At 41.5% G+C, this 288,358-nt stretch overlaps 1 protein-coding gene, 1 long non-coding RNA gene and 2 pseudogenes across 2 annotated transcripts; 2 read left to right on the plus strand and 2 right to left on the minus strand.

The window, feature by feature from the left end:
* Positions 1-17,627: 17,627 nt before the first annotated feature.
* Colec12 (collectin subfamily member 12) lies at positions 17,628-195,799 on the plus strand. The gene is made up of 10 exons (XM_047526956.1): positions 17,628-17,879; positions 40,209-40,259; positions 162,630-162,752; positions 170,329-170,427; positions 171,183-172,229; positions 182,073-182,561; positions 183,493-183,629; positions 184,300-184,409; positions 192,329-192,474; positions 194,386-195,799. The coding sequence occupies exons 1-10, from the start codon at positions 17,873-17,875 to the stop codon at positions 194,403-194,405; spliced, it is 2,229 nt and encodes a 742-aa protein (XP_047382912.1). The 5' UTR covers positions 17,628-17,872; the 3' UTR covers positions 194,406-195,799.
* On the minus strand, positions 86,625-86,906 carry LOC124965811 (acylphosphatase-1-like; annotated as a pseudogene).
* On the minus strand, positions 136,475-143,405 carry LOC124965812 (uncharacterized). The gene is made up of 2 exons (XR_007105233.1): positions 143,275-143,405; positions 136,475-136,753 (listed from the first exon to the last, which is right to left on the minus strand). It is a non-coding gene; the product is annotated as an uncharacterized LOC124965812 (long non-coding RNA).
* An 82,061-nt stretch (positions 195,800-277,860) lies between the features above and the next one.
* LOC124965807 (60S ribosomal protein L7-like) lies at positions 277,861-278,602 on the plus strand (annotated as a pseudogene).
* The last annotated feature ends 9,756 nt before the right edge of the window (positions 278,603-288,358 follow it).

The following is a 288,358-nucleotide window of genomic DNA, read 5'->3' on the forward strand; positions in this document are numbered from 1 at the left end:
AAATGAACCTTTCCTCCTCTATAATTGTGCTGGTCAGATCATTTATTCATAGCAGTGAAAAAGCTGACTAAAACACCATCTGAAAAACTGGGATATAACTTGGTGGAGCACTTGCCCAGCATGCACCAAGCCCTGAATTCAATACCCAGTACAGCAAAAACAAACAATCAAAAGAAAGGTAAATAGAACAATGGACTAAATACAGAGAAGGTCAAACATATAAGGAGGAGTGAAGCTGCAGGTCCCAGTGGGTCCCTGTCTCTAGACAGGGAATGAAGACAACAACCGTAGGCAAGGCAGTTGAGTGACCCAGCTTTGCTTTTCAGGGATACCCTGCAGGCAGGGCCTGGCTTTGGAAACTGAAGCGGTACAACCACAGAGTATCTGAGTCTCCACCGTATGTGAGTTTCATACCTAGACAGACAGAAAGATGCCCACACAGCTCACAAGTACCTGAACCACGCCACTCTGGCTCAAAGACCAGATGTAGCTATAACTAATATTACTCTAGGAAAGACAGGATGTGAAAAATCAACTGAAGACTTGACTCTGAACATAGTGTCAGATGCTTCTGAAGAATATTGAACAGGTAGTGATAAGCCCAAAGAAGAAAGAGGAAAATAAAATCTCTTGCATTTAAAATAAGACCGCAAACCCCAAATCTCAAAACGCAAAGAAAACAAATGAAATAAAACACTATTCGGCTATTGCCACTACACTGTGTTATGGCAAAACTCAGGAGATTAAAACATAACCATTTATTCTCAAGCACCTGGGACCGTTGGAAGGCTGTCACTTGTGGGATGTGGTTGGACTCCAGGCTCTGGGACCAGTCTCTGGGCTCCAGGCGCTGGGCTCCAGGTTGACTTCCATTCTGGTCAATGTGTATCTAATTCTGCTGGGGCCAAATGCTTCCGAGGGCATGTGGTTTCCTTCACATTTCTCAGTAAGGAGCCCAGGCTGGAGGGACAGCAGTTGTCTTGTTCATGTTCCTCTCATGATAAATAATCAGAGTGGTTACAACAAGCCTGACAGCATGTGTATGTTTCAAATCATTTTAAATAAGGCTCAATATGAGATAAAAGAAAACCAAATTGTTTTTCCTATTCATGACTCACTCAGTCTGTCTTTCTTTCTTTGTTTCTTTCTTTGTTTCTTTGTTTCTTTTCTTTTTTCCCCCAGTACTGGGGATTGAACCCAGGGGTGCTCTACCACTGAGCTACAACCCCAGCCCATTTTATATTTTGAGACAGTCTTGCCAAGTTGCCCAGGTTGACCTTCAGTTTGAGATCCTCCTGCCTCAGTCTCCCAGAAGCTGGGATGACAGGTGTGCACCCCTGCAGCTGAGCTGACTTCCTTGCTGGAGTTCACTGGGTACTTGTTCTCCTCTCTCCCACTATGACTCATAAACCGTAGCCTCTCCACACTGGGTCTTATGTGTGCTCGGGTCCAACTACTCACTTGCTTCAACAGCTTACAAAGAATTAACTGTGAGACTTCCCCATGCCCCTTTTTAAGCCCTTCTTGCTATAAATTCTCCAAGCATAACTGGATGAATCCCATCAAAATCGGAAGAGCTTTTTCATACACATACTTACAATGAGGGTTTAGATATGAGGTGTCAGTGCAGGCCATATAGCCCATCTCGTAGATATGAGGTGTCCCCCAAAAGGTCATGTGTGAGACTATGCAAGAATGTTCAGGGGCAAAAATGGTTAGGTTATGAGTGTGTTAACCTAATCCACAGTTAATTCATATCCAGGTAGATAGTGTCAAGCCCACAGGTTGAGAGCTCAGATTCAGAAGATTGCCTTTCACTTCAGATGCCAAGTGCAAGCCCCAGGTTGTGGCCCGTGTTTCTGACCAACCAGTTATAAATCAGGGCTCCCAACAACCACCTCCTCAAGTTTTATTAATCTGCTAGAATGATACAGAATTTAGGGAAATGCTTTACTTACACTTACCGGTTTGTTATAAAGTACAGTACAGAGGATGCAGATGAAGACACATATAAGGTAAGGCATGTGGGAAAGGGGTATGGAGAAACCTTACTCTTTCTGAGCCCACCTCTCTTCAGGAACCTCCACATGTTCAGCCATCCAGAAGCCCCCAAAACCCAGTCTTTTGGGGGTTTTAATGGGAGTGTCAATACATTGCATGATTGGTTAAATCTTTGGCTATTGGTGATCAACTTAAACTTTGCCCCTTTCCCCTTCCTGGATGTTGGGGGGACTGGTTGAAAGTCATACCCCTGATACCAGATCCATCTTTCTGGTGACCACTCCCCATCCCAAAGATATCTAAAGGGTCACCAGCCATCTTATTAGTGTACAACAGACACACCATTCCAGAGATTCCAAACATTTTAGGAGCTGTATGCCAAGAAACAAATGAAGACCAAATATGTTTCACAATATCACAAAGGCCAAAGCAAATAATATACATAAACCCAAAGCTACAAGACAAAAACTACTCCACCTACCATAAGGCCAAAATAAAGGTGTGAACATACAATTCTGACCCTGGAAATGAAGAATCTATACAGACGACAGGTGAAATCACCTTTCAGTGCAAAAATTCACTCCAGGTGAAATGAAATGACTGGAATAATCTCTTTAAAAAATTTTAAAATTGCTTAGAATGTTCAAAAAGATAAATGAAAGAGTCAAAGCTATGAAAAAGGCATGAGCTGGGCATGGTGATCCATGCTTGTGATCTCAGTGGCTCAGGAAGTTGAGGCAGGAGGATCACAAGTTCAAGTCCAAGTCGGGCAACTTGGCAAAGCCCTGTCTCAAAATAAAAAACAAAAAGGGCTGGGGATGTAGTTCACTGTAGGGCGTCCCTGGGTTTAAGCCCTAGAAAAAGAAAGAAAGAAAGAAAGAAAGAAAGAAAGAAAGAAAGAAAGAAAGAAAGAAAGAAAGAAAGAAAGAAGAGGAAGGAAGGAAGGAAGGAAGGAAGGAAGGAAGGAAGGAAGGAAGGAAGAAATTATACATAAAAACAAAGAAAATAAGAATAGGCAAACATGAAAATTAGAAATCTTGAACAAGATTATGTAACAAGAATGTAGACTCTTCACTTTTGCCTGCAAATATTCCATGCATGGCTAAAAGAAGGACTAAAGACTTGGTATCTCTGCTTCCATTTTGAATCTGTCTCCTTTGCTCTGAGTCACCTTGGATTCCAGGAACAATAGATCCATAAACATCTCATGATGAGTGGAAGTAACCCAGGCAAGGTGAGGAGTTTCATATCTCCCACAAGGCCCCACCTGTCCAATCCTGTGACAATGATGGACAGACCACACCTGATCAAGATCACCTGCTTCGACCTTCAGCTACGCAACCCCCAACCCTTGTCCTCATTCCTCTTTCTAGAAAACCTCCAAGTCATTGTCAGTTCCTTAACTGATAAAGTTCCTTTCAAGCTTTTTCATCATTATCTTTTCTGTTTGGTTTTGGGGGCAAGTGACCAGACCTGATTTATTGGATCTCTAGAATCAGGCTTCTGGCCTAGGGCTCCACTAACAGATATTCAATCTAATTTGAAAAGTCTAGTAGAAGAGGTAAACTCTGGATGGACATAGTTAATTGAAGATAGTAGTGAGGAATTCACCCAGCATCCAGTTCAGAGAGACAAAAAATAATGTGTAAAAGCACTTAGAGATACACAGATCCAGAGGCAATCACAGGCATCAAAAATAAGACAGTCCAGCTGGGCTTCGTGGCACATACCTGTAATCCCAGTGACTCAGGGAGGCTGAGGCAGGAGGACTACAAGTTTGAGGTCAGCCTAGGCAACTTAGTAAAGCCCTGTCTCAAAATAAAACAGGCTGGGGTACAGTGCTCATAGGTTTAATCCCCAGTAACACACACACACACACACACACACACACACACACACACAAAGACATCCCAAGAGAATTGACAGAACATGTGAGGCAGCAATATTTAAATGACTGAAAGTTTTTCAGAAGAGAAATAGGACACAAGGTCTTATATTGAAAGGGGACTCCTAGTACCAAGGAAAATACATAATAATTAAAATGCCTAAATACATTATAGTTGAAACCACAAAAGCTCAAGGATAAAGAAAAAAATCTTAAAACACTGTCAGAAAATCCAGAGCAAAAGCAAAGAAATAGCAATCAGATTGATATCGGACTTCAGCAACAATATGCATCAAAAGCTAATTTGCTGAGAGCCAAGAATGGCAACTTAGAATGCTGCATGTTGAAAAGTGGAGACAGAAAATATTGGGCTTGTTTTGCTTCTCTAGTAAGAGGAAACCTTTGTCTCCCAGCAAAACAGGGGTGGGTGATTATCTCAACTTAGTGGGGAGATTTAGATAACTCTGAAACAAAAACAAATATCTACTACAATCCTTCATTCCATCAACAAAAAAAAAAGTAAGAAATTACAGATGAGTGAGTACTCTTCCAAAAATAAACAAAATCCCTATCAAGAATAAAACCCAAGAAAGGAAACATAATACAGATAAGAGGAGAAATAAAATGGAAAACAAAACAAAATAAATCTGTGGAGATGAGCAACATGAAAGCTCTTTCTTAGATTTTTTTCTTTTTTTTCTTTTGTATCAGAGATTGAACAGGGGTGCTTTACTACTGAACTACATCCCCAGTCCTTTTAGATTTTTTAAAATTTTAAGATAGAGTCTTACTAATTTGCTGAGGGTCTTGATGAGTTGCTGAGGCTGGCCTCCAACTTGCAATCCTCCTGCCTTAGCCTCCCAAATTGCTGGAATTACAGGTGTGTGCCACCATGCATGGTGAAAGTTGTTTCTTTGAAATGGCAAAACTCTATCAGATGAGAGGTCAAATAATATCAGGAAATGAGGATTGAACCAAAGCCCTACTGCATGCTAGGCAAGCACTCTACCACTGGGGTACATTCTCAGCCCAAGACAGATGAAATTTTAAAAAGTCATAAATAGCTACTACGAACTTTGTCAGTAAAATTGAAAAACTAAACAAAAGGAAAAGTTTTGAAATATTTAGCAATCAATCAGACATTTTTGTCTGGAGCTCAGAAAAGTCCAGGTAGGAAACTAAGGTAATCAGAAATGGACAGATGTTAGCACTTTGTAGGAAGAACTGGTGGCAGAATTCTTTGGTGTATCATTATCACCATCGTTTTATGTATGTGTGTATGTATGTAAATAGGAGTGAGGTTGGGATCAAACCCAGGTGCTCATAATGCTAGGCACCATCCTACCACTAAGCCACACCCCTAGCCCTGTAGCATCATTATTTGGGAGCAAGGTGACCAACAGAAGAGATGATGTTGAGTGAGTCAAGGGAGGACTGCAAAGTGCCCATTGGATTTGGCCCTTTGTTGTGAATGACCTTTGACCTTTGAGCAGGGTCAATGCCACTACATGCAGCAGACACGTGGCTGATGTTAGAAAGGGGACAGGAAGTGCATACTGCAAGTATAAACTACTGCAGGAGCTTAGCTCTGCCAGGGAAGAGTGTAGGCAGGCAAAGAAGAATCTACAGGGAAAGAGGGACCATGGTCGATGGGGTGCCATCGGGACTGTAGCGGGGAGTGGGGGTTGAGAGCACAGCTGGAGGAGGGGCTTTGAGTGGGCTGACAAACTGTCTCTTCCTATGAAAACAAGAGGAAGCAGTGAGGCCAGGTGCTGAGAGAGATGTTGGTAGAAAGCGGAGGAGGGCTAGATTGCAGGAACTTGAGGGGCTTCCTGCCAGATAACTTCTGTTTTTCTCTAGGGGACGAGATGAGGTCATCTGCTGAGAGTGAGAGGGTGGGGGTCGAGCAGGGACCTCAATAATCACCCTACACAGGCCAGGCAGCCCATTTTCACAGAGACGACTCCTGCGCAGGGTTATTGTGGGACTCTTCGGCTCCAGCTGACTCCGAGCATGCAGAGCCTGTTCTGATGTAGACTGGGACTAAAACTCGTTCTCTGACTTCTGGACACTTTCCTTACAGCCCATTAAAATCTTCACAGAACGTGTTAAATAGAATATAAGAGTGACTTTCCACTGGACAGCGGCCCATTCCTGTAATCCCAGCAGCTCTGTAGGCTGAGGCAGGAGGATCACAAGTTCGAGGCCAACTTCGGCAATTCAGTGAAACCCTAAGCAACTTAATGAGACCCTGTTCCAAAATAAAAAAATAAAAATAAAGAGGACTGGGTGTGGTGGAGAACGCTTGTAATCCCCGCAATTTGGGAGGCTAAGACAGGAGGCTCACAGGTTCAAAGCCAGTCTCAGCAATTTAAGGAGACCCTGACTCAAAATAAAAAATAAAAAGGCCTGGGGATATGACTCAGTGGTAAATCACTCCCAGGTTCAATTCCTACTACCATAAGTAAATAAATAAATAATGAAAGAAAAGGAAAGAAAGAAAGAAAAGGAAGGAAGGAAGGAAGGAAGGAAGGAAGGAAGGAAAGAAAGAAAGAAAGAAAGAAAGAAAGAAAGAAAGAAAGAAAGAAAGAAAGAAAGAAAGAGAGAAAATAAAAAGGGCTGGGGATGTAGTTCAGTAGTAAAGCATCCCTAGGTTCAAGCAGTTACATTGATATGTGCTATGTGCTTGTTTGAGACATAATAAGGCTTTTTTTCTTTTCTTTTCTTTCTTTTTTTTTTTTTTTACACTGGGGATTGAACCCAATACACTGAGCTACACCCTCAGCTCTTTATATATATATATTTTTTGTTTTGAAACAGGGTCTCCCTAAACTGCTAAGGCTGGTTTTGAATTTGAGATCCTCCTGTCTCAGCCTCCTGAAGCACTGAGATTACAGGCCTTAACCATTGTGTCTGGCAATAAGAATCTTCTTTTTTTTTTTTTTATTTTTGTTTTTAAATTTTTACACACTGCATTTTGATTCATTCGACACAAATGGGGTAGAACTTTTCATTTCTATGATTGTACACAATGTAGATTCACACCATTTGTGTAATCATACATGGCAATAAGAATCTTTACAGAGATTTATTTTTGATTGTCATGGGTTTACAAAAAATAGTAAGACCTTTCTGGGCTTCAGTGTCCATTATATGGAATATTGTATATATATATATATATATATATATATATATATATATATATATTTCTGTGTGATTTGAAATCCATAACTTTTAAAATCTATAGAGAAAATAAGTTTAATTGGCAATGTAAGGATTTACTTATAGCACAGGTACAATCAGCAATGAACACCTTTCAAATTCAGCAAAAATCCTATGAAAATAAAAGTCATTTAAAAAGTTTTGTGCACTTCTGGTACTCTTTATATTTAAATAAATCTTTTAGAATAGTGATATTTTGCAGGCTAAGAAAGCACATTCAAGGTAAGGAAAATTTAAGCTCAAAGTATAAGGCATTGTCTGGATGAAAGCTATAAATAACCAAAATGGAAAGAATTAATGGATTTTGACCTTGAATAAAAGATGTAGTGTAAGTTATTTATAGACTTCAAAAACTCCAATGAAAATTTCTAGTTATTTATAAGAAGTAAGGAGTAAAGTAAAATTCTGCCAATCTTCCAAGAGTATAGTATCAACAGATAATCCCAAATAGGTTTTATTCCTGTGGAACCTCACCAATCTTGATATACTTATTTGGAGTTGGAGACAATTTTAACCAAAGCTTAGCAAAAGTTTACCTTTTCACTATAATTAATCAAATTATAGTATAAACTATATTCATAAAGTTAATGTTTAAATTGCTTTAGAGAACAAATTATGTTCAAATATCTTGAGCAGACCATACTTAGTAATAATTTACATGTGAATTATAAACATTTTAATCTATCCATTTAAGTTATTCTCTTTAGAATCTCTACTATTTTTGTACTTGACTGGTTTTAAAATAAAACTGTTTACTTAAAGATATTCCATCATTCAGAACTTAAATTAATTTTACCAGTTTTTTTTTCTTATCTAGCCAGATTATTATGTCATATAAAATAATTGGACAAAATTATTTTACTTTTGTTTAATTGGTCTTCTGTTTCACTATACAAAGCAAAAGAGAAGGTAATAAATTATGATGAAAATAGTTACAATTTATTGTACTTTTCTACTAAGGAGAAGGCAACATGTGAGGCATTTAAAAATATTCTCTCTCCCCAAAATATTGCAAGAGAATTATTTTTCTTGTTTTTTTGTTTTGTTTTGTTTTGTTCTTTTTTGGTTTTTGCTACTGAGAATTGAACCCAGGGGCATTATTCACTGAACTATATCCCCAACTCTTTTTTTTTTTTTTTTTAATTTTGTGATAGGGTCTTGCTAAGTTGCTTAGGGCCTTGCTAAGTTGCTGAGGCTGGTCTCCAACCTGTGACCCTCTTGCCTTAGCCATCTGAGTCACTGGGATTACAAGCATGTGCAACCATGCCTGGCAAGATTTGTCCTTCTTTCCCAAATGAGGAAACTGACACTCAAAGAAGTAATTTCCTTAAGGTTGCAGGTAGTTTTTTGAATCTGATAAATAAGATAATATGTATCCAGTGTCTGAAACAGAAAACCTCAGTAAATGTCGTCTGTGGCTACTGTTGCCACCACAAAGAAGATGTTTAGTTTACAGGGTGGCAAGAGTGAATGGACAGAAAAATAACTCCTCTATTTTTGGATCAGTTCCAGTTGCATGTGAATATTCATTCAATTGACAAACCTTTTGGTTGTTTTTTGCTGTTGTTGCTGCTATACTAGAGATGGAACCCAGGTCCTTATACTTGTTAAGCTAGTGTTCTACCACCAAGCAATATGCTCAGCCCTTCATTCAAGAAATCTTTACTGAATGTTAACTGTGCACTAAGAATTCCAGCAAGAACACGTGGGCAGCTGAGCATAGTAGTACACACCTATTAATCCCAGCAACTCCAGAGGCTGAGGCAGAAGGATCCCAAGTTCGAGACCAGTCTTAACAATTGAGTGAGACGCTGTCTCAAAAAAAAAAAAAAAAAACAAAAAAAAACCAGAAAGGTCTTGTGAAGTAGCTCAGTGGTAAAGCACCCCTGGGTTCAATACTTAGTATCAAAAACAAAAACAAACAAGCAAAAACAGAAACAAAAACATAGGGACAAAAATGTACCTCTGAACTAGTCCAATATGTCTATTTTTAAATTTCGTGGTGCTGGGAATTGAACCCAGGGTCTTGCACATGTTAGGCAAATGCTCTACCACTGAGGAACTACACTCCAGTCCTAGTCCAGTGTTTTGAAAAGTGTTCAGCTGCAAGTTAGGATGATGATGGCAGTGATGATTTTAACCATGTACACACGCATCTACATATGCAGTTGTCCCTCAGAATCCTTGGGATATTGGTGCCAAGATTCCCCTCAGACATCAAAATCCACAGATGCGAAAATCCTGGATATAAAATTGCATAGTGTTTGCTTAGAACCTATGAACCTTCTCCTGGATACTTTAAATCATCTCTAGATTATTTACAATACCTAATACTATGCCAGTATAGCAGTATTGTTTAGGAAGTAATGAGAAGGAAAAAAGTATATAAATGTTCTATAGAAATGCATTTTATTTTTTTCCAAAAATGTTTGACCTGGAGGTTGGGGTGTAGCTCAGGGGTAGAGGGCTCACCTAGTGAGAGGCCCTGGGTTTGATCCTTAGCACCAAAAGAAAAAGAAGGAGAAGAAGAGAAAAATTTTTTTCCTAGGGTGGTTGAGTCTTCAGATATAAAACCTGTAGATAAAGACAGCTTTGTGTGTACGTATCACCAAAAGATGTCTGAATTTCACATTTTCTGTGCTTATTCTATACTTGAATAGTATCTTTATTATTATTATCTTATGTTTGAGTTTTTGTATTGAAAAATACCTTTTAAATTATCCCCAAAGGTGAGAATATGTGGGCCTAGAACCACCACAGGCCTGCCGTCCATCAGAGAGGGACCTCAAAACAAGAGATTCTACTGACTACCAGGCTATGGCTCACATCAATCTTCTTCTCTCCATAGGACAAATGAATGACAAAATCAAAGGCAAGATGAAGCCAAAGTAAATCCCTCTGTATCTACACCACTGCAAAAGACACAGGTTTAAAGCAAAAACCTAACTTCAAAAACCTTGTTTGTGTAGATGATAGCCTGAACTCTCTGGATATGACATAGCTGAGACCTGATGGGAAAACAATCATGAACATTTTGGAGGCAGAACAGACCTACTGGTTGTCTACCCCCATAGTTCACTCATCAGGAGGAGGAAATTGTGACCAGAGATGTTAAACCCACATTTTCAAGCCAACATTTGGGGACTTCATTTCCATTTTCCATGAATCATGCCTTTCCACTGAACTTATAAAAGGTTCCTGTATCAATCTTGAGAACTGTAGGTAGTTTTGGAATGGGCTAGAGGAACTTGTTTCACACTATCCTTCTGAACTGGGACACAACAAATGAAATCAAATATCAGCCCCCTGTATTCATAGATTCCACCTCCATGGGTACAACTAATTACAGGTCAAATATACCCAGAAAAAAAAAAAATTCCAGAAAGTTCCAAAAAGCAAAACTTGAATTTGCCATGTGGAGTACTATTCCTGAACCTGCAGGAATAAAGTGATGTGCAGGCATTAGGTATTATAAGTAATCTAGATTTAACTGTTTATGTATGATTTATCAAAATGTATAAATGTATTCTACTGTCATGTACAACTAATTAGAACAAATAAAACAATTAAAAAAGATTAGATGGGAATGTGTATAGGTCATATACCTATTTTATACAAGGAAAGTGAGCATCTGTGGAATTTGGTATCCACAAAGGGGTCCTGGAACCAATCTCTCACAGATATCAAGGAGCAATTTAATTGGCTTATAGGGCAGAGAAAGCAACTTTCAATTAAAGCCCTCTTTTAAAAACCTTAAGTTTGGGGGCTGGGGAGATAGCTCAGTCGGTAGAGTACTTGTCTTGTAAGCACAAGGCTGTGAGTTCGATCTCCAGCACCAAAAAAAAAAAAAAAAAAAAAAAAAAAAAAGCCTTAAGTTTGTTTAAAAATTAAAGAAATAGTGGGTCAGGAGGTTGAAGTAGGAGGATTGCAAGACCAAGGCCAACCTGGGCAACTTAGTGAGACTCCATCTCAAAAAAAAAAAAAAAAAGAAAAGAAAGAAAAGGTATGGGGCTGGGGAGTGATGGAGTACCCATGGGTTCAATTCCCAGTACTGTGAAACAAACAAATAAAACTAAAGAAATAGAAAAACTGACAAAAACCCAAAAATCCTTCAGCTTGCTGGGCACAGTGGCACATACCTGTAATCCCAGTAACTCAGGAGGTTGAGGCAGAAGGATTGCAAGCAATTTAGCAAGGCCCTCTCTTGTTAACATAGCAAGATCCTTTCTCAAAAAAAAAAAAAAAAAAAAAAAAAGGGTTAGGAATGTAATTCAGTGGTAAAGTGCCCCTGGGTTCAATCCCACTACCCTCCCCACCCTACCCCCCCGCCAAAAAAAAAAAAAAAAACTACAGCTTTTAAAGATCTAAAACCTATTTATTTTGGTGTGGTACTGAGGATTGAACCCAGAGGTGCTTTACCACTGAGCTACACCTCAAACCCTTTTAAATTTTATTTTATTTTAATTTTTTATTATTTAAATTTTATTTTATTATTTTATTTTTACTTTTTAAATTTTAAGACAGGACCTCTCTAAGTTGCTTAGGGCCTTGCTAACTTGTTGAGGCTGACCATGAATTTGTGATCCTCCTGCCTCAGCATCCTGAACCTCTGGGATTACAGGTGTGTACTACCGTGCCTGGTCTAAAAGCAATTTCTTTAATCAAAACATTTTTTTTCATGTAATTCTGAAGCATAATCACATTTCAGAGGTTGAAGACATACATCCTGTCATCTATTACTATACTATTAGTCTTTTTGCAGGATATATAACATTTTGGTGAGCTCACTTAACAATACAGTGGCTTTTCTGCCACACAAGGGTTATTCTTTGTCATGTATGGAAGAGAATATGAAGTGACTCAGATGACCAAGTGTAGAAGCCAACATCCATTTCAAAAAACAAGCTTGCTCTTCTTCATACTCTTAGGCTTGCTTTTCGGAGTACGTATGGCATATTATCCACTGGTAGCTAAAATTGTAATAGAATCTCTCATGAGTCACAGTGAAATTTCCTAAGTGGTGTTCCATATATTTTGCTTTCCCTGCTCTACATATTTTAGGTGTTTCCCTCCCTTGTTAATTCTTTTCCCATCTTTTTGGTCTTTCATTGAATGCTAATTGCTAGAAACTGTTATAAAGACGAAGCCAGGGACCAAGTCCTCTTTGGAAGCCCCTAGTCTCCTGTAAGATTCTCCAAATGTAGTGAGCATGGAAATCATTGGGGAAGTGATACAAAACAGAGCAGATTCTGGAAGATTCTGCCTCAGAGGTCTGAAGTGAAACCCAGGCATCCACACTTTATTAAAAAAAAAATTCTGATATAGGGGGTTCCCAGACCCACTAGTCTGGAGGGAGAGCAAGCATTTCTCACATTCATTAGAATCCTAACCATCCTGCAAGGATCTGGTCCCAAGGAACCTTTGCATGTTGTGTACTCTGCTTTTCTTTCTTCTCCTGCACTTAATTTGTGCCCCTCAGGACACCGACTGCCTCCCACTTTCCATGTTGAACTTTATGTAGGTCCTTTCTAGAATGCTTTGTCTAACTTACGAGATTTCCGGATGAGGAGGCTGCCCCTGACTCAACTTGGATGCTTTGCTGCACATAGCATAGTGTCTTGGTGATAGTAATTGTGTAAGTCATGCTTGTTGAACACAGGAGTTCATTTCTAAAATTTTCAAGCAGACACAGATAAATGTATTCATACAATGAGAAAGGAATGTGATTTTAGAGGTAAAATTCTAGGCAGAACTTTCATATATAGGAATGTTTGGGAAGGTACTAAATGGTCTGGCTGACATGAAGCAAAAGATGCTACAAAAAAAGAGAAATGAATGGGAAGTGGTGGTGGCTGTAACTGTTGCTGGGAAGTTCTGACTGCCAGCTGGAAAGGAGGCATAGAGAGGGTCAAAGATCAAGATGGTGCAGTGATCCCAGCTGGCAGCATAACCGGCTGTGGCTCTGTCCTGCATTCGGCCCTGTCTTGGTCTGCCCAGACTCTCAGCCTCTTCACTCAAGTGCCATTGGACTTTGCCTGAGTTCCTCTTCCTATCACAGCCCGTGGACTCTCTCCAGGCCCCACACTTGTTGGTTTACCACCTCTCACCGTGTCCTTCATGGCTATTCTGGCTGCTTTGTGTTGGAGTCTGGAATAGAGGAGAGGAGAGGTAGACATGAAGGGTCACTCAGAGGGCTACTGCAGTAATCCAGATGGGCTAGATGGTCTTTACACGGGGAATGCAGTTGAGAAGGAGAAGAGGAGAGGGTTGAGATGCATTTTTCAGGTAGAAGCAGAGCTAGGTAAGAATGTAGGATTGGGGGGAACGGAGGAATCAAGGGTGGTTGGGTTTTTCTCAGCAGTAAAAAGGAGATAACTAGCACAAGTTGACAGAGGATTGGGCACATAATGGCTCCTGCAGGTTCTATAAATATAGCGGGACTGCAAGGCCTGGCTGCTGCTTTTGGGGATGGGGAAGCTTGTGTATCGATCTGGGGACCCCACAGCTCTGTAGAGTTCAAAGTATCTTCAGTTTTGTGCTTCTGTCCTTTCCATTCACAATGTTCTCCTTTCTCTTTTTGTTTCCCTGAGTCCCAGCTCAACCCTCAATTCCCCCAAGAGTTAGGGTTTTAAAAATTTTCTTTGTACTGGGGATTGAGCCCAGAGGCACTTGTATCACTGAACTACATACATCCCAAGCCCTTTTGATTTTATTTTGAGACAGGGTCTCACTACATCGCTTAGGGCCTCGCTAAGTTGCTGAGGCTGGGCTCAACATGGAAATCTTCCTGCTTCAGCCTCCCAAATTGTGCTGTCATGCCTAGTCCTCTCACAGCTCTTTACCAGGGAAACCATGGTCAGCTGATGATCTGCATATGACCACAGCCTTCAGTCCTCCTATCTTCAAGAGTTGGGTTCAGAAAAGGTTCCAGGCCAAGGACCTGTGGGACCCAACCATGGGGCCCAATTCAATTTGTGCTAACGGTGATAGAGAGGGGGAGAAGGTGATTCACCAGGACTCCTTAAAAATTTCTTTGAAAGAGTTGCTGAGTCTGTTCTCCTCAACAGGTCTGTGGATCTAGCCCATGATCACAGGTAATGTAAATTTAGGATTTTTATTATTTGTTTGGATTTTACTTGTAATTCTTCTGTTACATACTTTTTTATGATGGTAAAATAAATAACACATAAGCTTTACCATTTTAACCATTACCAGGGTACAGTTCAGTGTCATTCCTTAATATTTCTCATTATTGTGCAACCAATACCCCCACCCACCTCCAGAACTCCTTTCAATCTGCCAAATGGAAACTGCACCCATCAAACAACTCCTCATTCTCCTCGGTCCCTGCCAACCACCATGCCACGTCCCGTCTTCATGAATTTGACTCCTCCAAATAACTCATGTAAGTGGATTCACTTTGGTCCTTTTGCAACTGGCTTATTTCATTTAGCACAAGGCCATTAAGGTTTGTTTAGCCACGATGTACCATGTGCCAAAATTTACCATGTTTTTAAGGTTGAATAGTATCTCACTATTATAGATGTATCACAGTCTATTCATTTATGGATGAACCCTTTGTAGCTCTACCTTTTGGCTGTTGGGAATAATAATGCTATGGACAGAGTTGTACAACTATTCTTTAAGTCTCTGCTTTCAATTCTGTTGGATATATAGACAGAAGTGGAATTGCTGGATCATATGGAATTTCTGTGTTTAACTTTCTGGAAACTACCAAACCTTTCCACAGTGGCTACACCATTTTACATTCCCACCAGCAATGCACAAAGGTACCAGTTTTCTCATATCTCCGCAAACAATTATTTTTTCTTTTCTTTTTTATTTGTTTTGGGTTTGTTTGTTAAATATGTAATAGCTATCCTATTGGGCATGAAATTGTATCTCAATGAGTGTGAATTTGTGTAGTACTGGGGTTTGAGCCCAGGGGCACTCTACCACTGAACTATATCTTCAACCCTTTTTAGTTTTTATTTATTTATTTATTTATTTTATTTTTTTAATTGTAGGTGGACATAATACTTTTATTTATTTTATTTTAATGTGGTGTTGAGGATTGAACCTAGTACCTCATATGTGCTAGGTAAGTACTCTATCACTAAGCTGCCACCCCAGACGTAGTTTTTATTTTAAGATAGGATCTTGCTAACTTGCTCAGGCTGGCCTCCAACTTGTGATCCTCCTGCTTGAGCCTCCTGAGTAGCTGGGATTACAGGTATGTACCACCATGCCTGTTTGGTTCATTGAGGTTTTTAATTTGTATTTCTCTAAGGATTAGTTATGGTGGGCATCCTTTCATGAGTTTGTTGATCATTTGTATGTAATTTTTAGAGAAATGTGTATTCAAGTCCCCTGCTTATTTTTTGAATTAGCTTGTTTTCTGCAACTAAGCTGTAGGGGTTCTTTATATATCCAGGATAATAATCCTTTATCAAATGTATGGTTTCCAAATATTTCCTTCCACCCAGGAGAGGTGCCACACACCTGTAATTGCAGTGACTTAGGAGGTTGAGGCAGGAGGATGGTAAGATCAAGGTCAGTCTCAGCAATTTAGGGAGGCCCTAAGAAACTTAGTGAGACCCTATCTCAAAATAGCACAGTGGTAAAGTGTTGCTCCATTCAATCCCCAGTTCTAAAAAAAATACAAACAAAAATTCCTTCCATTCCGAGGGGTAACTTTTCATTTGTTGATAGTGTCCTTGAATGCACAAAAGTTCTTAAGGGGGGGGGGGAATCAAAACTAGGGCAAGCACTCTACCACTTAGCCACTTTTGGAAAAAAGTTCTTAACTTTAAAGTACAATTCATTCTGTGCTTGGGCTGCCTGTGCTTTTGATGTCACATTGATAATTTAGGTCAGAAACAAAGCTTTTTTTTTTTTTTTCCAATTCAAATTCTCTGAATTGCAGCCAAGATTATCTTCCATCTTACAGTAGGAGAAACTATTGAATGAAGAAATCACCCTACTTACTCCATCCCAACATGGGTTGTAAACTCTGGGCTGAAAATCCTTAGCCTGGTCTCCCTCACAGACTCTCACTTGGCCTGCAAAGTGAACTGTACCTCGCTCAGATGTAAAACACTCTCCAGAGTAAACTGCAAAGACCCAGTAGTTTCACTGAGCCCCCAAAGGGTGGGGAGGTAAAGTGCCAGTTTCTTTCCTTTGCTAAAAAGTCCCACTCTCACCCTTATGTTCAAAAAAAGAACTGAGGTATCCCCAGTGTTGGAGCGCTTGCCTAGCATATGGAAGGCCCTGGTTTCAGTTCCACCTAAAGTTCTGGAAGGGAGAGTCTATGAAATGTTTTAGAATGTATTAGTTTCTGGACACTGCTCCTTTGCTAGAGCAAAGAAATCCCTGTTTAGAATGAATTAATGGGTTGGTTGCACTGAGTTACCAAGTCCTTAGGAGGGCGAACTGAAAAGATGCAACCCTGCCCAGCCAGCGTTCTGTTGTTTTGTTAAATAGTACAGTAGCGGCGAGGTGTTGCTTCCACCGGCTGAACAAAGTTCCTTTGCCTCTCCCTCCCCACGTCTCCACTCACCCCTTAATTTATGTTCCAAAGTAAGAAAGTCACGAGCCTGTGTGGCACAAGCCTGTGTGGCACAACCCCAGCCACTCAGGCTGAGCCAAGAAGATGGCAAGTTCCAGGTCAGTCTCCGCAACTTAGCGAGCCCCTGTCTCAAAATAAAAAGAAAAGGAGACGTAGCTCAGTGGTAAAGCGCCCTTGGGTTCAATTTCCAGTATACCAACAAACAAACGAAAGCAAAACCCCAAAGCCCGAAGAGTTGGCTTAGGGAGTTTCTCAAGGAAAGATAAATACGTGCTTTCTTAATTAAGGAGACAGTAGGAGAGCGTGACCGGCGACAGTACGGGAACTACTGAAGCCTCAACAGTCAAGCCTTCTTTCCAGATAAAACACGAGTCAACCTGATCGTTTCGGGGGTGGAGGGCGGGAGGGTAACTTTTCCAGCCAGGGCGGGGGAGGGTGGTGGTTTTTGTTTTATTTGTTTTCAGTAAAGTTCAAAAAGTGTAATTCTGCTCTGAGTTCTCCAAGGACAGTGTCCAATGGTGATTTGGGATCCTGGTGACTCCGGCTGTCCTTGGGTGACACTGAGTTGACGAGCGCACTCACTTAGAAAGTCTGAATCAACTTTCTCTAACTCCTCATGCCCCCGAACTCTTTGGGGGAAGAGACAGTCTTGCCCCGCCACGCCTGTGACCAGCTCTCCCGCCCCACTGTAGGTAGTCGGGGCTCTAGAAACCCCAGCCCCAGCACCTTTTGCGTACCGGGAGGTGAGCCCTAGACCTCCTCGGGAGGGCTTTCCTCTTGATTTCGTTGGGTTGCAGGTCGTACGTGAGAAAGGAAGAACCCGGGAGGGCGCGAGAGCAAAGGCGAGAAAGTGCTGGGCAGGGGCGAGCGCGGCCGAGGGCGGGGCGGGCGCGGAGGCAGCTGGAGGGGCGTGGGCGCGGCCGCCCGCGCGCCCCGGCCGGCCAGGGGGAGGGGCGCTGGCGGGAGCGGCGCCTCCCGCCCGGGGTGAGCGGCGCGCGCGGCAGCCCCGCGGTAGCAGAGCTCGGAGCGGGGAGTGCGGGCCGGCTGAGGCTTGGGCGGGCAGGACTGGAGCGCAGACGGCCGGCGCGCAGCGCGGCTGCCATGGGCGTGCAGTGACCAGTCGCTCAGCGCGACTTCCTCGGCGGCGCGGCGCTCGCGCGGAGCTCCCTGGCTGGCTGTGCGTTTCCTCGGTCACCATGAAAGGTAGGGCTGCAGCGGACTTCACAGGGCTCGGGAGGGCTTCGGGCGCTCGGGAAGGCGGCAGAGGTGCCTCTAGCTCAAACTTTTACGTAGGCTGCCGTCCCGGGGAGCCCAGGCGCCGGAATGGAGCGCCGACACTGGGGGCGCTCCCCCGCTCCAATGCTGGACACAGCAGGAGACCTCGAGGTTGGGGTTTTGAAGCGCTCAAGTACTCTCCTCCCCATCGCGTCTTTGCAAAGTAGTTTGAAACCCTAAGTCCTTGTTTACGAATTCTAGTTTCCAACTTTTTAATTGAAAAAATATGCCGAGGAGAGTGAGGCATCATCATTCCTCTCATTCCTCTCTGCCGCGCTCTCCGCTCTCTCCCTGGTCCTCTTTCTTGCCCCCCTGTTGCCGTTTCTCCAACCAAGCGGTCGCGGTGCGGCTGACCGGGTGTTTTCTCCAGGACTCGGGATGTTCTTGGTGCGCCCTCCCCACATCTGGCAATGATTAGGTGCCCGCGGAGTTCAGCTGGCTGGGGAGGTGCGTTTGGCATCTTTCTCCATCAAATACACTGACTGGAAAATAACTGCACTCGGTTCCGCGTCCCTTCCATGTGTCGGCCTGTGGGGTCGGTGTGCCCACGTGGGCTCAAGGGGTGACACAAATCATCCCGTTAATAGTAGCCCCCCCCCCCCCGCCCCGGGCTGTGTACTCTGCAGTCCCGTTTATAGAAATGTCAGATGCTATCGTACTTTTTAAAAGAATCACAAGAAGGGCTTTGCAGGGCAGCCTCTGTTTAGTGGAAACACAGATTTGTCAGCAGAATCTTGATTTATATGAGAGATGAATAATTACAGCGGCGGCATCAAAGGGAATCGTTTAGAGTGGGCGGGCGTGGTATTTAGCCAAGACTGGAGTTCTTGATTTTGTGCTAGGATAACACGTTTCAGTCCTTGCGCGGTCCGGGGCTGGGTGCGAAATGGCATCTGTGACCGCCTTGACCGAGTTTCCAGCCGCTCTGGACCACGCCATGCGATCCCCATGACTTATCAGGGTTGCTGTCCTGGGGTGTGTGTAACGTTGGGCGCGTGGGATCGGGGGTGCCTGGGGAACCCAGAACTTGGAAAGTAACTTTTGGCTCCTGAAGGTTTCTCTGAAAGGCAGTTCGCCCTCAACTATCCTGAGATAATCATCTACGGATTCACTCGCCCACTACATGAGGAAGCCAGGGAAGGGAGGGAACTGAACCCCAGGTGAAAAGTAAGTGACCTGCCCCAGGGAAAGAGGAATAAAAGACATGATGCAACTTTCCGCCCAGTAAATTTCAAAATGCTCTAGTGTGTGTTCCTTCTCGTATTCCTTAGCTACTTCTGATTAAAGGATCCTCCCCAGAAAGGAAAGAGTTTCACATGGCTGAAGTTGGTGTGGGACACAGTTATCATCATTTTAGCCAGAAGTGAGTTCTCCTACTGGTAAGGCCAGCAGTTTTTCATCTTTTGGGAAGATAGTCCACCCACTCCATCGGCTCCCACATGGTCCCTAAAACTTCTGTTATATATGTATTTACTGAGTAAATGATTATAATTGCAGCTTGGGTCCTTCTCAACATTAATTTGAATCTGTGATGGAAAACACCTAGATGCTCTAAACATGTGAAGTTTAAGCTGCATTCTGGACCAGGTTACAGACCCACTGGAGAATTTTCATGGCTTACCTGCTGTGGGCTGGGTACTGCCCAATGTTTTCTGCTTCAGTTGGGGAGACTGGTCCAGGGACTGGTAAATCCCTGTGCAGGCTAGTCATTTTGAAAACTTCTTTCTCTGGTACTGGGGATTGAACCAGGGTGCTTTACCACTGAGCTACCTCCCCAGCCCTTTTTTATTTTTTGTCTTGGGACAGGGTCTTGCTAAATTGTTTAGAGCCTCAGTAAGTTGCCAAGACTGGCCTCGAACTTGCCATTCTCTTGCCTTGGCCTCCCAAATTGCTGGGATTACAGCTGTGTACCACTGAACCCAGCTGAAAGACCTCTTTAGGAAAATATTCAGTCAGGCATGGTGGTGCATGCCTGTAATCCTAGTGGCTCAGAAGGCTGAGGCAGGAGGATTGCATGCAGTTTAGCGAGGACCTTAGCAAGACCTTGTCTCAAAATAAAATATTAGAAGGGGCTTTTTTTTTTTTTTTTTTTTAAAGAATGAAAGCATTCTGTAAGAGATTTGCTTGCTATTGCTACATAATTGGCACACATTTGTCTAGTTGGTGAGACCAATGTGTCTAGATGGGAGGGGACAGTAATAATTTTTTAGTACTTACTAAGAGGCATCCATTGTACTATACCCCTTTAAGCAATCTGCAGTTAATCCTCTCAGCATTCCTAAGAGTGGGTTTTGTGTGTGTGTGTGTGTGTGTATGTGTGTTGGAGTTTGAATCCAGGGCATGCTAAATATGTGGTCTACCACTGAGCTTAACCCACTGCCCATTTTAGTTCCTGCATTATTGATATGGAAACTGAGTCTAGGAAAAATAGGGGCAGATAATTAGGAGGATGGGTAGATACCTAAAGACAAGTTCACAGATTTCCCTGTGTTGCTTGGAAAACTCTAGGACACTGGATACAATAACTTTTTACGTAGACAAGGAGAAAAGGATATCTCAAAGAACTAAGTAGCCAAGTAACCTGTAACTGGGATAGCAGCCAGGAAGGGGAGGAGCCAGACAATGGGACCTGGAACTTTTGAAGCCCAGCACAGGATACTGTTCCTCGGTATAAAGGAGTTATCCATGCATCTTTACTAAGTGGAATTATTCTGACATTTATTCTTAGGTAACCAACCCAAGATTTCCCCTAGGTTCAATACAGTATAATACCTATGTACATAGCTTTTATTTTGTGTTGTCTATTATGTCATTTAAAGCTGATTTGAAGTACATGCAAGGGTATGTGTAGGTTTATGTGCAAATAGTGCATCATTTTATTGTTTATTTAATTTTTTGTGGTGCTGGGAATCCAACTCAGGCCTTTGTGCGTGCTAAACATGCACTCTACTGTCGAACTAAAATCTCAGCCCTGAGCCACAATCTATATAGGGGACTTGAGCACCCCGGATTTGGTATTGTTGGTGGATAGATTCCTATGGATACTGAGGGACAACTATATTAACCTAAAACCTTCTTTAGCCAACTAGAAAAAAAGTGGACATGCGCTATAGAAATTACTAGCCTTTCTGTGCAAGTCAGTTACCTTTTTAGAGTACCTCTTTGACTTTCTAATTCTGATGTTTAAATTTTTGGACATGGCCTTTGTAACACCCCCGTTTTTGTGTCCAGCAATTGGGGCGCACCTGTAATCCCGGTCACTTTGGAGGCTGAAGCAGGAAGATTGCAAATTTGAGGCCAGCTTGGGCAACTTAGTGAGACTATGTCTCAAAATAAAAAGGGCTGGAGGTGTAGCTCTGTAGTCAAGTGCCTCTGGGTTCAGTCCATAGTACTTGGGGGGGGGGGGGATTAAGAAATAAATAAAATAACTGGACAAAAACCCGGTTTGGGTATGATTCTAATGTGCTATTAGCCACAGCGCCACCTATTTGTTGAATTCAGCAAACATCTTTCTCTGTTCTAGTTCCTCCATCCCTGGAGTCACAAGCACCAAAATAATGACATCATTATGCATTTTCAAGTATTGCCTCGTTGCTGCAATACTTGAAATCTTCCAAGCTGATTAAAACATGAAGTTTTCTTTAATTTATTTACAATTTCATTTTAAATCAGCTCATTACACAATTCATCTCACAGCTTTTGGATAAATATTCACATTCTTTATGAAGGAATCTGACTCCTCTAGAGTTAGGTGTGTCATTACTAAATCACATTCCTCATTTTGAAAATTGAGGCTATTAGTGAGTTTCAACGGAGCAGCACTTGTTGCCTAAGAGACGACAAAAAACAACCAGCATCACTTGGGATTATAAAGGTCCAAACCACAGTTCTCATTTAACACAAGGAGGCAGTTGGTGCCATCAAAACATTGTGTTTGGCTGCTTATTTTTGTACTTTTGTGTATAAACATTTCTGAAATACTATTTGGCACTAATACTTTTAAAGTGCACTAGTCAGTATTGTATTTCTCCCACCCTCTGTTTCTGGGGACTCAAGTCTCCTGCTTTCTCAGTGTCTCTTTAGATTTCTTGTGCTCAACTGTGATCAGCAAACAAGTGCGGAAGGGTTGCTGCATTTAGCATTGAAAGAATCATGTTTTCTGAAGAAACATGGAAACAAAATAAGGCCCTTCACTGATTGGGTATGAGAACCGTCCCTCTGGAGGGCAAATTTACAATCTAATTACACTTTTGACTTTTCATTAGTTTGGGGATGCTTGACATTCTTAATCTGAGGTTTAATTATTGCTAAGTACAGATCTTCTTTGTGGTCTCCCTTGCAATTTCCCAAGATTGTTCCCATGCTTCCTTCTCCAACCCCCACCCTTTCACCACATGGCTCAAAAACCAGCAGATGATAGCTTTCAAGCTGTGACATAACTGGGTATCTAATTTTCCTAATAAATTCTTATTCTCATTAAAATGTGACTTCAAAACAGCTGATGCCATTGCTGCCAAAGTCAGTCACATGATCCTTGAGCTTTCAAATGGGAAAATACACTTAAGTTTTGTGTTAGAAAAGGTGTATTTCATCTTGGGTAAAACCAGTATCTGGGTCATCTCTCAGGGAGGCAAATCTTACGCATGGCTCCCTGGTGGGAAGAAGAGGTGGCGTCTCCAGAAAGGACGCACGGACTGGTGGCAGAACCCTCTCTTCCTTTAAGGCTTTGTGTGTCCTCAGTAGGCACAGACTGCCTCTGCTTCCAGAGGCCTGTCTGTGACCATGAACCGAGGAACATGAATGACAGGGATGAGATTGATTTGTACTGTGGTTTTTACTCACTAGCAACTTCTTAGGTATTTCTGATGGGCCACTTAATGCCCCCCACTTACTTGTTTTTCCCTTTAATAATATCTAGCACTTATTGATCATACCTCATGCTGTCATTATTTCCTCCATTTTGCAGATAGGAAAATAGGCTCAGAGAGGTTGCATGACTTGTCCAAGGGCATCCAGATGGCCAGTGGGGGGACTCAGTACTCATAAACTCCGATGACCTGATTCCAGAATCCACATGTTAAATCTCTAGCCTATGATGATTTGTCAGAAATGCCCTTGATGGCCAGTTGTAAACGAGGGAGGTGTAGACATTCTTTGTAGAAAGTATTTTACTTTTACCATTGACAACACAGTTCCCAACCGCATCAACCACCCAAAGCTTGAGGTAGTAACTTTTCCACCAAGCAGTGATTTGATTTCTATTTAAGTGAATGTCATTTGAACAGCCAAACCCAATATAGCATCTTGAAAAAAAAAAAAAAAAACCTGCTGATTCTTAAGTAACCTGCTGATACTTAGACCTGTCCTAAGTATGTAGCAGTAAAAGCCAACATAAGCAGAAATTATTACTCCAAAATTAAGATTTCAAGGAGATCCTATGAGTTCTCTGAACCCTTGAATTTATCATAAATATTTAATAACCATTCTTAAAAATATAAAAGAAATGTGTTTTACAACATGAGGAGACTTAAAAGTAAATAAATTTATTGGACTTGAATCTATTAAACAAGACTTCTTTATGTTTCCTAAATGAATTGGTATTATAACTCAGCATCCCAGAAGTGGAATTCACCAACCTGAGAAGCTGAATGTCTGACATTCCGTGTGAACACTAACTAATCACTGGCTCTGTGGCAGGAGCTGTACTTTTTGGGGCCTCAGTCATTTTCTTTCTTTTTTCTTTCAGTACTAGGGATTGAACCCAGGGGCACTTAACCACTGAGCCACATCCCCAACCCTTTTTTATATTTTTTACTTAGTGACAGCATCTTGCTGAGTTGCTCAGGGCCTCACTAAGTTGCTGAGGCTGGCTTTGAACTTGGGGTTGTCCTGCCTCAGCCTCCCAAACCACTGGGATTACAGGCATGTGCCACCATGCCTGCCAATCATTTTCTTATGACTTAGAAATGTTTGGAAACTAGCTGATGTTTATAAAACAATTCATTATTCAAAGGTTAAGTAGTCCAACTTTAAAGTAGGTAATATATGCTTTAAACCGTAATCTTCTTATAAAACATAATTATGCTTAGTGAACCTAGGAGTTGACCCTGGTGATTTCTGTGTGGTTACAGGCCTGTGGGCTCTGAAACCAGAAAGCCTGGTGATCACAGGCAAGTTATTTAACCTTTTGGGGCCTCAGTTTCTTCATCTGTAAAATGAGAGAGAATGGCATCTGCTGGTTGGCTAGAGCTGTTTTAAGGATTCAATAGGTTAGTGTTGATCAGTTGTTTAGTATGTAATAAGAACTGAAGAGGCTTTTTAAATTATATTATTGTAACCTGCTGCTTCCTCTAGGCAGCAATTTAATTGCCAATAATGGATCATTTATGTTAATTTATTCAAGTGATATAGTTTAGATCATAAAGGCAAATGTTCAGTTTATTTAATTATTTTCTGGTACTGGTGAGTGAACCCAGGGGCACTTTACCACAGGGGTGCTTTAGCCCTTTTTAATTACTTATTTACTTATTGTATCGGGGATTGAACCCAGGGCCACTTAACCATGGAGCCACATCTGCACCCCCTTTTTTATATTTTGTGACAGAGTCTCACTAAGTTGTGTAAGGATTCGCTTAATTGCCAAGGCTGGTGGTGAATTTGTGATCCTCCTGTCTCAGCCTCCTAGTTGCTGGGATTACATGCATGCACTATCCTGCCCAGTTTATCTTTTATTTTTTGAGACAGGGTCTTGCTAAGTTGCCGAACCTGGCCTTGAACCTTGCAATCCTCCTGTCTCAAAGTGACTGGCATTACAAGCGTGTGCTGCCACACCTGGCACAAATGTTTAGTTCTGATATTAATTTTCGAATTACAGATAACTGACCCCAGGTAGGAGTGAGCTGTGCACGCTGTGGGAGTCAGTGTTAGCAGAGGTTGTCTCCCGCTGGCTTCACTCCTGTGGCTGTTATTGTGATGACATCAAAAATCAGGGGCATATGTATAGTGAAGGTTGTCATTGTAGTAATGGTACAATTTTTCTATTTGTTATAATAGTAATAGAGTATTGATAAATACATATAAATATATTGAGTTTTCCTGGGAGCACTAATTTTCCGGGAGCACTAATTTTCCAGGAGCACTATTCTTGTGTCTAATGAGGATGACATTTTTATTTTATTTTATTTTTTTGTTACTGGGGCTCAAACCTAGGCCTTCATATTGCTAGGGAAGTGCTCTACCACTGAGTTACATCTCTAGTCCTATTTTTAATTTTCCTATGAGATAGTCTGGTCTTGAATTTGTGATCCTCCTGCCTCAGCTTTCAGACTAGCTGAGTAGTGAGTAGCCTGTGCCAACACGCCTGACTATGACATAGTATTTTTTGAGATCTGTGTCTCAAATCCAGTGTCCAATTTTATCCAGTAAGGATATGACATCAAAGAATCACAACATTGAATAAATTTGTCTTTAAATAACTTCGGAGACTAATATATATATATATATGTAAGATTTTTAACCATATGACATCATGTCTATTTCATTAGTAGTGGTAATTTTCCATTAAGCTGTCATATTTCTACTTAGTATTTACAATTGGGCCACCAAGTCCTAACTAGTTAGCTTTTATTTATTTATTTATTTATTTGTGTGTGTGTGTGTGTGTGTGTGTGTGTGTGTGTGTGTGTTGCTGGAGATGCAGAGTCTTAGCTATGTTAGTCAAGTGCTCTGCCTCTGAGCTATACCTGTAGCCCCCATTTTTTTCTTTAAAAATATTTGGTGTGTATTTTCTGTATGCAAGGCACTGTAGAAATACATGTCAAATAACATGAATAAGATAAAGCCTCTGACTTCAAGAGCTTGCATTCAGGTAGGTAAGATAAGGCTATTCACAAACAACTGGAATTCCAGTAGAAGGTAGAAAGTGTCCTATGTAAGGATCAGGTACTCTGGTTGAAGACAGAGGCATTTTTATTTGGGGGAGAGAAGTGAACTGATTCAGTATCTTTCTTTTTCTTTTCTTTCTTTCTTTTTTTTTTTTTTTTTTTTTTTTTGTAGTACTGGGGATTGAATCCAGGAGTGCTCTGCCACAGAGCTACTTCCCAGCTCTTTTTATTTTTTATTTTGAGATAGGGCCTCACTAAGTTGCTGAGGCTGGCCTTGAACCAGAAATCCTCCTGCCTCAACCTTCCAGATTGCTGGAATTACAGATGTGTACCACCATGCCCCAACTACTTAGTGGCTTTTCTTGTTATTGTTCTGGGGATTGAACCCAGGGATGATTTGCCACTGAGCTATATCCACAGCCCTTTTTATTTTATCTATTTTTTTAAATTTTTGAGACAGGGTCTCACTAAATTTCCCAGATTGACCTCCAATGTGGAATCCTTCTGCCTTAGCCTCCCAAGTAACTGGGATTACAGGTGTGTGCCCCCATGCCGAATTGATTCATTTTCTTGGATTACATTTTATATTTCAGATTATACTACTTTAATAGTTTAAATATACTTAAAGGAATGTGTCTTATTTAATTTTAAAAAAAATTTACTTAATTTTGGCACTGAGTATTGAACCCAGCAGTGCTTAACCACATCCCAAGCCTTTTTTATTTGGAGATGGGGTCTTGTTAAGTTGCTTAGCGGCTTGCTAAATTACTAAGGTTGGTCTTGAACTTGTTATCCTCCTGTCTCAGCCTCCCACGTTGCTGGGATTACAGGTATGCACCACAAAAGCCAGCAAGAAAAGTGTTTTCAAAGGTGTCTGGAGGCCACTGTGAAACCAGGTGTGACGTTTCGGTGTGGGAGGTGAGAGATCAAATTCAAACTTTCTTCAATCTTTATCTCTTAAATTTATATCTGTCATTGGTAATTAGTTATAGTACAATGCATTTACATAATTTTTTAGGTACTCTGAACATAATGTTAAGTGAATTCAAAAGAAAAAGATCTATCAAGTTTTTTTTTTTTTTTAAACAAGGGCCACTTATTTTTGTGCCTCCAGAGAAATGGATGGCATTAGTTTTTCTTGCCAAGTCCCCTATGTATTTGAGTCTCATCAGGACCCTTAAAATTTGAGGCAGGAATTCAAGTCCTCATCCTGACTGTCTTATTAACATGATTGACATAACTGGATGAGAACTTCCTGCACAGAAGAGAGGAAGCACATCATCTCTGCTCACCTGTAAGTGATGGACACAGTTGTCAGTTTTGAATGTCATATCTCCTGCCTACTTCAAGTTGATGAAGCTGCTGGCTGCTATGGGAAATCTGATTTAGTACCATTACTAATTTGGGGTAAAAGTAACAAAAATGCCCCTCAGTTGTGTTGAATGTAAAGGAAAGAACAAGGTATCTTTCTCTTTTCATCCCCCAAATAAGTATCTGCTGTTTACATAAGCATTAGAATTTCAAGTCGTGCCAAAATTGGAGTTATATTATACCTATATTTTTGACTTAAAAAAATACCATTGAATCAGAAAGTGATTCTATTATTTTGTTGCAAAACAAATTTGAGAAGACAGCTGAGTAATTGTAATCTTTTGTAATACTTTTGAATAGTCTTAAGTATTTAAATTGCTACAAGTTCCTTCATCTGTCTGGGGAGGGCAGGGAGATCTGGAGCGACTGAATTAAAGGCAGATCTAATTACCCCCTCAAAAATATCCTGAGCCAAAACAACATCAACAACAATAACCACCTTGGTTTTCAGATATTTTGTTACACTGCATTGAGCTCATGCACTTGCAGAATACTTAATAACTATGGTCCAGAAATACCTCTGGGGAATAGGGAAGTTATGCAAGGAGTCACATAAGATTTTACATTTTTAGAGCTATGAAACCAGGGCTAATCTAGTAGTCCCCCCTTATCCCTGGAGAATGTTTCAAGACACCTCAATGGAAACCTCAAACTGTAGATAGTACCAAAACCAATGTAAATATGTATGTGTATTTATATATTGTATTTTTTCTTATATATATATATATGTTTATATATAAACTTACATATGATAAAGTCTAATTTGTGAATTAGGCATGGTAAGAGATTAACAATAATAGTTAAATAGGGCCAGGGTTATAACTCAGTGATAGAGTGCTTGCTTAGCACATGTGAAAAATTGTTATATTAATTATAAGATAACCATTATAACAATTATAATAAAAATTGTGCAAGTGGTCTCTCTCAGAATATCTATTGTTCTGTTCTCACCTTCTTGTGATGATGTTAAATGGTACAGTGTGCACGTGATGAGGTGAATTGAAGTGAATGAAGTAGGCATTGTGACATCACATTATATGTAAGGGTCACTTGACCATAAGCAATGCAGAGCTGTCACCGTGACAGATGATCTGCTGAGACAACTACAGAGTGACTTGTTAGCTTTTTGTTGCTGTGACTAAATACCTGAGAAAAACAACTTACAGGAGCAAAGATTTATTTTGGCTCATGGTTTCAGAGGTTTCAGTTCCCAGTTGCTTTAGGCCTGTGGTGAGGTGGATCACGATGGTAGAGAAGGCCAGTGGAGTGGAACTGCTTACTTCATAGTGACCAGGAGGTAGAGAGAAGGAAGAACGGGCCAGAGACAAGATATTCCCTTCCAGGGCACACCTCCACTATTCCCTCCACCTAGGCTCCACCTCCTACACTTTCCAACACCTCCCATTAAAACGTCAAAGGATTCATCTATCAGTGGATTCATCCACTGTGAGGTCGGAGCTCTTGTGATCCGATTGCTTCCCAAGAGCCCCACCTCTGAGTATTGCTGTATTAGGGACCAAGTCCTCACCATGTGAGCCTTTGAGGGACATTTCAGATCCAGGGACTAACTGGCAGGTGGCATAGACGGCTAGGGCACGCTGGAGTGAGGCATGACTCCCGTTCCTGGTGGGATTGAGTGGGCTGTGATGAGATTCCGTCTCACCATTTGTAGTGGCACACAATTTAAAACCTATGAATTATTTGTTTGTGGAGTTTTCTGCTCAATATTTTCAGACCCAGGTTGACCAAGGGTAACTGAAACCAGGGAAAGTGAAACTGCAGATAAAGGGGGGATTACTGTCTTACCAGTACTACTTAAGGTTGAATCAAAATCAAAGAATGAGCTGGGCGCAGTGGTGCACGCCTGTAATCCCAGTGACTCAGAGGCTGAAGCAGGAGGATCCTGAGTTCAAAGCTAGCCTCAGCAATTTCGCAGGCCCTAAGCAATTTAGCCAGACCCTGTCTCAACATAAAACATAAAAAGGACTGGGGATGTGGCTCAGTGGTTAAGTGCCCCTGGGTTCAATCCCTGGTACAAAAATAAATAAACAAATAAATAAATAAATAAAATAAAATAAAAATCAGTGCCTTTCTTAGCCAGGCAAGGTTGTGTGAGCCTATAATCCCAGCCACGGGGGAGGCTGAGGCAGGACTACCATGAGTTCCCGGTCAACCTGGGCAACCTAGAGAGACCCTGTCTCCAAGGTCTTCAGTTTTTGAGGCCCCCAAAGACATTAAGATAAATCTTCTTCAGTATCAAAGAGATTCTTCAGTGCCAGTTTGGGCTTAAGCCCCAAATGGAACTCACCCCATCTTACTCTTTTGCTAAGCGAATTTTCCTATTGTCTGCCTCCCTCAGATACTCATTTTGGAATGAAGCTTTATGTTTTTTGAAACTACATGATTAATTTAGTCCCTACCCAAATCTAAAGCTCTCCTGTATTTCATGAACTTTCAAGTTCTGGCATACTTATTTGGACCTGAAAGTACAGAGGCTGCTATTGCTCCCTCTGCCCCCTTGCTTCAAAGAAAACTCATATTTATTGAGCAACCAGTACATGTTGGATATTTCCATTTTCCATTTATCATTTAATTTTTCTTCCCCAAAATATGAGATAGGCATTATTAGGCCTATTCCACAGGAGACACAAACTTACATTACCAGTACAAGGTGGAGTGGGTCTTCAAGCTGAGGTCTTTTAATGTCAAAGCCCAGGTTTTATCAATAATACATCAGCCTCTGACCATAGGAAAACCATCTTCCAGAATGTCACAGCAACTTCATGGGATACTCAAACTATTTTGCAGCTCAGGAGGCACTCTTAAGAGGTGACGGTACCCACACCTTAGCGACTTCATGGAGTGATAGCAACTTCACGGAGCACTGGCCAGTAGAGGGTGACCACAGACTCAGGGATGCAGTTGATACTGGTTACTTTGTCCCAGGGGTGCAGGGACAGGGACCTGCTACAATAGGTAGTAGTGTACAATAGGTAGTAGTGATGCAGAGGCTATTCACCAGCTGGTTTGGTTTTTTTGATACTGGGCATTGAACTCAGGGATGCTTTACCATCGAACTACATATCTAGCCCTTTTTTTTTTTGAGACAGGCTCTCACTAAGTTGTTGAGGGCCTTGCTGAGTTGCTGAGGCTGGCCTTGAACTGGTGGTCCTCCTTTCTCAGCCTCCCAAGTTGCTGAAATACAGGCATCTGCCACTGTGCCTGGCTATCAGCTGGTTTTGGAAACAGTAAAATATTTTAACAACAGATGGTACTGGACTCTTATTCTAACAGTAATGATAAGTATATAAAGTTGGGATGCATCTGGACTCAAATGGGATAGAACCACTGATGGAAACACATCTGTACACAGAATCACCAAGCTCCACTTGGAAGAGAAGTCCCTGTCCACAGTCCTTCAGCCTGGCTCTTAAAAATCTGAATTGGGAGCTGGAACTGTAGTTCAGTGGTAAAGTGCTCGCCTAGCATGTGTGAAGCTCTGGCTTTGAGCCGCAGATCTGTGATCACCAGATCCCTGGGGCTGTGGGTGTAGCTCACTGGTATAGCACTGGCCTGGCACATGCAAGGGTCTGGGCTCATCTGTAGCCCTGAAAAAGCCCTGAACTTGCTATGTTGTTCAGTTTGGTATTTGTTGGAAACTTATTTTATGCCAGGTATTTTAGGTTCCAAGTACAAAACTTTTTATTCTGTTGTTTCAGTCTGAACTTCACTGTCTTAACTCTGGATATATTTTCTAGCCATCAGCATCTGCTGGATCAGAATACTTTCTTTTTGAATACCTGACTTTTTAATTTTTTTTTTTTTTTTTTTTTTTTAGTTTTTTTAAGAGACTTCATACCCTGAAGTATTCCTTGGCTCCTGAGTAGCTGGGACTCTATGTCTACCTGACTTTGTCTTCCATTCATATTCCATTTTTTTGGCTTGTTTTACTCGCTCTCTATATTTTTTTCAGAGATAGGGATACATATAGTCAAGTAATATCACAGGTCTATCATGAAAAACAACATTTGTACACCTGGTCCATTCTCATTTCTTTTCATTTTCCAGAGGCAACCACTTGATAACATTTCTAGCATTTTCTTTTGGCATTTTCTTTCAGTTATCAGAAGATGCCAAACAAACCATTGAAACTCTAGCTTAAAACAGCAGCTGTCTCTTTGCTCACGATTCCGCAGTTCAGGTTGAGCTGGGCAGGGGCAGCTCATCTCTGCTTCCCTCAGTGGCCAGCTTGGGCAGGTGGCTTCTGGAGTGACTGAGGGCTACCTGGTGTGTCTTTCCCTGCAGAATCTCTCGTTTTCCAGGGATTCTGTCTCTCTTCAGGTAACCTCTTGTCTGGCAGGACAGTCAAATTTTCACATGGCTGCTGGCTGCCTAGATTATGAAAATAGAAGCTGGAAGTCCTCCAAGGCCTAGCCCCGAGTCATCCCCAGCCATTTCTGCCACATTCTATGGGACAGAGCAAGTTACAGGGCCCAACCAGATCCAAGGGGAAGGAAATGGACTTGCACGTGGCAGGCTTTATATTATAAATTGACTTGTAATCCCAGTGACTTGGGAGGCTGAGTCAGGAGAGTCACCAAGTTTGAGGCCAGTCTCAGTAATTTATCAAGACTCTGTCTCCAAAAAAAAAAAAAAAAAAAAAAAAAAATTGATGTCCCTGATGTCAGGGACATGCTTATGTTGTTCTTGCTTATTTTTTTTTTTTTTTATACCATTATAAGTGATTTTTTTTTTTCCTGTCTGGAAGCTTTTAGGATTTTCTTTTGTCCTCCGTGTTCTGGAATTTAATAATGATGTGCCTTGGAGTGGCTCTCTTTCCTTCCTTCGTGCTGGACAGCGATGGACCCTTTTACTCTGGAGGCGCATGTCCTGAGGACTGGAAAATGGGGTTCAATTCCTTCTGCAGTGGTTTCCTCCATTGGAGAAGAACAGAAGTTCCCTCTGTTCTTTTCCCTGAAACACTGTTATTTGAACATTGGACCCCTCTAAATGGACTCTGTTTTCCCCCTGTGTTTATTCTTTTTATTTGCCTTCATTTTGCCTTCTGGAATATTTTGCCTCTGTCTTCACACTCTTCCATTGGGACATTGTTTTTGTATCATTTTTAATTTCCAGATTGCTTTCTTTTTCTTTGATGGTTGCTTTTTTAAAAATAGCAACCTGTTCTTATTTTATGGATATATTCTTCTGTCTCTGCAAGTATATTGACAAAATGTTTATTTATTTTTTGACCTTTTAATCTTTTGGTGTATTATGTATTTCCTCCAAATTGCTTTAGCTGGTTTCCTTTTTCATCTTTATCTCTTCTTGTTAGAGGCTGTGTCAGTTGTTGGGGGCCCTTGTCTGTCTTCCATATTTAAGAGCAGAGCATCATAAAGGTCAATGGAACTTCTTTGTATTTGTGGGTTTTGTGAACTGTAACCATTACTCTAAGCCGGTCAGTCTGGACTGTTCTATTGAGACCCTCCTAGAATTAGAATCATTAGATAATTTTTCTTGACTACTCAAGTTCACCAGAGAACATTCTGCTCTTTAGCCTGGAGAAGACAGTCTGGCTGAGTGGGAGAAGACGACTCAGGTCTGCACATTCTTTAGTAGGCAAACTTTCCTTTTCCTCTGATTTCATATTTCATTACTATTCTTGTCCACTGTTCCTGGTGGACCCCAGACAAGAGATTTTGTTTTGTTTTGTAGTACTTGGGGGATTAAACCAAGGATACTCTGTCACTGAGCTATTTAAAAAAAATTTTTTTTGATACTGGGAATTTAACCTAGGAGCACTTTACCTCTGAGCTATATCCCTGGTCCTTTTAATTTTTTGAGACAGGGTCTCACTAACTTGCTTAGGGTCTTGCTCAGTTGCTGAGGCTAGTCTTAAATTTGCGATCCTCTCACCTCAGCCTTCCAAGCTGCTGGGATTATAGATTTGCACTACCACACCTGGCTGTGTGTGTGTGTGTGTGTGTGTGTGTGTGTGTGTGTATATATATTTTTTTTTTTTTTTTTTTTGAGAAAGGGTCTCACTAAATTGCCAAGATTGGCCTCAAACTTGTGACCTTCTGCCTCCCTGGGACTGGCATGTGCCATGACACCTACTTAAGACTATTTATTTATTTATTTATTTATTTATTTATTTATTTTTGTACTGGGGATTGAACCCAGGGGCACTTTATTACTGAGCTAAGCCCCCAGAACTTTTTATTTTTTATTTTGAGACAAAGTCTCACTCAGTTGCTGAGGCTGGCCTTGAACTTGTGATCTTCTGCCTCATCCTCCCGAGTCACTGGGATTACAGGTGTACATCACCATTCCCAGCAAGACCTTTTATTCTAACTTCACCATATAATAAACCTTCTGTCTTCTTCTGTGGTCAGAGAGGGGCTGTCACCCTGCTGTGTGGGGCACGTGGGAAGAGGTAGGTCGAACTACCCGTACCCCACATACCATACAAGTCACTTAACGTGTGCCCTCAATTTTTTTTGTATATTTGTGGTTATGACCATTATTATAACCAAATTCGGAACCTTTTATCACTGCACAAAGAAACCCCATACCCATGAACAGTCACTTCTACATTTCCTCAAGACTCCTGACCCCAGAAGGACATTAATCCGCTTTCTGAGTCTAATAATATGTGGGTTTTTTTTAGGGTGGCTTCTTTTTCGACATAGTTTTCAAGGCTTGATCTACATTTTAGCATGTACCAGTACTTCATCTCTTCCTTCTTTCCATTTCCTTTTCCCACCCCTCCCCCTTTCTTCCTCCCCTCCTCCTTCCCCTTCCTCCTCTCCCCTCCCCTCCCCAGGGATTGAACCCAGGAACACAACACTGAGACACATCCCAGCCCTTTTTTGTATTTTAGTTAGAGACAGGGTCTCACTGAGTTGCTTAGGGCCTTGCTAAGTTGCTGAGGCTGGCCTTGAACTTATGATCCTCCTTCCTCAGCCTCCAGAGCCACTGGGATTACAGGCATGTGTCACTGTGTGGGGTACTTCATTTCTTTTTATTACTAACTACTACAATTTAGCCATTCATCAGTTGATGAACTTCTGGATTGTTTCCCTTCTTTTGCTATTATGAATAATGCTATAATAAACTTTCATGTACAAGTTTTTGTGTACACATGTGTTTTCATTTCTTTTGGATATGAACCTAGGATAGAATTGCTGGATTATATTGTAACCCTATATTTAACTTTTTGAGAAGTTGTCAGACTATTTCCCATAGCAGCAGCAACATTTTGTATTCCCACTAGTGCTTATTAGGATTCAAATTTCTCCATATTCTTGCCTATCTTTGTGTTTGGTGCTGGTGATTTTTTTTTTTTTTTTTTTTTCGTTGGTGCTGGGGATTGAACCCAGGGCCTTGTGCTTATGAGGCAAGCACTCTACCAACTGAGCTGTATCCCCAGCCCTGGTGCTTGAAACCAAGGCCTTGGGTATGCTGAACACTCACCCTATCACTGAGCTATATCCTGCATGTTTTTGATTATAGCCAAGTGCTTCCTTTTTTTTGGTACTGGTGATTGAACCCAGGGGCTCTCAACCACTGAGCCACATCCTCAGCCCTATTTTGTATTTTATTTAGAGACAGGGTCTTGCTGAGGCTGGCTTTGAACTTGGGTTTCTCCTGCTCCAGCCTCCTGAGCCACTGGGCTTACAGGTGTGTGCCACTGCACCCGGTTATAGCCAAGCGCTTCTTAAACATTTGTTCACACAGTCTTCTATGATAATAACACTTTCATTCCCTTTCCAGAATTTCCTGTGCTCTAAATTACCAAGCCTTTGTAGGATTCTGCAGTATAAACCATACTTCTTAGCTTTCTCTGCTACAAGTGCGGGTCAGTTATCATCACAGTGTGGAACCCCCTCATCCCACAGGCCTGGGTCTTAGTCTCGACTGGGTTACTCACAAGCTGTGAGACCTTGTATCACATTAATGTTAAGTTTTCTTAGCCTCTTCTGTAAAACAGAAAACAAAATGCGAAGAGCTTGGCATTCAGTAGGTACTGACTAAATGTTCATATCTTTCATTTTCTCCAAAATGGCATATGTGCAAAGAGAGGAAGACTTAATCTCTTTAAGGAATTCATGGACTAGCAGGAGAGGTAGAGACATGTATATTTCTACTTCACTTAGTTTTCAGTAACTATTATGTGCCTAACATGTGCCATAAGTCTGCTCATTGCTGAGATACCATGTGACAGATGCCCTGGTTTCAAGTGGCTTTTCCATCTGAGGGAGTCAGAACCAGAACTGCAAAACTATCCCAACACTTGGTACAGGAGTGTAGCAATTAGGTGGCTTTGACTCTCAGAGACAAATTTTGGAGAGTGGCAAGTTGCTAAGGAGACTGGTGTCCAAAGAAAATCCTCATTTGAGTTTATCATCTTTGCAGGCCTGGATACTGTACAGACAACCTGGGATACATTTAGCTTGAGTCCATACAGTGGGAGGAAAAGGTTTTGAAAACAGAATTTAATGCCGTGCATAATGTTGGACTTTTTGTCATAACCACAAAAAGTGTTTTTACTTTTTTAGTTGTTGTTGGACCTTTATTCACTTATTTATATGTGGTACTGAGAATTGAACCCAGTGCCTCACACATGCTAGGCAAGCGCTCTGCCACTGAGCCACAACCCCAGCCGCACCATAGCCTTTTGCCCTGCAAAATGCTCAGCTGCTAGGAACACTGACTGTTGGTTCCATCTCCTATGGCCTTTGAATCCTGACCTAGGTTGTCTCCATAATCACCAGTCCCATCAGCTTTTGCCTTTTTTTTTCCCCCCTGAAGTCCCTAAAGTCCCACACCTACCACTGGCCTGATATAGACTGCTTTTTAACTGAGCAGTTGGAAAAAATTGACCCAGGGCTCTGAGGGGACATCTAAGCTAATGGACTGTATACCCATGGTATAATTTGGATCTGCAGTTTTCCTCAAAGACCCACGTGTTAAAAGCTTGGTCCCCAGCTTGGCAATATTGGGAGATAGTAGAAACGTTAAGAGTTGGGGCCTACTGGAAGATTTTAAGTCTTTGGGGGCATGCCTTTGAAGGGATTGTGTGATCCTGGTCTCTAACCTTTTTTCTCTTTTACATTTTGGGCATGAGTTGACTGGGCATGTGCTCCCCACCATGATATGCAGCCTCACCACAGGCCTAAAAGCAAAAGGCTTGATTGAGCATGAACTGGAACCACTGAAACTATGAGTCAAAATAAACCTTCTCTCTTTACAAGTTGGTTATCTCAGAGATATTTGTTATAGTGACTGAAAACTGGAGAACACACTGAGCTTTACCTGTCCTAACTTTGAAGGATAAGAAACAGGATTCTAGAGTCAACATTTGAGAATATTGCATGAAACAAATTTAGACAAGTCCCCCCACCCTCTTAGCCCTTCTTAGAGTCTCAAAAAGTTCAAAAACCATTATGAGCTTCCCAGGTAGGGAATCTAATGTGTATCATTTTTCTAATTGCCCTTTTCCACACACAAGGAAAACATGGAGAAGTACTGGTTTAAGATACTTCTCTATAAGACCTTTCCTGAAATCCCAGTCAGAAGTGACCTGTACAACTTCATTAGTAGCCCTCACATCTCATGATTTTCTATCTACTTTTAGATATGGGTGAGATGGAGACTTTTTAAAATTCTTTTAGTAGCTATTAAAAGAATGGCTAATCTTTTTGGGATGAGAGTAAAGCAAGAAGCCAGGAGACACTCTGTGAGCCCTAATGTGGGAGGGTCGCTAGTTAGGCCTTTGATTGCTTGAGCTCCTAATGGGCTTGAATATTCTAATTTGGAGGAAGAAGTAGAGGCAGGACTGAACTACTTTTATAACAAAAAATGTGAGAAAGTAAAGTTCCCAGAAATTAAAGTTTTAAGAAGGAGAGAGGAGTCTGCCAGGCTAAATACTGCATGGGAAAAAGATCAGAAAGGGAAAAGAAAACAAACAAACAAATAAACTAATGGTAGCCCTGCTTAAAAGAAGCTTTGAGGGGAGAACAGAAATATCTAATGGGAAATTATTGAGCTGTTTGCTATTGGGGGCGTGGCATAAACCTGCTCTCTCTCTCTCTTTTTTTCCTTCGAAAACTTCAGTGATGTTTCCCTGGCCCACAGAGTGTGTGTGAGTGGATCCTGTTGCAGAGGTGGCCTGGTGGTGGAGGGGCTTCAGCCTGAGGGAGAGCTGATGCTTGGGTGGCATCTCAACGACTTGGCTAGGTTAGAAACATATGCAGTTGACCTTCCAGATCCGCAGGTTTTGCATTCTTCAGTTCAACAAACTGTGGATTGAAATACTTTTTAAAAAATCGCATCTGAACTGAATATATATATATATATATATACTTCTTGTCATTATTCCCTGAACAACACAGCATAGCAAGCAACTATTTACATAGTATTTACATTGTGTTAAGTACTATAAGCAATCTGGAGATGATTTAAAGTATGCAGGAGGATGTATGTGCACTATCATACAAATACTGTGATGTTTTATGAGGGACTTAAGCATCTGTGGGTACCAGAGGATGCTAAGGGACAACCACTTACTGAGTGAATGAACCACCATTTACTGAGTGAATGAATAAACAAATGAATGGATTTCCAACAGAAGCTGCAGATAAGGATTTCTCTTTAACTGAGAATAGACCAGGCCTCAGCCATTAATTTGATAGATTACTAAGTAAAACAGAGACAGAGTAAGGGCTTGATTTGTGTTTGCTGAACGAACCAATCACCGAGACGGTAAGAAAAGTGCTGTTCTCTTGTTTTTTCGTGCAGAAAGAACTTAAGCTCTAATCCCTGTCTTGAGAAGACCACTTTGATTATAAATACCTGGCCTTCGAGATTCCAAACCAAGATCTCTTCCCTGTCCTCAGTGGAAGGACACAGTGGTGAAGCACAAAGATGATCACATTGCTCTTTCACGTGTGTTTTTATAACGCACTGTAACCAACCATTTTTTCCCATTATGTTATAGATGCCACACATCTTGGATTCTCTATAACATTTCGAGGTTCGAATATAGCCAGGTCCTGTTTGGGGGTTGAAAAAGACTGTCACAGAGGTTTAGTTTTCCCCTGCATATGACTTACCTCATCTCTGAAGCCCATGGCCTGGCAGTCTCTGACCCATAGTTGAGTGCTGGATCTATGCCCCTGATCTGAAGACTGGGGGCTGGAGCTGTAACGGTGGCCAATTCAAGAATACAGAGTCTCTGATTTATAATTATTGAACTTAATGATTTTTCAATTATTTTTCAACTTGATAGTGGTGCAAAGAAGATACAAATGCAGTAGAAACCATACTTGAAAATTTAAATTTAGACCTTGCCCCAGGCTAGGTGACATGCAGCATAATTAAGTATTCTCTAGTGAGGCTGGGCAGTAGCTGTGAGTGGCAGCCGGTGGTCAGCCCCGTGATCCTGAGGGGAAACAGCCACTATAGTGTACTGTTGCTAAGCTATGATGTTGGGTAGGTTAAGTATCTTAAAGGCATTTTATTAAAGTTGATATTTTCAACTTACAGTGGGTTTATCAAGATATAACCCTATTGTAAGTGGAAGAGCATCTGATTTGGTCGGGGCCTCCTGATAAGATCTGCCTAGGCACCTTTTACTTGTCAGCAAACTGTCCCTTCATTGCACAATTAATGTGAAATTGTATCTGCAAGTGCTTGCCCTTCTGTAGCACTGGAAAATGAGAAGATCTGTATCACCGTGATGAGGGATGGTGTCATGTCCACAATGGGAGGGACACTTTAGGCCTTTTTGGTAGAAAGCTTGGCTGATATCCTACCTCTTTAGTTTCCACAGTGGTTCTACATTTGGGAATTCCCCCAGCGGGCCTGTATGTTGAAGTGCATTTACTGGCAATTAATTGTTGGGTCCGTTTATTCAGCAGAGAGTGGGGAAGTGTTTGGCTGTCATTGCAGGAGTTATACTGGGCTTCTGAGGTGCTGTGATAATTGGTGGAAGCTCTGACTCCAGAGCCCAGACATCTGAAAGGGAGAGCTTTAATAGATAACTTAATTTATCTATTCAATAGATAAGATAACCCTGGGCTAGTTGATCCTTCATTCAACATTGTTTTTCCCTGGCACTGGGAGTTGAACCCACTAGCACTTTATCACTGAGCTGTACTCCTAGTCCTTTGTATTTTTATTTTGAGGCGGGGTCTCCACTAAGTTGCAGAGACTAGACTCAAACTTGCGATCCTCCTGCCTCGGCAGGAGGATTACAGGCATGTGCCTCCACGTCTGGCCATTCAACATGTATTAAACCTTTACTCTGTGAGAAGTACCGTTCTAGGACTTGGGGGTTTATTCATGTGACTCTTAATAGAAAAAGTTTCTGCTCACAGGAATTATGAAGACAACAATAAACTAACAGGCATATGTACACATACGCTCCAGAGGAGGCCATCAGAGAGTGATACGGAAATAAAGCATTGCGATGGGGAGTGGCTGGGTGGTCCAGAAAGGCATCTTGAAGGAGTCACACGTTAGCTGAGGACTGAATTAGAAGGAGTCCCATTAAGAAAGGAGGAAGATAGCAGGGCATGGTGGCACACGCCTGTCATCCCAGTGGCTTGGGAGGCAGAGGCAGGAGGATCTCAAGTTCAAAGCGAACCTTAGCAACTTAGTGAGGCCCTGAGCAACTTATTGAGACCCTGTCTCAAAAGAAGAAATAAAAAGGACTGGGGATGTGGCTCAGTGGTTAAGTACCCCTGGGTTCAATCTCCAGAACCAGAAAAAAGAAAGGAGGATGAGCAATCGAGGCAGTGGGGAACAGCTAGTGCAGAGTCACCAGGGTCCTTCTTAGAAAGCCTGAGGTGATCCAGGAGCAGAAGGAAAGCCACCGTGATGGGCCTCTGGGATGAAGGGGAGGTTGGAGCTGGGTGAGATCAGAGCCCTGGAGTCCTGGTCCACCCTGTGCTGTCTGCTCTTTGCCAAGGTTAAAGCTTTGTCTTTTCTTCTACAGACGACTTTGCGGAGGAGGAGGAGGTGCAGTCCTTCGGTTACAAGAGGTTTGGTGAGTTCTAACAGAGCCCTGTTCCTTCTCCTTGCCTCCATCCTGGACACAGTATTTGACCCTCAGAGACTGTCACAAATAACAAGGTCACTGATGAGCCCTCAACACACATGAACATTTGTGGTACTGAGATTCACTTTTGATTGGAAATTGAGTTTCTGTGTAACAGGTGGATAATGACCCACAATCCTGTGGGGCAGTGGAACTGGGGCCGTGCCCAGGTATAGGGAAGAAATGGGATGTTTTTGGGCCTGCTGAACACAAAACAGCTTAGTAGCCGAATGTGGCAGGAAAGGTAAATCTGTGACAAGATAGGAGCAGAAGACAAGGGATTTTTCCATGTTGGTGTTTAGAAACCATCTTCTTCGCCATGTCTCACCTGTGGCTCCGGCCTTGTGCTCATAACTTTGTATTAGTGGATGAGCAAGGAGGGGGGACTTTTTCCAGAAACCCAACTACACACTTGTGCTTTGTGGTAGGCTGAGTAATAATGGCCCCCAAACATCAGCATCCTGATTCCTAGAACCTAAATGTTACCTTATATGGCAGAAAAGACTTTTTTGCAGATGGGATTAAGTGGAAGAGCTTGAAAGAAGGTGATGTGATGATGGAAGTAGAGATCGAAGTGACATACTAGGAAGTGGGAGGGAAGGGCCCTTAAGTCAAGAAGCAAAAAGAGGCAAGGAAATAGACTCGTCCTTCAGAGCCTCCAGAGCAAGAACTGTTCCTCCAACACCTTTATTTCAGCCAACGAAGCTGATTTTAGACTTTTGACTTCTGAAACTGGGAGAGAAGAACTTTGTATTGTTTCAACTGCCATGTTTGTGGTGATCTGTTACAGCAGCCACTAGGAACTAATACTTGCTCCTCTGCCTCCTGTGGCCCCTCCACACAGAGTGATCTTTGCTTTGACCAGGCTTCTCAGTCTCTGTAGTTTGGCTTTGAAATGCCAGTAAATGCTGTAGTTTCAAGGAACTGAGGTTTTTCTGACCAGTTTATTTCTGTGTCTTAGCCAGAAGTAATGAAGAAGGATAGAGGAGAAGAGAGAGAGAGAGAGAGAGAGTCAGAGATAGAGAGAGATAAGAGAGAAGACTATGAAAGAGAATGAATCTATTTCCTGTTGCTTAAAAAAATTCCTGGCTGGACTTTGATTAAAGTTAACAGCCCCCAGCTGCTCTGGCTCCCTCATTGTTTTAGCATTTTTTCCTTCTGGAAACATACTTCTACTTTTCATTCTGGGAAAAAAAAAAAAAAAAGTGTGTGTGTGTGTGTGTGTGGGGAGTAGGGTTTTAATATGGAACTGCAGTGGCCCCAGGCTCCTGGCTTCTCCATTCATGTCCTGGCAGAGTGGCCAGACCCAGTCCTCTCCCCTCCTGCATACTCCTATTCTTTTACACAATTGCTTGTCCCTGGATTGGTACCCTGTGTAGTTCCACTTTTCACTGGGGGAGTCACTGAAGGTTGCAGTAGCAGTGAAGACAAAACCATGAATACAAAGGAAAACAACAGACACAACAAGAAAACATGCAAAGGCAGAAACAAAGAGGAAGATCAAACCTGTCAAAATAAGGCAAAGTAGGACTGGGAATGTAGCTCAGTTGGTAGACTGCTTGTCTCACATGCACAAAAAGGTAAAGTGAATGTTGAGCTGCTTATGTATTTTGGAAAACAGAATTATGAAGAATGAAAATAAAAAGTTTCTTTCGAATTTTAATAAATTGCATGGCCATATTGCTAGCTAGATGGGTGGGGATTTGGAGAGAAAGATACAAAAAATTGTACCTTGTTGAAGGGGTTTTAATTTCTGGGGTTAAATTATGCATGGAAATTGCCACCTGATGACTCAGAGGTGACATGATAACTTGCAAATATTGGAGAGCATAATCAGAGAAGCATGAAGATAATGACACCGAGCTGTAGTAATAGAAGAGAGGGCTGAAATTAAAATGGGAAACCTTGGATGAGGCTGTAAAAGGATTATGTTTCTGGGCAAAAATGGATATCCAACATTGGACTTGGATAGAATTGGGAAGAGCCTTTGTAATTATTTAAATTAGTCTCCAATTTTACAGATTAGCGAAGTGAGGCTCAGATAGAGAAAGTCTTTGCTCAAGGAGTTAGCTGGAGCTGGGGCTGAAGATCTAACTCTTAGGCTAGTGTTGTTTGGGGAAAGGACTCATAGTCAGGTTGAGGGGACCTCTCAACCTCTGTGTGCCAGAGGGGCTTCCTGCAGCTCAAGAACCCTAAAGTGAGCCAGCCACCCAATCTGGTCCCACTGAGGGGACCTAGCTACTTTTACAAGGCTAGGATTTGGGGCCTGGTTCTTTAGAACGTAAATAGACTTTCAGTTCCTAAGAAGAGGCCAAATCTGATCTTTGAGTCCAGCAGAGCTCAAGAACCCATTCCTTTATTACTCAGCCATAAAGAAGAATAAAGTTATGGCATTTGCTACTTAATGGATGAAGTTGGAAAATACCATGCTAAGTGAAATAGGCCAAACCCAGAAAACCAAAGGCTGAATGTTTTTTCTGATAAGTGCATGATGAGATATATATATATATATATATATATATATATATATATATATATATAAATAAAACAAGGGGGGTTGATGGGGGAAGAGAAGAATGAAGGAACTTTGGATGGTGTAGAGGAAAATTGGGTGGGAGGGAGTGGGGGACAGAAAGATAGTAGAATAAAACAGACAGTATTACCCTATGTATATGTATGATTACACGAATGGTGTGAACCTATATTGTGCACAACCATAGAAATGAAAAGTTGTACTCCATTTGTGTACAATGAATCAAAATGCAGTCTGTAAAAATAAAAAAGATCTTAATAAAAAAAAAAAAAAGAACCCACTCCTTCAGGTATGGCTGACCTTCACCCATTAAAGGAAGACTAAGTCCCTTCCACAGGGCAGCAGGTTGGCAGTGAGGTGTAAAGTAGGTGTCCAGAGGTGGGGCAGCCCTTTGGGCTCTGCTCTTAATTAACCTTGTGACTTGAAACAAGTTATTTTAACTCTGTGAGCCTCACATGCTGCATTTGCCCAATAAGCAGAGTGACACCTGCTAAGGTAGATCAATCTACCTCGAAGAGCTTTGGTGAGGCTAAGAGGTACCAGGTGGGTGGGAGCTTTGAGGATGCTGCACTATAAAAACATAAGGCTGTATTATCACTCTCCTGAGATTTGGGGCTGTTAACACTCTCCAGACATTTTGGTGCAGAATATCAGTGTGACAGGCCCGAAACCTCATTCTGAAGAGATGTGAAGGTGTGATTTACTCTGACCATGGTCATATTGTAGGCTTTTATTTTTTGCAAAAGTAGACTGCATACCTCAGAGGGTTTAGTTATTGTCTAATTTTAGGTATGTCTTGTTCATACAAATATAATAAACACAACTTGATTTTAGCCTACCCATGAAGCAGGGGGTTAATTCTCAAGACAAAGGGGCCATTGTGTTAGCAAATCTTTACTGGGTGGGCTTCCTTTCCAAAGTTATTCATACATAGTTACTCAGAAGCATTTGGTATAAAAAGCCAAGGCTGGCCTTTTTCAAATTCAGCATAGTGTTACCATAAAGAGCAAAACACATGATCTTCTCTAGTGATCTAGCTTGGTATTGTATTATTTTAGTATAATCATCCCCTTGGTTGTTCATGGGCTCATTATTGCATTTTAGTCTCAGCTGGATCTTCTGTTTTTCTTCAGTTTTTCCATATGTCAAAGTTGTTAGCCCCATCCTCAGAGTTCTGGGCAGGTGTCTGAAAAAGAGAGAGAGTTAAGTCTGACGGTTTTGCCACTAATTTGTTCCTGTGACAAAAGCTTCAAGAAGGGGGAACTCTGAAGAGTTAATTAAGTGAGCATTTTCAAACTTTAATCAGACTTGATGGGTCAGCATTTCTTGGCCCAAGTCCGCAGAGCTAATTGAAGTGTAACTATGGTTACAATCTGGCAAAGTTCCTTTTCTGGAACATGAGGTACCAGTCTATTAATTTTTATTTTCCATCTACAAAATATGACATACTACCATGATACTGTTCTACTTATTTCCCAGTTACTACTTTCTTCAAAAATATCACATGTCGTTCTGAAATCCCTGTGTCTTTCTTAGCATAGAGGTAGAGAGGATCAGTATCACCCTGGGTGCCCTGGGTTCTCCTTCTGGAGCCTGCTTGGCCCCTGTCTGTGCTGAGGGTAATCAGCCTGACTTTGTTTCACTGATTGGTCGCAGTGGGTTCTGCTGTGTTGTTTTTGGATTGTGACCTGGTATAATAATAGATGTCCAGATTGAAATGATGGAGGGGCAAGAGATACATGGTTCAGCCTGAAAAAAATCACAGGGTGAATTTAAGGGTTCACAGTGAGCAAGTGGGGGCAGCTGGAAACATTTGTTATTTGTGTTTGACAAACAAAACTTGGACAGGATTGCTTCCTTGGGGCTCAGGAATAGGGACTATTAATGGCTATGAGAGAAGAAGATCTGAAAAATTGCAAACTGAAACTAACAAAAAAATAAAAGGAAATACTCTTGATGGAGAAGAACTCAAGTAAAATCAAAGTAGAAAAGTTCTAAGGAACTACTGGAAATTATTTAGGGTTTACAGTTCCAAAAGGGGCAAAATCAGATGCCTTTCTCTTTAAAGGTCAGTAAGTGTGTTCTTTGAAGTACATTTTTAAATAGTTTTCACAACTCCACAGGCCTTTTATGGCTCTAACTTCAAATAAGCACAGCTTTTTTTCTTTCCTTGAGAAGTAATTTCAGATTAGGAAGAGAATAAATAAATAAATAAATAAATAAGTGTACGTGTATGCATATTTTTAAAAATTAATTTCTCCATTTTAAAGAGACAGGGTCTTGCTATGTTGCTTAGGCTGACCTTGAACTCTTGGATTCAAGTGGTCCTCCTGCCTCAACCTCATGAGTAGCCAGGACCACTGGTGTGCACTGCACCCAGCTTAGCAAGAGTATTTTTAGCTATTTAACCCACTGAATGCAGGGCATGTTGAAGCAGCATCAGAAATATGTCCGGAATAGAGCCCAGCAGTGTTCTGACCTCACTTCTCACCATCCCCATCCTCTCCTTCCAAACTTATCCTCCAAGGAGATAAATGTACAAAACTTCAACAGCCTGAGTTAAATCATTGAGCTATTTTTTTTTTCAAGAGATTTAAGGAAACGGAATATCTAAAAGCATAAAGGACCATTAAGGCTTCCAGAAAATCACAACACATGAATGATTTATCATTATAACTAGAAAGAAAGGTTCATTCTGAGGCACCTGGTGAATTCCTGCTTTCAATGTAGAAAGGATTTTTGTTTTGTCTGGTTTGTGGTGCCAGGGATTGAACCGGGACCCTTTATGCTAAGCCAGCCCTCTACTGCTGAACCACATCCCAGCCCAATACAGAGAGGACCGAGTTTTCCAGGAGGATGCCAAACTGTCCTTGGGAAGCTGCTCAAGATGAACACTTGGATGCCTTCACCTCTGGCAGCTTGGGCTTGGGGGAGGCAGGCTGCCTGTCTCTCCTCTCCAGGGACTCTTCCCAGAAGCCTGGCTTCATCTTTGGATTTGGAGAAAGTGTCACTAAGCAGCCATCTACTCCTACTCCAGTAACAAGGAGGGCCGCAGGCATCCATCTCCCTTTGCCCTTTGGGAGACTGACACTAGCAGAGTTTACCCTTCCATGAGGAGAATACCAGGAATTTCCATCATTTCCTGTGGGGAAGAACTGAATATGCTCAGTGTGAGGCTGCCCTTTCAGCAGCACCTTTCCCAAACATCTCTAAGTAGAGAGGGGAAGACATGAAGCCAAGGACTGACCCTGGGAGATTCATGGGGGCCCAGAGTTTGACTTGGTGTCCTTTTGTGTAGGGTTTCTTTGAAAGCTGTTTGCATCACTTAGAGGGAGGGTTTGACTCATGGAGCTTTGCAAATCCTAACAGAGTTGGCATTTTTGATTTTAGAAGAATCTGATGTCAAATGGCACATGGAGAAGTTGGCACCAAGAGATTTTTGGGCAAAATTGGCTTGAAGGGGATTCATGGAATAGCTCATCTGACCCCCTGTAGCCTCTGCTCCCAGGTAGGAAGTCAGAGTTCCTAAGACCAAGAAGCTGGGAATTTTGGTTTACACACGAGGAAGCTGAAGTTCCTGAGGGTGAGTGGCATGGCAGATATTTGGGTTAAATCTGATTTCAAGGGACCGGGGGTGTAGCTTAGTGGTAGAGCGTGTGCTTAGCATAAGTGAGGCCCTGGGTTCAATCCCCAACAAGAGAACAAAACAACCAAAAACCCAATGTTCTTTCCACTGTCCCCAGGACTGAGAAGCACACAGACATGTCCCTTCCTGGAGTCCCCTGAGATTTTGAGGGGAAAGTAAGTGTTCATAGATGTGTATGGACTAAATCAGCAGCTGTTCACACGTGGTCTTATATTTATTTCATAGTTTCACAATAAATGCAGTATTGTGCCCTGAATCTTCCAACCGTTTGAAGTCTCACTCCCTGCACCACCCCATCCCTGGTTTTCATTCACGGATGAATCCTTGTGAGGGTATGGGAGGGAGAAGAGGGGGGATAATTTGTTTTTCCAACAATTGAGTTGAAGATGAATGTGGTTTGTTTTTATTTTTGGAAAAATTAAAGAAAAAAAAAAAATCTCAGCCGTTTTCTGTGAAGACAGCATGAGGAGGTTCGGTTGTTTCCAGTGTTGGCATGTTGGGGGTTGGGTGGGAAAGAGTTATTCCTTTTGGTAGCAACTCCAGGCAACTGAAAACAGATGAACTCTGAAACTTCCTTAACAGATTCGGGTTGCTCATTTGGAGGGCCCCTGGGAAAGGAAGGCCGTCCTAGGGCTGTGGGTTTGGAGGAGAGGTTTTGGCCCTCAGCGAAGTCCTGCACTGGAGCGTCTCTCTTTCTCTCACTTTCCCTCTGGTGTCCTTGTGTTCTGTCCAGAGTGCTGTGGGTGGTCAGGAGGCAACGCTTGAGAACAGGCAGTCCTGGTGCACACGCGGGAGTTGCCCCTTGCCAAGTCATGCCGCCGTTCTCACCCTCACTGTCTCCCCTGTGAGATGGGAATGGCAAGGGTACCTTCTTTGTGGGGGGCGAGGGGCCCGCACTCCACTGTGGCTGTTAGTAAGCCTCTGCTCTTGCTCTCACTGCCTGCTGCTCTTTCTGCTCTTCTTCCCCAGCATGCTCTTTTCTGTATTCTCTGCCCTGCCTTGTGGCCATGATTTGTTTAGGGAATATCAGAAGAGTCTATTTTATTGCAAAGTTTTTTTTTTTTTAATTTTTTTTTTTAAGGCTTAGTGGCCACCAGCAAAAAACACCCTTTCAGGAAGACAGTATACTAAAGTGTTAAGAGCAACTGTCCCAGAGGTATGGCACCGTGGCTGAGAGAACTGGCACGCTGGAGCCAGATCACTCCCAGCTTTGCCACTGGGCCAGAAGGCAGACCTGGAGAAGACAGCCTCTTGGTGCCCCCGTGTTCCCCATGTCACTCCTAGAGTCTACTGGTGGGCTACGGTGGGCTCTGCATGAGTTAATACTTAGAGCAAGGCCTAGCACCTAGAAAGATCTGCATAAATGGTCATAAGGTGGGTGAAAATGTCAATCTTTGTTTCCATGACGTCTTTTTGGGAGCAAAAAAGCTTTTCCAAAGACCCTGGGTCGGCCTGCCCTTGCCTGCCTCCCTGACCAACATGGAGTCTCAGTCCTTTCTCAGATTAGTTCTGGACAAAGGGAGTGGGCTGACTCTGGCTGCCTTGGACCAATCTGTAGCATGGAATATTTGTTGAGGAATTACAGTCCCCTGACTACTATTATTACTTATGCCTTAATAATGTCTATAACATAGAATAACAATGCTAGTATATTTAGAATTAAATATTAAATTATGCAGTAAATATTAAGTAACAACATAATTATAATCTGATACATTTATTATTTATGATTTGTGTCACTTGTAAAAATAATCATGTTTTACATAACACATTTGAAAATTCAGTGTTTCACAAAATAATTGCTGCCTGCTTTGCATGCACAAGATCCTGGGTTCATTCCCCAGCACCAAAAAAAGAAAAATACAAAATAATTGCAAGTTAACTTTTAAATGGTTTGTAGTTTTATCATAAAACGAGCTGAACTCATAGGACATGAAAATGCTTTATTTATAAGAAAAGAAGACTTCAGAAACAAGGAATCAGTGTGAAGGGGAAGTGAATGAGTGAATGAAAGTTATTTCGTTTTCCGGAACTTAATATTCTCTATAGTGTCAAGCAGATTTTTGAAGAAACTTTTTTTCCTCCCAGAAAAGGAACTAAAAAAGGAACAAATAAAAAAGAGTCTCAAATCTTAATGAATACAACTCTTGCCACATGAAATATTGCAAAATTGGCCTGTTGTTCTGAGTCATCGCTATACTTTCTGCTTCTTCTGATATTTCCTTTTTCATTTTTATAGGCTTTTGAGTTCTGACATTTGGCCCTGATTCATACAAGCTTCTTTTTTTATATCCTTGAGTAGTTTTTTTTTTTTTTTTCTTAATGAGTGTGAGTGTTTTCATTCACAGATCAATTTCTTTCACATGCTGCAGAAGATGGAAGAATTCAGACCTGTCAGAAAAATAGGAGAATCGAACACAATGGTCTGGACAAGTTCTAGCAAAAATCCAGACTGCATTCTTATTCCCAATCCCTGAAGATCCCCTGCAATCTCTAATATTTTGTTGTGTTGTAGAAGTTTTGTTTTTTTTTTTTTTCCATGATATGGTATTGGGGATTGAACCTAGGGGCACTTTACCACTGAGCTACATCCCCAGTCCTTTTTGTTTTGAGACAAGGTCTCACTAAGTTACTGAAGCTGGCCTTGAACTTGTGATCTTCCTGCCTCAGCCTCCAGAGTAGTTGGAATTACAGGGCATGTTCTACTGTGGCAATTCCTCCTCCTCCTCCTCCTCCTCCTCCTCCTCCTCCTCCTCCTCCTCCTCCTCCTCCTCCTCCTCTTCCTCCTCTTCCTCTTCCTCTTCTTCCTCCTCCTCTTCTTTCTTCTTCTTCTTCTTCTTCTTCTTCTTCTTCTTCTTCTTCTTCTTCTTCTTCTTCTCTCTCTCTCTCTCTCTCTCTCTCTCTCATATTAGGGATTGAACTCAGGGCCTCACACATGCTAGGCAAATGGTTTAGGACCTCTCAGCCACGTCCCCCAGCCCTTCTCTAATATTTTAAATTATCTTTCTGATATGTCCTCCTTATTCTGTAAAACAAGAAAACGTGTAAGTAAGATTCCTGCTGGTCTTTACTTTTTTGGGGGGTGGTTCTAGGGATGAGCTTGGGGGCTTGTTCTTTTCACTGAGCTATATATAGCCTTAGCCCCTAATTACTGACATCTTTAGATTTTAAACATTTAAGCTCAGAACGACAATAGAAATATAAGTGAGGGATAATTGTATTCTTGTATTCTTCCTCCTTGTTAAAAACATCTGTATGTTTTCTTTTGTACTTTTTAGAGAAAATTCTCCTTATTCAGCACATTACTCGTGCAAATGTGCAAATGCATTACTTGCATCATTTGATAAGGAGTGCCAAGATGTACTGGTTGTTCTACCTCATGATTTACACAGAAGTCATACTGTTGAGTTGCTTTTGGAAATAATTGAGGGGTAATGTACAATATTGATACATTTTCTGAATGCTTTTGTGTGCCGTGAACTGGGGTGCAAAGATGAATAAAACAGTTTATCTCTTGACTGTTTTATTCATTATCATTAGCATTTAGAATGCCCTTTTAATTTCTCAGGAAATAAAAGTTCTTTAAAAAAATTCTTAGGAAAACAGTTTTTTTTTGAAATATGTACATGCTGGCAATGATCCATCTTCAGAGACTTTCACCAGAGGGTCAAAAGTATATGTAGAATCAGAAGCTGCCATTTTGTCCTGGAAGTAGTAGGAATGAGGGCGTCAGAGAGTCACATATAAATTCTACAGATAGTAGTGGGAAGATAGTGAGTAAGAAAGCGGGTGTAGACGCCCATTGGCTTAGGGAAGAGGGCAGAGATGCATTAATAGGAATTTGGGGGAAGAGACTCAGTCAAGGAAGACTGGCCCTCAGCAGCATCCTTTTCTTGGGAAATGTATGTACATCAGAAGACTTGGTGAGAATGTCTTTAAGTGACCTTAAAGAAGTAAATTGACACTACTAAGGATTAATTTTCTCATTATGGAAGCACACAAGACTCCTGGGGAAAATGTCATTCTTAGTCAATGTGGTATGAAAACGCAGTGACATTTATGAACCATCCATAACGTGTTGGGCATCCTGCACGATAAAGAAGGGAAACATAGCCTTTTGCCTCTGGGAATTTCAAATTTAATGGAAAGCAGACAGCTGTTTCAAATACTGGTGGATTTGCAGAGGAGAAAAACATCAGCCACCCCTACAAATTGCTTCCCCTCCCACCTGCAGAATTTCAAAAGGCACAACAGGGGGCACCACATGCCAGATGGAATTGCCCCTTCTTTCTGTCTCTAGTGTGGTTATAAGTTCAGTATTGGCAGAACTTCCACGCTTTCCAAATAAGGTTGCGACTCCCGATTGTTTGTACCTGCCTTTCCTGGTCTGTACAGTGGAGAGAACCATAAATCCAGCCCTGCCGCCTCGAAGAGATGGTGTGAGAATCTGTTTGACAGTGAAAGAAGGTTGGAGAGTAGTTTCCATCTCCATGTGCTGCACACCATTGGCCTCAGCTGTTGCTAAACTGCCCGGGAGTCCGCTCTATTGATTAACAGCAGTTATGTTGGTTTGAAACAATTCACAAAATGTGTAATAAAATAATTTGGGAGCTGGGATTGTGGCCCCAGTGGTAGAATGCTCTCCTAGCATGCATGAGGCCCTGGGTTTGATCCTCAGCACCACATCAAAATAAAATAAAGGTGTTATGTCCACCTACAACTAAAACAAAATATTTAAAAAAAAAATAATTTGGTTCGGAGGCCTTTGCTGTTTGTTTCACTTTTGGTAGTCTAAAATGTACCTCCTATAAACACCTGTGAATAAGGATTTCAGAGGGTCAAAACGGGGACTTCAAAGAAGTAATTTTGCACTAAATATAAATTTTCACATTATGGAATGAAGGAGATTACAGGGCTGTTGTAAGGATTCCTTAATGTAAGTGAATGCTTCTACTTAAAAAGTACTTCATAAATGCTCATTATTAACAAAGATAAATACAAAGAAAACTAGATTTTCCAAAAACTAAGTTCACTATTTATGCATACTCATATTTTTTGTGTGTGTGTCTACTGTATGTATAAGAGAGAGACAGACAGACATGGGATATTTGGAGAATTCTGAATTGGAAGACTGGAAATCAGAATTCTAGTGTCTTTTGTTACACATCGACTATCTATGTGAATTTTACTGAATAACATAAGCTCTCTGGTCTCAAATAAGTTCCGCAAAATAAATGGGTTGGAGTAAGTGATTTCAAAAATTTCTTTAGGCTGTAGATTGTTAAGAGATTTCCATCTACGATGCGATTCAAAATTTAGTAATCTATTTTGGCACTGTTTTTGATTTTTAACATATATTACTCTTTATTCTTCTTTTATTACTCCAACAATTCAAAATTGATATTTAGTTCCCCCATTTTAGATTTATTTTCTTGAGTTCTTTTTTTTTTTTTTTTTATTTTATTTTTTTTTACGTTTACATAGGGTAATGATGTTTATTATATTTTTCCCCTCCCCCCCACCCCTCCCACCCCTCCCACCCCTCCCACCCCTCTTTTCCCTCTACACAGTCCTTCTTTCCTTCATTCTTACTGCTCTCCTTAGCCTAACTCTAAACCTAACCCTAAACCTAATGCTAGCCCGTCCCACCCCCCATTATATGTCCTCATCCGCTTATCAGCGAGATCATTCGTCCTTTAGTTTTTTGAGATTGGCTTATCTCACTTAGCATGATATTCTCCAATTTCGACCATTTGCCTACAAATGCCATAATTTTATCATTCTTCATTGCGGAGTAATATTCCATTGTATAAATATGCCACAGTTTCTTTATCCATTCATCAACTGAAGGGCATCTAGGTTGGTTCCACAATCTGGCTATGGTGAATTGAGCAGCAATGAACATTGATGTGGCTGTATCTCTGTAGTATGCTGATTTTAAGTCCTTTGGGTATAGGCCAAGGAGTGGGATAGCTGGGTCAAATGGTGTTTCCATTCCAAGCTTTCTGAGGAATCTCCACACTGCTTTCCAGAGTGGTTGCACTAATTTGCAACCCCACCAGCAATGTATGAGTGTTCCTTTTTCACCACATCCTCGCCAACACCTATTGTTGCTTGTGTTCTTGATAATCGCCATTCTAATTGGGGTGAGATGAAATCTTAGGGTAGTTTTGATTTGCATTTCCCTTATTACTAGGGATGTTGAACATTTTTCCATATGTTTGTTGATTACTTGTACATCTTCTTCTGTGAAGTGTCTGTTAATTTCCTTAGCCCATTTGTTGATTGGATTATTTGTATTCTTCGTGTAGAGTTTTTTGAGTTCTTTATAGATTCTGGAAATTAGCGCTCTATCTGAGGTATGGTTGGCAAAGATATTCTCCCACTCTGTAGGCTCTCTCTTCACATTTCTGATAGTTTCCTTTGCTGAGAGAAAGCTTTTTAGTTTGAATCTATCCCAGTTGTTTATTCTTGCTTTTATTTCTTGTGCTATGGGAGTCCTGTTAAGGAAATCTGATCCTGAGCCAACAAGTTGAAGATTTGGACCTACTTTTTCTTCTATAAGATGCAGGGTCTCTGGTCTGATTCCGAGGTCCTTGATCCATTTTGAGTTGAGTTTTGTGTAGGGTGAGAGATAGGGGTTTAGTTTCATTCTATTGCATATAGTTTTCCAGTTTTCCCAGCACCATTTGTTGAAGAGGCTATCTTTTCTCCATTGCATACTGTTGGAACCTTTGTCTAGTATGAGAAAATTGTATTTATTTGGGTTTGTGTCCATGTCCTCTATTCTGTACCATTGATCTTTGAGTTCTTGATGTTAAATTTAGTTGGCAAAAAATTGGGTGGATGGAAAACCTTCATCTCATTACTTTCACTCAGATTCTTGGTGATCTCATGATTATTGGTTTTCCATTTGGTTATATGTTCCTTTCATGTAAGTTTGTAAGCACTGAAGCATTTTCTAGGCTTAGTGTTTTGGACCAGCTTTGTTCTAGATCTCTAGATGCAAACATGGAAGAGTCTCTTCTCTCCAAGTTCCAGAAAATCAGTGAGTAATTGTTCAAATACAGGTGTCTGTAAACTTCATAGAAAATGTGGTAATGCTTCCGTTAATAATCTCAAGGAAATTTGTCAGTTTTTCTCAATTGAGTGATCTATTTATATTTGTCATATTATAAATTTTTCATTGTGCTTCTCATGATAATGAAAGACATATTGAATGAAAACGTAAATCCACATGTTATCAACAAAGGCAGATCACTTCAGCTGTGCCCCATCTTTGATGAAGGTCTGCTGTGAGCTGTGACTTTCTTTTCTCGTTAGTGACCAAGTATTAGATTCTGTATGTTCACGTGTGCGTGCGTGCACACACACACACACACACACACACACACACACACACACACAAGGAGGTACCAGGTGGTTCTTTGTGTCTTGGGGATTTTTTTTCCTTCCTCCAAGATTGTGATTCTGTAAAGCGGGAACATACATATTTGTTTTTGTATTTTTGGTACTGGGGATTAAACTCAGGGCACTTTACCACTGAGCTACATCCCTAGTCCTTTTTATTTTTTATTTTGATACAGGGTCTTGCTCAGTTGTTGAGGCTGGCCTTGAACTTGTGATTCTCCTGCCTCAGTCTCCCTAGTTGCTGGGATTATAGGCGTGCACTGCCACACCTAGTAGGAATGTGCACATTTAAAAGCTGGTGAGCTAGTGTTTTTCCCAACTGGGAAATTATTAGGTTAGTTCTTTCCCTTCCTACCTTTTTGTAAATACTTAACTTCACTTTTAAAATTGTGAGTCAGCATTAGAATGAAGGAAAATAGGAAGGAAGTGTAACATGGTCCACTTCATGCTTTGAATATAACCCTTGCTGCTCTGCCACTGCAACCTACTTTTAAAATGGACATGTTTCTCTTCCTTTGGCCCTTCTCCTCCCTAATCTCCCCGCCCTCCCTAATCTCAGGGGAAACAGGGTTACCTTTCTTCCCTATCCTAGGCAGAGCTATCCGTCCTTGAGTGCACACCCACCATAATAACAAAGCAATCCAGACTTTGGGGATGGCACCAGAAGATTTCAGAAATGACTATCTCCCAAATTAACAGGTGAATTACGCCAACAGAGAACGTGTGGAATGTAGCCTTTGAGTCACCTCTTTAAAAGCCCCTGTTCCTGCTGATGGGCAGAATCACAGCCTCCGGAACAGGAGTCCCCTGTTTCCTCTTTGCTAGCAAAGCAATAAAACGTCTTTTTCCTTTTTCTCAAAACTCTGTTCCCGGTTATTGGATTGGCATTGGGACAAGGATTGAGCTTTCAGTAACAGAAGGAGAGGAGGGAGGAAGGAGTGAAGGAAGAGAAGAGAGTTAGACTATAAATTTTTCTATTTATAATTACAATTACTTAGAAAGTGTGGATTCTGATATGGTAACTTGAAAGTTTGTTTTTTCCTTGCTAAGCTTTTGGGTGAATTTAGGTATACCCACGACTGAAGAGAGATGGAGAATTTGGAGTTCCTGAGATACTAAAGGAAGAAAGAGAAAGAAAAAGAGATAGAAGAGGAAAAGAGGAAGAAGACTGGAAGTGGCAGAAAAGTTCTGCAGGCTTTGGCATTGGGATATAAGGCAATCTTACTGAGGACTGGAAGGCTGGGGATTTATGAAGAGGAGAGTAAGCAGATCCTCACATTCTTATAATTATTCACTTTTTTAAAAATGTATTTTCCTCTGGACTGTTGTTGAGTGAGGATAGAGATTGTGTGTCTCTTCTATACCTAGGACAATTCCTCTGCTCAATGTACATGTATTAGTCAGTTTTCTCTTATTATAATGAAATACCTGAGGCAATTAATTTATAAAGAGAAAAGGTCTATTTTGGCTTGCAGTTTTGGAAGTTCCAGTCCCTGATGAGCCCCATTGCTCTGGGCTTCTGATGAAATGGCATATCATGGTGGGAACACATGGTAAATCAAAACTGCTTACCTCATGAGCCAGAAAGCAAGGCCAAAGAGGAAGGAGGAGAGACCAGAGTCCCACAGTCCCTTTTGAAGGCATACCCTCCCATGACCTAAGGACCTCCCATATAGGTGCCCACCTTTTAATGGTTCTGTGCTTCCCAATAGCACCACCCTGGGGACCAAGCATTTAACACATATGGACCTTTGGTGAACATTTATCTAAACTATAGCAATATATTTGAGAAAGGAAGAATAATATGTTTTGAGTGCGTATCATGCACACTGTGCTCAAGGTGCTTCCTTTTTTTCTTTTTTGCAGTGCTGGAGATCAAACCCAGTACCTTTTACATGCTAGGTAGCAAGGTGCTTTCTTAAATCTCACCAAAGCTCGTGGTCAGGTAGGCCCTGCCTTGAAAGGGACTGCGTGGGCTGAGAACATATAATCTGTAGTTGGATTCTGAAGAAACAGAGGCCTAGACTCAAAACCAAGCAGTAAGTCCCAGCACACAGACTCAAATCCAGGAAAAATAAAAAACAGCAGGGAGAGGTCTGAAAAAGGAAGAAGGCAAACTAGAGCCATTGTGGAGGGTCAGGGAATTTCAAGTGTCCCAAAGAAAAGACCCAGGGGAGCAGAAACTGATCAAGAGATCCTGGAACTCTTTTCAGGTCAGTCCAGTCATCTGTTGGTCCTTCAGAAAGACAATGGGAAGTTCTTTGGCTTCAAAACAGCACCCCTGCTTGGCTTTAGTTTTTGCTTAATAATAGTCCTATTCTGAAGTACAAACACACTAGGAAGTTTTAGAAGTGATGGTTACTAATAATCACCTGTAATTTAGAGTGAGTTATTTAATCACATTGCTTTTCTTCCTATAAAAATCAAGCTGAATAAACGAGTTGTTGTTAAGAGATTCCTATTTCAGGTGAAAGATTCAAGGAGTTCCGAATGCAAGCACCTGGGCTTGGAAAAGAAATGGTTCAAGTCACAGGGCAGGAGCTCAGAAAGGACAGTGTCAAACAAAAACTTCTCATGATTAGCCATTTTGTTTAGGTGAGTTCTATTTCCCCTTTCTTCCCAGAAGACAGGTGGGCAGGGGTCATCCTAAAAAGGCTTGAGGGGAGCAGGGTGTGATAGTATACGCATGTAATCCCAGAGACTTAAGAGGCTGAGGCAGGAGGATCGCAAGTTTGAGGCCAGCCTCATCAACTTAGTGAGGCCCTAAGCAACTTGAGAGACTGTGATGCCATTGTTACCAGAGGTTTGACTCTGGAGACCTGGAGATCCAACAAACTGGATCGGGACACTCACCCGCAAAACCAAGCAGAAAAGGTAATGGTGAAAAGCTTGAAATGAATATTAATCAGTGCAGCTACACCATGAAGACAAAGGAACCCATATGCTTAGCCCTGTCTCTGAGGGACTGACAATGACTTTGAAGTTTTATACAAAGGGGAATGAGGGCAAGGGTTGGAGTTGGCATAGTTGGGAATTTTTCATAGTGGCCAAAGCAGGTGATCTGATCAGGTGTGGTCTGTCCATCAGCTGGGTCTTGTCACTGGTAAGAAATTTGCTGTTGTCTGGGGAATGACTTTAACTCATCACAAGGTATTTATCGGATCAGACCTTATTCCTGGAATACAGGGTGACTTGGAACAAAGGAGATGGATGCCAAATGGAGACAGAGGGGCCAAGTCTTTAATTCTACTTCCAGCCACCCCATCGGAAAAAGGGAAGAGTCTAAGTCCTTGTTAGACCAGGAGAGATTTCCTTTAAATAGGGGTCCTGAAAGTGTAGGAGTCCTCAGAGCATCAACTTTGGAGAGGCTGAGAGTGAATCAGCTTCTCTGGGCTGCGGTGCTGGGTCCTCCCTGCCTGCAGGACTCCTCAGCTGAATTCTTGGAGTGGGTTAACTTTTAGCAGGAGTAAGAAATCAGTTCTTGGCTTGGGCCTGAGTCTTCTGCCTCACTCTGAGAGCTTGTCAAAGAACTCAACAGCATCTATTGCCTACCTATTATATCCTGCCCTGCATGCTGGACCCTGAGATTAGATTGCCAAGACATAGGATAGGCATTCTAAAAATTTTTTTTCTGGGTGCTGGAGACTAAGCCCCAGGACCTGAGGTACTTGGGCACAAGCTTTACTACTGAGCTACACCCCCAGCTCTTGCATGAGTATATGTGGTACTCATGGTCTAGCAGGGGAGAAAAACTAGTCAACAAGACTAAGCTGTAGTTTGAAAACTACTTGAAAGGAAACAGAGGATAAATAAAGGCCCCAGATTCCAAAGTTAAGAGAGGGGAAGAACCCATGATTAGAGAAAGCCAAAGGGAGATGACTGTTCAGGGAGGGGCGTTAAAATGAGGAAGCCCCCTGGCAGTCAAGTGGGAGGAGGAGCTACCAGGTAGAAGAAACAGAAAGAAGGCAGGTCAACAGCATCAGTGGCATTAACCACTGTGGCCCCTTATATCTGCTTGTTTTGCATCCATGGATCCAACTAATGGCAGATAGAAAATGTTTAGAAAATAATGTTGCATCTGTATTGATCACATACATACTTTTTGTCACTCTTTAAACAATACAGTATAACAACCCTTCACACTGCGTTTACATCGTATTAGGTGTTATAAGTAATCTGGAGATGATTCAAAGTATACAGGAAGATATATGTAGGCTATAAGCAAATACTTCACCACTTGAGCATCCAAGGATTTTGGTATCTGTAGGGGATCCTGAACCAGCCTCTTATGGATGCTGAGGGGCAACCCACCTAACTTCTGGGGAAGTGGAATTGGCCCTGTACAGGGGAGGGAAACAGGCACACCCGCCTCTGGGATCTGACCTCGAGTGGTGGTCATTAGATGCTGTGTTTCTTAGGTGCCTAATTTGTGCTAGGTGCTGAGGAGGATTCAGAATTGTAGACATGGTTCCTGCCCTCAAGGATGGTACAGACAAGTTAAGAGGTCAAAAAGGTTACATGAAACAACAGCAGATAATCCAACTCAGGCTCTCAGTGGAGATCTGTGGCAAAGATGAACCCAGACAAGAGGAAATCAGGAAAGGAGAAGCCATGCAGCAGTCTGGGGCTCAGGGCAGAGTCAGGATGGAAGGAGAGGCCCAGAGAAGAAACCCTACAGGGAGGCCTGGTGTGGGTATAGACTAGTGGGCTAGAAAACCAGGAGAAAGAATGTCCACTTGATTTCATTAAAGTGACTGGTCTCTGAAAGTGTCTTGAGGAGCCATCTATGTGTGGCAGGAGTGTTCAGAGCTATAGATATGAGGTTACTCCAGAGTATCATGCAGAAAAAAGAGGAAGTGGGAGTTGGGTGGGTAGGGGAGGAGAGCTATCGCTGTCACCAGTGAATAAGCTGTTGATGGACTTGTGTCAGGGGGACAAAGTGAGAGAGAAGAAAGAGACCAAAGACACTTTAAGACACTTAATCTGTGACTCCACAATGTCCTGACTGCACTGGGTGACTGATAACATCTGCCCGCTGAAATCCCAGGTCAGCTAGAGAGAGAGCAGAGCTCAAGCCCCTGTGTTGCAGAGCTCCAGAGAGCCCCCAGCCTCCTCCCGGAATCCCAGGCACACACCTGATTCACAGCATCGGCCGCCATCTTTCATTGCATTGAGACATTTATTTTTCCATGTGTGGTTTTTACTTTCTTGATTTTTAGTAGGTCTAAATCTTTTGGTTTAATGATTGCTAGCAATTTATAGTCAGATACAGATAATAAGTACTTTAAAATTTTTTGCGTGGTGCTGGGGATCCAACCCAGGGTCTTGAGTATACTGAGCAAGAGCTCTACCACTGAGCTACATGCCAGCTTTTTACTAAGCAGCTGTTATTTCATGGATGTACCAGTGTAGTATGGGAGATATTCACTATTGGGGTAAAATGAAACAACCACAATCCAAACCCCAAATAAAACATTAGAAAAGGAGTATGAAACTTGGAAAGCCTCTCTCAGGTTGGAGACTTATTTGGGAAACCAAGCCGGAAGGGGAGGAAGTGATGAAGGGGGTGAACTGACCAGAAGGATGTTGGTGGGAATGACAGGGGCCAGTGGGTGCTCCCAGTTTGAGGCTGGGCTGTTGCAGGACTTGCCACCCTCTCCCCTACTCTTCTGCCTAATCCCTCCGTCCCACAGAACAGCTACCAAAGGTCCCAGTTCCTCCATAGTTGCTGGGGAAGGCTTAAATCCGAGATATTATGCTTTACTTTAAATAAACTTTGAGCCATTATTTGTATCAGTGGAATGTTGTTATATCCATATACAGGTGCTCACATGCACGACCTCATGACAGAATGGCAAGCCTGATCGCCGGCATGAGGCAAGGGCCTCATGCAGCAGGTGACAGTCCTTAGTTGTTTTATAACAGTTTCATAGACACTCACACATCTTATAATGATTTACCCACTTAAAGTATTCAGTCATTTAAGATATATTCAGAGTTTTGCATCCACCAGATGCATAAATGTCAGAACATCTTCATCACTCCAGAAAGAAACCTTGTACCCGTGAGCGGTCCCCGTTCTACCCCACTTTTGGCAATCACTAAGCTGCTTTCTGACTCTGGATTTTCCTCTTCTGGATATTCCATAGAAATGTGATTATACAATATATTTTGCCTTTTGTGTCTAGTTTATTTTAATGTCTTCAAGGCTCATCCACACTGTACGTGTATCAATACTTCACTCCTTTTTGTTAGTGAATAGTGTTCCACTCTATGGATATACCACATTTCTTGTATCCATTCATTAACTGATGAGCATTTGAATTGTTTCTGCTTTTTGGCTGTTATGAATAATGCTACTGTGAACATTTGGTTATGTGTTTGTGTGGATATGTTTTTATTTCTCTTGGGCAGACGCTCTGAAGTGGAATCTTTGTCACATGGTCCCTCTGTGTTTAATCTTTCGAGGAAATGCCAGGCTGTATTCCAGAGTGGCCGCACTGCTTCGTTATTAAGTACTGTAACTCCATTCTCTTTAGATAGAAGAGGGAAAAAAACACCTCGACTATTTGCTGTAGTCCAAGGATAGTATATACCAGGAGTAGAACTAAAATGACCTAACAGTAGTTTTATTAAAAAGATTGGTTTATTTACATCTCAACATCTGTACATTTCAATATGATTCAGTTTTCTCCCCTGTGAAAAAGAGGGCCTGGGTAATGTTCTTATCCTCCTCCTTTCCCCGAGCTTCCATTTCAGTGAGTGGGGTGCAGGGCCATCTACCAGAGCTTGCCAGCATAGTGGCCACAGCTGCTTATGACCACCAGCACTCCCAAATGTGACCAGTTCAAGTTGAGATAGGCAGCAAGTCTAAACCTCACCCTACATTTGGAAGACTTAATATGAAATAAAAGCATGTGAAGTCTCTTGTAATGATTTTTTTGTATTGATTGCACGTTGAGATGATAGTTTTTGATATCTAATGTGTTCAACAACATATTAAAATAATTTTATCTGTTTTCTTTTCAAATTAGACAAATTCAAATTCTGCATGTGACTTCAGTGATACTTCTATTAGACAGTGCTGCAGTGCATTTCAAGGCTTGTTTTTTGAACTACTGGAAACATTTAAAAATTAATCTAAATATCATTTGGGTAAACTCAGATGATTATTAGCATTTTTTTGTTTTGTTTGGTTTTTTTTGCAGTGCTGGGGATTGAACCCAGGGCCTTGTGCTTGCAAGGCAAGCACTCTACTGACTGAGCTATCTCCCCAGCCCCAGCATTTTTTTTTTTTGTAAATCGTGGAAGAAAAACCAGGAGTCTCTTTGTTCCTAATGAGAATGTGAATCAAAGGAATGCCAGTCAGCTTTTAGCACTCAGGCCTTGACTAACCAATCAACCAACCTTCATTCAGAGTTAACTCATCACCTGCTAAACAAAATAAAACAAAGCCTTAATGGACAGAAATTTGCCAATAAGGACATTTAAGCAAAATCCTATAATGATTAGACACAGGTCTTCATTGAAGCTTCTCCCTCTGCTAACGTGTGTCCCAAACAAGGACTGGTAACCCAGAGGTAATCAGTGGACATTGGGGACCTCCCCAAAAAGAAAAGCACCTTTGGGGAGAGGTTGGGGGAGGATGGTCACCAGGTCATCCTCCCACTAACGTGTGAATACCACTTAATCACAGAGTGATCTGGCCCGGGGCTTCCTGCCTGCCCTTTTGTTGAGGGTCAATATGCAGATCATCAGGAAAGCTATGTTGAAGGCATAACACACTTGGCAACTTGGCAACAGTCTTTTGTAAAATTTACATTATGAGCCAGTGTTTTTAATCTCAAATATCTAGACCCGGGGTTACCACTGGTGGTTTCTTGATTCAAAACAGAGAACAGACCTGTATTTTGGCAACATCCCCAGGTAACATAATTTAGTTTGACTCGAACCTTAAGACAGATAAATTCGTGAATTCTATTCCATGGGGAAGAAAACTTCTTCCCTTGGCTGAGGCTTTTTCTGCGGTGTGTAAAATGAAACTCGGGGTGGGTGTGGGGGGATTCCAAAGGTGACATGAAGTCCATAAAACCTGAGGCATATAGTAAAAGAAGAATTCTGGTCTCTCTTGTGGCCCATCCCAAGTGACCACGGGAGAAGAAGAATAAAAATAGGTATGAGCCAGCTAGGATTTTATTCTTGGATGACACAGAGGATCGCCACGTGCGTTGAATGACGTCTTTTGTCAGAAGCACTCTTCCTGTTTTATTGGTGCGGCATACTTGAGCTCACACCCCAATCAAAACAGCCGAGTCTATTTTCTTTCTCCTGATGAATTCTTAGGTGAAGGATTCAGCAGGCTAATCAGTTATCACTCTTCACTTGTCCATCTTAAGGGAAGTACCTCAGGGCAGTTCCCCTGGGAAGCCCTGAGAGGTCGTTATAGCTTACTGGAGCACAGGATAATTTAGAGAGAGCAGTGATATGATAAACTAATGTGTGCATTGAACATGTGTTTTGTTGGATTTCTGGGTTTATTTTGAGGCCGATCTTACTAGCAATGATCCTCCTTTGAGAAAGTCCTAAGCATTTCTTTATCCTTCTCTATTCTCCTTCTACCTCAGACCTGAGAGGTATGGGACAGTCAGGAAATTGTACCTGGCTGTGACTCCACCTCTGCTGTAGAAGCTTCTGGAAGATGGAGAAGGGTTAGACAAAAGCATACCAGCATGCAGAGGATACTCGCTACCTTGAATGTGTGGAGAAAGCTGTTCTGGGGTTTCCTGACATAGATTTGGCCCTAGTGGAGTTTTAAAGTAGACAAAAATAGTCTTAAATATGCTTTGTAGTAGTCCATTTTTTATTATTATAATGAAATGCCTGAGGCTGGATAACTTTATAGAGAAAAGAGGTTTATTTTGGCTCCAAAGGTCCAAAGTCAAGGATCTGCATCTGGTAATAATTTTCTTAGATCATATGGAGAGAAAAGTGAGCAAGTGTGTATGTATCTACCTCTTCTGATCTTTTTCTTTTAAGTCACCAGGATTCAATCATGGGGGCTCTACCCTGATGACTTTACCTAATCCTAATCACCCAATAGTCAGATTAAGTTTCCACCATCTTTTAATAACTCACCATGAGGAATAAATTTCCAAACCCTTGGGGGACACACTCAAACCATATGTAAGCCTTAGTACCCTTCATATCTTATCTGGTTTTATACAGTGTACCCCAGCTGTCTTTTCCAGGCTGCCAGCCTCTTCCCTCCTTCAAGCTCTCCCAGCAATTTACAGCGTTACTTATGAATTCATTCCATACCAGTATATGGGCTCTGTGCATGCTGTCTTCCCAGGTGGTCATCAGCCAAAACCAGACTCATGTGATGGGTGCTGCTTACCTCCAAAGAACACACCAGAGAGACTTCCCAGCTTACTGCAGATTGGCTGGACAGGACAGGTCTTCTTGGCAGAGAGTTTCTCTGCAGAGTTTCTCTGCCTGAACCTAAGAGCCATCCATCCTGTCCCAGGTCAGTCCAAACCCCTCCTCAGAATCTGGAGGATCCAACTCTATTCATGGTTATTTAGATGGCAGGTAAAAGTTCTTTGAGTACCCACCACATAAAGGGAGAGGAAACAGCTTCATTTGATAAAGAGAAATCTTGGAGAATGATCAGAGGATGAGAGTATCTGTGATCATAAAACCTGTCAGACAGGAGTTGAGACCTGGGAAGTCCAAAATAAGGATGGCCTTTAAACAGGTGGACCTGCCCAGCGGTGGTAGAGGCTGTGTCATTAAGCTGTCATCAGCTCCTGGGGCCCGAGTTGTCCCTGATTCACATATGTGAAGGCTCACCTAGAGGAAGTTGGCATGCACCATCAGGCGCAGCAGTGCCCGATGCCTGTGAGCAGAGGAGAGGGCCGGCCTGCAACGCTGTGGCCAGCTGCTTCTCTAGCCCAGTCCTCAGCCCACCCTCATGTTGTTAGTTGTTGGGTAAGTCAGCAAGCTCAGGTGGGGAAAGGAGAGTTTCTAGCAGTTATCAATCAGAAATCTGTGTGCTCAAACACAAGGCTTAAGTCAGTAGCAGTTAAAATGATCACTGCTTGCTGAACATGAGAAACAAAAACACGTCCTCAGTGTGCTGTTCCAAGGGTAAGTTTGGAAATTAGCAATAGTCTTGGGTCCTGGAAGGGTCCTCCAAGAACATTTTTAAAAATGACTCATTTTATATAGAAACTTAGAACAGTAAAACAACTGCAGATGGGACAAAAACAGATCCCAAGTGAGCTGAGCAGTTTTTCTCCAGCTTTTGGGCTGGGGGTTTTTCTAGCACCCCCATCCTCTTCTTGCCTGAACTCTTTCCTGGCAGGTACCATCGTTCCCTCTGCCACAAAGAAAGTGGGATTCCTCTGGCCAACCACAGCTTTATGCAGAACTAGACATATTTATGTAACTCCGTCAGAAGAGTTTAAAAATATAAATTTCCAATTCTGCAAACTTACTCTAACTTCAGAAAAATGACCTACATCCTGCCAGTAAGATATGCCATCCCCTTAATCTTGAGCTCCAAACAGTCAAGGATCCAGTTTTTGTTGGCAGCAGTGTTTAAAAACACTGAATGAAGAAGGCTTGTTTTCATTCTACTCCCCTTGGAGGAGGGTGCTGAGAAGAGCAAGCAGCAGGAAACAGCTGAGAAACCCTGCAGCTGTGGGGACTAGTAAGATCCTAATGGAAGAGTCTAGATAGCTCCATTTACACCTTGTTTAAAGTAAACACCAGGCTTTGGGGGCCTCTGTTTCCCAAGTGCTGAGCAAACTCCATCAAAGGTTGTTACCCATCTTAGTCCCCCCTCCCCCCAGTTGATGAGATAGAAATTCTAATTGGCATCATTTTGGTCCACTTTCTGAGTATGTATGCCCTGCTCAAACACTGTACTCGCCTTCAGCAGCCCAACCATGTGACATGGACCTTCTTCAAGGCAGGGTTAAAAACATCTGCAGCCTAGAAACCAGCAGAGTTCCCCAGGGAGGGTGTTAAATCCAGAGTATGCTGATCTGTTTCCTGTCTTTGTTATGATTTCTTCACTGTAACTGAATATCCTTCGGTGCTCCAGTGAGCGGGTACTGTGGAGCAGCTGTGTCAGCAGGCCAAGGACTTTTGGCTTAGGGGACTCCGTTCCCATTTACACAGCTAGCGTCCATAATCCTAGTCAGGCCTATTAATTTACAGGGTAAGCCGCTCCTTGTCTGCAGATCAGCGGGCCTCACTGCGTAGCCCATGCAGTTACATATAATCTAATTAAGACTAATTAAGAGGAAGAGCAGTTACCTAGCCGCACTGATCCTTGCCAAGGGAAAATGCGCGGGAACCCAAGTGAACCACCATCCTAACACAATGCCTGTGAAAACTCGGCCAAAAAACAGTAAAGTATGTAAGTAAGATCTCGAAGCAGAGAAGCAAGGGCCGAGCACTTGACCAAGTAGAGGTCGGACGGCCTCAGGTTCATGCCCGCGTAGCTTTTGCCTACCACCTGTACTTTATTTTTGCTTTCAAGATGGAAAGCTGATCTTACCATCCGAATAGGCTTTGATCCACATGTGTGATCTCAACAGACTTAAATTAGTGAGCAGCAAGGAGTTCCCATTGCCCACAGTCCACAAATCAGCATGCTGCTCTTCGTTGGAAAGAAAATATGCCTTTTGGAATCTTTGCAGATTACATAGTTGATTCTCAAAACACAAAATCAGCCGCCAGTGGGTTTCCAGTAAGCTTGGAGAGTGTTTAACCCAGAGTGGGTTTGTGACCTTGCTTGGAGGTGTGAGAAGGCTCCAGCAAAGTGTGGAGAACAGATTGTCGGTAACTCAGGAGTCATTCTGTTGGCCCAGCACCGAAAGCAGAGCCTGGCCAACTGCATATTTCTCCAAGGATGTTTCTGGGCAGCTTTCCCCTCCCTGTGCAAAGTGGTTCATCTGTGTGGGCCTGGTTTATGAGCATTGGTTGCTCAGGGGGCACGGTTGGTCCAAACTTCCCAGTACTTTCTGGCACTCTTACCCAGCGAAGGGTTTGGGTATTGTATGAGTGGTGTGCAAGACAGAAACTGACAGTGTGTTCTATCATTGAGACTTAAAGACAGCCTAATGCCAAAACCTATTTTCAGCCATCATTGAGAACTCAGACTGGGCATGACTACACGTGCCTGTTGGGCTTTCAGGCTGTCATGCCTACCACCAGCGTGGGACAGGGTAAATGTGGGAGTCAGATGGCTTTTCTCAATTCTGTTCAATGCAGAAAATAGTAAAAGTAGTAAAATGCTCCATGTAATGAATCGCGAGACCCTCTTAAATCAGCCAGCCTTCAGCCACGTGCTTTGTAATACCACCCGAGGGCTGACTTACGGTCTGATTTCACACCCTGCCTGGGATGTGCCTGATACATTTAAGTATTGTGTCATTTAAAATAGGTTGTGTTATTTTTATAATGTTATAGCATCACGGTACCTTTCATTTCTGTTTATCTTCCAGTGTAGCTTGTCATTGAACCATGCTTCAGTCATGGAATGGGAAACGATGATTTTTTAGCTTTGTTTTTTTCTGGCTTACAAGCCTGGTCTGAAAGGTATTGTGTGATCTGTGCTAACAAAAGATGGCCCTCATGGTGAGGGGATGGGAATGATTGGAACAGCAGTAAATTTCGGAACCTTAGTGATCTTTGAGTGTGATTCCACCAACATGTGTCCCTCATCTCTTTGGAAATAAAACCCAAATTCTGATTGTTGGAAGCCCTTTCTGGATAATCCTAATAGCTCAACATTTATTTGTTCAGCTATTTATCCAACAAGTGTTATATGCCAAACTTTGTTTAGGCTCTGGGAATATAGTGGAGAATAAGACAGTATCTGCTGTCGTGAAAGATGGGAGACAGATAATCCATGAATTTAAAAAAAGAATTAAAATAGGTTTAAGTGCCATGGAGAAGACCCAGTTCTGGGGAAGAATGGCTGTTTTAGATCAGATGGTTGGGAAAGGCCTCACAGGGAGTTGACGCTGGAGCAGAGACAGGAATGGAGTGAGGGATAGTGATTTGGGGGAGTGCATGATAGCCTCAGGGAAGTGCATAGAGCCCCTGATGTGGAAACTACTTGGAGGGTTATAGGAACAGAGTTAAACCTAACGTTGCTAGACTGGGGAGGAAGAGATGTTGTCAAGAGATTAGAGGGGCTGAACCATGGTGGTCCATGGGGAGGACTCTGGAGTCTCTGGAAAGCCTTCATAGGGTTCAAGTCGAGATGGGACATGGTCTGACTCACATCTCATGATGATAGCCACTCTGATTCCTCTGTGGAAAGTGATTATGGGTGAGGAGGGTGGTGAGGCCAGTGTGGAGGCAGGGAGACCTGCAGGAGTTTGTGCCCTTGGGCTAGATGAGATGTGATGTGACCAGAAGAGTCCTGGAGATGGTCAGATATAGGACTTGGGATGTATTTTAGCGGCAGAGCTGGGTAGGCTTGCTGATGCGGGTGGAGAGAAAGAATAGATTTATGAATGACAGTTATGCATTTGATCTTAGTATTTTGGTGAATAGGGGTACACTTATTGACATTGCAGAATCTGAGGGAGGAACTGATTTGGGATTTTGTCTTAAACATGTCAGGTTGGAGAGAGACACCCAGTGGAATTGCACGAGTCTGGAGCTCTGTAGACAAATTGTGGCTACAGATAAAAATTGGGATCTTGAGTGTAGAGCCCAGGGATATGGAGAAAATGAGGGCTAAGAATGGAGCCCTGGGCATTAGTTAAAGGTTGAGAAGAAGAGGGAGAATTTAGCATTCTTCTATTCTGGAAAGTTCTGCACCAACAAACCTAAATTCTATAAACCTGTTCCCTTCATTCCCAACCAACAGCTCTGGGTATTTCCCGTGTGTTGTGGGGGTGAAGGGAGGTGGGTAGGGGAGACAAAGGCTGGTACTTTTCCTCTTCTTCCTCCTTCCTCTTCTCATCTCCCTTTTCTCCCTCTCTATTTCTCCTCCTTCTGTCTTTCTTTTCTTGATTAATTTCTAAATTCTAGAGATCCCCCAGCCTACCAGGAGTGGATCTTGTCCTGCATCTCCTCGTATATTTCCATCTTTGATGCCCTCCAGAACAAACCCGGTGACACTGGTCACATGACAGTAATTTAGTTTTTGCTTGCTAAATTCACTGTCACTTTTAAGTAGGGGAAGTTGGACTGGTATGGAGGAAGGAAGAAAATAAACCACCAAACCCCAGAGACCCTTCTGTCCTTTAGAAGTTCTAAGTATTGGAAGATGGATTTGGCCAGAGTTTCCTGCTGATTTTTAGGATGATGTCTTTTGGTTACATTCTTTCAACTTGTAAGCTATTAACTTCAAATTCCCATGGGCTGAGACCTCTGAGGTTGCTGCCCTTGGTGGTGCTATTTGAGGGGTCAAGGGCAAAGCCTCCTCATGTACCTCCTGGGTGACCCTGGTCTCCAGTTGGACAAGGGAGCAGCCAAGTCTCTTAGGTGCTCGTGAAACGATGGGAACAGATGAGACAGAACACAGACAAAGGCCCTGGCAGAACACAGTGACTTAAAAACTAAATCTAAAAGTTAGTCCTGAACCTCCAGTCTTTGGATCCTGACTTTGGTTGGAAAAGTTCTTGGTTTTGTCAGGGATAATGTTATTGATCTTTTCAACTCCCATGGAATTCCCCCAGAACCAGCACCCAGAAGCACAAAGTGATAGTCCGATTTCATCCAGGGTCCCTAAGGAATGTTCTTTGATACTGGTGATGGTAGCAAAGAATAAGAGCAGAGGTTTCTGCTGCTAAAGAAGAGGTTCATAGAAGCAGGACCCAAAATGCTTGGAGGATAAAAAAAAAAAAAAAAAAAAGAAAGAAAGATAACGATAACAATAGCCACCAATTAGTGAGAGCTTACCATTCCCCAGGCACTGAGCTGTACTTTATATTCCTTATCTCAGTCAATGATTACTATTACCTTATAAGGGAGGTCCTAAAGGGGGGTATCCCATTCTATTGATGAGGGAACTGAGGCTTAAAAAAGTTTATAAATTGCCCAACATTATAGACCAACAGGTGGTAGAAATTTGAAAGCAAGTCTGATTTCAGAACCCAAGCCCCTCCTCTGAATCATATAGGTTGGACACAACAGTATACAATTCAAGGTTTTCTCTTTTTTTCTAACACAGAATGTGAGTAATATTGATGCCAATGATATTTATTTGTTCAATAGTATCTACGCTGCTTAATACTAGATCATTCATGGTTGGGGCATTCAAAGGTATGTGATGTTATTCTTTTTCTCAAGTAGCTTAAAATCTAGATGTGAGGAAAAACATAATCTTAAAAAATAGAGACGAGACCAGAATGGTGGCACCTGCCTGTAATAATCCCAGCTGCTTGGGAGACTGAGGCAGGAGGATCACAAGTTTGAGGTCAACCTGGGCAACTTGGCAGAATTCTGTCTTCCAAAAAAAAAAAAAAAAAAAAAAAAGGACTGGGATACAGCTCAGTGGAAGAATAGAGTGCTCCAGCATTGAAGAGAGAGAGGAAATAAGGTTGTGTGTAAGGAAGATTGCTTAAAGGTCTGGACAAAAATTATAGATGCTTAAGGGGAGAGCAAGACAACCTAAGTGACCAGGGTGACAGTGATACCCTCCTCTATGGTTTAACTATTTCTTCAACTCATGGTATGCACAATACAGTAAGACTTGAGGTATACCTTGTATGAAAGTGAAATATTTGTTGGTAAAATCTCATTCTAAGAAATACTATTATAATATTTGTTTCAATAAAGGAGTTTATTTCCAAATTCCAGGAATGTCTCCAGGTGGCATAGTTTGTAGACATGTATGTAACGCAATTTCTTGAACAGATTCAGTAATCAGCGTTTGCTGAGTATCCTCTGCATGACAGGCAGGCACTGTGAGCCCATTGAGATTCCAAGGTGAGTGAGACAGAGGCCCTGTATTTAAAGAGCTCAGAAGATAGGCGGACAAATGTGAGAAGGGCAAGACTAGCTGCTGGAGACCAGTTAAGTGTCTATTGAAGCCAGGCACTGTGGTGCATACCTGTAATTCCAGTGGCTTGGAGGCTATGGCAGGAGGATAGCAAGTTCAAGTCCAGCTTCAGCAACTTAGTGAGACTGTTTCAAAATAAAAAATAAAAAGGACTGGGGATGTGGCTCAGTGGTAAAGTGCCCCTGGGTTCGATCCCCATATTAAAATTAAAAAAAGAAGAGTGTATTGAATAGCCCAGATAATAAGGACTTGAACTTTTAATTTAAAGGCCTTAGCTGCAGAGGAGGAACCAATAAAGCCAATCCATTTGGAGCAGGCAAAATAAGCAGGATTGAATGCCATTCAGCAGAAAACAAGGAACCAAGGCTCCTCCATTTACCTACAAATACCATAATTTCATTCTTCTTTAAGGCTGAATAATATTCCATTGTGTATATATACCACAGTTTGTTTATCCATTTATCTGTCGATGGGCATCTAGCTTGATTCCATAGTTTAGCTATGGTGAACTGAGTTGCTGTAAACATTGATGTGGCTGCGTCACTGTAGTTTGCTGATTTTAAGTCCTTTGGGTATAAACTGAGGAGTGGGATAGCTGGGTCAAATGGAGAGCAACATCTTTACAAGGATCTTAAATTGTTTTGTGCTTGTTGAGCCTGAAGTTATGGGTTGAATTTTGTCACCCCAAAGTACTCTACCGCTCAGTATCTGTGAATATGACCTTATTCAGGAGTGGAATCTTTGTAGATGATCAGGTTATGTTCTATGAAGTCTTAGGGTGGGCCCTAATCCAATAGGACTGTGTCCTTCTAAAGGAGAAAGTTGAACCTAGAGGCACGTACACAAGGGGACACCAAGGGAAGAGGAAGGCAGCGGTCAGGGCGATGCAGCCGAAATGGAAGAATGCAGAAAACCACGGGCAGCCGAGAAGCGTTGTGGAACAGATGATTCACCACAGCTCTAAGAAGGAACCAAGCCCGCCAGCACCTCCACCTTGAATTTCAGTCTCCAGAACTGTAAGAGGATAAATTTCTGTTGTTCACCTAGTTGATGGTGCTTTCAGGATGTGGCATCAACAGTGCCGACCTAGGAAATTAAATCTAGTACCATATTGATCTCCTGTGGCTTTTGTTTACAAGTCACCAAAAACTCAGTGGCATAAGAATGACAGAAAATTTATTCTGTCACAGTTCTGAAAGCCAGAAGTTCAAAATCATCTTCATTGGGCCAAAGGCAGTGTCCGCAAGGCTGGTTCTTTCCGAAGGCCCCGGGGAAGAACCTACTGCTGTCTCTCCCTCTTTCGGCGGCTGCTGGCCTCCTTCAGTCTTCGGGCGTCACCCCAGTCACTGCCCCTGTGGTCCTGTTGCCCTTGCCCCAGTGTGCCTCTCAAATCTCCTTCCACCCCCCGCCAAGGACATGCACTATTCCATTTAGAGACCACCCAGATACTCCAGGAGGATCTTGCCATCCCAGAATCCTTAACTTCATCACATCTGGAAAGGTTCTTTTCCCAAATAAGGTAACATTCTGACATCTACCACTAGTACCCTGGCACCTAGGTGGAAATGGACAGTGGTCTGTAAAATGTGAGTAAAATCCACAGATGCCAGGCACAATGGCACACACCTGTAACCCCAGTGGCTCGAGAGGCTGAGGCAGGAGGATCATAATTTCAAAGCCAGCCTCAGCAACTTACTGAGGCCCTAAGCAACATAGTGAGACCCTATCTCAAAATTAAAAATAAAAAAAAGAACTGGGGATGTGGCTTAGTGGTTAAGTGCCCCTGGGTTCAATTCCCGGTACCTAAATAAATAAATAAATCAAACCCACAGGAAGGGAAATGGGCAGAATGTATGTGAGAGAGAAAGCTGTGAGGGAGGATATGATCTTCATGGAACAGTCAGGAGACGAGGAGAGGGATCAAAGGTAGAACTCTAGGAGATGCCCACTTAAGAGAGGTGGGCTGAGGACGATGATCCAGTGAAACAGATTGAAAAGGGACGATCCTTATATTAGTTTCCTGTGCTATAATGAAAGACCTGAGGCTAAGCAACTTTTTGGTTTTTTTTTTTGGAACCAGGGATTGAACCCAGGGGGCATTCAACCACTGAGCCACATCCCCAGCCTATTGTTTATTTTTTATTTTGAGACAGGGTCTTGCTAAATTGCTTAGGGCCTCTCTAAGTTGCTGAGGCAGGCCTCAAGCTTGCCATCCTCCTGCCTCAGCCTCCCAAGCCACTGGGATTACAGGCTTGTGCTGCCATGCCTGGCAAGGCTAGGGAACTTTATAAGAGGTTGATTTTGGCTCACGGTTTTGGAGGTCCAAGGGTGAGGGGTTATATGTGCTGATGGCCCTCTCGCTGACAGAGTCCCAAGGCAGTCAGGGCATCCCAAGGTAAGAGAGAGACATGGAGCATATTTTGTGTGTGTGTGTGTCTTCTGGTGTCTCTCCTTATAAAGCCATCAGTACGCGATCAGGGGGACTCCTCGCTGATGACCTCCTGTTTTCCTAATTACCTCCCAAAGGCTCACCTCTGAGTACCATGGTCAAGTTTATTTTGTACCCTCTTAATGCTGCACACGGGGGGTTCAAGTTCAACCTGAGTTTTCAGAGGGTGTAAACCATATTAAAACCACAGGAATCCCAGAGGTGGGAAGAGAACCAGGAGACTGTTGTCACAGAAGACAAGAGAGGAGTTTTTTGTTTTTTTGTTTTTTTGTTTTGCCCAGTGGTGCTGGGGATTTGAACTCAGGGCCTTGTGCATGCTAGACAAGCACTCTACCTACTGAACTATATCCCCAGCCCCAGAAGAGGAGTTTTAATAAAGGAAGTCCTTGTATTTTAATCTGTGATTTTGTTCTGTGTCAGTATTGTCCCTTTATGTAACACAAATGTCTGCTAATGCAAGGGAAGGCAATCAATGCATAATTTCTTCATTACTCTTCTACACACAAATGATTTATCCAGCATACGAGAGTGACATGAGAATAAAAGGGGATTAAATAAAGTTACATAAGTGAAATGATTTTTTGTTATTCCTTTTCTTTTCTTCTTTTGTGGTGCTGGGAATTGAACCTAGGTCCTCATGCATGCTAGGCAAACACTGCACTTCTGAGCTACACCCCAGCCTGGTGAAAGGGCTTTTTAAATAAGAAATATCCCAATGGAAGTTTTTTAAAAGTAATATTATTGTCAAAAACATTATATTTTAAAAATGGTACATAGTTTCTGAGTATATACACTTTAAAGAAGAAGACCACTTCTTGGCTAGAACGAAACCAGGATTTGTATCTAGGTACTCTGAATGCCTTTGCTTTGAGGTACTATGAACTCCTTTGCAGCAGACAGGGGAAGTCTGGTCTGAGCAGGAGAGTCTGAGTTGCTTTGAAGTGGCCCAGACAGTCTCATTTTAAGATCTGCATGTTTGCCACAGGTATTCCAAGGCCAGCCTCGCAACCTCTTTCACCCAGAGTGCAGGTTGGAGCTCAAGGTGGTGTTGTTAGTTTGGGTCATCTAGAAAGCAGAAGCCAAGACAGAATATGAAGTGCAAGAGACTCAGCAGTGGGATTGCCTGTGGAAGATACTGGGGTGAGGGAACTGAAGCTACCTGGGAGAGCCTCAGACTGGGAGGCAGCTCTGACTGCTTTGACAAGGCAGGAGGAAGGAAGAAGACAGGGGAGGAAGACTCAGACTGCAGAGCACCTCTGAGGAAATCTCAGTCAGATGCTGTGTACAAGTTGCCTGTGAGAAAGATTCTGTATTGGGCAGAAAATGACCCGGATCTAGTGACCTTGACATGCTGAGTCATTGGTTGGGAGCAGACCCGGGAAACTGAGGCCTCAGCAGGAATCACTGTGGCAGACCCTGAAGGTGCAGCCACCAGAGGCTGTCAGTCAACTCTGCTTCTCTTGCTGCTGGGTATCTCTTGAGTGGGGGAGACCTGAGTGGCACCCCTCCATGGCTGTGAAGCATCATTCCCACACTCTAGGAAATGATCCAGAAGGAGAGTCCCTGGGAGAGAGAATTTGCTTCAGGAAGCTTCATGATGTGGTCCACGAAGCAACTCTTTGCATTTCTGAGTTGGTTTACACTACAGTGCTGGTGTCCTTCAAAACAAAGGTTGGTACTTTTGATGTTTGTCTCCAGTTTAGAGTGTAAACAAGAAGAATGCAGTTTCCTTCAACCCAGCCTCCAAGAAAATTTCTCACTTAGAGTTGTTTTTTTTAAGCTAACTTTCTTTTTCCTGTTTATTTAAATAATGCTCACTTGCTATAACAATCTACAGAAATGTGTAATTTAGAAAAAGTCTACTGTACCTAGATACAAATCAATGATTTTAAAAAAATGTTATCTTACTCTGTCTGTACTACTGTAACCAAACACTTGAGACTGGATAAGTTATTAAGAATAGAAATGTATTTCTCCCAGTTCTGGAGGTTGGGAAGTTCCAACATCAAGGCACCCGCATTTAGTGTCTGGTTAGGGCCTTCTTGTTGCATCCATTCAAGGAAGGTTCTTGTTTGTTCCCTCCAGACCTTTTATAAGGTACTAATTCAGTCTGTAAGGGTGGAGACTTCAGGGTCTAATCACCACCTAAAGGCCCCACCCATTAATACTGTTGCATTGGGGATTGAATTTCAACATGAGTTTTGGAGGGGACACAAACATCCAGACCATAGCAGATGTCTATTTGACATTTTTAAAAATTTCCATTTTTATTACATAAATTTCAGTATGATTTCAATGAAAGAGATGATTCAAGTAAATAGTATTTCCCTTCTCTTTCCAGATGTCATTTCTTTACAAACAGAAAAATGACCTCGTTTTGTGTATCTGTCCACCAGTTCTCTCTTCTTCTTTTCTCTGCTGGGGATCAGACTCAGGACCTTGCACATGTTAGCCAAATGTTCTACCACTGAGCTACAGCACCATCCCCAGCAATTCTTTTTACTATGTGTGAATTTATTGAATGTGCGATATTCTTTCAATGAAAATAACTTTTGAAAAGAAACCATTGTCTCAGCAACTTAGGAAACGGATGCAGGAGGATTGCAACTTTGAGGATGGGTGTTGTCAACTTAGTGAAATCCTGACCTCAAATAAAAAAGGACTGCAGACGGAACTCAGTGGTAGAGTGCCCCTGGGTTCAACCCCCAGTGCCATTAAAAACAAAGAAAGAAAAGAACCATTACATTCATTCCTTCATACGATAGAACAGAAGGCATTGTTTTATTTTCTTGAGGTTTAGGTACAGTGTAGACATTTAAAAAAATTTTCAAACTCATTAAAATGGTTTTTGTACCTGTATCATGGAAAAGAGTCTGTTGAAAAAAAGTCTCTCCACAAATTCCTTTTGATCATTTATATTTACTTAATTGCTCTAATTTATGCTTGTTTTTATCCACTGACAACCTAATTGGCCCCACAGACATTTCATTTTATTCAAGTCCACCAGCGGTTGGTTCTTTTGAATACCATTTCCCCTTTGGACTCCCTAGGAATTTGGATAATAATTATGAATTTTGTGGCAGGAGGATGGGATTAGAGCTGCCCATGTATTATGCAAAAGCATTAGAATAGAAAAATCACATTTCAAGTTAATGAAGTTTTACATAGCAGAGGCTGGGTCCAAGAATTTTTTCACCACATACCCACTGAGGACTTTAGGAAGTCAGTATGTTTATACTGTGTCTTAAGTCAAGGGTCCTATTTTTGCACAAGGGTTTGCCAAACCGAGTTCTACTACAGTGGTGTTCTGCCAACACAAAGATTGCAGTATCAGACCATGTTTTATCTCTTCAACCCCAACCTCCCTGGTTTTCATTTTGGAAACTCTACTGTGTTTATCCCATGATGATGACAAAGTGGTCAAAAAAGATTACTACAAAAAAATAATATTTTCAAGAGAGACACAAAGGCACTGATCAGACAGGCTCTAGAGAAAGACAAACTTTGTGGCTAGCACTTTGGGTATTTGAAAGCAGCAGAACTATTGTTTTTCAGTCTCAGGAGTACAGCGTTTCCCATGGAACTTTTGGGATATGTATTTTCACGCCCACTATTCCCAAAAGTCAGATTTCCCCCCACCAAAGTTACAATTTACCTTGACTGCTGGCTGTTTTTGAAGAGTTCTCAAAGTGACCATTACCAAAAGTGAAAGTTATGGTTTTTCCTCCCCATATGATTACATCCTTGATTTATTTCGCTATTAGGGGAACAATCGTAGCTTTATATTTAGTTAGACCAGAGAGGACACGACTTATAATTTAATAGTTTTACCTTTGCCTTCACTATGTATTAGTAAAAGATCCAAGTACTCGTAACTGGTTATGTCGTCAGCGAAGGGGTGAGCTCCACCAAAGGAGAAACTGGGATTATTCCATCCCACTTTTTACAGTGGCTCATAAAGAGCACTATGCTAGCTTCTCAGCACACTGAGGTCATGAACTACCATTTTCCTCAAGTGCCTCTATGGTGGATCTGTTTCACTCGGTCTGGCAAAGTAGTCAGTTTCTATTCAAGAAACCAGAGTGGGTGGCCTCTGTTCAGCATACCAAGTGGGAACTGTGGATGAATTTCCAGAAATGGTAGGCTACTCTGTTTTCTCACTATCTCCTCAGAAACAGAGGAGGCCCATGCTGCCCCAGAGGAAAGTGGGCAGATATCTGAATGGCTCTGATGAAATCAGATCCTGCTTAGCAAGCAAGGTATCTTCCTTTGTAGCAAGGTGCTACTGACACAAATATTTCTCTAATAGTACCACCATTTGACCCTGAATTATGTATAGGAATGGGAATTTACTAGAAAATACTTGTTTGTTGGTTAACTAAGGTTATATAAGCCAAGGAAAGTCTGACTGCATGGATCATTTGCAAATGACCACAGAGTAAATTTGTACAACACAGCCTTTAATAGGAAGGGATTCTACATGTGACTCTCTGATTTAAAGGCCATGTAATTTGTAGAATGACATCACTCCCTTCCATTGCATGAACCAGAGAAGTCCATAAACAGTTTGCATCTTGAACATAAATTAAGTGGTATAAATGATCAAAAACAACTATTAAGGTGGTAGTAAACCCTCAAGGTGTGTTAGCCAGCTTTCTGTTACTATAAAAAAATACCAGAGACAATCTACTTAAAAGTAGGAAAGGTTAATTTTGGTTCATAGTTGCAGTGGTTCCAGTTCATGATCAATTGACCCTGTTGCTATAGGCCTTTGCTGGGGTATCCTGGTGGGGTGGAGTATGTAGTAGAGCAATTGACTCACCTCATGGTGGCCAGGAAGTAAAGAGAGAGGCGGGAAGGGGCCAGGGTCCCAATATCCCCTTCAAGGGCACACCCCCAATGACCCAACTTCCTTGCATTAAGCCCCATCTTTTAAATGTTTCAACACTTCACAATAGGACAATGGACTGGGAACTCAGTTTTTTAAAACACAAGGACCTATAGACGACATTCTAAATCCAAACTATACTCAAGGTAAACTGTTAAGAAAACCTGTTAGTATGTTTATATGCCTCGGGACTCTTAAATTCTGAAGACAAACGAGTAGAATAATTCAGGATGATTAGGGAAAAGTCAGATGGAAAATGTAGATGACATACATGTCTTTTTGTTTATTTTAGGAGTGCTCAATGAACCGCTGACAAAATGTTGCAGGGCACATTAAGGTCAATCGGACTTCTTTTTAATAAAACAGTATTTTTGCAATTAGCAAAATAATTATTTCATGTAGATAGTAATGAAACTTTGATAGGTTTGGAATTGTTTTAGAAAAAGAATGTTCCTTTTGTGCATTCTTGTTCACGTCACAAATTTGTTCACAAAAAGTTGTTTACATAGATAAAAAAAGATAAGTCTCAGAACAGTTTGAGTATTTCTTCAAATTGAATATAGAATTTCAATCTGGCCCTATAATTCCACTCCTAGGTATGTATAGAAGACAAGTGAAAACATGAATTCACATTAAAAAAAACTTGGACATTATTCATGATAAACAAAAAGTGAAAGCAACCTAAATGTCTAATTGATTAATGAATGATCAATATAATGGGGCATATCCATACAATGGAATGTTATTTGGTCATAAAACAGAATGAAGTTCTGATACAACATGGATGAACCTGAAAATATTATGCCACGTGAAAGAAACTAAACCCCAAAGACCACATATCACATGATTCCATTTCTGTGAAATATGCAGCCCAGGTAAATTTATAGAGACCAAAGGCAGATTAGCACTTGGGGCTTGGGGGATTGCTGACAGGTGTGGAATTTCCTTTTGGCATGCTGAGAATGCTCTAAAATTGATTGTAATGGTCGTCGTACAACTCTGCGAGTAGACTAAAAACCATAGCATTTTACACTTCAGAGGCGAAATGTATAGTCTGGGAGTGAGATCTCAGTAAAAGGATCATGTCCAAGAAAGATACATGTAAGGTCCACCACGTCAGAATTGCAGAATTTTGAATAATTGGAGTGCAAATGAATGAGATCTTAAATTACAATGTAGGCGTCGTTTGCAAGTTACTAGGAGCCAGGTTGAGAGATGGTAGCTATAACCTAGGAGAGATTGATAATGTTTTTTCCAGGGATCTCTGAAATCCACACTGAACGGAATTCTGCTGAGGTATACTTTGTGCCACATTCAAAGAACAAGTGCATGTTATTGCACTCTCTGGCTCTCATTTCATTACGTTCTCCATGTGAAAACCATTGCCCTGGTCACGTTTGATTATTTTGTTAGATATTTGCCAAAGAGCGCCAAATGTCATACAGGAAAGTAATTTTCAATGGGGAGTAATGAACTGTGAATGCCGTAGGCGGAGGGCAATGAGTCAGACCTGAACTCCATTTTAAAATAACACAAAAGAATCTTAAATAGGAAGAGCTTAAGCTGACAAAATAAACACAAAACATTAAAAAAAAAAACTGACTAGTTTTCTCGATGAAGTAGTTTTTTTTGATGTGGAAAAGCACTGTGTATGTGATCATATCATGCACACCCCTTAGAAAACTGCAGTTACCAGGGTTTTGAGAACCCCAGGGATGATCTGAACTTATTTTTTCTGGCAACTCTAAATTTCTTTAAGAAATATGGAAATATTGTGTCTCTATCTCATTTATATATAAATACATATTTTTTTCGAATAAAAATGTTGTTTTAGCCAGGCGCAGTGGCACACGCCCGTAATCCCAGACCCTCAGGGAAGCTGAGACAGGAGGATCACAAGTTCAAAACCAGGCTCAACAACTTAGTGAGGCCCTAAGTAACGTAGCAAGAGTTGGTCTCAAAATAAAATATAAAAAGGCTTGGGGATGTAGCTCAGTGTGTTCAATCCCCAGTACCAAAAAAATAAAAAAAGACAAAGCAAAACCAAAGTTGTTTTCACATTGGAGGAAGATAGTTTTCTTGTTTCATAGCTACATTTTAACCTTTTCTCTTTCTATTTCCTCTAGCCCACTTTCTTTCTTATATTTCATAAAAATTTCACTCTAAATATTGACAATGTCAGAATTGGAAGCTACTTCTGGGAATATCATATGTCAGCATTAAATTAGTTTCATGAAAACTACTTATACTATGCTGCAATGTACATATGGGCTCATATTTTCTCATTTGCATAGTTTTATTGACTATACAAATGGGATATTAGCTTTAGGTTTAACTTCAATTATGTCAGCATTTTTACCTGTTGCTGGACCAGCCTCTAACTGTAGATTCTAGACTCTATCCCAGTGATCTCCAAAGTGTAGTATAAACATGTTTTTTAAAATCTGAAAAAAGAGACAAGTTATAATACACTTTAATGTATTGATCAACATAGTGTATATATATAATTTACAAATTGATATATACATATGGAATGATACTCATTACTTTGTTTCTGATAAGGATGTATGATTGAAAAGTTGGAAGAGTACTCTCCTTTATTCTTGGCCTTCTCTTTTCCATGGTAACTTAACTCTTTGCTTCCTGATGGATCCTGATGGATCTCCACAGTCCTTCCTCTCCCTACACCATTGGGTGGAGGGAATGAATGCAGGCTTGCAGTTGAAGCCAAGGGTAAAGTCAGTTAAATACTCATTAAGTACATACTTTGTCAGGTGCTGTGGGAAAATTAGGAGAGTTTTGTTCTTTAATAACTTACAAAGTAGTTGGAAAGAAAGCATGTATATGCAGAATAAATATTTTTCATATATATATATGTATATATATATGAACATATGCTTGGAATGTTAGTGACCAATCAGGACTGTATATGAGACAGCCTTAATTTTTGTTAGTAAGAAAAGATTACTCTTGCTAGCAGGTGTTTGAACCAAATAAACCCTTGCAGGGACTTCCAGCTTTGAGACAGGTGAATTCATCACTGTGTAGAGGAGCTGGGAGAAGGGTTCTAGGAGTTTGGAGAAAGCAGAGCTCCCTTTGAGCTGAAATGCTGACAATTTCAGAAGCAAGATGAAAGTTGAATTCACATAAAACTGCGGTGTATGCCAAGAGCAAGGAACACAAAACCTAGCAACTTAAAACTTAAGCCTCCCTTACTGAGGGTGCTGAGTCCTGGACGGGGCTAAGCGTGGGCCCAGGTTTTCTTATTCAGGCCCCCCAGCAACTCTGTCAGGCCAGGCTCACCCAAGATCATGGCAGCCGGGTTCCAGAGGTAGGCTCTCTACCTATACTTTGATTCCTAAGGCCAGGATGGGCCAAGGGAATCACTGGAGAGGGGCTGAGAAAGCCTGGATGTTGTCACCTGATGAAAGGTGACTGAATTTCCCTAATCCAGAATCCAAGACACTTCAAAATTAGAAATTTTTGAGAGGTGACAGTGCCATAGGGGAAAATTATATACCTGACCTCATGTGATGGCCCACAGTCAATATGCAAGTGCACAAACAATATTGCATGAATTTACTTTCAAGGGGGCTGGGGTTGTGGCTCAGTGGTAGAGCGCTTGCCTAGCATGTGTGAGGCACTGGGTTCCATCCTCAGCACCACATAAAAATAAATAAATAAAAGCATTGTGTTCTTTTACAACTAAAAAAAATATATTAAAGAACAACAACAAAAAAATTACCTTCAGACTGTGTGAATAAGGGGTATCTGGAACATGAATGAATTTTATGTTTAGACTTGGATTCCATCTCCGAGATACTACATTCTGTATTTGCAGATGTTCCAAAATCTGAAAAAAACCTACAATCTGAAACACTTCTGGTCTTAAACATTTTAGATAAGGGATACTTAGCTTGTAGAACTTCTGTTTTAGAAGCATGGGCTCATTTGCAGTGTGTAAAATAGACTGAAGAAAGGAAAGGTTCAGGAGTACTTGTGAGGTATTCTGTTGTTATTACCTTGTTTAAGGTCAGCACGTCAGACTGAAGCTAGGGAGTCTGCAGTGGCAACAAAGAGAAGGATGGAATGATCGGGGCATGGTGTAATCCCAGTGACTTGGGAGGCTGAGGCAGGAGGATCAAATGTTTGAGACCAGCCTCAGCAACTTATTGAGGTCTAAGCAACTTTTAGCAAGACCCTGTCTCAAAATAAAAAAATAAGAAGGGCTGAGGACATGGCTCAGGGGTAAAGCACCCCTGGGTTAAATCCCCAGTCTGAAAAAAAAAAAAGAGGAATGAAATGAGAGTCAAAATGCAGAATGAGTATGAGTGAATGAGTGTGGGTGAAGTGAGGCAACAGAGAAACCTCTGAATGTTCTAACCTCGATCATATTTGCTAAGAGAAGAGTGGTGTCTTTAGAAAGCCAGAGTCCCGAGGAGAAAGCCTCATTTGGGGAGATGGTGTTGTTTTACATGATCAGTTAGAGGGTAGATGTTGATGAGATTTCCAAGTGGAAATAGCCACAGAACTGGACCCACCTACAAAGAGCTTAGGGCTGAAGAGGAAGATTCTAATGTCCTCTGCAGACATCACAATGGAAGATTTGAATTTATGACCCATTTCCGAAATATTATGGAGGTGGAAAATCAGAGAGCCACAGTAGAAAAGTGGAGGAAAGAAGATACCACCTTTTATCCCTCACTTTTGTAACCTCTCTCTGTAAAGTTCTGATGACTCCTATGTCCCTAGCATGGGGGAATACAACTTTGGATTTGGACTCAGAAATTCTTATCCCTAATCTAACCATTCTCTGTTCCTCAGTAGTGCTCATCAGAAGCAATATTAAGAACTCAGGGGTGTTGAACCACTGAGCTACATCCCCAGCTCTCTTTATGTTTTTATTTTGAAACAGGGTCTTGCTAAATTGCTGAGGGCCTTGCTAAGTTGCTGAGATTGGCTTTGATATGTGATCCTCCTGCCTTAGCCCCACAAGCTGCTGGGATTGGACATGTGCACCACCATGCCCGACTCAGAAGCAATTTTTAAAGTAAATTTTATAACTTCATTTTAAGAGAGTGAAGTGGTAAAATAAATCAGAATAATAATGTGGAAGAGACTTTAGACAGCCAAGACATGTAATTCAAGACTCAATTTAAGCGTTGCCTGTCTCTGCCACTTTGTCTCTCCCTGGCAGATTTGGGCGCCTCCTCTTTGGTACTTGACGATCACCTGTTACATACTTTTACTATGCCATTCATTTTATCAGTCATTCTAGTTACACTTGTCTGTTTTGTAGACTCTGTAATGCCAACCTTGACAAGAAAAATTTTGCCTCCTTTATCTTCATCCTGAGTATCTGACATAGAGTAGCTGTTCAATGAATGTTTGTTGTATAATTGTTCTGACCCCTTAATATATTTATTTTTCTTACAAATCTTAGATTTTATCACCTCCATCAGATACCTGAGTTTTGGTTTTAAACCACTTGCCGTCACAGGTGATTTGGGGAAATGTTAGGTTAGACCAAGCTAAATAGGCTCCTTTAGAGTGGAGCCTACTCTAAAGGACTATACATCTTGTCCATCTCCAAAGAAAGTCATGCTATGCCACTTAGGTGATCAAGAGACAGTTTTCCAATCATCTTTGGAACTATTTCAAAGAACATACTTTGGAAAACACTGAGCTTAATCCTTTGGAAGTGTTCCTCATACTGTGTGATGTTGAGTATGTACAGTTAGCAAGGCAGTCATGATCCTCACTCTCTCTGGCTTAGACTCTGGTTTAGGGCACTCTTATAAGGAGGACCCTGTCCACATACCCACACCAACCAAAATGGTGTCCATTTCTTTTTAATGTTTATATTTTCCTTTTGCTGTGAATATATCCCAATAAAAATTGACTTTGAAACAAAGAATATCTTTCTTTATATACTCAAGCTAACAAGAAACTATAATGGATAGCAGTGGTAAAGTAAGAATGGATGAATGATATTCTATTGTGTACCATTCATCCATTCACACATACTAGGTTGTTTCCATATCTTGGCTAATGTGAGTAATTCTGCAATGAAATGGGAGTGTAGATATTTCTTTGAGAAACTGATTTACTTTTCTTTGGCTATGTACCCAGAAGTGGGATTGCTGGATCATACAGTAGTTCCATTTATGATTTTTTAAGAACCCTCTGCACTGTTTTTCATAATGACTGCACCATTCTACATTCTTACCAGAAAGGTACAAGGGTTCCCTTTCTCCATATCCTCCCCAACACATTGTCTCTTGTTTTGTTTAGTAATAGTCATTCTAACAGGTGTGATACGATATCTCATTGTGGTTTTGGTTTGAAATAGGTTAATTTTATAGTTATGTGAATTATATCCCAGCAAATGTCATAAATGAATTGGAACAGTAAAAAAAAATCCATGTTTCTAGAAATCATGAAGTTTAGCAAATTTGGATTGTTGTGGATATTAGTTAGGATCCAGGTATTTTTGGTGTGTGTGTGTGTGTGTGTGTTCTAGGTTTTCTTTCTCTTGCTGTCCTAGACACCTTTTCTCATTCACTCATTCATTTATTTATTCACCCATCCCCATATTCTTAGTGAGCTTTGAAGGTAATGGGCCATTTTGGTTGGTATAAGGCATGTGGATGGTAACCATGAATAAAATGAAGAATATCTTCAGGAGTTTATGGCTTTTAGGAAAAAGCAGACATGGAAACACGTAATTATTAAATAGTGAGGAATGTAACGCTGTGGACTTCTACATGAAGACTGATGGGATGCAGTTGGTTTCTTAAAGGTAGGGCACTGTCAGAGGAAAGAGAGACAGACATTTGAGTTGGCTCTTGAGCATGTTCCAGTCAGATCTGGCATGTTACAGGCCCTATCCAAAATTGTTATTCCTGCTCCCTTTGTTTATGGTTCCTTCCTTCCCATTGTTCCTTTAACTTCCCACTACGAGGGACTCATCCCCTGACATCAAATCTGGTTTTCTTTCTTCTGTGGCTGTTAAAAGAGATCCAATGAACACTTTTAGATTTGGGGGTCATTGGGAATTGTGGACTTTGAATTTTGTATCTTATATCATATTTCTGATATGTCTTCTTTTTTCATAAAGTGCAGCTACACTCCATGTATAAATCTTTGAAGTATTGGACATAAAATGCAAATATTCACTTAAGATCTCAATGTTTGAAAATAATAAATAGTTGGCAGAAATATCGAGGATATTAAAATTTGGAATGAATTTTAGCTCCATGATATAGTACCACTTAATATTTGAGCTCAGCTATCAACTTGGAAGACAAGAGTTAGAAAAAGAAAATTATTAGTTCATCTATCAGCCTGGGTTATAATAGCGTGAGGTGTATGTTGGCAATCTGACTTTATGACAACTGAAATCACTCATGTCTGCTTTTTAAATATCCAGTGGTATTTCTATGATCAAATTCTTTCCACTTTTTACATTTTATTTTATAATATGGCTTTTATATGACAACCTCGCACATATGTCATCTTACCCCTTTCATAATTCTTTAAAAGGTTAAATTCAAAATATGTCCTAGAGTTCAGAGCTGACTTATAATTGACTATATACACGTAACATATGTATGTAGGCTATAAATTTTCAATAAGTATATTTCTTCAGAAATATGTGTGTCATGAGATAACAGGTCAAAGCTTTAAATTCTACTTTCCTTCATCTGTTTTATTGATTGTTAGAGAAATGTTAGGGTTTTTCCCACCCCCTAACCTCTACTTGTAACGCAAACAGTCTATTAAATGAACTAATAGATGCAAAAGAGTTTAGAAAAGTTCTGGGCACCAGGTAAGGACTCAATAAATACAAGCTACTGCCATTACTATGACTTCTCCAAAGGCTGTTCTTAAAGCCCAAATACTTTTGCATGAAGTTGCACCATCTGTGTTGACTCAAGCCACGTATTCAAATTAGAATAAAACTTTTTAGCCCCGGAGTTGTTTCCTGTCCTTTCTGATTGTACTTAGGAATACACTACAGAGAGAGAACTAGCTATCGACTCAGCACAGAACTGCATGTTTCTCATTCTGCCTGGGCACAGACACTACCAACACAGTAAAAACCCACTTTAGAGTTCAGAGAGAAAAGAGACTGCAGAAACAGACTTGAAAAAAAAATCCAGTTTAAGTGGAGAGTCATGGGACAGGTCAAAATGGGCAGGGGAAAGAATTTTAGAGAAATGGAAATGCTGTGCAGGTGGCCACCCTGAAGCTAATTTAACTTGGGTCATCTGTGATCTCTTCCAGCTGTGAACATGTACATGGTGGCCCAGTGGCCCAGATGTTCCTCCCTGGTTTTTATGTTGTATAGCCCATAAAATGGAAACAGGATTGGAATTTAATTCTAGGCCTTCACAGTCCTATCATCAATATTTAATGGAGCTGTTCTCTAAAAATATAGGGTCCTGGTAAGAGAGGTCCTGGTTTGTCCCAAGACAGTCCACTGTGCTCTGTAATTTCTCAGCAGCTGCTGCCTTCCTCTCTCCGTTGTCTGTGTCACCCTTTCTCAGAGAATTACTTCTTACCTTCAAAGTTCCCAGCTCATAAGATGGTGTGGTTATTTCTAGTTTATAAGCTAGAAATATCTGAAAAATGCAAGTATGGTGCTACTTATCTTTTTATGGCAAAATCAATTAATTGACAGATATTGAGTATGTGTCCTTCAGTGTTGGTGACTCTACCAACCAAGTGAGGCATACAAAGAAAATGTGAAATGTGGCCAGTGGCCTCAACTCCTTTTGCTTATGGAGGATGATTAACGTGCACCAGTCCATCAGAGAGTGTACAAAACTCTTCATAGCTGTTAAAAGAGAGACCACAAAGATACCTCCTTCTGATCTACCTCCAGGGGCAGCTTTTGGTTCAGGTAGGCTGGACCTGCTGCCTGCAAGTCTGAGTTGAACAAGAGATCTACGTAATGTCTAGAAAAAACCTACATTTACAGAGTAGAAGCCCAAGTCTAAATTCCAGAAAGTCCCCCGTCCCTTTTTTTTTTTCTTTTGTTACCTGCAAAATAAATAGATTCCTAGCTGAAATCTTTCTCTAGTTAGTCCTCTGGTAGAGGAGAGCCTATTGGAGCAGATTTTTTTTAAAAATTCGAATGTGTTTTTATTGATTAGAGCTGTGTACAATTGTAATCTTTCCACCATATATGTAAAATACAGTAACATTCAAATATCCCAGACCAAAATAGCCTACTGACAAATTCTAGTATTGGAAACAGAATAGTTCCATCTGTATTCATTAAAACAAACAAACAAACAAAAAAAAACACTATTGTGTTTATCTTGGAACACTTAAATTCAGATCATTATTTCACAATTTGGTAATCTGAGTAGTCCAATTTTAAGATGACTTTTCTCATTGTGAAGTTTGCTCTTTAAATGTGCCACTTGGGACTTCTCAACTCATCCCTGCATGTGATAAACCTTGGAGTTGGGAACTTGTTCTTCTCCTGTGCCCCAATGTTCTGGACCCAGCCTACCAATACTAGCTTTTTACCCCCAGCCTGAGTGTACCTGCAGAAAAATACCCCTTGCACCTGCCCCCAAATTTCATAACCCACTGATATCAAGATATTCCCTTCTGCCATGTTCAGACCCTCCTTGCCTTCTCCACAGGGCACTGGATCACATGGGTGACACTGGGCAGAATTTAAATCACTAAGTGGGCTCTTTAATGGAACCAAGTAACTTGACCAAGAAACAGTGTTATGACACAGATTTGATGGCCAACCAGAGGTTACTTGTTTCATAGCAATACTCTGGCAGACGTACTATGCACATTAGTCACGGATTCTGACTTAAATTCTCTCCAGAGATGAGACAGAACATAGAAGACGAAAGGGGAAAGGTGAAAGTTATTAAGAGTATCAGACTGCCAGAAACACAATCAGAGCCTTAACGGGCATTTGCTGGGAGTGTGAGGGGAAGAGGCTAGATGTCACTCCAAATTTCTGCCATGTGTTATTAGAAACAAGTGCAAAGCTCCAGGAAATTGTTCAGGCTGATCCGTCAAAATAATAGCCAGTATCTTTTACCTTTTGAAAACAAATGAACTTCTTCAACTTATGTGTGGCAGGCTTCTCAGTATATTTTTATCCAGATTTTGGATATGCCGAGTTTTTTTTTTTTTTTTTTTTTGCAGTAAGTGAAATTCTGAATGCTTTGTCTACCTCTGGATAATCAGAAAAAAAGCCAGTGGATTAAAAGGGACTCCAAATGTGTGTGTGTGTCACATATATTTACACACCAAAGATCTTAAAATCTCATCCTTTATCTAATTAGAAGTTCTACTGAATTACATTTTAGTGAACAGTAATAAAACATTCATTATGTGCAAGAGAGGGTCTTGGCTGCTGAAGTCCTTTAGAAACTAAGAATCCAACTGGGGCAGTATAAGTGAAGACAATTATAATGTCAAGAGTAAGTGCTAGTGGGACATGGTAGCCCATGCCTGAAATCCCAGCAGTTTGGGAGTCTCGGGTAGGAGGATTGAAATTTTGGGGTCAGCTTGGGCAATTTAGTGAAACCCTGTCTCGAAATAAATAAAAAGGACATAGCTCAGTAGTATGCACCCCTGGCTTCAATCCCGAGCACTAGGGGAGAAAACGAGTATGTGCTACATAAACAGTCCAAGGCAAAATCAGGGAAGTGGTTGAAGTTGTTGAGAAAATAGGCAAGAATGAGCAGATTAACATCCAAGATAAGCAAATGATAAGAGCTTTGGTCTAGAGATGGGGCCAAGTAGAGGAATTCTGGGAATGGCAGGTAGTTTGGCTCAATTGGAGGATATATGGATGGCCAGGATGAGAGTTGAGTCAGGAAAAAATCAGTGGGTTTCGGTGGGAATGGGGCTTGCATTAAAAATCACTTGAAGATGTCTCTAGAGAACATCTCCCCAGATGTTCTGAGTGAACTTCATATAGGTGCTTTGGGAAGGTCATTTAGAGAGCAGTATGATCCAGGAAGTGATTAGAGAGAAGAGGTGGAGATTTGAGTTGGCCACTCGCTACCTGACACCAGGCAGAGGCTGTGGCAGCCTGAGCTGATCAGGACAAAGACAAAGACCTTTTGTGAGCCAAGTGGTCAAGAGAAGTCTTGCGGAGGAAGAATGGGCCAGCAGTGGCTGTTCATACAATATAGGTGTGCTAGAAACATGGACTCCAAACCAGTTCATGGTTGATTATGGATGTTAGGGGGAGCTGTCATGAAAAGTTGTGAACTACATTTATCTTTCTGGTTTATTACCAGCCATTATTGGTTTATATTTTTGAAAACACTGCATTTTGAAACATTGTGTAATTTTAATTTCTTGAATTTTCAAATGAGGCTTTGAACTACTTTTCAACCATTGGCATATTCTTTCAGGGTACTTAACCCTCTTCTTCTCTCCTCTCTCTCTCTCATTTGTATTTAGAAGAGTACCAGCTGCCATAAGCAAAATTGATAGTAAGTGCACGATCATTTTAGTGGTATGACTTTATCTTTTTTTCCTTGTAGGGAAAAAAGTCAATTTAGACTGAAATAAATCCTACTTATTGTCAGCCTCCTGTTAGTGTAGTTCAGCACATTCAGCTTCTTTTGAAGGACTACCAAAGAAGCATTCAATCTAGGAACAACATAGGGAAGTGAGACAGAAGTGAACACTAGGTTTGAAAATGATCTCAGCAGAGTTGATTCTGCTGTGATGCGACACATGGCATTCCTAAAAGTCACCACACTGTGCAGAATCATGCCATGAGAACCACAGGCTTATGGGAAAAGTGGAGTGAGGAGAACAGTCAGCAAAAACATCAGTGGCATATATTTAAAAAGCAATAAGAATCTAGTTAAAAATTTAGCAGTTTTATGCATATTCAGTGGTGAAGAAGTACATACTATAGTGAATACAACATTTGACTTTGAAAAGTTTTTTGGGGGAGCTAGGAGCCTGGAGGGTTGCAGCTTAATCCAGAGGTGGAATGGAGGCATCTGAAACCAGACAGAAAGTTAAAACACCAGAAGCCCATGGGTGTGGCTTATGACACCTGAGGAACTGAGGTAGCTGGTAGACATTTAAGATGTGTATATTGGAGATCCAAGATGGCAGACTAGAGGGAAGCTGCATTCCTTGTCACTCTGTAACTTGAGATTCAAACAGAGGAAATACTGTTTCTCTAAAGGCAGTCATCACTGCCCACTGATTCCCTATGGTTTACCCCACATTTGTTCACTGTGATCGCCCCACTCTCTGCCAGCATATCCCTGCCTTATGAGAGCAGGTCCCTCCTTGACCACAGCCTATCATCCACCATTTGCCCATTTGCCCTCCTCTTGCCTGCCCATTGCCCACCTTTCACCTACCCATCGCCCACCACTCAGTGTCCTCCTGCTGGTGGTCCACCAGTAGCCTGTAGACTGCCTGCAAACCACCATTGGATCGTCTGCTGCCTATGTTGCCTGGAAGCCCATTGTCACAGTAGCCACAGGTTTGGCTACTCACAGCCGCCGCCATCTTGGAACACCAGCCAGGGCCTGCAGGTTGGCCGCTGCCATAACTGCCATCTCAGGGCTGGGCCACCTTGGTCTGGGGACACAGGCCAGGGCCTGGAGATACACTGGGGTACCTGCAGGTCTGGTTGCACCTGAGGTCTCTCTGCTCCATGTAGTAGTGGCTGCCATCTGGCTGCCTCTTTGCAGGGTCTCTCCTTTGTATGAGTGCATTCCTGGTGGTCTCTCTGCAAGTTGAAAGGGCATTGAGTTCTTGGAACTGCAGCAAGACAGGGCCTGGGCAGGCTGAAGTCCAGGTCCATCAGATTGCAGCTGGTTTTGTGTGGACCAGTCTGGGCCTGACAAGCCTGTGGAAAGCTAAAGACTAGGGGCAGTTCCCTGGGGGGAGCACAGGTTGAAGAAACTAGAGAAAACTGAGCTCTTTCCAGCCCAGTGAGTCCTGAAGTGCGCAAGGACAGAAGGGGCCAGCTGCAATGGATGGGAACACTGGAAGAGGGTGTAAGGGCATCTTGCTATTGGCTCACCCACTCAACTGGTCTGGCACCCACTGGACTGGAGCTAGCATCAGACTTCAGACAACCCCACCTATCAGTGGAGAAGGGAAGCTGAGAAAAAATTTTAAAGCCAACAGAGGCAATCATTCAATTTTCCATTGAGACTTTCCTTTTTTTCACCCCCCCCCTCTGATCTCTACCATCTTTGAATCCACATATTTTCCATGCATCAATTTATTGAGGAATGGGATATCTGAATATCATATTACAGTTTTGTTGTGTATTCTTATGTTTTTACTTAAAAAAAAAACTCTATATATTTTTTCCCCTCACTTATCTGTCTCCCTGGATTCTCTTTCTCACTTCTCTCATACTAACAGCCAACCTCTATTAATTCCTCCCTCACTCTTACTATAAATATTTACCTCTATCTTCTCTCCTTCTCCCTCATAAACATCACATCTTACATTACTTCTGTTCCCTCATTGTCCATCATTTGAAACAGTAAACCCTTTTAGCAAACTTACTGTTTATATTGTAGACAATAATTTAAGACTTTATTTCTGTTTATTGTGACAAAACTGTAAATGTCTTAATAGGAGCCTTTTGGTTTAAGGTGGTATATTGTTTGCATTGGGTGCTGTTAATGTTGGTCACCCCTTTAAAGGTGAGGTACTGGAAGCTGAGGGACACTATAAGACTATTGGGTAGAATCTATACTGCCTCAGCTCCATACCACTAGATGAGAAGACACACAAATAACATGAAAAAACAAGGGAACAAAGCACCTCAAACAAACCAAGATGTTCCAACAATAGAATCCATAGACAACACAGTAGAAAAAATGTCAGAGAAGGAGTTTAGAAAATATATACTTAGTGGACTGTGGTTGTAGCTCAGTGGTAGAGCACTTACCTAGTATGTGTGAGGCACTGTGTTGATTCTAAGCATTGCAAATAAAGAAATAAAAATAAAGTTCCATCAACAACTAAATATATGTGTATATATATATATACATATAAAAGAAAATCCATAGTTAGGTTGATCTTTGAAATAAAGGATGATATTGGAGAGAAAATACAGGAAGTGAAAGATCACTTCAATAAAAAGGTAGAGATTATAGAAAGGGATCAAGCCAAAATCCTCGAAATGAAGGAAATAATAAACCAAATTAAAAATTCAATACAAAGTATCACCAAAAGACTAGACCACTTGGAATACAGAAACTCAGACAATGAAGACAAAATATATACTCTTAAAAATAAAATTGATCACACAGAGAAGATGGTAAGAAACCATGAATAGAACTTCCAAGAAATATGGGATAACATGAAAAAACCAAATTTAAGATTTATTGGAATTGACAAAACTAAAAGGTGGTTCTTTGAAAAAATAAATAAAATTGATAAACTGTTAGCCATCCAAACAAAGAGAAAGAGAGAGAAAACTCAAATTACTAGAATTCATGATGAAAAAGGAAATAGCACAATGGATACTACTGAAGTACAGAAGATAATTAGAAACTATTTTGAAAATTTATACTCCAATAAAATAGGAAAACTCAAAGACATCCACAAAGTTCTAGAGACATATGATCTATCCAAACTGATGCAGGATGACAGACACAATTTAAACAGATCAATTTCAAGCAATGAAATAGAAGACACCATCAAAAGCCTACCAACCAAGGAAAGCCCAAGACCAGATGAATTCTCAGTTGAGTTCTACAAGACCTTCAAAAAAGAATTGACACCAATATTCCTCAAATTATTTCATGAAATAGAAAAGGGGGAACCCTTTCAAACTCATTTTATAAAGCTAATATCACCCTGATACCAAAACTAGACAAAGACACATCAAGGAAAGAAAACTTCAGACCAATACCCCAGATGAACATAGACACAAAAATTCTCAATAAAATTCTGACAAATCACGTACAAAAAAATATTAAAAAGATAGTGCACTGTGGTCAAGTGGGGTTCATCCCAGAGATGCAACATTGGTTCAACATAAGGAAATCAGTAAATGTAATACATCACATCAGTAGACTTAAAGACAAGAATCATATGATTATCTCAATAGATACAGAAAAAGCATTTGATAAAAATACAGCACCTCTTCATGTTCAAAACACTAGAAAAACTAGGGATAGTAGGAATATGTCTCAACATTATAAAAGCTATCTATGCTAAGCCTAAGGCCAACATCATTCTAAATGGAGAAAAATTGAAAGCATTCCCTCTAAAAACTGGAGCAAGACAGAGATGCCCTCTTTCACCACTTCTATTCAACAGTGTCCTTGAAACTCTAGCCAGAGCAATCAGACAGATGAAAGAAATTTAAGGGATACAAATAGGAAAAGAAGAACTCGAAACTATCAATATTTGTTGACAACATGATTCTATATTTCAAAGATCAAAAAAAATTCCACCAGAAAACTTTTAAAACTCATAAATGAATTCAGCAAAGTAGCAGAACATAAAATCAATACCCATAAATCAAATGTATATCTATACATAAGCAATGAATCCACTGCAAAAGAAATTAGGAAGACTACCCCATTCACAATAGCCTCAAAAAAATTAAAATACTGGGAATCAATCTAACAGAAGAGGTGAAAGACCTCTACAATGAAAATTACAGAACACTAAAGAAAGAAATTGAAGAAGACCTTAGAAGATAGAAAGATCTCCCATACTCTTGGATGAACAGAATTAATATTGTCAAAATAGCCATACTACCAAAAGTGTTATACAGATTCAATGAAATTTCTATTAAAATCCCAATAACATTCTTCATAGAACTAGAAAAAGCAATCAAGAAATTCATTTGGACAGATAAGAGACCCAGAATAACCAAGGCAATAGCAAAAATAGTGAAGCAGGAGGCATCACACTACCAGACCTTAAACTATACTACAGAGCAATAGTAACAAAAATGGCATGGTATTGGCACCAAAATAGACATGTAGACCCATGGTACAAAATAGGAGACACAGAGACAGACCCACATAAATACTGTTATCTCATACTAGACAAAGGTACCAAAAATATACATTGGAGAAAAGATAGCCTCTTCAACAAATGGTGTTGGGAAAACTGGAAATCCATAAGTAACAAAATGAAATTAAACCTCTATCTCTCACCCTGTACAAAAATCAACTCAAAGTGGATCAAAGACTTAGGCAGTAGAACAGAGACCCGGCACCTAATAGAAAAAGTAGGTCCAAATCTTCATCATGTCAGCTTAGGACCTGACTTCCTTAACAAGACTCCTGAAGTGCAAGAAGTTAAATCAAGAATCAGTAAATGGGGGCTGGGTTGTGGCTCAGTGATAGAGTGCTTGCCCAGCACTCATGAGGCCTTGGGTTCAAGCCTTAGCACCACATAAAAGTAAAGTAAGCGTATCGTGTCCACCTACAACATATATGTATATATGTATGTGTGTGTAATAAAACAATAAATGGGATGGATTCAAACTAAAAAGCTCCTTCTCAGTAAAGGAAACAATAACTTGAAGAGAGCGCCTATGGAATGGGAGAAAATCTTTACCACACAGACCTCAGAGCACTAATCTCCAGGATATATAAAGAAGTCAAAAAACTTAAACCCAAAAAATTGAATAACCCAATCAATAAATGGGCTAAGGAACTGAACAGACACTTCACAGAAGGAAAAATGCAATCGATCAATAAACATATGAAAAAATGTTCATCATCTTTTGCAATTAGAGAGATGCAAATCAAAACTACTCCAAGATTTCATCTCACTCCAGTCAGAATGGCAATTATCAAGAATACAAGGAATAATAAGTGTTGGTGAGGATGTGGGGAAAAGGTACACTCATATGTTGCTGGTGAAACTGCAGATTGGTGCAACTGCTATGGAAAGCAGTATAGAGATTTCCTAAGAAAACCTGGAATGGAGCCACCATTTGACCCAGCTATCCCACTCCTCGGTTTATACCCAAAAGACTTAAAATCAGCATACTACAGTGACACAGCCACATCAGTGTTTATGGCAGCTTACCTCACAATAGCTAAACTATGGAACCAACATAGATACTTTTCAACAGATAAATGGATAAAGAAAATGTGGAATGTATATACTGTGGAATATTACTCAGCCTTAAAGAAGAATGAAATTATGGCTTTGCAGGTAGATGGATGGAACTAGAGAATATCGTGCTAAGTGAAATAAACCAATCCCCAAAAACCGAAGGCCAAATGTTTTCTCTGATAAGGAGATACTGATCCATAGTAGGGAAGATTAAAGGAACTTTGGATTATGCAGGGGAGTGAGGGAAGTGTGGGACGGTGGGGATGGGAAGGATAGTAGAATGAGACAGACATTATTATGCTATATACATGTATAAAAAATTAAAAACTAAAAAAAATTATGTGTATATTGGGCTGGGGTTGTAGCTCAATGGTAGAGCACTTGCCTAGCATGTGTGAGGCAGTAGGTTCAAACCTCAGCACCACATAAAAATAAATACATAAAATAAAGGTATTGTGTCCATACTAAAACATAAAAATTAAAGGTATTGTGTCCATACTAAAACATAAAAAAAACGATGTGTATATTATATGCTTCTTGTGTTTTCCAACATGGCTCAGTTCAGGCAGGTGACATTTCTGCATTCAGTTAGTGTTCTAGGAGAAAACTTACATAATGCCCCTCCCCCTGCCAAATTTATTATAGACTTAAATTGTCCCTGAATATATCAATTGGGTTGGAATAAAAATTGTATTTTAACAATAAGCACTATAGCAGAACTGCCTATAATTGTACCCTTTAATTTATATATAAGGAGTTCAAGCCCAGCTAGAACAAAGGAGAGATTGTAGCCAAGTGTGTAGCTGCGCTTGGTGTGGATTCCTCCATGTCAGGTTTCCTTCACAGCAGGACTGTCCACTTCACTCTGTTTAATCTTTTACTGTATTTTTAAAAATTCCTGCCATTACTATAGTCAGTGCTCATGATAATTTTATTTTAGTGTTTGTCTTAATACAGTTCTCAGAACTAGCTCTTTAATGTAGATACCAGCACTTAAAGTGTCTGAAACGCAAATATTTGTTAGTCGGTGAATGAAGTAATGGTTAGTGAAGGACATTAATCAAATCCAGGTTTACTATGGACCCAGTTCCAGACCTAAGAGTGTAGATAGAAATAGAGAGAGGATATATTATATATAGTCATCCTTGGGGGATTTGTTTCTGGATCCTTGAAGACACTAAAACTCAAGGATGCTTGAGAACCTTATATAAAATGGTGTAGTCTTTATATAACTTAAGCACATCTTCTCGTATATTTTAGATCATCCTTGGATGGTTGATAATACCTACTACGGTGTCAGTGCTACATATATAATATATATATATATACTGAATCATTTAGGGAATAATGACAAGAAGAACAAGTCTGTCCATGTTCAGTACAGATACAGTTTATTTTGAATATATTTCCTTTTTATTGGCACATTATAATTAGACATAATAGTGGGATTCATCATCACATATTTGTTTTGAATATTTTGACCCACAATTGGTTAGATTCATGGATGCAGAACCTGTGGCTACGGAGGACTGACTGTATTTGAAGTTAAAGATGACAGCACCGTTTTCATATGTTACTTTAAGTCTTGGGTTGGCTTGGGTTTTAGTAAAATGAGTAGATTATGAGCTTGTAACAGATCACAGTCAAGTTATTTAACTTCCCTAGATAATACTGGTATCTATCTGATTTTATTTTTTGGGGGGCGGGGCGTGGGTACCAGGGATTGAACTCAGAGGAACTCAACCACAGTAAACCACATTCCCAGCCCTATTTTGTGTTTTATTTAGAAACAGGGTCTCACTGAGTTGCTTAGTGCCTCACTTTTGCTGAGACTGGCTTTGAACTCATGATCCTCCTACCTCAGCCTCCCGAGCCGCTGGGAGTACAGGTTTACCCATAGTTATCTAGGTATGATGTCTACACTTCTCTAAAGGATTGATGGAGCAACTCCCATGTGCCAAGGCCCTGTACTGGGACCTAGTGACACAGAAGTGAGCCAAACAGAGTTCTCTGCCCCAAGGCAGCTTACATTCTATTTGAAGAGATAAATAATAAACCTGAAATGCTGCACAGTGATAAAAACTATGAATTAAAATGAGTGAGAATTATAGTAAGGGGGTGTGAGTTTATTTAGATAGATGGGGTTCTGGGGAAATCTCCCCTAGTTTGTAGGATCTTTTTCTGCCCAGTTCTTTGTTGGTAGTTCACTAACTTAGGAGTTAGACCCCTAAGTACACATCTACCTCTTAAATTTCTACCTTCTCTTTCACTCCACTTCGTGGTCTCTGCCAGCTTGTGTTGGTGATGAATCACATGAAAAAAAACTTATGTTGTATGTTGTCAAATCAGCCAAGTATAGAGATTGTCTATTGTCATACAGATTGTCCTGACCTGAATTTAAATACTTTGAAATATGCATCATGGTCATGGGAGAGACAAAATGCTTTCATTAAACACACACACACATGCACACACACACACACACACACACAGCGGATGGGTAACTGGTGGTGTCCTATTATGAGCAAATTTTTAGTCTCAGATTTTGTGACTTTGCCATCTCTGGGGGACTTTCCTCCTTACTGTTTAGGAAAAAAAAAAATCATTCCCTACTGCATTCTAAAGAATTAAAAGTCTCACTTGTGTATTAAGAATATGCACTTTGGCCTGTTAAAAAATTATGATTACCCAAAGGGGGGGCTTTTATGACCTTTTACATTTTTAAAGTATAGCCTTCCATCTGGTTAAAAAATATCTTTTTGAAAAGCCTCTTTATTGTGTTTGCGTTCCCTAGTAAATGTTATATTCATTCCTTAGATTATTTGCTCTAGGGCAAATTCATTTTGGCCTGTTGTAATTTAATCCAAAGGGAGAAAAACATTAACTTAATGAAATCTTAATGGAAAGGTATTATATCTATTACATTTATGTATCGTTTGGTGCCTTAATTATTTTCTCCCACATTATATTATAATTTTTAAGTCTCAAAAAAAGAGAGTTTTATTTACCTAATTAAAATGCAGTACTGCCTTATTTGACGAATACCTTAAAGTATATCTGTTATAGTGAACTCCCATAGACATGTGCAATACACATAAATTGGGTTTAATTTCTAATCAATTGCTATATTAGCCATTTTAGCAGATTGCTGGGCAGTTCATAAGACATATTCTGGTCCATTTGATTCAGTTATCCAATGAGTAGTTCGAAGCAATTAAGTATGTAGCACTATTGTGAACAAACAGATCTAATTTTTCTATTCTCTGAAAAATGGGAGATACCACAAAATCAAATGGATACAAATCTTTTGGGGTCTCATTTAATTTGTAATGTTCTGGTAAGGTTTGAATTTTTATTACTTAGGTTATTTATTTTTTCAATTCAACATAAAATTTCTTGTAATTTTTAAAAGTTTGGTAGTGCGCCATTTAAAAAATTTTAGTTTCATTTACCTCCCTTTCCCCAAAGTGTAAATAAACTCCACAGAAGCAGGGACTTTGTTTTAATCACTGCTGTATTCCTAGTTCACAGAACAAGGCATGCCCATGGTGAACATTTAGTCAAATATGGGGTGGAAAAGCTCTTTAACTGGCACCCCCATGGGGGACAAATAGTAGTGTGTAGGGGTGAAATTGTATATTTTAAAAAGATGACAGTTAAACACCAAAGGTGAGGTGGGGGTATGTAGCTCAGCAATAGAATGCTTACCTAGTATGCATGAGGCTTGGGGTTTGATCCCAACACCACAGAACCACCACCACCACTAAAGGCAACTTTGAAATGGGAAGAGTATGCTCCCCAAAAGCAGCCAAGGGGAGGTGCATGTCTCACTGCATCACCATGGGGTGGGTGGACTGGAATCTCCTTCATACTAGGACATTAATGGGCCTGTATTGAATTCAATCAGTGCGTATTTGAGGACCAGTAATGAATTGTGCAAGTCACAAGAAAAACCCAAAGATGATTAAGATAAGGTCTTTTCTTTCAAAGGGTTAAGTACATAGATGAACCTGTGTGTTTTCAGTACCAACCAGAGATTTTTACATTTCTTCCAAGAGGTCTGCATCCTTGAACCACTTCCTGGGACTTAGGAGAAGCCTCTGAAGGGCTGGACCTGAGAAATCACCCAGCTCTGCCCACCAGGGGCAAGATGTCAAACACTTCTATTTTCATGAACTTGACCTTCGATTCTTGCTCCTTGTGTATGTGTGTGTGTGTGTGTGTGTGTGTGTGTGTGTGTGTATCTGTCTTTAGTCTGTCTGTCTGTCTATCTATCTATCTATCTATCTATCTATCTATCTATCATCTATCTATCTGGTACTAGGGATTGAATCCAGGAGTGCTTACCTACTGAGTCACATCCCCAGTCATTTTTTATTTTTATTTTGAGACAGGGTCTTACTAAGTTGTTTAGGGCCTCACAAAGTTGCTGAGGCTGGCTTCAAACTTATGATCCTCCTGCCTCAGTCTCCTGAATCTCTGGGATTACAGGTGTGCACCACCAGACCTGATTCCTTACTAGTCTTAACATGAAAATTTTTCTAAGTCTAGTAACTGAAGGAGCAGGGACCTGATATTATGCCATCTGGCTTGGTGGGAATTGTCTTTGTTAACATTAGAAATGTGAATGATTACAACTCCTCAGTGCATAAACTGCAGGCTGCCACCAACACTACTTGAAAGGGATGTGTGTGCTCACGTTTTTAGGGACTTTGCTGCCTCAAGAAATTATTTAGTCCCAAATATCTCAGATCCTAAGGAAAAATTAGAAATAGTATTAGTCTCAGAAGGGAGAGAGAAGTGTTACCTTTCCTTGTTGTTGTTAAACCCTGAGCAAGTTATTTAATCCTTCTGAAGCTTTGTCTCCTTATCTATAAACTGTCAATAATAAATCATCCTACCTTATGGTGGATTTGCAAATTAAATGCAGGCAAAGAAAATGCATATGAAGCCCTTAGTAAGGGCTTATACTAAGTGTTCCATGTTAGCTGTTACTCACAGGTTTTTTTTAAAGGTAAATTCATGACTCTTATAAAAATGTCAAATCAACCTGTACTAATGGTATATTTAACTCATTGATTAATGGGAGAATAAGTAAGAAGTTACAGTCAACTCAAGGGTCAATCCAAAGACCAGTCATGTTTAGCAGCAAACAGAAAAGATGAAGTGAACTGACTCAGATGCAAAACTGGCTTTTTCCACAGAGGGAGAAGAAAATCAAGTGTATTTCCATTGGACAGAATTCACTGACATGTCTATGATTGGTAGTCATTCACATTGCTGTCAGTTGTCTTAGAGTTGTAAAATCAATTGCCACAAAATGTGCAGAGACCTCATAGAATCAGACTACCTGGAAGGGCATGACAGGAGACAGCTAATTTTCTATTGACAACATTCATTAATCATCCTGGCCCATTTCAGAATTTTTCACCATTATTTCCTACCAGTTTTAATTATTGCTGGTTCCTTAATTACTTCCCAGCAGTGTTTTGAGAACCGATAAAATCATGCACAGATGCCACTCAATTTATGATGGGGTTACAGCCTGATAAAACCATTATAAATGGAAAATACTATAAGTTGAAAATGCTTTTAATACACCTAATCTACCAACATCATAACTTAATCTAGCCTACCTTAAATGTGCTCCACACTCTTACATTAGCCTATAGTTTGGGCAAAACTGTATAACCCAAAGCCCGTTTTATACTAAAGCATTGACTATCTTATGCAGTTTATTGAAAACTGAAAGTGAAAAATGGCATTAATTTGCACTATCATGAAGTAAAAAATTATAATTATAAGTGAACCATTATAATGTTGGGGACCATCTGTATATGAAAAATGCTGTAGCAGCTATGGTATGTTTTGTAAATAGTATTGAAAGAGCCAGGTGAGGCAGGCCTGTCTGGGTCCTATGTCTGATTCTTTCTGTGTCACCGTGGGCTGGTCACTTAACACCTTTGTACCTTCATTTTTATACCTTTGAGTCCACATGTTAAATATTTGCTGCACAGCATTGTCGTGAAGATTAGATAAGGCAATATATGGGAAGAAACTCTGGAGATGCGATTATATTATTGCTCACAGATCAGTTTGGTGTTCTTTTTTTTTCTTTAAGGAGACTGTAGAAAAAGAGATGGGGTGGTGAGTTCTTAAACTCACAAGGTCATTGTTACTGCAAGTTATAAATCACCTGGAAAAGTCTTTAACTCAGTAACAGTGATTTATAGTACTGCTGTTAGTCCAAAAACACTTTTTCAATATTCACCCACATGTCCTGATGACTCCAGAGAGGTTAGTGGTGCCAGGAATGGTAATGCTGATGACCATGGGGGCCATGTGTCCCTGATTAAACCTATACAGACTTTATTTTATTCTCTTCAACCTCTAACCCCAGTACTGTCATTCCAGAATCTCTCTTGGTTATCATGTAAAAAGAGGCTCCTCGAACCTGCCTATGGAGACCTAAGGAATTTGTAGGAATTGAGAAGGAAAACCTTTGGCCCAATACACTTCTTTCCTGGTCCAACTCTGTGTTTTGTCACTGAGAAGGGAGCAGGAGGGCTTGGAGTGAATCCAGGACATAACCCTGAGAACACAAGGGAGATGAAGAGCGAGCCCAGGTGGGAGGGGTCGGGACTGCTCTGCCTGGACGAAAGAAGGCTGAGCAAGGCCCTCCAGAGGGACAGATGCTTCCACGGAGGCCAGCTTTCTTTCCAACGAGGCTGGGCATAAGGGTAACCAGCTTGAGTCTCAGCTCAAGGATTTGGGTTCTAGAAATGGGAGAGCTTTCTGGCCCAGTTGGGGAATACTAGGAACACACTTGAGAAAGTTGCACTTAGTTCTTTCCTTGAGGTTTTGAGGAGCCAGAAAAGGGTCTCTCCTAACCCAAGAGATTACGGATCAAGCCTCTCTAGAGGCAAGAGACTGGCATGACTGTCCTACCTTGTTTATTATGAGTAAGGGAGCCAGGTGAGTATAGGAGAGCCTGAACCACGGGACCAGCTGCCTGTTCACCTCCTCTCCTTCCTTGCCTGTGAGGCAACCCCAGGACACCCTGCTAATCTGTAACATGACATTTCCATGTTGTCTTTTGGTTGTTGGTCACTTCACTGTTTGTCCTTAAACTGAGCTTCTTAAACCCAGATCCTTGGTTTTTGTCCCTTTGTCTCCAGCCCCTAGCATAGACCTGACACATAGTAGGGCTCCACACATATTTGTTGAATGAGTACATTGAGGAATGACTCCTTGACCAGCTCAGTTCAGGTCAACAGAAATCTCAATACGGGAGATAGCAGTAGAAATCCCATTCAAAAGCCAACTGAGGGGACCAACCCCCAGGCCTGAGCTCCGTTGAGCTGTTCACCATAAAATAGTAGGGAAGCCTGGGTCCAAGTTCCAGCCTTCATAGTGACTATTTTCAGCTTTCTCAGAGACAGCATCTGTAAATAATCAGGCAGAAGCCTTTTATAAAACAACATAGGAAAAACCTCAAAGACTATTCTAAGGCTGCAACATTTAAACAAGATTTTTAACCCATGAGGACGCCAAGATCAACACGGAGCTTCCTGCACATAAAAGCCTGGAATTTCATAGCAGTGTGGGGGCAAAAGCTATGATCGCATTTCCCCCTTTCTGAATTATATACTGCTTAGTGTTAATGTGAGCAGAGGGCTGGATGGAGTCGGGCCTGTGGCTTACGTAAGTCCCACTACAGCCTTCATTCCTTCGGGGAAGCAGCGTCCATAGTGATGGGGCTGGAGGAGCCATCAGGCTGGCTGGACTGTGGAAGGCAAAAAAGGTCACTTGTAGGTCAATCGGTGATTTAAGTCTTTGGTATAATTTATAATCAGACTTTTATTCCACATAGAAAAATGATCAGGGACATTGTGCAATATTTTTCTCTCATAAGAAGATGCTGTTCTGAAAACTGGGTTTAGTGGAGCCCTCAATGTCCATTTGTGGCACATTCTAGTCATTTAGTTTTCTTCCTAATGGGTAGAAGGAACAAGAGGCTGTCCTCTAGTAAGACCAAAGAGATGGCGTTAAATCCTGACGTCAGATGAGCTCTTCAGGGCTCTCCGCTGCATAGTCTCCTCCCCAGGAGGAAAGACTGTTTCTAGAGGATTCTTCCTCTCCCACCCTGAACCAGGAACCCCACCAGCATACTCTGGCAAAGTCAACCTCAGCTATAAATGAGTGCAAAAACAGAGTGCTCCAAAGCCTTCCTTACTCTCAGATCAACCCTGGGCACAGGGGACCAGTATGATAGGAAATTACTGAAAGTTCAGTTCTGTTTCCCTCAAATCTCACCTGCTGGTTTCTCAAGTGATCTGGAATTTCCATTTGGAAGAGTCACTTCCAAGGCTTCTCTAAGAGGGAAGACATGCCTTGAAACTGCAAAGGCTACTGTTTGAACACCTATCGTCACAGCTCCTGATAGTTCATACAATATGAAGAGGAAAAAAAAATCTTTTTATAACAAAAACTGATTTTTAATGTTCTTTTATTAAGAATTTTTTTTTAAATAGTATGTATGTTAATTTTAATCCTGGGTATTCTGTATTGAGGGAAAGGCCACAACTTCATTTTTATATTTCTACTTAGCACAGTGTCTGGTTCCTGGTCTAAACCCAATAAATATTGTCTTGATAAAAATGAGAAGAATATTTATGAGGCAAAAACTCCTGTGGATCCAGTGGTTCATCTTTCTGCAAATTTTGAGAAATTTATTTGAACAAAAATATTCAAGTGAGATTTTTTTTAACATTTATTTTTTTAGTTGTTGGTGGTCCTTTATTTTATTCATTTATTTATATGTGGTGCTGAGAATTGAACCCAGTGCCTCACACATGCTAGTCAAGCGCTCCACCACTGAGTCACAACCCCAGCCCCTCCAAGTAGGAATTTAAAAAGAACATCTAATGTAATTTTCAGTAATTCATACTTTTTACCTTTTGGGTACCATATCTAAAATTGTGCTAATACCTCCTCTCATTTCCACATGCATGTGTTTAGAATGTCATGCATCGACTGCATGTGAACACATACATATATTTCACAAAGCTATTGAAAATATAGATCGTTAGCTGCAGTTATCTCTGGAGAGGAGAAGAAAATTAGAAAAGGGTAAAGAGGACTTCACATTTTTACCCTTACATAGTTCTGCTTGTTTGAATTCTTCTTTTAAGGGTATTCCTCTGATTCTTAACACTGGTCTGACACTGAACATGCATTCATGAACACATATGTGAATAGTTCAATAAAGTGGGCATAAAAATTTGACTCAGACATTCGACTTTAGCAGTGTTGTGAGAGGGATGAAACTGAATTGAGGACTTAGGGAAGAGTACTTGAGCTGGGTCTATTGCTGGAAGTGGCTATCAGACATCAAGGAAGAGCCTTCGGTTGTCACAGGGAAGCTGCATATTTTCCAGTCTGAAAAACTGTCCCAAATTAAAGACTTAGCTGCTGCTGACAAATAACATAGTCCTAATTGCAGGTATCCTTATGGATTTATCTGTTAACGAGACCAATAGCCTGGCAGGAAGATCGCTAAGACTTGACTTGCTCACCTGAGAATGATGGACTGGCAGTACAGTTGGATAGGCCATAGCCAAAGCAAGGCTGTCCAGGAAGGGGATAAAAGTTCAGTGGTTCAAGTACCAGCAATTTGCCTGAGTCGCCAGCTAGACCTGCCCTATAGATTGATGTCCAAAAATTGGAAGGATGTATGAGAACTCAGCCTCCATCCAGCTGACATGACCCAAAGGCATGAAACCCTTTGTTCATCATCTTGGAATCAAGTTGGAGACATTTATAAAATGTTTGAATAGCTGCTTAGCGTCTGTTTGCAGAGACTGGGAGAACAATTCCAATGGCAAGAATGTCTAGATAAGAATACCATCCATACTCAGACATTGGAGTTGAGCATTTTGACCCAATGAGAAAAGTGCCACTCAGCTTCTGTCTGGGTGGCAGTCTTTTTAAATGTGGCCACAGCCCAGACTTTGAGTGCATTGTTCCTGCTGCGAAGTAGGTGATTGAAGTCACTGACTTCCTAAATTAAAGGCACAAAAAGGCAGACGTGTAATTCTTTTAATTACACATTCTTCTTCCTCCTACATTCCTTTGAATCGTTCCCAGTGGCCTCCTGCTTCACCAGCCTACAAGCAGAAAATGAGCCACTGTAAATGGGGAGGATCTATAAAGAATGATGACTTCAACTCATTTGTTTTTGTTTTGTGTGTATGTGTGTGTCTGTGTTTTTTTTACTATCGTTTTTCTCAAAGAAAAATGAAAGTACCATGTTTAGAAGTTTAGAAGACATGAAATCTGATTTCTGCTGATCATAGAGATAGTCAAGCATTTCAGGATAGAAGTGAGTCGTACCTTTGTCAACTTTTGCCATCTGCTCTCTTAGGTGGGCTGTTAATAAAGACATATATATTTTTATCATCAGGTAAGAAGATTCCATTTCTCTTTTTCTAATATGGAGATTTTATAACTCAACAATAAATGGGCTTCATTTTCAGAAGCCCCATGGTCCTGCTCCATTTAAAGCTGTGTGACATAGACCGTGGCCTAAACTCGGATTTCCATGGGAAAGGAAAGGCAGGGAAGGTTAACAGTTGAGGGTTAGCTAGCTTGAATAATTTCTGCTCTCTCTACACTGTGGATGGGGTTCCTAGTGGGCCTGATTCCTGGCCCTGGTGTAATTAAGGCTTGGGAATTACTGCCTTCTGGGTAATAAGGAAGGACCAGAGAAAGGAGGTCTGACTCTTGACTGGTGAGTTTGCATATCAAAGTCCTGCTCCCATTTGGGTCCTCTGTTATCTCCAAGAATTGGCTAGCCCCAGGAGGGAAGGGTAGTTTCTCTTCAAATAGAAAGGTCAGAACATTATAACATACAGAAAATAAGAAATATATACACAGTTTAATCAAGTGTAACTTATTTGTTTATTTGACTCTTTCTTAGTTCCTTCTTCTGGAGTTGCACAGTCATTTGCAGATATATTCTCGTTTACATAAGTCTGAAATAGTTTTCCAAGAACTTCACTTTGCAGGGGGATGCAGAACCCCTTCCTCTTAACCAAAGACTTTTTAAGAACATTTTAGAATTTTAGAGTTTTTTCCTTTCTATTGTATTTCTATAAACCGATTTATCCTATGTATATTTTACAACCTAGTGAAGGTCGTATGATCTGTCCTCTCTCTTTTTCATTGTACTTGGCAATACTGAGGAATCACTGCATTTTGCCTTCAATTCTAAGCCACCCACTGACAGCTAGATAGAGGAAAAAATTTTCCTGTTCTAAGACTGAAGTGATTTGGGGGCTGAAATTTCATTTTAGCGAGACAAACATTCATAAATGGTCATCAAACATTTTATTACTGGTATTCAGGTAATTTTATAGTTAACTGCTGCTGTAAAACTGTTAGAAAATTTAGCATGTTAAGATGATTTTTTGTTGTTATATCTCTGCAGCCGTGGGTTGGAAATTTAGGCAGTATACCAGGCCTGCTCTCTTCTGGGTTGCAGTCCTGGGTCTTGGCTGGCATAGCAGGAATAACTGGAAGTTAGAATTGCTGCAGCTCTGTCCTCCCATGTCCTCTCCAGGGGACCAGCTTGGGCTTCCTCACAAGATGGCAGCCTCAGGAAAATCAGACATCTTACAAAGACTGCAAGAGTCTGATGACCCAGAGTCACAAAGTGGAAACTGCTGCTCTGTGAAGGATTTCTCTGGAAATTGGCACAGTATCTTTGCTATATTCTGGCAGTTAAATTTTCAGAGACCCCCCTGACCCCACCCTACAGATTCAAGGAGAGGGAACACAGAATTCACTTCTTAAGGAGGGGAAGAGCAAGGAATCTTTAATTTATCACAGATAATCAATCAATAATCCTGGGCATTTAGCACATTTACAATGAAATTATTCTTATCTTACTTTGCACCTGCCTGAAGAAGATGGTGGAAATAGTTAACCACAGTTCACTTCAGAGTTCTCTCTGTATAAAGATTATTGACAACAAATGTGTGTGTGTGTGTGTGTGTGTGTGTGTGTGTGTGTGTGTGTGTAATTAAGGACTGAACCCAGGGCTTGGTGCATGCTAGGCAAGCTACATCCCTAGCCCTTCTAATTTTTTTTTTTTTTTTTTGAGAAAAGGTTCTCACCAAGTTTCCCAGGCTGTCCTTGCATTTTTGATCCTCCGTCTCTGCCTCCCAAGTATTAGGAATTATAAGCATGTGCCTACATTGACAGCAAAATTTTGATGGAAATATTTTGACTCATAATCAGATTAAATTATGATTGATAGTCATTTAGTGTAGATGTACATATGTGCATGGTGCATTATATTCCTTAGATATTTTCCAGAGAATTTTATGACATATCGTATGAGTCATATATCAGGTTTGGATATTATCTCTATTTTGTAGATGAGGAAACTAAGATTCTGAAGGGTTAAGTGATTCGTCCAGGTCACATAACTGGCTACCAGTTGGTGGCAGAGGCAGGGCCAGAATTAGGTTATTTTTCATTTTCACTAATTATCTGGAATATGGGTAGAAGTAAACTGAAGAGCATAGTAAGGGACTTTCTAGAGAGATCATTTTGGATATTTATCTACTAGAATGAAGAAAAGATCTTTTGCTTCAGGCATATACTTGGTGTTTGCATGGATTTTGTATTTAGGAAGTATTTTCTTTTTTTAAAGTTTGTTCTTTTTAGTTTTACATGACAAGTAGTATGTCTTTTGGCATGTTCTACATACATGGAGTATAACTTATTCTAATTTATTCTAATTAGGATCCTATTCTTGTGGTTGTACATGCTGCAGAGTTACCCCAGTCCTATATTCAAATACATGACTAGGAAAGTTATGTCTGATTAATTCCACTGATCCTCCTCTTCCCCTCCCCCCGTCCATTTGTTTCTCTTTGTCTAATCCAATGGATTTCTATTCCTCCCCTCCCACTTAGGAAGCATGTTCATACCTGTTATCTACTTTTTTCCACATACTGATCCCATGAGAGAGATGTTATTAATAATATCACTTTTCAGATGGGGAAACAGAAACTCAGAGAAGGTAAATGAACTGCTCATGGATCATACCACTAACTTGCAGAGGTGGGGCCCAAGCCTAGAACTTTAACTCTGAATTCTGTCATTTCTCACTCTGTTCTCCACCTCTCCACCCTGGTGTCCTGGCGTCCCAAGGCACGGATTAGTGCACACTTAGAAGGGAGGGCCATCCTCCCAAGGGAAGAAAATGACAGGCCTCTGAGGACTGAATCACCCAGAGTGGTTAGAGAAAGGAAAAAGATCAGAGAACCCCCAGCATCATTAGAGGAAATGGGGAACACTAATGCAGGCAGTTTTAATTTTGTCCGTTTCCAGGGAGATCTAATTCTGTTATGATTTCTCCTGATGCATGTGAAATCAGTTGCCACAGCAATGACCAGTGTTTCTTGGAACTTGCTGACAGCAGCATGCCTCAGGAATGAAATTCTTCCTCTGTTGGTGATGGCTCTGAGGCGGGCTCCACCATTTCAGCACCTCTTCCGTGTCCACTTCTCACCATGGGCTCTTCCTGGCCAGAACATAGGGTGAGACGAGTCTCTACTGAAGTCACTAAATAGTTATGTTGACAGTGGCCTTAGGAACATGGCTCAGCTATGGTCCACAGGGACAGGGACCTTGACTGTGTCAGCCACCACTGTAACCCTTAGAGCAATGCCTGGCTCAAGCGCTAATATATATGGCAGTCACCTTAATAAGCAGCACGTGATCGGTATCTCGCTAGGTGTTCTTGGTTGGTCTTTACCATTTTCAGTTTATTTTTGCTTTTGATGAAATAATCCTCAAATTGAAATTTTTAGGGGTAAAATGTCAACTTCGCATTTTTATCTGTTGCACTTTTGGGTTTCTTTTCTTACCTTTCTGTTTCATTTTGCCATCCTGGGACTCAAACCCTGGGCATCACACATGCTAGGCAAGCACTTTACCACTGAGCCACATCCCTAGCCCATCTTTGGGTTTCTTTAAGAAAAGAAGAAAATAGGAACTGGAGGATTCAGACAAAGAGGTTTAAAAGTCACGTCCTCATCCCACAACTATTTTACGTACATTTACTACTATTATGATAACACAGTGAGGGTAGTGAAAATCAGTAGCCTGACCAGGAACCAGTGGTATCAATGATCATCTGTTATTTTTCTTCAGCTTATTTGAAGCCTAACATACTCAACACCAGACTATCGAGTAGTTGAAGAAAGACAGATGTGAATTACAGTGTAATTAGGTTCATATGTCACTATGACAGGCAACTGAATAAACCTCTGTGTTACTACACATTTATAAATGTCAGAAAATCCAGAAAGCTGTTTATTCCATTTCTCTTAGACCCTGAAGAGCCAGATTCTTTTCTCTGGTGACTAACACCTGTTTGCCAGTGTCTTGTGGAACTTCTAGAGGTCTAAATGCAAAACCTTTTAGATGTCAAGAGAAGTCACCAGATGAGACAGCCTCATGTGTGTAGATGGCAAGCAAAGCAACTTCTAGGAATAGTTCAGTAGTTATCTGTTTTGGGGAATACAAAGATTGGTATAGGACAGTTAAATAATTATAATTTAGGTACCTGCCCCCCACACGCACATAAGAGCATCTCATTGTGGAAAACAATTTGATGGTATCAAGAAGGTCTGGAGCAGGGTGGTGAGGAGTTATGACTAACCTCGGGTCTTATGACAGGAATTCACATCTGCTATGGAGTTAACTTTGAAAGGATGTGGGTATTATCTCACCCGTAGGCCTGGGAGAACAGAATGTCACAATGAAGAAAAGGCAATCATAAGCAAAGACAGAAAATCTAGGTAGGAGCCCTGGTTCTGCAGTTTGCTTGTTTTCTGATGTCAGGTTGGTCCTGGAACACTACTTGAGCCTTCATTATCTCATCTGTCAAATGCAGATGGCATTAATTCCTACATCACATGGAATTGTTGCTATGAGCAAATGAAATAATGTTAATAAACAACAAAGCTTCATCAACAACAAAGCCACCACCTTGGCTCTACAATGTATGAAATTCTGGTGAAATTATAAGTAATGATGTCATTCAAGTTTGCATATGCAAACTCGACAATTTGCAGCCTCTGACAGTTAAGCCACTCTTTTATCTTTGTGACAGCAGTTTTATGAAAGGCAGAGAATTAGTAGAATATTCTGTGCTCATGTTAGGAAGTAGCTCCTAAAACCCCTCCTAACTGTACAGGTGATGGCATAACTAAAAAGAAAGCATCATCTCTCTTGACCAACTCACACATGGGTCCCTGGGCCTTAAGAAGACACATGTGCTTGCTGTGACCTGCAGGCCATGTATCTGGGAAGAAGCCTATTTGGGGTTCCAGCTCTGTGCTTGAACATGTCAGTTCACCAGTGGGCTTTTGTTCCCTGGCTTCAGTTGAAGAAACCAGACAAGTTGACAATTAAAGGCTCCTCTATCCTTGAAAATCTGTATTTGCATAAACATTCATTTTTGTATATGTGTCCTTGTTCTAGTTAGCTTTTCCTTTCTTTACCAATTTACAAATCACCGCTGGATCATTATTTTTTTAAATTAAATATTAAGTTTGAAATCATTGTAAATTCACAAGCACTTATAAGAAACAGGGTAAAGGACATCCAGAACTGCCAGGCAAGCACTCTATCGCTGCGCTAAATCCCCAGAACTTCAATTTTTTTAATGTATTCTTTATCAATCTTTTTTGGATAAGTGGTTTGCAGATATTCTCTCCCACTTTGTACCTTGTCTTTTCATTTTCTAAGTGGGTTTTTTCCCCCAAAGGAAAACTTTAAAATTTTTTTGACGAAATTCAGTTTATATTTTCTTTTATATTTTATGCTTTTGATGTTAAGTCTATGAAATCTTTGCCTAGCTTGAGATCCTGAAATTTGTTTCAAAGTTTTATAGTTTCATGTTTTATATTTAGGTCTGTGATCCAGTTTGAGTTGTTTTGTATAAGCAGTGAGAATTACCCATGGATTTGTAATTAATTGCTTCAGCACCATTTCTTAAAAATGCTTTCTTTCCTTCATTGAATGACTTTTGCACAGTTGTCAGAAATAAGTTGGGCATCTTTGTGTGGGTATTTTCTGATCTCTTCAGATATTTATTTCCTTTTCTTGCTTTATTGCTCTGGCTAGAACTTTTAGCACTGTGGAGATTAAGAGTGGTGAAAGTAAACTTTCTTACCTTGTTCCTGATTATAAGGGGAACACACTTAGCCTTTATCATCAAGCATAATATTAGCTCTATTTGTTTCTTGGAGGTGTTCTTTATCAGGTAGAGAAGTTTCCCTCTATTTGTGGTTTCCTGAGAGTTTTTATTAAGTCAGTGTTCGGTTTTGTCACCTGCTTTTTCTGCATGTTTTGATAGTCATATGAGTTTTCTTCTTTGCTCTGTTAAATATGGTGGATTACATGGACTGGTTTTCACATTTTGAACCAGCTCTGCATCCTTGGACTAAATTTTCTTGATTATGGTATGTAATTATTTTTATACTATTTGTTAAAATATATTCACTAATATTTTGTTGAGATTTCTTTATCTATATTCATTAGGGATATTGATCTGTAGATTTTAGGCATTATTCTTTTTGTTTTTATTGTTATTTTGGTATAGTCTTTGGTGCTGGTTATGCAGTATGATAGCTTCATGAATTTAATTGGGAAGTTTCCCCCTCTTCTGTTTGCTGAATGAGATTGTAAAGAACTAGTGCTAAACATTTGGTAGAATTCACCAGGAATTCTACCTGTCTAGGGCTGAAGATTTCTTTTAGGGTTCTTTTTTCTTCCATTTTGGTTGGTTTGGTTTTGGTTGTTGTTGATAAAGTATACATAACATAAAACTGGCCATCCTATGGGCTGAAGTTATTACTCAGTGGTGTAGTATGCATGAGGCCCTTGGTTCAATCCCCAGCTTAAAAAAAAAAGAGCCCCCTCATCTATTTTCAAATATGCAGTTCAGTGGCATGAAGTACATCCACATTGTTACAAAGCCATGACTACCATCAAACTCCAGAGTTCTTTCCATTTTGCAAAACTGAGACCACCATCAAACTCCAGAGTTCTTTCCATTTTGCAAAACTGAAACCGTACCCATTAAAGGATAATATTCCCTCTCTCACTTTATCCATCTCTGACGATCACTATTCCATTTTTGTTACTATAAATAATTTTGAGTTTTCAAGGTACCTCATTTAAGTGTAATCATAGAATATCTGTCTTTTTTGATTGACTTATTTTTCTTGGTATCATGTCTTCAAGTTTCATCTATGTTGTAGCTTGTCAGAATTTTGTAATATACCACATTTTACTTATCAATTAATTTTTTCAATGGACAGATTGCTTCCTCTTTATAAAGTTTTAAAATTATAAATTCATATTCCTTAATAGGACTACTCAAATTATTTATTTCATCTTAGATGTATTATAGTAGTTTATGTTTTTTAAGGAATTTGTTCATTTCATATAGGTCAAATTATTCATGTAGAGTCCTTGCTATTCCTTTATTATCCTTTTGATGTCTGTAAGGTCTGTAGTGATTCCCTATTTAATTCCTGATATTAGTAACTTGTATCTTCTCGCTTTTATCCTTTGTCAGTGTTGCTAAAGATTTTTCCATTTTGTTATCTTTGCAAAGAATCAACTCTCTGTTTTGCTCTTCACTTTATTGTTTTCCAGTTTTTATTTTCATAGTTTTCTACTCTTTATTATTTTCTTTCTGCTGATTGCTTTGGGTTTATTTTACTCTTCTTTTTCTAGGTTTATGAGGTGAGAGTTTAGATTTATGATTCATTCTCTTTTCTAGATTTTCAAAATTTAGTGCTTACAAATTTCCTACTCAGCATGAATTTAACTATGTTCCACACATGTTGATGTGCTGTATTTTAATTTTCATTTAATTCATTGTTCCTTTGAGACTTCTTTACAATTTGGCAGTTAGTTGTTTAGTGCCTAAGTGTTTGGAGATTTTACTGTTATCTTTCTGTTATTCAAGTCTAGTCTGAATCCATGGGGGTTGCAGAACACATGCTACATGGTTTGATTCTTTTAAGTTCAATTAGGTTTTATGGATATGGTCTGTTTTTTCATGTGGTCTACCTGCTCTGTGAGCACTTATAAAGATTGTGTTTTCTGCAGTTGTTGGGTGGAATGTTCTATAAATGATGATTGGGTACTGTTGATAGATAGTGTTGAGTTCTCTGTCCTTGCCAATTTTCTTTTGATAATAATTTCTTTTTTTGTGCATTTTTATTATTTATTATTTTTATATTTTCATTTTCAGTTTTTTATTTTTTCTTTTTAGTTATACATGATAGCAGAATGTATTTTGATGTATCATACATGCATGGAGTATAACTTCCTATTCTTGTGGTTATACATGATGTGGATGTCACTGGTCATGTATTGTTATATGAACATGGGAAAGGTATGTCTGATTCATTCTACTGTCTTTCCCATTCCCATCCCTTCCATCCATTCCCCACTGTCCAGTCTGGTGAACCTCCATTCCCCCCACCCCTTGCCCCATCTATTGTGATTTAGCATCTGCATATCAGAGAGAACATTCAACCTTTGTTTTTTGGGATCGACTTATTTCACTTAGCACGATAGCCTCCAATTCTATCCATTTGCCAGTAAGTGCCATAATTTCATTCTTTATGGCTGAGTAATATTCCTTTGTGTATATATACCACTGTTAATAACAGTTTCAACCAATTGTTGAAAGAAGGGAGCTAAATCAACCAACTTTAATTTTTAATTTATTTCTCCTTTCATTTTATCAGTTTTATTTCACATACTTTGTGGTTCTGGTTTTCATGCATACATATTTTATTGTTTTGAATTCCTTTGTCTTCTTTGGACCGATCCTGTTTTCATTAGTGTGTTAGTCATCTTTTCATCACTGTGACAAAATACTTGAGAAATCAAACTTGAAGGAGGAGAGATGTATTCTGGCTCACATTTTGGAGGTTTCAGTCCATGGCTGGCCAACTCCATTGTTTCTGGGCCTGTGGTGAATGTGTGCCCGTCATGGTGGAAGGACATGGCAGAGTAGAGCTGCTCAGTTATTTGCAACTGGGAACCAGTAAGAATGAGAGGGAGGATGGAGACATGATGTTCCTAGTGATGTACTTCCTCTAACTAGTCTCCATCTCTTAAAGTTTCCACCACCTCCCACTCGTGCCATTGGCTGTGAATCCATCAATGGATTCATCCATTGATAAGTCAGAGTCCTTGCAATGTAATTACTTCCCAAGATCCCTACCTGTGAATGTTGCTGCTTTGGCAGCCATGCATGTTAACAGCCCTTTTCTTTCAGCACTTGAAAACTATTTTTCCTGTTCCTCTGGATTCCATGTTTGCTGATGAGAAAGCCCCTGACCTTTGAACTCCCTCTCTCACTATGTTGTTTCTCTCTTGCTTCTTTCACAGTGTTTTGTCTTTCACTTCCAGAAGTTTAATTATGTTATATCATGGTGTGGATTTCTTTGACTTTATCCTTTTCTTTATCCTTCTTTGGTTTCACTCATCTTCTGAATCTGTAGGCTGTGTGTTTTGCCAAATTTGGGGAATTTTCCAACTTTTTAATTCAAATGCTTTTTTTGAACACTCCTTCTTTCTCCTTATCTTCCTGGATTCTGATGTAATGAATATTAGTTTTTTTTTTTTTTTTGTTGTTGTTGTTGTTGTTGTTGTTATAGTCTCTAAGGGCCTGTTCAATTTCTTCTTAAAAAACTCTGCAGATAATCCTAAAATCTCTATCATATAGGCATTGGCATCTATTGATTGTTATTTTTTATTAATGTGAATGTACTTAATACCACTGAACTGTGTGTGTTTGTGTATACATATACACGGAAATGATTGGGAAAGTGAATTTTTCTTGTTTTCACAATATCATCTGGATTCCGCTGACCACAAAGTTTATTAAATTTTGAGATCTTCCTGCTTCTTGGTATGATGAGTTATTTTAATTGAAGCCAGAATGTTTTTTCATATTATGTTATGAGACTCTGGATTCCATCAAAACTTTTTAAGATTTTTTGACAGAAATTTGTTGGGGAGGGATGAGCATCACCTCATTACAACTTAGGTGGAGTTAGAAGCTCCAGGTTCCCCTCTGGGCCTCCATTGATACCTGAGGAGTTTCATTCTTGTTCATTGTTAAGCATTATTTGAGGACAGGATTGGAAGTTCCAACTCTCCTCTTGGTCTCCTTGGACAGTATAGTGGGGGTGACCCTGTTCTCAGCAGTAGTGAAGATCCCATCTCTCCGCCTGGGATTTGCTGTTGTGGGTAGAAGTGGGGCCACAGTGTATTCTGTGGTGTGTGGCTGAACAGGCTTTTGTTGGCACTTCTTTCTATCTTTCCTTTTGACTGTGCCTATCCATGTTTTCAGATTGCTACCTCCTTCAGCTCTAAATCTGGATAGATGCAGCAATAAGACACCAGAGAAACTCAGCAGTGTGTTGTTCTGTGACTGGTGTTCTCCATGCGGTCTGCCTTCTCTCCACCTCTCAGCGTCTCCGGTTTTGTTTTCTGTCTACACTTAACAGGAGTAATGGGGAAAAGCAGGTCCACTTCAGCTCCCAGAAGCAGAAGTCCTGAAGCTTTCATTCTTAGTCAACTTGGTTTTTTAAGGTCAATATTTTATGAACATGCCACACCACTTAACAACCAGAAGGATCCCCAGCCACCTGCAGGAAGCACTTGTTTCCAGGATTTATGTAAGAGGAAAAGAGTCTGCCATGTGCTTGGCACTTTATGCATAATTTCACTTAATCCTCAGAAGAACGCCACAGGGAAGGTATTATTAACCCTGATTTACAGAGGTGAGAATTGAGGTTCAGAGAAATTAAGTAACTTGTTCCAGATCACACAGCTAGTGGTTGGCAGAACCAGGACTCCAAGTCAACTTTGCTCATATTTTTTCCCCATCACATCCCTCAGTGTTAGCTCAACGAGGACAGAGGTCATCTTTGCTGCCACCTCTGCAAGCCTTGCCTAGGAATTCCATGCAATTCCAAGGCAGTTTTCAGGTGGGTGGAACATATTTTCATATGTGTGCGTAAGTGTGTAAGCATAGATATAACTGCATAGTTACATAGAGCCCTGTGTAGGTAATTAATAAATAGCTACAGGATCAAATCAGTGATTCTGTAATATGAACATTTTCCAGTATTGCTATTCAAGCCATGCCCATGATATAAGCACTGATTACATAAATGAATAAATACTTACAAAATCATCAGTAAAGCAACTCACTGGTGCACTTTATAGGAGTGCTCGCTTTTGGGGTGAGGAGAAATTTCTTTCAGAGCCTAAAACATTTCCTGCAGAAGACCCAGATAATTTTATTTTAGTTTTGAAAAAAATTCTTGACTCTGTTTAAAATAAATAAGTTGATATTAATTGTGGTACACAGTCATTTCTGAGTCAGGTCTTTCAGTCTTTATTTTAGTGTGAAATATGTTGTTGTGGCAAATTACTTCCTAAGGAGCACTTCACATTAATGAGTTTAAATCTGTTTCCTGTCACTGCAGTTTGACTTTAAGAAATAATGTTAAATCTCTCTTTTCCCTCCTTTTTGCTCTTTCCCTATTTTTTTCTCTTTCTCAATATTTGGCAACACTTGAATTCTCTGGAAGGTTTCAACTTTAAGACAGCTATGAATAATTCAAGTTTAATCTTACATTTATTCTTTTCCAAGTCAAAAATATGACATCTCTTTTATCTTTATAAACCACAGGAGTTTTTGTTACAAGATAGTGATTGAAAAGAATGCAAAAGGAAATGCAGTATGCGATGTATTATTTATTGAAAACATAGATGGAATTACGTATATGACAAATGTTTCTTATTCTCAGATTTTAATAATACCTGATCCCTGCTGAGTTAGTGGGAAGAACCTGACATTGCAGATGTCCTATCAGGGGCCAGGCACTGTGCTGACCTTTTAATAATGTCATCTCAGGTGTCATTATACCTGAAACTGGAGGTCATAGAGGTTAAATAGCTGTTGTGATAAAGCTGGAATTGAACCTAAACCGGTGTCCTTCCTGGGACATTGTCCCCACATCATGTCAAAAACCAAAGACTTGAACCTAACCTCTTGAATTCTAAACCAGAGTTATTAAAAATTCATTTCCTAGGCTAGTGCCAGCTGGATTCCTTCTACTCATGAGTCATCATTCATCTAGCCATTTAATTTTATTCCTTCCTTCGAGTCCATAGTTTTATAATTCTGACTGCAAATCAGCATCACCTGAGGAGCTTTTAAAAAAAATATAAATGGCAAGCCCTGCTCCCCAGAGATTCTTAAAATTGGCCTGGGGTGGGGCCCAGGAAGCTAATTTGAAAGTCCCCAAGTAATTTGATGTACAGCCAGGATTGACATGTTGTCGTCTCCTTGCTTCCCCTGCTCTCTTACCTCACCCCTTCTAATGCTTAGCCTGATGTGTTGCTTGACTGGGCTATGGGGTACCCAGACATTTTGTCAAACATTATTCTAGGTGTGTCCACAAACGTGTTTCTGGATGAGATTAACATTTGAATGGGTAGACTGAGTAATGCAAACCTCCCTCCCTCCTGCAGATGGACCTCATACAATCCTTCCAAGACCTAAGTAGTGGAAACAGACTGACCCTCCTTTGAATAAGGGGGACTCCTCTTGCCTTCCAGCTGAGGAGTGGATGTTTCCTATCCTCAGGCTCCAACATCAGTCATTCTTAGGTCTTAGGTCTGCTGGGTTTCAGAGTGGAACTCAAACTATCAACTGTTGCCAGCTTGCCGACTGCAGGTCTTGGGATGTGTGCCAATTTCTTATCATAAATCTCTTTTTCTGTGTACATGCAATCTGTTGGTTCTGTTTCTTTGGAGAACCCTGACTAACATGCTTCCTTTTTAAACTAAGACTTCTAGACGCTTTCCCTTTCATACTTGATATCTCTGGAGACCTCATCCTTTGAAACGGGGGATCAGATGGACATCTCACTCAGACTCCACACTGGGCAGATGTGGCTCAGCCTGAGAAAGCTAAGTTTCCCTCAGCCATATCCAACCTGACTCAAGCTACTTGCCCACCCATGAGCTCAAAGAAAAATGTTATCTTGCTATGGAGTCACAACCTTGCTGAAATGGTCCAGTCCCAGGAAGAGCAACTGAGGAAGGACAGGCACCTTCTGTTCAATCACATTGTCCAGTCATCCCATAGGGTGTCTGGGGTTAGTCTACTCATGGTGCTGGCCAGATGGCCAAAGCTAATGTTGGGGTCTAGAGCCCAGCACTGAGTAAGACGGTGATTACTACAGAGACGAGAGTGGAGAACCAAAGCAGGATGCAAACTAGTCCTAGAGAGCCCTGAGGGTTAGGTATTTGCTTGATGCCTGTCCGAGGGGCAAGCAGGCAGCAGGAGAAGGGGGCAAGGTCAAAGTGTCAGAAGTCCCCAACACTGATATGAACAGAAGAGAATGGGATGGGGTGGGGCGAGGAGATGGGAAGATAAATCACAAGTCTCTTTATGGCATATCTGTTTGTATTTGTATTTGTGTTGATTACCAGACATATGAATGGATCATCCTAGTTGGAAAGCCTGTGTTGGTGTGGCAGATTTTGCATTGAATTCATACCATCTCATCCCTAGTCCCATTTAAAATTCATGTGTGGTTCTGTCTTGTCTTTTGAATATTTTGTTTTATTCAATGATACAATTTCATGACTTTGTGAAAATTATCCTGGGTTTACAACCCCCTAAGCTACCTCCCCATAAGTTGCTACCACATTGATAATATATTTAGTTATATGAAATAGAATGTTAGCATGCTATATTGCTAATGTAAATCTTAATTCATTCTAGTTTGTAAATAAGCAGAGGAATTATATTCTGTTTTACCGTGGGCTTTTCTTTTGTTTTTCATTTTTTACTACATTTTTCCAAACTTGGAAAAAATTGCTGCTCAACAAATAAAACCACAGGAGTTATTTCAGTTCAAGTAAATAAACATATTTTAAGGGATCAGAAGACATCACCCAAGTTCACGTAGCAATGCTTGCATCACTATTACAGCAGTATTGTATGTGAAGATAAAAGCATCAGGGTCTCTATTTCCTGCTTTGTTTTTTTGATGGTTTTAGAGATTGTCCTTTTGCCCAAATAAAATAAATAAACGAGGAATACATTTGAGAAAAAAGGAAGATGGCCTGGTTTGGATGTTGGATTTCTTCCATTTCCAAAGCAGCCAAAGAAAACCTCTCCCGACTCTTTTCCTAGCACCACGGGGACGTGAGAAGACATAGTCAGACATCCCTGATTCACATTCGCTTGGTTCCAGGAGAATCAGAGGCTGCTGCTGAGACCTGGTAAAATTAGCTCTGGAGACAGTGTAGACATTTGAGAGGATTATTTTTCTCTTACTTTTGCCCAAATCAAATCATTTCCTCAACTCTCCAGTTTGATTAGCCAATGAAGATACAATGTAATACTAATCAACTCCATTTATCTGTGGAAGAGAAATTCCCCAAAGAAAAGCGATTGGCTGTTTTTTTCTTCCATTTTTAGTCCAAACCATCTTTTTCAGAAGTTGGACAGTAAAGGGGCCCTGGAAAGTAAAGCAAATACCCCTAGCAGAGCACATTGCCTGGTGTACTTTTGTGAGTAAAGGTGTGTGTCCACCCAGGGGACCAAATGGGTGCTGCCAACCTAGGTTTCCTCACTCCGAGCCTGCCTTTCTGTCATGGTTACCCAGTGTTCACCAGCTCATAGATCTCCTTACAACATCCAGAAGGGTTCTTCCGCCCACCTTGTCCCCCGCCAGGGATGTCATGAAGACAACAAAAGGATTTGTCAGGAGTGACTAAAAACACCCTGTGATAAGTAAGCATCCTATGCAGTTTGTGTTTCTGCGCACACACAACACACCCACAACACACCCTGAAGACGAGGAGGTTCTGATTAGTTGCCACTTGCCTCTCCCTGAGCAGCCACCACTCTTAGCCAGAGGCAGTGTGTTTCCTTTGAGTGTTTTCTATGGTGATCTTCTCCCACTTGACGTGGTTTGCACTTCTTAAGCTTCAGGAGCTTATTAGTAAGCTCTTCATTCATAGCTCTTGGTCTTTTGTTTCTTAATGTCCTAAAGAACCAACCATGGACAGCCCACTCGGTAGGATTAGCATTCTTATGAGTGTTAAGACCACAGATGGGAAATTGAAAACCCCTTTTGAAGGACAGAGTGACTTAATCCTTGAAACAGGAGTGATTGTGGATGACCCCTTGTCAGAAATAAGACATGGTGACTTCCTGTGAACACTTGAGACCTTCCCTGCAAAGAGGTGGGTAACTCAGGCCCCAGCTGCTTAATCATTTCAAGCCCAGTTTTGTGTACTTCCTGCTTGCATGCATACACCCCACTCCCACCCCGGGATGCTCCAGAGCACACACCTGAAGGTGAGGAACAAAGTTTCACTGTGTGCATGGAGAGGGACTATAGGCAGATGGAGCGGGGAGACCAGTCACCAAAGTGGCCTTAAGTCAGCTACTGGTAAGACCTTACATTATGTGAAGGTCAAACATCTCCCAAGGCAGGACCTTTCCTGTAGCTAGGCACCTTTATCTGTTAAAAGTAGCCTCCTCTTAAGTTGTATTGCAGTTTTACTCTGCCATGTTCTTCCAGGTATGCTTCCAAGTAGAACAGAATGAAGGAATTGCACAGGTTATAATGGGGCGGGGTTCTGGAGGTAATTGAATAGTCCCACAGCCTCATTTTACAAATGAGGCAACAAAAACCATTAGAATGCCGTCATCAGAGATGGTTGATTATGCCTCATGGTGTCTTATCCTTTTTGCTGTCTTAGAATGGAGGTCTTTGATGGAGACAAGTGTTAACTCCCCCATAAGCCATAAGCCCTCTGCAGGACCTCTTGGGTCTTCTGTAACCCAGATGTTTTTCAGCTCTCTCTCTCTGCACCTGAAAAAAAAAGGACTAGAGGCCTACTTAGGGAGCTGGCATGATACGGAGTCACCACTGCCATCCTCCAAGAACTATATTCAAGCAAGTTTTTCAACATATTCTCTTGGGGTATTTCTTAAACCGTCTCTGAGGATGTTAGCCCAACTTCATAAATGAGAACACTGAGATGCCAAGAGGATGCACAGTCCAAGCCAGAGCTGATGTAACCCTTGCCAGTTATATCTCAAGACTTTTAGTCTAAGGACAAGTCCTTGGTGACAATTAGAAAGTATCTTTTCTGATTATAATAAATGTACTTTTGTGAGCAACCAAGAAGCCAAGGAGTGTTTGGCCTTTTGAGAACCTGGTCAGTTTCTGTTGGAATAAGCTGAATCCCTCTAAGGAAGCCAAATGGCACTGTCTCACTTTATTTTGGGTGGTGCTGGAATTGAAACCAGGGTCTTGCACATGCTAGGCAAGTGCTCTACCACCCTGATCTACAATCCCAGCCCTTTTCAAAATTTTATTTTGAGATAGGAGCTAAGTTTCCCAGGTTGGATTTGAACTTGTGATCCTGTTCTCTTACTAGGATTTTGTTTGTTTGTTTGTTTGTTTTTGAGTGACATAGTTGTTGGAAATTCTTTTCTTTTCTTTCTTTCTTTCTTTTTTTTTTTTTTTTTTTAACCCAGAGTCACTTTACTACTGAACTTCTTTTCCAGTTCTTTCTTATTTTTTAAAAGTTTTCAGACAGGATTCTGCCAAGTTGCTTAGGGCTTCACTAACTTGCTGAGGCTGGCCTTAAACTTACGATTCACCTGCCTCAGTCTCCTGAGTTGGTGGTATGACAAGCATATGCTACCATGCCTAGCTAAGAAATTCTTTAAAAGACCAGCCAGTATGAGTGGTTTTAGATCTGAAAAACTATAATATAAATCATCAAAATAATAAATGTACTTTTTAAAAATAAAAAATAAAATGTATTTTTTAATAAAAATATTTAATTTCACTTATGAATAACTAATTTTAGATTCCTAAATCCTAAGAAGGTTGCAGCAAACCTCCGAGTACAAATACTATGGAGAATAGCACATGCAGTTCCAAGGTGAGAATTTGTGGTCCTGAAAAAGATGTTCACATAAAGGGCAAAAGGTCCCTCCAGCTCTTGCCTTCAATGCCCTCATGAGATTGCACCAGTGAGATTGGTATTCCCATGGAGATAAATCACAAGGGGGAAAAAGTCCATTAATTAATCTGGACTTGTTTTCATTAGGGATAAAGAATGCATCTTAACAAAATAAGGAAAGAAAGTTTATTTTTCAGGAAGCTGGACCAAATGTTCCCAGATGCTGCTTTGCTTCAAAACTCAGGGAAAGAAGGTTTAGACCTCTTCTTTAAAAGAGAGAAAAGAAAACCACACACTCAAATTGTTATTTCTTAAAACAGAATAACAAACTCTCCAAAATAGTAAATGTTACCAGAACAATAATAAATAATGGCACACATGCCCATCTTAAAAAACATGGTTAGTCACGTCCTAACATCGCATAACCCACAACCATGTGCTCAGGCATTTCTGTGATGATTGGAGACACATTCCGACAGTCATAAACATCTATCACAGATTTAAGTATGCGTCTCAGGATTCCAGAGCCACAGACCGCTGGTTGTTGACCATCAGTGACATACCAAGTGTCCCTGAGCTCTCTGTAAAGATCTCTGGGTTTGCACAATACAGCTGAAATACTACTTGGTGTAGGAAAGTACCTGGGGTGAAAAAACCATTCAGGAAGCCTAATAAAGAAGAAAGGAAATGTGCCATTTAAAGCTGGAATTGCTTTACTGAAGCATATATGAAATACAACAGTCTTTCCATGCCAGAGGAGTAATAGCTCATTTCCCCTGCATGCCCTGGGCCCTCTTTTCCCTTAAGTTTTATTACATGTTTAAGAATACATTATTGGTCATTCCCAGTGCATGAACTTCTGACAGCCTAAAAGGATCTGTTTACCCTGTAAACTGTTGAACACACAATTGGCATGAGTCAGACCAAGTCTGGTTCATTTTTTAGAGCAGACCAGTGCTTTTCTATCCAGTGCTCAGAGATTATCCAGACTAGAATTTTTCTGGACGCTTTTTGTCTTCTAAATACTCACTGGCTACTGGCAGTTTGGAGTTTCATTCCTCCCCTGCAATACCGGCAGGTCTGCACTAGGGACAAATGGAGATGAAAGGTTTAATCATTTATACTAAGAGAAAGCTGAAAGTCCATGCTAAAATGTGTCATAGGATTTTCTGTATACTCTGAATAAATAGAGCCTCTTTGGTCACCCCCCTCACACACACACACACACACACACACACACACCCCAAAACCCTCCCTAAAGGGTTAAAACAAGGGTTGCCTGAGAATTGAACCAAGGACTGGGGCCCATCATAGGTTGGGCTAATCCCAAGCACACCATGAAGCAAATAAAAAAAAAAAAAAAATTCTGAAGGGCTCCACCACAATCCTCACCACACATCTGTCCCCAGCCTACTTCCTTTGGTGATGGTTGGGGTTGGGGAGGCCATGAGCACCTATTCCTCTCAAGCACATCACATCAGTGCCAAACTTAACAACTCAACTGACAACTGATAACACCCCCAAAAGAGAGTTCCTCACCAGAGCATCTTCATTTTAACCTAGTTTAAAACTCAGGCACATAACCTGCCAGGGAGACTTAGAGAAAACTTCAGAGGAGGAGAGAGCCCATGTGTGTTCCATTCCTCAGCATGTTCCTGGCACATGATGCTTAAAAAGAGGCCAATAAATAATTGCTAAATGGGTGGGTAACTCAGTGAATGATACACTGTGGAAGGCAGAGCATGACCCGCTGTCAGACTGGTCCTCTATTTGACAGGGAAGGATTCCTGCCAGCTGGAGGACCGGGAGCAGGGTCCCGGAGCTGCCCACCGGGCAGTGATGAGAAGTACCCGTTTGGGTTAGTCGCTCTTTCCAGCTGCTCTCTGTGTCCCTGTTTCCCCTTCACCCGCCACACTAGGTCTTTGGTGCTGCTGGTACCCAACACAGCCATCTTCAGTTCATTTCATCAAGAAGGAGCATCCTGCGTTTAGCCTGAGATCAGCATTGTGGACAATCTTTTCAGCCTCAGACACTGTGCTGTGCCTTTTTTGGATACTATTTCAAGTTTGGGGTTTTTTGTGTTGTTTTTTGTTGGTTTTGCTCTTTAAACAGTGTCTTGAGCTGCTGACAGCGTAGCCTGGTGTACTTGGGTGGCCCTGAAATGCTTTGCATTATTTGAACCTACGCTGCTGTATTATATTGGTAACAAGATCAGAGGAATTTGGATGTGTTTAGGTTAGGATTTGAGTCTGGATTACAACATATAGACCAGCTTTTAATCCTTTCTTCCCTTCTTGTACTATTTAAGTCCGTGGTCACTTACAATCAGTATATAAACATCTCCAAGTAGTGCGAGAAGAGGCAGCGTGTGGAACGCAAGGTCAAAGCTGTTGGCTCACATGTTTCCCCCCAGAAGAGTGGAGATTTAAGATGTCTCAGTGTGTGTCTTCAGTTGTCTTCAAGAGTCTGTTTTCTCCTTATTCTTTATATTAAGTGTGGACTTCTTTGAACTTCATTAAATACGCCACTGAAGTAAACAGGTCCATGTTATGAGCTCACCCTTCCACAGGTTGGGTCTTCTTTTCCAACTCAGATTTTTCTGTGACCCAGCTGCTCCTGTCAGTCCCTTTTCCCAGGTCCGCTGCCTCTGTCAAGGACCTCTTAAGGTATGGAACTGCTCTTTCCCTCCAAGGGAAGCTCATGCAAGGAGAGGAGACCAGGGTCAGAAAGGCTGATTGTTTTCCAGTTCTGGAAAAACAGCTCCAGAACATTCTTCACTAGCAACATTGGAAAAATGCGCTGATCTGCTCTGTTTTTTACCCTAGAAGTGGGTGGAAGGGGGAATTTGCTGCTAGTTCTTTTCATTGTGATGGTGGTTGCTTTTCTTGGAGAAAGTCTCAAAATTCTTCTCAAACTAGAATCTGTGACCTTTGGTGTTGAGAAGGTATGCATTTAATGAGAATGGGGGACAGGATTCACTGAAGGTGTTCAGACTGTAGCTATTATTATAGCTAAACAGTGGCAGTGTGGGCTAATGGGGAGAGGAAGAAAACACATCCCTCTCCAACTATATTACAGTTTTGATGTGTGCAAAGTGCCCATAGAGTAAAGATGTGTGAAGAGAAGTCTGCTTTTTTGTTTGTTTGTTACCTAGAAAGTTAAGTCATAGACCTTCCCTATGGAAGTATTAAAGGCACATATTTAGTGTCTGTAACTAACCTTTCCTTTTTAAATAGTCTCTAAATCAGAAAAGAGATGGATATAAAATTAGCTGTGAAACTATCATTTTTCTGGCAGCTCCCAAGCCCTCTGCATTTTTTCCTGACTGGGTGACTGGTGTTACCTGTAACCGAGTGGGACAATCTTTATTGTCTCCAAGTTCTAAAATTCAAGGCCACAGAATGTATACCATGCCTGGTTACTTCTGCCTGGCTAAATGTATTGACCAGGTATTTTCAGGTTTAACCTATACAAAATGCACTGTGACTTAAAAAGATGCCTGTGAAGGGAAAATGGCTTAAAGACAGCACTGATAACATGAGCCCCAGGAAACCAAATGACAAAGTGGCAGAGGCAGCACTTCTGTTCCCCTACCCCAACTCTTTCCTGCTTACAATTACAAGGTAAAACTAGCACTGGTCTAATTTGATTTGCCCAGTGGTTGGTCAAAACAAAAATAAAAACAACAACCCTTCAGAATTTTAAGCAATTGTACTTGAAAATAAGGATGCAATTTTACATCTCTAATTTAGAAAACATTTCACTCAAAGTATATTTTGTGTCTGGAACTATTAAGTAATGATAATGTCCTGCATAGATCATTAAGTTAACAAATAATAATAGATAAAATAAGGAACTTAGGGATATACAGTGAGGCTTCTACAGCCATAGGTTCTGTGTCCTTGGATTCAATCAACCCCAGACAGAAAACATTGCAGGCAACAAAATTGTGTCTGAAGCCACATTCAGACTTTTTTCTTGTCTTTATTACCTAAACAATGCATTATAACAAGCATTTGCACAGATTTTACATTGTATTAGGTATTATAAGAAATCTAGAGATGACTAAAAATATACAGGAAGATGTGTGTAGGCTATATACAACTACTATGCCATTTTATTTATGGGACTGAGCATCCAAGGTTTTTGGTGTCCATTGGGAGTGGAGTCCTGGAACCAATCCCCCATAGATACCAAGGGATGGTATTATGCCAGAATAAATAAAATAAGGCATGTGCCTCATTTCAAGATGCTTGGAAACCACTGCTTTAGGGAGTGACATTAACTGGGATTGATGTTCCAGGGGTAGTGACCTCAGAAGACAGGCCTACCTGCAAAAAAAGTTTAAAGGAATGAGAGAAGCCACAAATGAGAAGTAAAGAACCAGGAGGAACCATTGAACTAACCAGGAGGGCAGAAAATCTCCATTTAAGAAATGCACAGAGTTTCAGACCTAGAGAAAGTAGAAACAGGCTCACTAAAACAACAAGTTCTGTGTAGGAGCTGGTTCTAGAGACAACCAAGTATAGTAGTCCTTCTTTATCTGCAGGGGACACACTCCAAGACTCCTAGTGGATGTCAGAAACTGTGGATAGTAGTAAATCCTGAACGTACTGTTTTTTCCTATGCATACGTACCTAGGAGGAACTTTTACCTGTTCACTTGAAGTACCTTACTGCTTTTCTTTGGCATATCTGAATGGCCAGCTTCTCCACCCTTGCCCTTTGGGGCCAGGATTAAGTAAAATAAGGGTTCCTTGACCATAAGCACTGCGATACTGTGACAGTCAATCTGATAACCAAGTCAGCTACTAAAAGTGATTAATAGGCAGGTCATGTATACAGTGTGGATACACTGGACAAAGGGATAATTGATGTCCCAGACAAGACTGAATGGGACAGTGCAAGATATTATTGTACTACTCAGAACAGTGCATAGTTTAAAATGTTTAGTTCTGGAATTTTCCATGTAATATTTTCAGAATGCAGGAAACTGAAATTGCAGAAAAGGAAACTTTGGTAAGGGAGGGGGCTCTTGTATCACAAGAGGGATGTGAGGGATGCATTAATGGGGTCATGTTAGGGATCTCTTGTGCCAACCTCCCCAACCTGCCCTCTGCATGGTCAACATTCCACGAACGCAGACAAAGGTGTAGAGTGGGTTTGGATTCCAACCTTTGGCCTTTTGCATTTACACATGCAAGTGTGACCTCCTTCAGTTAAGGCAAACCTTAGAATTTTTGCCACTTTTAAAAACTTTTGGAAAAAGAAGGTCTATGGGATCTTGCCAGGTAGCTGTGTTCACTTGTGCAGCGTTTGCTTTGCAGAAAGTCTCTCAGGGTTTGATCTGTATGAAGGGGGCACTTTCCCATAACTTACCCAAAGACACCTGTGTTCACTGGCCAGGATAATGAGTTTGCCATGCATTTTAGCAGAATAAGGCCAAAATCAGAGAAAAGCTCTGACAGACAGAATGATAAGTCTGAAAAATTTTCACTTTCCATTCCAAACTGGAATGTGACTTGTGTAGACCCTAATGAAGTGGGTTCATGTGGTTAGAGAGCCACTTAGTTAAGAGTAGGTTGTGCAGGCCCAGGTTAGCAGATTCAGAGTTGTTAGAAATGACATTTGAAGTCACTTTGCGTGGTGGAGAGAAGCCCAATGTCAAAGATGTCTTGTGATGACCAAGACTCAGCCCTGATTTGGAGAAAGGGGGCACACATCAATTTTGTGCTGTGACCAGGACTTTTTGAGTTGTTGCATAAATTCCATTTGTTTCTTGTTCGTTACCTACTGTCCCTCTTTCCCAAGCATGCTTGATTTGGGCTCTTCAGTCTCCCTGACTGGCTGAGAAGGAGAGGGTCAGTTGTGACTCAGGCTGAGAAGGAACAGGAGAACTCACAGGAGGCTGACAAGCTGGCAGCAAAGGCACCAAACCAGGCAGCACCAAGAACCTAGGCCAGCTCCCTGGCCGCTCCCTCCGGTCACAATGTGTGCTCTGGGCCACAGAGGGCCTGTAAATTGCACAGTAATGGCTGGTTCCTCAGCAGGAAAAAACATGTGCTTTGAGTTTTCCAAATGAGTCAGACGCACGCTGCGAGATAAATGCTGATAGCAAGCAGATGTGACATGTGCTTTTCAAGAGCGACAGACAGAGAGGGAATCGGGGATTGGCATCTTCCACACTCTTTGAGACAATGGACTGACACTTGCTAGGGCCTGCTCCCTTAACAAGAAACATGGGGCGGCGGGTGATTCCCTCTGCCCCCCTTCTTTCTTTCCATAAGAGGAATCTACATTTTTAAAACCTTAAATGTAAACGTGTTCTGGCTCCAATTTGTCGGCTGACTGTAATCGCCTTGGAACTTATATAAACTCTAGGTGAGTAATTTCCCCGCGTACAGTACCCTCTTGGAATGTATGTGCTATGAACTCAGCTTAAACTTTTAACCTCACATTTTTCTGGGAAGGATTATTATCTATGTTTTTATTGTTTGAAAAGGCAGTCAGAATCTCCAAAACGTGAGTGCTCTCAGTGGTTGAGCTGGTACACCATCCCGAGGCTTCCCCTGTGCTGTGTGGCCTGGGCAGTATGGATGACTTGGCCCCCTAAGATGGGAGGAAAGGATCCCACGTGCCAGAATTAAAACTACACGGAGCTGGGTGCAGTGGCTCCTACCTGTAGTCCCACCAGCTTGGGAGACTGAGGCAAGAGGATTGCAAATTCAAGGCCAATCTGGACAGTTTAACGAAAGCCTGTCTCAAGATTAAAAAAAAAAAAAAAAAAAAGTACTGGGGGTGTAGCTCAGTGGTAGACCACATGTGGGTTCCATCCCCAGTCCTAGGTGGAAAAAAAAATCCAAAGCATCAAGACCTTTGCCTTCCTGGGACTCTGCCGACTAGATTGTGAACTGTGGGGAGGGCGCTATATCCTCACGACTCACCTACAAAAATTCCCAGTGTCTTTTAGCTGATGCACATCATGTGCCAGTTGTCAAGCAACATCCATAACCTTCATCAGCAGAGCGTGAGTCTCTGAGTCCCAGATTGCTGATGCCTCCTTCCAAGCTTGGCTTCCATTCGCCTTGTCTCTTCCCGGCAGGCACTGGGTCCCCCGAAATTTGGCTGTCCCAAGGCCAGCCTTGAAGATAGAACAATCTCTTTGCAACTCTAGCACCTATCCTTGTACCTATTAATCACTCGCTTAACCTTGAACTGAGGGTGTTAGGCCATCAGTGCCAGGTTGGGTTATTGATTTTGTGTTGTGTTTTTTAACTGAGTTGTCATCAATATGGAAACAGGGAGACTGGCCGCTTCTCCCAAAAGCTTCCCATTAGTTGTACTTCAGTTTCGTTTGTTGACTACCAAGAGGCAGCTGTGCGGGATCATGGGAAGAACCCCGGGCTGAGAGTCAAGTCCTGGTTCTACTGCCAACTTGTGAGCCTTAGGCAAGTCAGTGTGTCTGACAGAGCCTCAGAGCGTCCATTTGTAAAAGGAAGGTATTGGGCTCGGTGGTCTTCCTGTTAAAATGGTAATAACCCCATTCATGTTATTGTGAGGTTTTAAAGAAAAGCAACATCAGAGCAAGATGCGAAATGGAAAACCATCAAGGTAGAAAGTTGTGACTTATTGTGTTGAACTTCTCTGCAATGCCCTGTGATATATTTTGGTACAGTCTTCTGCTGTACACACGGTGATGGCCAATTTCATCTTCTATTATATCATCCAGTGAATATTTTGGATTCTTGAACAAATTAGAAACATACTGTTCTGGCGGTGAAGGCCATGATACAAGGCACCAGGGAGCCGGTGACCACATCATTTCTCCCCCAGCGTTTGGAAAACTGATTGACTGATTGGTAGCTAGGATTAATTTCCCTCCAAACTCATCTATGTGCGCATTTCCCATGCCCCCCACAGTACCAGGGAACCTCCATTCTTCTTTCTGAATTCCTTTCTTTTGATCTGTGGGATCACAAAACAGAATGAAACCCAATTTTTACATTTTCGTCTTCATTTGATTGCTGTGCTGGTATTGACCCCATCAATGAGCAAACAGGCACAATCTAACCAACTATAAAATGCTTCAATGCAAATGTTGTAGGAAAAAAGCATCCCAGTATTTCTGTTTCCAAAAGAATATTTAAGGATTGGAACCTACTCTAAGGAAGGACTGATGTGACCCAGTGTCCCAAATTCAGCCAGGCACCACCACCTACCCTTGTACACACAGAGCCCATGTGAATACTGAATGCAGTTATCACCAAACAGCATCCTAAGGGTTCCTTATGTTGGTGCTGGTGCAGGAGTATTTGTTGAGTCAGCAATTACTTTGACAGAAATTTGTTGAGAACTTATTAAAGACTTGGAACTGATACATACATACAGAGATGCATGTGAGAAGCATTGCCTAGAAGGAGCTTTCTTATTTAGAAGAGGACACAGATTTGTACACATCTATGGAAGGTAATAAGCAATATGCTGCCAGTGTGTATGCAAAGTTACACAGAAACAGGAGCCATGAATTCTCTCAGGATTTCCCTTAACTGAAAGACAGACAAAGAGTGAACCTGTCATGGAATATGTCATGCATTTTTATGAGGGTCAGTGTGACTGGATCACAGATTTGAGGTAGAGTGCAAAAGATGAGTGGAAGGACAGAGTGGAATCTGGAAAATCCGTATGCAGTTAGTAAATATACACATGCTCTCAAAAGATTCAGGGGAACTTACACAAACACATAGTATGTGAGGAAGACATCTCTGTGTTGTATACCTTACATATATACAATAAAATTTTTAAAAAGACATTTGAAGCGTAGAAATACATGAGATGAAAATAATATAAGACCATGAATGGTTATTTAGAAGTGGGAAGAAAATTTGACCTTGAACTTCCTAGACACTAAAGCAAAAAGATAAAGGAAATTCACTGTTACCTGTATGGGGGGACAGGGAGAAGCCAGTTGCTCAAAAGAAACAGGCTTCTTCTGGATTGAAAGGTCAAGGGAAATTTCTCCATTGACTTTTATTAAAAGCTCAATGTGGGATACAGTGAAAATATCTTCAACAATATCCCCATGCTAGCAGTTTTTATAGGACTGTTTCTTGTAATGTCCCTCAGTGCAAGCCAATGGCTTACTGCCAAAGTGTAATTCAGTAAAAGCAGCTCTACACAGGGCCAGAACAATCAACCTACGCCTGCTTTTTGATGGTTTGGCTTGACGTGCGGATACGATTTAGGGTATCTAGAGGAATAGATTTTCTTCATGTCTTTTAGGCAATCATCCATGAATACTATTTCATGCAACGGGCTCTCAGAAAGTATTAGCAGGCAGTGAACTTGAGCTTCTATTCATTGGCAAAGAACTTAAGAACAAAGGAGTTTGAAACTTGGGTCATGTAACAAAGAAAAAAAATTTTTTTTCAGAGATGTTTAATCATGGAAGGAAGTAATTGATCATTCTGGACCAATAGTGCAACCCCAAGACTCAGCATCAGGACTGTGCTGTTAGTAAAAATCCCTGACCTGAGAGCTTGGGTTTTGCTGTCAACTCTAGCCAAAGGTGGGTATGTGAAAGTCCTCATGTTTTACGAGTAAAGCTGTGGGCTGAGCATCTTTTTAAGATTTCCCCTTTTCCTTAGTAGCTATAGCAAATTCTGAGACACACACACCTAATTTAGAAACCTGGTTTGTGCATGCGTGTGTGTTTGCGTGTGCATATATTGTTTTGCTTTGTTTTTGATTCGTAAGGTTGTGACATTCAGCAGAGTGAGATGGTACATTTTGTCAAACATAAATGACAAACCCCACAGATTTCTATAACAGGGAAATTTATAAACTAGACTCCCATCATTCCCAACAAATATCTAACTTAAACCTCATAAAAAATTTTGTGCCAGACTGATTGAGTATCCCATCATACAGATGAGAAAAGTAAGGCTTCAGCAAGTTGGTGTGGATGTTGGGTGGGAGAACCAGGCTTGTAACCCAGGTCTTTTGATTTTAGTACAGTTATTTTTTGACTTTGCAGGCCCACCTGACTTATCCAAAAGATTGGTGAATCATAGGTCCTGATAACCATGCTAACCAGCCACGAGTTACGTCCTTGAAAAATTCCAAACACAGGCAGGAAACGCTCCCTGCAGTTAACTTAGGAAGAAACATCCGTCTGATAGGCAGGAATGTTCTAGTGATGCTCTGTTCATGGGACAACAAGACTCTCTGGTTCTGGACCCCAGGAAGAGCCCCAGATAAGCACTGGCTATAAACAACCCAAGGATTTGCTCTTTCCACTTTCTATTAACCAAACATACAAAGTAGGTCATCACATAAGAATGTGTGGATGTTCTGTCTGATGCAGGATTAGATTTACAAACATTATAGAAACTTCCAAGTCATCTTACCTATTGATGTACTTTGGCCAGATCTTCTGAGAAGCAATTCCTCATTGTAAATATAAGGAAGAACCTGAACTCTGTATGTTGTAATGATTGCTTTTCTAAGTACTATACTGAAGTGGAAATAACTTGTTGCCACCTCCTGTCTGCACTGTCACCAAATCTCTCAAGAGTAACTTGTTTCTAGTTACTTTGACCCGGCAGTGGATACAGTTTTTTTTGTTGTTGTTGTTGTTTTTTTGTTTTTGGTTCTCCCTGAAATTCACAGAGGAGGTAAATTCAGACATGGATGTTTCTGCTGTCACAGTGCACTAAATTATATAAACTAGTGTCCCAAAGACAGGACTTTCCTCCCAGTGAACAAGAACATTATAGCCAGTCAGCCACTGGTGCTCCATATGGCACAGGCCAAAACCAAAACAAAACAAAACACAAAACCAAAACAAATATATACCTGTAAAACATATTATTATATATAATATATATATTTATATATAGATATATATAAACTATATATTACAGTCAGGGAGGCGAATTCCAGATCTCAGTATGGTAGTAACACAATACATAACAGTGTATTTTCTAAAGAAGTGAAAGACTTTGTTGCAATTACTTGCCAAAGTTTTCCAAAAGCAACTCATCCCTCAATTGCTCAGGGTACAATGTTCCAGATTGTTCTTTCCTGTTCTTTTCTGTTTGGGCACACATAGTTCCACTTGCACCATTCCATTTGGCACCTGCACACACTTCTAAAGTAAGAGCATGTGTCATCTAAGTGGCTTCCAGCTGGAAACATCAGGAGTGGCAGAGATGGAATCTACAAAATGCCAGTAGCTACACACCAAAGAGCCAACCCACCAAATTGTTAAGAGATTGAGTTCATGTTAAGGCAATGGGGACAAGACCCTCTTAACAGACTTTGGTTTGGAAAACCCATTGTTTAGAAATGGTTTTGTGAGAAAGCCAGAAATTCAGGTTAAAAGAAAAAGTAAAAGTAGCTGGGTTCAGTGGTGGGGTCCTTTGATTCCTTCTATTTGGGAGACTGAGTCAGACTGAGTCAGGATGGGGTACAGTAGCTTAGGCAACGTAGTGAGCTCTCTTCTCAAAAAAAAAAAAAACGTGTGTGTGTGTGTGTGTGTGTGTGTGTGTGTATATATATATATTTTTTTTTTTTTATGAAGAACTGGAAGCACTTCCCTTTGGATACACACACACATACTTCACTGCCCACAGCCGCTGTTACTTCCTGACAGATGTTGGTTTGCTGCTTTGTGGACTTTGACACAATAATGTTGCAGGCCAGGAGTGGCCCAGTGCCTTCTGTAACCTGCTGATAAACTGTGACAAGGACCTTAGGAAAACAGGGCCTTCCTAACTATTGGAGTTTATGATGCTGGCACCAAAGAGCTATTTCTTCTATCTTTTTAAAATCTTAGCTCAGAAAAGAGTCCTTTGCTGAATGACCTTTAGTGCATTAAAAGGTTAATGGAACATCAAAACAAAACAAAAACAAAGCCCACCGAAAACCAAAAACTTGAATCCCAGAGCGTAGTCTCTGCTTTTTTAGAATCTAATTCAAATTTGTCATGGTGCCTCTCTTTTAGAAATAGCTCACAGTAGGAGAGGCACAGGTTTCTCTCCTTCCGTAGGCAACCAGGCTCTGGACAGCAAGGTGACTTCCCTTCCCAGGTTTTGGATCATCTAAGTCCTGCTCTTTGGACATGCAGATGTGAGTGGCCCTGGAACCTGCCTCCCACCAGGGCAGCCCCTGCTGAAATAAGTCAGGCAGTGTGTCAGCTCAGGCCTTCCTTTTGTTTACTTGTGCTTTTAATATTTAAAAATTCCTTCAAGATCTTATCTTTGATCTTAGGTTAGAACAAAAATTAGAACAAAAACCAGTCATCAGAAAGGCAAAGCTCACACTTTTGGCCGGACCTCTGAATGTTATTTTGTCTGTAAATGAGATTCCCATATTCATGGGTCAGGCTCAGGGACTAGCGCTCTTCAGAAGTGCTGTGCTCAGTTTCCAGTTCTGCTTTTCAGGTTTCAGTCTGTGGCACTGAGTGAGCCTATAAGTGTAAAATGGATATACAGTTTTCCTTTGGTATCTGTGAGAGGTTGGTTTGGGGACCTTCTGTGGATATCAAAATCTTGCAGATGCTGCCCAAGTCCTTCATATAAAATAGCATAGTATTTGCATGTAACCTATGAACATTCTCCTGTATACTTTACATCATCTCTAGACTACTTTTAACACCTAATGCAATAGTCATGCTGTGTAAATAGTTGTTATATTCTATCACTCAGAGATGACAGGAAAAGTCAATACATGTTCAGTACAGACACATTTCTTTTTCCTCAAATATTTCAATCTTGACTTGGTTGAATCCTCAGATGCAGAACCAGTGAATACAGAGGGCTGAGTTTCTATATATCTCCTGCTAAAAGTTCTTTTTCTAATTCTGCCTAAAAGACAAATATTCTCCAATTCTGCCTGAAATAACTTCTTTTGCAAAATTACATTGGTTGAAATTCTATCCATTGTAGATTTCACTGTATCAATAGATCTCATCCTTTCAACTGCCAGTACCCTTGGGAGAGTTGTGTAGGATTCCACCTTCGCACCAAATTTTGAATTTAATGAATACACAGACACCTGGCTTAGACACTCCACAGGAGAGAGAGCATTGTTTTAGGAGGAACAGATACTTTGGACCAAGATAAATTGGGAAGCACCACATGAGCAGTTTTGGTTAGTGGCAGGCCCTGAACACGCCAAGGACAAGGCAAGGATGTTCAGGAGGAAAAAGAGCAATGCAGAAAAGGGGCAGAAGAGCTCCTGAGATAAACTCCCTTTGTTGAAAACGTAGCTAAGCTGACCTGGTGTGGGGAGGACAGGTATGTGCTCACCCAATGGTTCCTTGTCCTGAAAGAAAGGGAGAAACATTCGATACGAGTTTTATAAACACAATCATTATCATATTTGCTGATTTGTCTACTCTGTTAAATGTTCCTGAGAATCAAAGTTTGTGGCAAAACCTGCCTTAAATGTTACATCTGTTAAGTTGGTATACCATCGGTTGTGGGAATACCTTCAGGTGTTTCCCCAGCATGATCTCTATGTCTCCCATTTTTGTAACTTATCAACTCTGGGACATGGTAGTCACAGATAGCCAACAAAATGACTTAGATGTAGTCAGCCTGGGTCCATAGACTTCACTGATGCATGTTTGGCATGTGGGGAGATCAACCCACATACCAAAACGTTGCGAGTGAATCTCCTCCTAAAGAGGCCCCAGATGATGTCAGCTCCTACTTTCAAGCCACATGAGCATGTGCAGCAATGGTGGCGCCATGTTAATTAGGACTAATGGCCAAAAGAGCCATTGCAGATGATCCAATTAGGCAGCTTTAGTTCGAGATTATACAGATAACTCTGATTAAAATATCAATCTAGTTCAATTTTACAAGGTCTCTATTTAAAGTGAGGTTGTGTTTGAATATAATAGAAGAGTATAATAACTAGTTTACTATGTTTTGCCATTGTGGAAGCTCAGGGATACTAACAGCCTTAGAAATTATTATTTCAGCTTGATTTTTTTTTTTCATGGACCAATTATGTACATGGCCCATTACCAAGTTCTTTTTGTTTCTTGTCCCTCCTGCTGTCTAGTTGGGACTGTCTTTACAGTTCATTAGCCCCTTGACTAGAAGGTAGAAATGAAAGAAGGTGAAACTTAAATCTGTCTGACTACTGGCCAATCCAGTAAACTATTTTGTGGGGAAGATACTGAAACCATTGACTACAGCAAACTCTGGTGTTCCCTGTGGATTGAATTTTTCTCTGAATTCTCTAGATCCCAAATATTTGAGAAAGCTAGTAATTGGCCAGATTGAATGTTTCTTGGTAGTGTACAAAGTCAGGTCAGCAGGATTCTGTTTTATGTAATATTAATTTTTGTCACACGTAAGGAAAAGTTCTCTAACCCCAAGATACTGAAGCTTTTAAAAGTGACACACTGAGGTTATGCAGCAATTACACTCATCAGGATGATTTTTTTGTCTGACTCTCAATGCTGTCCACAAAGGTTCTGAATTTCACATTATTTTTAAAAGCCATGGAAATATACAGTCAAGTATGGTTGTATCTGAAACAGTAGTGCTATGAGAAATTGAGCAGATCTCAAGTATTACACAGGAGAAGATCACTAAAGGAATGCACCATGACATCAGAGCTTTCAAACATTGTTTTAGTTGTGGGGGCAGAATCACAATATTTTACTGACTTAGACCACAAGCAGACCATTCTCTGCCATTAAAAGAAATGAAATTTTTGCCATTAAGCCTGAATCTCTTGGGGGGCAGAAAGATAGAGAAAAACAGGATTGCAGGCTAGTGCAAGATTGCTGAAGTCTCTGCTAATTTTTTGTTTCTTGTGAGGCACTCCTCGTCACCACCGTGTGCTAAATTCCTTAGTGAATTCTTCAGTTTCTTGTCCTGATGCGGGAGACACATTTTTAAAAGCAAGACATACTTTATCCCCCTTGGAAAAAGAAATAACAAATAATTAAGGCCACAGCTCTCAGGGACCCGAGTTTATTGGCAATAAAAGGCAGCTGTGCTGACAACTCTACCAATTAACCTGCCAAACGTGAGCATGTCACTGTGTTAGAAAACAGGACTAGAAACATCCAGGGGTCTCCATACAGCACAGACAACAGTCCTACAGAACACAGAGCAGCAGTGTGGCACTCCACCTTAGCAGAGATGGTAGCATTCTGTGTTCTTTGCCCAAGGAAACTCCTCATCACATGGTGAGCCCCTGGCTTCTCTTGAAGGCTGTGTGTTCCTAGAAGGTGCTGGCGGGAACAGAAAAAATGTGGGAAATTAAGTTTTTTGAACACTTCACGCATTTCACATATGTTATCTGGTTGAATCCTCAGAATTATACTGCTAGGAAAATAAAATCATCCCTATTAGGGATGGGTAAAAAAATGGAGACACAGAGTTTCCAAATTCAGATCTTCTTGGTTCCCAGATCTATTCTTTTCCTGTAACATGTTTTTCCATCAAGAAATGTTTGTTCTAGATTTGGTTGTTATGCATTCATAGTGTGACTTTGAGCAAGTTACCAACTACTGTGAGCCTTGGCTTTCTATCTGAAAAATGAGAGACTTTAAGGTCTTTTATCACAGTGCTTCTCCAACTTTAAGGAGCACAGGAGGAATCACCTGGGGATCCTGCCAAAATGGACATTCTGTTCTGTAGGTCTGGGCAGAGGCCTGAGGTTCTGCATTTATCAAGCTTCCAGGAAATACACATGCTGCTGGTTCACAGACAGCACTTTGAGTAGCAGGGTTGTGTAGCAATATCATTCTGGGTTTCTAAGATGGCGGCAACCCTGTCTTAGGCTTCCTGCCATGGCTGCATGCCCATGTTTACTTAAGTGCCTTGATTGCCCTGCAATAATGTTAGAAACGTTGGATCAAGTTGGTCAGAAGAAATGACTCTAAAGGATGCAGTCAGAGGGAAGACTATCGTTCTAAAAGTTCAGTGAATCTGAACTTTACTGAGGATTCCATCCCTCAAAAGGCAAACCAGGGCTCTTCCTTCTCCCCCATCCTATCCAAAGCAGGTTTCCCAGTAATCCTAATATTCTCCACGGTGGGTTCATTTACCTCTATCCCCAGCTTCCTCTGACTGACTTGATGCAGAATGAGATTAACTTTAAAGGGCATCTGTTGAATGCCATCAGGAAGTACCTTACTCTTCCAAAGATTTTATTTTGCAGATTAAATCACACAAACACACCTCTTCTCATATATTGTGATAATATACTTTCTTCCTCCGTTTGACACTGCTCTTTGTTCTGGTAACACACATTCCTAGTTTTCTATGGTAACTTCATGCTGTTTTCCATGTGTAGTGGTAGTTACTGTTTCTAGGAATGGTTGCAGAGACCAGAAGCCAGATTTTCATAATCTCTGTGGGGAAACATATTCCATAAATTCAAAGACAAAAATATATCATGAATCAAGAAAGAGAAATAATTGTCCACAAAAATTTTTTCTTTTTTTTTAAAATCCCTTTTAAAACCATTTGTTTGGAGTTGGGTCTAATTAGAGCACTTTAGGAATAAAGGCTTACTATGTTGTACCCATAAAGAAGGGGATGCTATTTTTTTAACCTGATCCTTTCTTACAATGCCCAAAAGGACAACACTATGTATTTTCATATGACTATCAAGGGACAGAGTTAGCTCCAAATATTTGACCTAGATAAACAGAATACCATTCACCTCATCTGAAAGTATAGGGATAATTAACTTGGACAACCATATAAACAGCAGGAGTCTTCTGCAGACTGTCTGCCTTCTTAAATCAGCAGATACCCTCCTAGGGAGCCGCCACAGCCAGGCCATTTACTGTGACTGCTTTTTATTGCTGTGTTTTGAATTGTTCTAATGAAGTGTATGGTGTGGTAGAAAAAACTTTTAGGCATTTCTGTTTTCTTGGATTTATTCCTATGTTCCAACCCATTCGTATTTCTCCATTTGGTAAGGGTTATGATAGATTTGTTCTCCTGAATTAAACAGAATCTTCTCCTTCATTCTGAAGATTTGATAATTAGTCCTTTAGTAGTCACTGAGCCCCTGGAATTAAAGACATCTGGAATCACAGTTAGATAGGACACTGAGGTCCGTTGAGCCTGATTCCCTGTGTCCAGTGCCTGAACTCCCGTAGAATCTGTGCCCAGTGAACTTTCACTCTGTTTTATGTTCACATTGTTCAGCGACGGGTTGCATGTCCTCTCAGCTGCACTTCCTTAGTCCCTGTCTGAAGATCACCTTATAAGAAAGTTTTTAGTTGGAGGGTGGCACTCTTTGTAGTTCAAGGCAGGTAAGCAAGTCTCCAGTCCAGCCCCTGAGCAGCCTGGCCTAGGATGCCTCTGTGGCTACCTGAGCATCACCAAGGAGCTACTGTGGAGCCAGCTCTGTCCACAGGTGCCACCTAAGGAGCGCTTCTCTTTTCTGGAGAGGATGAGGGGAAATCTTAAGGAATCTGAATTACTCTGTATGGAATTTGATGAGATCAAGGCCAGTGAAATCCTGAAGACAGTCTCAGAGGTAGAAGAAAGTGTGAGCACACTGAAGCAGCCAACCTGACTGACGGTGATGTAGGAAGGAGTTGGAGTTATTGAAACAAAGGTATTTGTGTTCCCTCCCTATTGACATCATTAGTATTAACCTACAGATTAAAAATAAATTTTTTAAAAAATTTTTATTTATTTTTATTTTTACAGACTGCATTTTGATTCATTGTACACAAACGGGTATGACTTTTCATTTCTATGGTTGTACACGATATAGATTCATACCATTCGTGTAATCATACATGTACATAAGAAAACTTTCTTGATTGAGCTAAACTTCAATTCCTTTTAGTTCCTGCCCTTGGATGGTAATGCAGGGAGAACAAAACAATTTCCTTTTACACCTGAAGTCCTTCAAGTATTTGCCAGTAACAGCTGTACCTCCAAGGCCCCCCTTCTCTAAGGCCTCTGCCAGTTGTCCTGTGGCAAGAGTCAGACTTCCTCACTGTCCTGGTCAAACTCTTTTGAACAGGCTCTTCTCTCTCTCCACCCTTCCTCAAGTTTGTGGCCCAGAACTGGTAACATGCCCCTATACAAGTGAGACTAGCATGCCCATGCTTGGCTACATATTGTAATCACCTGGATGCTTGCCTGGCCCTATATACAGACATCCTGGTTTCATCCACCTGGACCATAGCCTGATCCTCAAGATGGATAAAAGCTTCTCCAGCACTTCAGATGCAGCCAAGGTGCTTTACTAGTCAGAGGCATTGGTGTCTTCCTGAGTGGAATGTGAAAAAGGGATGGTGGAGGGGCGTGGGGGAAGGGGAAGTGACAACCTATTGTGGAATGGATAGAGCTTTCCATCAACTGGACCTTGTATTTGTTTCTTGACTTTTTAGTTTTTGTCTTGATATAAAACCATTCTGGGGGCTGGGGCTGTAGCTCAGTGGCAGAATGCTTGCCTAGCACATGTGAGGCACTGGGTTTGATCCTTAGCACTGCATAAAAAAAAAATAAAGGCATGATGTCCATCTACAACTACAAAAATTTTTTTTTTAAAAATGGTATTTGTTATCAAAACTAATATAGCTAATTAGTTATATTTCTGGGATATAGTATTATATCCTGTTTCTGGCAGTTGGGATTTTTGTATTTGTTTTAAATGGGATCTCACTATGTTGCCAAGCTTGTCTCAAACTCCTAAATCTAGTGTTCCTCCCACCTCAACTTCCTCTGTGCTGGGCTTACAGGCATGTGCCACCACACTTGGCCTTAGCAGATATTATTTTGTCCTCTGAGATGTTATATTGAGGCACTGGGGGAGTTGGGTAGTAGAGGTATATACACCTGCCTCCCCATTGTGTAGTAACCATATCACATTGAATTTGCTCTTCCTTTAAACTCCTAAGTCTTTTTCTTTTCTCTTTTTGGTACCAGGGATTGAACCCAGGGGCTTTTAACCACTGAGCCACATCCCCAGTCCTTTTTTATTTTATATTTTGAGACAGGGTCTCACTAAGTTACATAGAGCCTTGCTATATTGCTGAGGCTGGTTTTGGTCACAACCCTCCTGCATCAGCCTCCAGAGCCACTGAGATTACTGGTGTGTGCCACCATGCCTGGCTCCTAAGTTTTGTTTTTTTTTTTGTTTTTGTTTTTTGTTTTTGTGATGCTGGGGATTGAACCCAGGGCCTTGTACTTGTGAGGCAAGCACACTACCAACTGAGCTATATCCCGAGCCCTCCTAAGTTTTTCTGTTGTTGCTATTGTTGTTGTTCTGTTTCGTTTTGTTTTTTAATTAATGCTGCTACTAACTCATCTTATATTTTGCTTTTTTTTTTTTTTTTTAATCCGCTTTGGTGTTGATAAGGGCAAAGTGAGAAAACACAGCTTAGGTGTGCTGCCACAATGAGTTTCCCAATCCCAAACTCGAGAATTAAACAGATTTACCCACATGTTTCACAGACTCTCCATGTAGGGATTTCCCTTGTGACAGACAGCATGGAGATGCAAACTAGAATCTGCGCTGTCTGCGGTCAGACACTCACCACAAGGAATAGCACTTCAAAAAGAGAGAAGAGGGCAGTACTATACATCGATCCAATCTGTTATCACTGTTTTATTAGACATGCAAGATCCCATTGAACCTACATAATAGTTCTATTATGCCCACATTACAGATGAAGAAACTGGCACTCAGTGGGGCTTATGCACTATCAGTGGGGTGTTGGGGTGGAAAGTTGAGTGTGGGCTTTCCACCACACCATACTGCTAAGATGAGGAACAGCTTTGTCTCATCAGATCTCATTACATTGGGTTTGCTCCAGTTCCAGCCTTTTTGTCTTTTCCAATCCTACTTATGCATGCCTTGAACTTACTAGGTGAGGAAAATCTGCCCCATTATGATGAGGTGCAGAACACGTCTTAGAAGACACTCTTCCTGCCTTGGAGCAAACCACTGTCTAAAGTAGTAAGTCAGACCACACGTGTGAAATCAGTTGATCCTCCATTCTTGCCTCTGTGCATGAAAAGTTAAAGAAAAGGAGACTTTTTTTTTTTTCAGTTAATGCATCTGAATGATTTATATGAGTAGCCCCTAACTTAGAACAGGAAAGATGATCTTTAAAGAAGATTTTACAATAGTTATAGAATTTTTCATTGGTGATCAGATCTTCTGGCATCTGCAATGCCTGCTTAACACACAGCGTACATGGTATGTGAAAATAATTTCAGCTCCATGACAGGTGTATTGCAGATTACTCTAGCAGCCCATTCCTAATCCCTAGGAAGGCTTCTGTGTGCCCTTACTGTGGTGGGGCACTTTTTACGGCTTTAGGATATCACAAACCTGTATCTTTGTTTAACCTGTGTGCACAATGAGTGTCTGGCATTCATAAATCCAACAATTATTTTCCTAATGAGAGGTGAACTATTTTAATGGAACACAGACTGCACCAAATTTCATAACTGCAGAACAATTGAGATTTTGATATCCCTTTCTCCCCTTGTCAGTTTCATGCCAGGCTTATTGAAAACTGGGGTTTTGGAGCAAATTATGTCTCAGTACAATTGAGGATTTCAAAAATTCTGCATTAACATCCACTTCACTTTTCTGTACCTGCTTTGCAATGCAAGAGGTCCCTTCCTGTACTTACCTGGCTTTCTCTGATTCTGGATCCACTGACTTTGACATTTATAAAGAGCTCCACTTCTTATTCTGGGTCTCTTTGAAAAAAGGCTGATTAAAAATGGAAATAATGTGTGATCCTTCAGACAAGGCCATTCTGCAGGGGCCAGTTGTCGCCCCCACCACCACCAGATGTAAGGGACCAGGTGGGAGTCTGCACAAGGCCCTCTGCTTCTTTCTCTCCCTGTCTGTCTCTCTCTGCCTCTTCTCACTTTTCTCTACTCTACTCTGTCATGCAGACATGCATTCCCCACCTGAGTTGAAAACTGAGGCCCAAGCATATAAGGTCTCTAAGCACTTAAAAGCCATTTCCAAGTTTTAAACTTAATTTCCAACCTGCAGCTCATTCTGTTTCATTGTGTCTACCCCACTGCTGGGTCCCTGATCAGACACTTGGTAGAAAGGGACCTAACTAGAATCCATAACTCTAGAGATGCAGGAGGTAATGACATTGTGTGTGTGTGTGTGTGTGTGTGTGTGTGTGTGTGTGTGTGTAAGAGAGAGAAAGAGTCCAACGAATGCTATCTGAATGGTCCATATACATTTGCGGCAATCCTTTATTAGGCACTGGTGACAAAAAGGTGAAAAGAGAGAGTTGTAATCTCTATTATGGTGAGAAGTGAGTAGCTAGTGGGGTGATGTTTGAGGGCAGTGGGGGTGTAGAAGATGGAGCCCCTTGGAAGTCAGCCTTCACAGAGGAGTTGGGGTTTTGAGGTGGGGCATAGAGGATGAATGCCGTCTGGCCAGACAAGTGAGCAGGGGACCGTGTTCCTGGTAGGGGGAGAAGCACTGACAAGAACAGTAGGAGAGAGTGGCATGTGCCCTGGAAGCTACAAGTCTTCTGATGCCAGACCTCAGGAGTGCAGAGAGAAGGTGAAGGTGAGTAGTGAGGGGGTTTCATCAGGAAGGCCTTGGACACCATGCCTGGGGGTTTCTGTTTTATCCTCTAGGCAGACCGAAACATTTCAGGGTGAAAAGGACACGGCCAGACATGTTAGGCACCAACGCTGAGGCCTCTGTGCTAAAAATAATCCAAATCAGAGGGAAGTAGGAGTCTTTCTTCATCATTGGAAAAAAAAATAAGAATAAAGCTCTTACCTCAGCTTTGGGTAGAAAGCTTTGCTTTTTTTTTCCTCCGGAAATACAGCTTCATCTTCTCCTTTGTGGTTTCATGCTGGTGCCTTCTCAATCTGGTCTTGCAAGCAAAGCTACCAGATGGCTCTTGTCCTGTGTGCTGTCCTGGCATGCTCACAGTCGGGTGACCTTTGCATCACCACCTTCCTGACTGGGCCACTCCTGCTCCCTGGATGGAACCATTGTGTGTGGAGATTCATGAGCCCCCCTGGGGACAGAACACTTGACTCTAAATCACTTGTCAGTAACACCAAGGGGCCACTACTTAGTGGAACATTAGAAACAGTTTTAGTATGTTGAGCTTTGACCCAAGTACATCGTGATCACTCTGAAGCTGGGTCTCTCTCTCCGCTCTTTGTTCCTCTCTATTTTTTTCTTTTTTCCCCTTCATGATTTTCTTCTAGTTCCCTGACTCTTTCAAAAAAAAAAAAAAGAAAATGGGGGTTGTATGGAACTGGTTTGGAGAAAGTGAACACTTCTGCTTGTGGAAATTTTTTCTCCTAATGAAGTTCAAGTGCTGCGATAGGAGGTTACATGATCCATCCGGGCCTGGGCTACCAGTGATCCCTGGGTGTGGCGGGGGGGATGCTTGCTGTACATGGCCCTACACACTTCCACCCTGTCCTGCTCCATCTTTACCCAAGGACATTCAGGGTTATTTCTGGTGGTTTGGATGTAAGGTTCTTGAGGGGAGCAGTGGCAACAAAGAACTAGGAGGAAGAAAGAGGGTGGGGGTAAGGGCAGAGGAGAATAGGTATGCAGGGAAAGAAAGAAAAGATGGACGAGCTTGGAGAGAGAGCAGTCCAGGAGTGGAAAGAAAAAGGGAAAATAAATTGAAACAAAGTACATCATGATGGAAAGAAGAGTTCTGAAAGGACAAGACAAAATAGATTTTCTAAGTATACCTTTTGGCATTCACACTGTCCCCATGGAGAGCAGTGTCTAAGTGTAGAAGGAGCTGGGGACTGACCCACAACTTTTAATAGGAATTGCCAGGAAATCAGTTGCAAGGTCCTCCTCGGAAGCTCCTGGAGGGCAGTGTTTGCTGCCTCCTTTCTCCCTCACTGGCCAAGCCCTACAGGACTTGATGTTGGTCAGCTGGCTGAGGAACCCGTGATAATTGCATCTGACTGTTTTGGTTCATTAGGCAATACACTTGGTTTTTTTACACAGCTTCACAGGAATGGAAGAATATTCTGCAAACCCTGGCACCTGTCCCTGTAACTACTTTCCCTAAACAGTGGAACAACTTAAAATAGCCATTCGTCTGCCTACTTTTATTTATAACATTTTTTTGTTTTTGTTTTTAAGCCACACCTTGGGCATGGAGTGTGTCTTTTGATGTACCATTAGCTCCATGCAGCCTGGTCCACGTGGAGCAGGGTGCCTTCTGGGAAATGTGCCAGGCAGTGAAAGTTCTGTGTCAACAGTGGAAAGTGTGCAGGCTGTTCTGGGATATTCCACCCCCAGATAATTACTCTACGTGTGTTTAATGGTGTTCAATGTCTCTGTTGAGATACAGGCAGGGCTGATGGGAAGCACTCTGGGGTCTCCCTTTTAATTGATCAGTGATGTCACACGGAGACATGCAGCTAGGGCCAAAGATGTACAAATTCCACAGTCTCCTTTTGGTTGAGTTGGGAAAGGAGCATAGGATCCACCTCTCACCCAGCCACCCACTTTCCCCCAATCCACCCCTCCCTGATCTGGAGCCCAGGAGTGCTGCTGTTTATGTGCCCAGATGGTGTGGTCCTTTGAATCCACCTCTTGTCTTTCTTGGGCTGCTCACTGGCTTCCCTGCTTCTCTTTGGAAGGCAGGTGTTCCAAACTAAAGCTCTGAATAGACAGAGGATTAAAAGCTTTTAATTTTTTTTTAAAGGTCTTTAAAGCTTCCAGCAATGGCCAAGGATTTCCCCCACCACAGTCCAAAACCCCAGCCATGCTCTGGGAGGTTCCTTTCCTTTGAGCAGCAGGCATGTGCTGTCCGTGGGGCTCAGACCCAGATGCTAAGGAGCAAGTGTGGCCAGAGAGCTCGGGAAGGTGGCTTCTGGGACATGTCCATTCCTGGCATATCCCAGTACCCACTGTTGAGTCCAGCCAGGGGATCCAAGCTTGTGGGGGGTTCAGACGTAACTCACATGGGTTCTTTCTTCCGGTGGGTCAGCAGCCCAGCTGATGGGCATCAGACACCTCGGCCCTCACGTGCTGCGTGCATCCTGCGCTGGCTGCACTTCTGCCATCTGGAAGCCATTAGCATTGAAATGGTTTCAGGCACTTGCTGAGCACTGGGTTTTACAGGAGGTGCAACTCAGTGCTGCCCAGATCCTAGCAGTCAGGGGCCTTCACTTCCTGTAGGATTTCCAGTTTAAAGCCCAGTGAAGCCGTGCCCTCAGGCCACCACTGGGTCCTCTTCTCTTCCTTCCCGTTCTTCCTTCTGGCACACACAGGGGTACCCTGACACCGCTCTTTGTCCTATTTCTATTTTGGGTTTGAAGGAAAGGGGTTGCAGATAAGTCACATTTGAAAAGTTCTTCAGGAAAGGGGTTGTTATTTTCTCTGCTGCCTGCGATTGGTAAGATGAAGTATCTCAGGAGATCCCTCAGAAGGAGGCAGAACTGAAGCCTCCAGCCACGGAAATTCACAATAATGACCATGCATCAAAGCAGCTGCCCACAGAACCTAGCACTGTGCTGCATCTCTGTCTCACCTGGGTCCTCATCAGAACCCCGCAGGCAGGGACACTGAGTCTTGGAGAGTTGAGCAGCTGCTAAGGAAGCATTAAGTTCAAATCAAGGTCTTTGCAATCCGAAGGCTCTTTCTGCTGTACAAACCCATGCCCCACTGAGGTCCAGGTAGGACAGAGGGGCAGTGGAGGAACAGACATCTGCAGTTCACACTAGATAGTCCAGCTGTGTTTTTTTTTTTTTTTTTTCGGTTGGGGGAAGCGAGCAAAATGATCTTTTGAAAGGAAACTCACGCAGTCTGTCAGCTTCTTGCCAACTCTACTGCAGTACAACCTGCCAAAAACAGCCAAACCTTGTTTGGGGTATGAAAGCAGCTGTTATAATAAACTCCTCTGCTCTGCCTCTTTCCTGTTATGGTGGAATGACTGTTTAAAGTAAATGTCTCCAATCCATGGATTTTCTGGGGTCATGAAAACATTTTTTAATTGGCAGACTTGCTGACATTTTTTGGTGAAGGTAGGAAGTACACAGAGCGCCACCCGCCATTTCAGATTCACACAGGTCTGGGAGTAAACACTCTCTGGCTTCTGCAGACTCCATTCCCTGCCTCCCACTCCTAAGGCTGAACCATCCTCGGGTTTTCAGTTTGTTCCAGAAAGAATGGGTTTCTGCCTCGCTTCTGTCCCGGGACTTCCAAAGCAGAGCCAGGGCGATGAGTGCACAGAGCAAGGAATCAGATCTGGATTGGAATCCCGACTCTGCCAACCGCAAATATGGAATTTCAAGTAAATGACACTGAACCTCAGTTTCCTAACCTGTAAAATGGTAAATGATAACCACCCATTAGGTTTACCACAAAGTTTAAAATAAAACCCAAACAATTGCCATATGCTGTGCAGAGGGGCTTTATATGTTTTAACCCATTTAATCTCAGCAACCCTGTGAGGTGGATAGTGTTCTAACTGTATAGTAGCCTCTGGGTGTATGTGGGTGAGTGTAATCAACAAGAATCCTTCCCTGCATGGAACTTGCATTGTTTTGGGAGGTCAAGAGGTGATAAGTGTTATCGAGAAAAGAAAAATAGGAAAGGAGGTGGAGAACAGGGTTCAGGGGTTGCATTTTTCAAAAGAATAATCAGGGAAGGCCTTTCTGAGAAGATATTTGAGTAAAAATCTGAAAAAAGTGATGGAGGAAATTATGAGGGTGTGAAGGGGAGAGTCCCGTGCTAGTCAGAGGATAGCATAAGTGCAAAGACCCTGGGGCAGCATGTCTGGTGGGTTCAAGGTACAGTGTGACTGGAATAGAAGTGGTAAAGATAGAGTAGATAAGGTCAGAATCAGAGGAAGGCAGTGTAGGACCACATGGATCTCAGCTCTTTCTCTCAGTGAAACAGGAAGCTCCCTGAGAAGCCTGAGCAGAAGAGGAACATGGTCAAGATGAAGCCAGATGTGAGAAAGGACCCTCTGGATTCATTCACTCCAGCTGCTCCTCTTGCTGTTGGTTCCCACAAGCACAGTTGCCAACCTTTTGAGAATATTAAGTGGGACATTTCTTAATGGGACATCTGGGCCTCCATTGGAGACATTGTCCTTGTTGATTTTAACAACAGTGAACTTTCCCCAGCTTGCCCAGCATCTGCATCCTGCATCCTTTCTCTTGAATGGTTCTGTCCTTTGCTGCTTCTCTGCACTGAGTTGTCTCAATGGTGCTGCTTAACTGACTGCATAGACAGCCGTGGTCTGCACTCACAATGCCTAATGTGTTGCTGTGATGAATTAGTTACTGGAACCAGGATCTAAAAGAATTGCTGGGGCCAGGCAACCAAAGAAGGAAGGGAGCAGAAGGACGAGGAAAGAGATGTTTGTAAATGGAGTCACTCCATCTGTGAGGCATCCGAAGGATGTCGGTGTCACAGGCTACCAGAAAATATTAGCCTTTATAAATTCAGATAAGAGGATTGGCATCGAAAGTTCTGAACCTCTGTTCTAGGGGTAGATCCTGGAGCCCATGGTTCTCCTGAAATCACATCCAAATGTGTATCTGTGGGTGTTTTCCTGGGGTGAGATCATAGCCTCCATGTGGCTTATTTCTTGAACGGCTTTATCACAATTATAGGCCATACTTGTAACATTAGATATGCTCACAGGTTAACCTTTGTGCAAACTTGTGGAAAAAATACATGCATTTCAAAACAGAGTTTAGGGCCTGGGGTTGTAGCTCAGGGATAGAGCACTTGCCTAGCGTGTGTGAGGCACTGGGTTCAGTTCTCAGCACCGCATATAAATAAATAAAATAAAGGTCCATCGACAACTAAAAAAATGAATTAAAAAAACAGAGTTTAAAGGAATCTTTTAGTTTTCTTAATATTAGGATTCTATTATGTGTATGCAAAATCCATATGTAATATAGTATGCATATTATATATTTGACAAATGTTACTTCTGATATTCCTAAGATAGAAAGCTAAATCATGGTCTCCTAGAAGTCATGGATTGTATTTTTTAAGACATGAAGGTGTACTGTCAGTCAAGACCTGTTTTGCTCCCTGCTCAGTGGCTATTTAAAGCCAGGAATTTACCCACTGTATTAGATCATGTGTTTGTAAATGGTCTTCATTGACTCTGACTTCATTGACTCAGGTTCTAGCAGTGCTTTCCAGGCATGCACATGAGCCAAGGATTTCAAACAACAACCTAGGTCTTCAGTCTCTGGAAGCTCCCCTCCCTTTGGGTTCTTCATGAACAAGACCCACGTGCAAGAGGAGGCCCCAGCTCAGGAAGGAAACAGAACAATTTATGTATATGTAAATATTCTAACATCTGAAAATATCTGAAATACTTCTGGTCTCGAGTATTTCAGATAAGGAGTATTCAACCTATATGCATTCCTAAAGCCCTGTTGGCACATAGTGGCATTGTTTGGTATTGGCACTGAGTATAGCTACTACCTGATGCTCACCTGAGTAAATACCATGAGGTGTACCGGCAGAATTCTGTGGGGCCTGCTGCTCTCCCTGGTCCCTGGAACTCTGTCACAATGGTCAGGTCTCCCCAGTTCAGATCAGCCCTCAGGGGACTCTTAGCTGGGACTTACAGAAGTCAACAAAAGGATTTGTTGAGAACGACTGATCCCACGCCCTGGAATGCAAACCACGCACCGTTTATGGTACATAATTATATACAATAAACTATAAAGGACATACAGTGGGTTTTGATATCAGGTTCCAGTTCCTCCCCACTAAAGAACTTTTAAAACCCCTTCATCAGTGTGGCTAAGGAAGTAGTTCAGCACCTCCTATCTGAATCAGTTTCCCTGTGTCCACACTGCTTTTCCCCCACCCATCTCACTGGAGATATCTCCTTGTCACACAGGGTCAGAAGCCTAAAGAGAGAAACCACATTATGCCCCTAATATCAAGAATCCACCTTCACTATGGAAGAGGGAAAATGTATGACCATCAAAAACATGATTGAATATGGTGAGCTTCTGTTTGATGGGTAGTGTAGACTAGCAATGACCTTAGGACACAGGAGACTGTGGATCTTATTCTTCAGTCACATGAAAATTTCTTGTTTTTCATCAAGAAGGAAACTTTAACAGAGGAAAGTTGTGAGTGCTCTCATGAAAGATTTCAACCTGTGCTCCTTCCACCTCCGCCATTTTAGTTTTGTCCTGATTATAGGGAGCTGTAGTCTACGCTCCTCACTCACTTGAGTATACCATCTCTCTGAAGAATTAACTGTCTTTTAATACAGAGAGGTAATCTCTGATGGGGCAAGGTTTAACTTATTTGGCCAGAAGCATTTTTCTCCTGGAATATCAGACTAAAAATGGATCCACTATACATAAGGCATCATGACACTTCCTGTGTTATATCATTAAATGTCTCCTTTTCAGAAAGTTCTAGGTCCATCCTTGAGTCACCAAGTGCTCTATTTTGGATGAAATATATTCTCTGGTGTTACTAAATAATACTCTTGTCAAGTGTACCCCCAGAATGGCACAGGAAACTTTTGCCTCTACTTCTATACCTATTTCAAAGATTTAGGTGGTCTGCCTCAGGCTTTGGCTCAGTGACTTCAGGGCTGTGGTGCCTGACTTAATTGAAATGAAATAGTACAATAAAAATCAATGGAGTCAGGTTTAGTCTCTTTAGTCTATTATCTGTTTTGTGGGGTTTTTTTTTTGTTGTTGTTGTTGTTGTTATAATAAAGAGTCCAACTGTGTTCGTGTCCCTAATGGTATTTTTTATTATTTTTTTTATTTTTACAGACTGCATTTTGACTCATTGTACATTATGTTTTGTGTTTCTTGCAAGCAGTCTGAGGAAGGAGAGTTGAGATTGAAGAAGACCTCAGAAATAAATTCCTTTGTAAAAAGGAATACCTTCATCATCCCAGCCTCCACCTCCCCTGAGTGGGGGGATGTAGGACATGAGGGTGGGGTCGCCGTGTTTGGACCGCAGTTTTGGTGCTGTGGGAAGGTACTTGGATGTGGGTAGTAATGGGAGCTCAGGTCCATTCCCTTTTTTGCCCACCAAGGACACAAATGTACAACTTTCATTGTGGAGGCCAATCTGCCATTTCAGAAATATGAATCTCCACAGCGAGGACTAGATTGACACTTACTTCTTTACCGGATGCACTTGGTTGACTTGGCCTTAGATGTCCACGTACTTTTATATAATGTTAGCTTCCCTCTTACTCCTTAGAACTTGTTCTTTATTTCTAACAAAAATAGTCTTTGTGGTCTCTAGGTCCCAGTGAGTGAAGGACACATCCTCCACCTTAGGGTCTCCAGCTTCTTAGGATACAAATTACCCAACAGTAGGGACATTCTTAGTGTCTTCCATAAACCTATTACATTTCTCACTGTCACATCTCTCCCTTTCTCCTAGTCTGTCTAAATAATCACAAGTGTTTGCTCTTTTCCTTCAGGGGGTGGGGGAGATTCGTTTCTATGCCCTACTCTGTGATCCTGCCCACACTACCCTGGGTCCCTGCAGCAGAAGCCTTTGAAAAAAGGAGCCTCCCCTTAGGCCTGGGACCGCCTGGAGCCATGACTACTCCAGCTCCACTTGGATAAACGTTTCTCTTACATGATTTGTGCCCAACCATGGTGTGTGTCTGGGAAATAAGCAGGAGTGGAGACGGATCTTCCACCAAGCTCAAAGCCATGAAAATGGACTTCTGTGCCATAGTCCTATGGATAAAATTTAATAAATGTACAATCCCAACCATTTGGGTCTCCGTATACCCTAATAAATTAGTGCTTCTAATTTTATAAGCACTGTCATAACCACGGGTGTAAGTGGGACTTTCCCTATGTCTCTAAGTGTATGTTCTTTTGCTTTACTAGGTGTTGTTTATTAGGTGTTGTTTCCCCTAAGTGCTGTAGGAGGTGACAGATTGTTTCAGGGCAACCAGTGGGTTGTATTTGCAGGTGGTTGGTTGTCTTGACCAGCTTTGCTGCTGTAAGCCTACCACTTTCTGGCAGGAAGGAACATTTGCATAGTAACAAGAACTATAAAATCCAGGCTTAATTTTAGTCCTCATTTAGGAATGGACCCAATGTGAATCACCAAATCCTTCTTTTTTATTTCCTCTTCAGGGCTGTGCATAATATGGAGGGAATGAATTAGCGCTATCTTTGTGTTTGCAGGGAGGATACTGCTGGCCTGTTGTCAGTTGACCCTGAGCTGTGGTTGCTTTTCCAGTAGGAGGGCTGAGAGGCCAGGCTGCCCCAGGCAGAAGGAGCTCTGGCTCCTGGGATCCTGTCTCTCGGGTCCCGTTGTGTAGTGACCCCTCAAAACATGTATATTTCCTTAGTAGGAGCTACTCTTTTTCCACAGGATATTTTTTAAAATAACAAATAATGAACTCAACAGTATGTTCTAAACTACTTAGAAACTATGCAGTTTACCAGAAATTAAGTAAAAAAAAATATGCTATAAAGTAGAAAGAAAATATGAATGAATGGGTGATTCTCCATATTCCACTATCACTGTAGTAATGCAGAAAACCTTGAACTAGGCATGGATTGCACAATGATTTGAAATGCCTATCCAAGCTTCCTTTTCTTTAATCTTGCTTAACTCTTTTAAAAGCCTAATTAGGAGTTGTTTGGCCATTTGGGAAATGAAATTCATTTCCTTGAACATGAAATGCAAGAAAGTGATTTTACCCAAAGAATTTCATATCATATGAAATTGTGTATATTTTGTTCATCTCTGATCTCTATGATTCACCTGTTTCTAGAATGATGTGCCCTTGGCTCAATTTTGCCATTATGTGCTATGAGAGCCAGTCCAAGAAGGAAATGCACTTGCAGGGTGGTTAGTAAGAGTTAAGTCAAACCCACATTTGTGGATTTGAAGTTAACAGACATGTGGAAATTGAACCTTAAACATTGTCAGTGTCACTAGGAACCTAAAATTATCTCACCCCACAGATTGTGAATTTGAAATTTAATACGTTTGTATGAAAGTTTTGAATTCAAGACCTTTAATGTGCACAGAAATTGCTAATAGGAATGCATGTAAGATCTCTGTAACCTTGAGAGGCAGGGAAAGAGCTTCAGTACAGTCCCCACCATGTCCAGGCTTGATTGTGTCAGTGATTCTGAACTTCTCTAGTGATGAGTCTCTACGGACAGAGCCATTGTTTGGTTTGTTTCAATGTGATTGGTCAGGTGCACTAGACTGAGCGGTGTGCTGGCAAATGTTTAACAACTAGCTCTCCGGAAGGCAAAAGTCCTGATTTGGAGTGGTGGCTCATTTCTGTAGTATAAATATTCCCAGGGTGACCATTTCAAGCTACCAGTGTATTACTGAACATGAAATTGTGAGGTGATACAAATAACTGGTTCTTACTAGTCAGTATAAGCTGGCACCAGCCACCACCCCCCTACCCCATAGATCTATGAGAAATTGTGAATTTAAATTTTGCTTTAGAAATCCTTCTTTAACATCTCTTCAGCCTGAAGAAAATCTTGTACAAAGTCATCATTCTATATGTACATATGTATGTACAAATGTATGTTTTTACCTAGCTATTTCAATTTTAAACAATTTTCTAAATTTAATTCTGTCATTTTTGAATTTGTGGCATGGAAAATTAAATCAACATTCCTTTTCCCATTTATTTTACATTCGATTGTCATTTGCTTTCTGACTTCTTGGTTGGGTGGTTTATCATTTTTATTTTCCAGTATTATTCCTTTGATCTTGAAAACCATACCTGTCTGCCCCATGAAGAAGTTGTCCTTCTCTCTGTCCTTTCTCCAGTTTGGGTAACAAGTTCCCAGCCCCTTCCTAAATCAGGGCTGCCCTTTCTTCACAGCCTCTGCAGGGCAGTAGTCTGTAAAGTAACCCCCCACCCCCGCACATTTCCTTCATTATTTACTTGCCAGTTCTTCCTCATTTCGAGCTGATGGACTCATTTCTCATTAAGGCTCAGGACTGAGGCCCCATTCAGTGGAGAAAAGAATAATTGCTTGAAAACGCTGACAATAAAATCTGTCACTGTCTTGACTTCTTTCCTCTCCTTTCTCAATGTCCTCAACCATCGTCTTCACTTGAAGAAATAAATTTAAAAACCCACATATTCCTGGAGGAAGGAGGAATGTCTTCAAGCTGATGGGTATTTTCATTTATATCGAAACCCATTTTTCCCTCATCAAAACACTAGTTTTGTTGGTTAAAAAGAAATCGAGGAGGTAGGTGAGAGAGTGAATTTAGGCTTTTCTGCCAACACCTGCTCTGAAGCATAGTTTTCACATGCCCTGACACTTTTTCAGTGATAAACAACAAATACCCTGTCATTACCTGAGATTGGTGCTCCTCGGTGTTCCCCATCATCTTAGTTCTTCAGCTGCCCCAAAATGACACTCTTTAAAGCAGCATTACTTGAGGCAAGTGTTGGGTTTCGGGCTTTTGTTTCTCGTCTTTGCCTTATCAAATTTAGTTTTGTGAGTGCTGAGAGATAAAATGTAGAAACGCCCAGCCACCTTAGAGCCCTGGGATTCATTTCAGTCTGGTAAAAGCTTGGTTTGCATTCCTTCCATTTCTTATCCTCACCCCACCCACCACCCACCTCCAGCAGAGAACAGGAAACTCTTCCTCTGAGTCTGTGGGCTGCTGGGGATCAACTCTGACTGGGGTGGGGGAAGGTGTTCTCATGGGTGTCTGCGATTTGACTGTCAGGCCCCTGAGCTGTTTTCCTCTCCCAGTAGTCTACACTTCTGCTTGCAGGACAGTGAGATCAGCAAGTCATTCCTCACCTAGAAGGCTGGCACAAAGGAGGGAGAAAAGATTGTGAAATTTCCTGCACCTGAAAGCTGGTTGGGAGATTGATTGACAGGGGTTGGGGAGCTATGGATCCCTCTTTTCCTACTACCAGAGTTCACACTCAAGTCGCATATGGATTAAATCACATGATGTTCAGAGTGCTAGTGACTACTGGTCTGTTTAGGAAAATGCAAAAGCAATACTGTAAACATTTAAATTCCTGTACCTATGGGAGGTGGTGTCCTGAAGAAAGTATTGAAATGACCTGAGAAATACACAGGTCAGTGTGGATGTGTGCAATGCACTCCACACACTTGCTGAGGGATTCAGGTGCAGCTGGGCCAGGCGCAAGGTGAATTAGGAAAGGATTCCCTGAGGAGGGATCTGCAAATTGGAAGGAAGTTACTTATAGAGAAGGAGGGTATTTCAAGAGCAGAAAGACAACTTTCAAGGCTCAGAGGCAAGGAACAGCCCTTTATCATCCCTGGTCCCTGGGATGTCCCAATTTTTAGATTCATATAAATGAATAAATGGCATGTAGCAAGAAAGTAGCATGGTGAAGTGGGCAGGGTTTGAGGGTCTATTTCTTCTTCTTCTTCTTTTTTTTTTTTTTTTTTTTTTAATTGTGATGCTGGGGATTGAACCCAGGGCCTTGTGCTTGCAAGGCAAGCATTCTACCAACTGAGCTATATCACCAGCCTAGTTTGGGGGCCTAGAGAACTCTGCTTGGGATTTGGGAAACCTATATCTTAAAGCTAGCACTGGCGAGTCAGAGGACACTGACTAGTAAGCATCTTGGAATCTTCTTTAAGGCATGGAGAAACTATTAAAATGGTAGTTACTGTGGATTGCTCAACCAGGGGGCCATTGTGGCATTTGTGGGGGAATTTTTGTTTGTTTGTTTTTTGCCAATGTACTCCAGATTTGGGGGGGTGGGGTTAAGAGGCTAGAGATAAATTAATTTTTTATCAACATTTAATGAGCTCTCCTTTCACCTTCTTCCTGTCTGTTAACTTCTCTTACCCAATTCCTGCAAGTTTGATCCACCAGCAGTTGTCTAGGTCCATAGATGAAAGAGCCATTGGCAACTGGCTTTTGAGGTTCTTGTTTCAGTGTAGTAGAAATTTATAAGAAAATCCGATCAGAGCAACCAACTTCTTCTGAGTTCCAGCTTAAACAGCCTCTGCATGTCCAATAGTTTGCCTTGAAATTATAAAGCTCCCCTCCTTTCCCAGCCCACCCTATTCCAAAAATGCCATTGCCATTGGGTGCTATTTCCCCAAGAGCCAACAAGATTTACTTAACTAGCCAAACCTGACCTCTCATGGAATAATGAGCAGTTATTAAGGGTGGAATTACCTTGCTGCTTAGTTATGTCGCCACAGATAGTAAGAGAAATGGCAACCTGCAGAAACCTCAGGCCTGTAATAATGAACTGGAGACTAAATTTTACTGCCCATTTATTTTATTTTTTATTTTTATCAGTATATCTTATTAGTTTTTTGTTCTAATTAGTTGTACATGACAGTAGAATGCATTTATACATTTTGATAACTCATATATAAGTGGAGTGCAATCTCTCTGATTGTACATATTGTAGGATCACATGGATCATGTAGTCATCTAGGTATATGAGGTATACTGCCCATTTCTGAGAAAGGTTCTCTCTCAACATGGGAAAGGTGGTTTGCACAAAGTTGTTATTTTGACAGGCTACTTCTTTAAGTCTAACCCATTAGCTCTCTACAGTTTATTTAGTTAGACGTCTTTCATCTAGTTGCCTTTGGTTTTTCACTTCTGGAGGTAAATAAGTTTGGAGAAGCAAGAGATCTGCGTTCAGCTCCCAGCTCAGCCACTCATTGGAGCCGACCTCTTTGACCTTCTACCTTCCTAAAACGTAGAAAATAGAGTCAGAATTCCTGCTCTGCAGGGTTACTAGAGGCATTGCAGGTAGCAAGAGAGGGCACCTGGCCCACAGAGGTCTTCAGCAATGGCAGCCATCCTCAGCAGTTCCCCTTTTGTGAGTGCATCAGTAGCAAACTTTCACCCACTAAAGAAATGTCTCAGGGCCTCCCTCCGAATACCTGCACAGTCTAAGTGTCTGTCTGAATTATTCAGGAGATGCTGATGGCTGAGCTGGAGCTGAATTTTCATGAGTTCTTTTAATGAAAAGATTCAGTGCTTAATCACAGAAGGACATTGTATGGTAGTGCCAGATAATGAAGTTGTCAGGCCTGCTGAAATATATTGTCAGGATTGTTGACAGTTCACTCTGTGCCCCTAGAATGAAGTGACCAGGAATATAGCCAAGAGGGAGGAGCCAGCTAGGAGAGACAAATGTAAGAGCTGTGCTGTTGACCTCCCCAGCCAGAGAGGACTCCTCTGCTCAGAATTGAAAGCTTTTGTGGACAACTCATATGGTAAAGGATTCTGAGTCTTTAAAACCGCAAAGAGAAAATAATGGCATTCTTTTGAGACGCTGTACATTCTAGCAGACACTGTGTATCCTGAGTGCAACCATTCCATCTGGTTTTTGCCTACAACTTCTTTTTTTTAGTAGAGGAGGATATAAATTACAAATTTTAAACAAATAAAACATATTCTTAAAAAAAGCATTAAAACCAAACCAGCACTGAATGTCTTTAATTCTTATATATGTGAAAAAAATTTTAATAAAAAAAATCATAGCCTTGGTTAGCGTGCAGAATGTTACTGTAGGTTCAGGATAAATGCCGAAGACTTTGTATTCACATAAAACTTTCTTCTAAATCATTTTTCTGGTGCGAGTACACCATTATGAGCACAGAGTTGCTGTGAGGCTTCACATTTGTACAGAAAGTGGTTTCATTGCCAATTCTTGTCCTGCTTCCCGTTTTTGTGATTCTCCACGTCGTTTAGGAAACTTGGCATAATAAGGTGTCCAGGGCTGGGATTTGTATTTGGGAAACTAAATTACTCACTAATAAAAAAAAAAAAAAAAGTTTATAGTAACTAAATCCATGCAGTAAATGACCTTTATAATAAGGAAAAGCTAATTATGTGTGGGCCACAGTGGTTTTGAATTTAACTTTTGTTCTAGTGATATTGCGTAACATTCAAGCAACTAACCAGGATGTTAACTTTGATTGTTTTGTTACTTTGGAGGGTATTTAAATTACATATAGGAATTATTTGAATCATCAGTTTTACTGTTAGAGCCAAGTCATTCTTTTGGGTTGATGGGAATATATGCCACCAGGCAGTAGATTAATAACTATAAAAAAACCACATGAAAAGATCACTTCCAATCTCAGATCAAAACTTGTGGCCTTCTTGCATTTTGCAATCTACCAGCTTTTTGAAGCTCCTCTTTGGTAACATGATCTTTATGGCAACACCACTGAGCTACAGACACTTAAGATAATTAAGACAGCTGAGAAATGATCTACTATGACCCATAGTGCTAGCCTCCACCTACTGAGGAAGGGGACTGATCAGCATAGATCCATTTTCAAACGCAAGCCCATCTTCAGCAATATACATGGCAGGAAAATATGATAGTGAAGAGGACTCTTTCTTTCTTTCTTTTCTTTTCTTCTTTTTTTTTTTTTTTTTTCCTCCTCTCTAAAAAGATTGGAAAAACAGACTGAATTGGAGCCTGGACCACAGCACTTGGGAGGGCTCTTTATGGAGAACCACAGCAGAAAGGAATTCTCTTTGCTGGTGAATTCTTCTGGCCCTTTGCACTGTCATTCCTGGAGCGTTTCAATTATTCTCTGCAACCAGCTAACCACCCCCTCACCGCCCCCCTACCCCCCAACACCACTTCTTACTTGAAACATGTGTTATTGGAAACAGGGCAACGCAGGGAACTTGGAGTTTGGACACTGGAGACCAAATTGTCAGCCGATTCTGAACTTCCATGGAATATTCCAGGAGCTAACCAGAGTGATTCTGGCTTCACTGGGCCCCCAAAGGTTTTTTGAATAACAAAGACTTGGATACTGGAAAATACATTCAGAGTAGAAGTCCAGAATGGAATGGAGTGGGAGATAGTTTAAGAGGGATGACCACGGACAGGCGTGCTCCCTCTAGGCCCTTTCTGCTTGTGGCTCTCTGCATCACAGATGTGCTGTTTGGGGCCAGGTCTTTTAAGAAGCTGGATCTCTTGGTGGTAAGGGGCAGCGTCGCTGCACTTCCTGAACTGGAGTCTCTTATCTGCAGCACTGTGCAGATTCATCCTCCGGCCTTTCCTCCCCCGTCACCCCCATGGGAACAAAGTCCCCAGTCTCTGGAAAGTAATGCTAAGAAAACAAACACTACAAAGACTGGTAACGGGGATATCTCTCACGAATGTTTTTGGTGACCCATCTAGGTTTGAGGAGGAGGGGGTCGCCCAGCTCCGGGAGCCAGCAGGGTCTCTTTGTAGTAGGCATCTGTATGTTTGGCCAGATGTCCTCCCAGGGGAGGGCAGAGAAGGAAAGATAAAACAAGAGTTCTTATTAAAAATAAGTCTCTGGGGGAGAAAAAAACAAGCCAGAGAAAGTGTGTCAAGTGGAAAGTGAGGCCAGGAGGTGCCATCTGATATTGATTGATGCTGATGCAGTCAGCCGTTGAAGTGCACACTGTGAGGAAGTACCCCTGCTCTCAGGAATGTGCGCCAGTGACAGCTCTCTGGGAGCGGATCTGCACGGGTGCCGCGTGCACGAGATGCCCAGTGGCCACCCAGTGCTAGCACACAGGGAAGGACAGAGGGAGGAGCGCCTGTATTGGGGTCAGGACAGGGGACTCCTGATCCTGCTTCACCTCACTGGGCCTCAAAGTTCCCGTCAGTTACACAGTGACCCTTGGCCAGATGACCTCTACACTTTTAGTCCTCAGTTTCCATTATCTACCACAATCTCCACTCTGACCAAATCTTCTGAGGGTTTTCTGGTAGAATGTAAGAAATCACCCTGGAGAGGTGTAAAGATGTCACCCACCATGGTCCTAAACTCCAAAAGGAATGCTACGCCTATCAATCATGAAAGCGTTAGCTGGTCTTTCTGCAAGAGGTCGGGTCATCATCGTCTCGGTGTTTGTCATCCTTCTGTTTTCCTGTTGCCACCAAAATAAATTTATTCTTTCTCAAAATGGAATGTGGCACATTTGTGGATCTACCTATTCTTCCTCTGCTTCTAATTCCAGAAGTGTTTTCACTCTTACTGGATGTAAAAGGTCTTTTTTGTGTATGTGTCATTATAATCACCAGAATTATAGGGAGTTTAAGAGCTGGAGTGTGTGTGTGTGTGTGTGATGTGTGTGTGTTTCATCCTTTAGTTAAGAGAAGGCCATTGAAAGTTTGCTCCCACACCCCTTTTTGGCAAATGTCATGAGGACAGCAGTATTTTAGAGCAAGGTGAGGCTGGATTCCAGTGGTGATGGAAGAGGAAACTCCTACCGGAGAGTAAAATTTCTCATATTTGGATGGTGATCGTGAAAATGGAGAGGATCAGTGAGACGGGGACCATGGTCTCATGCAGTGATCATGGTGTTGGAGTCTGGCACTGGTTGGAATCCTGGCTGTGACATGTGTAGGCTGTCAATTCAGCTCTCACTACTGTGTCACCTTGGTGGGCTTACTTTATGGATTAAAGATGCCGTGTAAAGAACCTGATACTGTACCCAACCTTTTCACCACTGTGACCAAAAGACCTGACAAGAACAATTAGAGGAGGAAAAGTTTATTTTGTGGATCACAGTTTCAGAAGTCTGTCTGTAGATGGCCAACTCCATTGCATTGGGCCCAAGGTGAGGCAGGACATCATGGCAGAAGAGTGTGGTAGAGGATAGCAGATCAAGGCATGGCCACCAAGAATCACAGAGAAAGAGAAGATGAGAGAAAGTTGGGGGGAAACTTCTCTGCTCAATACGAACAAAATACAAACCCTAAGGGCATACCCACAGTGACTTACCTCCTCTAACCATACCCTGCCTGCCTATAGTTACCTCCCAGTTAATCCTTTCCAGTGGATTAATGTACGGATTAGGTTAAGGCTCTCAACACAATCATTTCACCTCAACTTTCTTGCATTGTCTCATGCATGAGCTTTTGGGGAACACCTCACATCTAAACCATAACAGAAGTCAATGAACATCGAGAAACTGTAGATGATGACTATGAAAAAAATATCCCACAGGAATGATGTGCATGTTCAAATATGGAATTATGAATCTCACTATTGTATATAATGCACCAGTAAAAATATTTTAAAAATAAAATTTCCCACAGGAAGATTAACCGGACCTGATAACTGAATCAGAGAATACATACAAAAGAAGTCATCGTGTCTTTGCGTTCAATCACCTGAGGAATTGAGATAATAGTACTACTTAAGTTGGGTGTAAGCTGGAGATCTTTATGGCAGAGTTAGTACTGAGGGCAGTTTTGGAAGGTTGGGAGCCTCCGAATCGGTCTCGTTTGTTTGTTTGCAATTTCTGTAATCTAACAGTGCTGGGGACTCGAACCCCGGTATCGAGCATGGGAGGCAGGCACTCTGCGTGATGTGCTATATCATCAGCACCTGAGGTCAGTTTTGGACATCAGATATACTATTAAAGAAGTAGGTTGGAAAGGAAAGAGAGTGAAAATATGGGGAAATTATAACACAAAGAAGACTTCTGTTTAATGAATGAGTCTGATTTTATGACTTTACCTTCAAGAAATTGACTAACCAATAGTTGATCCACCATGACTTTCTTCTGAACTGAACTCTAGCTCCTCAAAATGTGGTCCTCAGACCTGAGCCTTGTTAGAGAGAAGAATTTATATCCCAGCTCAGACCTACAGAACTGGAATCTGCATTTCAACAATATGATATGTGAAGCCATTTAAAGTTTGAGAAGCCTGTTCTAAATTGTGGTCTCCCTGGAATAGCAGCATCAGTACCATCTGGGAATTGTTAGACATCCATGTTCTCAGGCCCCTCTCACAACACCTGAATCAGAAAGGCTGTGTTTTAATGAGTGCTGCATGTGATTCTGATGCACCCCAAAGTTTGAGTAGCATGCTCTAAGCCATGAAAAAGACAGATTTGACCCCTCGCCTTGTGTCTGTAGCCCAGAACACCAGAGGGATTGGTTGAACTCAGAGCTAAATTCAAGTCATTGTTCTATGCTGTTTCCATCATCATTTTGCATTAAACACAGCTGAAGAACTCTTTTCACAGAAAAGTGGCACTCTGTGTAAAATTACAAACCAAAGGAGAGGAACCTCAACTATGGCTTAATCCTCATGACTTACCCATCAAAAGTTATGAGCACGATTATAAGAGATCAGTCCTTTATGTGCTGTTGCTCCTGGGGGATGCTATTGTAAGACACATGTAGGGAAACAGGGCAGGAAACAAGGCGTCTCCTGATACTGTGATCCTCCACACAATGTGATTTTTGCATTACAATGTGCACAGTCTTTGTCTTCTGTGTTTCCAATCAATCAGATGGAAAGTTCCCTTTTTATGGGTTAGTTTCTGGAGTCACTTGCAGCAAGGATGCTGGTTTACCACTTAGACACAACAGTTTTTCAGAAAGTTGAATTCTAAGCAGTAAAAGTTTACCTCCTCTCATAAAAAAAGTCTGGTTTTTATTTTTATTCCATATCATTATTCAGATGACTGTGATAAAGAAGGGTCAGAATCTGTGTTTGAATACATGTAATGTACAAAAATGGTTCTATATTGGGCATTTAATTGTAAAATTATGTTTTCTGCTATAGGTTCCACTACATTACAACAAATGGCATGTTAGTAAACCAGTTTTTTTAAGGGTGCCAGGGGCGGGGGGCGGGCGGTGTTAACTTGCAGTGTTTGCACCCATTTCCACGGTGTAAATACTCCCTCTGGGGCTGATTTGATGCTACCATCAGTTTAACAACCAAAATTCTAAGATTTAAAACTGGCTCTCACAATCCAAGGGGAACCAGCCCTAGCACACTATTGAAACAAACACCAGGGGACAAGGCAGGTGTTTTTGGTTTGGTTGGTTATGTTTGAATTGCTATGGGTTTAATAATGTCTGAAATGAGGATTTGGGTGTTTTAAACCTTTTGTCACACAGAGATGTTTATTGAAATTATAATGGAATTTCACTTGAAAATCTTCTGTGAAACAAAGTTATTTTAAAGTCATATTAAAATACAACTATAACAACATAACGCAATGTGTAAAGTACTTGTATTGCTGTAGTGGTTTAATTTTAAAATACTTTTCTTATTAAAGCAAGGCATATATAAATGCCCTTCTTAATCACAGTATTTGAACCAAAATGCAAAATGATACTGTTTGAAAAATATATTCCTGTCTACTATTATTAAAATTTGACTTCTCTTACAGGTATTCAGGAAGGAACGCAATGTACCAAATGTAAAAATAATTGGGCACTGAAGTTTTCTATCATATTATTGTACATTTTATGTGCCTTGCTAACCATCACAGTAGCCATTTTGGGATATAAAGGTAAGTAGTCTTTCCTTTCTCCCTTCTGAATAGCAATCCCTTCATTAATTTAAGTGAAAAAGCACATCTTTGCAAGTATGAGGTAGACCTTCAGTATCCACCCGGGACTGGTTCTAGGATCTGTGAGGATATTGGAGACTGTGGATGCTGAAGTCCCTTATACACAATGGTATAGTATTTGCATATAATCTACACCCATCATTGCATATCCTTTAATTATTGCTAGATGACTTATAATATTTAACACGATGTAAGCGCTATGCAAGTAGTTGTTGCACTGAATTGTTTAGGAAATCGTAACAAGAAAGAAGTCTGTACATGTTTAATACGAATTCAATATTTTTCCAAATACTTTCAGTCCAGAGTTGGTTGAATCCAAGGATATGGAACCCATGGACCCAGAGGTCCAACTGAATTACATTTAGGCAACTCAGGTGTAAAACATAAGGACCTCATGAGCTCCAGCTCTGTGTCCTAAGTGTCTTGTGGCTACAGGACCTACAAGGGAGGAGATAGTAATTTCTTTTGATTCACTTCAATAATAACATAATCCTCTTTGAGTTATAAAGATGTTTTTTCCTCTTTGTTGCTTTTTTTCTCCATATTTTGAGCTACTCCCTCTTCCTCCCCTCCCCCCCATCTTATCTCTAAGAGACTCTGTGGAAACTGGAGCCAGCCCTTAGGAAAACTCTTTTGAAAGAGATAAGCAAAACACAAGATCTCCAAACACACTTATTTACTCAGGGATTGGCCACCTAATTTTCTTCTTTCTCTTCAGCACATTTACTGGGCTTGCTCTTGTTTGTACAGTTTCATAAAATTATTATAAAAGTAAAAACAGGCTGCACTGCCACCTCGACTCCATAAAACATTAGGCCCATACTTGGCTAGTTTAAGGTAAGGAGAAGATTTTTGCCTGAATCCTCCAGCCTTGCAGGAAAAAAGTAAAGCACAGATAGGTATCATGATTCAGAATCACGAACTACACACGCCCTTTTATAGAAAACAGCATGGACGTGTCCCTGTCAATGTCACGTGAGACAGACCTGTCCATCTTGCTGGTCACAGTACCATCTGTTGATCTGCTAACCCTTCTCTCAGCCGCCATGGCTGCCTTCCCTCAGAGCTGACAGATCAACTGAGCAGGACTTCACACTTCCTTCTGTTGCTTACCCCCTGAACCTGAACTTGGAGGAGAAGGATTCAAAGTGAATTCCCTCCAACTTTAACTTCTCCCTGTTTCCCCAGTATTCAGTAGTGTCCTGAAGGAAGCACAGCATATTACAATGAGAATGGGCTTTTGATCCCGACATTCAAGTTCAAGTCTTGATCCTGCTGATTTTAATCCCATAGTGAGTGTTCAGTGAGTTCTTCCTGTGTGCCAGCATTGTGCTAAATCCTCTCCGTGGCTTTGGAACCAGGTGTGAATCATCACCTCCCAGAGGATCTGATTTCATAGCTGCAAAATGGTAACCACCATTTTCCAAGGTGGCTGAGCTGAACAAAGATGATGTCATAGAACACCCCTTTGCTATAGTTGGTCCAGTAGATAGTGACTAGAATGTCCCTCTGTCCTTTGTCACTACATTTATACAGCTCTAGCCCACTACAATAGCAAAACATGTTAAAAGTCCTGAGTATAGTTAAGGCCTTTTAGTCCTGCCCCCAAGGCCACATCCATGGAAAATAACATGCATCATGGAGCGTGTTGACTGCGGAATTTGGGCAATGGAAATTGGGAAAATTGCCAGGTCGTTTTATCCATCTGTGATGAGTTCATTTAATTGGGAGAGCCTTGTGTTTCTAGATGAAGCAGACGAAGGAGCAAACACAGTAAGTGATTAAGAAAGGCTATTAAATCATGACGAGGGCTGCTCAGGGGGACTGCAGCGGGGGTCATCCACACTGGCTTTCTTCTCTGCTTAGGTCATTACTCACTCCTCCGTGGCTTTTCCTAGTGAGCTGAGATAAAACAACCATTTAATAAGTACCTTTTAAGGTTCAGTAGCATGTGATATGAGAATAAACATTTACTTCTCAAAGAGAACTGGAGTGGTTTGGTGAATACAGACCCTTTTTTAATTTTTACCTCGACTAGGAAATAAGGGCTAGGATCTTCAGAATTATACAGAAAGATCCAAAGAGAAAGGTTTTTTCCCTTCCTTTTCCTCTTTGTTTGCTTGTTGAGGTATAGGAATTTCCTCCATTTTATCCACTCAATGTCCTTCCATCTCTGATGTTATTCTTATACTAGTCTGTGTGTCTGGAGCACCCTTTGCCTGCTGTCCACCTAAACGACTCCTTCATGCCCTTCATGTGTCACTTAAACACCTGTCCTGCCCAAAGCCCCTGAAAGCTTAGTTGGATGCCTCATGTTTGTTCCCACAACACTCTTTATTTACTTTTAGCCTCTGTCACACTGTGTCATTATGGCCAGCATGTCTGGCTTATGTCTCACCAAACTACATGTTTGTATAAAAACCATCTTCTATTTATCTTCTACCAGCATCTACCTTCATGGTATTTAACAGGTACCCAGCAAAGTTGACTGAATGAATTAATCGTAGGATGGATGGATGGATAGTAGATTAGGACTGATTTCTACAAAGGCATACAATAATGCTAAGTCAATCTGCATATGAAGAATTGCTACCCTGCAAAGTCCTACCTTGAAACCTAAGATCCCAGAGATCAGCTTGGCCTGCTCTGAGTATAATCTCACCAGGTACAGGGAGAAGGGATGGGGGGAGTAGGTAAAAGGGCAGGCAAGATGGTGTCTTGACCCTCTTTTCCTTCTTCAACGCCCCCATCCCTCAGGCTGGTGCTGTCAAAAATAAGATAATACAGAATGCACTTTAGGTTTCCAAACAAGGTCATAAGGAACTAAACTGCTGATGTTTTCCAGATGTTCCTCCTCTTTACGTATATAGTGATTCCTCTTTCTTGCTGATAAGGTTCTGGTGACCCAATGTCACAAGAGGCAGAAAGATAAGACCCAGTTCTCCCTTTGCACATCTTCCTTTGATGGCTGGAAGAACTTTCTCTGTTTAAAAAAAAAAAAAAAAAAAAAGTAAAAAGAATGTTCAGTTAGAGAAATGCAAGTAGGTGTTTCTCTGAAGGACAAGGTGAAAGGAAATGAAACTCTTATTTATCAGAGTCGACAAAGGCATCTCCACACTGTTTTCCTCAAAATTATTCTTTACTTCTCCTTTAATGTCACTCCCACAGCTACAAGTTGGGATATAATGAAGTTTTTTCCAGAGCACTTGCTGAATGAGCCAGAGAATTCTTAGTCACCCAGACAGGGTCTGTACAGTGACTGTGACCATGAGGCATGTCAGGCACTGCAGAAAGTGTGCTCTTAGACAGTTATAGCTTGGTACATCCTCTGATTTGGGTTTTTCTTATTGGTCCACAGAGCTTCTATGGCAAGAGCCATCTCTTATGTTCAGTGGATCATGTTTCCTCCAGAACATTCTCAGAATAGGAAGATCCTATTCCATTGTCCTGCCCAGCAGGCAGCCTTCGTAAGGTGATTCACATAAAGAAAGAGGACAGAAATCTGAATCTTTGGCAGTAGCCACAAAATGTCTACCTTGCTACTAAGCTGTCCCAAAATAGCAATGACAGCTGGATAAGTAGGCTTTCAGAATATGCTTCAGATCACACTGTAGAGCTCTTTAGAACCCTGCAAACAGATTTTCTGTATTTCTGTAATGAAACCTGAAATAGCATTCAAGATAGAAATGTCTATTGACTTCCTGGGGAGCGTAACCAGGAAGTCTCAGGAACCCATTAGAGGGTGTATACATCTCTCAGCACCATGATTGGTGCAGTTCAAACACCTCTAAGCACCAAGTAGGAGCTCCAAGCTCCATCCTTGTTCCTTATCCTCAAGGGCTGGGGCCATGGCCTATGTCTCTTGGGTCTTCACTGGCTATCACTATGCCACATACATGCAGGTACTTAATAAACAGCTGGTGATGATGACTTTAAAGAAAATGTAAAGAAGACCCAATTCTTCCCTTCAAGAATTTTTTTTATTTTTAAATCGGGGGAATCCAGATTGAGGATAAAGAAATACTAAATGAAAAGCACTGTGGACTTGTAGAAAGATTATGGATTTGGGTGGTAGGTCTTCTAGTCTGGCATCCCACTAGTCACTTGCAAGATTTCTGGTTCTGGGTGAATAATGAAACATCTCTGAGCCTCAGTTTCCTCATCTGTAAAACAGGAGTGGTAAGGATTAACTACTGCCATGGTGCAGTGCACCTTGCAAAGAATAGAACTTTTATTATTTACAATAGAGGCGATTAAAATTATTATTACTCAAAGAAAGGTTCAAGTGTTGTGCTCTGGAATCAAATCAGAGGCAAGGCTTCATACAAGGAGATGGTGAGACCTGAAGGGAAAGGGAACTTTAAAAAGTGGGTGAAAAGGAAGAAGGAGATGAATGGCCCAGGCCAAGAGATGGCACCAAGGTGCTTTTATGGGAAAGGTATTACTATAAGACTATTCTAGGGAATTATGCTTTGGATACTTAAAGAAGAGGGGCAACTCTTCAGGTATGGTACCCGAAATACCAGTATTCAGAAGAAAAAAAATCCACATTGAGACATAGTTCCCGATAAAGGAGACCCTATGAAGAACCAGACTGCTGATAACCCCGTGGTGCCTCCTGTTCATTTTTCTCATATGAGCACGATCTACAAACAGGTCTATGTCTGTAGTGGTGACTTCTAGGATAGATAGGATGACTCTGCCTGTACGATCGTGATTGAGAATTTGTGCTATAAATATTGAGTAAAAACCATTGAGAATGATGTGTGCTCATACATCAAGTGTTAGTTCTGGATCCCCATCAGCCTGGTATTTTTACGCACTAGCAAGCTGCCAGCATTGCAGCCCTAAAATTTGCAGCTTTTACCAAGATCCTATTTTTAAACCCAGACACACACACACCAGTGCACATAGCGGGTTCCCCAGCACTTGAGGGCAGTGTATGTGTGTGAGGGGGGGATGTGGATAGTTTCCTTGCTACACAGAAGACAAAGGTAACAGTTTCTTTTTTATTTTTTTTTCCAAATGAAAGTAGTCATTCCGTTTACTCCAAGCAAACCTGAATCGTCTGTCCAAGACAGTGCTGTGTTTTTCTAAACTAAAATGGAAGAAAAATTAAAGAGGGTAGAAAATGAATGACTGTCAGCATATTTAGAGGTTTATTTGGCTTCCAGGAAAGAGAAGTGGGACTTAAGATCCTGCATGTGGTTTGAGGACAGACCAGAGGCATCTGTTTTGATTTGAGAATCAAAACTAACCCTAAACTTGTAAACATTCCATATTTTATGTTTCAGAAATTTAGCTTTGCTAAAATGCACAGAATACATTGTGTTCTTTTGAGTTTCCAGGGACTTAGGAGTATGCATGCCCAGCATAGGACGCTTAGATACAGGGTCTGCATCTATGTAGTCATTTAAGAAATAATAATTATTTAATGAAATATCATACTCGCTGCCAGTGCAGAGGCTTTCCTAGATTGGTGGATTTGTGCTTGTTTACATGACCTGTTTGTAGCTCGTCCTGTTTTTTCATAGGCCTCAGCTGCCCCCAGCAGAATCTCGCTTACTTAAATAAATGGCAGCATGTGTAAATACTTGCTGAACACTTACTAAGTGCCATACACTGAGTTAAGAGCTGGAAATAAAACTGAATAAAGACAGTCCCCAAGTTACCATGGTTCAACTTAGGGTTTTTTGACTTCAGGATGGTGTGAGAATAATATACATTTACTAGGAAACATATTTTGGAATTTTGAATTTTGCTCTTTTCTGGCCTAGGGATATGTAGTAAGATCCTCTTGTGATGCTGATCAGTGGCAGCTCCCAGCAGCTCCCAGTCAGCCCCAAAATCACAAGAGAAAGCAACCTGCCCTCTTCAGTGTGCTGTTGGCAAAGCTGGGATGCTCAGTAGGTCAGGGACATTCAATGCATTTTCAACATGATATTTTCAAGTAGCAGTGGGTACATTGGACATAACCCCATTGTAAGTCAAGGAGCACCTGTGCAAATTCTCCTGCCCTGAAGGATCTAGTAAGCAAGCCATGAGGACACGGCATGAGGAAAGGGCTGCTTACCAGGCAAATTCTGTAACATGCAGCTCAGCAGAGGTTTCCCAAAGGCTGTGTTGAGCTGAGTCCTGAGGAGCAAGGGGGATTTAACTCAGTGAAGAAGCCAGGAAAGAACATCATAGATGAGAGAACACATGGAAAGACTCACATAAGAGCACAGGGGTCGGTATACATGGATTATTGTGGCCAGGTTGTGGATGTTTGAGGCAGAGCACAGTGTGCTTCCTGAGGACCTGTTCCAGGATCCATGGAGCTGGTTCACTTTGGGTCACATACACTCATGGGAACTAAGGGAAAGGAGCCACGAGAATCTTCCCATCTAATCATGCATGGGTAGAAACCTTGGTGGATAATATAGACTGGGTTAATTAGCTTACAATTGGTATAGAGGACATACTTATGCTTTAAAAACACTTTTACATTTTTTATTAAATAGAAGGTTGTTGAGACCAAAGACAGTCAGGCTAGTCTAGGGGGCACACACCTATAATTCCCAGCTACTCTGGAGGCTGAGACAGAAGGATCACTTAAGCCCAGGAGTTCAGGACCATTCTGTGAAGCACAGTGAGACCCCATCTCAGATAGACAGACACACAGACGGGATAAGATGAGACAAAGTGACTTGATCCTAAGCTGCTGGATCTCACGGAGATCACTTCTGAAGAAATTGCCTGTTTTAGATATTGTAAAAACAAACTTGAATTCATAACCAGAGAGAATGACTGCCTTGTAAGAACAGATAAGAAACCAAGCTTTTATTTAATGCTGTATCATTAACTTTATCTGTTGTACAATCAAGAAAATGAAACAAACAAAGCTAAAAACCTTCTTGATAAACCACTGTTTAGAAACACCACTCAGGCATCTACTTGGGGATTGATAAACTATGGATTTGATTTTCACTAATGCAAAGTAGATTTTCAGACCTCAGTGGTATAGCCCATGTGAAAATGGCAGGTCCTTTTGACATTTTGTCCCTTCTCAAATGACTTTGTATGCAGACTTGAGCTAGGGGTTCTTTGCCAAGGGATCTCTTCCTAGGTAAGTCAGTTCCACCTGCCAGGAATTTTAGGGAGGCTGGTGAGTGGTGAATTTTGTAAGTGATCTTAGCATTTTATTCCTGCATGAAATGGAAATTAACATAGGAAATAATACAGAATAAAGACTTCTTATAAATTTTTAAAAAATTAGTTCCAATATCTGAAGCTTCCAAGTCATTGCAGAATCATAATAGTTGAGAATGTACAATTCTCAACCAAATGATCTATTCCACTGGGTTTTTTGACAAGCAACTTATTTTCTAAAAGAATAATAGCTTTCCTCGTATTTTATTTCAATTATACTTTTCCCCCATTCTGTTTCCTTTGTTATGTTATGAACTGTTGTCTTGAAACTAAAAAATAAGTATGAGTGGGTATGTGTACTAATGCATTGTTTCCTAAATCTTAGTTGTAGAAAAAATGGACAATGTGACAGGTGGCATGGAGACATCTCGCCAAACCTATGATGACAAGCTCACAGCAGTGGAAAGTGACCTGAAAAAACTAGGTAACCTGCAAGATGCATGACCCACCCAGTTGCACCTGCTCTCTCTACTTTATATGAACAATGGAAACTTTTTAGAATGGTGCTGCTAGAATATTGCCTTTCTAGAAAATTCCCAGATGGATAAGGCTTTTTTGCATGTTATATGTTGAGTTTGCCATCATGATTTCATTCAAAGACTTTTCATTTGTAAAACGACAATTACCAATTTGGGGGTTGAATCCTGCCCCCCAAATTACTATGTGCCAAATTAGATCTGAAGATCCATCCTAACTAAAATGAACCACAAATACCCTTTATTAAAAATTGTTGGAAAAAAAATTGGTGGGGAAAATGTTTAGTAAATTCCTATTTGAAATGTTTTAAACTGTGTAGAATTATAAAAGTTAATTTACAAAATAAAATATTCCCATCTATTTTGTTCCTTGATTTTTGGTTTAATTAAAAACAATACTCGTGGTAATTTAAAAGGTTATTTCCTTCTAAGAATACCCTGCCCATTGTCCTAGAATCTGGTCAATTCTTCCTCTCTTTGAGAAAAAATTTCACCCAAGTTTATTGGTTGAAGTGCTGAGCACCAGTGCTAATTCCCTAGGACCCAGTTTTAATAGATATGTGGATTTTTACTAATGCAGAGAAGTCTGTGTATACCACAAATTTTATATCGTCCATACTATTTAAGTATCTTTGGGATCACTGACCTTGTCCCAACATTTCTCCGTACCATCAGTCTAAGAAGCAAACATTTCTTTTTCCAGGGGACCAAACTGGGAAGAAAGCTCTGAGCACCAACTCAGAACTTTCCACCTTCAGATCAGATATTCTAGATCTTCGTCAACAACTTCACGAGATTACAGAAAAAACCAGTAAGAACAAAGATACGCTGGAGAAGTTACAGGCGAGTGGGGATGCGCTGGTGGACAGGCAGAGTCAACTGAAAGAAACTCTTGAAAATAATTCTTTCCTTATCACCACTGTAAACAAAACCCTCCAGGCATATAACGGCTATGTCACCAATCTGCAACAAGATACCAGTGTGCTCCAGGGCAATCTGCAGAATCAAATGTATTCTCATAACGTGGTCATTATGAACCTCAACAACTTGAACCTGACCCAGGTACAGCAGAGGAACCTCATTACTAATCTGCAGCGGTCTGTGGATGACACAAGCCAAGCTATCCAGCGAATCAAGAATGACTTCCAAAATCTGCAGCAGGTTTTCCTTCAAGCCAAGAAGGACACCGATTGGTTGAAAGAGAAAGTACAGAGCTTGCAGACGCTGGCTGCCAACAACTCTGCCTTGGCCAAAGCCAACAATGACACCCTGGAGGATATGAACAGCCAGCTCAACTCATTCACAGGTCAGATGGACAACATCACCACTATCTCACAAGCCAACGAGCAGAACCTGAAAGATCTTCAGGACTTACATAAGGATGCAGAAAATAGAACAGCCATCAAGTTCAGCCAACTTGAGGAACGCTTCCAGCTCTTTGAGACAGATATTGTGAACATCATTAGTAATATCAGCTACACGGCTCACCACCTGAGGACGCTGACCAGCAATCTGAATGAAGTCAGGACCACTTGCACAGATACACTAACCAAACACACGGATGACCTGACCTCCTTGAATAATACACTGGCCAATATCCGTTTGGATTCTGTTTCTCTCAGGATGCAACAAGATATGATGAGGTCAAGGTTAGATACTGAAGTGGCCAACTTATCAGTGATTATGGAAGAAATGAAGCTGGTGGACTCCAAGCATGGTCAGCTCATCAAGAATTTTACAATACTACAAGGTAAGTACAGATTTTTATTTGGATTTGTATTAGTAACCTATTGCTCATAACAAATTACCCTGAAACTTGGCAACTTAAAATAATAAGTATTTATTATTTCATAGTTTCTGTAAATAAGGAATTCAGGAACAGCTTAGCAGGTTGACCCTGACTATCTTTCATGAGGTCATGGTTAAGGTGTTAGTTAGGTCTGCAGTCACTTAAAGACTTGACTGGGACTGAGAGTCTGTTTCCAATAGGCTCATTCACATGGCTTTTGACAGGAGGCCTCACCATGGGAAATTGCTCAAGTGTCTTTATAACATGGCAGCTGGTTGCCTTCAGAGGAAGTGATCCAAGAGAGAAAGCAAGACGGAAGCCACAGTGCTGTTTATGACCAAGCCTCAGAAGCCACACACTATCACTTGTACCATATTCTGTTCTTTAGAAATAAGTCACTAGGTTCAGCCCACACTCAGGGGAAAGGGAATTAAGTCCCACATCTAGAAAAGAAGTATAACTAAAGACATTCCATTAATTAGTTATTGATGAAAGATTGGTTAATTTGGATTTTCTCAGTACCTGAACTATTTCAATACCAATATAAATGGAGCTTCTCTGAAAGAAAGATTAATTCTTTAAGATCACACAGCTACCATTAGGGGGTTTCTGTTTCCAAATATCATGAACAGTCGGGTGGTTGGTCATTGCAATAACTGTAAGGCCATAGAGGATGGGAATGGTTTGACTTCTGTTTAAAATCTGAGTTTTACTGTCATCCATATAAATTGAAAATCCTGGTTAATTGAGGGACTGTGGTTCCATCAGAAACTGGAGAGATCCATTTCTATGTTCCCTTGAGTTCTTAGAATAACTCATCTTCTGGAGTAAGATTGAGCTTCCCTGTCTCTTTCTGACTCGTCTGGGGACTGCCCTCAGCAGTGAGGGAGCACCCATGGTTCCTTGCCATGTGTCTGTCTCCTAATATCACGACTGCTTCAGGGTCAGCAAGGGCATCTCACTCCACTCTGCTGAGATTGAGCCTTAAATAGAGTAGCCTCATCAAGGGAGTGACATCCCATCACCTTTGCCATAGTCTGTGGATTAGAAGCAAGTCTCAGGTTCCATGCTCAAGGTGAAAGGATTACCCAACAGCATGAGTCACTGAAGGGTCCCCTAGAGAGTGAAGTGACCAAACCTGAAGGAGTGGTCTGGAGGCAGGTCTGGATGACAGATGTCAGGACCCTGTTCAGCAGCTTTGTCAGTGGATGACCCCATAATCCAATATTTATGTGATACAAAACTATACACTAGCTCATGGATGATAGAATCATACTGGAGACGATTTGGGAGGTTGGAATAGTAACAATGATGCCAACCAAGTGACATAGATAGGGAACACATGGAAGATCTGCTCAGAGGTGGATGAGACCAAGCAGACACATGTTGATGGGGGGGTGTGGCTTAGAGGAAGTGTGCACCAAAAGCCCTGAGAGGATTTAGTTGACAGGAAGCAATTAAATGTGTCTTCTGGGGAAATGAATATGACTTTTTACTGTATTAATAAAAACACCATCTCCAAAATGAGGAAGATGATATCTCACTGTGTTAAATAGGCCTGGTTGATAGTGTTTACTTTGGGGGCCCCCTTTAAGAGGGACAGTCACAAGCCCAGCATGCTCAGAAAAATGGGACCCGGATGAGAGGATCTAGAAACTGTGTGTTGTGAAGAAGTATTGAGGACCTGCAGGAAAACCTGCTTAGTGGGGGACAGGGAAGCCATCTGCAGCAATTTAAAATGTATATGAGTTCTTGAAAGTGAAAGATTAATAGTTGTTTGTTAGAAGAAGATTTTTTCATTTTATAGAATGTTCTTTATAACAATCATTACCTTAAAAAAAAAAATGACTTCCCTGAGCAATGTGAGTGCTGCAACTCTGGAGGGACTGAGCAATTTTAAATCAGGAACATGACAGGTGTAAGTCATTCGCTGAAGAAGTGGGCCTTCAAAGGATAAGGAAGTTTTTCAATGCTTGGTCTTTTCTATTCTTTCTTATCCAAAATTCAGAACAAGGGCAGTTGGCAGCTGATGGGCATCCTCCTAAACTAAGAACTGTCTCAATGTCCCTTCTAATTGTGATATCTCAGACAACCCTACCAGGGTATTCTGGATGTTTTCTAACTATTAATTCCATGGTTTCATGATTTTATTAGCTTAATTGTTAGCTTGTCTTCTGCAAGGACATTTCTGACATATTTAGTTAACGACAGTGTGACTGGTTGGCAAAGTGTATGAAATGCTCACCATTGAAGATTAGTCCCTGGTTATTTAAGTGAGTTGTCATTTCCATGGTTATGGTTCACTTTATCAGCTAATCTTGTGAGAGTGTACAGAGTGCTTTTCACAAACCACGCCCGTGCCTCCTGAGGACAACTCTGTGAAAAGGGTACTTACGATGTTGCCAGTTTGTGAATAAAGAAATCAAGGCTTAAAAAGGTTTAAGTAACCTGCTCAAATTTACACAAATGATAAGTAGTTAAACAGGATTTGCATCTAGGCAGCCTCACACCATTAAGCCCAAGGGTAGTCACCGAACGTGTGTGCTCCTTGGCCACCCCAGCCTATAAAGTCTGGGAGTTGGGATTTTATTCTCAATGTGAGGCAGAGAGTTTAAGCAAGATGTTGACATGATCTGATTGATATTTTTCAAAGTTCATTCTGGGTGGTGGGGGAAGAGAATTATGGGGGAAATATGGAAGCAGGGTCCACTCGGAGTGTGGACCAGTTGTGGGTGACTTGGAATGGTAGCAGTGGAGATGGGAGAAGTGAACCTTCATTCAAGACAAGTTTGGAGGTAGATTAAAGGCTGCCCTGTCCTTAACCTGGCAAGGACTCCCACTCGGGGCTTTGTTTGTCCTGACTGGTTTCTCTGGCCATGCCCTCTCCAAGGTGAGGCGTCCACAGGTTCAGTGGGCTGGGAATGTTCCGAGTGGCTTCAGCCTGCTCTTCTTAAAGAGACGGCGAGTGGCTTCAGCCTGCACTTCTTAAAGAGATGGCTGTTTTAGGCAGCTGAACTCAGGGCTTCATTAAGGGCAAGTCAGTCAGAATTTCCTGGAAAGCATCAGAATATTTTTGAATCTTGCAGAGGGAAAGCCCACATGAGCCAGTGCTAATCCATCCTGCTTCACCCTGTTTTATCCATCTTTTCCTCATCCTCAGAGATGAGCTGTGCATGTGCAGAAAGAGGAAAGGTGCTAGGGATGAAGAAGCAAGGAAGGAAGTATCCGAAGCCAAATGATAGCTGGAAATCAGTGGTCAGTAGCAGGTTGAAACCTGACAACAGTTATCTCTATGTCAATAAACCAAAAAACATTAAGAAACCTTTTTATTGCTTTTACAAATAGCATAAAGACTTTTGGGACTTTTCGTTGTGTTTTTTGTTACAGGGGGGTTGAACCTAGGAGTGTTTAACCATTGAACCACATCCCAACCCTTTTTAGTTATTATTTGGAGACAGTTTTGTTAAGTTGCTGAGGACCTTGCTAAGTTGCCAAGGCTTGGCCTCAAACTTTTGATCCTCCAGCCTCAGCCTCCCGAGTTGCTGGAATTATAGGTGTACACCACTGAGCCTAACCCACCCAGTTTTATCCTAAGTATGTGTGCATCCTTTGCACAACCCAGCATTTCCCTCTCTGTTCTTCTAATAAGCTTTAATGGGTAAGACATCAGTCAGAACTAGGTTTGGGTACCAAGTTCCTCGTTCTCTCTGTGTCTCAGTTTCCTCCTCTTTGTGTGCCTTTTAGGGTTTCAAGGACTCAGGAAGACCATATAAAGTACTGAGTGCCGCGCTGAGTGTGGGGTTAGCATAACACCCTGGAGTGGACAAGTTCCGTTCCTTTTAAAGTTTCCTTTTTGGAATTAGGGATGGAGTTCAGTGGTAGAGCACTTGCCTAGCATGTCAGAGGCCCTGAGTTTGATCCCTAGCACTGCAAAAAATTAAAGATTTCTCACCTGCTATAGCTGCAGCCAATATGTTTTAGTGGAAAACAAAACACAGGTTCAGGTGCTTAAGGAATAAAATCATGCAGATTGGGTTAAGGCTGATTCTGCTGGCTTCCGGTGTCCCATCCTGGAGATAAATCAAACTCAAGTGCTGTCTTGAGTGAATCAAAACAAGTGTTTTGTTCAGTCCACATTTATGGGGTCTTTGCAATATGCCAATCACACTGCTTGACAAATTGTCTACTTTTATGGTTGCATCTCTTTAAGGTGGGAATTATTAGCATTCCCCATTTGCAGGAGAGGTAACCAAGGCACAGAGAGCCCAAGTAACTTAGCCAAGGTCAAACAGCTGGCAAATGGCAAACCCATACCCAAACCCTTCGTGCCTTGTACTGACCCAAGAGAAGGGACAGCGTGTTTGGGGAGATTAAAATGACAGAAAGTTTATTTTCAAAAGTGCAGTCAGCTAAGGCTTCAGTAAGCATTGACAGTTGAGCTGAGTCTTGAAAGATACATAGGAAGGTTGGAAGGACAGGGACCAAAACAAAGTGCAAGGAATATTGGGTAGGGGGCCTTGGTGTCTCCCATAGCCAAGGGTGTGGACCCTTATTCCACATGTCCTAGGCAAGACTTCATCTCTAGGGATCCTTGAGAAGAACCAGTGGAAGACAGAAGCTGGCCATGGCCAGTTAGTGAGAAACAATGGTTTAAATACACCCTCTCTGTGAACAAGGAGCTTTCCTGACTTTCCAAAGATGACTTTCTTAAGCTTGGGGGTCAAGAATCAAGTTATTCTTCAAAATGGTTGCCAAGTATTATCTTAAATTTTAAAAATGTGTATATTCTTTTTTATCTCACTGAAGCAGTGTTACAGGATACTATAAATTAGATCTGGAAAGTCCCCAAAAGACCCATGTATTAAAGTCTTGGTCCTTAGCTTGGTACTATTGAAAGATGATAGAACTTTCAAGAAGTGTGACCTCCTGGTCTTTAGGTCATTAGGGGTGTGCCCTCAAGGGACTGGGACACCAGTCTCTTCCTGTCTTCATGTTCTGGTCATGAGGTAAGGCTGGGGAGATAGCTCAGTTGATAGAGTGTTTGCCTCGCAAGCACAAGGCCCTGGGTTCAATCCCCAGTACTGCAAAAAAAAAAAAAAAAAAAAAAAAAAAAAAAAAAAAAAAAAAAATTTGGTGGTCATGAGATAAATAGTTCACTCCACCATTTCTTCCCAGCTCTCACGTTTCCCTTGCCTAGTGGCTTTACCCAAAGCAATGAAACCAATAGGTCATGGACTGAAACCTCTGAAACTGTAAGCCAAAATAAACCTTTCCTCTTTTTACATTAATTATCTCAGGTATTTTGCTATAGCAACAAACATAGGTGTTTAATAAATGTTTGATTAATTGCATTCGAAGTAGATTTTTTAATTTGAAGAAAAATGCATCAGATTACATCACTGTTTTCTTTCTACCTTGTCTGTCTCCCACCCTTACCACTGGAGGTTCTTAACATCAAGGCTCCAAGATTTTGGGTGGCAAAAAGAATTAAAGCAGTTTCTCTACTTTCTGTTAAGCACCAACAGATTTGTTGAAAGACAGATTTGAAACCTGTCTCTGGTGTAGGATGTAGGGCTGGGCACTTCTCAAGGCCTCCAGTTTGATTGCCAAGGCAGGAAAGCCACAGTGATTTGCCTTTCATCCAGTTTGAACTGCCTAAGGATCTAGTTTGCAAAGTTCCCATAGCTCTGGAGTCTGGGGAACAGGAGGTGGAGGTTTTGCTGGCGTTGCAAACACAGGGCTGTCCTGTTATGGTTGTTTTTAGCCATTTTTGGAGTTGGTGGGCAGGGGTAGCCTGGTCTTGACATTTAGTTATGTCCTCGACCAATTTGAAAGCAGAGCTCAGCGGTGCGTCCTCGTGGGCCATCGCATTGGCCTCTGCAGGTGGTGTTGCTATTTTCTCGATTCAGAATTCAAGTTGTTACTGCCCGAGCTCATAAATACTCTTTCATTCTTGGGGGCTTATATTTTATTTCGTTTTATTTTCACTTTAACAGCTGCCTGATCATAGATTCAAGGAAGACCTAAAAGCCTGAAACATCCAGATACTAACAAGTGATACCAACATCGCAGGTTCTATGGGAAAGCGTACCCAGCATTAGTGATCTGTTCTTATGAGGATCCAGTGTTGACTTTTAAAATGGTTTTAGCTCCTTTTCTCAATGATTATTTAAAAGGAAAAAAATCAAATGTCTAACCTGAGTCAGTGAGCAAGACATTATGTGAATCCCCTTATCTGTGTTCTCATAACCTAGCATCTGAGGGCAGGGTATCCTCTTCCTCACGGTTTTCCCAAGGCTGGAACAACTGTGGAGGAAGATATCAACAACTGTGCACTTGCCAAACTATCCAAAGCCATGAATACTAAGCTTTAGCTTATTAAGAGAGAGAGAGAGAGATTCTGTTTATCATGAACATTTATGATGCTTTATGTGAAAAAAAAAATGGGCTTTTATACTAATCCAGATGGAAAATCCATCACAAGTAGGATTTCAGATTTTTATCAAAGGCAAAACTAGCATCTTTATATCTATGAAATGAAATGGAATTAGTTGAAAAGAAAAATTTTGTTTTTCTTTTTGTTCGTTGGTTTTGGCTCATCATCAGCATTTTTTCACTAGACCTTTCTGAAATGCTATAGCCATTATGGGGGAACACATACATGCCACTTTCCTCACTATTAATACTTGGAACTACACAAGAAATTAACTTACTTAAAGGAGAAATAGCTGACAGCAAAAAAAAAAAGGTCCACCTTCCCTGTCTTTCTTAAATGACTTAGGCTGTTCAATGAGCTTCCCCAGGATATAAAGAAAAAATCTTGGATTGCAGACAAGGAGACTCAGTGGATCAGTTCTTAAGTGTCAGTGGAGTCAGGAAAGACAGATTCTCCCCACAGTAGCCCATAATGGCAGCCAGGGTCCACCCAAAACATACATGAGGTAGAGTTATCTTTTGGAGTAAGGGGCTGGGCAAGAATTAGGTCACCATTCCTCAAAAATCTCTCCTTTCTGATCTTTCACGTGTTCCAAAATGTTAGTTTTAGAGCTCTGCACTTTGAACAGTGATGCACATACAGTTGATAGACAGGGTGAGGTGCGAGGTGGGGAAGGGTCTCCAGTAGGACAAACGAGGACTGAAAGAGGAGGGAAATTTCTATTTGGAGTGACCTGGGAAAATGACATGTTGGTTGAGCAGGAATTTCAGATGGATACAGGCAGAGGGGATGCTAAGGGAAGAGAAGTGTGAATATGCAGAGGAGACCATGAATAGCCTTGATGTCAGATGGTCCAGTTGGGACTGACCATTCCTGAGAAAACGGGACTCAGAGCTGGGCTTAAGGAAGACAAGAGGCAGAGTGCAGTGAATGCAGAGGAATCAGGTAGGAAGATCAGCTAAGAGGCTACTGTAAAAATCTACCATAAAGAAAGAGGGGTCATGGCTGGGGTCATGGCTGGAATATCAGAGAGGGTAGTGATGGTGTGGAGGACGAGGGGACTGATGGAGGAAAACTGCTGAGCTCATGGTAACCTAAAGTTACCTCCTAGTCATTTGGTTCAAACTAGGATAGACTGATTAGGTTACAGTTCTCATAATCCAACAACTTTATCTCCAAATATTCTTGCATTAAAAAGAGCTTTTGGGGGGATACCAGTAGACTATTTTGATAATGGTGTCCTCCTAGATACATTCAGTTCAATAAAGACCTGAATTCATGTCCTAGCTCCACTACTACATCAAATGGACAGCTTCTCCCTGTGTTCTCACTTGGTCTCCCCTTTATGTGCGTCTGTGTCCTAATCTCTTTTAAGGACACAGAGTGGTTGAGGGCCTACTCAAATAACCTGATTTTAACTTAATTTCCTTTTAAAAAATTTGTTGTTTTTAAATATACATGACAATAGAGTGTATTCTGACATATTATACATATAAAGAATACAACCCATTCCAGTTAGGATCCCATTCTTGTGGTTGTACATAATGTGGAATTATACTGGTCATGTATTCACATATGAGCAAGGAAAGTTATGTCTGATTCATTCTACTGTCTTTCCTATTCCCCTCCCCTCTCCTTTCCCTTAAATCCCCTTTGTCTAATCCAATGAACTTCTATTCTTCTCCTCCCTACCTTCCCTTGTTATGGTTGGCATCCACATGTCAGACAGAACATTCAACCTTTGTGTTTTGGGATTGGCTTAATTCACTTAGCATGATATTCTTCAGTCCCATTCATTTACCAGCAAATGCCATAATTTCATTCTTCTTTATGGCTGAGGAATAGTACATTGTGTGTGTGTGTGTGTGTGTGTAATGTTTTCTTTATCCATTCATCTGTTGAAAAGCACCTAAGTTGTCTCCATAGCTTGACTATTGTGAATTGAGCTGCTATAAACATTGATGTGGCTATATCACTATAGTATGCTGATTTTAAGTCCTTTGAGTATAAACCAAGGAGTGGGATAGCTGGGTCAAATGATGGTTCCATTCAAGTTCTCTAAGGAATCTCTATACTGCTTTCCAGAGTAGTTGCACCAATTTGCAGTCCCACTAGCAATGTATGAGTGTACCTTTTTCCCCACAGCCTGGCCAACATTTATTGTTATTTGTATTCTTAATAATTGCCATTCTGACTGAAGTGAGATGGAATCTCAATGTAGTTTTAATTTGCATTTCTCTAATTGCTAGAGATGTTGAATATTTTTTCATATTTTTTTGACCATTTATATTTTTTCTGCTGTGAAGTGCCTGTTCAGTTCCTTTGCCCATTTATTGATTGCGTTATTTTTCTGGCGTTACGTTTTTGAGTTCTTTATATATTTTGGAGATTAACGCTCTATCTGAGTTGTGTGTGGTAAAGATTTCTCCCAATCTATAGGCTCTCTATTCAGGCTCTTAATTGTTTCCTTTACTCCTAAGAAGTTTTTTAGTTTGATACCATTCCATTTATTGATTCTTGGTTTTACTTCTTGTGCTTTAAGAATCTTATTGAGGAATTCGGTTCCTGAGCTGACATGATGGAGATTTGGGCCAACTTTTTCTACTAGTAGGTGCAAGGTCCCTTGGAAAGATCTCCCATGCTCTTGGATTAATATTGTCAAAATGGCCATACTACCAAAAGCTCTATACATATTTAATGCAATTCTTCTTAAAATTACAATGATGTTCTTCATAGAAATAGAAAAAACAGTCATGAAATTCATTCAGAAAAATAAGAGACCCAGAGTAGCTAAATAATCCTTAGCAAGAAAAGGAAACAGGAGGCATCATAATACCAGATCTTAAACTATACTACAGAGCTATAGAAACAAAAACAGCATGGTATTGGCACAAAAACGGACTTGAAGACCACTGGAACAGAACAGAAGACACAAAGACAAACCCACATAAATACAGTTATCTCATACTAAACAAAGGTGCTATAAACACACATTGTAGAAAAGATAGCCTCTTCAACAAACAGTGCTGGGAAAACTGGAAATCCATATGTAGTAGGTTGAAATTGAACCCCTGTCTCTCACCCTGCATAAAACTCAATTACCTTTTTAAAGTCCTGTCTTCAATTACAGTCACAACCTTAGGTACTAGAGATTGTGACTTCAACATGAATTTGGGAGGGGGGAGACAATTTAGCCTACAACTATACCCAACAAATAACAATCAAATAAGCATTCCTCAATGTATATATTTAGTTAGATTCTTTTTAAATTTAGGATTGCATAAGAAGACAAATTCTTCATATGCTGAAACTCACAAAGGACTTCATGTTTGTGTCATTCACTTTTTTTTTTTTTTTAAATATTTTAGGTCCTCCTGGACCCAGAGGTCCAAAAGGTGACCGAGGATCTCAGGGCCCCCCTGGTCCAACTGGCAACAAAGGACAGAAAGGAGAAAAGGGGGAGCCTGGTCCACCTGGCCCTGCAGGCGAGAGAGGCCCCATAGGACCAGTTGGTCCCCCTGGAGAGCGTGGTGGCAAAGGCTCCAAAGGCTCGCAGGGCCCCAAAGGCTCCCGTGGGTCCCCTGGGAAGCCTGGACCTCAAGGACCCAGTGGGGACCCAGGCCCCCCAGGTCCACCAGGCAAGGATGGACTCCCTGGCCCCCAGGGTCCTCCTGGCTTCCAGGGACTGCAGGGCACTGTGGGGGAACCTGGAGTGCCTGGACCACGGGGGCTTCCAGGATTGCCAGGGGTGCCAGGCATGCCAGGACCCAAGGGCCCCCCGGGACCCCCAGGCCCATCAGGAGCAGCAGCACCTCTGGCCCTGCAGAATGAGCCAACCCTGGCACCAGAGGCCAATGGTAAGTCTGAGCCCTCCTTTCCAGTGGGGGTTGGGGAACGGGTGGTGAGCGTGTTCACACTGGACTAATCCCCACACTGACACCCCCTCCCACCATGTTATTTACCAGTGACGCACCATGGCGGCCATACACATCCCCTGCCACTGTAACAGGCTTTGACCGAGGCAGGTCACTCACCAGCCACCACCCAGTGCTCTAGCATTGTTTGTTTGGAGGAGTGGGGCTCTCGAAAGGCCAGTGCATCCTGGACACTTCCTTCATGGCAGCCTGCAGCTGGCCACTCCCTGCCATCCTGTCCTCATTTTAGTCTCTTCAAGCTGGGGACAGACAGTGCCCTCAGTTAACTTCATCAGCCTGCAGATGGGATTTCTGTGTCGATGCCCAGATTCCATTTCTTTTTAAGAAGGTGTCACGGTGCCCTTTGGTCCCTTGACAATTCCACCTTTGGCAAATGTGTAATTGGTTAGCAACCAAGCCTGTGACACAACCCCCATTCCACTTGATTTCCTCCAGTGAGACTCCGAGTTACCTTTGCTGTTCTATGAGCCGGGGGTAGTTCTGGGTTTTCACATCCAGTTGTTCATAGATTCCAGATGATTCCAGACTGATGATATACATCTGTGCCTGCCCTGTTTTCCATTGTTTCTGTTATTTCTGTCACTGTGAAGACTAATCCAGGCACAGAGGAATAAAAACCCAGTCATAGACATTCCCAGATTATGTGGTTTTTACTACCATGTGCTCTACTAGTCCACGTGTGTGGACTAGTCTTTACTCTAAGCTTGTCTGTGAACATCCCCATACAGGGACCATCGAAATACTCCTGGCTTGTGAGTGACATGGGCTGCAGCTTTGGCTTCCTAACCATAGTTAAGAGGGTGGGTGCATTCTGTGTGTTTTTAATAGGTGTTTTAAACCTTTGGATTCCTAGGCTGTCCACCTCACTGGAAAAACTTCACAGACAAATGCTACTATTTTTCGGTGGAGAAAGAAATTTTTGAGGATGCCAAACTTTTCTGTGAAGACAAGTCTTCACATCTCGTTTTCATAAACACAAGAGAGGAGCAGGTATGTTTGCCACACACTTGGTGGAGGAAAACTATAATTTAAGGATATCTTACATCAGGAAATTGCATGCTTGCTGGGGAGTCGAAAGTATCAAGAATTCATAGTCACATAAACATAAACATGAACGGCTACATTATGGAGATATTTTATCTGGTGACTGGAAGGACTGAGAGCATTGGAATTCTGTCTTTTTTCATGCTTCCACCTGGGAGAGAGGGTATCTGGAGTCTGGAGATGTGCAGCTCCTCCCAGTGGCTGTCGGGAGAGTTGCAGTGCAGAGAAGCTTGAAGTCTGTGGAGAGAGGCAGACACAGAGCACTGGAGGGCTGGGGCGTGGAAGGCTGTGAAGGACCGGACATTTGGCCCCAGAGGGGTCAGGGAGAGCACAAAACGCCAAGGAGGAAGTAGGGCCCACATGTGACAACGATAGGAACCACTTAATAGACCCATACCATGTGCTAGGCACTTTGAAGGCATTTTCTATTTTAATACTTGTGAGAGGAAAAATGTCAAAGCCCCCAAAACAGAACTGAATGAAACAAGTGCAACAGAAAGAGGGCAGTAGAATCCAGGTGCACATTTTGACACATGTCCTTTTTCGATTAGCAAAAAATTCCTTCAGACACCTGTGCCACGAAATAGTAGTCTGTCTACACTGATTTATTTTTCAGCAATGGATAAGAAAGCAGATCGTGGGCAGAGACAGCCACTGGATCGGCCTCACAGACTCCGAGCATGAAAACGAATGGAAATGGCTAGATGGGACGCCTGTGGACTACAAGTGAGTGTTGGGGAGCTTCCACTTGGTGGTCAGATGGGTACTGTTCTGGGTTGGCACCTCTTGCCCATCTTCCTAAGTTTCTTCCTTAACGACTTAGATTCTAGGCCCCCCTCCCCAAGGCAGGCTCCTGGTACCAGGTGTGTATTTCCACTAGGGGAACCATGGTTGACACTTAATATGTCATTGAAAAGGGTTTTTCCTTTTTCTTTTTTCTTTTTTTTAAGATTTTTTTTCACAGTACCTTTATCCTATTTATTTATTTTTATGTGGTACTGAGAATCGAACCCGGGGCCTCACACTTGCTAGGCAAACCACTGAATTACAGCCCCGGTCCTCCCCTTTTCTCTTGATGGAGTTTTGTTTTTGTTTTTTTCATTTCTAAGAAAAGAATCATGAAACTTATAAAAACCTATGAAAGTACCACAGTGTGGTACTTCTGGTCAGGGTGTTTTCTTTACATGCTGTCAGGGGGATAATGAAGCCCAGCAACCTTGGGCACCTTCAGTGTTGATCCCAGATGTGTTTCTGAGGACTTCAGGATGATATTGACCTCCACGAGGCTACTGACCAGAGTGAGATTATGAAATACAAGTTTTTGATGCTTCTACATGTGGGAAGCTTATATGCACTGCAAAATTGCATTACAGTGTCATCATCGCCTAAAGGTTTAAAGATTCCCTGTACATCCCAGGTGACCTGAGCTCTATAAAAGTAGCAAAAACACTGGAAGCACTTTGCAGTACCTTCTCACATCTCCCAGTTATACAGAAGATTCCAGAGTCACCTCCTACCCAGCCAGGGGTGTCAGCTCCCTCCCTAATCCTATCCAGGGGTCTAAGGATGACTAAATTCTACAAATTTGAATGTCACTTCTCCCTACTCTGACCTTGCCTCTTCTAGATCAGGAGATGCAACTAACTGTCCCAAATGAGGCCGAACTCATAAAAATCCACCTCTGAGAACCATTAGTTTGCTGAAAACAGAGAAGCCTGGCTCTGCAGAGGCTCCAGCAGACCCTAGAGGTCAGCACATAGAGAGCGTCTAAGAGCAGCTTGGCCCCTGGGGCTGTTCCAGGCCAGGAGAGGAGAAGATGAGGGTGGTCTGGGTTTTAGAGTGTCACAGGAATCCAGGCACAGACCTGTATTGGAGGAGTGGCAGTGGAGTCAGAGGTGATGGAGAAACCAGATAGAGTTTTTAAAATGCCTCTGCATGTTTACAGGCATGCTCATGGATAGACAGGTGACTTTGTACTTTTAAATTCTCCACATGAAGAACACGATTTCAGGATGCTTCTGGAAACCAGAATCAGGTCATCTCCTAAAAGAAGAAAAAGGGAACCAAATATTGAGGTGGGACATTTGAAGAGTTTAGTTCTGCCCTGGAGGTGAACCTCACACTACCCCCGAGGGCAAGTGGATATCTGCACCTGTCACATTCTCTGTCTGCTCTTCTGCACCTGTCCTTGGGGAAAGGAAGCTGTGCCCAGGCATACTCTGGCATTCCAGAGTTCCCTGGCACCCCAGCAGGAGCACCCAGAATAGCAGGGATAAGCTTCTAGAGACTTAAAACAGTTGTGGGTGTTGGCATCTAAAACAGGAGCCATGGAGGTTCGCAGGTGGGAATGGGAAGCAGAGGTTATTAGCGGAAAAGACAAATCTTTTTTTTTTTTTGACAGCTGAGATCCAGGATATTTTAAGGGACTTGAAGAGAGCTAAGAAAAAAAAATCCATCTCCTGCACTTTTCTCACTGGCATGAATGGAAAAAAGGTCTGGGTTAGACTCACTAAGAAATTCAATCTTAAGCCTTCCTCCAAGAAAAAACTGAATTGGCCCATATGGAATGGATTGAGCTGGAACTGTACTGTCCTTGCCAGCTCTCCCAAGGTGAGGCTCTGCTCCTTTCCTCTGGGCTTCAGCAAGACTCGTGTGATTTGGAAGGAGAGTGCCCACATTAGTACCCAGTCCCTGAGAAGGATTTCATCACCAGCCACCTTACTAGGAACTCTTCCCCAGCCGCAGCCACCCTGGAACCCTCTGCTAGCTCCGGCTCCTACACCCCAGCCACAGCACAGACTCTGTGTCTCATTTTCCACCCAAAGGAATACATATACAAGTATAAATCCCCAGGATCAAATTCTAAAGCAAGAATAAATTAGGCAGACATCGTATGAGGTCTCAATAACTGAAGGCTAATTTAATTTGACATATAATAATAAACACTGCACAGGCTAGAAAGAGCCAGTACAGTCAAGGAGAGGAGAGAGAGCACGTGCATTGGAATCAAGTGAGATCTGGGTTCCAGGCCCTCGACCTGATGTTGCGAGGTCCCCTGGGAGTTACTCAGTCACGCAACATCTCAACATCCCCAGGTATAAAATGAATTTGACAAAATAGTTGGGCCAGTATTTTAAAAATTCAGTGAGATTTTATATACATATATGTGTGTGTGTGTGTGTGTATACACATACACATATACATATGTATACATATATACACATATACATACACATACATATATACATATGTATACCTATATACATATATATGCATGTATGCATATATATTCACATGGATATGAATTTCTTAGTGAATCTATCACAGGCCTATTTTGACTCTATGGCAGTGAGAAAAGTGGAAGAAATGGATTTTTTTTTTTTTTTTTTTTTTTTTTACTTAGCTCCCCTCAATTCCCTGTAAAAGATTCTGGCTTTCTTGACTGACAGAGAAATAACTGTATCTTACCTTTAATTTCTGTCTCTCATTCCCACCTCCAATCCTCCACTGCTCCTGCTTTCAATGCTAACACCCAATAATAATTATATATCTATATATGGTATTTTGTACATTGTCTACAATGGGGGACTTGAGAAAGATCTGCGAGTATTGGTACTATTATTACTATTATTGTCATAATCAGTATACCATCATAGTTTGCAATAATGGATATATCATCAGAGTAGAATACTATCTGGAATTTCTATATTGTACAGTGTCCTGATTGAGATGTCACACAGAGCATCTCACTCAAGTCTCATAAGAGTTTTGTAGAAAAGACAAGAAGAGTAAAATATCCTGTCGTGGCATAGGAATAGAGATGGCTTCCCCAGTTATCCCCAGATGCTTCTCCGCCTATTCAGGTCCAGCTTTACCCTCCTCCTCTTTGTTTCTGAGGGCTCCAAGGATAGAGCCTTCCACCTCCCTTTCTCTTGCCACCAGCATTGATTTCTGATCTAGAGATCACTGGAGACCATTATGAACAAGTATACACCAACACATCAGATAACTTAGATAACTAGAAATATACAACCTACCAAGAATGAATCAAGAAGAAATAGAAAGCCTGAAGAAACCAGTAACAAATAAGGAGATTGAAGTAGTCATTAAAAACCTCCCAGCAAAGAAAAACCCAGAACCAGAGGCTTCACGGCTGAATTCTACTCAACATTCAATGAGGATCAACACCAGTCCTCTTAAACTCTTCCAAAATCCAGAAGTAGACAGCCCTGGCGCCGTGCCTCCAGGCCTCGCTCAAGCCACAGAAGAACTAAGTGCCATAGCTTTCCTCTTACCCTTTTCCCAACACACACACGGCTCTTCTGAAACTGTTCAAGGGTTTTGTGGTGGTTGTTAAAGGGGAAATAGTCAAGAGATAAAAGACTCCCTTGTCAGCCTCACTCTGCTGTTCACGCTGAGACCCGCTCAAGAAGAGCAGTACTGGAATAAACAGACAGAAGTCAACACTGATATGGAATAGATGCCAAAAGCTTGGGGACAGACAGACCTGAATCCGGTTTGTATCCTATAAACATAAAGCCTGACTCACCGAATCTCACACTATTTCTGCACTGGAGCAAGACCAGTAAGGGAAAAGGATCGTGAGTAGCACTCTGCAGTAGCTTGGGACAGTGCTCAGGCTAGGTCCTCAGTGCAATTTCAATGCAAAGACTGAGGATGATTTTGAGTGGCAAGATTTCTTTTGCCAATGAAGGACATGGTTTTTAAAAATAACCCATCAGCAAATTGTAGCATTAAAAATAAATGATGAACCAACCATCCTTTCTGAAGAAGAGGCAGTTAGACATCTTCCAATCACACACATTCACATATAAACACACAGTTCTGTTTTTCTCATTTCACTACATACCTGTGAAAATGTGATTCCTGGCCAGCACCTGCCCCTTGACTGGAGATCGGGGCCCATTCACAGTCCTGAAATAACTTTTGGTGAATTATCCTGAAGTGTCCATTGTGAACCAGCCTGTGTGCTGGCCTGTGGGGTCTTTTTGGGCTATAGAGGCAACAATATGAGTGAGAGGTGTTTTCCTTGTTCTCAGGTGTAAAAGCAGATTTTCAGGCTGTCATGATAAAGGGGATATGACCCTAAAAGGGGAATAGTGGGGATCTGAAGGAGAGTTCAATATACTTCTCTCAGTAAATGATAGAACAGGTAGATAGAAAATTAGTATGGATGTAGTAGACATAATCAACTAACTTGACCTAATTAACATTTATGAGACATTACCACCAACAACCGCAAATTCTTCCTTTTCAAGTGCATGTGGTACGTTCACCAAGATAAACTATATAGAAGGACATAAAACACGTCTCAATAAAGTTAAGAGAACCAAATTACACAGAATGTGTTCTCTGGCCAAAATTTTTAAATTCAAAATTGATAACAGGAAGATATCTGTAGAATTCCAAATGTTTGGAAATTAAATGAAACAGACCTAAGTAAGCTACAGATCAAAGAAGAAATCACAAAGGAAACATGAATGTTTTTAAAAATGAGAACACAACCTATCAAAATTTGTGGTGTGCAGCTACAATAGTATTTAGAGGGACATTCATAGCTTTAAAATGTGTACCTTGGAAACATTTTTTTAAAGGTTAGAAATCAAAGATCTACACTTCCATTTTACAAGGGTAGAAAAAGAAGAGCAAATTAATCTCAAAATGAGGAGCACAAGGCCCTTGGGCCCAGCACTACACAGATACAAGATAAATGGAAGGAAAGAAATTTTCAACACAGAAAAAGTAATGAAATGTAAAACAACAGAAAGGATCAGTGACACTAGGGGCATATCAAAGCAAGTATTTCTGCTGTTCGTGGAATAAATGTTGGTATATCATTTGGTGACTTGTCATTTTTAATGAAGGTTGTTTGTGCTGGGCAGAACTGGATATGTATAGGACTTAAGGGCTGCCCACCTGCTCAGGACAGTAAGTCTTGCCTACTGTGCTTGCAGTTGCTCACCTGAAATCACCAGAGATGTAGGAGTTTTCCTAAAGGTTTCCGCAAACACTTGCATCTCTTATTCCCCACTGTCTCCTCTGTTCTGTCCATCTGGACATCATCTGTCAAGTTTTAAGTAATAGCTTTCATTTTCTCTCACAAAGCTCAGACATGGATTGCTTTCCGTCCATGCAGACTGCTACATATCATATGATATGTTGTACTTTTACAATATAGAGCCATAGGAAGGCAGGAACTAGAAGAGAATCCTCTAATTCAGTAATAGCCCATGCCAGTCCACATTTCCCGTTTCTGCCAGAGTGGCACTGGTTGAGGCTAAAGGAGAGGAATCCTCCACGTCTCCCTTGGATTGGGAGAATGTTCTACTGCAGAGAAACATTTCTCATCACTAACTTTTTCCTATTTTGAGGCTCAGCCCTGACCAATAGAGGTTTCTTGACCATGTGACCTCAATCTTGTGGTCAATGAGAAAGTAGTAAGTTGTGAGGTTGGAAGGAACTCTTCCCAAGATTGGGAACATGTTTTCTGCCCACCTTAGAATGACCCTAAAATCTGGGAGTGCTTGGTACCGCTAGCTGGTGTGCTCTTGTGTTTCCGGCTCAATGGAGATGGCTGCCCAGGTGTTTCCGAGGTTCCTGGCATATTTGGAAGTATATGTGTTGCTACCTCGTTACTTCTGTGATATGGGTATTGTAATAGGGGATTCAGGGATTTTCAGCACAGGTTTCAATCTTTTTTTTTTTGCAGAATCTTTCCAGGTTAAGGTGCTATTTAAGCTGACATTATTTTGCAAAACACAACACACACTGTTTATCTGACATGTTCTGTTCCATTCTGTTGTAAGTACACAGACCTTGGGGTTTTACCACATGTCATTCCAGGGGATTATAGCTATTCCAGAGAGATGCTTTGAGACTTGGAGTGCTCAGTTCACAGGATGAATTGCCCTACTGCTGGCTTCTGTTTACCCCACCTCCCACTCATGCTGGCCCAGCTTTTAGTCCTAAGAAAAGCCTTGAGCTCTATATGTAAAGAATTCTAGTGACCTAGAAAAACAAATGGATATAATCCCAGTGGCCCAGGAGACTGAGGCAGGAGGATCATGAGTTCAAAGTCAGCCTCAGCAAAAGTGAGGCACCAAGCAACTCAGTGAGACCCTGTCCCTAAATACAAAATAGGGATGTGGCTCAGTGGTCAAGTGCCCCTGAGTTCAATCCCGACCAGTACCAAGAAACAAACAAACAAACAAAAGAAGCCAAATGGAGAACAGTGATGAAGCTATCTCCTTATCACTTGGTTATCTTTCAGTCTAGTCTATAACCATCTTTTAGCAACTTAGCTTGAAATAACTTAAAAGAAAATGCAATATAAAACAGGTATTCTAAACTCAAAGAAGCCATAATTAAAGTTTGCCAATTAACAGAGAAACCAAGAATATCAAGTGTTCCATTCAGGAGTTGTAGATCTCAAATTTTGTAAGCAGAATTAGAATCAATCCCCCTCATGTTACAAGCAGAAATGAATGAAATGTACATTAACAAGATCAAAACTGCTCAGGTATCATTGACACTTCCAGGGGTGTCCTGCAAGGTGGACAGAACTGTTTTTAAAATCTGGAGACACGTATTTGGGCCTGGGGGTGTCAGTTGCTTTCCCACCTATTGACAATAAACTTCACTTGTCCTTTCCTCCTGCCCTCTGGTTTGGGGGTCATATCGTCAAAAGCTATAGGGCAATGAGTACCCCTTGGGTGACCCCAGGGCAACTTTTGTCTGGTGAGTAGTGATGCAAAGTACCTACTGCAGCTGTTCTTCCTGACCCACCACGTGAGGCCAGCTTGTCCTCCTGGGCAAAAACCACAGCTTCTGGGTGTGAACCTGCATCTTTAAAAAAAGAGTTTGCCTTCAAGAACAGAGTCCGGAAGCACAGCTAATTTACTGAATGAAAACAGAATCAAGAACTGTTAGCTCTGGCAGAGTCCAAGGGAACTCATCCTAAAGAGAACTCATTATGAAGAATCTCCCTTAAAAAGGCAGTGAAATACGTGAGTCATTTTCAGTAAGGTTAAATTACTCTTTATTTCTAAAACAGTCAACCATCTACCTCTAGCCAGAAACCCGTAACCAGTTGTTCATTAGTGTAGGTTCTTGTAAATGTGTATCAAGGGTCTGTCTCTTCCTTGATGCTTTGACGTGTGAGGGACAAGGTATCTATGTGTACAAGCATCCCTCTGAGTTCTCACAAGCAAGCACACATGTGAGACAGAGCATGCACACATGCACCCTACATACGTCCCCAGAGGTCAGCATTCCAATACACATTAGGAAGTCATTCATCTAATTGTGTCACAAAAAGGACTCGCTCCCTCAGCCTTGTGAAGAAGCTCCATGAGCCGATTTCATCATGGCAGAGATAACAAGCCTGCAGGGAGATGTTGTGTTCCCCACAGGCCTGCAGAACCGCTGCTTCTGATTCCAAATGAGAGTATGCCCTGCTTTCAAACAGTGCATTTTTGTTCCAGGACAAACAACATACTTCAAGTTGTTTGTTTGTTTGTTTGTTTGTTTGTTTTTTGTTTGTTTTACATTCCTCTGCTTCCAGTAAGCAAAGCAAACCTCTACATTCCTATGCAAATGACACTCCGTCTCTGTTTCCTTAAAAGAAATTGGAAAGCCGGACAACCAGATAACTGGGGTCAGGGCCATGGGCCAGGAGAAGACTGCGCTGGGTTGATTTATGCTGGACAGTGGAATGATTTCCAGTGTGAAGACATCAATAACTTCATTTGTGAAAAAGACAGGGAGACAGGTAAGCAGTGGATGGGATTGACGAGGGCTGCAGAGCTCATGTCCTGTTTCAGAGGCAAAGGTGGCGAGGAGAAGGACTCCAAATGCAGGCTCTTTCATTAGGTTCCTGACCTGGTTCTGCTGCTGATTATTAATCTTAGGGAAATAGCAATAGGATCTTTTTCACTGGGTTGTTGTGAGGACTTAAATAAGGTAATAAATGTGCCATATATGTAGGAAGTACTCTATAAATATCAGACTAACTGGCCCAGGTCAACGGCTTATAATATTGTCACATAATATTGTTCTTTAATATGGCACCAATGTCATGTCTGGTGTGTGTGCACATCCATCCACATTGGTCAAGCAGTCAATTCCATGTGTATTTATTGAACATCTACTATAGGCCAGTGTTGTGCTGCGTAATGTAGGGATAGTCTGTATCTCTTATAAGAGGTCTTTGAAGATTTTCTTGACTTCAAAAGTCACTTATCTAAAACTTTATTTAATATATTACCCTCCTCACCATTACCCTATGTAAATGTCTGATTACACAAATGGTATGCCTCTACTTCATGTACAGAGAAACAAGTTGTACCCCATTTGTTTTAAATTTAAAAAAAATTTTTTTTTAAATTTTTTTAAATGTATTACCCTCTTCAGAATGGGGCATCAGCCTGGTATAAGGAATCACACCCATAATCCCAACTACTCTGGAGACTGAGGCAGGAGGATCAAATATTCCAGGCAAGCCTCAGCAACTTAGCAAAACCCAAAAACATTTCAGAATGGTCATCTTAGTTTTCTTTTCTTTTCTTTTCTGGGAATTGAACTCAGTGTTGCTTAACTAAGGAGCTACATCCCCAGCTCTTTTAAATTTTCTTTGAGATGGGGATCTCACTAAGTTACTGAGGCCGACCTCTAGCCTGTGATTCTTCTGCTTCAGCCTCCCAAGTTACTGGAATTATAGAAGTGTGCTGCTATGCCCAGTCTCTTTTTTTTATTCATCAGAATTAGATTTTGTGGTGGGGGATTAAGGAAATGAAGAAGGAATACTAATAAGTATGGAATTTCTTTGGGGAATAATGAAAATCTTTTCTACCTTAGGTTATTTCTAATGGGAACAAACTTGTGGAAAACACTGAATTAAACACTTTAAATGGATGAATTTTATGAATTATATTGCAATAAAACTGATAAGTGTTTGACCAAACCCTTAAGTATATTTTGTTTTGATATTTTTGGAACTCTCCGGGGTTCAGATTATCCATATACCCACTTAGCAGACAATTCTGAATACCTCTGATGTGTCAAATATTGTTCCAAGTGATAGGGATCACAGAATAAGGAACTATGTGTACCCTGGTAAATTGAGGGGAGAAATGTGAATATTTAAATAAGAGATTGCAGTCAATGCTAACAACCCAGATTTGTAATTTGTGTACTCGTTTGACCTTTTGAGATTTGAATAGGGATTAGGCTTCCTCCAGAATAGATCCCTTCAAAACAAAATTTAGGGATTGGGGACGTAACTCAGTGGTAGAGCACTTGCCTAGCATGTGTGAGGCCCTGGGTTTGATTCCCAATAGCGCAATAAAAGAAAAGAAATTTAGCTTTTACTTAATCTGAATAAGAATTTCTAGACCATATATATATATATATATATATATATATATATATATATATATTTAGTTGTAGATGGACACAATACCTTTATTTATTTATATGTGGTGCTGAGAATCGAACCCAGTGCCTCACACGTACTAGGCAAGTGCTCTTCCATTGAGCCACAACCCCAACCCTAGACCTTTTATTTAAAAAAGAAAATGTTCAATGATGTGTTCTAGAATCTTTCCTAAAGATTTCTCCTCTAGGAAACATTAACTTTATTCTTTAAGCAAAACTAATGTCCATCCTTACTTTTCTCTTCCAGTACTATCATCTGTGTTATAATGGACTGTGATACCATAACATGAACACATTTCCAGACAGTTCCTCAAAGGCAAAGGATGCTCCTCCTTTCTGATTTCATCCCCTTCTCACCAAATTGGGGGAAGGGAAGCACTGCAAGCTAAGTACTGAAGAAAATTGACGACTAGTGTTTGCCATTACCCAAGGACTTGGGAACGAAAATGTTCCCCCAGTATGAGATGTCAATTGTCAGTGTGAAGATGGACTGAATCACGTAGATTTTTCTCAGCCAATAACCATACAATTATGCAAATGTTACCTTCCAACATGTGGATTGCTTCTATCAGAAAGACCATCATTGGTTGTTGAGCTATAGGAAGAACTTAAATACACTGTGTGAACAGTACCTTACATTTCTAAGATCCCAAATGTAGGAAAAATATGCAGACATACAGATATATAGGCCAACTCTTAGTAATAATATGAAATATACTTAAAGAGCTTTTAAAACTTTGTATTTTTGTACAAAATATTTGCCTTTTACAATTATTTTCCCTTTTATTGTCATTTTACCAATATAATACATGGAGCCAAAGAAAACAACAATGGTACTAATCAAACATCCTAGGGTTTTTGTCAGATTTAATTATACCCAATGGCAAATAATTTTTTCAGTTGTGGTTTAAAAATATAATTAAATTTATGTGTGTATATATATATATATATATATTTTAATGTATCATTTCCTCAGAACAGTGAATCTCTTGAGGTGTCTAGAAATATCCTTGCAAGTTTTGCTGGTATAAATCAAGCCTGAGCACATACATGGCTCAGTCTAGCGGGCTCTGTCTTCAGCCCATCAGGTGTCGCCACCTTTGTGGTGTGTCTGGCCAGCCCCAGAGGAAGAGGTCAACTCAGGTTGTGCTTTGGCTTCATGATGGTGGAGCAGGGGTGGTGGAGAGGCATCTGCTGGGAAGGTTAGAGCCCCTGATCTGGATGTCTAGAAGGCCCTATTTCATGGCTGATATGTGAATACACGTGGTATCAGGCCCACACCAGAGCTGATACTAAACAGAGAGTATGGCATCACATCAGCCAAAGGCAGAGATACTGGAAAGATGGGAACAGCTATATGCTACCTGGAACATTGGTTGGTCTGAAATCAGGTTCCAAAGACAACTCCAAGGCACATGCACAATGAAATACAAAAATAAACTTCCTCCGAGAATTTTTCCTTCAAGCCCATCTTCCTTCCACTCCTTGTCTTACCTTTGAAAAGTCTACCATGAAAAGTGCTGAAGTGAGGCGCTGAGTGTAACTGATGCTCAGAGGGAAGATCCCATCCAACAGTTTCCCTCTCCCCACACCCCAGGGTCTTCCCAGCAGTGCTGCTACCTAACCCAGAAAAAGAATAAACTGTTTGACTTTCACACCTGCACCTGTGTTGCTTTGTCTCTGATCACCATGTGCGCCTTTTCACAGCTGGGAAAACCATCCCCTTGGCAACTTTATGCTCTGCTGTGCTGTCCAGGTGGCTTGGTCAGGCTATCAGGACACAGTCTTATGAGCTTAACAGGCAGAAGCCTGTGACATGAGGCTGGCAGTGGACTCTTAAGAGTGCTTCAGGCTCAAGAATCTTTTCAGATTAAATTCAGTCCTCTTTTTTATGCTATTCCTGTTTTTCAGTGTTAATTAAGGTTTGTCTTCAGAAGAGGACCAAGAGTGTCATTCAGTGGTATAGCTCTTGCCTAGTGTGCATGAGACCCTGAGTTTGATCTCTAGTCCCACAAAAGAGAAAGAGAAAAGTTGGGAGTGTCTGATACCATCACCAAAGTAGGTGATGCCACCTTCCAGTTACAGTTGTTCCTCTCCCAGCTTAATAACGACTTACCCAGTGCTTAGCATTTGTCACGCACTGTACTGTAGGCCTGTCACTCACTGCATCCCCTCATCCTAACAGCCTCATGAAGTGGACCTGTTAACCCACCCCATTTCACAGACGCCAGAACTTGGTGTGGGACATGGTTTTCTAAGTCACACCATCATCACTGTGCATGGGAAACAGGGTTCAGACCCAAGCTTTGAAAAGTGTTTTCCTTTCTTCAGGAACCAGGGTCCTTCTTTGTAACACACTGAATGATAAGGCATGATGAGATGCCTCGTGGACATCTCTCTGTACTTACTGTTTACGTAGCAGGTTTCTATGAACTCCATGACAACTATGTTCTTGGGAAAGAGAGATTTAGTAAAATAGGATGTGGTCGTCAGGCACCTGACTTGACACGCATCATGAGACAATGGAAAGTGTTTTCCTCTTTAAATGGATCCTGAAAGAATGCAAGCATATCAAGGGGAAAAAAACCCACTTTCTTCTCTTCTTTAATGATCAGTGCTCATCCTCCCATCCTTCCAGTGGGTAGCAGTTAGGGTTTATGCTGAAGCACACAAATAGTAATGGCTGCTCCCATTAGAAACAACAAGAGGTGCTTAAGAAGTGGACAGCTGAGGAAATCCGCTAACTACTTCAAGCTGGCGTATTTGGCCTCAGATGACTGATCTCTTAAGAACATAAGTTTGTTGACTCATTCATGACTCAAGCTCATACAATAATGATACTCTTAAGTATACATGCCATTTGCACATTTGCTCTCCTGATCTTTATGCCAACCTACTGTCCCTGCTTTGGAAATGAGGAAACTAGAGCTCAGGTTGAAGACTTGCCCATTGCCCAGAGTCACTGGAAAAAGAGTAAATCTGAGTTCAGTTTCTCTTTTGGCTTTTGAGAAGCATTCTCTGTGTTGCTTAGACTGGTTTTGAACTCCTAGCCTCAAGTGATCCTCCTGCCTCAGCCTTTCTAGTAGCTGGGACTACAGGCATGCACCACTGTGTCTGGCTTAGTTCTCCATTCTTACAACCCCAAATACAAGTCCATCCTCCCTCCTCCCCTGCTTAAGACCTGAAGAATCCCAGTTGCCTGAAAGTGCACATGCAGGGACAATGAGGCTGTTGGTGCCTGGTTCCCAAGTCCCTCTGAGCCTTCCCCTCCAACTGCAGCCCACTCTCCTTTGCCACATACTAAACAGTCACACCATGCTACCTGCACCTACCACCATGATCTGTCTTACCTCTGTGCTCTCCTGGATTCTCTTCTCCTGCCTTTTATACCTGGAAAGGACCACCTTCAAGACTTGGTTCAAGGATCATTGCTTATGGGAATCCTTTCCCAACAAGACTGCCCTGAAGGAGGGATAGATTCTTCCCTCCTTCCTTGCCAAAAGGTTGCACCAAGTGCTCTGGATAATAAGAAGGAAACCCCTTCACTGTGTTAGATGACTGGCAGACTAGTGGAAAGGCTTAAAAGTTAACTGAATTCAGAAAAAAGTGAATGTGCTGGTCAATTGTGAAATCTTAAAAGAACTGAAGAATGAAAGAACACAAGCAAGAGAAATGAAGAAATTCATGCTGCGAACAATTGGTTTTATATGTATCAAGCATTCCACAGTGTCCATGGAGGATGGGTTCCCAGAACCCTACAGATACAAACTCCAAGGATACCCAAGTTCCTTACATGAAACAGTGTAGGATTTATCCATGTTCCCATATACTTTAATTATCATCTCTACGTTATTTATAATACCTAATGTAAGTGCCATAAATAGTTGTTATGCTGTATTATTTAGAGGATAATGGGGCTGGGGTTGTGGTTCAGTGGTAGAGCACTGACCTAGCACATGCAGGGTACTGGGTTCCATCCTCAGAACCACATAAAAAATAAATAAATTTTAAAAAGGTATAAAAAAAAGTCAACCCATTCTACCAAAAAAAAAAAAAAAGAAAGAAAGAAAGAAAAAGAAAAGAAAATGTGCATGGTCAATATAGACATAATTTCTTTTTCTTGAATATTTCAATCCACAATTGATTGGTTGAATCAATAGATATGGAACCTGTAGATACTGAGGAAAACTATAATAAAATGAGTGTAAAACTGAGTAAAAAGAATCAGATAATAAACGAGATTCATCCTCTTTACCAAGAATGTAGCATGGAGTCAAGGAAAAGCTTTAGAATCCTAGTCGTCTTGTCAATCTCCTCCTTCCTCCTCCTCCTCCTTTTCCTGCTTTTATATTTTTATTGGTTCTTTTTATTTATACATGACACTAGAATTCATTTTGATATAATTATACAAGCATGGAATATGTCTTATTCTAATTAGGATCCCATTCTTATGGATGTACATGATGGTGGGATTTACTATGGTGTTATTCATATATGTACATAGGAAAACCACTGTCTTTCCTTTCCAATCCCCTCTCCCTTCCCTTCATTTCCCTTTGTCTAATCTACTAGATATCTATTCTTCCCCTTTCTCCCCTTATTTTGGGTGAGGTTCCACATATAGTGTGATGGGATATCTCGTTTCTTAACATCATACTCAACATCTTTAGAAGTACAGGCAACCTTTTTGTTCTTTCTGAGATTCTATTTCACCATACAATTATTCCATTTTCCTTGGAAAAATCCCTTAGTGGTGTGGCATCAAATTTATTTTCTGAATCACAAAGCTGATGTTGTCTTTTTTTTTTTTTCACTCATCCCCCCGTCTTCCTCTTCTACCTATCCTTGTTCAAAATGGTCCGCAGCTTGCCCGGACACACCAGGTGGGCAAAGAGCCTGATGAAAGCAGGCTTCAAGAAATCAACTTTAATTCTCAAAGGTTTCCCCTGGACTTTGCATGTGCCAGTTACTCAAAGTATGAATGGACTCTCCCAGTCCAGTCCTGCCTGCCATAGCCAGGATTATATCCCAGCCTCCATTTCCTCCAAGGACTTACTAGCCTCAAGTTTGCAAAGCAGAGATCACTGTGCAATTTGGGTGGAGTCAACTGCCAGGGCTGGGGCATCTTCCAACAATTTATCCAGACAGGTCATTAAATGAGCTTAACCAAAGGGTCTTGATTAAAGCCCCTGGGTGAGGGATGGAGAATTGTCTTTTCACCAGTCTTCCAATATTTGCTGCCAGAACTTGCTGTATTCTTGACCATCATTCTTAGTGCCCCACTAAATCACTGCTGGAAGCTGCAGGGAGTTATGATTCTTAAAAATCAATTTGTTTGCCATGAAGCAAAAGAGATGGGTCAGGCATGACAAGAACAAGAACAAATTGCTAGCTCTATACTAGCTATCTGTTATAGCTAGTGGGTTAGGAATTTGACGCGTATTATCTCCAGCCCCTACTTGAAGAAACTGAAGATTAGATGGGTTAAGTAATTGTCCGAACAACTGAGGTCTGAACCCCATGTCACTTCACCTCCATACTGTCATGCTATCTCCCATGCTTTGACTGTGACCTTACTGGCAGCCTGAGCTTTTGGATTGTACTTTGTTTCTCTTGGTCTTAAGAAATCAGCTGAGGCATCAAGACTACCCTCTCTTTCTAATAGAACCTGGTAAATGAGGTAGGAATCCTGATTTGCTGACTTTTGATAGGAGCACTTGGCTAATCCCTTCACTGCCAATGAGCAAAGAAGCTAAGGTCAACATGGCTTCCACTGTCATGGATGTCCAGAGAGGTTCAGATGGAGAAATCACCATAGATTCTTTGTGTAACGGGGCTTCTCAGAACCCTCTAGACTAATTAGTTTTGAATAAAGGGAGCAAGTGTTTTGGAGCCAAAGAGGTCCAGTTTTGAATCAGATCTTTCTAGTCTGTATTTAGATAAGTGGCAATCACATAAAGGGCAAGCCCTAGCGTTGCTGGTCCTGCTTTCATAAGGAGATTTTGCTTTGACAATGATTTCACCAAGAAAATTCCCTTTCAAAATATTTCAGAAGAATGACTTGGAAAAGAAAAACTAAAATTATGGTATATCTGTTCCTTTAGACCAGTAAATGCCGGGGGGAGGATGAAGTTGCACCTCTTCCTGTGTTATCCCTTCCTTTAGTTATCAGAGTAAAGGTTCCCATCAACTTGTATTAGTTATAGATTTGGCTGCTGAAAGGAAGACCCCAAAATAACAACAATCTAAATAAGATGAAAGCTTCTCTCTCTTGCACCTAACTATAAGTCATAGCAGCCCAGGGGAGCCACACTCCTATTGTCTTGTTGCTCTATCATCCTTTGGCTGTGACTCTCATTTGCAGGGTCCAGCAGGGATTAGTACCACAGCCACAGTCCACACCGCAGGTTCAAGAGAAAGCCAGGAAATTAAATGTCCCCTTTAAGGGCAGAAATCACATATATCATTTGGACTCACATCTCCTGAGGCAGAATCTAGTCAAATAACCTCACCTCGTTGCAAGGGAAGCTGGGAAATGTAGTCTTTAGTTGGGAAATACAGCCATGTGCCAAACTAAAAATTGCATTACTAAAAGTGAAGGAAGAATGGGAAATGGTGGGAGAGAAGTGTAAATAGTAGTTGCTCCATGGAGAGTGGCCCACAGGAAATCTCCTCCTACCCAACACGTTCTCCCCTTTACCTTCCCGTGAAGACTTTGACCGATCAAATGACTAGCTCTCGTTCTTCATGCCTCCCAATTCCACCCCCTTTGCCATGCAATCTGACAATTCCCCCATCTCCATGGGAGGAAAGTGCTTTCCTGCCCTTGACTTGGGCTCAGTCATGCAAGGTCCTTTGGACAATATTAGTGGATGTGATATAACCAAAGCCTTGAACTGCACGAGGGTAATTGGGCTTGTGCTCTTGCACATCTGCCTTCACCATGAGAACAGCTTCACCTGGGGAGCTGCTGCTCCTGCAGCCTGGCTCCTAGGACAAAGCTGCCCCAGTCAGAAAAGGTTTGCAGTGAGAAGCAGAGCTGGCCCAAGCTTCAGAACCTGCAGCAGAGGCAGCTAGCCAAGCTCAGCTGAGATCAGCCAACCCACAGACCTGTGAGAGGAAATGCTTAATGTTACATATACCTTTCACTGGGATTTGGGGGTTGTTCATTACACAGCATTGTTAGGGCAACAGCTGACTGATATGTTCCTGGGTCCTAACCAGAAACTGTCTGTCTGGTATTTGCTCTTTGTCTCTCCAGATCTCTTCATCCTGTTTCACCGCTCTCTTGGCTTTGGGAGGTAGATCTTTATGAATTCCATGGGTGTCTGGACAATGAGAGGCACTACAGGAGAGAGAGAATGAAGTTGGAGTATTTATTTCCTTGCACTGCCTCCTGAAGGCCACCGGGGATAGGTTTCATCCTTCTAACAAAGACCACAACTCCTGTCAGGTGGCCCAGCTTCCTCTCTGGGTCCAGAAGTAGCAAATTTCTCTTGGCCCTAGTAATGCTCAAGCTGCCACTAGTCCCACATTCTGCACTTTGTTTTCCCTAAACCCTGCCTATATATATTTTTAATCATCCCTTTCTCAAAACTCTCCTTGATTTCCCAGCTTGAGATGCCGTATTTTTCTTGTTGGACCCCGACTGACACCCCACACACTTGCAACCACCTCCATGGCCCCAGGGCCTTTGCTCATCTTCTCCTCGACCTCCACCTTGCCAAAACGTGTGTCCCCTCTTTCATGGGTCCAAATACAACTCCTCTTTCAAGGCACATCTCATGTCCCCTCTCTTCCAAGATACTTTCTCCAAAGTCTCCAGTTGACCTTGGGCCTCCCCTGAGGCTCCCCACCATACTGCATAATCGAGCTTTGTTTCATACTAAAACACAGCAGTCTATAACCTGTGCTCTGGGGTACCCAGGGACTCTGTGAAGGGGTCCCGGTAGTTGAGAGGAGAGCATTTGCGGGGCAGGTGGAATTCCTAGCCATTTGTAGCATGACTAAATATCTTATCTAAGTGATTCCATTTAAGGTTCACTGTTTTTAAAAAGTTTGAACATTTTGATGCAATACACTAGCCTTTCATTCATATAAAGTGTATCTAACCAAAATGAATGAGATGAATTTAAACATTTTCCAAATCAGGGAATTTATGGTCTCCCTTTGTTAGAGGGCATATAAGAGAGACAGATGGATGATGGGCAGATGGAAGGACAGAGGGTGGACACATGGATGGGTGGGCAGACTTTGGTTTTCATCTTCAGTAGTTACTTCCTGGGCTCTACCTCCTCCTCGCGGCCTAGAGGAATATGTCTTTTTACTTCTACATAAATCTTGCTCTCTCCCAGCATCTCTCCTGGCATTTCAACCAAAGTTCGAAGGGCCAAATAAAGGGGACAGGTCAGAAGGGCTGTGAGACAGGCTGACTGGACCCAATAGCAGTATGCACTTCCAGATCCCATGCATGGAGACTTATACAAGAGGAACAGCACAGAAGTTTGTTGCTGTGGAAACCCTACTCAAACACCCTTAGTGGACTGGCACGCATGTTCTAAAGATCCATAATTTCCACCCCAACCCAAATTTTTGCATCTCCAACCTCACCCTATATTACTTCTAGACAGTAAAATGAATAAATTAATCATGGTTTCTTGTTTAATCTGCAATGATCATGTATATGTGTGGTAGTGTTCATACGACCTGGTTTCTGATGGTGACAATAACCTTCTCTAATTCTTTGCTATGTCTCCTTTGGACAAAACCATGTGAAAAGGCACAGGATTCCCCCCTGCAAATGTATAACTTGGTTCCATTTATAAAATAGTCTGGATTTCAGGTCCTATAAGATGCCACTTAGGTTCTGCAAAGAGGGAACTATTTATATCACTTTCAACATTGTTTGTACAATGTCACTGGGTGAAGGGGACTGAGAGTCCTAAATCAGCAGGAAAAAAAAAAAATAACGGCCAGCTCCTTTGCACATACATGGTGTCCTTTATAAAAAACAAAAATCCCAAACAAGATGGGTGGATGCACGAATGGATGGATGGAATGAAGGAAGCAGAGACAGCCAGAGCAGCTGGTACTTTTCCACCCAGAGTTCATTTGAACAAGTCTGTCTTTCAGTGGAAAAACCACTCTGCTCTAACCCCACTTGAGGCTTCCCTCCCCCATGCCAAGTTTTAGATCATGACAGATTGAGAGGTGCTGACTGCACTGCCCACGATCTGCTTAGGGTACAGAAAAAATCACCCGCTTAAGGTCATTTGTGCTCACTTTTCAACTCTGTAGCCATAACGTTGGGAAATAATAGAACCCTAGAAATTACCTTTCCCTCTTTTCAATTTTCATCCCAGAACACAAAACCTCATGCATTTTATTTTCCAGAGTCTGTGGTAAGAATTGGCACCTTGGTCAATTGGACTGCTGCTTTCTTCCTACTATGGGGACAATTTTCCTCCCTGTATGATTCAGCTTATCATGGACACTTTGGAACAACACCTACCTGGTGAAACCAGGGGAAGCCAGGAACCCAACATGTTGAGTTGATAGAGGTTGAAAATGACACCACTCCCCCCCCCAGCAGGACAGGCTGATCCTAATGATCTGAAGTCCCCACGGGAAGGCACTCAGCACCAATGAAATACAGGCAAGGTGGGCCACCTCCTCTGTGTGAACATCTGGATGAGACCTGGAATCACATCCCTATGGGTCCAGCTCCCCTTGATGTACCTGAGAAATGTTCTCATACTTAGGAATTCTGGGTGTTATTCCTCAGTAAGGAAATTCTACTTCTTATCCTCTGGAAAGCAGTGTGGAGATTCCTCAGAAAACTTGGAATGAACCCACCTTTTGACCCAGTTATCCCACTCCTCCGTTTATACCCAAAGGACTTAAAATCAGCATACTACAGTAATGCAGTCATATCAACATTTATAGCAGCTCAATACACAATAGCTAGATTGTGGAACCAACCTAGATGCTCTTCAACAGATGAATGAATAAAGAAACCGTGGCATATATACACAGTGGAATATTATTCAGCCATAAAGAATAATATTATGGCATTTGCAGATAAATGGATGGAATTGGAGAATATTATGCTAAGTGAAATAGGCCAATCCCAAAAAACCAAAGGCTGAATGTTTTCCCTGATAAGTGGAAGATGATATATAATGGGGGCGGGGAGGTGGGGGATGGAGGAACTTTAGATTATGTAGAGGAAAATGAGGGGGAGGAGGGGGCAGGGGTATGAAAAATGGTGAAATGAGACAGACATCATTACCCTATGTACATGTATGGTTACACAAATGGCATGAATCTGCATTGTGCACAATCATAGAAACGAAAAGTTGTATCCCATTTGTGTACAATGAGTCAAAATGCAGTTTGTAAGAAATTTTAAAAAAAGAAAAAGACATAATTCCCAAGAAAGGCTCTTGAAAGGAGGCCCAAGATCTCACTACTGATATGTCTTCTTAGCCGAAGCTTCACCTTCTCTTAGGGCACAGGCTGATGGAGCCTTGTCATCATTACAGTGGGAAGAGGAATCCTGTTCCTTCAACTCTCACACCCAAGGACAGAGCAAATAGATCCCTTCCTTCTTCTCTGAGGCACAACCCAGCGAAAGTTAGGTCTGAAGGTTTCTTCTGACAAAGTACAACAAAAGGTTACCAGTCTCAGGGCATCCAACTTCTGGATAGCTGGCACCTGCCAGCCTTGGAGAACCCCAGGAAAAAGGTCTCACCTGCACTCCTGTCTCCTAGCACCAGGTGGTCTCCAGATGCCACCTTTAAAGCCCCCCACCCAGGAGTACCTCTTCTGCGTCTAGCCCTGGAACTGGTCTCCCCACCAGTCTAGGCCCATGTGTCCACTCTGAGAATGCACCTGTCTCAGGTTGTCACCATGAAGACAGACCTCAGCCTGCAGGCAAGATTCCAGCCTCCCCCTGCAGAGACCCACACCAGCATACCTGTCCCCGGAACCAGCTCACTGCCCCACTGCAGGGCCACCATCACAATGCTTCCTCCCAGAGTGTTCAAGGAGTCCTTCTTTTCATGTTCAAACTCTTCCCTGCTATTTGTTCCTTCCTCTCCCTTCGGTTTTATTTCATTTCAAAAAATAAATAAATAAAACAAAAGGAAAGAAAAGAAAAAATACCAAAATGAATTTTCTTCTTCCTCCTTGAACTGCCACCCTTTCTTCCTACTTCACTGATACGCTTCTCGAAAGAATGGGGCAGATTCACTGGGGCCAACCCTCTTCCACTTCTCACTCGTTCACCTCTCACTGTCCTCTTGAAAAAATTCTCCAGTCTCACTGACCAGGCTAAGTTTTTGTGTGAATTACATTAGAAAATACAGGTGAGATGCCTACTTAAAAGGCGTAAGTGCTCCCAGGTATCATACTACACTGAGACCCTGCCCTGGCCTCTCTTCCTTCTCATCACCCTGACCTCTCTACCCACAGCGATGCTCCCAGGAACAGGCCACCTCCACTCACAGAAAGAGCCCACGTGTTAGGAGTGACCCCTCAGAATTCAAGGTGTATGTCAAGTGGCATCTCCCACATGAATTCATTGATGGATCAGGCAGTTTCGCAGAAGCAAACAGCTACAGAGACAGGTCTGCCATGTATTCTTTTTTTTAATTTTTAAATTTTATTTTTTACTAATTATTTGTACATGATAGTAGGATGCATTTACACATTTCAGTAGATCATACATAAATGGAGTGTAATCTCTCATTTTTCTGATTATACATATTGCAGGATCACATCGGTCATGCAGTCATACACGTACATGATTAGGTAATAATGTCGGTTTCACTCTACGATCATTCCTTCCTCCATACCCCTTCCCTTCCCTCAGGTCTGCCATTTATTCATCCATAACACACATTCCCTCTTCTAACTCTGACTCTCTCTTCTTTGTGGTATAATGAGGCATTAAGAGGTTCTTAGTCACTTACCCTGAGTCATTAGTTTCCTCTATGTGTGTCTTATTCTGTTTTCTGTTGCTATAACAGAACACGTGAGCTGGATAGCATAGTTTGGATCTCAAGTTTGCCCCAAAGGTCTGTGAGTTAAAAGCTTAGTCTCCAGCTATCAGGAGGAAGTGAAACCTTGAAGAGGTGGAGCCTAATAGATCTTCCAGTCATTCGGGGGTATTCTCTTGAAGAGATTGTGGGACCCCAGTCTCCTCTGCTTCCTCTCTTTCACTTCCTGGCCATGAAGTAAGAAAAATTGGCCTTTTCTATAGAAATTCCATGATGTGCTGCTACAGGCCCCAAAGCAATGTGACCCATTGATCACGAACTGAAACCCCCAAAATTGTGAACCAAAATAAAACTTTTCTCTTTTATAATTCAATGTGGTACAAAGCTGACTAACATCCTAGGTAATAGTTAAAGGAAAAAGGTTTATTTTGCTCATGGTTCTTGAGGGAGCCTGGCTTTATAATCCACTCTACTTCCTGCAGCAACTAATCCAATTCCAGGAGAGAGGCATTAATCCATCTCAACGACTTAATCACCTCTTAAAGGCCCACCTCCCAAGACAGCCAGGATGGTACTCAAATTTCCAAAAGGAGATTCCAAAGTAGCAAACCATACTAAAACCATAGCAGCATGCAAAGTCTGTTTTGCCGTCTCATCTCTGTCTTCCTAGAACCAATTTTTCTCCTTTTTCTCAAGGCCAACTCTTCTCCACATCCCCAGAAAATTGCTTTGTTCATTTCCTTGAACATTTAGTTCAATGTTCAAACTCCTGGGAACTTCATACAAGAACTGAAGTCTCAGGCAGACTTTTGGTTAAAAACAACAACAACAAATCTGGGATCTGCTTCCAGCATCAGGTGATCTTGAGTCTACAGAGGGGCAAGAAATTCAGAATTTCTATATCTTTGGCTAGAAATCCAGTCCTCCTTACAAATTTTTCCCAAATGCTAAATCTTCTATGAAGACACCAGTCAGAAATGACTTTTTAAACTCTCCCACACCTCCTCTGTTCCTCTCTTAAGGGAAAAAACTCCTGCAAACTATGAGAGTTACCTATTTGTCAATGCCACCCCTCGCCAGGTGATGGGCATCTCTGGAGGCAGGTGCTGGGACCTTACCATTTGACATTTCTCTTGCCACCTGGCACAGGCCTTGTATATAGAAGGCACTCGACAAATAGGAATTGGAATGAATTAAGAAATAAACAGAAGATTAACGGATCTATGTGTAATCTGATCTCAAGCTTTTCATGTTTGTTTCTAGAAAAAAAGAACCAAATAGCCAAGGGTTTATCACACAGGAGAAGCCCACCTTTCCCGCAGGTTGCCTCTCCCACCTGGGCACAGGCCATTCTAACAGAGCTACTGCTTGACAGTGAGCATGAAATTGCCACCATTTGTGAGACAGGTGGGTTGTGATCACATGATGATGACTGTCATTTTGTCATTTCCTTCCCCAGTCCTGTCTCAGTTCCTCACATGCATGAAAGCATAAAGTCAACTGAAACTCAAGTGGGCCCAGAGGTGGCATGGGGCAAATTAGAAAGACACTTGAGAGGACAGATCTCTGTGAGGCTCAGAAACTTGCCTAAATGCAGGGCACTTAGGAGGTGGGAGAGAAAACAAGGACCAGGATAAAGTGCGTCCTCCCATGGGTAACTCCCCTAGGGTAAGATAAAAAAGACTGCATGCTGGGAGTGCTTAAACTCCACTTTTATTTAGAAAAGTTTGCAAAAATCAAGAAAAAAGTGTTTTCTTTTTTGGATGGCAATCGCTAGCTTATCTCCAGATTCAATCACCCTTTCCCCTATGGCTCTCTTCTTTTGTCGTTTTCTTCACTATAGGCATTTGGGGACACCCTCACCTCTTTATCCACTCTTCGATTCCTTCTTCTTTGCTATTTCCTTCCATTGGCACCTTCTACCACCCACGATTCTCATGAAAATGCCAAGCCCTGGACATCCCTGTTGAGGCTGTCATACCTCCAGAAGCTCCTACCCCGGGACTCCAGGGATGTTCTCCGGGTGCACCACTCACAGGCAGCTCTTCACAATCAGCAGCACCAGGGCCCATCTGGCCTCAGGATCAAGGTTCTGCGCCTGCACATTTGTGCTAGTTAGAGGAGTCCCATGAGGTATAGCACAGACACTGGAGCAAAACACAGTCCTGGAAGAGGCTGGCAGAAAAACCTCTGCTTCATCCATACCTTTCTGGATCTCTCTATTATATTTGAAACCAAAAACACCCACCCGAGTCCCCAGTGTTTGTTTTTGGAGTCAGCAGATCCACAGGAGCCCGAGTCCTCCATTCGCCCCAGTGTGGTCTTGAACCTGCTCCTCCTATTATGGGGCGCAACTTAAGAACAGACCGATCACCACTGAGAAGTCCAAATTTGAGAGTTTATTAAGCTGGCTGGCTGACTGTCTCACACAATGCCCCAAAAAATGGCTATTGGGAGAACAGCCCCGACCATAGGGTTGTGGGGGTTCTTATACCAAAAACCACATCAATCATAAGTGTCTGTTGCTATGATTTGAAATTACACATTAACATCATGAGATCATCGGCAGAGGGGGAAGTGGGTCAAAATGACCCTTACCTAGGTACAAACTAAAGAATGGTTACTAACATCCATACAATCACTATTCACATGGTACATTATTTAGGAGCAAAAGGGATCAAAAGAGAGCAATTTTTCTTTACATAGGAATTATCATTCTGTATTGTTAAACATGTCACTCTAAGTAACTGATGATGGGCACAGAGGCGGGGTGTTCCCATGGGAGAAGCTTATTTCCTACATAACATGGAGTCTCAGAGCAAAATGGAGTCATTTCCCTTATAGTCTGCCTATAACATTCTCAGGAAGCCAGATCTGTCAGCCCATCACACTCCCTCTGTTAGGCCTCAGTTTCCTCATAGGCAAGGATCCTGCATGATATTTTGAGATATTATCCACGGTTTCACCTACTGCCTCCTAGTATCCTTTTCCTGTCCTGCATTATTAATTGTGCCACTCCCCCAATTCTAAATTGACCTACATTTAACCTGATCTTAAACTTTTCATAATGTTGATTTCCAGAAAAAAAATGTGAACAAGCAAAATGAAAGCAATTTTCCATACCTGCTGTTCTCAGGGGGAAGAAATCAAAGTGAAATCAAGAGATCAATGCTCATCCGTGAGTTCCAGACTAGACTTTTTAGAGCTAGAGTATCTGGAGAACAAAACTTTTTTGCTGCAGTAAGCAGGAGGTTGAAGAAAGAAAATGTTTGAGAAAGAGCTGAACTCTTAAGAGATTGGATCCTAGAGGACTCATCAGGGTTTACACCATGAACTAAGAAATGATGGGGTGGGGTGGGGAGAGGATCTAAAAAGTATTTTCTACATTTACATTGGAACAAAGAAAAGTGAGTTCAATGATTGTGGGAAGAAGGGTCAGGGAGACTATAACCAAAATTTAGAAGTGCCCTGCACAATGACCCCCTCCAGGGATCATAAATCTTGGACAGAGGGGACAGAGAAAACCCAGATAACCTTAAAGGATCTCCAGGGCCCAAGAAATCATTGCCTGGCTCCCCACAAATTTGCTCAGGGGACTCAAGCCTCATGGAGAAGTCTCACATTCAACATGGCCACAGAGTTGCCATCTAGTGCTGTGATCTGAATGTTTCTGTCCCCTCAAATTCATGTGGTGAAATTCTAGCCCTCCAGGAGATGATATTAGAAGGTAGGGTCTTCAAAAGCAGGTAGGTCATGAGATAGAGCGCTCATGAATGAGATTTGTGTCCTTATAAGAAGAGAAAAGAAAGAGTTAACTGTAATGCATATGCCTCACCCGCCACGGCCCTCTACACTCCTCACGTAAGGACACAGCAAATTTGCGCCACCTTTGAACCAGGAAATGGAACTTCGCAAGAAACCAAAACGGCCAGAACCTTGATCTTGGTCTCCCACCCACTGAAACGTGATAGTCCTTCCTGTTATTTATAAGCCATGATATTTTGTAATAGTCCAAACAGACTAAAAGGCCCAGCAATGGCTGAGTCCTGGACGGATAAATCTCAGGCCAGCCTCACAGAACCAGAAGCAAAAGGTTTCTGGAGCTTCAAGAGGGCAGGAAGGTGATGGAGTATGAGCCATATTCACAAAGGAGCTGGGGCTTCGAGAAGAATGAGGACTGCAGGACCCTCACAAACATGACAAAAAGCAAGAAGGCCAAGAGGACTACAAGAGACAAAGTTCTTAGCAGAACATAGCAAAGGTAGGGCCCAGTCACGGGCTGAACACCTCTCCCTATGGGATGCTGTACCAGCCAACTCCACAGAAATTTAGTCTACCCCAGTGACAAGGAGAGTAGAGGGGAGAAAAGTGACCTTCCATTAATTGATTTGAAACTGTACCAGCTACATTCAAATCTGTTACCTTAAGCTGATAAAATTAAATTAAATTAAGTTGTTTCATGATTTAAGAAGAAATTTATATAGATGGAAAGTGGAGTGTGCTAACTATAAAATTTGAACTTGCCAAATGTACAGTGGGTGTACTAATACCCATCTCATAGGATTTTTGCAAACTTTAATGAGTTGATGTAGAGAAATCAGCTAGCACCATGTCTGGCTCATAAGGTGCATGTCATGATCTTAGTCCCTTCCCTTCTTTTTTGATCTTTCAAGTCCCTGGTTCAGCTAAGGAAATAAATAACAGGCTTTTAGTCATCCCAGACATCTAATAATATGGCCCAGGTGAGTGGGTGAGCAGGGGAGACGGAACAGTGGCAGCTCCTGTAGAAGCATGCTGAGCTCTGGTCCCGAAGATGAGACCCGAGGTAGAAAGCAAAGAACTAATTGTGTTTTGTGAAGAGCTGAGCTGCAAAGCAAGTCTTGAACCCCACCTAGGTACTTTTCAGACTTGAACCAGTACTGTGAGTAAATTATTAAATGTCCTCCACGACACTGTACTTGGAAGAGATTTCAAGAGAGAATCCAGAGGATGGTTTATATCTTTCTATGCTGTAGACTAGGGAAGGGTCAGCAAATACAGCCCAGTCTTTTTTTAGAAATAAAATGTTAATGGAAGAAGTTGTGCTCATTGTCTTATTTAACCTTCGCTATATTGTGAATGTTGAATGTCCCCCAAAGGCTCATGTCTTGAAGGTTCGGTCACCAGCCTGTGGTGCTATTGGGAGTGATGGAACCTTGAGGAGGTGAGACCTAGTGGGAGGAAGTTGGGACATTAAGAGCATGCCCTTAAAGGGGAGCTAATGACCCCAACTCCTCCCCATCTATCTCTTTGCTTCCCAGCCACCGTGAGAAGAGCATCTTCCCCTGCCTTGTGTCCCGCCATGATGGATTGTGCTGCCACAGACCCAAGGCTACGGGACCAAGTGACTATGGACTGAAGCCTCTGAAACCGTGAGCCAGAATAAACCTTTCCCTCTTAAGAGCTGACTATCTTAGGTATATTGTCACAGTGACAGAATGCTGACTAACAAACCATTTGTGGATGCTTTTGAACCCCACAACAGAGGTAAGCAACTATAAGTGACTACGATGGTCTGTAAAGCTAAAAAAAATTCACTATCTGTCCCTTTGTGGAAGAAGTTTTCCAACTCCAGTTCTAGGTTTATAACTTATTCTTCCATAGTACTTAGAAAAAAGTATTTCACACGTATAACTTCATTTATTTCAGACCAAACATCTTTAAGGATTTAGATATTTCATCAGACATAGTATTATAATGTTGCTCTTATGTTTCCTACTTTACAAAAGGAGAAAGCTAAAGCTCAGTATGTTGATGGTCTTGGCACCGAGTGGCAGAGCCCTCCAACCCAGCCCTGTTTCCATTCTACCATCTCATCAAAACCTCCTCACATTAATAATGTCTTCTTAACAATTATGACATCTCCTTACATTAATAATTAGGAGTCTTAATGTGACCTGATCATTCTTCAGGGCATGCAGAATCATCTTAGGGAGATTTAGAGACGAAGAAGACCTCTCAACAACCACTCTTACAAGAGATCACCAACCATAGCACCACTCATCGGAAATACCCGCTGGGTTCTCCCTTGGAAGTTCTCACCCAGTCCACAGCCACATCAAGGTCTGTGCCTACGAAATGAGAATGGTGGCAAATCTTGGAACGGCATGTGCCCTAAACCACAAAAGGAATATTAACATCATCCCAGAGGAACTCTAGAAAAATAGTTTGCCAATGTATGACTGTCAAGATGTTAAAAACATAATTCACATACAAATATATTATGATCATGTGCTATTAATGAGAAATCTAACAACATGAGAAAACCGATTTAAAGTACCTACAACATAAATACCCACTCCTAACACAGGATATGTGGTCAGTGAAATAAAGCATTGCTGGCATGAATGTTTACAGAAGTTTTATTCCTAATACTAAAAAGCTGGAAGCCACCAAGATGTCTTTCAATAGGTGAATGGATAAATGGAGTGTAGTGCATCTGCATATTGGAATGTCATTCAGCAACAAAAAGAAATGAGTTCACAAACCACAAAAAATGTGCATACTTAAATGCATACTACTAAGTAAAAGAAGCCAGTCTGAAAAGGATACCTGCTGTATTCTATGGCATTCTGGAAAAGGAAAAACTGTGGAGATAGTAAAATGAGCAGTGGTTGTCAAGAAAGAAAGGAGAGAAGAGAGAAGGGAAGGAGAGAGAGCTGGGTATGTGGAACACAGGGGATTTTTAGGACAGTGAAACTGCATGACACTCTAATGGTAGATGTATGACATCATACATTTGTCAAAACCCATAGAACATTACGACACAAAGAGTGAATCTCAATGTTACCTTGGGATTTTTTGAAATATTTTCCTCAGTTTTGCAAGTGCTCTGCCACTGAGCTAAAAGCCCAACCCCCAGTGAACCTCCAAGTGTACAAATTTTAAAAAGTCAGAAAATCCCAGGGAGAAGTGCAGACTGTGACAAGAGAATCTAACCATACAGATGATTTCTGTCTTAAAATGGGTCAACATATAGATTTTTTTTACTTTACCATGGTGCAAGAACATACCCATTTGACCATTCTGCTTTTCCCTTTTAGTCCAGCATTCAATAAATTGCATGAGATATTCAACACCCCATTGTAAAAAAAAGGCCTGTGTGAGATGATCTTGCCCAACTGTAGGACATAATGTCATGTGTTCTAAGCATGATAAGTTATGAAGTTCAATAGGTCAGGTGTATTAAATGCATTTTTATCTTATGATATTTTAGCCTACAATAGGTTTAGCAGGAGGTAACCCCACCAGAAGTTGAAGAGCATCTGAATTGCAAATATAGGAAGTGCCCTCACTGAAGGTGGTTGGAAGAAAGGTGCTGACCTAGGCAACTTTGAAAATGGGTGGGGTCTGTAAAACTGAAGGCACAAAGACCTACACATAAGCACTGTCCCTATGCTCATGTAAGTTGATAAGGTAGTTTCCTGTGGGGCACAGCTTAACAGCTCAGATACCATTATATGTGTACCCTAGAATTGAACAATTAAGACACGGAGGGCAGAAACTTGAAGTTAGCTTTCTTCCTCTTTACAGATAAGCAAGGGAGGAACATAGAATGATCTATGTGGTGGTGGGTTAGAGTTAGAGACATCAAAATTAACTCATGTTTAGCTTATATACACACAGATGGTTTACGTGTAGAAATATTCATAGACATGGGTATATGCCTGGGTAATATACACGCATATATTTCTGTGTTCTGTCAACTGAGAACCTAAGGGAAAGACCACTCAGCATTGATAGATAACTCAGTGCCCAGAATCTCTGAATCCATACTAATATAAATAAATTATTGAATAATTTAATAAGTGGAGAAGAAGAGATGAATCTATAAGAAGAATTCCAAATAGTTTATGCAGCTGCCCTGTCCTCAGGACAGGAAGCACAAATACCCACTCCTTGGATGTGGACTACATGTAAGTTCTCTTCAAAGACAACAGAATGGAAAGAGGGAAGAAAGGAGTAATTTTATAGTACAGAAATCTGACAAACACTATCTCAGCCATTCAATCAAGCTCAACATTAGCAATCATAACTCCTGTTGACAATAGGCACCATGGATATCATACCATAATGAAAAGGGCACTTTACCTCCGCCATTTTCTGTCTTTCTCTGAAAAGTTCGTAAAACCAGTCTAATGGTGAGAAAAATACTGGAAAAAATTCCAAAAGGGGGCATCCTACAAAAAAAAAAAAAAAAAAAAACCTAACCAGTACTCCTCAAAAACATCAAGTCATCAAAAATAAAGTCTGAGAATCTGCAGTAGACCCAAGGAACCTAAGGGTATTTGAGGATTGCATGTAATGTGGTGTCCTGGATGGAATCCTGGTATTGAAAAAGGACATGAGGTGAAAACTAAGGAAACCTGAATAAAGCGTGGACTTTGGTTAATCATAATCTAGTAATATCAGTTTAACAAACGATAAACAACAAATGTACCTTACTAACTGTGAGTGTGAGGAATAAGGAAAACTGGGTGCAGATTATAAGGGGACTCTTTGTACTATTTTTCTGTAAAACTAAAATTATTTAGAAAAAAAGTCTATTTTTTTAAATAAAGGTTTCTAGAATCAGGCTGTTAAATTAGATACAAAACTATCTCACAAGGCTACAAAGTCATACTTTGAGAATTTTCTTTTCAACCAAACGGAAACCAGTTGTTGGTTTACCAGACATCTTCCTTAACTCTTAACTTTAGAGAATTCAAGCCATAATAAACATAGTTGTCAAAGTGACATTCACTTGGAGGTCCGAGTAGCCCTTGGACTTGCTGGTGAAAGTAGTAGAGTCACACCTGTGTGGATAGATTTCTTTTTACCTAAGTGTGTAATAATTTGATCTTGACAAACAAAACTCATAACCCTTATACTTCTTTCTTAACAGAAATCATCACAACTTGCTAGATTCACGGTTCTTAAGTGGTAGATATTTTAGGGTTTTTTTGGTTGTTGTTTTTGGGTGTTTTTTTGTTTTTTGGTTTTGTTTTGTTTTGTTTTGTTTGGTCGCTGTGACCAAAATATACCTGACTAGAACTGTTTAGAGGAAGAAATGTGTATCTTGGCTCATGGTTTCCAAGGTTCAGTCCATGGTCGATCAACCCCATAGTTCTGAGATGATGCAGAACTTCATGGCAGAAAGGCATGGCAGAGGAAAACAGTGCAGGACATGAGAGCCAGGAAGCAGAGAGAGAGAGAGCTGCACTTTCTGAGGATAAAACATGAATCCCAAAGGCATGCACCCAGTCACACTCCGCCCACCTACCATTATCACCCAGTTAATGCACAGGAGAAGATTCACCCACCAGTTAGGTTATACTTTTCATAATCTAATCATTCACCTCTGAAAATTCTTTTTTTTTTATTCATTGTACACAAATGGGGTACAAATTTTCATTTCTCTGGTTACACACGAAGTAGAGTCACACCGTTTGTGTAATCATACATGTACATAGGGTAATGATGTTTGTCTCATTCCATTATCTTTTCTTCTCCCCGCCCCCCCACCTCTCACTTCCCTCTATACAATCCATCCTTCCTCCATTCTTTCCTTACCCCCTCCCCCCAGCCCATTATGTATTATCATCTTCTTATCAGAGAAAACATTCGGCCTTTGGTTCTTTGGGTTTGGCTTATTTCACTTAGCATGATATTCTCCAACTCCATTCATTTACCTGCAAATGCCATAATTTTACTCTTCTTTATGGTTGAATAATATTCCATTGTGTATATATATTACAGTTTCTTTATCCAGTCATCTACTGAAGGGCATCTAGGTTGGTTCCATAATCTAGCTATTGTGAATTGAGCTGCTATAAACATTGATGTGGCTGGGTCTCTGTAGTATGCTGGTTTTAAGACCTTTGGATATAGGCCAAGGAGTGGGATAGCTGGGTCAAATGGTGGTTCCATTCCAAGTTTTCTAAGGAATCTCCATATTGCTTTCCAGAGTGGCTGCACTAATTTGCAACCCCACCAGCAACGTATGAGTGAACCTTTTCCCTCACATCCTCGCCAACACCTCTTGTTGCTTGTATTCTTGATCATAGCCATTCTAATTGAGGTGAGATGAAATCTTAGGGTGGTTTTGATTTGCATTTCTCTTATTACTAGAGATGTTGGACATTTTTTCATGTATCTGTTGATTGCTTATAAATCTTCTGTGAAGTGTCTACTCAGCTTCTTAACCCATTAACTGATTGGATTATTTGTATTCTTGATGTAAAGTTTTTTGAAAATTCTTGCATTGTTTCACAGGTGGGCTTTTGGCAGACACCTCATATCTAAACCATAACAGTAGGTCACATACAGTAATGTGATCTTTCACAACCACATCACTAACACACAAACAAATATTGATCAAGATGCAAATTTCATTTTGGTACAATTGGAATACTTACTATTACAGATATGTTCAATGAAACAAAGGTGAGGTTGTGAAAAGTGATTTAGAGCTATGTATAACTTTAATTAAGGGAACATGTTTATTTTTGTTGGTTCAGCACCAAAGGTGCATTTTAGGCTCATTTAAACATGTGAGTGAAAGGTGAAGGCAGTGGAAAGTTCTTCTCAAACTACAGGGGCCTAAAAATCACCAATGAATAAGGCTATACCTATGGATGCTTCTATTGAAGACAGAAGAAAGTGTTCAACCCCAGTAGCGTGTGTGTAGTACTGATTGCTTATTCATTTACTGTAGTGTGGAGTGTTTCAGTCCCATTAAGCACATCACCAAAAATTTTATCATTCAAGGATGGGACTGAAACGTCTGAGTTGGGAGTTGTTAAATCTTAGCATTAAACTGTCAAGTCTAACAGAAAGAAAAAAAATGGGAACAGAGTGAAAGGCTGATAGGTTTTCTGTCTCTATCTGCAAATTTTCTTCCTTCATAAGTTAGTACTAAGCAAAACGCTTCTGAACCAGTCCAGGCCTCTGCCTCCTTTTCCAGCAGTTAAATCTTATGCTGGGGGTTCATCTCTAACCAACTGATCTCAGGAGAGAGAAATAAAGGAGCAGAGGGAAAACAATTTTTCATCTAGCTAAATCTTAGACCATTGTCAACACTGTAATTACGTTATGCTTGCTGGTTATTTTGGTAATTTATCGGAATTAGGTACATGGGATGATTTTTAAAAGAAATTCATTAAGTCACTTATAAAAACATTGAACTGGCTTATGCATGGAGCAATAAAGTGTGAAAGTGGCACTGCATCCAAATTGTAGCCATGTGTGACGGACTCAGCTTTTTATTTGGGAGCAAACATGGTTAAGCCTTGAGGATTGTATTTCTCTCTGTTGCTCCGACTTGAAGGAATAATGAGTTCCTGCTGGTGACACAGTGGCTTGCAGAGGCAAGCAAAGAGGTGGTTTGGGGCCTTTCCAAAACTGAGTGTTGGCCTTTCCCACAAGAGCCCGGGTTCTGCGGGAGGAACACATGAAAAACCTTGCTGAAACAGGAGCTGAGAGTGCCACGTGTCAGCACGCGCTCCCCTGGGTTTCCTAAGCACTTCTCAAACACGCATTAACGTGAACACACCTTTACCGCAGAGCACAATGCAGTTATTTCTTCACATATTATCAAAGATTTATAAAAATCTGGGCATGGTGGTCCATGTCTGAAATCCCAGTTACTCAAGAGGCTGAGGCAGGAGTACGGCACGTTCAAGGTCAGCCTGCGCAACTTGGCAGCTTGTATTTTGTCAAAATACAAAATAAAAAGAGCTGGGGTAGAGTATTTGCTTAGCATACATGAGCCCCTGGGTTCAATCATCAGTACTAATAAAATAAAATAAAATAAAATAAGATTTATATCGTTGACAACAGAGGGTTTTCCCTACTGGGTTCCTGATGCTGACAGTCACTCTTGGCTTCCCTGAAAAGCATGTCCCAAGCCAAAAGCTGTATTTCCCTCTTCCACCACCAATTCTCGATTTCATGAGGCTGTTGGCCTGAGGGAAAGACCTAGAACTTCAGCCCAGGGTCCTTAGCTGCCGTGGCCTCACCAAGCCCTAGCTGTCCCGTTGCCCACTTACTGCAATGCCTTGGGATGGAAGCACCAAAGGCACCTCGCTGAATGCTTTGCGCCTCAGCTACACTCCATTATGCAACAGCAACCTTAGCTTTTCTTGGTAGTAGGGCCTATGGTGCCCATCAGTATCATAATTCTTTTCTTTGGCAGTTCATCCACTGACCTAAATAACCTCAAATTACCTGGCAGTAGTCACAGTTTCAAGGTCGATGACTGCCTGTTTTCCCCTGTGGGAAACAAGGGACCATTAATATGTAGAATCCAAAATTGCAAACTTGAGAAGCAGGGACTGTGAGAGGATTCAGATTGATTTCAACCCTTTGGTTCCGGTACCTGTAACTTCTAGTTACCAGAAAGAGCACCACGGTCACTGATTTCATGCGTATGCTGCACACTGGAGGACAGCACCCTAACCATACAGGATACTGCCCCAAACTAGCACCCTAGCTTGGCCTTCAGGGGTCTTCTCACTCTCCCAGTGGAGCAGCTCCTCCAGGTCAGTCAGACAACTGTTCAGGTCAGAGGAGTGCATGGTCACGTGCTCATTGACACCACAGTGTGCAGGACCCTATGGCAACAGATGAGTATCCTCTGAGCTCTCTGCTGGTTGTGCTAGAGGTATTCTGTGAGCTCTCTGCTGGTTGTACTAATAGAGACACGTGGCACAGTAGGTATCAGTTCTGATAAGACAGATAAAAATCAATCTGCCACTAGGTAGCTGGCCTGCCTCCTCAAGGAGTGGTGCCATATTAAATACTGAGCATTAGTTGTCCATACCCACAAAATGAGACATACTGTTGATGTCATCGCTGAGAGCTTCCTCTGTGCGGCTTTTTTCTGGTAGGCATTGATAGAATGGAAGACTTGAAGATATGCACACCTTTTTCCCTCAGCCATAATTCCCTCCACTTGCCTCTCCCCTGGATTCCTTGTCACAGAGCTTCCAGTGTGGTTCCTTCCAGACCTTGACCAAGCAGCCCAGCCATTCATCCTGGGCCAGGGCCCATGCTCTCTGGACTTCCGGAGGTTTTTCCCTCTTTACAAAGTGAGCCACCACATGGGCTGCTTGCCTTTCTGCTCACTGGCTGGATACTCCTTTACCACTTTCCTGTGGGGTCACCCTGATCGGCTCTATAATGTGGTGGCGCTCCATTTTCAACTGGAACTCGATCCTGTGCTGATCATGGTGCTTCCACTGTGCTCATAAATGGTAGGGAACTGATCGACTTTCCTGCCATGGTGGGTGCAGGGCAGATTTCTGATATGAGTGAAGCTGTTTGGCACTTAAGTCTGTGCTTTCCCTTGGCAGGCCACCCTGAGAGTAAATGCAGAGTTCCTCCTCCAAGTTCCTTGGCCAGTGGGTGATCACTACTACCCTCACCACCAACAGGCTGGAACGTGACCCCCTTTCCACAGCGGATCAGAGAAAGGTCTGTGCCAGACCTTATTCTGCCAGTGTTGGGGGGCACACTTCAGGTTACAGCTGTTGTTACCAATTTGAAAGCCACTGCTATAAAAAAATTTAGAAAAAAAAATCACAATTTGATCTGAGCCAATCCCGGTTCACAAATTGTGTTCCATTCAGCGGAGAGACTGGCATTCCTAGGAGACTAGAGAAGCTAAGAAATCTGCAAGAGGTCTGCCCTGTGTTGATTTTTCCAGGGATTTAGAAGTTACTGGATGCTTCAAAGTATTGAGTGACTAATTTCCCTTCCTTTTTCCCCCCTAAAATCTCACATGGTAAGCATTTGTTCCCTGAAAACTTGCCAGAAGAGTAAATGTTTTCAGAGTTGGAATATTATTTTAAAATGTTAAATGAAGGCTCGATAGCAAATATTATCAACGTAGACACTTAAATCTGCATAGAGCAACTTGAGAAGTATTGGAAGTTGAGGGGGGAGAGAGAGAGAGGGAGGGAGAGAGAAGGAGGGAGGGGAAGAGAGAGAGGCTGTGAAAGAGCACAGGATTCCCAATGTTTTTGAAGTGCTTATTTTTCTCCGTTCAGGCTTGCTTCTTGGATGGGAACGGTCAATCCAGGACAGTTGGTGGCTCCAGGTAAACATGTGTCTACGATTTGTTTTTAGTTGTATTATGACACCTCTCAAGCCAAGGCTGCAGACTGGCAGTGCCCTGGAGAGAGGAGAGAAGTGGCACCCCCCTCACCTCCCTGCAGGGCGGCCTCCAGACAACCTGGAGCAGGGCCACGCTGGAACTGACGCACGCACGCACGCCAGGACTCCCTGCCCTGCCCAAATCAGTGCAGCGCCCTCAATCCCGACCTTCCCGGGAGCTTACCTTGCACAGGTCTGTCTAGGTGCACATGCAGATTTGCTAAATGGGTGCTTGTGCCTGTCATAAGAAGTGTTTCGGTCAAATCCATAATTTAGGCTGGAGGATGGTGATAAAATAATATGGGACTCACCGCCTATTCTTGACATCTAGCGGAGGTGTGGGCCTTGCCTTCCAAAAAGGTGCTGATCGAAAGTCAGGTATTTTGTCTCAACAAAGAGATGTGTAGTTGACCCGGAATTTAAAAACATTTTCCAAACATAACAACTAACCTTATTTTAAAGGAAATAATTTATGTGCCTTGTTATGATGAAATTCCTCCGGTTAATAAGTTGCATTATTTATGGACTGTTAGAAGACCAACCCTTCATTGTACAAACTGCCAACTGATCATGTAGGAAGGGAACCGAGGGTCAGGAAGGCCTCTGCATCACACTAATGCAGAAAGACACACAAAGCTTGACCCAGATATTAAAAAGGGGTCAGCACTGTTAGCAGATGCCATTCGTGGTTGAGCTGAGGAGGCTGCTGCCTGCGAGCCTTCAAAACAAAGAAAATGACAGAGGAGAGATGGGGGGAAACACCGGCCACAGTGAGACTGTCTGGGGAGACTGTCTGGAAGGGGTCCGACGCTGTGAAAAAACAAGATGTGAAAGCATTTCCATTTTCCCAGCTTCCTCCTCCTTCTCATCCTCTGGAAAATTTGAATCCAACTTCAAAAGATAATTGATTGCAAAGTATCCACCCTTTCCATGTATCCTACTATGGTTATCATGAGAGGAAGAGTGTGTGAATTAGAATAACACTAGCTGCCTCAAACAGACCCTCAAGAAAGTGTATAATAGCTCAAAGACAAAGCATGTTAGCATGTTTACTTTTTTGTTTGTTTGTTTTATGGAAAAGTCGTTATTATTTATTTATTTATTTATTTATTTATTTATTTATTTTATTGTATGGAGATTCCTCAGAAAGCTTGGAATGGAACCACCATTTGACCCAGCTATCCCACTCTTTGGCCTATACCCAAAGGACTTAAAATCAGCATATTACAGAGATACAGCCACATCAGTGTTCATAGCTGCTCAGTTCACCATAGCGTGTTTACTTCTTAACCATACATCGGTTCGAAGGAGATTCTCCTAGCTGATTGACAGTGCTCTGCCACAGGGCAGTTCAGGGCCCAGCACTATCTGTTTTGTGACTTTACTGTTTCCTGGGGCCTTGTTGTCTTCTGCATCAAGACACTAAATTGATATAAACATTGATGTGGCTGCGTCACTGTAGTTTGCTGATTTTAAGACCTTTGGGTGTAAACTGAGGAGTGGGATAGCTGGGTCAGAAGGTGGGTCCATTCCAAGTTTTCTAAGGAATCTCCACACTGCTTTCCAGAGTGGCTGCACCAATTTGCAACTCCACCAGCAAGGTAAAAGTGTGCCTTTTTCCCCACATCTGCGCCAACATCTATTATTGTCTGTGCTCTCGATCAATTCACAACTAGATTGCGGAACCAACCTAGATGAGTGGATAAAAATGAATGGATAAAGAAACTGTGGTGTATATACACAATGGAATATTATCCAGCCATAAGGAAGAATAATATATGGCATTTGCAAATAAATGAATGGCACTGGAGAATATTATGCTAAGTGAAATAAGTCAATCCCAAAGAACCAAAGGCCAAATGTTTTCCCTGATAAGTAGATGATGATATATATGGGGATCGGGGGTGAGGGGAGAGAGAAGAATGGAAGAACTTTAAATTACGTAAAGGGAAATGAGAGGGAGGGGGGTATGAAAGATGGTGGAATGAGACAGTCATCATTCCCCTATGTACATGTATGATTACACGAATGGTGTGAATCTACATCGTGCACAACCATAGAAATGAAATGATGTACCCCATTTGTGTACAATGAATCAAAAAGCAGTCTGTAAAAAAATTTTAAAAATTTAAAAGAAAAAAACACCAGACTGGGAACCTGTATGAAGAGGGTACACCAGTCTCTATAAATCCCTGGCCCCAAAGTGACAAGCAACCATTCTCCTCACAAACCATCAGCTAGAACTTAGCTAGGTACTAAGCCTATCTGCAAGGGTGCTACCAGCTGCAGACCCAAGACAAAGGGGAGAGGGACTCTGATGAACAGCTAGCTGTTTCCTCGAAGCAGACAGATGCTTGGCTCATCTCTGCATGAGTGCCTCCAGCTGTGCGCCCCAAGCTTAGTGGCGAACTTTACCCAAATGAGTGTGTGTTTGGATGACTACTGAGATTGCGGTAATAAGAGTGGTAACCAGCACTACTGAGAGCTGCTCATATGCACTTTTCTAAGTTATTTACACATGTTATCTTATTTAATTCTAAAAATTCTGTGTTGTTTTCAGTGTGGAGACATTGAAGTCATTTAGCTGGATAGTGGCAAAGCTGCATTCTGAATCCAGATTCCTCATTCTTATTCACTAGTTTCTGCCTCTCAGGGAATTACTTACTCAGCTAGACACAGGATCTCACTATGCTGCCCAGGCTGATCTCAAATTCCTGGGTTCAAGAGATTCCCCCTGCCTCAGCCTCCCAAAGAGCTTGGGACGACAGGCATGGGCCACCATGTCCAGCTTCGGAATATAACTTCAATCATGTACACACATTAAAAAAAAAAAAATCAGCTTTTAGAATTTTATAACCCGGGCTGGGGAGATAGCTCAGTTGGTAAAGTGCTTGCCTTGCAAGCACAAGGCCCTGGGTTCGATCCCCAGCACTGCGGGGGGGAAAAAAAAAAGGAATTTTATAACCCAATACTTGACCATGACTTAGTGTAGTGTCTCAGACTGAATTCCTAATGGGGTGCTCAGAGTGTACCATGACAGTTGTTAAGTTTTGAATCTGGTGTAATGAATTTCCATTGTAACAGCCCTTTAAAAAATACCAGGCCAGGGGCTGGGGTTGTGGCTCAGTGGTAGAGCACTTGCCTGGCATGTTTGAGGCCCTGGGTTCCATCCTCAGCACCCCATATAAATAAATAAATAAATTTTTAAAAAGAGCCATTGACAACTAAAACTAAAAAAAAAATTTTTTTTTAAATCATGCCAGGCATAAGTCTTAATCTGAAAATGTGTGTATGTGAAATATGTTACTTAATTTTCTATAATTAAGTTTAATTGCTAACTTTGAGGCTGCCATTCTACCAGACTGAAAGACAACCGCAGACCTCCTTATACCCCTCACACCTTCACGGCTTTGTCACAAGTCGCGTGGTCTTTTCAGAACCCAAACACCAAAGCACGGGGTGGCGTGTGCGCGTGGGAGAGGGGCCTCTGGCTCTCCAGCACCATGCCATTGCCTCCCACCAATCAAATCTAAGCAGAAGCCAGAAGCGAAGATACGAAATAATCATAGGGGCAAGCAGACACTAAATTGTATCACAAAGTGCTATGAAAATCTTGAATATTTTTTTCACTCTAATTCAAAAAGAAAAACCATAATTTGAAAATGAAATCATGGCACAGCAGGTAGAAATATAAAATGAAAAGAACTTGCATCCCAAGAGTCAATATTGTGCTTATATTACAAGCCTCTGTTTTATTTCAACAGAATATTAATTGGGCATTTTTTGTGTTAGTTTGTCTGTTATCGGTTTTGAAGTTTTGTTGCCCTTTAATTTGTATATTTACTTTTAGTTTGTAGTTATTTAAATGGTACAAGCATGGAATGTTTACATCTAGTTTTATGTTTGTTCTCTTAAGAAACATAAAATTTTAATTAACACAAGGGGTCTGTGGAAATGTTTTCCTTAAAAAAAAAATATTTATACCTCCAATGAACTTCTAATCCAATGAACTTGTATTCTTCCCTCCCACATATCAGAGAGAACATCCATTGAATTAGACAAAGGGGAATGAATGGAAGAGAGAGGAGATGGGAATAGGAAAGACTGTAGAATGAACTGGACATACCTTTATGTTCATAAGTGAACATATGACCAGTCAACTCCACAACATGTACAACAGCAAAAATGAGATCCTAATTAGAGTAAGTTTTACTCCATGTATGTATAATATGTCAAAATACACTCTACTGTCATATATCTCTAAAAACAACAAATAAAAAATGAATTTAAAAGATGTTTAGACCTCATTCCTTTTTTTCTGAAAAAACATTTTTACTTGAAGGGGAAATGAATCACTTAAAATTGCTTAAATTATTTTTTATTTGTTCTAATTAGTTACACAAGACAGTAGAATGCATTTTGACGCATCATACGTAAATGGAGTATAATGTCTCATTCTTCTGGTTGTACATGATGTAGAATTACACCAGTTGTGTAATCATATATGTACAGAGGGTAAAAATGTTTGATTATTCCATTATCTTTCCAACCCCATACCGCTCCTGTCCCTTCACTCCCCTCTGTCTTATCCAAAGTACCTCTATTCTTCTCTATCCCCACCTTATTGTGAATTAGCATCCGCATATCAGAGAAAACATTTGGCTATTTGGTTTTTTGGGGGATGGGCTTATTTCACTTAGCATGATATTCTCCAACTTCATCCATTTACCAGCAAATGCCATAATTTCATTCTTCTTCAAGGCTGAGTAATATTCCATTGCGTATATATACTACATTTTTTTTTTATTCATTCATCTGTTGAAGGGTACCTAGATTGGTTCCATAGTTTATCTATTGTGAATTGAGCTACCATAAACATTGATGTGGCTGCGTCACTATACTATGCTGATTTTAAGTCCTTAGCATATAAACCAAGGAGTGGGATAGCTGGGTCAAATGCTGGTTCCATTCCAATTTTTCTGAGGAATCTCCATACTGCTTTCCAGAGCAGTTTCACCAATTTTCAGTCCCACCAGCAATGTATGAGTGTGCCTTTTTCCCCACATCCTCGCCAACATTTATCGCTACTTGTATTCTTGATTGTTGCCATTCTGACTAGAGTGAGATGAAATCTCAGTGTAATTTTGACTTGCATTTCTCTGATTGCTAGAGATGTTGATCATTTTTTCATATATTTGTTGATCGATTTCTTTATACCTCATTCTAATTTGAGAACCAGGGCAATGGAATTGAACTTGGTGTTATTCAAATCTCAACTTCCCCAGTTACCATCCAGTTATTCAATCTCTTTCGTCCTCTCCTTCTCCTCTGTGAAATGGGAAAATACTAACACATCACAGAGATGGTCCTGGGAATGGAATGAGAGAGTCCTGGTGAAAGAACTGTCTGGCACGTAGCAGATGGCTGACAAATGCTGATTCCCATTTCCTTCCTGACCACATTTTTTAATGAGTAATGAAATACTTGAAATGGCCAAATCTTTCAAAGACTTGTTCTTCTTGAGAAAACCATGACTCAACCTGGAAATTTCTAGAGGCTCAGCAACACAAAAACTGATCCACATGCAAATAAAAGAAGAAAGAGGAAGGAGCCATAGTAAATAAGAAACTCAGTCCTCATGCTGCAAATCCAAGTGAAAGTCTAGCTCCAATTTTTGAGAAAGAAATAAAAGGAAACAGAGATATCATCCATCCAAACTTCTCTTCTTAAACAGGGTAAGTCACCTTAGGAAGACGGGTTAAAGAAAGGAGTGTTGCTTCTGGAATGTTCTCCATTCTGGGCATCCAATCCCGAGTGTGGTAGTAGTTTGGGTAGGACTGTTGCCCCTGACTTCCAAGGCCTCTTTTTCTTTCTTTGGAGCTAGGGATGGAACCCATGGCCTCATGCATGCTGGGCCAGGGTCATACCACTGAGTCACATCCCCTGCCCACAACGCCCTTTTGGGTTTTATGTCTGCAAAGACTTAAAGGTCATTTCAAGCCTAGCCTTTGTGAACAGTTTCTATTTGATTTGTCACCCCAGATGATGCCTGTCCATTCTCTTGGCCCTGCAACTCCTAACTTGGAAGCCGACTTGAATCTGTAGGCACTGTTTCAATCAGTACTCTCTCCTCGTAACTATCCTGGGTCAAAGGAGATGGTACCTATCTGACTGCCTGACCCATGTGATCCTACAATATGCACAATCAGAAAAATGAGAAATCACATTCCATTTATGTATGATCTATCCAAATGTATAAATGCATTCTACTGTCATGTACAACTAATTAGAACAAATTTAAAAAGTGATTTCAAAAAGGAGATGGACTTAGTTCCTTTTGGAAGAAAAAAAACCAATTCCTTGTTGAGGTTCAAGCTAAAAATGGATTTCCAAGCTGTAGGAAGTAAGGGTTCTTTGCAGTGTAACGTCAGCAATTAACCTCCCAAGACTTCTGCTCCACTCCCACACACACGTGGCAAGGAAAACTTCTCAGGGCTCTGATACTCAGATCGGGGGTGAGGAACACAACTGAGGGGATCAGGGAAGGAAAACCACAGCAGGTGATGACTAAGCTGAGTCTTAAATAGAAGAAGAATTTACCAGCTCGAGGAGACAGGCATTCCAGGAAGAAGGAAAACTGCACGGAAAAGTTATTTGCTCAGACTGGTGAGTGTATGGTTGGTTAGTGGAAGGCAAGATGAGAGACGTGTTAACAGAGTTAGGACTTTGGAACCACACGCTCTCAGGTTCAAATCCCAGTTGCGTAAATATTTTTTGAGTTCTCTGAGCTTTGGTTTCCTCGTTTGCAAACAATATCTCAAAAGGGAATAAATGAGATCATGTATGTAAAGTGTGAAAGATACTGATGACATACGGTAATCTATTACTGACATGAATATATTTAAAGGCTGAAGAGTTACATAGGGCCAGATACTGAACGACTGTGAATGTAGATGAAAACCATCATAGGATTGTGTTTTTCTGGGAAATGGATGAATCAGGTTTATTCCCGTTAAGACATTAGACTACCAGGCTGTGCACTTAACCCTGGGGGAAAGTTTAGATCAAAACACTCTCTTGGACTATCATTGTTTACTTTGTCGCCATCAAAGCTGACCATTTAGTAGAGTGCTGGTGGTAACTTCAAAACAGGAAACCCTCCACTACTTTCCACTTTTTCTCTTTTCCACAAAGTGGGTGGGAGCAGGAATCAGGTCAAGGAACAGTGTAGTGGAAATTCTAACCAGAACCCGTCAGCAGGGAAGGATCACTTCCGGCCCTGAGGTCAAAGCACCTCATTTTCCATAGAGATAGTAGTAAAATAACAGGTGCTAGTGCAAAGGTCACAAAACCTCACAAAGCAGTCCTAACTTGGTAATTCCCCTGATGTGGATACGTAATGTCTATTTTCTAAATTGACATAAACAACCATTAGAAGAAACACGTGAAAGAAAAACTGCCCAAAGTCAAGATGAGCCTTCCTAACAACTGCATCATGGAGCTTCTGAATTGCTCAAAATTAGTAAAGATGAAGTTATTTCAGTACAGCATCAGTAACATTTTCTGTAACAATAACAACTGAAATTTACATTGACCAAGGCAGATGAAGGCCAGTACCAGAATCTATTTTGGAATATAACTAAATACAAAAAGGTTTTTAGTTTTGTTTTTGATGGGGCTGGGGTGTGTCTCAAATTTTCTAATGTACTGCTTTGGAGGACATTAGGCTTTGGTTTTCCATGCAAATGCTGCCCTCTTGTGGTAAGAACCAGTTATTTTCAGCAACGTACCATTCCAATGGAATTGATAATTTGTTATTGTATATAGAGACAAAGTCAGTTAAATGATCATAAGCAAAAGTAATCTTCGTCCACAAAGTGCTTTTTCATTGACATTCCCCACTCATACTTTTAATTTTTTTCCCTGTGGTTTTCTTATTAAAGTTAGTTTTGCTAAAAGGAGGAAGCCCAGCGAGAAGCGCGCCCCCTGCCGCCCGCCTCCGATTCCTCACTCCCTGAACTCCACTGAGAGTGGCGCAGCCTCCACAGGCTCGGGACCCTTCTCTCCAGGGCAGTACCTAGAATTTTCAGATGGAGATTCCAGTCCTGCTGCCAGAATCCGAGAATTCCTCCTGTGTCTTGTTTCAGTGCCCGTGGAACATGCTACTCTGGAGGATGGGTGCACAGACCCAGGTCTATTCATGTGACTCTGCCACTTCCTCACTGAGTTTGAGAACTCACACCAGTCACAGGAACTCTTTGAGCCATGACAACCTCAGAGGATCATGCAAGGGTAGGGATCAGGGTACTGTCCGCAGGAGGAAGGTATCCCCCAACGTGGGGCATCGCATGATCATGATTATGTCCCTGATGTCATCAATGTCACTACACACACACATACACATACACACACACCCCAGTACCTACACCTCATTGCCTCCTCCTCAAAATCACTCCTGGCTATAGAGATTCAGGGCAAGGAGGACACAGCTTTGGTCTCAAGGTCCATCCTTTCTGACTGGGGACGCCCACAGGAGAGCACCAACAATGACAGAACCACCAGAAGGCTTCCTGAGGAGGTGCTGGCAGAAGACGTGCTGAATTCCACATGACCTCTGCAGCTCGGGGGATGGTATCCCAGGGAAGAAAACCTCACTGGGAACTGACCTCTGTCATCTGGGTGGCAATATGAAAGGGTCTGCTCCTGGAGTGTTGGGGGTCAGGTTCCCTCCAAGCGGTAGAGAACCACATGGGCAGTGGCTCCACATTGCTCCTCCCTCCATCTCCTGCCTGGATGTCCCATCACCTCATTCAAGAGCCAGAGGCACAGTGGTTTACCCGTAAACAACTCCATTTCTATGTCATCTTCATCTTCTTTTTCTCCTCTTTCTCTTCCTCCTCCTCCTCCTCCTCCTCCTCCTCCTTGTAATGGGACTTAGAAATTTCCCACCAAGAAGCAGAATCTGGATCCTGTGCCTTGAATCCCCACCGGCTCTGTGATTAGCTCTAGCCAACCAAATATGATGAAAATAAGGCTATGCACCTTCTGGGCAGAGGCCTCAAGGGCTCTTGTAGCTCTGCCCAGTCTTGGGACCCTATCACTATGACATGTAGAAGTCAAATCAGCCTCCTGGAAGAATTAGAAGCATGGACCCTGGTTGCCACCACCCCAGATCACATAACCAACAGTCAGCCAGCAGTCAGCCAAACCTTGGAAGCAGAAGCATCTTGCTGCTCTGCTGTGACTATACGAGCATGAAGGAGCTCAGGAGAACTGCCCAGTCAACTTCTCAGCTAAATAAATGGTTGTGTTGTGAGTCGCTCATTTTGGGATGGTTGTTATGCAGCAGAAGCTAACTGATACAGGCACCAGTAATTCTGAGCATGCAGGACTCAGACTGTACAGGCTGTGGGATTTATGGACTAAAACCTAGCTGCAAAGAGAGGGACATGGGGCTCTTGTCTCCTGGCCTTCATGTTAGCCACCATCAGGATTCTGTCCTATAGTTTGGATCTCAGGCCCCAGATCACATAGGTGCCACCAAAATTAAACCCTCTGACTTCTTCTGTTCCCTGGCCCTACTCAAAGCTCTACAGTGCTTCCTGTGACACTTGGGTGAAATTCAAATTCAGCCCAACCCACGAAAGTCTCAGTGCTCTCTCTGGCTCTCAGCTTCATTGTCTCCTACTCTCTCACTCCATTCTAGCCACACCAGCTGCCAACCTGCAAAACTCAACCTTGCCTCAAGGCCTTTGTATGTGCATCTCCCCTAGGCCAGAGTGTTCTCTGGCAGCCACACAACTCGCACCCTCCTTTGCTGCAAGCCTGTGCTCCACTCTCAGCTCATGAAGTGGTCTGACCAGGTCACTCCTTTTCAAGTGTCCTGGTCACCCTCTGCACCCCCATCCTCTTTCTTTCTTTTCAGAGCACTCAGTGCAAGCTGTCAGGAGGCTTCAGTGAGGTCTACCTGGTGCTGAGGAATCCCCTGCACCAGCTCTCAGGTCCACACACAGTAAGATTTACTGAATGAACACTCCTGGCCCTCCCCACCATGGCCCCTGAGACTGTCAGTCTGAGAAGGCCAGCCTTTCTTACAGCAAGCTCTGGAAAATGTTCTGGGTGTGGTTAGAAGACTGTTTTCAAATACAAAAGGCAAGAAGACAGCTCACTCCCACTTGCCAGGTGAACTCATTGCTCTTCTGACCACCCTAGTCCCTAGTATGGGATTAACCTGGGAGGAAGTTTGTGCCAAGAACTCTCAGGTTCTTTTGGGCTCCCTTCATCTGGACACAGAACCATGTTCTCAGCTATCTTCAGGTTCTAGGATAAGTGAGTAGTCCTATCCTACCCCCTAAGTCTATGTTCAATGTTGGTCCCACACAATAGGAGCCAGTGAGGATTATCCAGGGAGGGTGGGATGGTGGGAAAGAGGCTAAGCCTCTGTGATGCAGAGTCAACCTGGAGCAGATTGCCATTATTTCTGTCCAATGACAACCAGCAATACCGTGGGCAATTCTTCAGCCATTCCTAGGTACTGCATCTTCCTCAACAGTTCTATAACTCAGCTTGGACTTATGGCTGTGGTGTAACTGTTTATAAGTCCTATGTGATGCACACCTTTGTCAACAATGCCATGACCAACCATTTGTTGGTAAACAATGGAGCTGGAGAATATCACGCTAAGTGAAATAAGCCAAGCACAAAAAACCAAAGGCCAAATGTTTTCTCTGATAAGTGGATCATGATACATAATGGAGGGGGGTGTGATGGGGGTGAGTAAGAGGAGAATGGAGGCACTTTGGATTGTGTAGAGCGAAACAGGGCTGGAGGGGTGGGGGAAGGAAAGATAGGGTAGTAATGTCTGTCTTAGTCCACTAAGTACATGCATGATTACACAAATGGGGTGAATCTACATTGTGTACCACCATGGAAATGAAAAGTTGTGCCCCCTTTGTGTATAATGAACCAAAATGCAGTCTGTAAAAATAAAAAATAAAGAAATAAAAACGGGAGTGAATAAACAGTACCAATGTCAAAAAAACAAAAACAAACAAACAAAATAAAAACCAATGCCTTGACTTGGGTGGCCTAGAGTTTTGTTCCATGAGACAGGAGGTTCCAGGAAGCAGTGTCCAGCCAGGAACCCCTGCTGACTGAAGTTCTTTACAAAAGTCATCACAAGGAATATGAAAAGTAAACCAAAACTGCAAGAAGACATCTGGAATATGCAATCCATCCAACAATTAGTACCCACCATACGTAAAGGGCAAACACGTAAAGTCAAAGAGAAGCAAGAAGGCAAAGGATTTGAGCAGGCTTTTCTTAGAGGAGAAAACGTGTGTGGCAAATGAACAATGGAAAGAATGCTAGTGTCCTCATTAAACAGAAAATTGAAAACTAAGATTCCAGTGAGATATTATTCATCCCAATAGAAGAGCAAACAGTACAAAACCTAATAGGACCAAGGGCTTGAGAAGACATACGTCAAGTGCAGCGTGGAAGCATGACTCACGAGTGTGGATGGGCATGCCTGTGGGGAGCCATCCCTGTCCAGCAGAATCAGGCCTGGCTGAGCCATGGGACACAGAGGTTGAACTCCCAGGAACTGGGGTCATAAGAGACTGTTTCAGACGGCTGGGGAGTAGGTGGCCCTGTACAGAGTTGGCTCAGCCTCTGAGGAAATGCTATTTCTCTAAGCAAATGGCTTCCCTAACTCCACCTCATTCTGTTCCTCACAGAAGAAGCCCCTCCAGGTCCCTCTTTACCTGTGTGACTTTAAATAAAGGGAAGGTGGGCTTCTCCATCTTGTTAGAGGCCATATCTTGGCATGGCTCAATCTGTCATACCTTCTCCCATTTAAAAAGATTAATGGCTCCTGTGTTTATTTAATTAAATAAGTTTCTTAGTGAGTAATCCATAGCCAGCTCCATCCTCTGACAGAAACCCTTTCCCTCATCCACACTGGACGAGGCAGAGTTCCCCTTACACATGACAACTTTGAAAAATCACTGTGGCATTTTCTTGTATCTTGACAATCCATATTTATTTTGAGCCTGCAAGTCCACCCTCATGCAATATACAAGGCACCTATGAGAAAATATCATTGCAGCATTGTCAACAACACAAAAAAAAAATCCAGAAATGACTCAATTATCCATTGATAGGAGAATGCAAAATAAACCGAGGAATATTACCACAATTCATTTTCATGCCAGTGAAAACAAACCACAGCTCTCCACAAGGGCAGAAATAAAGCTTAGACGAGTAAACATTGCAAATCTCAGAAACCTACATATAGTCCATCATTTTTATAAAGCTCAACAACAAATCAAATAATATATTGTTGGATATTTACAGAAAAGGTACCAACAAAAGAATAACAAACACAAAATTTTTAATCATGGTGATCCCTGGCAAAGAAGAAGATGCAAATTACTAAGAATGTTCTGTATTACTGAGAATTAATAATTACTGAGAATGCTCTGGAGATGACTTATGGTTTCTCAGATCTTTTTATTTTATTGCCCTTTGTAATTTTTAAGTATGTGTTAGTCAGCTTTAAGTTGCTGTCATAATATACTCAACATAAACTAAGAACTTAAAAGAAGAAAAGATTTATTTTGGCTCACAATTTCAGAGGTTTCAGTCTATGGTTAGCTGACTCCATTGTTCTGTGGCCTATGGTGAGGCAAAACATCATGGCAGAAGGGTGTGGCAGAATAAGGCTGCCCAGATCATGTGAACAGGAGGCACAGAAGTAGGGGATGGATAAGATATCCCCTTCAAGTATATCCTCCAGTGACCTACTTCTACCAACTAGGACCCACCTCCTAGTTTCCACCAACTCCCAATAGCACCAAGTTGGGAACCAAGACTTCAACTCATGAGCCTTGGGTGACATTCCAGATCCAAACTATGACAAAATACAATGTACAGAACATGTTAAATATTGAAAGAAATAGGCAAAGGAGAATAAAAGCACATGGTATACAAGTACACAGAGCCAGTTTATGTGGGTTGCCTGTCATGTTATTTTCATTATGTATTACAAGTGTCCAGAGACTTGTGTGGTGGATAGACCAGGAGACAGAAGGATCTGAAACAGCTTGAGGGCATCCTTACCCAGGGACTCAGTTTCTTTAAATGGCTATACTACACTGAGGGTGACAAATGACCAGCATGCATAAAATAGATCGCCCTTCCTCACCCACTGCAGACATTGCTAATGGATCTCAGACCTGCTTCATACCAATCATGCACACAGCTCTAGACCCCTTCTCAACTCGGCACTGTATGCTGCTGAGGTAATCAGTTAGACGTGGCAAACTAAATGACACCTATCTGTTGACTGCTATGGCTTGAATGGGTCCTCCAAAGTTCATGCATTGCAAACCTGATCCCAATGCAACAGTGTTGGGAGGTGGGGTCTAATAAGATGTGATAAGGCCATGAGGGCTCCGCCTTCATGACTGGATTGATGTTGTTATCACTGGAGTGGGTTAGTTATCATGAGCAGGATCTGCTATCAAAGAGAGTCAGCACACACTTGCTGGTTTGCTCTTGTCCTCTCTTACCCCTATGCCTTCCACCTTGGGATGACAAGCACAAAGGCCTTTGCCAAATATCATAGCAATGTTCTCAGACTTCCCGGGCCTCCAGAACTATGAGCAAAATAAATTTGTTTATTAGAAATCACTCAGTCTTAGGTATTCTATTATAGCAGCAGAAAACTTAGATACTAACCCAGTGAGGGTCTGGGAGTATGGAGTTCAGCCAGCATGTACCAGTTTCTCCAAAAGGCAGTGTGCCTAGGGAGGAGCCCACTGGCTTTCATGAGTCCTGGCCAGAGACCCTGACGCCTGGCAACATGGAGCCACAGCTTCCCGGTGCAACCTCCATCCTCCTGCAGCCTGCCCATCCTCCCTACTCTCACCAGTGGGTGTGCAGGCTCCTGCTGCCCCATGCTTGTGACCTTCACAGTACCTGAAAACAGCTTGATTCACTCAGAAGCCAGATAGGGAGTCAACATCACCCTTTAGTCCAGGGGGCACCCCTGAAATAGCCCCACAGTGCTGACATGACTATATGCAGTCTCTGGGTAGCCTCCCTTCTGTGGGGCAGGCAGAAAGGACTGAGTGATATTCTCCACGTTTGCAGCTTAGGCCTCTTGCCTTTGCTGCTGTACCCTGCCTGGTGAGCCCGCCCTCCCGCCCTCATGACCCAGCTCAGTAAGAGCCTCCTCACACCTGCACCAGCTGCTTTTCTTCCCAGGAGGAAGTTCCTTTCCTCTGCTGTCCATAGCAGAAACCTTCTTCTCACAGGTTGTGCAAACACCACCCACCATTTCTCAGTGGCAAATGGTGCTGAGACAAGAATGCTCAAATAATGCTCAAATTCTCAGGGACAAGGATGCAAAGCTTCCTTCTGGTCCCACATATAGGCAAGTGTTCTCATGAGGGAAGAACAACATGGTAAAGAGTTGAAAGATCAGTGGGTCTAGCAAGAGATGGGACAATGAACAAAAGCTCACAGACCATGGGGTGTCCATCAGCCAGGCAGAACAAACAAAGCTCCATTTGTGGCCAAGGGCAGGTTGTCTGTCTCTAATGCCACTGTGGCACTGCCCCACAACATCTTCACTCTATATTCAGGCTGACCGGGAAGTTTCTATCTGGAAAAGTACCTTCCTCTTGGCAGAAGGAAAAGAAAAGTGGAAAGGAACACTCTGGTTCTGACAGCATAAGTCCATATTTCCCTCACTTATCGTCAGTGAATTCTTTGCCAGGCCTGAGTGCAACCAGGGCAGGACCACATGACCCTCTGACAGAGAGGGTCCCTTGTCCAAGAGCACTGCATGAGTGAGCATTAATCCAGTGCCACACAATGATTAGGTTGGGGTGCATAATCTCCTGGGAGCAAGGAGAAAACCACTGAACACTTCTCCAGTATTAACTAATCCCTCTGGACCCCATGAAGAAAGCAACAGGCTAGAAATGGGCAAGAGTAGGTTTGGGTGGCAAAATCAGGAGGACTCTCAGTTTTACTGGCAAAAAAAAGTGGGGGGGAGCACATTAGATGGGATCAGGGAGCCACCAAGAAGGAAAGTCAAAAGATTTAAAAATTGGTGTACATAGTGATGTACAAGAAGCAGATAAGGGACTACATAATTGTGGGAGAGACGGAACAGAGCTGGTGGCTGCTCCTTGCCTGGTGCTAGCCCACACTTCTGGGAGAAACAGCTACTTTTTTCTCTGTTCTTGGACTTTCTGTGGTCCCCTAATAAACATCCCTCTCGTGTAAAGCAGAAAGAAAAAGTACACACTAAACACAGGGGGGAACAAATGGATTAATAAGCTAAGCAGCGGAGTGAGCTGGCAAATCAGTAATCGGGGAAATTAATTCATGTCCCCTCATGCTCAAAAATGAAGAACAACAGGGCTGACCCAGAAGAGAATGAAAGACATCTCCTCGGGACATGTCTCAAGGGATTCCTCACTCCCTACCAACACAACAACGGTCTCTATTCTTGGAAGCCACTGTCTATTTCAGCTGGGACAGAGAAAGAGAGGTGGGAGAAAAGAGGAGTCGGGAGCAAAAGTCCAGTGGATGGTGAATGGGGTTGGTCCACCCTTCACATCATTCCCTCTGTCCTCTCAGAGGCCCAGTGTTCATTGTCCCAGGTGGGAGAATTTGGAATTCACAAACCACATGGAGATTTTCCATGGCAGTAGCAGCAGCAGTCAAAACCCCACAGGAACATAGAGTCCGAAGGGCCTCACAGACAGAAAGCTCAGATCCCCTCCCTTGGGAAGACTAAGATGCATAGTTGTGAGATTGTGGTGTCAGGTTGTCACAGCGGGGGAGCTTCGTGGTCACTGTCCATGGTGCTGAAGGTCACACTCACAGTGGAGAAATGTATGCAAAGACCAATGACAATAGGTCAGAGATAAGCACCTTGTGGGAGCTAATTTCCTCTAGTACTCCTTTTCCTGATGAAAAAACAGAAGCCCAGTGGGGTGAAACTTTTCACTGAAGAACACAAAGTGATTGTCAAGTGAGACTAGAAGTAACATCCAGAGGTTCAGACACAGCTCATTTCTTGGAAGGCTCTCTGGGTATTCACTACCCAGAATTACCACTGGTTCTGAAACTCCAGCTGAGTATTTCCTGCAGACGTCACAGCCCACACAGTTGGAGGATGGCCTTCAAGTCTGAAGGGGCAGGGCCATTTCCTCTCTTTGGCCCCACCTCTGGCTATTTCCTTTCCAACTGTCTTTTTCCCTCACCAGTCTCCTTTCCAGTTTTCTACAGACAATGGTGAACATACCATAGCCTGTGGGTCAAACTGGGTCTGCCATCTGCAGAACTGGGTCTGCATTTTCTGCAGGACTGTACAGATAAGTTTTTGTATTTAAAATGGCAGAGAAAAATCAAAAGAAGAATACTACTTCATGACAAGTGAAAATGTATGAATTTCCTACTTTGCTGTCCATAAACAAAGTATTATTGCAGCACATCCACACCTGGTCCTTTAGATGCTACAAATGCCTGCTTCTGCGTGACAATAACAGAGTTGGGCAGGGTGACAAAGGGGCTTAGGCACCTTGGAAATATGGGTCACATGACTGCAATATGGCCAATGAACAGAGATCATCCTCCCTAGCCCGGGTGATTGACTGAGGTCTGAGCATGTGACCAATTAGGTCAAATAGGTCGGGCCTCTGAGAAGAGACCATGGGGGAGGGTTGCTGAGATGCTAGTGGTTATTCTGTCACCTTGAAGGCAGTGTTCTCAAGAGAATGACAACAGCTCAGAGGGCAGTAAGCAGGCCAGGAGGGGTGATTCTTCCTGATTTCATCAAGCACTCAGGTACAGTCTCACCTGATGTCATTAGATTCCTTGGTTTTTCAGATCATTCTCTGTTTATTGTTTGCTTACTTGTCCTTTGCAATTTGAATGTTTTTCTGTCACTGTAAATCCAAAAAGTACCTATTACCACTGTATAAATGGAGAAAACTGGGGCTACAAGAGTGTGAATTTAGGCTAGCTACTAGGATTAAGTGGTAGCACTGCGAGATTCTTAAGTGGAGGTTCACAGGATTACAAATTATTATTTTTATAAAATTTGAAGACATTTGCTCAGGAATTACTTCTTTTATAGAGATAGGTATGCACATCTTCATGTTTCCAAGATCAGGGGATGAAAGTAAAATAGAAAACTCCAGGGTGGTTCTTTGTTGTTGTTGTTTTACCTCTTAAATTTTTTCATTTATTTTTAACTTTTTGTTGACACAAAAAATTTGCATATATGTACAGGGTATCATGTAATGTTTTAATGTTTGAATTATGAAAGGTATCTCATGATGGAATGGGTGTGCTTGAAAACAAGAACTCGCTCCAAAATTGGTCAATCCTCTCAAAAGCCACCATGACTGCTTTATCAGCCAAGTCGATGTCATATGCTATATGCTAAATCCTTCACTGTCATTTCAATAATGTTGACAGCATCTTCACCAGGAGTAGATTCTACCTCAAGAAGCCACTTTCTTGGCTTATCCACATAAGTGATTCCTCACCCATTAAAGTTTTATTCTGAGATGACAGCAATTCAGTCAACATCTTCAGGATCCACTTCTAATTCTGGTTCTCTTGCTATTTCCACCACATCTGCAGTTACTTCCTCCACCAAGGGTTTGAACCCCTCTAAGTCATCCAGGTGGGTTGGAATGGATGTCTTCCAAACTCCTGTTAATGTTTGTTGGTTTTCAAACAGTACTAGGGATGGAACCCAGGGTCTCACCCATGCCAGACAAGCACTCTACCACTGAGCTGAGCTACATCCCCCATTCAATGTAGATATTTTGACCTCCTCCCATGAATCACAAATGTTCTTTTTTGAAAAAAAAATTGTAGTTGAATAAGGACAGAATGCCTTTATTTTATTTGTTTATTTTTATGTGGATCAAACCCAGTGCCTTGCACATGCTAAGCAAGTGCTGTCACTCAGCTACAGCCCCAGCCCACATGAATGTTCTTAACAGCATCTAGAAAGGCGAATCTTTTCCAGAAGTTTTTCAGTTTACTTTGCCCAGATTTACCAAAGAAATAGGCAGCCATAGTATGTATTTCTCCAATAAGAAGAATTTATAATTGAAATTGCTCCTTGATCCACAGATTGCAGAATGGATGGAGCATTCATAAGCATGAAAACAACATTGATCTCATTATACGGCTCCATCACAGATCTTAGGTGACCAGGTGCATTCTTCATGAGAAGTAATATTTTGAAAGGAATCTTTTTTCTGAGCAATTGGTATCAACATTGGACTTAAAATATTCAGTAAACAGGAGCAATGGGTGAAACTCAATGGTAGAGTGAGTGCTTAGCATGTGTGAGGCCCTGGCTTCAACACCAGCTGCAAAGGGTTTCTTGATTTTCTTTTTTTCAGTAAACTATACTGTAAAAAGGTGTGCCATGTCATCCAGCTTTTGTTCTTCCATTTATAGAGCACAGACAGAGTAGACTTAGAATAGTTCCTAAAGTACTCAGGATTTTTGTAATGATGAAAGAACATTGGCTCCTCCTCCAAGTCACCAGCTGCCTTGGTCCCTGTGTAGTCAGACTCTGCTTGGAAGCAGGCATCAACTTCCCATCTCTAGCTAGGAAAGCCCTGGATGGCATCTTCCCTCAGCATCAGGCTGTTTGATCTGCACTGAAAATCTCTTTGTGGCAGCCACTTTCCTCAATCAACTCAGTGAGCTGCAGCTTCTACATCAGCATTTGCTGCTTCACCTGGTATTTTGTGTTATGGCGATGGTGTCTTTCCTAAAATTCACCTCCAGAATGAGCTTCTGCTGGCTTCTGACTTTCCTTCTGCAGCTTCTCTACCTCTCTCAGCCAGAAGTGAAGAGAGAGAGGGCCTTGCTCTGGATTCGGCTCTTTAAAGGAGCATTGTGGCGGGTTTGATCCAGACCACCAAAACTTTCTCCATAACACAGTGAGACTCTTCCACTTCTTATCACTTGTAGGTTCCCTGGAGTAGCGCTTTTAATTTCCTTCAAGGACTTTTCCTTTGTATTCACATTTGGCTAACTAGAGCAAGAGGCCTGACTTTGGACCTATCTCAGCTTTCCAGGCTTTCCTCACTAAGTTTAATCGTTTCTAGCTTTTGATTTAAAGTGAGACACTTGAACACTTAGTGGTCATCCACTTAGGATTATCATTTGGCCCAATTTCAATGTTGTGTTACAGGAAATAGGAGGAGAGGGACATAGAGGGGGGATTGACCTGTTGGCGAAGCAGCAATAACACATGCAACTCTTAGAATGAAGTTCAACATTTTATCTGGATGCAGTCATGACACCCCAAAATGATTACAAAATGGAGCAAATTATGTTACATGACTTCATTAATATGTGAAAATGAACCCCACAATTATGTAAAACTCTAATCCCCTAATAAAAATAAAAACATGAAATATCATTGATCATAGATCAACATTACATAATAATAATGAAAAAAGTTTGAAACATTGTGAAAATTACCAAAATGTGACAAAGTCATAAAATTAAATGGTACCAATAGACTTGTTGTGGGGGAAATTTTACCAATAGACTTGTTCAATGTAGAGTGGCCAGGACTCTTCAATTTGTAAAGATCACAATATTTGCAAATGCAAGAAAGCACAGCACAATAAAATACACAATGCCTATGTGGTAATATTCCATTTTTCATGATTAGTGTTTGCTCCAGTATTTTTCTGTCTTTTTATTTTAAAGCTATCTGTTCATGTTTTTAGAGTGTATTCTAAGCATGTACTCTACTGATCCCCATCACCCCAAGCTTGTTCAAAGTATATTCTTAGAGACAGGATATAGTTGAGCCTTGATTTTTTTTAATCCAGAACAACACTAGATTTTTGACAATTTACTTACATTTTAAAAAATAAACATTTTTATTTTGGAATATCATCATATTTACAGAAAAATGTAAAAAGCTTATGTAAGAGGTCCTGAACACCCTTCACCCAATTTCCACTAATGTTAACACCTTGCATAACTCTAGTATACTTGTCAAAATTTTTTTAAAAAACAACATTGTCACATTACTCTTAAATAAGTTGTAGATTTTATTGGAATGTCCATACTTTTCCACTAATGTCTTTTTTCTGTTCCAGAATCCAATCCAGAATTCCACATTGCATTTATATTGTATTCCACTAGTTCTAGTTCTGTTATTTCACCTTTGACGTGTGTGTGTGTGTGTGTGTGTGTGTGTGTGTGTGTGTGTGTTTAGTACTGGGGACAGAACCCAGGGGATGCTGTATCACTGAGCTACATCCCCAGTCCTTTTTATCTTATTTTGAGGCAGTGGCTCCTTAAGTTGCCCAGACTGACCTAGAACTTGTGCTCCTCCTGCCTCAGCTTCCTGAGTCATTGGGATTATAGGTGTGCACCACCATACCAGACACTGTTTACTTATAATGCAATTTCTGATATAGATGAGTTTGAATCTGTCAGTATGCTATTTATTTTCTGTTTGTCCCACCTTATCTTTGTCCCTTTTTTCTGACATGTTTTAGTTAACTGAGGTTGTTTTCTTCAGTATTCCATTCTATCAGGAGAATTTCCTGCACTGCTACATACATCCCCTTGGTGCACACTGACAACCTCCTTCTGGTGGACTTCAAAGAAAAAGATATTTTAAAACTGTTGCTCTGCTGCCCATAGAGGGCTCACCACTTGAGCTCTTGGTCACCTCTCTCCACCAGGAACTGGCTTGACAGGAATCGTGAGTGAAAGGCAAACCTAGAGCATGAAGGACATGTCTGGCTGGGCCAGCTTTGGCCGTAGCTGTCAAGTGACATGTAAGAGATATCAAAGGCAGTTCTCAGAGCCAGGGACATCACCTGAGCAAGAAAGGTCAGAGGAAGTCACAGATGTGGCACAACCAATAGTGAGTTGTGAAGCTGACGAAAGCCCTTCTCTACACAATCAACAAAAAATTCCCTAGGCTGAATGATCTTCCTGTTCTTTTTCAGTAAAATATAACATGACCCTTGTCCTATGATGAGGTGATCCAAGAAAAGTCAGTCAAAAATGGTGGAAGAAAGTATTACCAAGGATTATCAGGCAGTTAATGTTAGTCTGGATTTTATGATGTTTGTGATACCTGTTAAATAGTGTCATTTCATTTGTCATTCCAAACAAATGCTAACTTTCGTATCTATTTTGGTATTTGTACTTGTGCACACTTCAGGCTGCTACGTCTGCTTTCTGCCATCCTAATGTAAAACATCTTATGCATACATGGTAGGGATTACCACTCTTAGGTAATCCCTATCCAGGGATTAATTCATGGGTTGGGTTAAGGCTCTCACAACCCATTCATTCCTCCTCTGAACCCTCTTGCATTGTCTCACACGTAAGCTTTTGGGGGACACCTCACATCCAAAGTGAAAAGCACCCAGAAACCACTCTGGATGCGAGAACTCATGCAAGAGATTTTATTAAGTGGATAGGTAGAGTGTCTGCCTGCAGGGTGTGTGTGTGTGTGTGTGTGTGTGTGTGTGTGTGTGTGTGTGAAAGAGAGAGAGAGAGAAAGAGAGCACAAGAGCGAGAGCAGGGGAGAGATAGAGAAAGCCAGTGCAAGAGTGAGGAGGAGAGAGAGGGAGGGGGAGGGGGAGGGGAAGGGGAAGAGGGAGGGGAAAGAGGAGGGGAAGGGAGAATGAGAATGGTGGGGAAACTATTCTTTTTTTGTTTTGTTTTGTTTTGTTTTTGGGTGCTGGGGATGAACACAGGGCCTTGTGCTTACAAGGCAAGCACTCTACCGACTGAGCTATCTCCCCAGCCCGGAAACTATTCTTAAGTAGTGGAATTTTGCCGGCTAATAGCAATGGACCAATTACTGAACAGGGAGTTCACAGGCTGCCGATCTGGACCAATGACTGCCATGAATATTCCCAAACTGACAAGCGGACCAATGGCTGGCTGGGATGTTGGCAGACTGGCGATCTAGGTTGTAAAATGGTGTGTGTGGTGGGGAGAATACTGGTGGCAGCTGTTGCGAACACCAACCATAACAACCACTCTCCTTGTGGTTCACTCTCCTCCAGCCACACCGCATCCTTTCCGTTCTAAAACACACGAACCCCCTTCCTAACACAACCACAGCACCTGCTTTCCCTTCCACCTGGAATGCTCTTGCTCGCCTTCCCTGCCTCATGAATATACGGCCACTTCCTTCCCACCTTTACATTTTAGCTTAAGTATCATTTCCGCAGACAGGTCTTCCCTGACAACCTGACTTAAGGCTAAATATTGCCCGGGTATATGTTCTGCCTCAGTTGCCCATTTCGTTGATTATAGTGACATGGGCGCTAAGTTGCTTAGGCCCTGTTCAAATTCGGTTTCTTGTCTGTAATGTGGTAACAATAAATCATAAGATTGTTGGGAAGATTACATGAAAAGCATTTAGATTTCAAGCATGCAGTAGAACTCAATAGGTGTTAGCTATTATTTTCACCATAGTATTTATCACATAGTAAAATTCTTTAATATTTTTATCATTTTTTAAAAAGTCTGATCTCTCACAGAATAAAAGCTTCATGAGAGCAGCAGCCAGGTTAATTCATGTGTGTGTGGGTGTTTGTGCATTTGGTTAGAATAAGCAAATGAAGAAAATATGTTCTGAACCTGAATAAGTTATTACAGCAGCCTCCCTCTTATCCAAGTTCCAAGACTCTCAAGGGATGCCTGAAACCACAGATCATACCAAATCCTATATACCCTGTATTTTTCCTATCTTAAAGGGTCAGTAGCATTTTTTAAATTTTTTCAATTTGTTCTAATTAGTTATACTTAACAGTAGAATGCATTTATGCACTTTGATAAATCATGTAAATGGAGTATAATCTCATTTTTCTGATTGTACATGTTGCAGGATCATATCAGTCATGCAGCCATATATGTACATAAGGTAATAATGTCTGTTTCATTCTACTACCCTTCCTACCCCCATACCCCCTCCCTCCCCCCCCTTCACTCCCCTCTACTAAATCTAAAATAACTCTATTCTTCCCTACCACCTCCCCCCTTATCGTGAATTAGCATCTGCATGTCAGAGAAAACATTCAGCCTTTGGTTTTGGGGGGGATTGGCTTATTTCACTTAGCATGATATTCTCCAACTCCATCCATTTACCAGTAAATGCCATAATTTCATTCTTCTTTAAATATATATCTCACATTTTCTTTATCCATTCATCTGTTGGAGGATACTTAGGTTGGTTCCATAGTTTAGCTATTGTGAGTTGAGCTTCTATAAACTGATGTGGCTGTATCACTATAATATGCAGATTTTAAGTCCTTTGGGTATAAACTGAGGAGTGGGATAGCTGGGTTGAATGGTGGTTCCATTCCAAGTTTTCTGAGGAATCTCCATATAGCTTCCATAATGGTTCCACCAATTGGCATTCCCACCAGCAATGTATAAGTGTACCCTTTTTCCCACATCCTTGCCAACATCTGTATTCTTGATAATTGCCATTCTGACTGAAGTGACATGAAATCTTGGACTAGTTTTGATTTGCATTTCTCTAATTGCTGGAGATGTTGAACATTTTTTTATATATTTGTTGATCGATTGTATTTCTGCTTCTGTGAAGTGTCTGTTCAGTTCCTTAGCCCATTTATTGATTGGGTTATTTGTTTTTTGATGTTAAGTTTTTTTTAGTTCTTTATGTATCCTAGAGGTTAATGCTTTATCTGGGGTGCACGGGGTAAAGATTTTTTCCTAATATGTAGGCTCTCTCTTCACATTACTGATTGTTTCTTTGAGAAGAAAGATTTTTAGTTTGAACCCATCCCATTTATTGATTCTTTTTTTTTTAATTCATATTTATTGCAAACAAATGGGATACATCTTGTTTCTGTTTGTACATGAAGTAGAGGCATACCATTTTTGTAATCATACATTTACCTAGGGTAATAGTTTTTGATTCATTCTGTTATTTTTTTCTCCCCCCCACCTCTCTTATCCCTCTATACAGTCCCTCCTTCCTCCATTCTTCCCCCCCCCCCCCCATTTATTGATTCTTGATTTTACTTTTTGCACTTTAGGGGTTTTGTTAGATCCTAGGCTGACACGGTGAAGATTTGGGCCTAATTTTTCTTCTGTAGGGGCGAAGGGGCCAGCCATCCTACCAGCAGCTGCCTGGCTTGGGCCTCATGTGAACTGTGGCCTGGTGGGGTGGTGAAGGATGTGCAGGTTCCCTCCATTCTTTACTACTCAGCTCTTGCTCTCCATTGGAGCTGACCACGGTGCCCCACTCTAGATAGGTCTGCTGTTTCTCAGAGCTCAGAGTGCTCTCAGGTGTCCCATGTCAGGCAGTGCGGTACTGTGGAAAAGCCAATGACCTGGACACGATGGGACCTCAGCTAACATTTCAAGTCCTGTCACCTCCTCCTAAGCAACTCAGTGAGACCCTGTCTCTAAATACAAAATAGGACTGGGATGTGGCTCAGTGGTCAAGTGCCCCTGAGTTCAATCCTTGGTACCTTAAAAAAAAAAAGAAATGAAAGAAAGGTTTATAAAATTCCCCCTCACAGAGGTAATGCTACTGATCCTCATAAGTCTAGAGACCCTCGTTGTTTACAAATATGAACAAAAAGTTAAAAATTAAAATTGTTAAATAAATCATTAAAAGCCCCCAAAGCTAATCACTGTAAGAAAATGGTCCTTGTCAAAATAGACATCTGAAGAAAGCAAGAGAAATGCTTTAAAAGTATAATTATTAGTCTTCATGAGATTTGAGGAAGTCCCATCAATGGAAAATAAAATAACAGGCCATTACTAAAGAGGAGGCATGGGAAGGTGGACATGGTATTGGCACCAAAATAGACAGGCAGACCAATGGTACAGAGTAGAAGACACAGAGACAAACCCACACAAATACAGTCACCTCATACTAGACAAAGGAGCCAAAAACATATAACGGAGAAAAGATAGCCTGTTCAACAAATGGTGCTGGCAAAACTGGAAATCCATATGCAGTAAAATGAAATTAAACCTCTATCTCTCACCCTGCACAAAACTCAACTCAAAATGGATCAAAGACATAGGAATTAGACCAGAGACCCTGCACCTAATAGAAGACTAAGTAGGCCTGAATCTTCATCATGTTGGCTTAGGATCAGACTTCCTCAACAAGACTCCCAAAGCACAAGAAATCAAAGCAAGAATCAATAAATGGGATGGACTCAAACTAAAAAGCTTTTCCTCAGCAAAGGATACAATCAAGAATATGAAGAGAGAGCCTACGGAGTGGGAGAAAATCTTTTCCACAAGCACTTCACATAGAGCACTTATCTCCAAAATTTATAAAGAACTTCTAAAACTTTACACCAAAAATACAAAGAACCCAATCAATAAATGGGCCAAGGAACTGGAAAGACACTTTACAGAAGAAGACATACAGGCGATTAATAAATATAGGAAAAGTGTTCAACATCTCTAGTAATTAGAGAAATGCAAATTAAAACAACTCTAAGATTTCATCTTACTCCAATTAGAATGGCTATTATCAAGGATTGTGGCTCTTAACAGAGCTGTGATTCTCCCAGGCAAACCTTCTCAGAAAACAGCGCAGGAGGAATATTTGCAACTTGTTCTAGAAGGCAAACATTTCCCTGATACCAAAAACAGGTGACGACATGACAAGAAAACTACAGACCACTTATTCTCCCTCCTTAAGAAAAACAAAAACCCTTAACAGAATATTGGTAATCTGTATTGGGCAACATTTATAAGGATTACATGCTATAAACAAGTACGATTTGTCCCAGGAATTCTGGGTTGGCTTAGTATCCAAAAACCAGTTAGGCACCCAAGGTGGCCCTAATCTGCAGGTCGGAGGGCACCACAGGTCTGTTATAGTCTTGTCACCTTCCTCGGAGCTGCTGGAAAGTATACTTCGAGGAAGGAATATACTTTGGGAAGAGGAAGTCAGGGACCAAAGGAGCAAGCTTTTGGAACAGAAGCAGAAAATAAAAAAGAAACAAAAAAGCAGGAAGAGAATAACCAATCCCCGGGAGGCCATCAAGGTAGATTTCGAATGCAGCATTTTTAATGATTTTAGGTCCATTTGAGTATTTTACTTCCTTCATCTTTTGGTAGGTATATTTTTTCTAGGAATTTGTCTACTTCATCTAATTCCCTGCTGTGTTGATATAAAGCTTTTCCCACTGTCCTCTTGTGATTTTTAAAAATGTCGGTGTGCCTTACAGGGATGTGTGCCTTTTCATCCCCAATAGGCCTCTTTGGCCTTCTCATTGACCCATGATCAGTCATCAGGGATTGATCCACTTGTTGACTCTTTTCCTACAAAAAATGTTCTGGTTTTGTAGATCTTCTCTTTCAAGTGTCAATTTTCTATTTTGCTAATTTATGTTCCCTACCTGCCACCATGTCTGAGCTTCATTTATTCTTGACTTACTTCTTGAGACAGGTGCCTCTTATTTGTCTTTCACACCCTGCATCACCCTGTACACACAGGTGAGCCTCTGTTTTCCCCCAACAATGGCATTAGATGCAGTCTGCAAACCTTGATTTGCCTTTCTTATAGTTTGGTTCAAAATAATTTCTAAATTTTATTGGGATTCTTTTGATTCACATGTTATTTAGAAGGATATTGCTTCTAGTGGTGTATAAGTACCTATGAGAGCATTTTCTAAAAATCTGTGATTCCTCATTTAATTGCAGAGAGCATACTCTGAGTGATTGAGGAAGGTGTACAATGAAGAATATAAGATTTGTAAATGTTGTGTGTGCTTAAAATAAATGGTTTATATACCCTCAAATGGTGCATTATTCTCTAAGTGGGCATTGGTTAAATTTGTTAAAAATTGGTCCTGATGTTTATTTATACTGATTTTTGTCTGCGTGTTTGTGTGTGTGCGCGCGCTATGGCAGAAGAATCCAGGACCTTTTGCATGCTAAACAAGTGCTTTTTCACTGAGCTAAACCCACATCCCTGCTTTTCTCTAAGACTAAAAATAATCTGATTTATTTGTCTCTTTTTAAGTTTTGTTAAAAATACAAACATATACCTTTACAAAAATGTCTGCAATATTTTCACAGTAGACCAGATTCTTTAACATAAATTAAGCCTCAGTAAATTTCAAATAACTGAAATTTTTCAGCGTTCAAAGTATTTTCTCTAGTACAAATGAGAAATCAAAGATTATTAGAAAATCATTATATCTATAGAAAATAATATGTATCTAAAAAAACACACATATACACCAGGTTATTAGATACATCTCAATTAATTTTTTTGTGTGTGAAGAATCCAGACTTTCATAATCATGAGCATTTCTCCAGTAATATTTTTACTTTAATTCATTTGCGTGAGATATTTCCCACCAGTGTTTTGAGGTTAGTGTTTGAATGGCATATCTTTTTGCATGACTTTCCTTTCAGTTTTCCGTGTCCTTATGTTCTAGGTTTGTGTCTCAAAAACAACATGTATTTGATCTTTGTTTTTTATCTAGTCTGATAATCTATAGCTTTTAATTAGAATATTTAGCCTACTGCATTTAACACAGCTATTATCATAGTTCTGGATTTAATTAAATCATCTTACAGATGATTGTCAACATGTCCAGATTTTTCATTGTTCTCTTGGCTTCATTTGGTTGGATTATTTTTTAATTTTTCAATTTTCCACATGTCATCTTGAAAGTCATCAACTCTAACACCTTTATTAAAGGATCAGGAACAGAAAGTAACGTTTCTGATGGGTGTAAGCTGTAGAGTAGATGGGAGCCTGTGGTCTGGCGGCTGCAGTGAAGAGGCAGCACAGGGGAGCACGGGACTGCAGGTGAAGCTAGGATGTGTGCATCAGGATGGGAGTCTCACTGGACAGCAGAAAGAACGTGGAGAGAGCAGGGACCCTGTGGGTTAACCCCATTCAGTGGGCATGAAGTATGAAAACAAGGACAAGAATGTGGTAGAGAGTTTCCTAATATGCAGAATACCAGCCCTTTACTCAAAAATAACTTGAAATTTTCCCAAATGTTCTTAGCTCCACTGAAGCATAAACATAAAATATAAATAACTTCTTTGTGTTATTTTAATCACATATTATGATTCAAACAGCCAAGCTGGATTTAGAAATCCTTGTTTATTAGAGGAAGAAGGAGGAGCTTGGGGAGGAGAGGTAGTAGTTGGTAAAAGAGGAAGGAAAAGCAAAAGTAAAGTGGCCCTCCCCATCTGTAGCACTAGGGGGCGCCAGAGCGGTGCTTAAAGATGACTCGGGATTGGCCTTACAAAGCCAGGAAGGACAGGCTTCACTTCCAACAGGGTGAATTCGGTGCTCCAGAAAACTTGTCCCTGCCAAAGGACAGCTCTACTTTTCACTAAATTAGTTTAAGGACAGCTCTACTTTTTCACCCACTTAGTTTGTTTACATCTTGGGAAGGATGCTGTGTATTCTCTGTGTGATTTCTGGGAGATATTATTATTTACTTTTTAGGTTACTTTTTTCTTAATCTTCTATATACAATTAATGTCCCTGAAGAAAAGAATAGAAGTAATGAAAACTAAGGAATATTCCGTTACAATTAAAGAACACTTAAATAAAAGAGGATTGTATCCAACTATTCAAAAGGTACATCATGTCCCCACACCCCCAACTGTAGAAACACAAAAACAATTAACCTTAAAATAGATGCTAGAGCAACTGACTTTTGTACACAGAGAGTTAGGGCCTGCTGAACTCTCTGTTCCACAAAAACAATGAAAATAGAAAGAAACCAACTACAGCCACCTGTTTCTAACTCTGAAATTAATCGAAGCCTTGGATCAAATAAAAATCACTCCTCCAAGAGAAACATTTTTACATTGGTGAGACAGTGGTCTGTTACATCTTCACCAGAGCTGTTCTCCCTTTCTCCACCCCAAGACCAGTAACCTGTCCTGCAGAGTTATAAAGGGTGTCCTTTAAGATTTCAAGAACCTGGATATTAACTCAGATCCACACGGGAAAATTAAAAGCAGCAGTAAAGGCAGTTATGACATAAGCGAATATGGAAAAGGATGCACATACTTTGTGTAGAACTACTTTATTCCTATATCTGCTTTAAAAGACAACTGCATAAAGCAAGAACTACAAAACTGTTGAAGGACTTATAATGTACAAGACAAATCTTGCTTTTTTTTTTTTTTAAGTAACACAAAGGAAGTGAGAGGGAATGGAGTTATACTGAAGTCAAGTTTTTGCATGATGTTGAAATTAAATTAGCATTAATCTGAATTCGATTGTTTTAAGAGGCTCTTATAATCCCTAGGACAATTGCTATGAAGTTAAATTTTAAAATTCAATAAAAGAAACAAGAAGAGAATGAAAATGGTACACTGCAAAATCTGCACTTAGCAATAAGGAAAGGGTACCTGGAGAAGTAGAGAAACAACACAAATGTGCCCCATCAAAACAACTACCAGAGAGGCAGCTGTGAATTCTACCTCATCAGTGATCACATCATTTAGAAATGGATTAGACCCTGAAGCTGGAAGTAAAGATGGCCAGAGTGGATCGAAAAGCATGATCAAGTGACACTTTGCTACTGAAGACACTCCTTAAATTCAAGAATACAACTAAATGGGAAGTGAAAGGAAGGAAAGAGATGCCCACAGCCACAGCTGGCCCCCCTACACTACAGATAAAATAATAGACTGGAACCAACATGGTTACAGAGAAAGAGTAAGAGTACCTTGTAAGCTAGGGGGCACGGTTAGCTGCCAAATAAAATCGAACAGAAAGTGACTGAAGCAAGCTTTATTGGAATTTGGCTTTCGGGCGAAATTCCCTGCCCCCTGGGGTATAGGTCGGGGTAGGGAGCCAGAGAAAATCGGCATGACCCTGGCTGCCCAGGGTCTTTTTAGGCCTGAATGGGCGGGTGTCCTGCTGAGTGACAGGTGGAGTTAAGGGTCAGCAGGTGGAGTTAAGGGTCAGCAGGTGGAGTTAAGGGTCAGTGGAGGTAAGGGTCACCAAGTGGAGTTAAGCGTCAGTGGAGTTTTCTTGTCCGTTTGATGGATCACCGTTTGGCACGCTGCCGTTTGTCTCAGTTGCTCTGCTCTCCCTCCTACAGTCGCCCAAATTCCGACCTAACATGCCTCATAATGGCAAAAGGGCAGGTTTATTAAGAAGATTCAATAAGGATAAACATGTGCACAACCAACAGCGGAACACCGAGACATCAGGAAGAAAGAATGGGAGGATTAAGGGAGAAACCACATCACTCAATGTGAACAGTGGAGAGACTCTGACACCCCACTCTCAGTAGTGGGGAGAAGAACCAGATCCACAAGGAGTCAAAGTCCTGAGCAACAGCATGTGGACATCTGCAGCGGCCGCGTGGACCCTGTCCAGGGCCTGGCTGGGGAATGAAGCCCCATGACAAGGCAACAACGGCACAGCCCACCCAGGTGAAGACTGGCAGCCTGCCCGGGGGGTCCTCAAGGGGCTTGGGGAGCACAGAGGCACTATGCTGAGGTGAGGGAGTGTGTGCTTTCAGGGGTGATTTGTGTGGTGTGCTGTTTAAAAACTCATAAAAACAATCCAAAATGATGCTCAAAGGTATCTGACCACTCTTGCATGATAATGAAGAATTATACAGCTTAGATTTTGAGGTTTGGTTTTCCTGGGGGTATTCACGAAATCTGGAAGATGCAATTTTTCACTAAGTTGTGATTTGAAGTCCATGCAGAGGCTGCTAGAATCTGATGTCCCCTGTCTTTTACCTGGGTCTGGATTACAAGGTCCTCTGTTTCACAACAATTCATTAAGCATTGTGTGTGTGTGTGTGTGTGTGTGTGTGTGTGTTATGCATTTTTCTCTGTACAAGTTGTACCTTTAAAAAAATCATGACTTTAAAAAGGAGATTGATTGATTCTGATAAAGTTATACAAATCCAAATACAAAGAATCTGTTGGGAAAACCAGAGAAAAAAATCAAGTCACCTATAAAAAGAAAATATTAGATTGGTCTGAAATTTTTCTTCAGAATGATATCATGTGAGCAGTTGGTGAGATTCTGCTTCACATCTCCTGTGAAGGATCAAGGTAGGCTTTGGCTCCTATGGCGGTGGAATTCTGAGATAGTAATGACTCCTACAGAATAATCCCTTGTGCCAGCCACCATTGTAAGCATGTCATGTGTACGAACCTTTTTAGTCCACAATACACTCTTTGAGGTGGGAGCTTTAATTATCCCTCATTTTAAAATGAGAAAACAAGCACAGAGGGATTCAGTAAATTGTGTGAGTCAAGGAATAGAGGCCAATTTTGATTCCAACAGAACCACCGCAGACCCAGCTCCAGAGTTGCACAAGCACAAGCAACATATAGGAACTCAAAATGCCATTTACGTCAGTTGCATGAAGCTTGGAGAAAATTACTAAAAGATGAACTTTATTTTTTTTAATTAATTAATTAATTTTTTGTACCAGGAATTGAATACAGGGATGCTTAACCACTGAGCCACATCCCCGATCCTTTTTATTTTTTATTTTGAGATAGGATCTCTCTAAGTTGCTCAGAGCCTCACTAAGTTGCTGAGGCTGGCTTTGAACTTGCAATCCTCCTGCCTCAGCCTCCTGAGCCGCTGGGATTACAGCCATGTACCACCTCATCCAGCTTAAAGGTTGAACTTCTGCTAACCAAGAAATGAAATGAAAATTATAACAAGAACACTGAAATGAGCAGGGTCCATTAAAGGTGACTTAGACTAGAACAGATTCATGGCGAATGGTTATAGAACAGAATGCAAATGATTTCAATTCCACGGGAAAAAATGGCATATCCAAGTAAAATTAACAAAAGAGATAATTAAAGATATTTAATATAGCTACACCAAGTACTGGATATATAAATATATCTAAAGGTATTACAGTGAATCCTAAGAAAAATAAACTTGGAAAAATTGGGCATGGGGAAAAAGAAAAGAAAAAAACTCTTTTCGACCCCCTTCGTCACAAGTAATCAATAGAAATAGCTAAAGAAAAGAATAAAGGAAAATGTTAAAGTAAAAAGATAATTCTAAAACCAAAAGCTACGATCCTGCCAAATTATTAAAAGGTATATACAAAACAAAACAAAAAACAAAAGGAGCATAGCAAAAGATTTTTTTTTAAGTAAAAGAAACAAGTGACACAAAAAGTAATACAAAAAATATGACACAGAATGGCATCAAATACTTTGATAACATCTGCAAGTGTAAATGACTTTAACTCAATTATCACAGGCCAAAAGACTCAGTGTGAATCATAAAGTAAAATCCATGCATTTGTTAGTTACACACCTCAGAAAGATCATGTCAGAAAGACTGGAGATAAAAGGAAGGACAAAGCACACCAGCCAAATAGATGGGCGAGGGTGAGGCAGGCCCAGATCGTACCATTGAAACAAAATCATTAGATGAGTAAATCAGTTTTAATTTAAAAAGCCATGCTCAATACACATTTTGAAGGCATGGATATCTATACTCAAAAGAAGAGAACGTCAGCATTTATCAGTTAAAACCTCTGGAATAAATAAGGAGAAACCAAAACGGTTCAGTTCTCTTCTCTCTGTCCATTGTAGATTTCATAAGTATAAAATTATTACCCAATATTAAATAAAATAATATATATCTATCAACAACCTGCCCATTTATGTACCATGTTCCATCACTTCAAGGATTCACAAAATCAAGTCATACTCTCAAAAAAAGCAAATCCCAAAGATCTTACAAGAAAAGAAACAACACAAATAGTATGTTCTGATAATAATTTAATAAAAGCAGAGACTAATAGCCTGACTAGGAAATAAAACAAAGGTCTTATGCAGAATTTTTAAAAATTCACTTAAAAACATGTTTTTAAAAAAAATCTAAAGATTAAAATAATGGAACATTTAGAAAACAATGTATACAGAGTCAGAACAAGTGGCTACAAAAAGAAAAAAAGATGGTTTCAAGGAAAATGAAATAATTATGCCAGTAACAACGTGCAGAGGAGAGCACACCACCTGTCCACTAAAAGCCCCTGTCCCCTTCTTCATGAAGAGAGCATGCACTCCATCCCCCAGAACCTCTGGGTCGGCTGTGGCAGGTGACTGAGATGGGGAACACCAGTGGAGAAGCTTGGTGCCACCTCAGTTCTACACTGCCAGCTTCTGGCTGTTCCTCAGGGTCCTCCATTGACTGGGTGCATGTGACAGCAGAGCAGCTCTGGAGCCATTTGATGGGACTCTGACAGTGGGAAGTAGCCGACCTGCCCCAACTTTCTAATAAGCCAGATTAAAACATTTATTCTAAGTGGCTCAATTCTAGGGGCTCAGTTGCTGCCACAGAATAACTAGCATAACTCTTACCCTGAAATAGAGCACACAATGAAATCTGTTTTGGGTGGGTATTGGAAATTGAACCCGGGGGTGCTTTTACCACCAAGCTACATCCAAGCCCTTTTATTTTTATTTTTTATTTTGAGAAAGGATCTCTCTGAGTTGCTGAGAGTCTTGCTAAGATGCTGAGGCTGGTCTCAAACTTGGACTCCTCCTGCATCAGCCTCCCCAATTGCTAGGATTACAGGTGTTTCACTGCACCTGGCTCACACAATGAAGTCTAAAGTGCGGCATTGGCTTAAAATTGTGTAGCAAGTGGGGAGCAAGGAGACCCAAGTTACATGATGGTAAAGTACTTGGTGCAACTGTCATTCCCAGGGACTTGGGGAACCTGCCAAAAGCTACGATGCCTGTGCTCTAGAGAAAGTAATTGAGAAAGAAATGTTTGTGCCTGGTGGCCATTCCAGTCTCCATTTAGCAAATTGAAGAAAAAGAATTAAATAGTTTCAAAGCAGAACATCAGGGACTTAAATGGTCTGGGCTTGTAGAAAGTGGACAAACAAACCCAGATATTGCTTTTCTTTTTTCTTTATTTTTGCAGGGGGGCATGGATAACATGGATTGAACCCAGGGTTGCTTAACCACTGAGCCACATCCCGAGCCCTTTTTATTTTTTTATTTTCAGATAGGGTCCCACTAAGTTGCTGAGACTGGCTTTCAACCTGCAATCCTCTTGCCTCAGCCTCCTGAGCTGCTGGAATTACAGACATGTGCCCCCATACCTAGCCAGGTATTGTTTCTTGCATGGAAGTAAATTACAATAGGAATAAACACACTTCTATTGTACTGAGTCACCAAAATGCGGGTGATTGATTTGAAACTACAGCTTAGTTTCACTAAAACAAGAATCAATGAAAATAAATAATTCAGATATTGAAATCAAGAAATATGAAAAATTACAAACTGGAAAGTAGCTGGAAGATATTAATGGCTACAAATGCAGGAATGAACACATTAGCAAAGAGAAATAAGAGAACTAAGGAATAGACACAGAGCTGGTTGAGTGGGTTTGGGGGATGGGACAAAAATAGATAAATAAGTAACTCACCTAAGTGGAGAAAAAGGGTAAACCACAAATACATAATTTACCCAGAAACCAAACTCCTTTCAGCAGGTGAATTTGATACAATATGAGGTATCTTGTACATTTCCCCTGCTTTTCTTTGCTGTTTCCTCTTGATAGAGTATTTAAACTACTTTCCAATCAGGGTCACTATAAGTAAGGCTGCAGTGAACATGTGGCTCATATACCTTTTTCAGCATCTCTGGTTATTTTCCTTGTAATAAACCAGAGGCAGAATTACTGGGTAAATGCTATGCATTTTACAGTTTCTTAATGTTTATTGCAAAATGGTGCTCCGGAGCAGTGGTACCATTTATAAATATTTATCCAAGAGCAGCATGGAAGGGTGCTGGGCTCACTCTACACCACCTGCATTTGAATACTTGGTCTGAATCCTTGCTAGGTGGATGTGCAAAAGTATTATATAATACCCAATTCCAATGCAATGCCCAAATCAGATTCAGTTGCCCACGAGACTCTAATAGTGAGGAACAGATGTGGAGACTTCTTTCTCTGGTTTTGATTTGGTTTCGCTGATCCACGGATGCACACTCTGCCATAACATTTCCTTGGGGGTGAACACAGGTGTGGAGACCCTGAACCTGTGCTTGCATGGACCCTTCACACTGCTCCTGGATGAATATACCTGGCACCATTCTCTGGAGTATCATTTCACAATAGATATTAAGAAACTATAAAATGGACATAGCTTCCCCGACTCCTCCTGTACCCATTCTGAACCATGGTATTGCTCCTCCAGGTCCCTGACCTGTCCCCTCCTCTGCCTGAGAGCCTCAGTGCTAGGATGCATTGCCACCAGTCATTTGCCAGCAAATCTAATGAGTGGTGCCCTCTGGCTTGTGGTTTTCAGCTGGTCCCAGAATGATGTATTTCTCAATGGAAATTATCAATGGACAGACTCTCATACAACACGAACTCTGGTAGGGAGGGTCTGAGAGTGGGAGGGAACGTTAAAGGGGTGAGAGGCAGGGACCCCCTTGTCTCCCAGTACCATCGTCCTTTCTCCCTTAGCACTGTGTAATTCAGCTTTCCGTCACTGTGCCAATTACCTTGGATAACCAATTTCCAAGGAGCACAGGTTTATTTTGGTTCATGATTTCGGAGGTCAGTCCGTGGTGGCTTGGCCCTTTGTTTGGATCCTGTGGTGGCACAGTCATTGTGGCAGGAGCACATTTTGGAGTAAACAGCTCACTTCATGGTGTCTGAGAAGCAAAGGGAGAGACATAAAGGGACAAGGCTCCCACATTCCCTTCAGGGGCATGCCCCCGATGACCTCTCTTCCTTCCACGAGGCCCCATCTATTACATGTTCCACCTCCTAATAGCTCCACAGACCAAATGCCTTTAACATGTGGGCCTTTGGGGACATTTTGGATACAAACTATAGCAAGCACCTACCAGCTGACTTGTGTCTGGGCAAGTGGCCATCCCAGACTGCAGACCCTTCCACCTCCAGGAAGTCACCACTGAGCTCTCCCAACTTAGGGGAATTCCCTCTGTTTCTAGATCCTCCAGCCAGGAACAGAACACCTTCTCCTTGTCTTTGCTTTGAAGCACTCCAGGAGCAGCACGTTGACACTGTTCCATCCCACTTGGGCTGGGATGTGTGGATGGCAGAGCAGGGGACCATCTGCCTTCAGACTTCTGGAGATCACATCCACCCCCACCCATGCAACTCATGGAATAGCATGGGCCGCTTGTGCCCAAGGCCAAGTGTAGGTTGATGAGAACATGCCCCATGAGCTCATATACCTATGTTCCCTGGCTGTTGTCACTCTTGGACAACAGAGTCCAGTGGTAAGGACAGAGGCTATGTGTCCCTTAAAGCCTGATATACTCTCTCTGGCCCTTTCCAGGAAATGTGTGGGACCTAGGTTAGTGATGGTAACAGCAAAAGGACTCCCATCTCTAGTTAGCCACCTCTCGGACTTTCCTGGTGTCACTTCATTAGTTCTAATTCATCCCTCCAACCTTCAAAGGGAGATTTCACTACACCCATTTACAGATGAGAAAACTGAGGCTCATTTTGCTTTTGATAATTGGCCATGTGGTTGAGCCAGGTTTGTTCTCTAGTGCTCCAACTTCAAAGGTCATTCTGAATGCTACTTCCTGGGTCTCTGGGGCTGGTGTCCCTCCACTTCCACACTTGGGGTTCCTTTATGCAGCCAAGGCTCCAGGCACCACCGTCTCAGAGATGGGTGGGCTTACATGTCCAGTTGCCCTGATGTGTCCCACTGAGGAACTCACCTTTGGCTGCAGCTGTCCTTGCTGCCTGACATTTCAGCAGACTCAGGTTTCGTGGCTAGTGCATTGCTGGGCACCTTGCCCATGGGGTCCCCTCAGAGCCTAGCTGTGCTGTCCTTGGCTCTCAGAAATATAGTAAAGAGCCCTGCTCACCTACTGGGAAGTCCCCAGCACAAGCAAGGGGGGAAACATTGGGGTGGGCTTATCTAGTGAGGTTGACACCTGAAGGGACTGCATTTATGCTCATGTGAGGCTAAGAACTTGATCCCAGAGAGAAAAGAAAGCGGAGAGGATGAGGGCTGGGAGGGAACAGGAGCTGTCGGCCAGGCCTGGACTGTGAGGCCCTTGCCCATGGCAGCCCTGCTTGTATGTTCACACTATGGTATGGGATCCTAGTGTTGCTAGGGTGCTACTCTTGATCCCCTCGTGTGTGATGGGGGAGGTTCCAAGGCCACGACTAGAGGTGTCTGTGTGGGCTCACACACTCTCCCCCTGCATGGGTAAACAAAAACCAGTCCCTTTCTCATCCCACCCCAGGTGCCTGAGCCCCTCTGTTAGCATACACCCTACCTGTGGTGAGCAGGTGTGGCTCTCTAAAGTCACAAAAGGTGCTGATGGTTTGTACGCTGCCCTGTGTGGACTAAAAGGCTGCTGTGCTGCGGTGAGAGCTCTGCAGAGTGGAAGCCAGGACTTTGCAGTCTGGTGAGGACCCACAGCCCTGCCCTGCCCTCCTGGCTCTGTGTCCCCTATCGAGCCTGGTCCTTCCCTCACTTGGGGCTTGGTTCCTCCTGAGCTTCAGGACTCCACCCAGCACCATGGGATGACTGGGCTCACTCCAAGGGTCCCCCAGCATCTCCTTATCCTCAGCAGTCTCCCCTTATTCCTGGACTAGTGGCACTTAGATTGGGGAGAGTGCCTCTCTGGGTTCAAACCCCACCCTACACCCCCAGACCTCCCTTCTCACCTCTAGTCTCAGTTTCTCCTCCATAAACTGGAGCACAGTTACCTTCATCCTTCCTCCCTCAGGTGGGAGCACCCTGTGGAAAGCACAAGGTGATGGGTTGATTCAGACACCCACAATGTGAGGTTTGAAGATAGGGCCCAGGTCAGGGGACACGTGAGGCCCTAGCAGCATGGAGTTGACAGCAGAGCCATCTAGAGGACTGGCCACGTATGTGAGTTTTCCTATCCAGAGACAGCAGCAGCCCACAGCAAATCACCATGAAGGTTTGGGTCACTATCAAGCGTTGGTGCCAAGGCTTCTGGTGTGTACGGGAGATGTTTGCTTGTCACAGATCAGGTCTGCTCAGCCTCTAAAGGATATGAGCCTCCCAAGCCTGTGATGTCCCTCCTCCTCATGCACTCATATCTGCTAATGCATCAGCTAGAAATAAGGATTGCCTAATTTTCAGTGCTATTTAATAAGCACAATGTGTAGAAGAGCATCTTGTTGAGGACAGATTTAAACGGTAAGCAGTTGTATTGTTGAAAAATAAACATGCTGGTTTACTGTCCATCCAAAACCCATTTCCTGAAGTGTACTAAGGAATTTAGGCAGCACCCATTGTTGAGGGAGGGGGCACAACTTAAGAACAGACCAATCACCACTGAGAAGTCCAAATTTGAGAGTCTTTATTAAGCCGACTGGCTGACTGTCTCACACAATGCCCCAAGAATGGCTACTGGGAGAAGAGCCCTGACCATAAGGTTGCAGGGGTTCTTATACCAACAATTACATCAATCATAAGTGTCGTTGCTATGATTACAAATTACAAACTAACATCATGAAATCATTAGCAGAGGGAGAAGTGGGTCAAAATGACCCTACCTAGGTACAAACTAAAGAATGGTTACTAACATCCACACAATCATTTTTGACATCACTGTTCACATGGTACATTATCTAGGAGAAATAGGAATCAAAAGAGAACAATTTTTCATCACATAAGAATTGTCATTTTGTATTGCTAAACATGTCATGCTAAGTAACTTGTGATGGGTACAGAGGTGGGATGTTCCCATGGGAGAAGCTAAGCAATTTGTTGATGGGTACAGAGGCGGGGTGTTCCCATGGGAGAAGTTCATTTCCTACATAACATGGAGTCTCAGAGTAAAAGAGTAAAAAGTCTCAGGCTATATAGTCTGACCCATATAGCCTGGCCTGTAACATTTCCATGGAGCCAAACCTGTCAGTCCATCATACCCATGAGCCAATAAAAATTATTTAAACATAAATATATTAACTGTTCAATAAATGTTAGGATTTTCATAGCTTTGGTCTCTTATCATACAATAAAATATTTTTTTCTTTAAGATCAAATAGATGTGAGATCATCTGAGAAATCAATAACTGGAGGAAATTGTTTCTGTGATGGGGTGTTCATACTTTTTCTCCTTGACTTATAAATTAAACTATTTAAATTTTATATGACATATAACAATCTCACGTGATTTTTTTTTGGTGTTGGGAATTGAATGCAGGGCTACTCCACCACTGAGATACACCCCTACACCTTCTTTTTTTTTTTAATTTTGAGACAGGGTATCACTCAATTGCCTAGGCTGGTCCTGAATATTTCATCCTCCCATCTTACTCTCCAGAGTTGCTGGGATTCCAGGATTATAGGAGTGTTCCACCTCACCCAACTGAAATGAGGTTTTTAAATGGTCATTACTCTAAAATATCTTGTATTCTGAAGTATGCTATATATAGATATTGAGTTTTGAAGATATTCAACTTAAATCCATTTTTTCCCCTGCAGTGCTGGGGTCTGAGCCCAGGTCCTCAAGCACAATGGGCAAATCCTCCACCACTTGAGCTAGATCCCAGTCCTCAACTTAATTTTTCTGTGTCATCATTATTTATACATTAGGTCTTTCTCAAAATATAGCTCCAAGAACTACTTATTACTAGAAAGATCCTTATTCACAGTTTTCACAATAGTTTTACTGAAGAGTATTAATTTTGCTTATTACATTCAAACATGTTGATAGTATTTCAATTATTACCAACTTCATTTTGCTTTGCTTCCAAAATGTTAAATCATAAAATATTAACAGACCTTAAATATGCTTCTCATGTCTGGCTCAGTAATTCCCAGATGGGGCCCAGGAATGTTTATTTTTAACAAGTTCCTATATGATTCTAATGGACAGCATGAATGTATGGCCTCTCAAAGCAACAGCAACACTTCAAGCAGGCCAATGTCCAGGGTGAGACAAGTCCACCTTATAAGTGTGAGTTGACAGATGTGTGGAAGCTTTGCTTGAGAGACTTAGAGAAATTGAAAGAAATTGTTTATTCACCTCATCAAACTCTGATCAGTGGCTATTATCAGTGATTTATTTTCCCAATAAATCAGTAAGTAGTTTGGAACTAGGCTCAAGGTATAGGGCATGAGGTATGGTGGTATGGGGTAAAAGGGTTACTTCCTGTGAAAGGGAGAGAGCCCTGGTCACCAATTTTCCCAGTCATGTAAGAAAAAGCAATTGGATAAAATGGATCCATTTTTCTATGAATATTTTTCTGACTGCACACACTGAGGCAAGATATCCTTTCTTTAATTGATTCTTCCTTTATGGCCTAAACCCAGTTAAGACTGTATCCTTCATTTTGTTTGTGAGCAGGTATGAAATGTGCTGAAAATGCCAAAGATGGGAGGTTTTGTTGAGCTGGGTAAACAGACCTGGACAAAAGATCCAGACTCTCAGTGTTCAAAGGCAGAGAGAGGGGCCTTCTCTGGAGCCCTTGCCCATGGTGCCTCACCAAGGGCTCACCCAGTGTCCTGGGGAGGTATATGACTTAGCTTTCCATCACTGTGACAAAGTACCTGAGGAAAATGACTTAAAAAGAGTAAAGTTATATTTTGGTTCATACTTTCGGAGGTTAAAGCCTGTGGTTACTTGGCCCTATATTGCTTTAGGCCTCTGGCAAGTTACAACAACAGGAGAGGGGGCATGCTGTGAGCACAGCTGCTTATTCATATTAGCCAGGAAGTGGGTGAGAAAAGGGACCTGGGATAAAGTGCCATACAGTACTTCAAGAGCCCTCCCCCACCTTGGCCACACCTCTTTAAGTTTCCACTCCTCCCACTAGCTCACTGAGTTATGAATCCATTATGAATACTCCTAATTCATTTGTGAGGTTGTAGTCCTTATGACGAAGTCTCCTACCCAAGGCATCACCTCTGAACACTGTTGCACTGGGGACCAAATCTTCACCATTGGGCTTTGGAAGGACATTTAAGATCCAAACCATAACAATGTGCTCCAACCCCCAAAGTCTGATGTCTTCTTAACTGTGCAAACTGTATTCAGTCCATTTCAAGAGTTCCCATAGTCAATAGTTCCAACAGGGTACAAATATCCAAGTTCATAGTCTCTGAGACTCAAGGCAGACTCTTTGATGTGACTCACAAAACAAGTTACATACTCCTAAGATATAGTGCACAGGATAAATATTCTGATTTCCAAAGAGGTTGGGAAATAGTAAGAAGAAATGGATCTAAAGCAAGACCAGAACCCAGACAGGCAAACCTCAATTCCCGTAGCCCCATTTTTGGCATCTGTGGCACATTGTGGCATGAATGAACTCCAAAGGGTTTGGGCAGACCCCATCCCATTCCCTTGCAAGGCCCCTCTCATGGGATGGGTCCATTCGCTATTCACAGTGTCTTCTTTTGGCAGACATTCCACGTTTCTGTCATCTGTAACATCTCAGCATCTCCATTACATACCACGCTTTACTCTCCCAGCTTTCCAGATTGCCCTCTGTTGGATGCTGGTGATCCCATGCACTGCCTTTAAATCTGCTGGACAATGGAAACCTTGCTTTCTGAATGCCTGTAAACAAGCACCATGAAGAGGATGTCAGGGTCTGCCATGAGTGACAGCAATAGCAGGGCCCATTGGAACATGGCTGCAGTGGCCTCTGGGTGCCTGGAGAGCTAGGTGTGGTAAAGGAACCTTGGGAAAACAATTCTCTGACAAGGTCACTCTCTTGGGATGGATCTGTTCACTATTCACAGTATTTTCTTTTGTCAGACATTCCAACTCTATTGCAGAGTTAAGACTTTCAAAGGAGTTTACACTTTTATACCCTTTTATACCTTTTATACCCTTGAGTGGGATGGAGGGGTGTGGCCAGTTACTGAAAGGTCCTCGAAGCAGCTTTTTCATAGTCCCAGTGCAAAGTACTCTTTCTACTTCTTTCTAATGTCTTCAGCAAACACACTCTTCTTCCTCCTCTCAACTTTATATCAGCTGCTTTTCTGGCCAAACTGAAAGTTTGAAAAGTCTTTCTGTTCTGCTTTTGGCTCTCATTTCCCCCTGTAAACCTGCTTAAAGGCAGACCCCAATACCCACACCAGAGCCTGAATGCTGGACTTCTTGGAAATTTCCTCTATCAGATTAATTATTCTGTCACCTTTAAACTCATGCTCACGCAGTGTCTCAATGCAAGGACAAAACATAGACACAGTTTTTATCAGAATGTAAGATGAATCAGAAACCTTATCAACACAGACTTACTCTTGTTTCCTATCAACATTCTTTTCTTCTGAGCCACCACCAGTCAAGTATTCACGATCCGCTGAAGAGGTTTAAGCTTTTTCTAGCTTTCTTCTCCAATCTTTTTCAAATTCTTCCTGTAAACCAGTTCCAAAGTCTTCTTAAACCCATGGTCAGGTATAGTCACAGCAATGATCCCATTTTTGGTACCAATTTTCTGTGTTAGTTTTCTGTCACTGTGGAAAACAAGGTAAAAGAAAGAAATACTTATTTGGCTCATGATTTCAGTCCCTAGTGTTTTGGCTCCATCCTGTGGGCTTCTCATAAGGCAGAGCAGTACCACAGGGAACTGGAGGTGGAGGAAAGCTAATCGTCAATGGCCAGGAAGCAGGTAAAGAGGGAAGGTGCTAGGGACAAAAATATACCCTTTAAGGGCATGCTCCCACGAACTATTTTCTCCTCTTGGACCCACTTCCTAATGATTCTACCACATCCCAATATCTCATTAAGCTGAAAAATCCATCAATGAATCAATCCACTTATGAAGTACCAACCTTCATGATCCAATCACCTGCCAAAGGCCCCCTACCTCTAAACCCTGTAACATTTGGGACCAAGACTTCAACACATGAGTGACTGAGGGACATTTAAGATCCAAACCACACCAGGAGACACTCAGACATTGCTTAGAATGTTGCTGGAAGCCTTGGAGTCAAAGGATTCACAATTCAAATGCACTCTCATCTTCTTATCATCTATGTCACTGTGGAATTGACACTGAACCCTGCAAGTCTTAGAGTTCATATTCATCCAATGGTCTTTATTGAGCACTCACTTCATATCTTTGTGCTAACAGCCAAGGATACACACACCCATGAGATATAGTGAATTTCTGCCCCATGACAAAATGGGAGGCAAGATTTCAGCCTCAAGACCAAAGGACCTGTTCAGTGAGGTGGATCATAGGAGAATACATGACAGCATTCAATAGAATAGCATTCAGTTACTATCCACTTCCTTTGCCCAGCCATGCTCTCTAGAGACTCACCTCCTCAAATGTCAAGGGAGGGTTGGAGGAAAACCATGTTGGCTTGGGCAGGATATGCTGCACCTGCCCTACAGAGTGCACCCTCACGATGCCATTGCATGTGTTCTTGACTCCCACCCAAGTTCATGTTGTCTGTGGGGCATTCGAAAGGACCATGGGTCCTTCCCTTACAAAGAAAGTAGAAATATCTCATAGGAGTCAGACCCAAGTCTGACAAGATAGTCAAGGCATCCATCTGACTCGGTGATTGAGAGAAATCCTCTGGTGACTAGAAGATGGACAAGAGAAACCTGATGGAGCAGGGAGTCGACTGATAAACCTGGGACTGGACTCTGCTTAAATATTCCCAGGAGTAACATGTGTGTCAGTCTGACCCAGGTTCAGAGGAATCAGGGTGTGAGAGCAGGATGGCTCTGCCTCCCTGAGACTCAGTTGCCTCACCTGCCAAAGGGTAACAAAAACATCCTGGTTCTCGTTTGACCTTGATCTGATCTATGTCTAGCTTGCCATTCACTCCAGGTCCATCAGTGTGGTCACACACTCAGAGCTTCTTGGACTTTCACCCCTCTAACCTCATTTGTGCACAGGACCTTTGTCCTTGCTGTTTTCTCTGCCTAGAAAGTACTCCCCAGATCCTGCCAGGTCTGGATGCGCTTCCTCAGTTCGTTCTTATAGACAGAATGTTGGATGCTGTTTTGTGTTCCCTCTGCCACACCTTAGCTTTTTGGATGGGAGTGTTTCGTGTATTTTCACTTGAAGCAAGCCCTGATGAGGGAGGAGTTTCTTCTTTCCTCTTGCTGTTTGTCCTACAGTCCTAGAGCTGCTTTTGCCCTCATTTCCCCCATGCTTGTCTTCTTTCCTGCTTAGCTGATTTTTTTAAAAGAAGAGGAATATCGTCTTTTCTTTTTAAGTTATTGATGGACATTCATTTATTATTTACTTATATGCCATGCTGAGAATCAAACCCAGTGCCCCACACATGCAAGGCAAGCACTCTGCCACTGAGTCACAACCCCAGCCCTTAGCTGATTTTTTAAAAAATATTGTTTTACTTGTCAATGGACCTTTATTTAATTTATCAATATGTGGTGCTGAGAATTGAACCCAGTGCCTCATACATGTTAGGCAAGTGCTCTGCCACTGAGCTACAGCCCCAGTCCTTAGCTGATTTTTGTAGTAAAACATGTTAATTCCCACCCCTTTCATTTGTGTGATGTACTGTAACTAATTTCTTCATGATTCCCATGGGATTCCACTTAACATAGGAAAGTTATGCCTGGCTCTACGTGGACTATAATGGCATGAATTCGTGAAGATTGCAAGTGCTGCTCCTGTGCAGCTCTCACACCCATTCTAAGTCACTGCTGTCACAGAGGTACGTGCTTATATATGCATTGTGTTTCCAAGAACATGGACTCATGGTTGGAGGGTTTTGCTACATTCATCTCTTAAATCATGAAGAAAACAAAAGCAGCCCTGGCTTGTGTGGGTATTATGAGTCTGCCTTCACCAGCGCTCTTCCTACCTCCATCCAGCTCTGAGTTCCTGTCTGGTGTCCTTCAGTTCAGGACTCCCCTTCTAGCTTTGTTTTCTCGTGACGTTCATATTTATGCAGCTTCCCTTAATTGTACAGACTACGACCTCCCCTCCACCCGCAGGGCTGCAAACATGTCTGTGGTTGGCACTGGTGTCTGCAGAGTGATACTAATTATAAAACCAATCACATGGCTTTCTCCTCACCTCAGAGCTCATCTGATCCCTGCTGCCTCCTGTGTCAGAGTTGAAGGATCAAGGCAGGGTCCCCAAGCTGGATGCTGCCACCACACCACTGACACATGGGCCAGCTGCCCGTCAGAGACTGGGGTCGTCCCCTTAGGAAGCAGTCAAGAAGTAGAACCTGTGGGGAATCTGTTTCTAGTGCTCACACTCAGCCAGCATTTCCTTTGACTTGATTTTCTTAGATTTAAAATTTTTGTTTAAAAAATTATCTAGAAATATTTAAGTTTTCTATAACCAAAAGGCATATAAGGTAACACACACAAACAAAAATTTGGCTTTGAACACTGCGTCTGAGGCTTTATGTGCCCAATTTAAAAGGGAAGATGATGCATAATGGCTTGATTAATAACATTAAAATGAATAAAAATTAAACTTGATACATTAATTTGTTTCAGGAAATTTTAATAATTTCTACCACTTACTATGGGTAATATATAAATAAGTCATATTTATATTCACCAAAGCTTTTGTGAGTGCTGAAAATTTCAATATGATAATTTCCAAATTCAGGTGAAGGTTGTTTGAAATCCAGGTGGTTTCCAGTTTTCCCTCTAGGAAATTTCCCCAGGATAGCATCCTTCACATATGTAATTATTAAGTGTGATTTTTTAAATGACTTTTGTGCTGAATTGTGGTCATCATCAAGTATATTATTAACAGATGCTAGATAGATGGGTCAGGAGAAGTGCAACAGGTGTCGACTTTGCTGTTGTGCGTGAAACGACCTGGAGTTGCAGATCCTCCTGCACTTCTGCCCTGTCCTTGAACTTTGTGATGCCGGTACTTTTATATTTCTGCAAGTGGCATGTTTCTTATTTTTCTTCATATGTTTTTGTGTTACTTCCAGGTGTTGACTTTAAGATCAAAACTGTAGAGCTAAGAGGAAAGAAAATTCGATTACAGATCTGGTGAGTGGCAGAGTTTGCCCCAGTAGTGTGCGCGTGTGTTGAACAGTCCACATGCTTGTCTACTAAAATGAACCGTGTGAGCTGGCCCACCGCCCAACTTCTCTGCTCCTCACTCATTGTCAGATCAGATGAACAGCATTTCGCCCATGGGAGAATGCAGCAGCACCTTCTTCTTTGAGACTGCATTTGCACACGAGGCGATGTGTTGCTCTCTTGAGAACTAGTTGGGAGTCTTTACACCTCTGCTTTTAAATCACTTGACATGATCTCAAAACTGCCATCACTAACATGGTGGCTGAAATGCATGTCTCCATGTCTTTAACGTTATTTTGTGTGGTAATATTCAAAAAGAGCCCACTGTGTTCACAACCAGATTGGCAGGAGGCAAAGGCACATCACCTGGGGACAGTTCAGCGTGGGCAGGCACACCTCTTCTAGCTGTTCTGCAGGTGCCCCTCTGCCTGCCAGAAGTGAATCCAGAGGCCCCTTCCTGAGGAGAAGCTCCTTTCTCTGGTCAAATCAGAACAAAAAACCAAACCAGCTGCGTTGTAACCGTGTTTAGCACTCATAGCTTTCCCGGCTCTGTTACCATCCTAAGGTAGCCTCTAAATAAAGTTGTCAGAGACCTCTCTGGAAGAAAGGATAGGCTCTGGACTGGTGGAGCTTGAGAACTGGTGTAGCTGAGCTGTGCTAAGGAGGTGTTGTGTTTTCCATGATGCCGGTGCAGTGCACTCAGCCTACTAACTCCTCTCAGCAGCTCACCCTCAGCTCTGACTGTCTGTCCACCATCTTTGTGTTTGGTGTCATCTTCATTAATCACTGCTTCATCTGTGGCATTGCTGGTTATCTAATGCTTGGATGTTAGGCCATGTCTCCATCCTTCATTCATGTCCCTGTCTGGGCCATTGCTGGAGCTGAGCCAGCATGACTCACATTCCGAGGGGTCTGAGGTGAGACCTCCACTTGATCATCTGCAACTCCATAACCCACATTGAGGGGTTTGGGGGTTTTGTTTTAGACTTGATTATGCAACATTAAAGTCTAAACAGTGAATAATAAAAAACTAGGTATTTCTTATATTAGCCTCTGAAAAGGCAGCACAGTTTATTTTTCACATTGCTACCCATGTGCAACTATGCAGGGGCTTCCCTGGAACTCTGCCCCCCAAGACTGTACTGGTGGCTCTGGGTACATCTGGAGGTTGACTTCAGTGTCTTTGACTGATCTGGGCCAGCCCTCCTTATGGAATTCCAGTCCACAAAGAAGAGGGTGATGGTGGGATTCCAGGATCACATGGTGCACTCAGACTGCTTTCCCCCAATGCAAAAGCATTCTTCACAAGAACTCTCTTGCTTCCCTCTTGACTCCAATCTTCTAGATTTATCAGCTGTCAACCTGAGATTGGTAATGAATAATGGAGCGAAGAACATTGAGATGATGCATTGGATTTATTGAAATGTTGATTCAAAAGTTTTCTACATGGAATAGTCCAGGATTCATTAGGAAGTAGGACTTGTTTTCTCCTGAAGGGGTTTCAACAGTGAATCATATATCCACAATATTCCAACCACTTGGTTAACCATATAATTACTCAAAATAAGATTTTTTATCTTCTGAAATAATTTATTTAAAAGATTTTTTAAAAACATGCTAGAGTGTAGTTTGGTGGTAGAGAACTTACCTAGCCTGCACAAGGAAGGTTCTGGCACTACAAAAAAGAACAGGGTGGGGGAGATGAAAAACCTTTCTCTTCATTTTTGCTATGTAGTACATAAAAAGGAGATATTGGAATCATGGTTCTCATTTATATTACTTATTTTAAATGTGGGTTCATTGTCCCTCTTTCAAAATGCTTGGGACCAGAAGTGTTTTAGATTTCATAATATTTGCCTAAACATCATGAGATACTTTGGAGGTGGGATCCAAGTTCTGAACATGGAATTCTTATATGTTTCATATACACCTTCACCATAATAGCCTGAAGGTCATTTTAAGTACTATTTTTAGTGAGCCTCCTTTTTTTTTTTTTTTTTTTTTTTTTTTTTTTTTTTTTTTTTTTTTTGCGCTAGGGATTGAACTCAGGGCCTTGTGTGTGCAAGGCAAGCACTCTACCAACTGAGCTCCATCCCCAGCCTGTGCCTACATTTTGATTTCAGCTTGTCACTTGAGATCAGGTATGGAAATTTACACCTGGGGACATTTTAGGTTGTGGCTCAGGGATGCTCAACCTGTATGCATGGCTTGTTTTGGAGAAAAGAGCCATCCTTGTGCTGTTGAAATGTGTTTTGTCACAATCATGAGGTTGTATTTCACTGCAGTTGGTTGAGGGCGAGGGGGCAGTCAGTAGAGTCAGACAGCTCTTCATGGGGACACAGGACTGTGCTGGTTGTTAGCAACCAACCTCTGTTTCCCACACTGTCCACCCACAGACACATCACCTGTCAGTGTTCAGAGGGACTTGTTAGAGCAAATGCATTTTTTCATGGTCATTTCTGTTTATAGCCAATCTAAGCAAATATTCACTCTAGAGAGAGTCCTAAAAGTTTAAGTACCAAAAGCTGCTGTTGTCTTTGTCACAGTTCTGTATCACATTTTGTCATTAACACATTTTTCAGTTCCCTGATTATCTGTGGTCAAAAAAGGGTCATTTTTCTCTTCTCTCTGGAGAAATGTTTCTACATGAGTGTAGATAAGAACTTGAATGTAAGTGTTGCTAAAATGTATTGACTAGCATATAGTTTTACAAAATTACATCCAAATGCTCTCTTGGGAATTATTCACCTTGAACTTGGAGTCATTGTGTTTAGATGGATTGAAGCCATGAGATATGTCTCCTACGTGGAAGCGTAGGATTAAAACGCATCATCCTCTCAGTCCAGTCTTCACTGCTGGGGAATTTTGTTTCAACTGGTGTTTTAGGTTGGCATCAGTTAATTCTCTGTTTGTAAGAAGTAGAATATTTCATATGCTAAAATTGGTTTTTGCCCTGCAAATTAGTAACTGTATCATGTACATGAATATATTAGATACAGGAAATAAGAATCTTTGCATTGTTTAAGCATTGTTTAAACTGAACTGGGAAACCAAATTGCAGGAGTTTTCAGTTTGGAAAAATGCTTTTGTGGTGAATGATGATTTAGCTGACATCACTTCTGCAAATTTCTGTAAATCAGCTTTTGATCGTTACAGTGAAAATTCAAGTTCATGGAGATAAAGAACACAAATATTAAGATTCTGTATCTTCACAGAATAATAGAGGCATAATTAGTGCTTTGCCTTGTTACTAAATTTTTTGAAATTTAATAATTTAATGAAATTTAAATATCATTTTTTGTGGAATTTTTAAGGTATAGGAAATAATCGTTGAATGGAAAAATTTCATTTACCCTATCCTTTGTTCATACGCGATAGCATATAAGTTAGTGTATAAGGGAAAGAAGTAAAGGTGCTTTTGAGAGGAATAGAAAATAGTTTCTCAGTCCAAACATTTTGGGAATATGGCATATTTTCTCAAAGGAACATGGTTTTCCACCTGAAATATTCAGTTAGGCACAAAAAGATGGAATTTGGGGCATGGATTTAAATTGGAAATGGTGAATTAATTGGGTTCTTTGTAAACCCCATATTTAAAAAGCTAATTTCCAATGTTCTTACTTTGAAAAATATGTGAAAGGATCACATATTTTGATTGTGGTATTACAGGTATTAACATTCCTGTGGCTGATTCTCTGAGTTTTCAGAGAAGATTATTCTGGATAGTTTGTTGATCTTGCTTTATAATCTAGCCCAATGCATCCAATTTAGTTGTTAATTCATGTGCAAAGATACCTTGTATCTTATATAGTTAAGTCAGCCAGAATTTTTCCTATTGGCTAAAGGGGAGGGAAATAGGCATGTTTCTCATGTGTATTCACAGAGAAGCAGCAATAGTATACATATTTGCCCTGGGATCTGCAGTTGCTTGCTTTTGCTGTTGTTTGGGAACTGATTTTTGTTGCTATTTCCTAGGGACACAGCAGGTCAGGAGAGATTCAACAGCATTACCTCAGCTTATTACAGAAGTGCCAAGGGGATCATATTAGTGTATAATATCCCTAAGAAGGAGATATTTGATGATTTGCCAAAATGGATGAAGATGATTGATAAGGCATATGTCACATTTTTCTGTCAAATGTGAACTCTGTGGGTATCAACCATTATGAAAGGAAGAAGAGGGAAACACAGGAGGGAGCCTGATTTTGCAAAATAAACATCATTTGATTCATATCACAACCCCTGGTATTTAGTACTGTGTGATAGATGAGTTAGTGAAGATCTAAATTAACCAGAATTAGCTGATAATAAAGCTAGGGTTTTCATCCTACTACACTGGACTCTCTGACTTAAACCCATGCTCATTCTACTGTACCCAGTTGCTTCCATGGCATTGGATACAGGACACTCACGTTTCTGCAGAAAGACTACTTGGCTGCTCCTTTCATGCACTTGAGGAAATGGCCTTGTTCATAGTGCCTGTGGGCTGTCCTGGGGCACCTGCCCTCAGCATCGTAGATGTCTTTGGGATCCTCTTTTGGAACAAGAGATTTTTCCTTTGATTCATGATTGACTTTATAGGAATTCGGTGTCTGTACAATTGATATAAACTGCATTGTCCTCTAGGAGATGTGCATCCCAAATGTACATTTAGAAGGAGAGCAATTTGGGATAAGATGTGTTACTATAGAACTGACCACAATTTGAGAGTTTTCTTCCCCTTATGCAACCATTTGATGTCTAATTCCTTTCTATCACAAGCACATCTAATACAAATTTGGGTTTTGTCTACAAATTGTACAGAAACCCAGTTGTAGTTTGTCTATAGTTGTACTGCTGATTTTGAAGAAGGTTTGTTTGCAGGTTTCAGTGTGTACCTCTTGAAATGTGTTAAAGAACCAGACTTAAAAACATTAAGCAGACCTAGGTGGGGTGCCTGCCCTCAGCTCACTCCACACTTGGCCTGAGTCACTGGATACTGAGTTGTCCTCATGCCCAAGTCGTACCTATCCAGGCCCATTTTACCAGCTGCCCAGCATGCTGAGCACTAAGAAAATTTTGCAAAAGACCCAAGTGTGAAGGAGACTGTAGTCTCAATCCACCTTCCTGAGGATTGGTTTGAGAATATTTGGAAGATAAAACAGCAGAGTGATTTAAGGCGTGAAGGTGAGGTCATCAATGAACTACATGTGCATAAGGAATCTTCATGGCTCTTCACTGGATTCATGTTCAGAAAATGGATGTGTTAGGACTATCAAAGGGTACAATTTTCAGCCTCGTGACATCAAAAGATTATCCATCAGACACCTGTTGAAGCCCAAATGAAGGATTGGTGGTTTTTATTAAAGGTCTCCAAGTTCCAAAAAAGTAAACTAGGAAAACTTTTAGCATCATTACCCACATATTAGAAGTACATACAGCAAAGCTAGCAGAAGCCTAATAATATATAGCCCTGCCTAACTTTCAGAATTAATGGTGATTAAAGGCAATTTAGGAAGTAAATAACTAAAGGGGAGGAGTAAAAAATCCAGAGTGTTGCTTAATATAAATAAGTCTAGGCCAGTTGTGTTCGTTGGATGGCAGTAATCAAAGTTAGGATTCTTCCCATTCAGAGTGTTAGAGACTGAGATCCTATTCTTTGGGTGGTTACATTCCTGAAAACGGCTCTTAGGTCCTTGAGAGATGCTCTGAGCTGCAGAAAATCATATTTACAATTGGAGGTTTTTCTTTTTTTTTTAAGTAAATGTTGAGCAGGTGGTTGTGGCCCATTGACCAAGGGATTGGTTTCAGAAACCTCAGAGTGTTCTCCTAAGAAATGTAGAAGGGGACAGTCCTTGCTGTAGTCTAAAATTTCTGAAACTAATGTGATGAATATAAAACCAAAGGAAGCTGAGCATGATACCCATGATCCTAGCTACCTGGGAGGCTAAGGAAGAGGATTGCAAGTTTGAGACCAGTCTGGGATACTTAGTGAGACCCTGCCTCAAAATTAAAGGCTTGGGTGTTTAGCTCAGTGATAGAGTGCTTGCACACACCGCTGGGTTCAACCCCAGTACAGCCAAAAAAATAAAAGTAAGAAAGAAATACAAAGGAAGAAATGTCCTAAATCCTAAGGGCCCCTTTAGGTACTGGAGGTTGTGACTTTGCCAAGGATTTGAGCTCCGCTGCTCACCTCCCTTTGGTTCTTGAGTCTTGCATTTTGCCATTGTAGAAGAGCTATCATTCCTTGGGTGCTCACCATGTGCCAAGCACTGACACCCTTGCTTGGCCAAGGAACTCGCCAAGGCTACACAATTCAGATGTCTTTTGATGAAGTCTGTTTCAAATACTTTTAGAAATACATAAAATTTAAATGAGTTACTCAATATTTGAACCTTTTTAAAGAGAGAAATTCTGTTGCCTACATATTTTAGGAATTTTATTAGTGTGACTTGACTTTTATTCCTGATTATAAATTAATGATCGTTCATTCATAAAATTGGAAAATCAAGAAGAGCACAAAGGTAAACTTAAAATCCTGGATTCACTCCATTTAGTTTTACATTCTGCTTATTTCACTAAGCATTCTGTCTTGAGGACCTTCCTTCGTCATTAAGTGTTCTTCCAAAGCATAGGGGTTTGTTTCTATTTTAAATGACTGTGTTTTGTTTCATTCTCAATCCATATTGTTGAACTTTTGGTCTTTTTCAATGGATGACCATTTTAAGTATGGCCTACTTTTCAAATCATTTCCTTAAGACAGGTCTTGGGAATGTCAGGTCAAAGGCCAAGAACATGGTGGTCTTAAGCATGTCACCAAAGTACTTTCTAAAAGCTGTGAGCCCTGTCCATCACCAGTCCTGCCTGGGGTCCAGGAGATGCTCGCAGATGGTGGGAGGGAATGAGCATGGGAATCAATGAGTGACAACTATTGTGCTGGTTTACCCTTGCTTTCTTAGCATATGACAAGTGCCCGCCTTTGAAATTCCACAGTTGACTTCAGAAGACACTGAACTTCTCTTAGGTGGAAATGAAATGTACTGTGAAAGGGACAGAGAAATCTCCAGACAGCAAGGTGAACAGATGAGGGAGTGGGGATCCCCAGAGAAGTCGTGGTTCCCACATTCTGCATCTTACTGTCTTTTCATAAATTGCATGTTCTTTTAAATCACAAAATAATTGTCAAGTAGTGGTCACTGAATCACATCCTTCTCATTTGTTTGTTTTTTCCCTCTCTCTGCTCCTTTAAATTCATTTTGAAGTGGAAGGGAAAATAAAACATGTTGTCATGTACTTGTATTGTCTAAGCTGACCTTTTATTCCAAAAAACATTTTTTAAGTTATAAAATTGCTTCCATAATTTTGTCGTTTGCTACTGTATTTTCAACTTCCTTGACTTTTGCTAAAGATTCAGTCATGGTGAGAAGTAATGTGAGTCACATTTTAAATGTCAGATACATTGTATGTTTTAGAACCTTGTGCATGTAATTCCCGTTAAAGGTCCTAATATCATCCCAGGAATTTTGTATTTAATATGTATATGCACATGTGTGCCTGTGTGTGTGTTACAATGTAGGAATTTGCTATATTTTTTATATTAATATTTGTGTATAAATGGGTCTTTACAGATCTTTAGACCCCACTTCTCTTAAAGCTGAAGCGCAAAGGCCATGGCTCCCCACCAGAAGCCAGGCCTAATGCACAAACACTGGTCCCTGCTCTGCTTCACACAAAGAAAACAGGTATGTGTGTCTTCTCAGTTTACCTGGTAGATAACTGGGATGTGGTTCAGTGAAGGAAGTGCCAAGGACAACTTCTATGTAGACGAGATATTTCTGAAACTTGTTGACAATATTCTGAAAAAGGTAAAAAAGAATCTATGAAAGAATTTAATCTAAAACCTGTTTTTTCCTTTATTACTATTAATCTGTTGAGAAATTACATTTAGAAACCAAAGTACAGTGGTTGTACTTTGATTCAGGAACTGGGTGTAACTGTTAACTGCACAGACAGCTTGCTGCGTAGCTGTTTCCTATCCGGGGGTTTTTGGTGTTCTTAGGGTTGATGGACAATATTTTGGATTGTCCTTGAAATGCATTTTGAAATGACTCACACAAGGTACAATAATCATGCCAGGAGGGAGAGGGACTGCAGCTCAGTGGAAGAGAATTTGCCTCGTCTGCATGACACCCTGGGGGCCTTCCCTAGCACTGCAAAAATGAATAAAAATAAGTTGAGATAAAGAATGAGGGGCTGCCAATTAGAATGGCGATTATCAAGAATGCAAGCAACAATAGGTGTTGGAGAGGATGTGGGGAAAAAGGTACACTCATACATTGCTGGTGGGACTGCAAATTAGTGCAGCTACTCTGGAAAGCAGTATGGAGATTCCTTAGAAAACTTGGAATGGACCCACCATTTGACCCACTCCTTGGCCTATACCCAAAGGACTTAAAGTCAGCATACTACAGAGATACAGCCACATCAATGTTCATAGCTGCTCAATTCATGATAGCCAGATTGTGGAACCAACCTAGATGTCCTTCAATTGATGAATGGATAAAAAAACTGTGGTATATATATATGTATATATATACCATATATATACATATATATACAATGGAATATTACTCAGCTACAAAGAATAATAAATTTATGGCATTTGCAGGCAAATGGATGAAATTGGAGAATATCATGCTAAGTGAGATAAGCCAATCTCAAAAATCCAAAGGACGAATGATCTCACTGATAAGTGGATGATGACACATAATGGGGGGTGGGAGGGGTGCAAGAGTGGAGGAAGGAGGGACTGTATAGAGGGAAAAGAGAGGTGGGAGGGGTGGGGAGGAGGGAAAAAATAAAAGAATGAATTTGTATCCAACACCTTTCCTACTTAAATTTCCTGAGCAAGTCAACCAAATTGTAATTAAAAAATTAATGTCAAAATTGGGTCAAATAAGCCTAAAGAGTCTCAGTTTTAATGGACAACTACTAAACATCATTACCCTATGTAAATGTATGATTACGCAAATGGTATGCTGTTCCTCCATGTACAAATAGAAACAACATGTATCCCATTTGTTTACAATTAAAAAAAAAAAAAAAAAAGAATGAGGGACTGGGGTGTAGCTCAGTGGTAAGAGGACTTGCCTAGCATGCACAAAGCCCTGGGTGCCATCCCCAGCACTGCAAGCAAATGAATTAAGTACCATTCTTGACTTGATACTTGCTTTTCTTTTTTTCCTGTTTTCCTACAAGAATTAAGATCAATATAGACGGTGGAGACCTAGGAAAGTACACAGACTTCTCGCTGAGGACAGCCCCTGGGCACTCGCCTTCTCTTGCATGCCACTTCCTATAGGAGCCTCTGTTCTTTACACAGGTCTTTTGGTAATGCTGAGTTGCAAGGAAATTGTTTGACAGCTTCATTGAGCAGCAGGACTTTCTTCAGGCAACTGTAGGCCTATATTTAAAGGTTTTCGTAAGTACTTAAATTTATTTATACAGTTTACACCTTGGTATCTGCCAGGGTTTGGTTCCAGAGCCCCTGAGGATCCCAACCTCAATGGATATTCAAGTCCTTTATATAAAACAGCATGGTATTTGCATAGAACCAACACGTAGCCTCTCATACACTTTAAATCATGTCTAGATTATTATGATTCTTAATACAGTGTTAGTACCATGCAGACAGTTGTTAGGCTGTCCTGTTTAGGGAATAATGACAAGAAAAAAAAAGTCTGCATATTCAGTACAGGTGTTAATTTTGAACTGCTGCTCATTGGGTATCTCTCTGCAGAAAGAAGGTTAAAATTAGTATCATAATTGCTTTTCATTCCCATGAATCAAGTAATGACTAAATAAGTCTTATTTGTATTCAACACCTTTCCTACTTAAATTTCCTGAGCAAGTCAACCAAATTGTAATAAAAAATTAATGTCAAAATTGGGTCAAATAAGCCTAAAGAGTCTCAGTTTTAATGGACAACTACTAGTAAATTTGATTAATGAACTACAGAAATTGTAGCTATTAAAAAATGTTTGCATAAATGTGCTACTTGATTAAGAATTTCACATTATAGGGTGGGGATTGTGGTTTAGAGGTAAAGGGCTTGCCTGGCATATGTGAGGCCCTGGGTTAGATCCTGAGCACCACACATAATAAAATAAACTAAAGGTCTACTGACAACTAAAAAAATATTTAAAAAAAAAGAATTTCACATTCCACAGGCTAACTCATTAAGGTGCTGAATCCCTTTAGCTGTTATATAATTAAAGATGGTTTTTCTCAGATTATAATCCTGTGGTCATGTACAAGAATCATATTACATCAAAACTGATTGCAACTCTACTATCTACTGTCATGTATAACTAATTAGAACAAATTTTTAAAAATTAATGAAAAAACTGATTTCAGGTATAAAGCAATAGAACATATAACAGGAGTTATGTTCAATGTTTGAAAATTACCACAGTATTTATCAATGGGGACTTCAGCTAAATCATTTTTAATTCATTTTCATTTTTTGAACTGAGGTTGGGCTCCCATGGAAATGTAGCCCTCGGGCACTTGGGGAGCTGGTCCTGTGCAGAAACCTCACTTCTCTCTGCATTGCAAAGCACCTGGGGATGCATGGCATAGAAGTGGCACACAAGAGTGTAGCTATGTTGCTGTTGCTGAAATGGCACCTGGATCACTACAAGGTGGCTGAAGACACAAAGACAAAATGAAAAAGGGTGGTAAGTTGATTTCATGATATTTTTGTCATTTGGATTTGCTTCAAAATTTAGCAATGCATGTTCCCACTTTAACAGTCACAAATACACCTGGAAATTTCCACATAGGACTTGCTTGTTGGCAACTTCCATGCTGTATCAATTGGGATACAGGGTCCCTGCTGAAGTACTGAATTCATTGGGTTTTTAGTTCCTCCAGCAGGAAGTTCTGTATGTTATACTAAAATAAATGAAACATTAATCAGTTTCCCCTCTGTGCTGCTCTTGTTTTCTTAGTTTTATACCTTGTGGGATGAACACAATTAATTCAACCCTCACTGTGGGTTAAACTTCTAAACTTCACCTACATGACTTGGGCCTTTCAAGTGGATGTACCAGTAACCTAGCAATGCTCTGATCTCAGGTGTTCTTGAAGTTCTGATTCCAGAGAGCTACAAGCACTGTCACTGTTGCATATAATCATCCTGCGCTAGATGACGACACCTTGGCCTCATTGCTAGTGTGGAACAAGTTTTAAAGTATTTAAACACTACCCCAACCTCTGCTTGGAGAAGAATGCTATTATCGTTTAGGTACAGGTTGAAGAGGGAAGAGAAGTTTTCCTGTGATGAACCTGATAGGAAACTGGGTCATCTCTCCCATTGGAAATGCTTGATTCCACCAAAATGAATGACCAGTCAGTTTCCTCTGACTTAAACAATCTATTATTACTAATAAAAGATATCAATTGTCATTAATTTCCTGTTAAAAATTGCCACAATATTTTTTTTTTTTCCAGCTGGAATCATGGAGGTTGCTGAAGAGAAGAAAAAGAAGGTTCCTGCTGTGCCAGAAACCCTTAAGAAAAAGTGAAGGAATTATGCAGAGCCGAAGCTAAAGCACTTGAGGAAGAAGTTTGCCCAAAAGATGCTTCGAAAGGCAAGGAGGAAGCTTATCTATGAAAAAGCCAAGCATTACCACAAGGAATATAGGCAGATGTACAGGATGGAGATTCAAATGGCTAGGATGGCAAGAAAAGCTGGCACCTTCTATGTACCTGCAGAACCCAAACTGGCATTTTTCATCAGGATCCAGGGGTATCAATGGTGTGAGCCCAAAGGTTCGGAAGGTGTTACAACTTCTTCGCCTTTGCCAGATCTTCAATGGCACCTTTGTTAAGCTCAACAAGGTTTCAATTAACATGTTGAGGATTGTGGAACCATATATTGCATGGGGTTACCCAAACCTGAAGTCAGTAAATGAATTCCTCTACAAGCCTGGCTATGGCAAAATCAATAAGAAATTGCCTTGACGGATAACCCTTGATTGCACGATCTCTTGGTAAATATGGCATTATCTGCATGGAGGATCTGATTCAGGAGATCTACACTGTTGGAAAATGCTTCAAAGAAGCAAATAACTTCCTGTGGCCTTCAAATTTTCTTCTCCAAGAGGTGGCAAGAAGAAAAAGACCACCCATTTTGTAGAAGGTGGAGATACTGGCAACAGGGAAGACCAGATCAACAGACTTATTAGAAGAATGAACTAAGGTATCTACCATCATATTTTTTGTGGGTCAGTTAATAAAACAGTACCTGCCGTTGATATAAAAAAATTGCCACAATAATATTTTAAATTAAAAAATAATGACTTTCAGGAGGACAGTGAAATAAAGCTTCTCATTAACAGTTCTGAAGGTTAAGAACTGAAAATTAATTCTACCTGTATACTCTAACAAATTATTTTGAAGATTTAGGAAATCAGTTGAAAACTATGGATCTGAAATGAATACTTTACGAGATGGGGAAAGTTCTATCTATCATCTATTACTCTATCTATATTTGCAAGCCAATGGGATACAGACAAAATTAAACTCTACATTAGATTTTCAAGGGATAACCTCGCCAATTCCTGTTAAGCAATATATAGATTCATAACTGCATCAGGTAAACAAAATAAGGAACATAGTTCCTAAATACTGTCATTTGTGACTTTGGTACCTCCATGAGCTTTACTTGTGGGTATTTATTTGTTGATGTAGCTGACTTATTTTTCATGATGTGCATCTTTTTGTGTGACTTGAATTGTCTGTTCATGTATGATTCTCATAAGATGTCCTTAGGGTTCATCATCACAAAGCAGTGACTTTAGGAAAATGGATTTTGTTTAATAAGCTTATCTTAATCCTGCTGTGAAATCTGAGCATGTTGTTCCTTCTGACAATGCATTTCTCAGCCTGCCCCACTCAAAGCTCCCCCAGGGTCAGAACACACACTGAAGGAACCCAGGAATGAATGCCATTGCACACAAAGAAATCGCAAGTCTTTGCCTATCCAATGATTTTGCAAATGTCATTTGCACTTAGGTTACATTGTTCTTGGTGCCAAAGATTAGTTGGTGCTCCTCACTTGTGAAAAGAATAAAACTGAAGCCTTTCCCCCCTACACTTGGTATTAAAATGTGCAGGTGGGGGAAGAGGGTATTGTAGGCATTATTAACTCTCAAATTATACAAAACTAAAAAATTCTGTTTTATTTTTAAATATGCCTTAGCTCACTTTTCCTCACAGGCATTAAACTTTCTTAAGCCCGGAAAATACCATAAGGAATATAAAATTACCTTCTATCCAGAAATCATAAAAACTTAGGAAAGAGAAGCAGATGGGAGGAAATCATGTTGCAAAGATATAAAGAGCATTAGGAAGAGGAAGTTGGACAACTGAGGATGGAAGTCTTGCTCCAGTGAACTGTTATATACCTGGAAACTGTTATTGTTGGGCTCTTTTCTGATCAGGTTAGTAGTAGAAAGAGCACACAGCTGGGACACATTCAGGTTATTTATGCATCTCAATGGCAACAGCAGCCCATGTGTGTTGGGTTATCACAGCCAGGAACTGCCATTTCTCCTCACCCTTATTACATTGCACAAATGGGACTTTTTTTTTCTGTACCCCCTGCTGGGAATATTTCATACTCTAAATGGATTCTGACTCACTGGGTCAACATTTGAGTTCATTTCTAGTGACATCTGACACATAATAAATCACTTGATTATAAAGTGCCATCCTGTTTTTCCAAGTTCAGAACATTAGCTCCTTTGAAATTCCACTGTGTGACACACTTTGGGATGCTGGGGTTTCCCTGGGTAGATGGGAAAGGGGACCAGAATTCACCGTGATCATTGTTCTGCATACCACTGGGCATAATTAGAAACATGCTTTTTTTGTAATTGGCATTTTTAGTGCTGAGTGATAACTGAAAATAATGAGAAGCTCTTTTCACTTTTATGATGACTATCACATTGGACAGAACTCAGCTCTTGGCAGTACACAGTTGAGTGATAACACATTGTTTTTTCTCTGGGGATCAGAACTAAAGTTAAATTCTGAACACAGAAAGGGAGGACACTGGAGTTGGGACTGTTCATTTAAACTTTTTTTTTTTTTTTTTTATGTACCAGGGATTAAACTTAGGGGCACTCAACCACTGAGCCACATCCCCAGCCCTATTTTGTATTTTATCTAGAGACAGGGTCTCCCTGAGTTGCTTAGTGCATTGCTTTTGCTGAGGTTGGCTTTGAACTTAAGATTCTCCTGTCTCAACCTCCTGAGCTGCTGGGATTAGATGTGAACGCCACCACATCCAACTCATTTAAACTTTTTGATATCATCCCCAACACACATGCGGCAAACCCTTCTCAACAATGCAAACTGATTAGACAAATTATTTTCATTCTGTACCCCACCCCCACCCATCCTGTGTCCTGCTTCTCATCCCTGCACCAAACAGAATTAAAACTTCAGGTCTCCTCCAGAGTGACCACGGACTTTCTCAATTACTCCTCCAATATACTGCTCACCTAAAATTGCAGTTGGCACAAATGGGGTTGTTGTACGTCATGGGCAGGTCAATGCAGAGAGAGTAAAAAGAGAAAGAACAGTAAAGGATGAAAGGTCCCCTAACTTCCCCCATGAAAGCTACAGAATGTCTTGGGTTACAATGCGTCCAATAGAGTGAGCTTGTAAAGCACCGCATGGCACCATGGGAAGTTGAGGGATTCTGGCTGCCAAGAGGCCATGAAGAGATGAGAGGATGGAAGGATCTGTTACCTGGATAATAGGAAGTAGGCACCGATGTGCTCAGTGTGTTTGTTTTCATTGTAAAGGATGATGGTGATGACACAGCTGTCAATAAAGGAAGAAAATGAAAGGTTGGTCAGAGGCTGCAGAATCGTGAGACTTCAGACACCACGCTCTGAAATCACCTTGGTCACTCCATGCAGATGACAGGAAGAAACCTCCCAGATTCACTCAGGTCCACATGGCAAGCACCATCATCCCCAGATGTCTCTGGGTAGTTACTTGTCCTCTGAGAGAACAAACAATGCTTCATCACTTCAAGACTTTTCTTACACCACAGCCCAACAGATAAATGCAACAGACTTCTATTCTATTCTAACTTTTCTTGTAGTAAGTCTGCCACTGTATGATGCTGATGTTCATAACTAAAAGCATGGAAATGAGTCTACACTTGGCTTCTGAAGAACACTGGGAATGCTGGTGTTTTGCAGTTGACTAATTCCTGTCCTTCCTCACATTTTGGAAATGGTGAAACTTTCCATATTGCCATGACTTGATGTATGAAAAATAAAGCTGATGTGTGGTATATTTCAGTGAAAGCTGCATGTCTCCACATTTTCCTTTTAAATCCTTATAAAAATGCTTGTATCCCTTCAAAATGTTCCTCTGAAACATTCAATGTTAGAGAAAGTCATTCCAATCCAATTTATCCAATTCCAGTTCCTAATTCTAAGATAGTATGCCAACTCTCTTCACTGTCTTCACTGATTCATGATAATAACACATAAATTTTATAAAAGTATAACAACTTAAATATGATTAAGGTGGTTAAGCATACCTGCCATGTGTACACTCCTCTGATGTACTTAATTGACTTATTTGATGCCAAGTGCTGGACCTGGACACTAATACCCAATTACATCATTATATTTATGGGAAGCACTACAATCCCTGTGGGCACTCTATGTTACAATTATTCTCATGACATGTTAACATATTTCAGTTCTCAGGAGCAGTTACAATAAGATAGTGCCTTTACTTGTGTTTATATTTTTAAAGAACTAAATTAGTAAGTGATAGAACAAAGACCAGAACCTAGGCTGCATATCATTTATATAATATTTTCTAAAGTAGCAAAGGATAGCATATATAAAGTACATTTGTGGTAAACATTCTTTACCTAGAAGAGAGAACAAGTGATGAAAACAAGAACCAAAATAACCATGTACTTATAAACTTTGGCAGGATTAGTGAGAGTAATACTTCTTTAATACCATCAATTTTACATGTTTGGCAAAAATGTGCAAGCCAGATATGAAATAATGGGTTTTTCTGTCTTTTTGTTAAAACAAGAGAATGTAAACTATGTTTGTCTTTCGGTATACAAGTTAAACTATTCCCAGGTATGTTCTCCTTTTGTAGCATATGATACACTATATATAAGCACAACTCATACTTGCTTTGGGGGACACATTATATAAATGTGTTCATAGTTACTTTTAAATTCTCCAATCACATTTTTCTGTCTCATTTCTAAAAGCAACTCACCTTCGCTTCTAGGTTTTCTCCCAGTCTTAAAAGACCTTGTACTTCTCAGATTCATAACAGGAATGAGGCTGGCAGCCAGTGGTCTAATGAATGCCCTTCCTGAAAGTTTCTGCCCTGGTAGCTTAGCTCTTATTTTAAGGATATTAATAAAATATTATGAAAAAGTTTACCATCAGGGATGGACCCACTGACTGCTAAAAGAGTGAGAGGAACACAGGAAGCATTTCTGTGGCTGCCTTTATTAAGGGGAGGCATCAAACAATGCCAAATGGATCAGCAGAGCCAGAGGAATGCTCTCCCTGAGCCAGCTCTCTTTCCCTGAGCATTTCTGGATTTCCACAGACCTACTGCCTTTTGAAAAAGTAACTTCCAAAGCACACTTCCTGTCCAGAGGTAAATATCCGTGGTTCCAACCTCAAAAGCCTTGATGCTATTAAATAGGTCCTACTCTTGGGGCAGATCATTTTGAGCAAATTTATTTGTGAGGAATTTCACTATGAAATTATGTTTGGAACCTCAATGGGTTGAAAGTGAGACTATATTTGCATCTGCATGATTGCTTTCTCTCTCTCTCTCTCGTGTGTGTGTGTGAGTGTGTGTGTGTGTGTGTGGTGCTAGGGATGGAATCCAGGGCCTTACGTGTGCTAGGCAAGTGTTCTACCACTGAGTGACACTTCTAGCTCCTGTGTTCCTTACATCCTGATGCTCAAGAAATAGCTGCTGTCACTGGCTCTTTGCGGTGCCAAATCCACGGGTATTTGTCACCGACTGCAGCAACAATTTGTGCGGGTCTTTATGGATGGTGGACTGGAAACTGAGCTACTTCTATTTCTGAGCTGCTTCCTTCCTTGCTTGTTTATATAGAGGAAATGAGGCTTACTTGCTTTGAGAGGAGAGAGAGACTTTGCTTAAGAGAGAGAGACTACACTTTCAGAGATCTATATCTTCTTAGTTCTGCGCTTCTTAAAGGTGCGTCCTGCATCCTGTAAACTAAGGGTGCGTCTATCTGAGGTGCTTCTTAGTGATGCGTCCCGCATGCTGCCATCTGTCTATCTGTGATCTAGAGGTGTGTTCTCAATTCTCTGCTCTGTGATCTGCCTTCCCCCGCTGCCTGCTGCTTCTCTCTGCTAGCTGCTTCTATCTGCTTGCCGCTTCTTCTTCTTCCTTTCTGCTAGTGGCTTCTCTCCGCCTCTTGCTGCTAGCTGCTGCTGCTTACTGCCGCGCTCCAGCCTACCTCCCGCTTATATTCCCTCCAGGAGGCGGAGGGTGGGGCCACGCCAGTTGCGATCAGGCGAGGAGCCAGCTGCCCCATCAGGGCAAGGGTCAAAACGAGCAGGCCTGAGCAGGGCGCTGGGGAACACCTGTGCACGCATTAACCCAATTCGGCCAGTGATAAATCACCTGAGTGCGGCTTATGTTAATTAACCTCCTCACTGCCCATGTGATCAGGTGCTATTCTGGCACCGTCCACATGGCACAGCCCCCAACAAGCTGCTGCTACACAAATACCAACCTTGTATGCAGCTCACAGATCTTCTCTAACCCCAGCTCCCAACAAATGCAATATAGGCCATATATAGCCATTAAATGCAGTATATATGTACTTTTAATAGAAAAATGTAACATCTGTTACAAGGAAGCAGAGAGAATCCAGTGACAAAATGGGATGCAGTTTGTGGTATCCTGAGAAACCCCAGCTTCTGTATCTAATGGTAAAATGACGTTGAAGGGAAATGAAAGGCACCAAAGATGAAAACCGAGCAGTGCCTGCTCCACGTAAGGCCAGGTGTGTGTGGAGAGCACATAAATGTGGGAGAACGTGGGATGACTGCAGCCACTGTAAACAGAAGTAAGAGACCGAGCTCTGCGAAGCCTTGCAAAGCGTGGGAGGAATGCGAGGCTGGGAGCAGGCACGGGTGTTGACCACGCTGTGACTGACAGGAGTGGATGGAGAGCTGCGGTCTCTGAATGGGCCGCGGTGTGTGCTCGGGACACCAGCTCGCACTGTCCAAACTCCCCCAGACACTCTGCTCCTCCAGGACAGGAGGCCGGCCAGCCTGTACTGCATTCGTCTGGTAACAGCAATGCTGCCCTCTCCATCTCCATGCTGATAAATGACCTGGTTATGCAGCCGGGTCAGTGGTGATCTGCCCAGATGGATTTCACAATAAAGGGTTAAGAAGCCCCTGAACTTGAACTTAATGAACTTGTGTCCTGGACTACAAAACCACCCATGACCATGCGATTTACCTCTGATCTCTGAGATCACAAGGGGCAAAACAACTGTTCTTTAATATAATCCATCCAATTCTTAGTTTCCTGAAATAATGCCTTGTACTTGGATCACAGGTGGAAGCAAGGGAGGGTATTAGTTGAGCTCAGTTCATCCGCATGGTATGAGGTTTAAGACTTGTGAAGTGGAAATATGGTCTAATTTATTAATTACCACTCATAGCCCTATAATGAAGGCAGAACCTGTCAGCTAAACAAATAAACAAGTAACTTGTTACTACCAGTTAGTGAACTGTTTTACAACAGGCTTCCCTTGTGCAGTTCCACACCTGGCTTGCTTACAGATGGAACCTGGACAAAGAAAAGGATGATGAGAAACAGGTGCCTCCTCCTCAACCAGAGGCAGCCTTCCTGTCACTGCTCTGGAAGAATTTACAAAGACTGTGGTCCTGTGGTCTCTGACCTGGTCCTATCACCTTTAAAACATCTTGGCTAAGCAAACTATGAGACATAGGGTTTCCAGACCTTGGAAAGTGCATGGAGAAAGTAATATGGTGTAACAATTTTTTAGAGGGAAATCGTCTATGGTTTGTTTGTTTTTTAATCCCTCAGTGCTACCTGGAATCCAGAAAGCTGGGGCTGGGGTGCACTTACATCTCCTGTTCAGAATGTGTGTGTCCATGAAAGAGAAGACCTCATTGCAGCTTGTGCCTTGCTCCCCATAGTTCTTGCCCATAGAGTTCACCATCACAGCCCTCTGCCGGTGCTGTTCATCATCCACTTCCGCTTCTTGACTAATTTCCTTAAGGACAAAGAATTCAGTTTTGTGGTCATGCACGTAAATAAAAACTGGAGATCGGGAATAACCTCTACTGACACGATTCAACCCATCCTAAAACATTTGTTTTTCCTACTATAAGCTAAATTAAAATGACCAATGATCCTTGTACAATATAAGCATCATCTCTTTACTGATATTCTCTTAGAGATATTAACTTATTATTGAATTATTATTGACATTGCCTTATATTGTTTTGAAGAGAAGACTCTAATAAATATTTGCCAGACAAAACTGAAATACAGGTGCTCCTTGGTTTCTGATGATGCTACATCCCAGTAAACTGAAATGGTTATCTGTTGAGAATGCACGGAATACTCTCAACAAATGGACATCACAGCAGGGACATTCAGCATGGTAAGTCCTGTTGCTTCCTCTGTCAGTGCAAGAGAATGCAAAAAGGCCCAGGACAGTAATCCCTGCAGCCTGCTCACAGATCACCTGAAACTCGTAATCTAAAATTACAGCTACCTATACAAAAGCCACAAAAAATCTAAGAGAGATTAACATAAATAAACAGAGAAAAACATTTTTTAAAGGTCTAACCATCACTGGAGGTTGTTTTATGTACCCAAGACAGACAAGAATAGAATTTGAGATGCTTAAGGAGGAGGGATAAAGTGAGAAGGTTTAAGAAGAACACAGCAGCACCGTACCAAAAACCTTTAAGTCTGGAAACATTCAAATTCTGCTCAGCACTAGCAGCATTTACAAATAAAAAATGGAAGATATTTCTAGTAAATCATCTTGACACTGGTTGACCTAGGACATAGCAGAATTTAAAATGAGCTGTGTAATCAAAATTGTACCCATATTAGGTGACTGGGAATGGAATGGAAGGAATCACAACATTAGACCATATGAATAATCTTTATTACCATTTCCAAGTGATACAGAATCCAAATGCTTTCTTGCCTGTAGTTATGATTATCTCTTAATTTCATACTTTGAAGGCAAAAGGTTTTCATTCATAACTGCCATTTTAATTGCTAAGAGGTGATGGGAAAGAGATATATTTTTAAACAGAAATGGAAATCACCTATACTGTCTCTGACAATAAACTGAAACATCTTGGGTTCAAGGGTGAAGTTATAAAGGTTTTGAAGGGTCAGGGAGGGGACCCTCTAGGCACTGGTACCTTTTAACACCTGCAGATCACCTTCCCCATGGAAGGTCATCTTCTCTTCCAAACATGCTGGAGTGGAGCAGAGTCCACGCCTGCATGTTCTCATCAGGGGTTCTGGGCAGCACACTCCCTCTCCACAGCTGTGCTCACAATGCATTTCCCCTCCACTTCTGAATCTGCTAACTTTGGGGAAAAAATTCTTAGACCAGGTCTCCCCAGGAATGCTGAAGGGGAGGACTGAGATAAGGAAGTTGAGATTTAGAACTAAGGCTGTTATGACTATGGATAAACGGGAGGGTCCCCAACTGCGGCCTCCTCATCTAGGAGGAGGAAGGACAGCAGTCCCCGTGGAGTGGTGAGCAGGTGAGCCAAGCCACAGCTCTGCCTCTTGGTGGATGGTTCTCTAGGGGAAGATGGGCTGCTGGCCAGAGTTAACAGAGGAGGCCTGTGGGTGGGAGGAGGTGGGCCTTGGCCTTGAACAGGGAACGGGGAGAAGGGAGGGCATTCCAGGCTGGAGCAGAGTCTGGAGTCTGGAGTGAGTGTGGTCTTGTAGAGGGCAGAAGGCCATGAGCTCCTTGGAGCCAGAAGGGACTATTAGGGAGAGAGACTGGAAGCACGAGGGATGAGGATGCTTAGGGTCAGGTTGAGGCTGTTCCCCACATGGGTCACTTCCTCAGCTAGACAGAAGTTTGCAATCACACTTTACTGATGCTGGGAACAGTCAAGTCATGCTTTTAGTGGGGAAGGGAAAGCAGAATTCAGGGTGCATCATTATGGGTCAGGCAGGCTGCCCGGGTCAGGCATCACACGTGCTTGGTGCTAGGCCAGCAACTCTGATGCCCACATTGGCATGTGGAGTCCCCAGGGTCACAGGGCAGTGCAGGGCAAGGACAGGACCCATGTGAATTCCAGGCCACCAGGTCTCTGCAGTGTCGGCCCTGCACTTACCCAGTTCCTCAGGAGCATGTGTGGCCTTACATACACAGGGATAGAACAGGGAGAGGAAGTGACCCTCTCGGTTCAAGCGTGCCTCTCTGTCTGGTGGCCACGGTTCTAAATGCCAGATACAGAGTAGCCCCATGGCTTTTGCCTGGAGAAAATGTATCCCACCAGGGTTTGTGTTGTGAAGAAGCCTATCCTCTGAAGATGAATTTTTTCTTTTCTCCTTGGATTTCAGTGATGTGGAAGTAAATTATTATGCTGTTGTATAGACATTTTCCTTTCTGCTCAGTAAAGGATCTAATGAGACTGGCAACCTGGCTCCACAGGATGTGGTTGGTTTGGACCAAGAGGTGGGGGTGGACTGAGGTGCTGTGTATGGTTCAGCAGGGATGGGAAATGGCAATGGAAGTCAGGAAGTCAATAGGAATTCTAATGCAAGGGTCTAGTACAGGGAACAGGTGGACCAAGGTCAGGGGCAAAGCCCTGGGAAGGTACAGGGGCTGGGGCTCCTGGAGGAACTGCAACTGCCCCTTGTCCTAGC

Source organism: Sciurus carolinensis, chromosome 15 (assembly GCF_902686445.1).
Source record: "Sciurus carolinensis chromosome 15, mSciCar1.2, whole genome shotgun sequence".
NCBI classification, from domain to species: domain Eukaryota; kingdom Metazoa; phylum Chordata; class Mammalia; order Rodentia; family Sciuridae; genus Sciurus; species Sciurus carolinensis.

What these genes read in the sequence shown, in the direction of transcription:
- Colec12 (XM_047526956.1), top strand. An exon ending in CTTCGGTTACAAGAGGTTTG is followed by an intron (nt 40,260 to 162,629) that starts GTGAGTTCTAAC and finishes CTTCTCTTACAG; the next exon opens with GTATTCAGGAAGGAACGCAA. An exon ending in TAAACACAAGAGAGGAGCAG is followed by an intron (nt 183,630 to 184,299) that starts GTATGTTTGCCA and finishes TTTATTTTTCAG; the next exon opens with CAATGGATAAGAAAGCAGAT.